The sequence below is a fragment of the Megalops cyprinoides genome, chromosome 4, assembly GCF_013368585.1.
Source record: "Megalops cyprinoides isolate fMegCyp1 chromosome 4, fMegCyp1.pri, whole genome shotgun sequence".
Taxonomy (NCBI): domain Eukaryota; kingdom Metazoa; phylum Chordata; class Actinopteri; order Elopiformes; family Megalopidae; genus Megalops; species Megalops cyprinoides.
Window position 1 is genome coordinate 34282612 of NC_050586.1, and position 288358 is coordinate 34570969.

Consider the following 288358-nt stretch of genomic DNA (forward strand, 5'->3'; position numbering starts at 1 on the left):
GCTCAAGACAGAAAAGCCGATAAAGAGGTACGAGTTTTTCAAGGCCGCAAACAGCCAGCAGTCATGTGCTCCGCTACCCGCCTAAATTCTGCCATCAGGAAACCCCGCTGGCCTCCTGATCACAACAGCCTGTGAGAGGGCTGTGTAAGCATACGCCACTGTGGAGTTGAAGTCGTAGGTGGAGCTGGTGTAAGGCATCGCTCTTGTACACACTCTCCAGCTGGAAGCTGTGGGTGATGCTGTCGTCAGACGTCCTGTTCTTTCTGCATGCGGCAGATGTTTGAGGCAGAAAAACTGCTTTGAAGCCCTTGCGATTTTCTGCCTCTCCTCTGCAGCTTCGATAACACCTTCAGAGAGAATGATATGTGACTAAAATCACACCCTGCTCTGAAATAATCCTGATGTAATCATTTCTTACACTAGTCTTTCAGTGATTCAGTTCTTTATCTAGATAGGTCAAAACCATTTTGTTCTTGGTTGATGCTTTAGATTATTTGGGCGAATGTAGCAGGCATTCACAAATGAGCTCCTAAAAAAGACCGTCAGCTCAGAGAAGAACATCATGCCATTGTGGTCTGGATCAGCTTCATGTCCGAGAACTGGTGGTCACGGTGCACATGTGTGTTAGCCACCAGGAGGAGCTGTTTCTCTTACAGGGCTCCATGCCTACAGAACAGCCATGCTGTAAATGCTAACAATTGATGTAAATACTCAATAATTATACGTGCAAAACAACATCCTGCCAAAGAACACAGTGTAAAATTTTACCATAATTTCATATTAATGTGACTGCCACAAATTCAAACTGACTGGATCCTGTCAGCATGATTCAAATGGCAAACTCACAATCTATGGTGGCATTGCCAGTGGACCACTCATTTAATGAAGTCTTCCATCTAGTGTTAATTTATTTTAAATTAATTTAGAATTACTTCTAAATATCTTTATTTATATATCTTTAAAAAAAAAGTAAAATATCTTTTAAAACTGAACTAGTGAAAATATATACAGGGAGCAATATAGTCCATGTTGGGTATGAACATTTAATAAACATTTTATGTCCTGAAGTGAGGGTAATGGAAAAAAGGTCCACACTTACATAGGCCTGCCTTTCTGCTACATATAGTGTATCGCAACATGTTTATATACACTGTAACACTGTAATGAAACAGTCCAGCTTTCCATATTTGATCCACTGTAGGCTACATGAACTGGTTTAAAACACTTTCTGCTAACCTCAGATATCAAACATTTTATTTTATCTGAATATGAGACACCCTTTTGGTAAGGAGCTTAGTTTATAACCAAAAGGTTGCTGGTTCGATTCCCCACTGGGGCATTGGAGCTGTACCCTTGGGAAAGGTACTTGCGTTCACCTCAGCAAATGTCCAGCTGTATAAATAGATAACGTAAAAAAAACTGCAACCTATGTAAGTTGTTCTGGATAAGAACATCTGCTAAATAACAATAATGTAAAGTAATGCCTTTTCAATTCATAAATTTGTTGATCTAATTCATTTAAATTCATAAATCTGTTGATCTTGTTGAACATGTAAAGAAACAAGAATTATTATTGATGCATAGGTGTAAAAAGCAACTTTTTCAGGGAGGGGTTTTTATGTGCAAGGGCAAAAATACATTTCAGTGGAAGAGTTTGAAAAAATAACAACTACCCAAGATGCTAAGGCATATTCCGTAGAAAGACTGTTAAATGACTCCCCTTAAAAGGGGAGGAGAAGAAAACATGCACGCAATTTCTGCAAGACACTAAAAATTGATTATCTGGCATTTTCAGCAGGGCTTTTCTACTGTTTACCCAGGCTGAATCATAGAGAACTACAGCAGTTGCAAGTTGTCCTCTCCCCCACCCACAGCTGGAGCGGTCAAAAGGACAGAGGAACTGCCTCGTGAGGACCCGCCACTCCCCAGGACTCCCCCTCGATGCCCTGCCCCACCCGAGAGACACCATGTTTATGAGCTTGGCTGGCAGGCTACTCAGTTTGCCGGAGGACAGGTTCAGGTAGGCCAGGTTCTGAAGCCTGGCGATTTTGGGGCGGGATGTGGCTGAGGTTGTCTTCGTTGATGTACAGTGCTGTCAGGTGCGCCAATGTCCACAGCAAGCTGCTCAAGCTCCTCACCCATCCAAGCTAATCGAGACGAAGGGGGAATTGTTTTTCATTTAAAGAAGGCAGACTCCAACTGTGATTTTCCTTTCATGATCTACTTACTGAGCCTGCCTGTTCTTTTGAGTCCATGCAAATGCTCCTTGAATGATTAACAGAGATTGTATGTATACAAAGATTGTCCATTTATACAGCTGAATATCTACTGAAACAAAAAAGCTTCAATATCTCGCATAAGGGCACAACAGCAGTGTCCTACCTATCTGACAACTTCTGTATTCTAATTCTCACGTTAATGTCCCACACAATGGTTTTTTGGTATTTGGATTTTGTATTTTTTGGTATTTTACTGTATTTAGTAAAATATTTTTACTGTGTGACCTTTGTTTTGTGCTGTGTGGGTGCTGTGATGCTGTGTAACCTCTGCTGTGTTTGTGTAGGTGGCCTGAATTAGAATGCCTTAGAAAAACACACCCACTCTTCACTTTAGCCAACTGTTGAGGTTTACCACACCAAGTGACATGGCACGGCTGATGCACGTTTGTTCCACAGGGAGAGCTATACAAAGTTTCTTGTCACAATCGACTCTTGTTGGGAAGAAATATGTCACATTTTCCACCTTCCAGTCAGTCTTTTTTGTGTGCATACAGTGTTTGCATTTGCAATGAGAGTTGCTACCACTTACTTGGTGAGGCAGCTGCTGGATGTGTTATATTTACTTGGTGAGGTTTAAAGTAAATGTCTGCCAAGCTGAAGGGTCAGTCAGGAATAATTTACTTATGTAAGGTTTATTTTAATAAGCTGAATAGGGTAATTATTTATATCTTATTTCTTTTTAAATGATGAGCTGTGTTGGAGCTGAAACCATCATATGCATGGCTTCATTGATGGTGACTGTTTCATTTCTATAGAACTACCGTCATTGTGAACACTATTCTGATTTATAAACTGACTCTAAATGTGATGTTTTATAAATTACTCTTTATCAGAAGATAGGAGCAGAAAAAATGAAAAAGAACTGAAAATCTGAGAAATCACAACCTTACACTGTATAGGGTTTAATTTCACTCATTTATCAGAACCACATTTCAAATTAATGAAGGCAATTCAATTCCCTTATGAAACCTCAATACGGATTTGAACGCAGAATCATAAGACCATAAGAACATATAATGACGAGAACAGGACATTCGGCCCAACTTAGCTTGCCATTTCTTAATTAAAGAGTGTCCAAAACTGCATCAAGTCTAGACTTGAACACAGCAAGGGTCTCTGCCTCAACTACATGACCTGGCAACCTATTCCATGTATTGATAACTCTTTGTGTAAAATAATATTTCCTTATATCAGTGCAGAACCTACTCTTAACTAGTTTCCATTTATGTCCTTTTGTTTTACAGACTGAACTCACCCTAAAAAATATACTGTAGTTAACCTTATTGATTCCCTTTATAAATTTAAATACCTCAATTAAATCACCCCTAAGCCTCCTCTTGCTTAGTCTAAATAGGTTAAGTAACTTGAGTCTTTCCTTGTAGCTTTTATATTTCATGCCAGGAACTAATTTAGTTGCCCTTCTTTGAACCTTTTCAAGAACTTCGACATCTTTTTTAGAGTGCGGTGCCCAGAACTGCACACAGTATTCCAGGTGCGGTCTGACGAAGGCATTGCATAATCTCAATATAACCTCTTTAGATTTATACTCAACATTTTTGCCTATATATCCCAGCATCCTGTTGGCCTTTTTTATTGCTACAGCACACTGCCTAGAACAGTGTGCTGTAGCAGTAATCAGCAACAAATAAAATAGTCCAAGGCCCAACACATGAGCTAAATATGCCTAGTGTCATGACTCCAGACACTCAAACTTGCCAAACTCAAACCCACATCTCTCAAACCTGCCAGCCCAGGCCCCGCAGTTATTTTCGTCTGAATTTAACTAATGCGGCTGTCACTGCGCCTGCACGTCGACCCGTACTGCACTAGATTTACAAACTAACTTGCCAACTGTGCATGACTGTCTTATTAGATACCTTACAGACGTGCTATGTCTGCTACTGTCTGTCGGTCACTTAGATATCTTGCAAATTTCAGTTGCATTACATTTGATATCCCTCAATTCAGCTTCATTTCGAATAATATGAGGTGGTCCAAACACTATGCCATGCATCTGGATGTGGAACCCTTTTGTGGCATGTGTATGTTATTGACACACAGGTCACGAATTAACATAATCAGAATGAGTAAAGTTATTGCAACATTTCCTTTACCTTCTTGTAACAAGACTCTTACAGTATACCTATTTTAAATATAACAAGACTGGTTTAAAATGTTGGTGTATTGGTTTAAAATGTTAATGAAATTACAGTTGCCCTAGGAACTAAAATGTGCAGTTCTGAAATCCGAGCGACCATGTTAAGTGTAACACTCCAATTGTTAAACATGGCAGCCTGCACAAGGACCATCGCAAAAGGTCAGTTTTGTGGCACCATGCGCCTAGGTAACATTCATTTACGTTGTGTAACGAATGTCTCTTCAGTTTCTCATATTGCTAATCTAAGTTGTGATGGCAGTGTGTAATCCAAATTCCAAAGCGTGACAGTCACCTGTATTATCGAACCTATAATACAGTTCGCTAGCTAGCTAGCTACCCTTGCCACAGACCTGGTGTAGCAATTCATCGAAGTAACACAGGGGAAAAAAACTTTACAGAAGAGTGAGATCATTTAATTTTAATTGACGGGCAGCTGACCGATGCCGTCCGTAATGCTAAAACAGTTGTCCAGAGTAATATGCAGTTGCAGTTCACGGCAACATAAAAGCGAGTGAAGTCCACGTTTATCTAAGAAGAGCAAGCAAGATGCCAAAGAATCCACCATTAGACAGTGGCAAACGAGCTGTAAAGTTTCCCTTTCGTAGATGAAATGGCTACAGTTAGCTAGTCAGCAAATTACTACGCTGTGTTGCGATAATTGGGTAAGATCGAACCTCTGTATTCCGCACATTACTGGTTATCATATTACTTCCTGGTGGACTGGCACATGATCCGATGTAGTGTATCAGTTTTTTTTTTGCAACGTGACCTTGACCTCATATGCACCTTATGACCACATATGGTACCTTAGTATAGGTAAGGGCGTCTACAAGGTTGTTTAATGTGAATGTAAACAGTGGAGTACGCATTAAGATGTACGATCACTTTAGACGGGTCAACTTGATACAAAAGTAGTTAGGTAGTCGATGCTTAAATGTATGAACCTTTATGTTCTCTGAAAGTGTAATTACCGCTATTGAAACAGCCGTGCCTGTGATTGCCAAGCATCCTTGTGTCTTCTGTTACCATTGCGAGTGTCATTAGGCGGTTTTCCATTACCCTGCTTAATTCGCAATTTGAAATTACGAACTAAAAAACGAGTAATGAAAACACGTGAATTTCGAAAAAACTCAAATATCGCAAAAAAGTGTATACGCTTGCATGAGGTGGTTTTTCAGATGATTCGACAGAGCAATATTTCGCAAAAATGTAATGGGAACACATTTTTCGCATTGAAGTCACGCATGACATGACATGAATTAGGTAGGCCTATTTTGTGTGCCTCATAATTGCGTTGTGTGCACGTATATCACTTAGATTATTCAATGTAATTATACTAAATCTTATAATTTCCAGAATACCATTATTTTACATTATATTTGGTATAAAACATTAATGAAAAACCATCAAACACGATTACACGTGTATTGAACGTTTTATTTATATTGAACGTTGTAAATTAGCTTTTCGCTACAAACACTAACACTGGTCCTCGTGCATAAATGTATGTTACAGACGGGAGCTGGCTCATAGAGCCGACTCGTTCGCGACCGACACATCACAATGATGGACTGCCTCATCAGTTTTGAGCGTATGCCCTGACACACCCCATATACACATCTGTGAACGGTGGTTTTGCTCACACTAAAAGTCTCAGCTACTACCCTGTACTCTGCACAGGTTGCAAGTTTATAGCCTAAAGAGCGATGGCTATGCGCTTCTCGGTTGGAACGGGCTCCCTCGGGCATGATACGGCATGGGGGGTCATTCTGAAGTTTTAGATCCATAGGACCTCTGTAAAATGACCTCCCAGAATACGTGGCCGCTGCCAGGTATAAGAGGTTTGCTTTTTATTGCGTGCATCACATGCCCTCGTCGCCTTCGATTAAACAGCTATTGCGGTGGGTGCAGTCGAAATCACTGTGCCACACTTATCAGGTCTTCGAGATCTGTGGCCGCAATCGCGAGAGGAGGAACCCCATCTTTAATCGCATAACATCGCTCAATGGAAACATAGACCATTCGCAATTGTGATTTGTCGACTTTTTTTTATCGCTTTTGTTTTGCGCATAACTGCAATGGAAACCCGCCTATTGAAGTGATGAAATCTTTCTTCTTAGTTTGGCAGTTACAAGATTTCAACTGCTTCGAGTTATTACAATTTTATTTTTCACAACATTTGATCCTTTAAGTAATGATTTGGGAAAATAGTGTTTTGCTATGCTATAATTGGTTCACATAAACGTCTTATAGGCACCGATTGTGGGATTCATGAGTCCGTGTTATCCCGCCACTACAACAGTCTCCTGGCAAGTTGTAAGGGGCATAATATCGCCGAATTACAAATTACCAGTGAGGACTATTTAACCATCGAATAACTGTATAGCTATACATTTCTAAAGCTATGATGTTCATGTAAATGTGATCCTCAACACCAAAACACAGTTGAACACCGTTGGATCAGTAACAAATGTAATCCCCACAATTACTTTCCCATAGACAGGTTCTCATTCTTAACGTAGGTAAAGCTTTGGTGATTTTAGTGATACATCACTTTCAGGCCAATATCTGACAGGCTGACAAATTCTTGCTGTCGCTGAGTCTTTGATATCCACCCGTCATCCTTTACTTTACCTGTATTTTAGATTTTCGATAAGCTTGTTTCAGCATTTGTTTTTTTTTCCCAGTACAGAGAAGAGAAAAAACTTTTCAAAGCTCAAAAATGCTCCTACAGCATTGGATAAATACTCTTAATAAATCATCCAGGACATTATCTGCCTGTTGTGTATATATATAGTGACGGTTGCATCACATGTTTTGTTTGTTTATTTAGTTATTTTTGCAAAATTTATTCATTATTGATTAAATAACGCCAATTATCTGGCCTGGTCTGACACTGTTGCTCATTTAACTTGAATGGATACACTTATATTCTATTGTGCTTGAAGTTGCTATGGTTAAGAGTGTCTGCTGAATGCATGTAAAGTAATTGCTTACTTTGTGAAAAGTTGCAGTTTAGCATTTAAATGTGTCAGCCAATGTAATGCTGTTGAAAAGTTTATGGCTTCTTGTGTGGGTGACAGTCTGGAACCTGCAACCCTTTCAAGTAGTCCGGAAATGCAGTCCATTGCTGTGTGGGGTGATGTTAATTTATGACCTGGTCTCCTTACAGTTTTATCCAGATGTCACAGGCATACCCTGCCCCCTTGTGGACAGTCTTTGACAAGCTTTGTACAGAGGACACCTCAGCATCTCCCTGTCAGGACCTTTGCTGCAGCCAAGTCAGTTGTGTGTTTATATCAATATTCTTCATTTAAAATAAGATAGGAATGCATGTATCAATTTGTTGTAGACAGAGAGGTACTTAGAACATTGTGTTGCATTCAGGCATCATGAGTAATGCTCCTCTTAACATAATGTTCTTACAACATTGCTGTAGCTTTGTATAGCTATCAAGGACATCATCCTCTAGCTGTGTGGGCTAGTATGTTTCATTCATATTTGTAACATTTGTATTGACATGGCCTGTGTGCCTAGCTTCTTCAGGATGGCAGTATGAATCTGATTGAGTTGGGCTAGCAAAAATACAGATACCAAATACAGATTTTCACACCACAAAATCAAATGGGGGTCACTCTTTCTGTACTTCACCATAGGTCAGCAACAAAAGAAACACAAAGAAAAAAACAAAAAGATGAAAAGCCCAAGGTCCGGAAGGAGAGGATCATTGATAACACAAATCGGCACAAACCGTACGGCTTCACAGCCTGGGCCCCCGTTGATGACGTCTACATGGTGAGGTACTACCCCAGACCGGTGTATGATGTCGGAGTGGCAATCGACATGCTGAAGGAGTTCCAACGGTTGGAGTTCACGGAGCCAGACCAGCCTGTTTACCTGAATCTGAAACTGGACATGAAGCTGGAAAAGAAGGTAACATTGTCTTGTTGCTGTTCAGCCAGAATCCCTTTTGACCGATGAACTTACTCTCCCTGGGTAACACTGGATCAGCAGCTGGCGGAGTCCAGTCATTTCTTATCTGTAGACACATTATGGTCATGGTGCTTCCCTTTTCACCCTTAATGCACACGTGTCTGTTATTGGCCAAGGCACATCACATGAGTGTCTATACCAAAAGGATGTATTTTCTGCTAAAAAAAAAAAAAGGCAATGTGCCCAGTCCAAGTGTTGGTGACTGAACAAATGACCCTGCATGGGAGCTGTATTCACTGCTCTTTACTGCTTTGTGTGTGGAGTGCATTTGGCATGGTTTAAAGGTCACCTGTTTTGGGCAGAGGGATTTGTACCAGCAGTCTTTTTATGACGTGGAGTATCCCTTGTCTAGCAGCAAGGCCATTTTTCTCTCTTTTGTGTTGAACTTCTAAAGCAGCTTGTATTAGCCTGTTCTGTTGCATTTACCATTAACCATTTTACAGTACAGCAGCTTGTTCTTAGTTTATGTAATCAGCTAATATGGAAGTGATGCCTAGAATGTATAGTAATGCTAAGCAAATGGGCCGTGGCTTGCAGTATAGCTTAATGTAGGTCTGATTACACCTTGACAGTTGTTGTCTGTATGTTGAAAGATGCAAAAAGTAAAGCATTTGTAAGACTCTACTTAATGTTCTTGCATTTCATATTGCATTTAAAAAAATGTATCTGTAGGATTAGCCTAAGCCTTTAAGTTCAACACCAGCCTAAGTGGTGTCTTAAGAGGCAGCCCCATGCATATGAATAAGCAATGCCTGTTGGACATAAAATAAAAAATTCAGTGAAGTTAATGAGGACTGTTAAGAAGATCCGTTTGATGTAAGAACAAATATGGGGTCAAAGTAGTTGAGATTAGAATGGATTTCATTCCATTTTTTATTATTTTGCATCCTAGTACTTCTCATGAGGGACTGAAAGTTGGCTTTTAGCTCCACAGCTCTGAAGGGCCTCCCCAGTACTGTATCTCTGATGGAAAAAAAACAGTGGCATTCCTCATAATTACACATGCAGAACTCATGTTAAAATATGAAATTAATCTAAAGCACTCTTGGCAAAATGAAAAATTAAACAGGGGAAACGATTTCAATACTTAATTAGTCATACCGAAACACTAACTTTTTTTGATGACCCACTTATTTTAGGTTGCCATTCACCATATACTGTGGTAATTGCATGCGCTACATACCTTGACCCCAGTTAGAATAGCAGCTGCCTCAAGAAATGAATGTAAAGAAATGCAGTGGTTTGTAACACTGGATTATTTGAGAAAGAATTTGTTAAGGTGGACATTTTCTTTATTTCTGTCTTTTCAGTTTATTATTAACATGCTAAGTAAGCCTAAATGTGATCAACATAAAGGAAACAAAATCAGCATTAACATGAAGAAGCAGGTGTTCTTTCTGTTGTTATACGTTGCTGCATGTATCTCTCCTCTCTTGCAGAAAAAAGTGGATCCGTTTGTAAGCACAGTACATTTGCCACATCCTTTCAAGACAGAACCCAACAGAGTCGTGGTTTTCACGGAGGTCAGTTACTAGAGTTTTGTGGGTTTTTCTTGTACTGATATTTGACATTTTTTAAGTATACATCCAGATTCGCAGATCTTGCTGTGGTTCAACTCATACATATGTAGGTCAGTCTGAAAGAGAGAGGAAAAAAAACAATGATCATAATACTGATAATTCATATGTATTGTCTTTGTGCAGCGCAGCACCTGCAGATGTAAGTGGCACAAATGCTGTCCAAGTATATTCACAGTATGATAGTGTGGCATTACAACAGCAGAAGCAGAATCATTGTTTCATTATTTAGTCTGTCAGTAGAATAGGAAGGCAGGCAAAATCATGAGGATGGGGAAAAATCATAATAATTACAGCATGAAATATAACTAGTAATAAAAAGACAAGAAAATATCTGTATGTGATAACTATATAAAACAGAGTGAAATGATTGAGTTTAGAGGTTACTTTTTACTATGGTTCACAGCAGTTCTAAAGAAGCTGCTTCGTTATGTACAGTTTCTCATTTTATCCATAGACAGTTGAATGGCTTCCACTGTGTGTGGAAGGGTGCAGCAGGTTATTTTCCAGTTCATCAGCACTTAAAGTCTGGCAAGTTGAGTTGTGAATACTGCATTCATCTCCAAAGTGATTGACTACAAGATGCAGACCCAAATATGTGAAATGGTCTGAAACTACTTTGAATGGCAGCTGGAGAGTGCGTATATTGCAAGTGGTTGAATTGACAAAGAGCATTTAATGCTTTTTAAGGTTACACTTTTTAGCCTTGATATCACTCCAGGTTAAGTCAGAGCTTCTAGAGCTCAGGACACAGAGGTAACGGGATTAGACAGATAGAATATTATCAGTGCTAAGAAACATTGTCTGTTCCTGACGATTCCCTGCACTTCAAGGTTGTTGGGAAGAGATAAGGCAAGACAACTGTGACATGAGTAACAGCTGGTACAGCAAACGGTACTCTCTAGTCTGCCTCACTGCAATGGAAAAAACATTGAGGAAATGATAGTGGCCAAAGGCTGATGGTATGTTATATAGCGTATAGGCATGTTATTTTAAACCACCAATTAAATCTTTCCCCTAAAACTAATGTTTTATTTAGTGTATCAGATCATCCCATTCCACTGGAAACAAAATATACATTCTCTGATTAGGTTCTTTCTGTAATAGCTGAAGTGGGCATTACATTGATGATAGACTGTGTGGATGATTCTTTGCAGTTATCAGAGATGTAACAGAAGAAGCCTAGATCCTTGCCTTGTTGTTAAACCCTGTTAGGCCTAGATCAGTCATACAGGGTGAAATATTCTCGAACTGGTGAGCCAGCACCTTTCCAAGAGTCTTGCAGGACCACATTTGAAAGGGAAATTGGGTGAAACTAGCCGCAGATGAAAGGACCTATACTCTTTGTGTGAGTCAGCAGAAATGAAGCATGTGTGAAGCGAGGGGAAAGGAGATGTAAGACTTCAGATGAATGAAAACGCTGCATAACAAGGGCCAACAGCAGAATATATTATGGGGATCCTCTGGGAATCCATAATGGCCTGGGGCTTTACCCTTTTTACCGATTTGATTCCCTGATTCAAATCAGTTTGAAAGGTTTGTCAAGTCTGACTTTGTCAAGTGCAGCTCCGTTGTACGAGATTCAAGATAAATGAGTTCAGTGGAAAGGTATCTTCAGCCAACTCTGATTTGCACAGTTTACAGCAACATGAGCTCTGTATGCAAATATCGACATCTATATGCAAGTCAACAACAGTGGTTTGTGTTAGAGCCACTCTGCCCCTCAAATAATTTGCTATAAGTCCCCTGGTATGTATGAGGCTTCAGGTGCTTTATTCTTGTGCCATCTTCTTTCAGTGGATCACCTGTTTTTCATTGCTGGGATGTTGACAGTTGTGTTCTGCCAGATGGCAGTGAGTAACGCTGTGTGCTCTGTACAGGACCCGGATCAGGCCAAGGTGGCAGAGGAGAATGGAGCGACACTTGTGGGAGGCCCAGAGCTCATTCAGAAAGTGAGTGATACACCGTCTGGTGAGATTGGCCAAAAGCGTCTGTCAGCTTAATGACAATAATGAATTTGATGGCTGGCAGCGGAGGATTGAAACTCATCAGCTCACAGCCTCACTTGGCGCCTCGTTATCATGTTCCAGTGGGTCCGCAGTGACGCCACTGCAAGGTGTTCGTTTAGCAGTCTTAAAAGAACAGATGGGGTTAGTGCACCAGCAAAAAAGAGAAGTTTTGTTGTCTTTCAAGTACCAAGTGTAATGTCTGAAACTCTGATGTTGCTCTTGCTTGACTGATTTTACAGATCCTGGATGATGAGATACAGGCTGATTTTTATGTGGCTGTGCCAGATATTGTCTCCAAGTTGGTTCCTCTGAAAAACAAGCTTCGGAAGAAATTTCCCAAGACCAAGAGAGGTTAGAACTTCCATGTGGACATGAGATTGTTACACAGTTAACCGCTTTCAAAAACCGTGCCCAAAACCCACCAAAACATTCAAAATCCCATTTCAACATCCATTCCACAGTGCAGTCCAAAGTCCGTCTTGGAACCTATTCCAGAACCCATTGGAATGTCCATTGTAAAACCAATTCTAGAACCCTGTCATTCTAAAGTCAATTCCACTAACCTGCCTGATATGAATATAGAGCAGAATTCCTCAGGCCCTGTATGCTGATTTTTGTTCCAGCTGAGCTCACTGTTAATTAGTTTTCATTGAGATATTAATTGAATTCTGATATTTATTTGATATCTCTACATTTAAAATGTCTTTGTGAAAGAAATGTACTGTTTGAGATGTTTGTGCTAATATAAAGATAAAGTTCAACTTTGTTTTTGATATAATATCTGTCCTCTTAGGAGATTTGGTGCAGCCTTTTGAATTTAATCTTAATTAGAATTACAAATCAAATTAGAAATCAAAATGAATTGTTCAAGGTCCTGTTGAAAAATGAATGAAGTTGACTACCTGTATGTATTACTAATTTGCTTAAGGGGCTGAAATGAATAGAAATTATTGCAGCCCTTCTTTTTGAACAAACACCCTTCCAGCAAATCATATATGTGACAAAGAAATGATGACAGGTAGCCATTATATAAGGTGGAATTCAGATCAGCTTTGTGGAACAGTTTAACCATACCTCATTAATTGGGAGCTGAGCTGGAGCAAAGACCTGCCTGCACAGTGTACTCGTAGGACCACAGCTGGGAACATGGTGATGTAGATTCAGAATGGACATTGATGTCTTGTTTCCAACTAAGAAAGTACAAAATACCAGAGTGCTGTCCTGAGTAAACTGACACTCACTGTTTTTGTGTTTAAATTTCTGATATGTAATTCTTTTATCTTTTTTTCTAAGACTGTAATCTCCAGGTATTGGAGTGTGTACGCACATTTCAGATCAGTGCATTACAGTTAGTTTTGGCTGTGTGATCGGCTGATATCCTCTCGCCCCCTGTTTCAGGATCTGTGGGGGTGAACATTCCTAATATGTTGGAATTGTTTAAGAAGGGCCATGAATATTTGGTGGAGAGAGACTGCTACATCGTGACACAAATTGCTGTGGTAAGTTTGTGTCAGTTTTCATATGATTTTATGATTTGTGTGTGTATTTGCTTGAGTGTCTCATCAGAGTGGGTAAGCACATGCATGTTCGGTTGCTTTTATATTGCTGGTCAAGGGGTTTTAAAGTTAAGATTTTAACCATTCCCTCTTAACATAGATACATAGCAACATTATTTTCAAAGGCAATGTAAAATTTATTTGGTCTCTGACCATATGTGAAGCAATTGTGTTGTTATTATTCAGCAATAACTTGAAAGTGTGATTTTTCTCAGCATTTCTTTACTGATACAATGCTGGCTTTGTAGTGTAGTAAATCAAAGATACATTTGGATTAAGATTACAAGAGCACCAGTGATGAGTGTCATCCCTGCTTAAATCTAGTTCTCATCTTATCTGACAAGAGAAAAGGTTTCTATACTGTTTTCTCGAAGCCAGTGGCAATATCCATTCCATTGGATCCCAGTATAGAGACAGGCTATTGTCCCATCTACTGCACATAAGATCTTTCCCATATAGCCGTGTTCCACTCGAACAGGCACACTGCAATAAAGACCTAAATCTCACTCATCATTCTGTCTCCTGCCTCCGGTGGAAAGCAGAGGAATGTTTAACCTCTATATCTAATATCAGTGGCAGACTCATAGTTATTGCTGTGTGGGGGTCTCTGTGTGGCTGGCAGCGGAGCTTTATCTGAGCATCTGCTTGCTCCCACACTGCTCCACTTGTTATAAATCCAGCAGCGCAGGGAGCCCAGATCTTTCCCTCTGAGCAGGCAGGGCTGCCATAAGCCAAGGGTGAGAGTCAGGCAGTGAGCAGGTTCAAGCCCCTCCTTCTGATGTCACAAATCACGGCTCCTGCTTATGATATCACAGGCCACAGCAATCTGGTGTCTGAGTGTGACTCCTCATAGAAAAGTGTTGTACATTTTAGTTTTTACCGTATTATGTGCTAACCCTGCTATACAAGTGGAATAGAAATGAGTCTTTTTTCTAGCTTCAAAATTTGGTAGTAATGCCATATATGATATTTAAATTTTTTGAGGTAGTTCTGGTTGCATGTTTTACATATAAGACACATGTATGAGGAAGAGTGAAGTAAACCTCAGTGGAAAGGGGTTCAGCCCTCACGGACTTTCATGGAGAAACGCTGATTGTTTCTGATGTCATGTGTCAATGACTGTCTCCTATTTAAAAATAACAGTCAAGTATCACACACCATCTCTACTTCCAGCTCATCTATATTCTAAGAGTAACTAGAAAGCTACATTTTTTTCTGTATCTGCATCGTAGTAATCAATTAGTGACTTGCGGTTGTGAGTGAAAACTTCAGTGTTTTTTTTTTTTTTAATGATAAAGTCTCTGGGGACAGCGAACATGCAGTTTCACTCGGTACATGTCCAAATCTTTCATGATTATCCCTGTTTCTGAATTCACTGAATTATGCAGTATTTTTCTGAGCAGAAGTTTCAGGGGTCCTCAGCTTTTTGAAGGCACATTTGTAAGGAGATTTGATGGCGCGAACATGGCAGCTGGGTTTTCTGAAGTCAGGCATTTTCGTGGGCCATGCAAGGTGGACACATTAACTCTTACTGTGGCAATGGTGTATGTATACGTTCAGTCTAAAGGCCAGATGAGGTCTGGTGAGCCTCTTACGTTTAAAATTAGCAACACATCAATCTGCTGAAGGCATACGAACAGAAGGAGGGCATGCTGGGAGAATGCATAACTAGAATTGAAGATAATCCTCCCATTCATCACGTAAGGGCCACAACCCAGAATGAACATTGTTCACTCGTGTTCTGACAAGCAGTGAAGCAATTCTGATTTGTTGCCTGCTTTGTAAAGGCCATCCATGGCAGTTGTCTGAAATGCTGTCGGTAGGTCATTGAGTAGTTACAGTTTGAAAACTATGTCTAGAACTTGTAAACTATTTCAGATATTCTGGAGGTATTAAATGGATTATTGACTGGTAAGAAGTTTTCATTTGTAAAAAGTAAAGGTAGTAATTTCCATAGGAAAGTCATTGAGATGGACATGCCAAGTGTTGTTGTTTATACCCGTTTATTCCAGCCAAATGCTTTCCTGGGATTTCTTTTCTTAGGGTACAGCTATGGGTAGCATGTAAATGTGTTTTGCTTGGACCAAACCTCCTCCTCTTCTCTTACAGCTGGACATGCCAAAGGAGCAGATCCTGGCCAACATTGAGACGATCATTAAGGATGTGTGCACCCACAGGCCAGCCAGCTTTGGTGTGTACAGCGCTTCCCAGAGAGCCAATCTCTAACCGTCAGCTGTCAATGGTCTTTTAATGAGTCAATATGATTGCTGGGTAGCAGTCATTCATACACACATGTATATCAATAAATACATAAATCGTCCCTTTTCATGCATTTTGCTAAAACGTTGGGCTTATAGAGGGCATTGCAACAAACCCAAAGTTTGATGTGGAGTTTTCATTAGCTTTAGCTTAATTTCCAAATTTACTCTTAAATTTATTTCAGTCATGCTGCCTCAAATTAACTTGATCATGTACAAATAGATGCCAAACAGACAAAGGCTCTTATTGAGATGACTTGACTGTTCAGAATGATAAGACTGTTCAAAATTAACGTGAACATCTAGTAAGAAACACTGTGTAGTTTTAAAGTTCTGGTGGCATGCTCCAAGGATGTAAACATTCAATTCTCTTACCCAAGTAATGAATAAGATGACTATTTCATAATTATTGTACATGTTGAACACCTATGTAGGATAAAGAAGCCATGTTATGATTGGATATGTGATAAGGACCTGATAGTCAAAGTTTTGAATGCTGATGTTTGCAGTAGTGACAGCACCAATCCTAGGACAGGGGTTGTGTGGTCAGTTTCCTATGAATGGGTTTACCCTTTAACAAGATACTTTACCCAGTAGACATGATTAAACTCAAATGCTGCAGTGTGCAAATTTCTAAAAGCACCACATGGTGCTTGGTGCAATTGTCTCAGTATAAGATAGCACCTGACATGTGCAGTCAGTGGAGAACACCATTATTTACTGAAATGACAGAGTGCTCCATTGTGAATTGTCACTGTTGGATTGATTTCTACACTGGATTCCTGGTTTTGACTTGTGGAGGGCTTTTTGACAGATGCCAACAAACCTGTTATGGATGAACTCATGGATGAACTTTGAGCATAAGGGGCAATTCTGAATTTTGTCTAATTTTTATCAGAAAAATGTATAATTTTTATGCTAAGAAACACTTTCATTGGGGTCTATATGATGTGTAATTTCTTCCTGCAATTTAAATTCTGAGAAGAACTTCTGTCTGGTTGCAAGTCTCAAAAGAGAACTTCTGACAGGAAAAATATTTCCCCAAAGGATATTTCAGAAAGGTTTTACACTGTCCGAAATGTGTTTGAGGGAAAATCTTAAGAACTCAGTTAGTCATACCATATCAGATTTGTTCTGCTGTTGTGTGAATTCTCAGATGTGTGTGAGTGTGTGTGTGTGTGTATTTCTTTTTTTTTATGTGTACTGCTGTCTTCCCAGAATGGATGGTATCTTGTTTTCTGTGAAGTACAGTACTCACACGTCATCTAACCTTTGACTTCACTTCATTTTGCAGGTCCTTTTGTGGAGAGGGCTATCATTAATAGTGTAACAAGTGAAGCTCTGCACTTCAACTGTCAACAGTTTCTTCCTGTCACTAAAGAAGAAGAGTCAGAGGCTGATTGAAAGAGTACAATGTCACTTATGTAGCTGTGTACAATTGCACTGATAAAGTAATAAAAATCTATGATGAATTATCTTTGTTCTGTTTTCGTTTTCAGTGATGGCACTCTACTGATCTAGTCAAGGCAGCCCTATTTGATGACCTTTACATTATCTATGACCTGCAACATAAGATGCTGAAAAAATATCTGTGACTGAATCATTATCAGAGGAGTCGTGTCCATGCCTCTTTCATGGTTCCTTTTTTGTATTTATCATATGTCAATTGACATCTTATAAATATTTCATGTATATTTGAATGATAGTCAAGAGATGGATTCTACCAAATATGATTGACTAATTGAAGGGGAAAGTCCTTAATTATTTATTATTGGTAAGCATGTTTAATTCATGATACTGTTCCATGATACTTTTCTACTTGTTACAAGTTAAAGCAGATGTACTTGCATGTAACACTAGATGGCAGTGTTTAATTAAGCGACCGCAATTTAGATGACATAAATTATAGATTGTAGTTAGTTTGACGCAAAATGTTCCTAATTTCAAATGTGTCTGTCCACATTAATGTATTTGAGTAATTTCTGTCAATTTCTGTAAACAAAAAATGTTGAATATTTGTGTTAAAGGACTAGTCTGGTTAAACCTGTTCATGTGTGAGTTGGATGGCTTTTCATATATTCGTACAGAGTTCTGCCATTGTGCTCTTGTGTTTACGGTGTAGTTTATACTCTTACTAAGAAGCATAAATTATTGTAATTCAGTGAAAAAGTAATCACAGTAAGCAAACAATATGAAACCCTTTTCTTCAAAAATAGGCCAAAGATGAGTAACTGGTGGCATGCATGGCTGTCAAATGATAACAGAGATACAGAACGATTGCTTACAAGAGTTTTGTTTTCAACACATGAAAGTTAGTGTGAGACCTTAGGTTGGAACAGTTTGTTCCTGCATTGGGGAGCTGGTACAGCAAATTAGAGCAGAGAGAGCTTGAAGATGGGAGTGATTGTCTGTTCAGAAATCATACAAGTTCTATATGATGTGTAATTGTCGTTTCAGGTTGGCCTAACCATACAGTTGATGGGCAGTGTGACTGGGTTTTGTTGAACTTCCAGTACATGCTAAATGGCTTCTACTCATTCTCCTTAGGCAGTATTTCTATCCATAGGAAGTTAACACAAAATTGTGGAGTGATAATTTTCTTATTTTAACCGTATGAGCGCTGCGATAGCAGAGCACCGCTGACCCAATCACAGCTGCTTGCAGACGCAAAGTCCCTTTTGATCAGCAGGCTTCTTTCGAAGACAAAAGCGTGGAAGAGGATCAGGTTGCTCCCACGTGACCCAAAGGAATCTCAGCACCCGGCACCCTGGGTCTGTGTTCATGCAGTCTCATACGATTTAAAGTGTATTTATGTTTTTATTATGACCTATTTGCTATTATAGCATATTATAAACGTTCCAGACTGGATTGTTCCCGATGTTGTTCCCAGTGTGGGATTCTTTGTTTTTCCATGTTGTAGGCATAACTCAAAGGCACTATCTTACAATTGATATCCCGCAGTTGGATCCGTCCAGACATGACTTTCTGAATCAGTAAAGTGGTAGTCGCTTTGAAGAAGAAGTGTAAGGTGTGGGTTCTCTTTATTTATAAGACAGGGGGTAGCTACAGCTACATCAGAAGTTTGCGCTAGAATCACTCCCACCGCGCTGGGAGTGCGGGGGGCGTTCTTTTTGAGTTGAGCAGTGGGGTTGCACGGCTTCGGTAGCTTATAGCTACATTTTATTTCGCAGCTCGTTAGACTGCCGCAACGCAACTGTGGCAAGCCAAACGCGGTTAAACTGTAACTTACTTATTAAAAGAAACCTAAGAACTGATACTCGCTCCCGCGACAAGACCTTTACATCTATTTTTTGCCCGGGAGGAATGTGCTCGGTTTTGGAGTTTCGCTGACTACGAACACTTGCACTGCATTTTGGAAAGAAGACATCGTTTGCCGAGTGGATACTAGCTACCTGCCACCCTTGCGCTTAATTTGTTCACTATTTTACTATCTGCTTGGTCTACACATCAAACACAACAGTGTATTTTCTGGCGAATCATGCTACCTTTATGACTTAACAAGGGCTCAATAATGACTGGTTTGAACCGCAATTCACCTTTGCTATAAAAAGCGATTTTTACTTTTTCCCTTGCTGGAAGTATTTAATATCCTTTAGGCTGCCACCATGGGTTTTACAAATGTATGGATCCTTGTTGCCGCTCTGGTTGGAATCATCGTCAGTCCTCGCGGAATAGACGGTTGGTATTACTGTTCGTTACAACTGATCGGAAATTGATTTAGTGAGTGCGGTAATGCTGTGGATAAATATTGAGCATTTTGAATTTATGAGCTTTCAGCAAAGTGCAAGTGGAGCGCTGTACACTTTAACGCGTAGTTAAAACGCAATTGTCACATTTATTTTTTTATTCCATTTGCGCTAAATTAAGGTGTAGATGGATCCACAGGTAGGTAATAATTAATCAAACATTTATTGTGAACGCCTTCAACAACGGTACATGCACCTTGATATTAGCGTTTCACGTGCTGCCTTAACTTTGTGTCACATCTTGTTCCTCACCTCTTTTTCTTCAAAATCCAAAAATGGTAATCGGCATACTACGCATCGCTGCAGTGATGATAATGCCACGATGTATCACTGATCTGATACAAATCTGATTCAGTTGTGACTGGAACAGCGAATCGGGCGCCCTCGTAGCACTCGTTCCACTCACAAAATGTGTGCTGTTCTCACGATCAGATTTCCGTGAATGAAATAGTATGACACCAAATCAAGCAGCTATTCTGCGTGGAGTGTGTGATGAAGTGATAAATTATGCTGTGAAACGGAAACATCCCACCACTTTAAGTTCTGCAAAAGCAGTCACCGTAACCAATAGTTAGTATCTCACATTTCCCAATTTTATGATTCCGTTCGTGCAGTTTAAACGGTGAATTACAGTAACAGTATATTAGCCTTCATTCTTAAAGTAAAATGGCCAAATACCACTGGAGATAGTTTTTATTTGTGTACATTACAAATCCCATCAACATTGTATTTGCATAATACCCCTCTGTCAGTTGCGTTGTTTCAAAATCATTATTTGCAGTATAGGCATTAGATGCTCCCTGTTAAGCAGTTCCTGTCGATCAAGCAACGATTTGTTAAAATCTAACTTCTGACGAACAGTTCCGACTAAATGGGGGGTGTAAGGCTGTCGTCACTGGGCACAGCTGCCTATCCATCTCCTCACGTTCTCATGCTTCATGCTTTTTGCCTGGAATGTTGCTTCAGGAGGACCGCGCACGCAACCCGGTGATTGACAAGCGACACCAAATAGCTCCTTTGAGCTGAGTGCTCATTTTAAAGACGCCCACCAAGACTTTTGGTTTAAGCATGAACACTGTGCGTCTAGCTTAATCAACATACAGAATCTTCATTTTAAATATGACCAAACCCCAGACGTTCAAATTCTTACATCGGAATTACGTCGGCATTAAACGTCGAGTCATTTGAATCACAAGGGTGAATTAGTCCGTTATGAAGTAGCCGTTTAAGATTGTGTAAATAATTTAGAAAGGGAAATGCGTAATCCCTTTTAGACAGCGCTGGCTTGTATGGTGTTAAATATTGTACAGTGGCCTCAAATGCATTCAAGGTGACACCTCGCACCTCAGATCATTGACGGGTGCACTCTGGCTCTGCTGTTTCACCTCTATCATCAAAGCCCCGTTTTCTCCCAATATGATAATGAACCTTCAAGATTTCTCAGTCATTTAATATCACTCAGCCTACTTCCACTGAGGCATGTGCACACAAAGATGTTTGTCTTTTCATCATTGCTCTGTAATTGAGGAGGGCGATCGCGGACTCTTTGATGTCTGGAATCATGGCATCTTTTGTGTTAAGGTGCTATTAATAATGTAACGTGACTTCTGCTGGAGGCTTCTTCTGCGAGTAAAAGTCTGAGATGGAAAGAACACCCAGTACCTGCCAAACAGCATTCAAGGAGCGACTGATTAACATGTTATTAACATATATCACAGTAACAAAGGGGACGCGTAAGAACTGATCACAGAGCCGAAGAGCCAGAACAGCTTTTAAAATCTCGATCTTGCGAATTTCACCTGACACTTAATTTACACCTCACTTTAAACCAAACCTCATTCGCAGTTGAAAGATGTAATATTCTCTCCAGAAGTCTTTTTTTTCCCAACAAATTTTGTCAGTGGCTCTCAGATGGTTAGAATGTAAACTTTGACATTGTTGCTTAAATACCTGGCTGAAGCTTGTGTGCGGAAGGTATGTGTTTAAATATTTAGCTTATTTGATAAGAATGAACAGTGCCTGTGACTTTTTACTGTTTATCAGCCTAATAGGTATGCAACTTTAGATTTAGGAATCAGATCTATAGTTTTGTGGTTTGCGATTTCAAATGCTCTCAGCTGAGATATTTAATGCAGCAACACTAAGTGCACTTCAGAAAGGATCAAACTAAATGCTATGCCTGCTAAGGGCCTGTTTTAAAGCCTTAAAACATGTTAAGAACTTAAGCCTTTAGAACCAGCAAGAAATTACTGGTATTATTTCAGCACTGTTTTTGTAGCAACAAATGGCCTTTGCTTTTGTACTTTTTGCCTAATGGTGCTTTCTTTCTCCCAACAGGAGCTTGTCTCTACCAGGGCTCCCTGTATGCGGTAGGTGGATGAATCCAGTTCATTTTTTTATGTTGCACACACATGAACTCCTATGCATCCATGAACACATGCATGCATGCTTATACATACATGCACTCACACTCTCGTGCCTGCACACACACACGCATGCACACACACTCACACACGCACACACACACACACACTCACTCTCACGCACGCATGCACACACACATTCACTCACACAATTTCATACACACTCACATATAGTCAGTCATACACACATGCACACTTACACACACACACACTCACACACACTCACACACACTCAGGTACACACTTACACATACACACACACACACCCACACACACACACAAACACATGCACAGCAGTCTCTGCTGATTTGTAATTACGCTGGGTCATTCAGTCATGCCACCATGCCTTTCTGTCATAGATAATGTACTGGCACACTGTCATATTCCTGCCTCTGAAGACAGTAGCCAGTGGCACCCATACACCATCAATCAGGATTATTAGACACAATAGTTGCTTGAGATCTATGTGAGTAGATGTGCTCCATAAATAAAGCACAGCTGCTCGCTCAGGGAATGTTAATGGCGCTGACTAGACCATGGTGTGTGATACATTGGTAATTTTCTCATAGAGGAGTGTGATGGCTCACGGCGGTACCCCAGAGAAGGTCACACACATTTGCAGCGCCGCAAAGTGACAGGTTAATAAGGAAAGCCTTGCCACACAGGAAGGCAGCTCTGCTTTTGGGTCAGCTTGTGCGGCCGGTCATTTAGTATTGTGTCACAAGCTTTTAATTGAATTGCCTATATTGTTGGGAATAGTTCATTGATTTTTTAAAAAAAAGTTTTTGAAAAGTTGTCCAGCTTTCTGGTATGGTTGTAATCTATGTGCAGATTTGGCAATGGAAAAAGACAATGTCCTAAATGAAAGACTGTGCAAATAATGAAGTGCTTTGTTCATATATCCTACAAATATGGTGCCTTTCCACATACTTGTGCACCAGTCTGTAATTGAACTGGGAATACCTTTCGTAGCAAGAAACAATTATAGAGAAAACGGTTGTTCAGTTTCTTTTGAAGCAGTCGGTTGTTTCTCCAAACCTCAAATCTCAGCCTTAAACATTGTTTATAGAGGTAGCACCGCACTTCACACTGGGTTTACACGAGATTTTAACAACACACGGTGCCAAATGATCGCCTGCACCACTATGTAATGACACTAATTACAGTAGGCATAATCGTAGACCAGTAACTTCCCCTCTTAGTCAGCCTAAAGAACGCGGTCGTCAAAATGAGCGGTGTGCTCCCATCCAGCGGCTTCCAACCATCCCGCGGCCCCTGTGATTGTAACCATGGCGATGGGAAAACGGGGCAGGTGGACGCTGGGGCATGTTCTGACACACTCAAGATGAGGCCCCTTAGGAGATCAAAGGCAAAATATACCAACACCTGGCGAGAGTGCCAGGTACTACCGGACAGGGGCGGGCTGTTGGGAGGGGGACTAAAACAGAGGAAACAATGGGAGCTCAGAGCTCTTCAAATATCTTCTAAACCCCAGGACAATATGCTGGAAATCAAAATACCCTCAGTGAGGAAGGAGTAGGGTAGCACTGTTTTCACATGGTGGGTGGCTGTCGTGAGGAGCACCTGGGAGAGGGCCCTGCTCTTCTTTTAACTGCCTTTGCAACTCGAGCGGGAGCGGAAAATTCACTTAAATTGTTTAGTCTGTTGGAAAATTAAGCAGAGGTTGGAGGCCCGTGTTTTGCTCTCACCTTGGCAACTTCTTCATTTCAGGATAACCAAGATGAGAGGAGACAGTTCTCTTCTGTTGGTCTTCAGGGCCTTTTAGAAATCTTTTAGGCAACTGTGCGAGGGCTAATTAAATAATTTATATTCTTTTCTTTTCTTTTTCCTTCTTAATCAAAGCAGTTTGTAGATTTGGCACTTAAGCATGACTTAGATTGCAATCAGTGAATGCACCCGCTGCACGCTAACATGTGATAGACCAGAGTAAAGAGACATTAAATCGATAGTTTGAAAAGGCAATTGCAGCAGGGGCGGTTTGTTCTTTAGGGCGACGCACCACCAAAGGGGGAAAGGGAGGGAATTTTTCTATCACATTCTACCACAGTGTTATGCTAGCAGTGACTGTTCTAGACAGTTTGTCCTGCCTCTGAATATCATAGTCCAATCAGCGTCAAGTCATGTTCCGTGGAGTACCGCCACTTTCGAGCGACTTCAGTCTGGTTGAAAATTGCCCAGATCACTCTGATAAACTCTCATGTTAAGGCAATTTTTTTTGAACTGCAGGCACTGCAATGCAATCTGTATGGGTTCCGTGTGGGCTTGCACTAACGTGCTTTCGTCATACGTAACCTGGTGTAGGGATCGTCGAGGCAGCCGGTGATCTTGTCACATTCAAGGTCAACATGGCTAATGTTACCTCAACTCAGAGCAACTTGATCGTGTCATTTAGAGAAATACCGTTCAGTCGTCGTAGTAATCAGGATAAATTGGCAACTAAAGAATTAGGACCACCCAGACCAAATTTAAACATCAAGCAAGTATCTACAAAGGGGGAGAAATCGTATAACCAGGGATTTTCACGGAGCTGGTATGAGCGGAAAACGTGGCTAACAGGCAGCAAAGTAGCTAACGCTTTGTAGTTCTGCTACAACTGCATTCTAGTTAGCTAGCTGTTAATTTACCCATTGAACGGGTCACCTCAGCCATCATCGCAACAATTGCCCCCCCTGAGAGATTTGGCAGGAACCACCACTGAATTGCAGGGTATATGAATGATCTTTACTGAATGCTTTCTAAAGGTAAAAAAAACAAGTGAAGCCTTCTGAAGATAAACGTCTTAGGGATGTTAGCTCTGATGGTTCCTATACACCACGCTGTCATTCAGCAGAAACTCTACGTTGTGAATCCAGGGCTCAGGGTGTGTGAATCCAAGGCTTCAGCATGATTTCCACGTAGATTGACGGTTTACCCAATGACATGTCCTGTATTGTTCATTGGTGCTCTTAGCTTCCGCCTGAAACCTCATGTTGGTTTTACATTCTATAGCTCACCCTCCAGCATGGAGCACTGCACCCAAATATATCAGTGCTCTAGGGCATGCATTCCTGGCATTGCAAGTAAGTCCCCCTCCCTGTGGGGATCAAAATGTAGGCCACATCTAGAACAGCACTATTTAAACTGTGTATTTTAAAAATGGCAAAGGTTTTTAGCAGTAGTAAGCATGCAGCACTTTTAAACAATTTATCATTGTCTGGTGTGACTGATTCATGTGCTATTGCTGTTGCAGCTGAAGGTGGAACATTTTTGTTTGATTTTTGATCTCTGATACATTTTTCTGGTGTTGGTATGCCACTGGTTTTAATGAAAATAGTAATAAATCAATTGACTTGTGAAGATTAAAAGAATAATTTAAATTTCAATCATGAAATAGAGTGAAACAAATTATATTTAGTAAAAAAAAGTTAGTTAAAACACTGCAGCATGTTTGTTTGTATAGTAATCTCAAACAAAAATATATAAAAACAAAAATTTAATACATGGCTGATGTAGTGCATTCTAGCACAATAAATAGTTGAAATGCCCAGCGTTAACTTTTTCTGTAAATTCTTCTGTCAACACTTGCGATCTCTTTTTTTACATTATCAATAAGTTCTTATATTCTACAAGCTAAATAAGGCATTATTGTTATAAAAAAGAAAGAAGCTGTGAAATAAAAAGTTATAGGATGCTCATATTGCCGAAACGCCCAGGGTAATGTAGCCAGTGGGCTTCATGGTGACGGTGTCTGTTGTTAATAGGATGTGACTGAGAGAGGGGCAGAATATGTTTATTAGAGAAAACCCGCATTTAACTAGGACTGGGGTGGATTACTGTTAAAGCCCTGCTGGTAATTCCACAAAGGCTGGGAGGTCAGCGATGGTGAGAACACACACTGTGCACTCCGTTGCCCCCCCCCCCCCCCCCACCCCGTCACCATGAACCCCACTGCAGTGAGAGGGGGGACAGGGTTCCACTGGGGTGAGACGTGAGCCTCTCTCTGACTTCTGGGGCCCCAGAGCCGTCCCCACTTAACCTGCGTCCGTGCAAAAACGGCAGCTGTGTCAGTGAGTCTCATTCTGCCCGAACTACGGTTGTCAGAGGAGTTACAGTAAGACAGGTGGATCATCTCCTGCCCGGCCCCGCGGACTTGCTGAAGGAGTACATCATTGGCTGCTACTTATCCTTCACTCTGCCTCGACATCACTTTCGCGGTTGTGTTGTGTTGCACCTGCTAATGCAAATGCCTGGGGTAAAAGCTTTTGCCAAACAAGTAACCAAAAACTGAACAGACATTAACGTAGACATTTTTGACCTACATGCTCAGTAGCAAAAAATCTGTGTGGCGTAATTTTCACATTGGGCATAAGTTGTCCACAGTTACTCTTCTTGTGCATATTAGCCTAATTGCTTTTTGGCTTTGTCTGGGGAATGTTTGTGTTCTGCAGTGATTTTTGAGGAGAGCGCTGCCAAAAACGCACCGAGTAGGAGGATCCACCGAGAGACTGCTAGATGTGCCAGTGTAGCTGTTCGCAGACACATGTTTTGACAGTTCAAAGCTGAGAGCTTGAATGGAGTAGAACTCTAGCCTGAAATCAGGATTAATGTTAGACTGATAGATTTGCGCCTTCATTTTACCCAGTGAAGCGTTACGAAATCCTAGTTGTCACTTTGTTTCAGGGCAGATGAACACACCTGCCCTCATACAGGTGCATGTGTTTGGGATTTTTTTTTTTTTTTTACCAAAAATACAGAAAGACCAGAGTTTAATTTGATGTGCAGTGCTTTACAATTTAGATACAGCTATAATACAGTAGATCAGTAGTGCCCTAACCAGGGTATATGTAGCCCTGGAGACTTGAACAGAAGGCTTCAGGGGTTACTGGGGCTACATTGTGTTGAAATGATGGAATTTATGAAGTTTATTCACTCTATTTACTCAGAAAATATTTCAGAGCAACATGTTGCTCAGAGTAGTACCAATACCTCCAGTAAAAGCTATTGACAAAAGTACACAAAAATGTAGCATCATTTAAACCTGCCTATGCTGTCAGAATATAAGATGTTCACCTTGGTCAAGTTAATTGGGTGCTAGTGTCTAGTAGTCTCATGTCTTGGAGGAGTGCATAGCAAAACAAGCAAGTGTGGGAACCACCACAACAGATAATTGGAGACATTTTTGGTTTTTGATGTACTGTGAAGGCTATAAAATTGCCCGCAGCAATCGTGCAATCTGAGATTGTTTGAAGGTAAACAGCCCCTGGGTTTTTATGGATTTCTCAGCCTCCATGATGCACATGGCTCAAGCTTCCAGTTTTAAAGAGCATCTTGACGGAGCTGTTACGAAGTCATCATAGCAAATTGATAGTCGCGCTAGTAGTTTTGGATTTTCTCAGAGAATGACTCCAAAGGGATTAATATGTAGCCCTAGCTTCCTCTGTCACGATCAGTAACTAACCTGACTAGAGAGTAAAGCTTCCTTTTTGGCCCTTTTCAAACACTTGTCAACCAAATTAAAAGTATTTCATTTTAGCCTTCTTTTTCAAACACTTGTCAACCAAATTAAAAGTATTTCATGTAAGCTTTCTTGAGATGGACCAGCAAAAAGAAAGAAGTGCTCCCATAGTACACATGTGCTCTGTTGGAAACTTATGGACATTTATTACACAGGAAAGATAGATTATAATAATTAGATTATAATAATTGGTGGAATAATGGTTATTAAAATTTTCAATCTATAATAGAATTTAAAGATCTTCTGTCTTTTTCATCATTAGTAGTGTCTTTCTCCCTGTGATTCCATTTGCAGAGTTGCTTCTATCCAGACAGTGGTGTGTTTGCGGTGGTCTGTGGACCAGCACTAAGCTCTTTCATTATCACATGCTAGCCAGCCATCTTGAAGTGGTGCAACCTTTGGCAAACACCCAGCTTGGCTAATGGGCAAACAAACGAAGGAGCTAATCCCTTCCAGACTGGCCAGTTGTTGCAAGTCGGTTTCGTTTCTGCACTGTTTGTCTGGGTTATACTCTTGTATAGTTTCCCTGTCCATTCATAGACTTAAGTTCTCAGCCTGTGGTAGAAGTATGTCTCCAGCTTAACGATGATCATGATCTCCTTGCAGCTTCTCTCCCCATAACCCCCCCTCCAGTGACAGGGGCTGTTAAATGTGCTTTCTGAGACCACCTCTAAACAGGCCCCATCTTTGTCTCCCTATGGCAGGGATACCAGCCCCACATTCTGCTGTCCACTACCCTGGTAAAAAAGGAGCAGCATCTTGTGTGGCCACAGTGTTTAAGAGCCTTGATTTCACACTTCCTCAGCTCCTTTGTCTCTGGAACAGGCTGTAGAAAGGAGGCGCCGCCTCCTCTCCTCCTTGCCTTGTCTGGTGCCCTCGCTGTCTTTCCTAAATGGGGTTTCGGAGACATCGGGCTTGTCTGGCCAGCGACTCAATGTGTTCACTGCAGGGCTGCTAGGCTCCTAAGCACTGGAATCCCCAGCACAAGAAGGCTGTTCAGAGGAAGGCTGCTCACCAAGAGGAAAGCAGAAAAATTCCCAAACCACTTGACCATCTCTTTCATAAGAGAAACAGGGAAATTCCCAAACCACTTGGTGAACTCTGTCTTAAGAATACAAAAGAGAATGTAAGAATGTAATTAAAATGTACAAGAAAGCAATTAGAATGTAAAATTCCATTAGAATGTGAAAGAGTTCCCATCCCACCTTTAAATGATGCAAAACATGCTGCTTAAATGCACCGCCCTCCCATATATTTTCAACAGAGACATGCAATAGCAGAGGATTCAGTAACTCTAACTTTGCCCTTTATGGTTTTGTGCTCTCTCACTATTTTTAACAGAACGGATTTGTACGCTCATGCGGCGTGCCCCTGCCTGCGTGCAGCGCAGCATTTGCTACCGCATCTGTGCTCGTGCGCCTTTGATCTGTCGTAAAAGGTTGCCACAGCACTTTAGAGCTCTCCAGTCAAATCAAACTCCGTGCTCTTCAAGGCACGGGCAGGCCTCCGTGGGGAAGGAACAAAAGCAGCTGACTCTTACCACCACTCTTAGCCTCTTAGAGTGCAGCTGTTGCAGGGAGAGACCCCCGGGGTCCATTGTGATGTTATTCAGCATTACTCAGCGGCCATGTTTGGCGATGGCTTCCATGTGGTTTCCGCGGTTTGCGAAAAAGTTTAACCGGCAGCCCGTTTCAGCAGGCCGCCAGCTCCCTCGCGTCGCACGAGCTGTTTTTATGGGTGGTCTGGTTTCGGCCGGGCTGACGAGTGAGCTCATTGAGCCTTGCCAGCGTTTTAAAGTCTCTTAAAACACCCCAAGTGTGTTTCTTAGAAGAAAAAAAAATGTAACCAGCTACTGTTATTTGAAATTTACATATCAGTAGGATCTTAAGAGCATTCCTTGGAACAATTTTATAGGCAGCGGAAAATGAAATTCGGGAAAAGTGTATGCACCAATGGAATGCAGATGGCAATTAAATGCTGAATTGTTAATGCCTGGCACATCCAACAAAAGAGTTTCTTGGGGTTTAATTTTCAGAGACGAGCTTGAGGTTCCCATTTAAAAAGGTTTATGGTCTCCTTCAAAATTCATGGCTTTCAGGATTTCATTTTTCCCTGTGGAGATGGGAGCACTGATGGCCTGGAGCTTTCTAGAAGAATGTATTTTTGCCCATTAATCTTTTAATCTACCATAAAACAATCGTTACAGAAATTAGCATCTTGAAAAAAAATAATTGGAATGTTTTTAAATAACTATTTCCTTTGCTGCAACTCATTATATCTTGGTAAAGATGTGGGAAATTCATATCTTTTATGAATTTATGTTGTTAGCCTTTTTCTGGGGTAGTATAGTTGCTTGATGTAAAATAGTCTGTGGCATTCTCACCTTTTTTTTTTTTTCAAAGACCACAATGCTGGGATTGTTCCATTCACATGCGGGACACCACTTCCCCCCTTCTTCCAGTTGTTATTGCTTTTCCCCAGATGCCCGTTACTTGTTCAAGTGCCCCCATTTTCCCTGCCCTTTACAGACTGCCGAGTCTCAGCCTCTTTTCAGAAGTCAGCTGACAGGGGGGATGGATGTTAGCCCGAGGAAGTGGGGAGCCAGACTGGGCCTGTCTGAATCTTTGCTCCCGTGTCGGTGTGATTCCGCGGCGCAATCATGGCAAACCAAAACTATGGCCGGCCCCCCAAGATGCTGGAACTAAGCTTGCTTTGATGGCAAAGAGATTCCCCCGCAGCACACCCTACCACTTAACTCACGATAAAGAAAAGACAAAATGATTCACCCACAGGAAGAGCATTTGTCATCTTATTCTTTGTGCCCTGTAGCTCTGGGGTGCAAGTGCAGCTCCTGACATGTTCAACATGTAATTGATAATCATAATTCACATTCTGATGGAGGCAGCTGTTTTTATCATTCCCTTTTGCTGTGGTGTGATTTTGGTGCTATGCATTGTGGGCAAGATGGTCTTATAAACCTCAGGGCTGCAAAACCATATGCGAGGTAAGCGTAGCTAAAAAAATTAAGACGTCCTTTTTACCATGTGTATAAACTATGTTTGTTGTATTGTATATACAATCATTAAGCTAAGTATACTTAATGATTTTTAGAGAGGGATCCCGTGAGAAAATATGCTCAGGTTCTCCAGTACCTAGACAATTAGTGACAAGTGGAAGGACAACAAAGCAGGCCACCTTTTCACACAATTTGGGCTCTTTGAATGCTCTTTGCCCTCTAGTTAGTCAAAGAACCTGCTGGAACTCATTTTATTATGGGTCTGTCAGAGTTTAAGTGCCGAAGAACCCACTCAGCCTCTCATTTAGTCTCACAAATGCTCAGAATAGACTATTTGAGCCACAGCCTCTCTCACATTATTCCAGGCTTAGATACTGAAGGTTTCCCTGTAGTGTTCGATGCTTTGTTAATGTCCTCACTTCAGTTATATCGCAGCCTGTGTATGTCTCTCCTGGCTGAATCAAATAAAAGATATTGGCATCTGTAGTATGTTCACTGTTTAACATAAATACTGTGGACGACTACGTGACTTCGCTTTAATGCTCCTTGTGGGGTATTTGGTAGGCAATTTCTTTATGCTGGAAGTAGTGTCTTTCTCAGGAAATACTGGAAGAAGACAGAAATTCCACTGCTGAGTTTATTAAGGAAGTTGCACCAAACTGTGATGTTTTCTCAAGCACTGTTTCAGAGGACTTTGGGGTCAATATTTACTTGTTTGGTTTTTACTACAGGACCCCTCTAAATACTGTATGGAATTCTGCTCTCTTTGGAAGTGCTCTATAATGGAATATTCTGAGTAAGATAACTCTCAGGGTAATAAAATCCTGTACAGTAGATTAAAACAAGAAAAAAATGAAAAAGCATACTAGCAAAGTGGAGAACTAATTTTTGCACACCAGATTATGGGCTTTTACATGAAAGAACGTATTTGAATGGGACCTTAGGCATCCATTATTTTATCACTCCGTATACATCACAGAACCAATTTCAAATGGCATTATTATTTGATAAGCTTTCACACTTCTGTAGACTCAATTACTGATTTAGAGGAACCTATGAAACAGCCACTGGGGTGTTTTAGGTCCCAGGTCCAGCTGGCTGAAGTTCTGCTCAGAGTGCCCCTCCCCCTCTTCAACCCCAGTTCCGTCAAGTGTCATTTTGGAGTGCAATAGGAGAGCTTTATGGCACCCAGCAAAGAACAGAGATTGAGACAGTGGAAGCCCGAGGTTAAGTGAAATGGTAAAAGGTTAGTGACCTTACACGAAGACCCCTCCCGCAATGGACACAGCAGGGGGGTGGAGACTTAGTACGAGGCAGCCAAAAACATGAGCCGACTCTTGCCTGAACCTCACACTTGTGGGAAAATTCCGATGCAGAAGGCCGCAAATGGGCACGTGTGGCAGCAGGCTGTGTTCTCTGCGCTTTACGTTAGAGTTTATAAAAACAATTGTCTGGTTGCATTTTACCCACCGCAAAGAGGGCCTCTCTGCTGTATATAGGCTAGTTGTGAAGTTTACAGCCAAGCACCTGTGAAAGCAGGCCGCAGAGTTGAAAGGCCACCGCATTCAAATCTTTTACAGGAGAGAAATATTCACAGTGCAAACATTTCCAGAGGATGGAATCTGATAACTGCATTCCCTCACCTCGTCAGCCCTTCAGCTGAACTGTTTAAAAATTTACCAACTCAGTGATTGAGTAAGTCCTTTGCCATATTGACTCGAATGCCACAGCGAGCGCTGAAAAATTCTGACTGGCCAATGAGAGCGGCCTTCGTCCCCATCTGAACCGCACATGTGAACCTGGGTGGCGGATGAATATTTTGGCAAAGAATGGAGAGCTGCAGAAGATAGAGGAGGACTCCTGTTCATGGAGAGGCTCCCTAAATAAGCCTCCGGGTACAATAATAGCCGGAATTTCCATCTGCCAAGGCCGTGGCCCCCCATTCGTCAGATGTGTCCACTGGAAATAGCCCAGGCCTGCTGCCTGCTCCTCAGTGTTACGGTCAGCAGAGCACACCTCCATTTGTGGCAGCGGGGAGGGTAAACAGGGACCCATCCCCTAGCCTTCCACGGGGGGAACTCGGGGGAAGGAGGAGGAGGAATCATTAATCCACCGCACAGGCATCCCGCAGTTTCTCGCGCAAGTTCAAGTTCTGTGCCCGTTGCGTTAACCCCGCTGTTTAAGCAGTCCCCTGGCTCTGCCCCCTACCAAGGCTTTCAGGAGGAAATGCACGCACAGTGGTATTCCTACATGATATTTAATGATCTACTACCCGTGTATTGACTTAGTGGGTTTTATTAAATCAATGTTACTTTCACAAAGAAAAAGGTTTTGGCTGAATGAATGGACCTGGAGACATGGTTCAAAGAGTGGTGTGAGAACAAGTCTTAGTGTTTTTCTGCAGATAACGTTTATTTTTTGGATTCCAATTTATGAAACTAAATGGTAAATACTTACAAACAGCATTGATGTAGCCACTTTATTATTGTTTTTTAAGATGTTATAATAGTAATAATCTGTTCATGCTTGGCTCACACTCGTCCACAAGCCTGCCTCTTTCCATTGTAGGAGGGGAAATGCTGTCTTTCTCAGTATTCCTAGCCTTCTGTATCATGAATAAAACATTCAGGGGGCTGCTTCCCATTGCTCATGAGGGAACCATGTGCCTCATACAATAAGATGAACCCTGCAGAAGATAAGAAACTTTCACACGTAGAACTGTTACCAAGGCATAAATTGGAAACGGTAGCTTCAAACAAATCTGCTCCTATGGCGGCTTGTTTTTGTAACTCAATATGTTGTTGAAAGAATGCTTCATGTCAGGCAAAAATATATCTGCAACCCCCCCACCCCCACCCCCGCCCCCCCGAACCCTCCCTCACCCGCACCCTGCACAATGGTGTCCCCAATCGTTCTTTGTTGAAAGGAATGTCCTTGTTCTTTGTGCCGGCTGTCTTCTGACTCAGGTCTGGGCTGGCGGAGGGCCAGGTCTCACCAGCCCGCCGCGCTTTGCTGATTTACTCTGACGGGACTGACAGAGTGGTAGCGCCCCATCTCTTCCTGCCCTGGTGTCCCTTGGCAGATCCCTGCATCTGCAGCCGCAGAGGCGGAACTCGAGCGCAGCGGCTCACATGCGGATGCTTTCTCACCGGCGTCGCCAGCTGGTAACCAACGGAACGCTGCAATTATCCCCCCTTTGTTCCGGTGCCTTGCAGGTGTCGCCTTGCGTATCGCTGCCGCGGCGCAACACCTGGAAAGAGCCCCCCCCCCCACCACCACCACCCCTCAGTGCCACTAAAAGGGGGCATGCTGTAATTTGCTTAAAAACCACAATAAAAAAACATGAAAAAGGAAGGGAGCTGTCCCTCGCTGGTTTCTCCCTGCCTGGTCTCGATCTGTCATTATGGCATGCACTCACTCATTTCAATGGCATGCGTGTCAGGAAATCTGACTCGAGACCTGGTTTCCCGGAGAGCTTTTATGGGAAGGTGATTCCCTTGGCTTGAAAGGTGCGCATTATCGGACGTGAAAGCGGCAATTTGTGGGAAAGGTCCGGATCTGTCCGTGCCTTTCTTGTCAGAAGCACAAACACAGGTCAAAATCGGCTTGTGTCCGTAACAGCGAAGGCTTGGACTATTGCCAGTGAAATATTGATTGTCCCCACCTGTCTCTTTGAAAGGTCTGTCAGCTGCATTGTACTCTAATGCATAGAAAACAGACTATCAGCGAGTCGCCTTTGGTCGTAATCTATAGGAAACAAGGGGGCCTGTCGTGTAGCTACTTAGTGTGAAGTGTAGAGATGGTGGCTGAAGAAATACACCTTGACGGTATGCTTTTACAATTTGCAGTGACCACGGGTGCTGTTCATAATTGTTTCCTCCTTCCTAAGCAACCCGAAGGTAAACAAGGGAATGCGTTCAGACCACCAATGTCAGCCTGACCTGACCTCAGCTCAGGGCCAGCTCAGCTACCCACAATGCCCCTCAAAGCTGAAGACATAACGAGCTAGAGTTATGCACAACTTTCCCCTACATCGCCCATGGCTTGGACAGATTTAGTGTATGAAAAGAGAAAATCGATTTACTGCAAACATTTGTCATGAGAGCTCACACGACGGCACAGCGCATGAGGAACGAAACAGGCCACTGGATCATGCGGCTTAAGGACACATTCCAGGGGACAGAATAATCACCTGACTGAGTGCAGTTTGAATGCTTGCCTCAACACTTTTCTTTTGAATGAGCTTCTTAACTCATGTGAGAAGGATTTGCATTATGTTGCTGGTTTCTTTTAGTACCAGGTAACTTTTGGCATTGATCCTTGATTCTGATCCACTCAGAAAGAAAAAAAGTTCCTGTTTTTAAAAGAACAGGCCTGTCCCTTAGTTGCGTACCTTACAGTTATCATTTTACACATGGAAAGTTAAAGTACATTTGACAATGTCTGGAAAAAGTCCATAAGCAGTTGAAATCAAACCCCAGGGAAACCAAAAACGACCTTGTACATTAGTAGGCCTTAAAAGGCGTATATGCATTTTCCCTGGGTTTTATTTTCTCATAGAGACACCTGAGGTGTCTTTCATATGCAAGACAACTTTGCATTCCTTTTAGAGGAACTGAGCTAAGTAGAACAGGTGAAAGTGGGTCAGGAATATATTTTATGGAGCTGGTGCACTGGAGCACCATTCACAGTTTATGGGGCTGATTGACTTGTGTAAAGAGAGCAGTAATACTTTTACAGTCAGATTAGATCTCTTGAACAGAAGGGTATGGACATGTTCCAAGTCTCCCGTGAGCAAAGTGTTGTGTTTAATACCTATGGCCAGTGTTGAAGGTAGTCAAGGGAGATGAATGAATGGAGAGGACTGTATGTCAAGGAAAAATGCCAGCTCATTTTACTGTATTATGTGATATATACGTATGTACGTATACGTCTGATTATACGTTTTTTCTTTTCAGTTTTTCTTCCGCCTGGGGAGTTACCTATGGAGCACTTATAAAAATGCAAGCCAATTAAGGTGTATATTTTTTCAACTAACTATGTCCTTCTGAAAGCAAAGAAATTCAATACCATTTTATATATAGTGTTTGCAGAAATATATAGCTAGAGTTTAATTAAATCCTGCCAAAAATGTTCTCTAAATTCACTGCCATTGTCTGAATATTTCAAAGGGTGTCAATGATTTGACTCAGTAGGGGACAAAACTCATTGCTGGAAGAAAAAAAAAATCAACATTAGTCATCAGCAGGCTCTGGGGCAGAAGGTCCTGTAAATGGGGCCTGGCTATCTATCACATCCTCCCCGCAGCCTCCAGCTCATTATTAGAGGGCCTTATTAAGGATGGTGAGACGTCTTATTAAAGATTGCGAGACAAAGGGCTCCCAGAGCATTCCGGGGAGGGCCGAGGCGACTCTTGATGCTCGCGAGCTTACACTTCCTGGGGGTGACCCTTGTTAAGGGGAAGGTGCAAGGGGAAAGGCTTTTCCCCTCCCCGACCCCATGCGGTGTGGGAAGGATTAGGGAGGCGAACCGCGGAGGCGGACAACGGGGAACGCACAACAGAGATCCCCCTCATTGTTCAGCCAGCAAGACCGCATTGTGCGCCCCGCTGGAGAGCGGGGGAAGGCCGCTCGCTGTGGCGTTCATAAGCTGTCTTGGGTCGGAAGCCAGGCCCGGCCAAAGGAACTGTGCTGTGCTGCGCTTGTCCCTTGCTAATTTCCCTGCAGAAATGTCTTTTGTGATGGTTGTCTTTTCTGTGCCTCCCAATAGCTGTTAGAAAAATAGAGGTTTACTTTTGCTGCTTTGAAAAAACAAAAAGAAACAGCGGAAAGTGTATGCTGATTATTCCATGGAGGGGAAGGGTATTCTTTGCAGAACTGCATGAATCACAATGTGGGAAACAGCATTTTGTGTGTGTGTGTGTGTGCGTGTGCGTGTGACTGTATGTGTGTCTTTGTGATGCTATTCATAAGTAACAAGAAGCAATGAACACACATTTTTTTCCTGTGTAAATACCTAGATGGTGGAAGCTGTGGCTATCAAGACAACTCCAGTAATCTTTCTTCTCACTGACAGTAAAATGACTACCAGCGGTTTCTGACCTTGCTGCATGACCTTTTGAAAACTCAGCTATTCTGAGCTAGATTGTAGTTTTGCAGCATCTTTCTTATACACTATCTCTGTCTATGTAAGGGAAGCCTCCTCCCACCTCAATTAAAATATAAAGGACTATTGGGAGAGTGACCAAAGGCAGGAGATGCCTAAAGCTGCATTTTAACCGAACGTGAAGCGAAATTTCGCTTCGCTTTCCTTGCGCGGTTTTGATTGCTTGCCTGGAAAATGAACAAGCGAATTTCGCGCCACGTCACAGCAAGCATTTTTTATTACACCAGCGCTGCTAGCAAGTTTGATTTGAGATTTATGGAAAGGGGGCGTGGCTTATAGCCCTACTTGAAGGTGATTGGCTTTCGCCAGGTGAAATTTTCGTTTCAGTTGAACGTTTTTTAACTCAAGTGAATGCTCATTTCGCCCATTTCGCGTCGCGTGCAGTTTCGCAGGATTAACTCCGCCCGTCCGCTTCTTGCCATTGACTTTTCGCGTTCGGTTAAAACACACCTTAAGGCATCTATTTCCTGTTTTTTTTTTGGGAAAATATGAGCAATCGTTGTACACACTGTCTCACAGAGGAGCAAGCCAGGCTGTCAGTTGTAGTTTGGTCAGTGAAACTGAATGCAGTGTGCTTCAGTGCAACACTCCAGAGAATGAAAGGTCTGTCCTGAAGCAGCCTGAGGATCAGGTGGATTAGCGACAGGATTAGGAGAGAGAACAAAGTTCACATGGGAGACAACAGGACTGAAGTATGAAAATTCAAAATTGGGAAGACCTGGGAAATCAGTGTTTTGTCTTGAAGAAGGTGGTAAATGGATGTTTTGGGAAAACATTGTTTTGTTTTGGACTGCATTTTAAAGAGAATCTACATTTTATGTCTGCTTTGTGTCATTGAATCATTGTGGCCGACTGCAGATTTGAAGAGTGTTTCTCAATCTCAGGCCTGCAGCACCAGTGTGTGTGCGGCTTCTGTTCCAGTTGAGCGCTTAATTAACTAGGATTAATGGAAGTGTTAATTGATTACGGATCTTGAATTGGCATGTCTTGAGAGTTACCTACTTCCATAGAATTATCTTTGAGGAGGAAATGTGTGGCTGGGAGCGTGTTTATTCAAACTGTATTTGTTAATGTGTACCCATTACATTAGCTATACAAATTAGAATGAAACCTAAGAGTAATTAGTTGTGTCATTAGTCCCTTAGCGATGTATTGAACAGCTAATCCTAATTAACTTGAATGCCAAGATGATTTATTCATAGTAGTTAAAGAATGTTAAAGAGAAGATTCAGTGAAATATCTTGACACAAACACATTCCAATGACAAACTTGTCATCCAGGGCAAAGGGGAGATTGTGCTGAAGAGAGCTGAAATCCACATAAGTATCCAATTAACACCAACTAGCATTATCAATTAACACCAGTAAGCAAGCATAGTCACATTAGTACTGTCGTTTTCTACCATTTCTACCCTAAAGGATGAGTTAGTGAGTCTAGTGAGCGTATACTTCGCATAGCTATAGTTTCTGTTTCTGTTTCTGTAGGTCCCTTCGCAGGTGCAGAACAAAAAATATGGGGTGCAGGGCTGGCACAACTTCGAGAGAGGACTGTGGGGTCTTTTGTCGGTTTAAATACACGACGTATCTCCCACAAAAGGGTGTTTGAGGATGAGTTATGACCAAAATCCAGCTACAGTGAGTAGACTGGAGGCCCTGAATGAGTCCATTGTTGAGCCTCTTGCAGCGTCGCAGAGGAAGTGAAAAGTACAAAACGCTGCCTTTGTAGGCCTCCCATTTGTTTTCTTTTGCTTTTAAAGGGACTCCTATGTCTTTCTGTGAGATCTGAAGTGTTGGTGCATTCTTCAAAGAGTGAGCCAACTGCTGTACGACCGGGGACACAATAGCTGTCTCTACAGTACCTGAGTAATGTGATTGAGCTGCTGACCTGTGGACCCTGCCCTTCTGAGAGAGCTTTGAACTTGCACTGATCCCATGGAGGAAAACACCTTGTTATTTCCACTCGGCACAGGCTGATCAGAGAAGAGGCTGGAAAGACGTGGGTGGGAAGGGTTTGCCTAATGCTGACTGATCTAACATTTCTCCTACACCAATGGGCGATTTCTGGAGGATTTACAAAAAAAAAGTACAGTCACAGTTCATTGTAGCCAGTGGTGGCTACAATGAATTGTGACTATAAAAGGTCTTTCTCCTGGCTGGATGATTTTCCAGCTTGGACCTCTGTCACACTGCTTGCTGAGGAGTTCACTTTTCTACTACTCTTGCAGACCAACCCTGAAAATCCTTTACAGCAAATGATTCTGGCATGGACACACAAAGAGACTATAACAGTTATCATTTATCTATCTATGTATATCATCTATCTATCATAAAATTAATTGCCACAGGAAAATCTTGGTTTGGGAGAAACGTCAGCTCCAGTTTTCACTTGGATTCATCCATTACAGTGAAGTGTGTTTGCAATCCATTTATAGATACAGAGGCCGTGAAAAATTGTCTGTGGCGTGAACATGATGATCGTTTCCTTTGGAAGCAGGTGTCTGTTCATCCACAGTGAGTGCAGCCTCACATTCCTTTGGTGTGCTTTGTTTAGTGCAGTATCTATAAGTAACTGCTGAAAATTTGCCAAGTTGTTTTGGCTGTTAACAGTCCCTCTGAAGTTCAGCACTCAGAGACCCTCTGATGCTTGTATGGACATTGATTTAAAAGATCTTAGGGCCAAGTAATAAAAGCAAACCTTCTGGCAAGAATTTTTACAGCTCCTCATAGTAGATGTGGTAGATATTTTGAGACAGAGTACCTGCTTTTTCAACAAGCTGAAATTCAGTTACTTGTGTGTGTGTGTGTGTGTTCTTTGCAGTAAGCCAGATATTTTTTTTTCATGCCTTCCACGTGTGTAACCTTAGTGCACTGTAGGACTTGCGTCAGTGAAGGGACAGGGATGTCACAGGGACATGGTGGTTCCAGTTTCATCTGCTCGACCCCAAAGTTACTGTCATCAGGCACACTTTATTTAAAAACCAGAATCCAGGAGCAGAGATGCTCTGAGTTACTGGCTTTTCACACCGTTTCATATTGTAGAACTACACTCATGTCACCACGATTGTTTGGCCTTGGGGGAAGTCTGGCCGAGCTCCAGTGTATCATGTGGGCATGCCCTTGTTTGTAGGATCCGACACGTTGCAGAGAGCAGAGTAATGAGGAGTTAGACATAAAAGAATTCAAACAGTGGGCATGCCTCTCTGTCCCCAACTTCCTGGATACAAGCGAGGCTTCCTCATACCCCAAACATTCCGTGATATAAAAAGCATTGTGCGACTCAGAGCTAGCCCTGCCCTTGACCGGCTCCTCCATGAACCTTGTGCCAGCGTTTTTGTCAGCTGCACTTTTGCAATGCCAGTCAGAGTAGATGCCGGGAGTTCTCTGGAGGGCAGCCACTTAGCCCAGTGCTGGGCCTCGAGACCTGAGCAATGCGCCGGACATGCCAGGTAACGCATTTTCTGCCCTGATACTCAGCGACTCGCTCCAACAGCAGCCCCTGCCCTCTGCTGAACTTTACTCTGCGGCCAGAGGTCGCAACTGCTTATGTAGGACATCTTCTGGAGGGCTGATTTGGTAATGATTTAAGACATGTCAGGTCTTTCTTACACTACATACCACAACATACTGGCTATTGAGTACTACCACTAAGGACTGTTAGATTAAAATGATTAGCCATGTCTCATTGCATTTCATTTTATTTATCTAGCCAGGATAATCCTCTCAGTTAAAGTCTTACTGCTTTCCAGGGAGTCCTGGGTTCCATACATAGGGAAACATTAATGGTTCACTTAAAATTACAAATGCCTGCTTGCATTAAGCAGTACACAGCAATAACAATGATGGAGATAAAATGTGAGTGAGATGGTCCATGAATTAACTATCATTGTCTAGACATACTGCACTTTCAGCTTGGACTGGCGAAAGTTTAGCAGCTGCTTTATGGGCAATTGAAGCTGGTTCCAGACTGTAGAACCATAGAACTGCAGGCTGCCTTGGCATGCTGTATATGTTGCCTTTGGTATTGACTGAAGATGGAGGTCCCATTTCTCATCTTGTTTGGTTGCTGCTATGTCCTCTTAGTACCAGGAGAGATGCCCAGCTAAACAATTTTGCCATGATCTACACTTTAAATCACACAGAGAGGTCTCCCAGCAAACATTTGGAGACACTGTTAAACTACAGACGCTTTCACAAAGAACTACACATAGGCCATAATTGAACCCAAACAAAGATACAAAATATTGTTCTTTCACTGCGTATTAATGTTAATGAAAAAACACATATAGAATGGTGTGGTATCTTTTCTCCTTTAATAAGGAATATGCTTGCTCCGGTCAGATTGTTCCAGCTAAGTATTCAGTAATGTTCTTTTTACATGGAATAGCTGAGAACTGCCAGTAATTGGTATAACTGCTATCTCAAGGCTAGAAGATAATGCACTCACTGCTCAGGGCTCTTATCAAAATATCCCAGGCAGTGTATCAGCCTGATTTATGAGTTTTTTAATGGGACATTTTAAAAGCTATGCAGCACTTTTCTGGTCTTTATAAAAACTACGCAAGTACCCGGGGTTATGCTCAATGCAAGAACTATTTTTTGTATCTTTGTTTTGGGTGGAATCCATCCTGTGTGTAGTTCTTTTGTGCAAATGGAAACTGTGTCTCCAAATGTTTGCTGGGAGACCTCTAGACAAGTATGGTTCAAAGGTACTGAAGAGAAGTCCTGGGAGAATATGAAACCTCGTGAAAGTTTTCAGAGGGATGTGTTAAGCATTTGAAATGTTCTGGCAAATACATTTGACCAATGTTCATTTTTCTGTCATTATACATATTTTTTTTTAGAGAAAAACATTCCATTCGTTTGAAGCACCTGTTAATGTACAGGTCAAATGATTACTGTAAGGTGAAATAATGATTATTTATGAGACAATAGCCCTAGGTGATTGTAAAGACAATCGATACAGGTGTCAGCGTTCTCTCACTGGGCCTCTGCTAATGGCCTCCTTCGCTAGTGAGGAGGTGAACCCAGACCTGCCAAAGACAGGGCTCAGCAGTTCCAGCTGCAGTCCATCTCTCCCCTGGTACATCTTTCACTGTTTAGAGTTCCTGGTGGAGGAGTAAGCTCTTAAAGCTCAGGGTCGCAGTCAGGAGGTGGGAGGAAGGGTCACGAGCTCTCTCCTCTGTTGGCGAAATGCTGAACACACAACACACGGCAATTAAAGAGCACGCTCGAGTGTTGTGGGCCGGGGGGGTGGGGGCGTGGGGGCTGGGCTGGGGGACCACATTCCTGTCAGACACATCATTGCATGAGGGAGTTACCTCTACTCTTTAGACCTTCAGGGAGAGCTGGTGACGGTGCAGGCTCTTTGCCTGCCTCACTGTTCAGGGCACGAGGCTGTTCTCCGTTTTAATCTCAGACTAAACTTGAAAGCACCCCCCAGAGCTCTCCCTCAACCGAACGGATTTATTCTCAATAAAGCAGTATAACTTCATTTCCTTTAACTATGTATCTGATACCACAACTTCAGCGAGAACCTCAGACTTGCGTGGCAGGCCATTTTAACTCCAGACCCTTTTCAGCTGGAGGATAAAAACAAGCCTCTGGTAGCTAGTTGGAAAATGGAAGAAGAAGAAATGGAAGATGGATAGAGAGAAGAGGGAAAAACAATTTTTGAGGATTGACTTTTGAGAAGTCACAATAGCTTCTTGAATGACTGTGGCAGTTGTTTTAGCACATTGTAAATCTAGGCTGTGGAGACCGTGAATGTTTTTGACTGGTCTGAATCTGGAAATGTCTTTGTATTTTGTGGGTAGAGAGAACGTCGGTTGAGCCTATTGCTTTATTGCTCAGCTCAGTGGTAGCACCCAGTTTTTACTGTCTTACTCGAGCTCCACATTTCTCAGCCTTCCTTACTCTTAAACCTCAAATCTGTATTGTAAGCTGCTTCTTTCCCACCCCCCCACCCTGCCTAACTTCTCCTCCCCATCTATCTTAATGCAAATCGATACTCTTCCTGATAGCATTTGATCCAAGTTTGAGTGGGCAGTATTGCTGCCTGTGTTCCTCTCCCTCAGGTGCCTTTCAACAATATGTGCTCACATGGCTTTGGGAACTTGCAAAATCAACAGTCTTACTTCAATATTCCAGTAATTTTGAGGGTTTTTTCCTGAGGAAGAGGAGAACGTTCTGTTGCAGGGACTGTTTGCAGTTAAGCAGCCCTATTCTTTGTGTTAGTGTGATTAATATTTCATCTGACAACATCATTTTCCATGTAGAAATAATGAAGACAAATGCACTGCATGAAAACTGGTGCTGGCCATATGTTTTCATTTTTTCATCAAACTAACTGTGTATAATATTGGTATTGTTTATACTTGAGAGAGTAGTTAACAGTGTATTACTGGTAATTTGTGTTCTCTAATTGCTTGTGAAATGGGCCTTATGGTTTGGGGGAAATTCTGAAAGTGTCTCACTAAAATGCCCTCTGAAAGACAGAGCTGGATGAGGTACACAAATTATGCTTGCTTCCAACAGAGCAGATTTGGAGGAGAGCAGGATGCAGTGTAGATCTCAGACAGACCAAACAGTGAAAGGTTACGCTTGTGAAGAACGGCAGTCGTGTGTTCTTTGTTAAGACAGTAATAATGGTGCCCTTTTGAAAGGTCTCCATTGCATAGCATTGTAATGCATGACCTCCTACTGCTGGACCTAGATGCAGCTGCTGAGTTACTGCAGTGGGTTATTGCAGTTATAGGCCTTTAAGCTATGAAGCATTCATTTGTTTTTCCACAATATTCTGTATTGAGCCTCTTCTGCATTGCAGTCTTATGTGCGGCTAAAACCAAGAAGACACCTACCAGGAAGCAAGCATGGAACTCAGGGTGCATCTGGGGAAACAGATGCGACTGTCAAGTAGAAATTCTCTGCAGCAGCTTTGACGTGTAACGTGTACTTGGAAGTGTGGGTTTTTATTTGATTTCACCTTTATAGCTGTGACTAAAAAGTCTGTCTTGCTCATAGTTAAAGATTACAGTTAAAGACTGTGTGGCATCAGCTGAATTTTGATTCTTCGCATGTCTGTTGCAAGCCCTTTAGTTGTTACTGTTTGCTTGTCGTGAAGGACACTCTTTTGGACTGCCATACCTTCCCTTGCGTGAGACTACACATATTCATATTCTTAAGACTTTCTGACCTCTCTTTTAGCTGAAGAGCAGTTTTTTTCTCGACACAGAGGGCAGCTGCTGGTTCAGCTCTGAACATGACTCTGGCAGCATTTCTTGGTAGTTGTTTACATTTTTAGAATTGCTAATGTTCCTCGTTCAATCCCCCCAGCACCTGGCTGGCTCTCAGAGGTTTGCCTTGGGCTCAATAGCTGGTAAGTTTGCATTCAGTGGTACACAGTGACATCTGTGTGAAAATAAGAAGCTTTCAGACAACGCATGCATGAAATCGCTTCTGTTTCTGCTTTAACGCACCTGTAGCTGTATGTTCTGTTTCAAAGAGCAATGGGTAAAAGGCCATCTAAACATATAGTACAGGTAATTATAGGTCATGTCTTGTTTGTGTGCTTACTAAAAGTAGGGTTAAATGCCACAAGTTAGATGAATGTGTTGTTGACAATAGCTAATCACTAGCAGTGCTAGTCTTGCTAGTGTTGAAGTGGAGGTTTAAACATACATTTACAATGACCCATTTAGTTTGACCCAGACTATCACCATTTTATCTGTGGGCTTTGTGGTTGTAAAACAGTGCATTTGGGGGGTTTTAAGGAGCAGAAAATGACAGGCTGCCATCCTTTAAATCTGGATGACACTGAATTGCCAGCATGTGGCAGGAATAGTTTTTTACAAGGTGGTGAAAACATGCTGGACTGTGAGGCTGCGGCATAAGAATATGTTGCCGGTATTCTTTATGAGGTCACAAATAGCCGGCATACAGTATCATATTTGCCTGCTCAAATATAGGCCAATCTGCGAGACCGTATAACCTCATTCATTAACAGAGCAAACCCCGCATAGCTCTGGCGTCTGTTAATCAATGAAAGGAATTTGGTACAGTGCCCGTTTTTTCACAGGAGTGAGTGGGAGTGAGTGTGTGTGTGTGTGTGTGTGTGTGTGTGTGTGTGTGTGTGTGTGTGTGTGTGTGTGTGTGTATTTGTGTGTGGGTGTGTGCATGTCGCATCATTATCCTAGCCGATCAAATGGCTTGGAGCCTGTACTCCTGATGTTTTTCTTTCAATATTCGGTTACAACAGAGTTAAAATAGGCAGCGTGTTTGCAGCTCGGCGCCACCGCCAGCTGTTTTTTCTTTTTGATACTCGGAACGCCTGAACACCAAAATAATCTGCGCTGCAGGCTTTAAAGGGAACTATCGGAGGGTGTGCTAAAAATGGACAGGGGTTGAATTAAATATACTGACACCTGTTTTGGCCATCAAGAAACCAGACTGGGAAATTCTCATCTAAAATAAGGAAAACTGAATAATTTCAGAAGTGGCTGTCTAAAGTCTATATGGTCGCTAATGGTTTTTATGTCAAAGCCGGATGTTGGCATGCCATTTGATTGCTTCATCCTTGCAGTACAGGCTTTTAGTTTTATTGATTTAATCCTACAGACCTCTTTAAAAGCTTGGTGTCTTTGGATGAATGAGATGTGAAGCCTAGCCTTCTTTTGCAAAATATATGGGAGGCTAAATGTACTTTGTGAGGAGGGAAAATAGAATGCAAGGAAGAAATGCTATCTGGGTCATCAAATGTTTCGCATGCACCCACCCTTACGGCTAAGAAGGGTGGGCGCCCTGGAATGTCAGTTCCCATCCTAAAGAGCCGACCCAAGAGCACAGCATGACAGGGCATTACCTTCCCTGCACAGATTTATGCAGGATGTCAGCGAGAGGGAGCAGGCATTCGCCACTGTTTGACTAAACCAACACTCTGGAAAGTAGCTGGACGGCATCCATGTTCTCCAGATCCTCAGCCGAACAAATCGATCGAGGCAAAAGTAGCCACACATCCCAACAAAAATGCAGGGTAGAAAACGCCGGCCTGTATTGGGGCAGAAATTAAGCTGCTGTCATGCCAGCCGGGTCTTGCCTCCAATGTAATTGAGGCTGTCAGATCCGTTTCGGTTGTCTCTCACCCGGTAATTATGCAGGACATAAGCAGGTATTGTGTGGGATGGGAAAACACACAGAACTTGCAGTTGGCCTCATGTTGTCTCCTGCTTGTTGTTGTTGAATGTAATTTAGTTCTCCTGAAAAGTGACATTGATACAGAACTTAGCTGAAGGGAGCAGATGATCAGTCATTTAATATTCAGGCCATTTAACTGCTTGTCAATCAGTTCAGTACCACAGGACGTGAGCTCATGTTGAAGAATCTGTTTCACATGGGGGTAAATAAGTTATTTCCATAGACATTTCAGTGATACTTTATTGTAATTATTTTATACAGGAATGAATCTTAACCACAGTTGTTTTCATTTTTGCATGTGCCATTAGAGTTATAGTTAAGCCAGTAAAAATGTTTTGTTGAGATAAAGTAGGAAGCTGTTTTCTGAATTGTAAATAAACAGAATTTACAATGGGTATATCGTTTTACTCTTTAAGAATTAATGACCGTGAAAGTCAGTCATGCAAGCTTTTTCTGTGTTGTTGAATTTCTTTAGTGACCAGATTTCACTCAAATCCAGGACACTCTCATCAATTATTTAAAGGATGTTCCATTATTTACAGCACATGTACAATACATGGTATTTTTAGATTTTTAAACAATTATTTCTATTTTAAGTGCTACAGTACATTACAGTACAGTACATATTTCAACCTAATCTGTGCTTGACATTTTAGTACCTGGAAAATCCAGGATTGTAGTCTTTCTCATCAACATTTATGAAAGAGTGCCTAAGACCGATTTTTTGCAGTGAGTCATAATTTGAACAACTGGAGATTCATGCAGCAATTTTCTAGGGAAAAAGAGGGGTCCAGTTTTTTTGATATTCATCTCAGGAGCTGAATTTGAATATCAAATTTTAAAAAAAAAATGCGTCCCTCTTGTCTGTACTTTTGTTACGCTCGGCTTAGGACTGAAAGAAGTTAAAGAATTATCAGATTGAAAATAGTCTACACTGAGTCAGGAAAGCACAGGCTGGAATCTGAATGAATTTCACAGTTGGATACAGTGACTTTTCCCTCCTGTCTCAGCCTATTAGCGTGAAGCGGCAGAGCCGTGCGGCACACGGCCTCACTGGAAGGGCACCTCACCTCGGATTCCTCCTGCTAATCACCCCGGATTCATACCTGACTGCGGCGACAGATTTACGACTCTTTCTCCAGGAGCCCACGTCGAAAATGTAAAAGTGTCTCAGCGTACCTGGATTCCCGGCCCCCCGGGGTATGGCAGGGGTTAGGCAGCTGCTGAGGTGAATTCGTGCTGTAAAGGTTCTCCATCACTGGAGGGGTGTTTTCTCGCCGACAACAATACACGGCTTTGATACTTGTAATGTCAGGGCAGTCTGTGTAGAGGCTGTGCTAAATGCTCTCTGAAATGAGAAAACCGCAATTAACTGCCACGCTGCTAGAACTGTTGTGGAATTCAGTGATGTCACTAACTTTGCAATGAGGCTGCCTTGAGTGATAAATGCAAAAAAGATCATTTCCGTTGTATATCAGTTAATGGGTGCATTACAGTTTCCCTCTGCCATTGCGCAGCTCATTGGTACTGTCTCTTGCCAGCGAGTATTTCATTGCTGGTCTGGGGTTTTGGGTAGTGTCCCTGTGGTCGAGGAGGGCAGAAAACTTGACATGCGGAAGACTTAATGGCTCTCCTCAGTGACATTTTGAGGAAAGGGATTTTATAGAATGAAGAATGGAAAGCGTGGCCTAGATGACCTCAAGTCTCCCCTTGTAATTCTGAACATGTGTGTGTGTAATGCTCCGAGTAGTTCCACTGTAATAGTCTCTTCAGAGCCTCACCTGACAGGACTGGGGAGCATCACTAATGCTGAAGTGAGTAAAAACCTTGAAAATATTTTTGCAGCGTAGTTGTTTAGGGCTGTGTGCTTCAGGTAAACAGGGGCTCCGGAGGGGCCTTCCAGGAGCAGACAAGCCCATATGTTTCCAGTCTCCAGTCCCGCCTCGCGAGACGGGCTGGCCTTTTCGATCACAGCGTGGCTCCGCCCACCATGTGCTGGAGCTCCTCAAGTGCGGAATTAGCTCTAGCCTTCCACCTGCTGCAGTTCTCACACCGTGGCAGCCATTTCCTGTGTCAGGTTCCTGCAGGCTCTTAAAACTGTCAAAGAGCGGAGGGGCACTCGTAAGCCATACATCCGGACTACGTGTGTGTGTGTGTGTGTGTGTGTGTGTGTGTGTATAGGGGAGGGGGGTGGGGTTGTTGGGGGAATTGGAGGTTTATAAGCAATACCCTCCGTCATGACTTATGCTGAGTGCTCAGTGGAATGGCAACATTGGATTTTCTCCAACTGAATTTCATCCCCTGTCATGCAATGTGTGACACTTGCATTATGCATGCTTTGATCCTGAAAATATGATAGATAGCTGAATTGGTGGGGGGGATAACCAGTAGTGGTTACTCTATGTGCTGTCTGCCTGTGTTTGGAATAATGTTACACCATGAAGCAGTGTACAGAATGCCTCTGAGAAATGCAGCTTCCCAATACCCCTTTACTCTACAATGGGGAGGGTAGCTGACCCTGACCCTTGACCTTTAATGAGTGTCCAGACTTTCTGTCATCATTTTAACTAGCCCAAATTAGAATCTCTTCAGTATGTTACATGATGCTAAGTGAGGGTTTGTGAAGTGTCAGTGATTCAACAAGGAGAAGTAACATGGGACAGCTTATTAGCTTAATATAATAAATTTGTTTCATTTACATAATTTTTTCATCATTGCACAAGTGCATTAATGAGGGTGAGATTTCCAAATGCGAACCCTTAAAAAATCTGCTTTTCATATTTCTTGACAGAAACCACATGGTAAAATGGTTGGAATTATATTTATTTGCCGTATTGTCACAGGAAAAAACTTGGAAAACCAGAACTGACACTTAACATGACCTTGTGGTCTTGGGTGGTTGTTAATGAATAATTTAAGACTGCTTTTACATTCATGTGGATGCAAGGTTAAAACAGCATTGAAAAGCATTGCTTGGTTGCAAATGGTGACCTATCTTGAGTGCACCATAAGGTAGAACAAGTAAAAGAAACTGCATCATCAAAGACTTTATTCCCCACTGTTCTTTTTTTAATATAAATTTTTCATTCCAGTGCTTGTTGTCTAACAAGGTGAGGCTTCAGCCACAGTTTTTATAGGTCTGTATTAACCTTTCTTTGTCATGCAGAAAACTCAACTTTAAGAGCCAGTCATCCATATTGTATTGTGACTGGCTGAGAGTTCTTGCTAGAGAATTATTGACAGAGTGCAATGCATTAAGGTCATTTCTGAAGTAAGTTACTTGGAGTTGCATGCAACTGTTATCCAGCTAATGAAAACATCAAGTGGAATTTATAGTGATAATTTACACTCTAACATTTTAGGTGGAAATTTGTTGTGATATTAAAATATTGTTCATATATTTTTCATAACAGCCATATTTTTCCACACTGACTGGCAACATATTTAATTCAGCTGAGATTCCAATCTACGGTCAATGAAATGAACTAATGACATTTCAGTGCTGCAACAAGCAGTGAGAGTTTGAAACGAAATGCCTTGTGAATCATCCTCCAATATGTGTTCAGCTCTTTATATTTTATGCATGAAGTGCAATCTCTTTTTTTATTATTTTATTTGTTCATGCTGAGGAGCAGTGAAACAGAAAGGGAAATTATTGAACAATCTGGCTCTGTTTGTGTGGCAGGTGTTTGGGAGAAGAGGCGTCCCTCGGCCATTACGGTTTGCTGTGTTAAATTGCCATGGTTGTCTGTCTGATGAAACTCTGAAACCTTTTGTGGAAATGATGGCATTTTTTCATCATTTTCCAAGTTTTTTTTTTCATTTTACAGACTTACTGTCTGTTTTAAAAGGTCAGACACTTCTATTCACGGCTCTGTTAAACATGAAAGCGCGTCAGTTACAGAGCAGAGCAGTAATTAAAGTTTTCAGCCATCTGAGGTATTTCCTATTAACTGAGAAGCCTTCAGACCGTGACCTGTGCTACAGTAAAATGGATTGGGTTCAATGAGCTTTGCACTCGCACCTCTGGGATATACGGGTGAAATTCCCTCTGTGTTGCATTTGGCAGCAGAAACTCAGAGTTTCTTGATGAAATGTGTTGGCTTATTGCTTTCACATTGCAGGGAAGGCATTAAGGTGTTAAACAGAACATGCAGTGAGTGTGGGTGAGGATGGTTAACCAAATATGGAGTTCAGTAAATGAGCTGGTTTATTTGTCTGCTGTGGCACATTGTCCCTAACTTTAGTAATGAATGTTTTTTTTTTTCAAAATTTCATACGTTTTCTGTTTATTTTAGTTAGTTGTGATAGTGTTTAAGAAACAAAAATGCAAGAGTTACATGCACGTATGCAGTCAGTGATGTTGAATTTGGAGTTCAATACCTTTGGATTAAAATTTGATTGAAACAAAACAGTAATTCACTGCAAATTTCTTTTAAGTCAGTTGGCCAAGAAGTGGCCGCCTTCTTCCCATGTGCCCGAGTTTGTTATAAATCAGCCAGCAGAGGGTGGCGCTAGAGACTCTAGGGTCCCTGCATGGGTGGACACAGCGCGGCAGTATGGCACAGTATGGGTCAGAGGTTACATGTGGTCATTCATCAACATGGAAAAGAGTCAACATTCTACAAGGCACTGTGTTTAAGTATGGTCAAGTATTTCTGAACGTTGCCCTCCAAGTCATGGTTTGGTAATAAGTCATCCTTTTTAAAATATGTGTATACATTTGTTTAAAAAATAATTGACATGTTTTCAAATCTGTGATTAAAAACTACATAATTAATGAGGGCAGTAAAAGCAACATAATATCAGATGCAACTTTTGGACACTAAAATAATATTTCCTAATGTACATCTATTGTAGTTTTAGGAGGTTTTATGTGGATTACTACAATATCTGATCTACATTGTTTGTTGTGCCTGTGGCACTGGTCAAGAATTCACTTCATTATATGAAGTTACTATATGAAGTTCACTGCCCAAGTGAGTTTATGAGGAATTTGGACATACATGACATAGATATCAGATGCACAATTAGCTCTTCCCTTTTTATCATTCGTTAATGCTATATACAGGACATGCAGTCATCTGTCCATCTGTCAACAGCTAAGCAGAACAACACTGGATGATGGAACTTAATGACAAGTGAAGAATCGTTACACACAAACCCATCTGATAAGGTCAAGCTTGAGACATTAGCAGCCCAAAAAAATAAGAGATTTGAGAGTGCGATATGGTAAATGAATAGTATGAGTGAGGATAAGTGATCGAAATATTCAGAAAATTTGCTGACGTTTTATTTTGTCAGAATAAATCCGGCTCCCTAAGCAAACACTGCGACAGATATGTAGATGTCCTTCACCTTTGTGGGCCCTCTTCATTTGCACAGCTTGCCTTGCAAGAAATTTGCATTTAATCATGAACGTGTGACATTCAAAGAAGTTGTGGGGAAAGCAATTAAACCGCAAGACGGAATACATTTGAATGTGCTTAACCCGGGATTTATTCACAACAAAGTGTGTGCACAGCTGTTGCCTCGGCTGAACAAAATTGCAATAAAATTCTAATAAGATGACGACGGCCTCCGACAATTTATTTCCATTGATTCGCATTAGCAGTCAAGAGACAGAGAGAAGGAACAAACAGATAAATAAGACTGTTACTCTGTTCCCTGCTGTTTCGGTTATGCTAAGTGATCAGACTTATGGGTGAGCTATGGCATTCCATTGTAGATAAACAGTTGAAACCCTGTATAGCTTCACTTATGATGTCTCTTAGTTCGCAGTGATTCATGCTGTACCACTGATTAAAATGGTACGTTTGAAAGTGCGTGCCTCTTTTAGTCTAACCTGCTGTTTCCGCCTCTGATCGTTCTAATGCATTCCGGTGCATGGATTTAAGATGTGCTTGCCTAGACTGAATTTTAGTGTCGGCCGTGCCTCTCATTTCGTAAGTTACAGTGGTTATGACTGTATCCGTCAGCTACTGTTCCACACCGGCAGGGTGGTGAAGACAGTGATTTATTGAGTCTCATCAGAGAAAAGACCCGGCTAATGATTTAGGCTCCAGCTGCTCTAGGTGGTGCCTCGGTTCAGGTCGGCTCCATTTTAGGTCAATTACAGGCTGCAAACTTGGCAGTCGTCCCTTGTTTGGCAGTTTTAATAATAAGACTACCAGAAGAGGGAAAAAAAATGTGAATGCCTGCAGTTCAGGTGACTGTACGACAAATCACAGAACCCCGGAGACAGAATTCATTTTGACGCTCCCGCCAATCTCTGATTGATTAAGCCTCTGGGAATGATGTCCGTACCCTCTCAGAAAGGCTGATTGTCAATTCTGTTGAGATGCACTGAGACACCTGCAGTGTGCAGATGCATTCTGTAACCTTCGCTGCAAGAGTAAGAGTAAGAGACAGACTCCATTAAATGGGACTAATCTGTACTGCACTGTCTTGTAAAGCAGGAGACAGACAGTTACAATACTGTACCTCGAAGCAGTAAAACCGTAAGAAAGAAAATAAAAACAGTGATAAATCCAGACTGTTATGATCAATAGGACCAAACTAGGTTTTAGTAAGTCATTCATAGCAGGCCATTGTTTTATAGCTGACAGCAAATTCTCTGTAGAGATTTGAGGGCATGTGGGTTTGCAACGTCCCATTGCCTGCAGTATTGGTCCCTTGCCTCAAATGTGTCAAAGTTATGTCCAGCTGGAGTTTCATGGAAAATCTAAACTCTTCCTGTACCATGCTAATAACACTGTCAAAGGGTAGGTATTATGATGTGGGGAGTTAGTGTTTTAGCAACAGTTTCAGCATGTGACTGGTGCACAGCTGCTTTTCCAAAAATGTAGAAGCCAGCGACAGTTTCTCACAGGCCTAGATCCTGTCACACGCGGCTGTTAAACTGACTCCAGGTCCTGGTGTAAAATATTTACCACGCAGCTGTGGTTCTGTGAGGAGGCCTTCTGTTAGGACGGTGTTCCGAAAAGCGCGCCTGAAGCGCTGCCGTTCCATCACGGTCCCTCAACAAGGGCGGAGAGGCGAGCTGCAGACAAATCTAAAACCAGGTCGATAGTGTGAGGATTAAATTAAGAGCCGTTGAGTATCTTTAGCAGCTCGTCTCATTTTTCTGTCTCCAAAAGCATGAGCAGCATGCTTATCTAAATCGGTACTTGTTACTCTCAGACTGGGGAGTCTGGGAGTACGCCAGGGTTATTGTTTGAGTTATTGTTTTAAATGCATTAGGGGAGGTGTCACCAAACTGTTAAACAGCGCAAGTGAAGATTTAGTGCCGTGACAAATGCGTGCACATGCATGCATGTGGGTGCGTGTACATATTTGAGGGCATGTATGCGTATGTACATTTCCTAGTTATTACATGCCTTTTTTCCCCATAATGTGTGTACAGAGGGCAAGCACGTCAGCTATTTGCTGTGCTTTTGAAGATGGCTTAGAATGGAAAATGAAAAGTGTGGATTAGATTTTTTTTTCTTCCTTTGAGGTATTACTGGAGTTCTGAACTGACTGTGCCTCTGTTGTCATGGGCAAGTTCAATGTACAGTTTTGCAAATATATGTGGAGCACAAATTTCAGTACCTATCAGGTATGTATCTGTTGTATGTATATCTACAATGTGTGTGTTTGTGTGTGTGTTTAAAATTTTATTTGGTATTCACATTTAATATCTTCTTTGAAATGTCAGGGTGTTATGTGACTAGAACATTGTTTGACTACAAAATCAGTGTTGCTGGTCAGTCTCAGACATAATGGTGCTTCACCACCTATGACAAATTATTTTGTGATTGCTCCACCATTTCAGGTTAGGAGGCCAACCATTAGCGCTGCATAAGATGCATGGCCTGACCAAATCACAATTCACAAGTCTTTCTCCAGATTCCCAGATTTATGGAATAGAGTCTACATAACTACTGCATTATGCAGGTTTCTTCTCCAGTGTCGTCTCTCCAGCTTGCTCATTGCGACCCCTTTCATTTCCCATGAGCTGCTGTGTTTCTGTCAAGTTCAGCTCTTTTTGAGAAAAGATTTTTTTTACTAGAAGCCATCAGCTGTGTGAAATGCTCAGCTGAGCAAAATTCCATTTGCCAGTGTGTTCCCTGCTCAAACCACAGAGGCAGCTGGGGGAAAGTGCTGTTTTTGTTGTCCCTGAAACACTGTGCGATTAAAGTTTTATTTGTGATGACCTCGCGCGGGGTATTTATTACAGACAATTCAGAGTCGAACAGCTGACATAAAAGTACAGTAATGCTCTCTGACATTTCATGTGAGGCATGTTTATATTGGGAACAGATGATGTAACAGTGTGCAACTACTTCAGTACAATGTCAATAGGTCTTTATATCATGTGTGAACCAGAAGGGTGAAAAACATTAAAGTAAGCTAAATTACTATTATTCAAACCTCTTACTCTAATTGGAATCTTAGAAAAATGTTTGTTTTGGAATGGAGAGTTGGAGGAACTCCAATGATAAGGTACCTTAAAGCTCCCAGCACCTGTTTTTTGTTTGTTTATTTATTTATTTTTTGCAAAAACTTTTCTTGTGATGTTTTCTTGAATTGAAAATTCATGACTTCATGAATTCCTGGAGTAGTTGGTATAGCTAGCCTACATTTTTCAAGCTTTTTCTGAGACGCTCTGGGAAAATTAATTTTGGAAGATGGCAAGTGTAGCACATCCGTGTTATAGTGTATTTATGTCCTAGACATCCAGTATCACCACGTATCATTTCATCATTCCAGCTAGAATATTCCAAGCTCGCGGTGCTAGGTTCCAAATGGATGCTTACTGCAGCCTATCGGAACACAGAGGGCCTCCTCATTCATTAGAGCCCGGTGCCTGCTTTGCCCACGCTCATTAAGACATCGCTGGAGATGTGGCCTCAGATGGCGGCTCTGCTAATGCAGCTCGCGGATGTCGGCACCCGCTCTGAGTCTCTGTTTAGCAGCACAGCTGTGCTCTGAACCTTGTTGTGGAAGTGTGATGTGTTGCAATACTAAGCAAGAGGTATAATCAGTAAGATAATATGTATTTTCTACAATGCCTAGATTGCTAAAAAAAAATGCTTTTACCTGGAGTTCAGGGCTGACCTTTAAACTACATACAGCCGATTGGTTATGCATGCGACATAATTTTCTGCATTTTTCAGTCATATCATCTGGCTATATTTTTTCTTAACATCCTTCATGCCTTGAGCATTTCCCTGTTGTGTTAATTCTACAAGCCTGCACTGCTGTATTCAAAATCACGGTAGACTGTATGGAACATGCAACTTAAGAGGCCAGTTGTTCTATCTGGTGTGAGATTGTGCAACTCTAATTAGCTGTTACTGTCAGCGGTATGTGCAGCTCTGTAGCTCTGTAGCTCTGGCCTGTGTGAATCTCTCTGGTAGCTCACTGTCTGACAGACACGTCTGCTTGCCTGAGGGCTGCTTGCTGAATGGTTCCTGGGAGGGTCTAGAGGTTGAAAAGGCCATCTGCACCCCAAAGGGCCTGGTCCTTTCACAGGCCCATTTATCTGATGCATATATGCGAGGTGGAGCGCATGCCCATGCAGCCAGTAAACAGCCATTAAAGCTGGCTTTTGTCCTCTCTTCTGTCTCCTCATGCAAGCTGTCTATCAGTTGTTTGCTTTCTTTGTTCTGTCTCCTCTCATCAGTACATACCAAGCATATATACCCCCAAATGTCTCTGCCATTAAAAAATACAGCAACATTTTTACTCCAGTCTACTGAAGGAGAGTTCCTCTTGAAACCTATAACAATGCCAGTAATTACCTTGTTGATATTCATGTGGCTGTGTTCTAGTACCTTCCTGGTTAATTCAATTTCACAGCAGTGTGTAATCCATCTCAGGGTTATACACTATTCCCAAGTTTAGTTATGAAGTATGAGAATAGTTATCTTTTGATTTCACCTCCATGAAGCAGAACCACACAGATGAATGTTTTGAAATATTTCACGAGTGGTAAAAAATGGCTTTGCAACACAGCATTCCCGCTTCTATGTTGATGATATCTGAATAATATTAACAATGAAAATACATGTGAGTAGTATGATCAGTTTAACAGCAAGTGCTGCTGTTTATGATCTGTTTGGATAAGTATCGTAGCATCAGTTAAAATATTTATGTGAAGCAGGCTCTTGTTGGTTTTAGCCTGTGTGAAACCTTGAAAAAAGCTGTAGAACCTTGAGAAAAGATCTACACAGTCACACCGCGTTAAGGCTGCAGGAGTCAGTGTTTGGCACGGGTATGACTGTCCCTCTGAATATATTTAATTTTGTAAGTGAAAATTATGAGACTGAAATATCATAATTTCTGTAACTCTTAATCAATTTACAGATTTGATTAATTCACAAAAACACACACCTAGGGTTAATGACTACTTTTTTCCACTTGAATTATGGCTTCCAAGTTGTTTTTCAAACCTTTGCTCCAGTTTTTATGGGAACAGTTACGCGAGTTTAAATTGTGGTGGTTAGAGACAGTCCAGTAGCGGAAATTGCTGTTCCAGCCATTGTATATTGAACTCTAACTCTTTCTTATTTCTTCGCAGAATAATACATCATGGAGGCCCGACTCTTGCCAAGACTGCACCTGCCTCAGTGATATTGTAATCTGCAAGACCTCCCACTGCCAAAACCCCCAGTGTGATTTCCAGAAGGTAATGTTGAACTGGACAAAGTGAAATGAAATTTCATTTCCTGTCCCTCCTGGTTTCCTCTCCGGCTCTTGGCCCGTGTAGCAATGAGGAGTCAGTCCTAATCAGGCTGCCCCTGAACCTGTTCCTGACATCCAGTTCAGTAAAATGTAAAGAGCCGCTGTCAATGCCTCCTGTGTTCTGGCCCACTGAGTTAACTCCAAATGAATCGTAATTAAACGTTGTCCATCATGCACTCCAGAAAATGCCCTCCCTGTCTCACGTCCCCTTTCTGTTGAAAACTCTGGTTGTTAGTTGGTTGTTGCTGGTACTTGATTGCCAAAAAAAACGAGTCGGCTCAACAAACGCAGTTATTTCAAACGAGTATGAAAAGCACACTAATTATCCTCAGTTGTCCATATAGCACTCTGAATGCGCTAATGCACTTGTGAATGTTGTTCCCAGGGAGAGCGATTGAGAATACCGCCCAATAAATGCTGTCCGGAGTGCCTCCCACAGTCCCAGGGCTCTTGTCAGCACGAAGGAGCCATCTATGGGGTGAGTGACACACACATTCCCACCAGTGTCGCCGAGTAGAGAAAAGAACAGAGCGGTGCCGTTCGACAAGCTCTTCGCCCTGTAGTCTGTCATTGTTCCGCCCGATTGCTCTTACGGACATGCGGCCATTTTTTTTTTCTCGATAACTCCCGCTTTTGCTCATGAAGCGAGCCCCTTGTTTGTTATGCCCAGCCACTGTGGAGCCACTTTGGGCTCTGCTTAAGATTCTGCCGGCGTACCTCCTGACTCAAGTGTCTTACACCGAAAGAATTGCCCCGCTGTGTGAGAGCGCTCGCTTCACCCGGGCCAAACCTTGAAGAAACTTCACACGCATTAATAAAATAATAGCCAAAGACCTAGAAAAAAAATCACTTAAAATAGATTTGTGTGACTTTAGAGATTCTGAGATAACGAGGCACTGCTGGAGCTAATAGGTGCGTAAAGACAGTGGATTAGGCAGTGAAAATGCCGTGTCTGAGCGAAGGTAAAAGTGGCCGCCCCCTCTCTGACTGTTTTTCGCAGCATGACAGCCAGTGGAGCATCTCGGAGTGCTCCGTCTGCACCTGCTCTCATGGAAAAGTGAACTGCGGCCCCCGGCCCTGCCCCCCCCTCCGATGCGGGAGGGACGAGAGCAGCTTCACTGCCCCCGGGGAGTGTTGTCCCAAGTGTGTGCGCAACGGAGGTGAGCCACCAGGCCAGGACCATGGTTTTCACAATTCCACAATAGCATGGTGACAAATTTGTTGTCAAAATAGGGTTAAACGGGTTGAATATCAATCTGACATGATTGCACATAGGGAGAACATTACCTTGAAGTGCTTCAGCAATGGCTAACAATGTGGAATAGCCATGGCGAGATTTTAACTCGGACCTTTAACACCTTTAACTAGTAATGTCTTATGCTACTGCATTCTTGAAGACCCCCTCTGCAATAATGTTTTTGCCATTATTTCAAAATTTTGCAGTGTAATTTACATCAGCACGATTGCATTTGTACTGCAAAATAAAATAAAGGCAGGAAAATATATGAGAGATTTTTTTTAATGCTTAGAAGAGAGTACTGTACAGGGAGGTCCTGGTCTCTGATTAATAGACATGTTTGATTAGCAGTGTACAGATGTTTGAATATAACTTTTGTTCAGACACCTAAGCAAAGTCTTAGCTAGGCTAGCTGTAGCTGTTCTGCGCAGAATACCCCATAAAATGTCTGTTAGGCCTTAACATTAGCCTAAATTGGGTTTTCAGATTAATCAGTTATTTTATACATTTGTTGAAAGAAACAGGACCTGTTTATTACAGTATTATGGTAAGCTTTTAACCTGCTTATCTTACTGATAAATGGCTAGCTATGTACTAATCCTTGACAATTTGACGACACAGCATTCACTTTCTTAAGTTGCCCTCAGGGTTGAGATTCTTTTAGCGGCGAGGCAGCTTTGATTGCCATTTCCTATCTTGTCATTTAGAGAAGGGCTTGTTTTGAAACTACATGGGGGAAATTCTTGGTAATGTTTGGGGCTTGGTGTCATATTCTTACATGTAGAGAAACCGAACGCCTCTCTGCTCAGATAGTGGAATCTGTTTGAGTTGCAGCGAGAGATAGCGGAGGTTTTCTCAGGTTAGCTCACGTCTGCTCACAACACAGGTGTTCTGCTCAGCATGGCGCACAGACACCATGATCACCTTGTTCCACCCTCCTGCGGCTGACACGTCCTGACGTTTCTTTTAACAGCCGATCGTGAGAAGTTGTTTCCCCCCTCTCACGCTGTCGCACCGGAGCACCGCTCCAGGCTGGGATTTCGACAGCAGCGCAGACCCCTTTGGCGTGCGAGCGCCAATTTCTGTGATGATCTGTTTCGCCCGGAAATGTCTTATCTTATCCTTGGCCTTGCCTTCTGCAGCGTCCTGCTCCTCGGAAGGCCAGGAGTACAGGGACGGGGAGGATTGGCGTCCAACGCCCTGCACCAAGTGCGTGTGCAGCGCCGGAGAGGTCCAGTGCTCTGCGGCCGAGTGTCAGCCAGTCGTCTGCAAACCGGTCAGTGCTGCCAGGCGTGCATTATCCATATTCATATTCTATATTCATATTCATTAGGGAGTATATCCACTGGCAAAAACATCATCTGCCCACCCCCCTTCCCACACACACATGGGCACACACACCACGACACAGGCATGTAAGTTAATGACTAGGAATAAGCAATAATGTAGTGCGGTGGATAGGTATCCAGAATTGAAAACTCGACAGCTATAGGTTTAAGCCCCGACATACTCACAAACAAGTCAAAGAAACCATCAGCAATGTAGTGAAGTGGCAGTGGAGCCACAGTTGTGGGTTTAAGTCTTGAACTCGGTACCCACACCCCAGGAGTGTACATTTCCAGTAGAATCTAATTTGGACATGCAGCTTACATAATTTGTAACAAGTGGAAAGTTTTTCCTGATCAGCTCAAAAACAATGAGAACTCACATCGGCCCAGTCCTTGCCTGCCCATTTGTGACTGAATGTGTGTTTAGCGTCGTCCTGCATCTCTAACATTCCGGCACTTTCCCCCAGCGTGAGAACCTGGTGCTCTCCCCTGGGACCTGCTGCCCTCAGTGCGTCCCGAACCCCTGCCTGGCGGCTGGGAAGGAGTACAAGGTAACCTTGGCTGAAGCGCGTTCAGAGGGATCTCTCCGCACCGAGCGGGAACAAAGCGGCCGCTCCCCTTCCCCTGGCGCGGGGGCCGCGGCCAGATAACGGGGCTCGGCGAGCTTTGAAGGTGCGAGACGGAGCCTCGGCGGATCCCTCGGCTCGGCGGCCTTCGCTGGCGGCGTGCCGGGCGTCCCTGATAAGCCCCCGCTCTCGCTCCCTCTCCGCTGGCAGCCGGCTGCAGCCCGTCATCACCCCGCTTCCCCCACAGAGCCGGAGTGGCGCACTGATAACGATGCGGCCTGCCATTCTGCAGCGCTCCTCTTTCGATCGGCCCAGTAGCCGCTCTTTCTGTGTGGATGTGTGGTTCCACAGAGTTTCTTCTTTACCACCATAAACGATACATGCACATATGCAAGGCACTTTATTTACAAGCCTTAGACAGCCTCGTCTAATTAACCAAAGAAGCTATTAATCAAAAAGATTCCCCATGTTCTCCGTCATGGAGAAGGTAAGTGTGAATGCGTTTAGGGACTCGTTACTCTGTCTTTACTTTCCGTCATCCCGAAGAAGATGCCCCTGGGCTCTTGCTGCCTTCCTGACAACAGCGGCTCTGTTTCTTAATCACTGATTACATGCTCATTCTTTTGTAATGAAGCTACGATGTGAAGACTGATGAGCGCTCCGCGTGGGTGTGAGCGAGTGATTGATTCCGTTGGTGTTGTGTTTTGCCCTCAGCATGGTGAACAGTGGCAGAAGAACAGCTGCACCACCTGCTTGTGTGACCAGGGACAGGTGCGCTGTCACACTCAGACCTGCCCGCCACTCATCTGCGAGAGGGTCAGTACCCGCCAACCGGCGAGCTTCTGTTTGAGCTGAAGTAGTTGTTACTTTCTGTCCTTATTCTCCCGCCTCTCAGTTGTCTCTGACCACTGAAAGCTCCATTTTCTTACATGTTACTGCTGTACGCTAGTTTTTAAATTTGATCCCCTGTAGCACCCCCTGGTGGCAGCGCCTCTGAACCCCAGCCTCCTGTGTCTCCTTGCAGGGCCAGAGCAAGGTGAAGAGGGCGGGGCAGTGCTGTGAAGAGTGTGCCTCCTCCAAGGGGAGCTGCGTCTTTGAGAACGCTGTGCGCTACCATGGCGACATGTGGAACGGCACAGGCTGCGAGTTCTGCATGTGTGAGCGGGGGCAGGTTCTGTGCCAGAAGGCCGAGTGTGGCAGAGTGGAGTGCTCATGGGTAAGTGAGCCGGAACGGGAAGTGTTTCCCATCATGCATCTGGTCTATTCACAACATTTAAAACCCCTCATCTGTAATCACAGCTGGAGGCCTCACCAACCTACCGTCGTTCGAATATGAAATTTGAAATGCAAGGATTATGCTCGTAAGATTTACCCGTGTACCATCATGGAATATGGCGATAAAGGGTTTTTTTTTTCCTTCAGCCGATCTGAAATAAAAATCACATATTCATGAACATCTATTGTGTGCGATCTCACTTTCACCTTTACCTTTGTTGTTGTCTGTTTTGAAAAATGAATTCAGCAACCTGCCATAAATCAGTGCGCTTTCAGAAGTGCAGCACTGCCTGTGTTTTCATTTATGATAAAATACATTTTTGGCCGGCTTCCAGTGCAATCTTGCAGAGGTCGCAGTACACAAAGCCGAGCCCGAAGGAGCTTATTTCGTATTTTGTTTGTGATAACACTTTATCTCAAGTAAATGAAATAATATTGAACACAATATTGGCTCTCTGAATGGTACCTTGTTTATTGCTTCCTTGGCCTATCTATACACGCGAGGATATGCATTTTGCAGAAATCAATGCTTTTTATTTATTTGCTTTGTTTACTGATACTTATTGTTTAGTGGTGTTGTCTTCATTGCATGAACTTAGGGAATGGCATTATTCTTATTCTTCACTTACTGAGAGAGGAAGGATCTCAAGTCTTACCTCACAAGCTATGTTGGATTTTTGTTCAGTGTAGTTTAAGAAATCACAATGTCACTGGCTGTCTTACCATTGACAGGATTAGGATTTATTTGGCTTTTTTGAGAGAGGGAGAGATGTCTTTTTTGGTCCTGTGGAACAAAAAAAAATAAATGAAAACCACAATAGACCACAGTGAACACTAAAGCTGTAAAAATCAACAGGATGGGAAAGCCTAGTCTGGTGTAGTTTTTGTCCAGTTATCTCTGTTTTTTTAACTCTAAATATTCTAGTAATTTCAGATCTGAGTTCTATTAATATCCTGGAGTCAGTCTACCAACACACCACAGCCAGAGTAATCAACTGAGGTCACTGTAAAAAAAACAAACAATGATTTTCCCATGAATGGCAACTAGGCCGTTGATGGGAAGCTCAGAAGTTGGCCGTAAATAAATTGAGTTTGACGTATTTGAGCTCCGTGGGAGATTGTGTGCATTGAATCAACCTGTCTAACAGAGAGAAAGTGAGTAAATACTACCACATCCATTCAACAGGGAGAAGAATCGGTTCACCTCCCAGGAAAGTGCTGCCCTGAATGCATGCCTGTGACCAGCTACTGTGTTTACAAGGAGCAAGCTAAAGTGGTAAAGAGCTCACAGTTTCCTTCCATTTAACACCGCTCGTGTTTGATGTCGTTAGATTTGCAGATCGTTACTTACCAGCCACTCTCTGCGACTGCGACAGATTCTAATCTAAATCACACAAATTTATGTCCTTGCTGATTTGTATGAATTCATAACGTCATAACACTCAGGTGTAATTTGAAAACTGTGTGTCCAGTGCACACATATTTGAATACAAGGAGTGGGAAAGATTATCCTCATATCCCTTGCACATTAGTTTAATTTTTTTTCCAGAAAGTTTAGGGAATTGCTACTACCAGTCCCTTTGATACAGCACCATAAATCTCTGTAACTTCACAGGCTCGCTTATATCCTACCTTCAAAGTGGGCTCAGACATATATCTCCGGCAAGCAAAAGGGGATCTTTTACAAGTTCGTGTACCAGCTGCATCTTGTCCGCACAGGCCTCGGGGGCATTTGTCCTCCCAGTGAAGTAATCGGACTGTGTGCAAAGGTTCTCAAGTTCCCTCTTAATGAAGCTTCAACATTGGCCGCTCTTTCAGGGAAGCCGGTGCTTTCCATTCATTGTTGGTTTTATTTATTTATTTGGTGACTTAATGGAGGGATATACAAAGATGTAGAGGCGAGACACAAATAGTGCGTATTGTAATAGGTGTAAGAACAAGGGCAGGGGTTCAAATGGGCAGGTAATGCATCTGTGACAAGGCATCATAAAGCATTATCATGCTAATAAAAATGCGACAAGATAAGCACTGAACCAAGGTTTTATGTAGAGTTTAAACAGTCATGAGTAAATGTTTTCCTAATGGTATAAAAATGCATAACAAAGAACTATAATAACAACCATAGGAGCCACAGAGGAGCAGCCTTAAAAACTATTCAAACTTAAAGCAGACTAGTACACATATAGTGCTGAATGCATGATTGTGTTTGCCTTCCTAGGGGCGCCAGACGGATCTAAAGGAGGAGAAGCACCTTGCTGTGAGTCAGACCCCCACAATCCCTCCTTTTTGTGTACATGTCACAGCAAGGTGATGTGCCTTGGCTTTACTGTCTGTCTCCTTCTTTCAGGATTTGGAGAAGTGGCAGGAGGGCCCGTGCAGAGAGTGCGAGTGCCGGGACTCCCGGGTGACCTGCTACCAGCGCTCGTGCCCGACCTGCCCCGTGGGCACCCTGGCAGTGCCCGTGGAGGGGATGTGCTGTCCTCAGTGTCGGAAGGGTGAGTATGGCACGCTCACTGCATATCGAAAATCTGCTGAGCCACATTTTTGAAGGGTGTTCATAAAAACAAATCATGTTGTGCGATCATTTGATGTCTACTTAAATGACAGTGCTGTAATTAAAGCTGTCACATCCATATCCGGAGTGTGTCTGGCCAAGGCGATGGTGGCAATTTGGGTGCGTGAGCTTTCAGTTTGTGGATAAACCAGAGCCTCAGACTCACTTGTCCCTCCTTATCCTGAGATATTTTCATTTTATCTCCTACTTTTGTCTCCAGGTGATGCTGAATTTTCAACGTGTTTACATATTTATAAATTCTAGTCAGTTTCTTCAATTCTCAGATGGATAATTCTGAGAATGGCTTAAAAGACTACACACATTTTTAATCCCCTTTCTACTGACAGAGCTGAAACCATGGGGTTAGATTTCTTTCCGGTTAAATAACGCAGCTACTTAGTTCCCTCGATCCCTGAGGCCAGAGGCTTTTTGGCCTCTGGACGTGACCTTTTCTGGGATTGAGGAAAAGCACCGACGATGCAGTCCTTGCTCTGGTCACTGTGACACCCTGAAACATAATATCATACGAAATGAGAAGACCACAAAGGCTTCAAAATAGAGAAAAAATGGACAAGTTGAAGCCTTCGACACTGTGTTTGTGTGTGTGTGTGTGTGTGTGTGTGTTTTTGCTGGTGTGTTTGTGTGTGTGTACGTGCATGTGTGTGTGTGTGTATGTGTGTGTGTGTGTGTGTGTGTGTGTGTGTGTGGACTGATCCAAGATTTATACTGGAAAAAAGGCCAGCGTTTTACATCAATCTCTGAACTCTTTCAATTACAACATTACATCCCGCATCCTGTTGGAGGCTGGATCCGGATTGATCAGTTCAGGCATGGTGGTCAATTAATACTTGGGGCCATACTGGTTAAATGGTTGTGAGGAACAGGTTGATGCCAGCTGTCTCCTCTTATCTTGTCAGCACCTTGTATGTCAAAGTACACAAATGAGCAATGTCTCATGGATTAATTATGGAATTTATGAATCAGCCCCAGCATAATTAGGGATACAGACTCTTTTTTATCGCAGATGTGTTCAGTTCTCCTTCTTTGTTTGTAGAAAAGAGCCCAGCTGATAACTGTCCCTTTCTCCATAGGTAATGAATACTTCACAGATAATCAGGCTGCAACTGGAATCCAATTAGGCTTTCAATAGCAGAGAACATTCCCAGCATCTCAATTCACCCCTCTCTCTGCCTTCAAGTTCCACACTGGGACTCACTGCCAAGAAGCAATTTCTCAGCTTTCATCACAGAGTGGCTTGCTTACAGCGAGCAAGGAAGAATTTGTAAATATCCAGGCAAAACTGTTCCTCACTAATTAATCTGCTATAACCACTGTAATCCAGAAGCAAAACATTATTTGAAGAATTCTCGGCCAATAAATATCACTGCTTTTAGTTAAGATTTTATGTTTAGGCATCTTGGAGTATTCCCCATAAACGGTTCCAAATTGGTTTGTGACCACTCATTTCGCGGTTGAGCGAACCCAAAACCACTGTAGATTTCGGTCTCGTTTACGGCGCGAGGCCACAGACGTGGTGTGTGCATGCAAATGAGGGTAGTGCCTAACGGGATGATGGGTTTTTACAGGGTGTTGCCCGGGGATATTCGTGCTGAGTGTTTCTTCCTGTGCATTTTTGTGAGTGTGTGTGTGTGTCTGTTATAGCTCAGTGTCACCCCGACTGTCTGACGTGCTCCTGGACCCCAGACCACTGTGACAGCTGTAAGGACCCCCGTGCCTTGCTGCTGGAGGGCCGCTGCCTGCAAACGTGCCCCCAGGGGTTCTACCCCAAAGGCAGAATGTGTGCAGGTACGAGGCTGGCACCCCAAAGCCCCCCCATTCAATCGGTCATTCTCCCCTGTGCTTAGCTATTCCATGCAGAAGACTTCCTGGTGTCTGCTGTTCTGTTACCACCATCACCCTCTACCCATACGGAAATGAATTATATTATAAATATACTGAAAAATACGTTGTTCAGCCTAACAATATAATGCAAATACATTTAAAATACCTAAGCATAAATACATTGCAATACACCACAATGGCAATAATTCACATTATGTGAATATTGTTTGAGGTAAAAATATAGTCTGTAAAATATATTGTCAATAGATTATTTGTTTTGTATGGGTATGGCCTTCATTATCCTCATGTGCTTAATGTCCCTGTGAACAGGGCTGAACCTACTCCCGCGCAGTAATGTCACGTGCCAGAGATAAGCGTGTTGGTTTTGGAAACGGGCCGTGAGGCTTATCAGCGCGGAGGAGTCGAGACCGAGTGTGGCGAGAATATTGCTGACTGGGAAGTGGGTCGAGTTGTAGCGCTGCCCCTTTTTTATGGCTCGTAATCCGCAAAGTCTCGCACGCAGAGCGTATTGTTTGAGTCGGATCCGTCTCCATGCCACACTCGGAGATAACAAGTCGGGGCAGGGCGTGGGACCGTCGCTGGAATTTAGATGTAGAGGACAGGCTCTTCTTGTTGTCAGAGGATTAAGGCATCACTTGTCGAATACCTAATCCAGCCTCGAGGAGCCGAATGTTTTGAGTAATGTAATTGCTCCTGACACAGATCTGTGTTCTCTCTTTTTTTTCCCCTGTGTTCATTTTTCCATTCCTTTTCGCCGTAAGTTTTCCTCTGTTTGTGGAAAGGTGATGAAAGCATACAGGTGAGTTTCAAAGTTTTGGTCAGTTGTACTGGCTCCTAATCGGTTCTCCCCAGGATGGTCGTCCTGACCTTACTTTCTTATCAGCTGCCTCCAAAAACAGTCGGATTTTATCTGACCGGAGTGCCTTTGCGAAAGGCCCTTTCTCCCTCCCCGCTGTGTTCAAAGGGAAGCACATTACTGCAAGCTGAGGTCTTGCCACTCACTTGCCTTTCAGGGCATGCGGCCAGCTGTGGACAGCAGCGAATGGGCTGCCAGGATGGCTGTGCACCATCACCGGTGATGTATGGTTGTTGTGTGAGAGTGGAAGTCGTGCCGCCTGTCCTGACCCTCCCCTCCCTGCCGCTCCTCCCTCTGCAGCCTGCCTGGACTCCTGCTCCACCTGTGACAATGGCTTTGAGTGCACGTCCTGTGTGCATCCCCTCCTGGCGAGCGACAGGCAGTGCGTGGCCACCTGCGAGGGGGGCTTCTTCCAGGATCACGAGCAGTGCACCCGTGAGTATGACCTCTTCCTCTGTATCGAAATTGGGCTGTAAAATAAAGATCTGCTGTCAGTGCCACTTTGAGTCATTTGAAATGAGCAGCAATCTGCTCGTTGAAGTGCTTTGTTTTGGACAAAGCTGACTTAGAATTTTCTTTGTGTAAGACATCTGAACAATTTAAGATATTTTTTTTCTTACACAGCATTTTCAGTCTTCATTTTTCAGTGCCTGACATTCAGTAACTGCTGAAACTCTTAACGTTGCGTTGGAATCTAAAAAGGCCTGTCAAATATAAAGGCCCTGTGTCCTGACCTCAGTTTCAGCTTTAAATGAAAAGGGTGGATGAAGCAGTGATTCAGTTGTATGGAAAACCCAAAGGAAATGGGAAAGACCGGGCTTGGAGGTAATCCAGGCTCGACCGTAGGATGTTTCTGGCACGGCGCAGCACAGTATAGATCCCGGAATATAATGAAATAACGAAGGCCGTAGCAATAACAGTTCATCTCCAGGGTTCGCGCCAAAGCCACCGGTCTGTTCCAAGTTACATGATTCATACAGTTGCTCAATTTCACACTTTAATGAACATTGTCAAGAGATTGGAATTCAATCTGTTAATGCAGCCCAAACGGCTTATAAATCTGTCGCTTTTGTCGAGCCCGTTAGAGCGGCTTTAGCATGGTTTGCCCCATTTGCCGTCCCTTGTGGAGAAACTTTTAGCGGGCGCTCATGAAAAACGGCGTACGCCCTGCTATTTAATTGACTCTAATTGAGACGATTTTGCCCAAACCCAGATACATCACATTAAAGTGGGAAAGGCCAATAATGCAGTACCCCGCAGTGTGTGGGGCCGTTACAGTAATTTGTACGTACTGCAGTGAGGTGAAGAAAGGAAAGGAGCCCACAGCTGTGGCTGTGCCGGGCCAACCGCACCCTTACCCCTGTGGCTCTTTTCCGTGCGCCGTCACTCACCACGGCTCTTGCTGGCGGTGTCTCCGAGTTATTGAGCCGGAACGCACGGCGGGCCGTGGCCAATCACCCAAGAACGCGGCGCGCGTGTGGCTTTGCTTCAACCTCCCGTCTACACCGTGCCCCTGCGGGGTGGAATCCGCCGAGGGGGCGAGCGGCAGCGGCTCTGGCACCTTGCCAGGTTCCCCTGGGGTGCGCGCTGCCGTGGATGCCGCTGGGATGAGTCATGGGGGGCAGCTGCCACTGCTTCCTTGTGGCATTACCCCGTGCAAGATGCGTTGTGGTCACGTCCCAATTCTTCTCATCAGATTAGCATCCCAGACTAGCCTTGTGACCTCTGCTTCACTTTATAAGGTTGGAGTGGGTGGCCATCCTATAACTCATGTGTCAGATGATTTTCATTACATTTACATTTATTCATTTATCCAAAGCGACTTACGAGTGAGGCAGAGTACACCACAAGCGAATAGCCATATAAGGAGTCGACAATATTTTTCATTTTTATCATTATTATTATTAGTTATAATGTCATCTACTTGTAGTGTTCATTTGTGTCTTATCATTTGCAATGGTGAACATGAATGAATTTTTAAGTGGTGAACTCAGTTGGGGGATGGTGCTGCAGTGTATTATACTGCAACTATTTAAATATAACAAAGAAACTATTCCTCCACTTCAATAAAAGAGAAAGTGTCAAAGGAAAAATGATATATAATAGTTACTAATAGGCATGCAGTGACAAAATTTATGCTGGTAAAATGGTCACATGTACACATATATCGGTTAATTTAACCAGTCTGTTTTTGTACATATTTACTTTGCATTTGGAACTATTGATTTTGTCGTACCAGAGGTAGAGGACTTCAGATGTCAGGTCATTGGTTTCTTCTCTCTCTAAAACACATGGACAGCTCAATGAGAAAATAGAAAAGGTAAAAATATTACAGGGGGTGATATACAGAACTCTTGAATCCCAGTGCAATATGTGGCATACTCTGACACTACATCAGCTGTAAGTCAAGCAAAACTTTGCTTTAGGTGCATTCCATTACATAGTTGAAATGATCTCATTAAACTGACTTAATTTATTTGCTTTCTCTGATACTGTCAAGTATCTCTGGCTGTCATGCCTCTCTGGGTTTAACTGTCTATTCATAGAAGTATGGAAGATGAGCAGCGGAATCATGGGATATCTAGATATAATAAAAGAAGAGCATGATTGGAGGTCTAGAAATAACCCAGGGAAACTCCCATTCTTCCTAAATTAATTGAACCCTGGAGCTACATTCAGACACATGGCTGTCTTTCCACATTAAGACAGCAAGCACAACGAGTTTTGTGTGCATTCTGAGAAATGTCAGTTAGTGCACCATGAGCACATCACAAGATGGCAAGCATCATCTTCCACAATCAAAGCCAAATACATTCAAATGTGCATGCCGTGCCAGTTTGTGATTGTGAGCCAGATGAAAGCTTAGCACTATATCAAAATGGAAACACCGACATAAAAACAGAATCGCATTAGACATTCATTTCTGCGGATCACTCCCTTTGCGGAACACTGGTAAGCCTCTGGCCTCGCCCTGGTCATTGTTCCTTGAAAGCAGTGTTTAGGGAGTTTTTAGTGGGAGCCGGTGGATCTTCATCAGATCCTGTACCCCTCCAGTGCCCTTACTGTGCTGTTTAATTATGACAGGCATTAAAGGATGGCGTGGTAATTAGAGCCCCTGAAGAGCTCTGCTATTCACATGGGTTGGTTGTGGACTTTGTCAGAGGTCCTTGCTTTTACTCCGAGGGCTGGGGTTCTGAAAGCCCCCCCCCCCGGCAGCTGCCTTTATTACACTCCTTTGGAAAACTCCGCTGTACTGGAGGCTGTAAAAGGTGGCCTTTTGTTCCCCGTCATGGTGGCATTTCATCTTTAGAGCAAAAGAGCAATGGGGGGGTGGGGGTGGTGAGGGGGGGGGGGGGGTGTCCCGCAGTGAAAATAAATTGGGAATCAAGGCCGGGGTTGGAAGTGACCCTGGAAAAGCCACTTCAGATGTTTCACCTCTCCATCGGTCGCCAAGGCATGGCCCCGTTTCCAGGCGCGGGTGGATGGGAGGGAAGCGCAAGACCCTGATTGGTACCCCACTCCTCTCTCCCTCAGGTTGCCACGGTTCCTGCTCTGCGTGCAGCGGGCCAGGACAGCAGGACTGTCTCTCCTGTTCTGACCCGTCTCACCTGCTCAAAGATGGCTTGTGCGTGCCAGACTGCGGCCCGGGCTTCTATGTCAGCCGGGGCACCTGCCATGGTGAGTGCCTGGGGAGGGTCTTCCATTTCACACCATGAATCAAGGCAACAAGCAGGCCGTTTGTCACTAGCTTTATCACTCCACAGCAGGTAAATAACAGAAAATTTCACGTTGAATTTTTTTTCATATTAATGAGTCGCTTTCTCGTAAACAAAGCCATATGAATATGGATTGCTCCTAAATTCATAAGGAGTGGTAGCGAGCAGCAAGAACAAATCCCCTTTAGGCTGCACACAGCATGGGGAAGTTATTTTCAGCCAAGCGTGTCCCGGGGGCCTCGCTCTCAAATGTCTATAATTAAGTAGGTGCAGAAAACATAATGAAGCATTGTCTGCCATGGTCAGACCCACCACTTCACAAATCAGATGCAGATTAATCCCAAATCAAGTGAACCGGATAAAATCCTGTATACGTGTCAAAACCCTACACGAACGTCAAAATACCCTGCTATACCCTCAGCTTTCTATTGTCAGAGTTGAGGAGAGTTTTTTTTTTCGTTGTCCCCTCTAGCCTGTGGAATTTCTCATGCAAATCTTCTGTTGTTCAGAGATGAAGTCATGTTCCTGTTTTAACGTGTGTTGGTATTTTCAGTGCCCTGGAGTTATGGGAGATTTGCGTGGCTTCTTTAAGCATACTGTTATTATTAGCTTAACTGTAATTATGTTAGAAGATCTTCAGTGGGCATAGCGTAACTTCTGTGTGGATTGAACATAACTGAATTCAGTTCAAAACAGTTGTTTTGTTTTCATTCCCCCAGCGTGCGATGAATCCTGCTTGACCTGCTACCCTGACAATCCCAGCTGCATGAGCTGCCCTTCGGACGCCGCTCTGCATCATGGGAAATGTGTCTCCCGTTGCCCGGAGCAACATTACCGAGACAGCCACGGCAGATGCAGGAGTGGGTGTCTCCGCTCACGTTTTAATTGGAGTTTCAACTTACTGTAACCAGACAGTGCATTGTTTATCTGTCCTAGCACGGTATCATCTTATTCTCATTTCCGTACTTGGGAAATGTATTTAAAGACTGATGGAATATAGTATAAAAGGCCCAGGGCATAAAACATCTTGTCTTGTCTAACATAATGTACCGGTATGCATTATTGATGTGTATCGACTTTATGGGCCATGTAATTCTTTCCCCACAGCTGTATAGCAAAAACATGCTGAAAGCCTTATGGTTATGTGTCTGTGACTTCATATAAAAGATGTAGAAAATGCTTTTGACAGGACATTGTAAGTAATTTATGAGTTGCACAGCTGCAGTCTGATTGGCTGTTGGAAGTGTGCTTGACCTTTGCCCTTCTTTTCAGCCTGTCACAGCTCTTGCGCAGCCTGCTCCGGCCCCTCGGTGTCCCAGTGCACCCTCTGCTCGGGAACGCTCGCTCTGCACCTCGGGCAGTGCATGGACAGCTGCGGAGAGGGCCTGTTCTCCCAGGACGGGGTCTGCAGAAGTAAGACCCCCCGCCTGGTCTGTGCCGTTTAGCCGCCATTTTATGTCTGCCTGATTTATTTTAGCAACGACATGCAAACCTTTACTGCAGAGCTGTTGCAGCACTTGGCAACTAACTAGAGAGAAACTGTGATATTTAAAAGGAACCAAGTGGTGCTATTATGTGAAAATAAAATCCCAGGAAAGTGCTGCTTACTGTAGCAGGTGTTGATGAATTGGCCTTGTAAAGGCCCTTGACTTGGTGTACGCTTGTATGCTTGGTATGTCCAGCAGAATGTCTATTAACTTTTTCCAGTAAGCTTGGAATTGCTTCCCAGTTTCAATTAGATAAGCAGGTTCTGCTATAATTGTCAGGTAGACTGCTAATGCTTCAGAGAGCAGTCCAAGGAACCCTGGAAAAGGTTGTCTTATGGGAATTAGGACATTTTCTGTGCAGCAGGAGCAGCTGCTGACAAACTAAGTGCCCCTTAAAGTCAGAATTGTACCTCAGGGTCCAGTGTTTTGGGTTGTCTTCAACCATCAGTCAGGATTGCTTTGCAGTAGAGTGCCCGTTGGTGCTGAATGTAAACGAGTCTGCTTGTCTGCTCCACTGAAGACAAATGGCCGTTTGAGCGGCGCGTTCGGACGGGGAGTTAATGAGTTCCCGTCCCCGCAGGCTGCCACCGGTCCTGCCGCTCCTGCGTCGGGCCCAAACACTCGGACTGCCTGCGCTGCCTAAAGCCTGAGGAGGCACTGCACCCCCAGAATGGCCGCGTCGCCCACGGTGTCTGCGCCTCCAGCTGCAAGGCCCAGTTCTACCTGGACTCGGACAGGACCTGCCGAGGCAAGTACCTGGGGACGGTGGTGTAATGAGGATAATGATGATGATGTCAATGAAGATGATAATGATGACGATAGAGATGGTGATGGTGATGACTAGGAAGATGATGATGATGATGATAATGGTGATGGTGATGATGGTGATGATGAAGTCTGTCACAGATATTATGATGATGATTCAACAGATGCCGTCCCTTGCATCTTGCAGGTCACTTGTACCATATAATACTGACACATGCACATATATTACAATTACAGGTGAATAAACATAGTAAAAAATTACAAATATAAAATTCATTGTTCAGTCACAAATTATAACAAAATCATGATAGCCCATTACCAAGGGATTTTGTTACTCAGAGTGAACTTCCATACACTCACACAGCATCTCTTTAAGAGAGGGCCTTAACCTGGTGCTAATACTTGACGTTAATGAATACGAAAAGTCTGCGTAGTTGTTAACCCAGTTGAAATGATTAGCATTGCAGTTAATGATTGCTGATAGTGGTCTCCATGGTCTGCTACCTCTTTTTTTCTCCCCTGACTGCCAGTGCTGTTGAAGTCTGCTACTTGCTATCACTCTGTTTGCTTGGAATGGAGAACCGCACGTGTGGCAGTGATTAGTGAAGAAGGCTAGCGCTGATCACAAAAGGGTTTTACCACTCATGGGCATACCAAAAAAAAAACACTGTGCAGAATTCACTGTGTGATTTATGACACACTCATTTATAATGTACTACCTACACGCGGTTCAAGCTCCGAGAGAGGAAAGCACTGACCCCTTTAAAATAAGCATATCTCCAGCATTCCACAAAGCCTCATTCCCACGTTAGATAAATGCCAGTCACACTTTACTGCCTGTGTACAATCACTCACCAGCCATGGTCGTCGGGAGGGAGTGTTTCAGAACAAACTGACGCGAATGGCTATCAGCAATATTCAACGGCAGACTGAGGCTCCATTGTGCTCATGAAAAGTAAACCATCCAACTGATTTGTTTACTGAGATGAATTCATTTACGGTCCGGCACTCGGCAGATTCCTTCCCATGATGCACCGTGGTGAATGTAACCTTTGTTTCTGATGCATACATTGCAAAGCAAGTAACACAAAACCCCACAGAGAACATTTGGCTGATTGGAGCACATCCTAGCGCATATCTCGGCTTGGCATCATCTTAAATGCCCTTAATTCCAGCCTTAAATACGATAAATGCTGCAGCTGAAAAGCAAGGTTTTTTAGCTACACAAATTAGTTATGTGATTGGTGCTTCTTTTTTTTTCTTTTTTTTTGAAATGAAAAATACATTCGCATCACAATACGTCTGTTGGCACATGTGCACACTTTTAATACACTTTGTCGAATTGATATGCTGACAGTCATTACAATGGGCAGAATTGTAGCCGGGGGCGACGGCACATGTCAAAGGGGTCCCTGTCAAGGTGCAGTCTGCAGCAGTGATATGCCCCAGAGACATCAATAGGGTTCATTGTGTGGAGCAAGCGTGCTCAGACACATGCAGAGCTTCCTCAAGGCTACTGTCTGTGGGGGTGGGGGGGGGGCAGACACCACTCACTGACGGATTTCATATATGATGGTGGTGGTGGTGGGGGGGCTTTAGGGGGTCGGAGGACAACCTCCGCTCGCTGACGGATCGGATATCGGCAGGGGGAAATTCCAGGACACAAATCCCTGTTCTACCCACTGGTGTGGACAGAGCGCTCCTCAGCGGAGGGGCTTACTGCGCGCTCGGGTTCTCGTGCCAGCCTTACGCCGAGGCGCCTCGACCACCTGAGTGATGCAGGAATGCCGGCGCGGCCGCCGTTGCTGTAGGGAGAGTCACGGCGTGGAGCCGACAGACGGAGGAGTCGGGGAACAGCCTAGGAGAAAATGCGCTTCTGTAACAAGACAAAGTTCACGGTGATACAGCGTGATGTACTTTCCATACCTTGGGCCTTTGTTGTCTTTTCAGAAAATATCAACTGAAGCAAGAAGAAAAAAAAATAACTTTGAAAAGGTTGGAAATCAATATGCACCCCTCCTCCCAGCCCCCGTACAAGAATAGATGTCTGAAATGAACTGCAAGAAACGAGCAGACTTTGTTCATCAGTCTTTTTTCCAGCAACAGAGCGCAGTCAGACAGTGGTGGTGCCTAATATGCCTCCAGCACAGTGAGGATAGGGAAAAAAAACTCAATTACTGAAATAGATAGCCATTCCTCTTCGCTGACAACTTAAGCAGCCAAAATAGACAAACCTAGAAAAGACGTTAAGGCCATGTCCCCCCTGTGGTTGCAGTGAGGGATGGCTTGTGTCATCGCAATGAGCGAGCTGATGAGCAACACCTAGGGCGAGTTTGTATTTGGCCAGCAGTCAAATGTTTGCAGTTTACATACGTGCCTTTGAGCTGCTTTCAAGCCAGATATTCGTGACAGATTGTCAGGTGCGGGATAGGAGAAGGTGAGGGGGCAGGGGGTGGGAGGGAGTGAGACTCTACCTTCAGTCTAGCTCTAAGAGGTGTGACAATGTCAGCAGAAGATCTGTCAGCAGCAATGTTGGAGTCATTTTATGTTGTGTCTGTGACTCCTGTCTTGAAGCATGGGTGTGGAGCTCACCAATCGATTAGACAAGCTACCAGATGGATGTATTGAAATTATTTTTCTACCCTCAAGCACACAGGCCTGGAGGTGGGTGGCCTCTCTTTCAGGGCTGGGTGGGAGGAGGTTTTTTTTCAGAGGGAACACGAAAATTGATTCCGTGCGCAGCACCGATAAGCTGTTCCTTTTTCCCCCTTTATCCTTTCTCACCTCACGCCCACTCCCTTTCAGAGTGCCACGCCTCGTGTTCGCAGTGCAACGGGGGCAGCGCCCACAACTGCACGTCCTGCTCCCACCCGGACGTCCTGTTCCAGGGACAGTGTCTGAAGAGGTGTCCCCAGGGCTTCCACAGTCAGGACAGCGTCTGTAATGGTGAGAACACAGTCACGTCTCATTGTCGGGAAAAAAGCACATTGCTGGAGCTCTGTGGAACAAGCAGTTGGACCCTTGAGTATCAGTGATGAAGCACCATTCCGTAGATGGGACTTTAAATGTTGCATTGTCAACATTGCAGCCTTTGTTGCACAGCAGTTACAGTAATTTCCCATCTGCTGCAGATGCCGGTAGTAATATTTTACTTTTAGGGAATTAAAATGACATTGAGACATTGCAGGCAGAATGACACTTTTGGAATAACTTTTGGCACTTTTTGGAATAATTCATAGTTTATTACTGTGGGTCTGCTTTGTTAGTTGTTAATTTGATCCATGTTTCGGAAAGAGGTTCATGGCACAATTCCCAGAGGCTGCATCAGCAAGGATTGATTTACCGAAAGTGGAGAGAGCATTTTGATGCTCAGTAAGTTGAGACTGTTGACAGTAGGACATGTTTTATTTGCCAAAGATTTCCTTTATTTCAATCGAGGCCTGGCCTTTGTAAGACACTAGAAATCAAACACTGACAAACACGTGCCTGGTTTTTCCACAGTCGTGGCACAGAATGCATTAACCACAACATCTGCATTATTAAACACTTTAATGCAGTTTGATAACAGAATTTCATGCAGTGTAATCTTTGGTCTGTTGAACTGTCTGTGCCACTCTGCTGTGGTCGGGAGTGGTTGAGTCACCGAGTCTCCGCTCTCCCAGCCTGCCACCCCTCCTGCAGGGAGTGCTCGGGTCCCTCGGAGGCCGACTGCTCGGCCTGCCCGCCCCACACCACCCTGCACGATGGCTACTGCAGGACCAGCTGCCCCGAGGGACAGTACCTCAGCGCCGCGGGATATTGTGTTGGTAAGTTTCTGGCCGGTGCTTGTTGGAAGGTAGATAGGCTTCATTAACCTCATAGTGGGTGGAGTAACCATGCGCTATCAAACACACTGACTGGATTGAACCAATCGTAAGACTTTGCAAAGTGATGAATCCTGGGCTTTGCTAGGTCTTGCTCTCCGATCACGAGCAGCTTAAACCGAGGTGCATTAGTCTTGAATCCTAGTCATTTTGGTTAGGCAGAACGTGATGCAACATTTCATGCAGTTGATTATGGGAAGTGAAGTCCAGAGTGAGTTTTAATGTATTCCACAGCATCTGCCTTTAGACTTCAACTCCCATCAGCACTGTTAGCTGTTGAGCTCAGTGGGGCTTCTAGTGGGGACTGAATTGGTGCAGAATATAATTCCATACTTTCCTTGTCAGTGGCTTTTGCTCAATAATGTGTCAAAATCTCTTTGAAGAGGTCCCTCCATTTCAGCCTTAGCACTTGGTGGTGTTGTGGATGGGGCCAGGAAGCCAATGTTACATTAGTCATGTAGAGACCCCACAAAGGCACGCTAGGGGGGCAGCCATTGACTCTCCCTTGTTACACTGATCTAACTCCGCGCCACTCGTGTTTAATTGCCCTCTGTGCCTCTGAATGGTAACTCCAAGAGGCATGGGGTGGGGGGATTCAGCACAGGGGAATCATCTTTGGAATTAAAATTGATCTGTCAGCAACAAAATATAATAATAATAATCTTGGATATATGCCAAAGAATAGCACGAAAGTCCAGGGATTTGGTTTTGATGTTGGCCGCTTCGGTTTACCTCACCAGACCTTTCCCGAATTGTCTGGCCGCAGATTCCTCCCCAGCTGTTTGGTTAGCCTTGACGCTGTGATTGTGGGGGCGTGTGCAGTATCTGTAAAGTCTTGGCGAACCTTTGCCCCTGGTGAAGTGGGGAACTCAAGGCAAGGATGGGCAGTGGAAATTAGAGCAGCGAACGTGAGAGAGAGATTGTGTGTGAGTGCTCGTATTTTTCTACTTTCATCACTTTAAGTCCTCTTTTTTTCTTGTGTTCTGAACCTCTTTTTCCGTGTGTTTTGAAACCCTTTTTTCCTTGTGTTTTGAAAACACAGATGGCTCTCTTTTGAAATTTAAAATGAAGGGGGTGAAGGCTTTTAAGGCATCCCCCGCGCTGGCACAAGGATCAGTAAAATGATACGCTGCACTTTTAACATCAACAAAGGTTGAAGGTAAAAAGCAGCGACGGGAAGTCTGATCTATCACTTGTGGAACAAATCTGATTCGGTGTACTCCACTTATAGGAATCCAGGATGATTTGGCTCTTATAAGCGGTTTGCTTCTTCAGTTCCAAAGTTGTTCTCCTAATGTCCTGAGCTGTATTGTTTAAACATGGAAAGAAACATTAGTTTTCAGTGTTTTTATATCTTGTATTCAGTAAAACAAACGATAATATAACATCCTTTATTCAACTCTTTATTGAGTGAAATGCAAATACCACGACATGGTAAAGTGTATTGAACCTCCAAAATTTACAGCTTTGTCTATGCCGTGAAAGAGTCTGAGGATATTTCAAATGAAACCACCGTAGTCTAATTAGACTGGCAGACTAAACTTATTCTTGCCTTTGAAATGACAAATAAGCTTTCTGCAAGGACAGTGATGAACAGCAGCTCTCCTGTGACTTAAAAGTATGAAATTGAATGCATTGTGTTTTAAGTGCTCTGTCGCATTTTCTTGTAATTAGAAACCGTGGCGAGTAATTAATTTCCCCTTCGCCTAAGATGAACCGCTATCAAGCAGGGAAAACATGCCCTATTGGAAAAGGGGGAGGGGGGGGGGGGTGAACAGATGAATCACAACATCTTGATTTTAATTACGTTTTTGAATTTCCGTGGAAGATTGCGTGACAGCGTGTGTATGCGCGTGTGTGCTTGACTAATCGTCCTCAGTCAGACTCCTTGAATAAAAGATGCCCTGCCGTACCGCCCGGGAAACCCGAAAAGCATGATTTCGGGATTCATCCTGTCTGCATGAACACACATTTGCACCACTTGTCCTACCCCCAGATAACCTTGCTCTCCCCTGGCATGTTACATTTGCTGAGTCCTACCCCCAGATAACCTTGCTCTCCCTTGACATGTTGCCTTTTATGAGGTTTCTGCTCGGCCCTTGCCACATAAGATCCCGTTACTGTACTGTCTCAATAGGTTCACAGCCATTCAAACCTCCACTCTGACTTTTTGAGGCCCCTAGTTTCCATTTGATGTTTTCCCATGACCCCGCTGGCATTCCCTCCAAGCTCCAGAAGTATTTTGAGATGATATACTGTGCTTATAGCAACCCCCTCCATTAATCACCAATCAATTCTGTCCTCCTCGCCAAAAACACCCAGAGTCTGGCTCGTCCCACCTAGTCTGCTCTTGGCATGAATGTTCCCTCAGAGTGAGAGTCTGATTCGGGCTCTCCTGTTCAGGGTCTCACATCTGATGAATTGCCTCTATGCTGCTCTACAGAGACCCATTTATGCGCTTAACAGCAGGGAACTTTCAGATTATAGTTAGATGGGCGTAAGCTTGAGTGACACTATGGGCCTTAATGGCTCTTGCTTTGTGTGGTTTGGAGTGATGCATATGATGTCCTCACTTGTAATTACGCGTGCGATGACACGCACAGTTGTGCCATGCCAAAACGAATCTTTCCCAGGAATGCCAGGGAGCAAGCATCCACACAGCTGTTAATGTAAAACAGGAAGCTTTACGTCAGAGAGCCCATTTAAGTGTGTATGTGATAGGGAAAAATGAAATGTGAGGGGGAAAAATACATAGAACTGTACAGATGTGTCTCTTAATGAGGGTGAAGAGGGGGGTTGTCTGGAACTATTAACTCTGAGAGTGGCCAGCAACAACAAAACCTATGTCACAGGAGCAAAAGGCTTCTAGTGCCTGATATTCATGTCGATCTTGTGTTCTGGAGTTTGACCAAATCCGGATCTGTAGATGCGCTTCCATAGGGTAGTGGCAAAACTAAATGATGGCCATCTTCAGTGGGTCGAGCAGCCAGACTACACAAGGCTAATCAGCCAATTTATCATCTGTTACAAGGTGACCCGCACAGCGGCTGAATTGTGGTTGACGGCTCTTGAACGGAGGAGGCTGTTAAATGTTTAAAGAATGGAGCCGGATGGATCTATCTGCATGCAGGTCCCTCTGTTAGCTCTTAAGCTGCGACTTGCCCTCCCGGGTACCACTCTTTGAAACTTTAATCAGAATACTCTGCCACTGGAGTGGCAGTGAGCACTGCTGTGCATGCTATTAACCTCCGCTGCTGTACATTCCAATAACCATCTCTTACTGTATCATGCTGGATTAACCACACTGTGCTCAGTTTGGTAAAATACTAAAATGGTAGGGATCCACAGTACCATGACGTTTTCGGGACCATATTGGAAGTGGCTTGTTTTGTATTGTTACGCGATGCTGCTGTAGGTAATGATCTGCCATTCCCCAATGGATTCCTGTGAATTGATATCAGCTTGACACGGCATGTTTCTGGTTGTTTCTGATCTGATATTAATTGCAGTTCATATCCTTGTGTCTGCTAGTGACAAGCTGTACATGGAGCAGCACAAGGCGTAATTATATGACTCCCACATGATTATGCTCACAGCATATCTGTTTTACCGCACATGCATTTCTGTGTTTACCCATTGCTCGCCTCGGGGAATCAAAAGTTTGTTTGATTTGATGTTGTTCAGACGTTATCCTTGCTCTGCCTTCATCAGAGAATGTACAGCAGTTACATCTCACGTCTGTATGAGAAAGATCCACAGCAGTTTCCTGAAATAAGAGACAGCACACTGTAACTGTGATGCCAATAAACTTTGTCCAGCTCTATGGTCCAATTTCATCTGTGGCTTACATACACAGTAGCTGCTTGGGTTCCTGTCTATGGGAAGTCTATTCCTGTCTATAGAACAGCAGTGTGGCAGGGAGGTAAGGTGTGGGTGTGGTAAGGAGCAGAGCTTCTAACTGAAAGGTTGCAGGTTCGATTCCCCACTGGGGCAATGCTGCTTTACCCTTGGGCACGGTACTTACCCCAGAATTGCCTCAGTTAATATCCAGCTCTGTAAATGGGTTTGCTAAATGACGATAATGTGATCTAAGTGCAGATTTAGGGCCCAGACATGGCTTCCTGTGTGTATGTTTTTTTTGGTGTGGGAGCGTTGATTTGCGGGGTGTTGTTTTTGGCCCCAGTACAAGGCGAGCTAGCGTTCCACCCATGCAGGTGTTGCTTTCAGTAGCAAAGCCTTGCACTCATCAAGGAAATGAAGACCTCCCGGACGCATCCTCCCAACAGTTCCCAGAAGCTTACAGTACACAGCCACCTCTCATGCTGGAATCTAATGACCCCACGATTTTTAAAAAAGGATTTGATTGCCAACTTTGCCATTTTATTTATGTGTTATTAAGGAATTATCAGATATGAAATGTGACATTTGGGCATTTTTAGTTCATTAAATGTGGCTTCCAAATACCTGAGCCTCCTAATGCCTTGCGCATTTTTATGCTAAGCGGATCAGGAATAGGTCCAGGGATAGGATTAATATCAGCAAGGCTTGGTTTCATGTTACCTTTTTGTTTTTAAGCTCAGACCCAGCGTATCCCTCTTGCTTTGTCTCATATGTTGAGATAGATTTAATATACTACCGTTATCGCATAATTCTTCAATAGCTCCTTAACACACTTGGTGTCCTCTGCTCGCACGGCTGGTTCCATGTTGAGCATTTTTCTTGTTATCGACATATCGCTTGTTGCCGTCTGCAGATGTGTATCTTCACACCTCGGACTCTGTTTCTGTGCAGTCCTGCACAGTCTGACAGAGATAGACTGGGATGAAAGCCGTGTTTCTTCCCATTTCAGTGAGCATAGCCGTGATGGGGGTGTCAGGGCATGCTGTGATTCCTCACTCATTTCTTTCTCTACCTGTCTTTGTGTCTCTGTCTCTCTCTCTCTCTCTCTCTTTCTCTCTCTCTCTGTTTCTCTCACTGTCTACCTGTCTCTCCCTCTCTCTTCCTTTCTCTTTGTCTCACTCTGTGTGTCTGTCTCTCTAACCCTCTCTGCTTCTCCATAACCCTCTCTCTGTCTGTGCATTGATTCATCGGTCTCTCTATCTCTGTCTCACTCTGTGTGTCTGTTTGTCTCTCCCCACTCTTTCCCATTCTCTCCTCCTCTCTTGCCCTCTCTCTTTCTTTCCACCGGTCTGTCTCTTTCTCCGTCTCTCAGAATGCCATGGGGACTGTCAGCGGTGTGTGGCGGACCCTCAGGACAGTGGAAGCGTCTGTCTGTGGTGCAAGAGCCCTAGGGACCTGCTGCTCGGTGACCACTGTGTCCCTAACTGTCCCATTGGATATTATACCCAGTATGGGGCCTGCAAGAGTAAGTCTCACCCTTGTATCACAGACCAATATTTGACTCATATGTTAACTATATAGCCTTGCTGTGCTAGGCTATGCTATCCTACACTGTGTCATTTCATGTCATGTTATATGCCTGACTCTGCATAATAATACTATGACTTCATCATACTACAATAACTTAAATCAAAATAACTCATTCTAGGCATGTGTTGGATAAACCTCAATATTTGCCCATAACAATCCCCAGATATTCTATTAAAAGCTGTCTACTGTGAGGTATCTCATAGAGATTTTGTAGCATCAGATCCTAACATATTTAGCCATACTCTATAGTACAATTTGTTCTGTTGCTTCTCACTCTTTTCATAGACCTAGGTACAATACATACATATGTACAGATATATGTATATATATATATATATATATATATATATATATATATATATATATATATATAAGATCATTCATTAAATCTACTGTTGATTGTACTGCCTGATGCAATCAATTTATGCAGTCATTTGGCAACTTTCCTATTTAAATTCTGACAGTGCAACACACACCTTAATCAGTCATTAAAATGCATTGCTTAGTTTAATTGGTTATATTTTATCTGATTAATACTGTCCCTAAAACAATAGTGTTGATTTTATATGTTTAACATCAGGCTGCTATTGGGAGTATGTGTTAACAATTCATGGGCATGTTTAATGTGCTGTGCACTGTACAGAACCAGATTCACATGCCTTAAAATAGCACTAGGCTAACTCAAACTTCAAAGTCAGCTTAAATGCTCTTATATGATCTATTGATTTTCTGCCAAGGCGATATCAGGCACTGTGAAATGAACCAGGTTTTAAAAGGCATCCATTCTCCATTTCTGCTTGTTCTTTGGGCTATAATACATTACCGCCGTGACCGCTGTCAGACTCTACATGTGGGAGGTGGGAAACTGTCATGCCCAAGTATTTGATGTAAATGCCCTGACGGTCTTAGGAGTCAGGGAGAGTCCGTAAATCATAGCACTCAACTAACATAACAGAGGTATGAGCTTAACTAGCTAGACTCGTGTCTAAGAAGAAACACAATCTCTCACGGTCAAGGCCCTTGGGATTATTTTGTTTGCTTCTCATCTGGTAATGTGTTTTGACTCAAAGGTCTTAATTGGAATGCATGAGAAGATGAAATGCGAGTTGAAATGTGTTAGTGCTTGAAAAGTAAGCAGACAATCTCATTATTTGGGTCAAATGTGAGTCTGTGGTTAGCCATTGTTTCAAATTCCAAGGAGTCAGAAAAATATGTATTCACAGAACATGGTGAGGCAATACTTCATTGACTTGACCAGGGTAAACAGATTTTTTTTTTCAATTGCAAAATGTTTTACTTACTCCTCTGTTAAAGTTAATATTTTCTTCTGGCCATACATGTATGGTCTGTGTATAAACATGCATTCAGGGTGGTGTCTGGGTGTCAGCTCATGGGGTTTTGTCACCCTCCCCAGAGTGCCACTTTGCCTGTGAGAGCTGCAGCGGGGCGGGACCTCTGTCCTGTACTTCCTGTCCTGTCCCCAATGTCCTGTCCCCCTCGGGCCTGTGTGTTCCTCGGTGTCCCCTGGGACACTATGCAGATGAGCACAGGGTGTGTCGGGGTAGGTGCTGGAGCGGCCGTTCGTCTGAGTGCTTTCCACAGAAGCATAGCTAAGCGTGTGACTGTATCCCAAGGCCAGTCGTGGCTATTAATGTGATTGTTTTCATTGCTGTTTTAAGTGAACCAGTCTGTGACAAATCAATTCTGGCAATTCATGTTAATTATTGCAGGACTTTAAAATGTGTTTGTGTGTGTGCTTGTGTGTGTATGTGTGCTTGTGTATGTGTATGTGTGTAATGTGTGTGTGTGTGTGTGTGTTTGTATATGTGTGTGTCTGCATATTAATGTGTATCTACGTGTGTCATTTGCAGCCTGTGACAGCCAGTGCCTGACGTGTGAAATGGCTGGAGTGTGCACCTCCTGTAGAGACCCTGCCAAGGTTCTGCTGTTCGGAGAATGCCAGTACGAGAGCTGTGCCCACCAGTACTACTTGAACGCCAGCACCCGGGCCTGCAGAGGTACGGCGCATTAACTCTCCACTCGGTACCCTTTAAGAACAACATTCCTCCTCAGAGTAGGACTAGTGTAGTCATTCACCTTTTCATGCTTTTTTTCCCATGCCGAATACACCTTGGATTACATGTAGCTGGCATACTCCTTCGCCATTTCATGTGGTTATGGATAAAAAAAGAGCCCTTTTTCATTCCACAGGTTAACACTTCCCTGTTATTTATGGGAAAGTTAAGCCCGCATCAGTGAGCTGCATTTCTCCTGCTTCTACGCAGAAACCGGTTTAATGAGATCCGGTCGGCCTGGGCGGCACAGAGCGCCATGGCAACCGGGGAATCAAACACACAATACCTTCATCTCGATATTAAAAAAAAGTTAACTGAGGCGTGGGGATAGGGGGGGAAAGTTTCATTACCGGAGAGAGTCTGCAGCAGCCGGAGCGCACTTTCAGCGGGACATTTCAGCCCCGCTGTTTACGCCCCCAGCAGCAGTGGCTGCTGGGAAAGCATTCTGTAGATGAGCTCGAACGCACTGCGGGGGTAGCTGTTGCGTCTGGCACAGGTAACAGGATATTACAGTTTGGGCTGCGGTGTGAGAAATGAGGTGTTTGCACTTCACGCCAGCAGCAGTCATGCTGCATTTGAGGTGAGAAACACCTGATGCTACCCAGCCTATACTGAGGCCTTTCATTGACTGACAGTTGAGGCTGAACGGCCACATGAAGGGAAGTGGCGCATATCAGCAGGGCACTGGTGGCAGAAATAGATTATAGAGCAGTGACAAAGAACTGGATTCAGTGGAAACCGGTGAGTCGTCTTTAGGGGGAGAGCAGTTAAATGTTCCACAGTAATCTGGCACCCGTACAAGAGTAACTTCTTTAAAGGACAGAGCTGTAGAGAGTTGCAGGAAACCAGATCTCACAGCAAATGACTGCAATTTGCATGGCAGCTTTGAGTGAATCCAGGTTAAAGTGTGTGTTGTGTTGGCCAGGTATTCAGACTTCTGCAGTGGCTCCATGTGTACAGCTCCAGTTTTTGCCCCCCAAGGCAGATGGATCATATGCTTTTGTGTGGTTCATGAGTGAAAGGTCACAAATTTAGAGGGTGACAGACATGACTCTATCATGCTCTTGCGTGTGACCTTTCCCTGTCCCTCTCTCACCATCAGAGTGTGACTGGAGCTGCAACGCCTGCCGGGGCCCACTGCGCACCGATTGCCTGCAGTGCATGGAGGGATATGTCTTCCAGGACGGCATCTGTGTCCAGGACTGCTCCGCGGGGTCCTTCCGGGATGGAGACAGCTGTCTGAGTCAGTGCCTGAGTTTTGTTGTATACATGCAAATTGTGTTTCATAAACACTCATTGTTTAGTGTCTGACTCATAATTGTGTAATTTCATCAATACTGTGAGTTAAAACCCATCAACACCAACAAGATACCAGTGTGCCCCAAGTTCATTAGCAAGCTGATTTGGTGTTTTTAAACTCAAAGTGGTCAAAACACCAATTTGCCTGAAATTTATGAACGTGTCCTTCGGTAATTAATTGTTTATTACGTGATTGTGATCCAGGATGTGGGACGTTAATGTGTACTTTTGCATTTTAAGTTCATCTTAAAACCTCTTTCCTCTGTTGTCTGGTCATGTTTGACACCTGATTCCCTTTTTTGTGATTCCGCACCCAGCTGGTTAAATCTCACCCATGCTTGTAGAGAGCAGTGTGGGAAGCAGCTTGGTATATTGATAAGGAAGAGGGCATGTAACCCAAAGGCTGCTGCTTCAACTCCCAAGTGAACCGGTGCAGTTGTACCACTAGACAAAGCACTTAACCTGAATTGCCTAGATTTTATCACGATAAAAACAAGGGCTGTAACCAAAAAGTTGCTGGTTCAGTTTCCCAGTGGAGCAGTGCTGTTGTACCATTGGGCAAGGCACTTATCCCAAATTTCCTCAGTAAATATCCAGGCGTGTGAATGGATAACATGTAAAAACTGTAAGCTGTGTCAGTCTGAGCCGCTGTAAAGGCTCACTGGCGGGAGCGCTCTTGGCGCAGCTCTCAGGCTCTCGTGCGGCGGGGCGTGCTGAAGGCGGGCTTGTCGTGTGTCCCCTCTCCGTGCCAGGCTGTGATGCCCACTGCGAGGAGTGCCAGGGCCCCGGCCGCTGCAGGAGGTGCCAGACACCCTTCGCCCTGCTGCGGGGCCAGTGTGTGCAGGGCTGCGGGCAGCGCCACTTCCTGGACGTCTCCACGCAGCGCTGCGCCGGTGAGATGCCCCCACTTTTCGCTTTTGTCAGCCAATCAGGTTCATTTCCCAGGGGCAGCCTTCGCAGCATGACTGTCGCCTAGCACCTGCAATGCAGAGACATGATTTCAACAAGTTAGACTGTATGAGCAATTATTAAGTTTCTCCACTGTTGCCATAACAAAACTGGAGGATACATGCTAGACAGAAAGATTGGTAACACCAACAGTAAGAGACCAAGATAAACACTTATATGACAGGTCATAAATTAACGACAAGGTGATGTCGAATATGAACGTTTTACACATGGAACCCAACAAATAACTGACAGTCAACAGACGTACCTTCCAGCAGAAGGAGAGAAGTAGGGAGATGTTGCTTTGTTAAAAATCTTCACTAACAAACCTCTGATAGACACACTTACTAAAGAGTCATCAGTCCATGTGGTAAAAATGAGATGCAGAGTTCGACACATAGTAAAATGCAATGAGAGCATTTGAAGGCTTCCTATTAGCATTTTGAACAGTAAAAACTCCACAAGAACATGCTCTGTTTTACTCCTCTTTTCCCAGCATGCCCTGCTCACTGCGTGCTGTGCGAGGGGCCCCAGCAGTGCAGAGCGTGCGGTGAGAACACCTTCCTTAAGAACGGGCTCTGCATGGCGGACTGCGGAGCCGGGTTCTACGCCAACAATAGGGGCAGAGCCTGCCAAGGTAAACTATCGCCCGTGCCCTCAATCCGCTTGAGGGTAAATAACATGCGCAATCGCTGTAATGAAGGTATTCAGCAGGTGTGCTTGCCCAAGGCATGGTGTTAATAAAAGTTTACAGTATGTGTGCCAGGAATAAGAATAGAAAGATAAGAATTTATCAGTGAGGTCTGTTCTCACATAATGTGTGGTGCCAATGCATTGTGTGGCTGCATCCCACATAAGTGGAAGTTTTTGTAGAGCACTTCATGATTCTTGACAGTCTTTGAACAACAAAATAAGAACGACTCCATCTACTTTATGATCTTCACTGGTGGTGGACGTGAGAGATGGCCCGAAACACGTGAAATTTGTCTGTAATTGTCTGTTGTTTGTTTGTGTGCACTTGAATGTGTACGTGCATGTATGTATGTGCCTGTATATGTGCATGTGCCCCATTTTGCGTTTCATTATGTTTTTATCGCTCTGTACTACTCCCAGCCAATTAAATAGTTAAAATGATATCTGTCTGATCTGACATCTATGCATCTGTATTTTTCTTACAGTATGACAAAACCATGAAAAAAGGTTCACAGAAAAGAATGACACCATCTGTCGATTTTCATTTTGAACTATGCAGACCCAGCTCTTATCAGCCAAAGTGGGAATGGATTTTTGTAATTGACTTTTTTTGCATGAATGCACTACGCTGTCAGATCAGAGCGCTGAAAACCCCACGGGCGGGTTTTGGCACGAGAGTTGATATCTAACGATGTCGCCCCTCTGCAGCGAACAGCCACGCCCCGGCCCTGCACGTGAACGGGTCCCTGCTGGTGCCCGTCGGCGGGACCGGCCCCCTGGACCTGTCCTTCATGACAGCGCAGGACCCGGACAGCCCCGCGGAGAGCCTGGTTTTCCAGCTGGTGCAGCTGCCAGGCAACGGCAGGCTGACGCGGCTGGCGGGTGGGAGGGAGACGGCCCTGAGCCGTGAGGACACCTTCACCTTCGCTGAGCTGCGGGGCAAAGCCGTCCGCTTCACCCACGCCAAAGACAAATCAAAGTGAGTGCCGCGGCTAATCTGATCCCCGGGGGAACCACTCCAATTCTAGGAGGATTTGCTGTCAATGGTCTCTGTTTGTAATCTGCTAGCGATGGTCACCGCGCGCCACAAAAGACGGGATTGTCCCTCAGCTAAGTGTGAGGGCATTTCTTTTCTTTCTGTAACAGAATTCAAATTCGACTATAAGATGGACTTTCAAAGAAATGTATGAGGGGGTCATGTAGATCAGTCATCAAAAGCGAACATGGTCCACAGCTTTTCTGCATATATTAAAATAACATTCATAAATATTTCATTTTATGAAGTATCAAGAGAAGTTTTTAGAAGTTGTGCTGAGAATTCTGTATGGCAAAATTCTTCAGCCTGATTTATAGGAATACTTACCTCAAAAACTTCAAGAATTGCTACCAGCTATGCTGCAGCTGCAGACTTCTTTAGCTATCCATCTTGAATTCACAGTTTCATCTGTTTGTACTGCTCAGAGGTGTAAGGTTTTAGATCCACATGCCTTTGAGAGGCTCTTTCCGACTGAAGCAGCTTTTGCTGTGTCATGAGTTGCAAACCCTCTGTGGTGTGAGCTGTGCGCGGAGTTACCAGGGAGCCACGGAGCTGAGATAATGCCTTTGATGCCAGCATGAGAGGTACGGGGATCAGATCCCCTGTCAAACGCTCCATCGGCTCCGCAGTGGTAATTAAAAATAATGACCTCGCTTAGGGTTCATCCGCTCGGCCAGTCTCTCTGACTCCCTGCACCCCCCTGAACTGAAACCCTTTGTGTTCCCCATGGACTGGCCTTCGCAATCCAAGTCGCAAAAAAAGAACAAGTCTTGTGTAGAAATGTCCTTGTCTCTCTCTCTCTCTCTCTCTCTCTCTCTTTTGCTGTGTCACTCTGTTTCTCTTTCTGTCTCTGTATTTCTCTCTTCTGTCCTTCCCTCTCTGTCCTGCTTTCTCTCTCTTTCTGCCCCTCTTTTGCTGTCACTGTTTATCTATCTTTCTCTCTCTCCCTCTCTGTCTTCTTTTTCCTGTCCTCTGCGTGCTGCTGTGTGCTGCTCCCTCTCGCTTTCTGCCCCCTCTTATTCTTATCCCTTTATCTCTCTGTCACCCTCACTATTCTTTTTCTCTCCTCTCTCTGACACTCTCCCTCCCTCTCTTGCTAGTTGTATGACTTTTCTCCCCCCTTCCCCTTCCTCTTTTACTCAATGCTAATGCACACGTTGTCTCCCTGTTGCAGGACCGGGCATTTTACCCTGCGGGTCTCCGATCAGCAGCTCTCCTCCCAGCCAAAGACCATTAACATCCAGGCCGTGTCCCTGCAGGTACTGGCAGCAGCTGCCCCCCCCCGCCACCCGTCACCTTCCTCCTGCTCCTGACGCCTGGCCACCAGGCCCCCGATAACTAATGGTGGCTCCCCGCGCCACTCCAGACGGTGATGGAGTGCAGTGCGCCCAGAGCTCCAGCTCCCTCTCAGGCTGGGTCGTTACGCAGCCTCGGAGCCGGGGACTGCGGGGGGAATTCTCCAGTCTGCGCGGGTGTGCGGAGACTCACAGAGACGCGAGATGCAAATCGCATGCTTCCGCAGCTCACCCAGATGTAGGCCGTGTGTTGGAGCTGAAAAGCTGTCGGGGGACATCCCGCTGTACAAATCGTCAACTCGCCGCTTCCTTTCCACTCTTCCTCCCTCGTACGTCATTATGCGGCTTAAAATATTACCGGTAGCATCCGCAGTCTCAGAGGACCTGCGTTTGTCTGTGACCTCAGCTGTCTTGCCCCGCAGAGTGTAACTTAAGATGCTTTAGCTACGGATAGCAAAGTGTGCTACATCTCAGTGGCCTTAGACAGGTTCGATAATCCAAAGTGACGCATCCCTTGAAAATACTGCCATACATGTACCCTAATGCTGTTAAATGAGTAAAACAAATAAAATACTACATTGAATGTCCTCATTAAATCCATGTCATATTCCTAGTCCGCATGCCTTTGCGTGCGCATAAGGTTTCGATTATGTATGTGGCATTTCACAGCTATATTTTATTTATGCCCATTTTCTGGAGATTTGGATTGGTTAGGGGAGCGTCGCTTGTGGAGTACAGCACGGATCGTAGCCAGAGGAGAAGGAATGTAGTTCAGAAGCTGCACATTCTGTCGCTTTGATTTTGCAGCTAACCCAAAATAAAAAGGGGCATGGAACGAAAGCTTTCTTCCGTCTTCACAAATGCAGTGGAGCCACCGGGGCCTTGGTGATGACAGATGCCTCATAATGCGAAGGCGCTCGCGTGAACACGGAAAGGTCTGCGGAAGGGCTGCAGGCGCTCGGGGGGCCTTTACGGAGCGGTGTTCGTGTTGCGGCACGCAGCAAGCAGACTCTCATTGTTTTCCAAAACCGCAGTGGCGGCGTAGCTTCCCAGTCACAACAGGATGGGTGCGTGCCCGGGGTGGCCCGTGGGGTTCCAGTTCCGCTCCAGGTGAGCGATAAGCGCCCGTTTCACGTGGTTTGGCTGCGCCACAGGTGTTTGTCACCCACACGGACAATTCCTCTCCCAAAACGTGAGGCTGTGTGGAGTTTATATTCTGTTAGCTTCTGGGATGCAGTTCTGTCAGCGAAAGGCCTTGAACCCGTGGCTAAGGATAACTCTGTGTCTGTATCCACTGCAGTAGGCATACCACTGTGGAGAGAACAGTTGTATCGCTGGCTCTCCCACTGTGTGTATTCACAGTACATATTTGCAGAGGGTAATCGAATCTGTTTAATATATTTAAGAGGGCCCCTCGTCGTGTGTCTGTGCTTGTCTGATGTGAACGTTTCAGCGGTATTAAAAAAGAGTCCCTGCGGTAGGTGGTCCTCTGCAGCTTTAGATCTCGGCAGGACGGGAGCTCAGCTTCTCTCCATAATTGGGTAGTCTCTGTGAACCCTGGTTGGCGTGATGCAGTTCAGGTACAGTGAGCTGACTGAGGCTAACGGAAACATGCCTTAACAGCTCACTGCTTTTTATCTGTGGCCACATTAAGCTTACAGTGGGAGATGATAGAGCATATTTCACACAGCGCAAATATTTACTCCCAGGCAGTAGGGGGCCCCTGGGAGAGAGAGAGAGAGAAAAAGAGGGAGTGAGAAAGAAACAGAGACAGAGAAAGACAGAAAGAGAGTGAGGGACAGAGAGAGATTGAAAGAGACAGTAAGGGAGAGACAAGAAGATTAAGGGAGAAAGAGAGAGAGAAAAAGACAGAGAGAGAGAGAGAAAGAGAGAGACAGAAAGAGTGAGTGAGGGACAGAGATTGAAACAGTAAGAGAGAGACACAGAAAGAGAATAAAAGGGAGTGAGTGAAAGACAAAGTGAGAGTAAGAAAGTGGGTGATAAATGGAGAGAAAGAGTGAGAAAGTGAGAAAACGAGAGAACGCAGGCTAACGTGACCCTCTCTGTCCCGCAGCCCCCATACGTCCTGACCAACAAGCCCCTGCTGGTCAACAAGGGTGAGGCAGCAGTCATCACGAGGTCAGTGCTACAGATCGAGGATGACGACAACCCCCAGGACGTGCTGGTCGTGGTGCTGGACCCGCCCCGGCACGGCCGCCTGGCCCGTCTCCAGGGCGACGGGCCCGTGCCGCAGTTCAAGCTGGAGGAGCTGGTCCAGGAGCAGCTGCGCTACGTCCACGGCGGCTCCGGCGAGCCCCGAGACCAGGCCCTGCTTCAGATCAACGACGGCCACAGCTACCTCAACCTGCTCTTCCACATCGACGTGGCTGTGAAGGTACCGGAGAACGCCGACAGCGTCGCGCTAATTACGGAAAGCAAACAGCATTCTCCCGGGGGAGGTCTCGCTTTAATGAGGTGGGAGTGAGGTTGAGACAGGGAGGAAGGGAACGTCACCCTCTCGGCTGCACGGTGAAGCCCGATACCTGACATAGTGCAGTGATGGCGGGTCTCCAGGGTGGCTTCTCACCTAATTATCACCTTTTTTGAGAGCCAAGGGATCCGGAGCAAGGCAGGGCCTGCCTCCACAGAGGTGATGTCTAGACAGATAGCAGCAGTCTGTTGGGCTCGCTCCAGATTCATCCATTGATTCCTATGCAGTACTCCTCACGGACTCAGCTTGGTTCCAGATACACCCCCCCCACACACACAAAACACACACAAATGCACATGCACACACAAATGCACACACATACCACACATTACATATACACATATGCACACAAGTGCACACACACATACACACATGCACACATGTGCACACACAAGCATGCACATGTGCACCACACACACACACATTCGCACACACATGCACCGCACAACACCTGTTCTATGAATTTCTATAAGCTGTGATCAAATTACCGGTGTCTCTCTGGTGTATTTGAATACCTCAGGACAGCCACCACAGAACTTTTTAATCAAGGTTGCGCTCAAATGCCCTTTCCCCTGTCCGTCACCCGATACGGACAGCGGGCCTTTTCCTCGGCCTTGCTGACAAGCGCTTTCTGGCGAGGTTTCCTGCCCGTACGCTCCGTTACACACCGGCGCTGGGCGTGAAAGCCGAGCGGACCTGGGGGTTAGCAGTCATGCGGAGCGCCACCCTTTGTGCACGAGCTCCTATGTGAAGTGTTCCCCCGAGCGGCAGCTGCTCGCCACTTACCTTAGAACAGTCAGCCTGTGCCAGGCCCTGCCCCAGATGAAAGCAGCCCGCATGGGTGAATTACTGAGTGAGCTGTACAGTAACTAGGGTTTAATGATGCAGGGATTGATTTTTTTTCGCCTTCCCAGAGAGCAAAGCTCCCTTTCTCAGTCAGGTCCTGGGAAACCTTTCAGTCGTCTATTGTTGCCCTGTGAGAGAAAAAAGGCCTTGGCTTCCAGTCAATGTTTGCATAAAATCTTTGCATGTTTTTTTAGCTTTAGCTGATGAACATTCTTCCATGCTCTTATTTCGTGGCAGGGATGATTAATTCAAGAGTTTTATTGCCCTCATCCACCCCCCCAGCCCCCCCCCCCCCCCAGACTCTACCTTCTAGGCTGAATAACCCATTCACCTGTTACTTCACTTTGATGTGGAGGCGGGAGAAAAAAATACTTGTATTGAAACTCTGTGGAAACTGGCTGTACATTCTTTAAATCTGAAGTACCCACCAGGCCTTTGTTCTTTTATGCAGGATTACAGCACACCAGAGCTATTGAAAACAGCCATGCAGTGTGAGAGAGCCTCACAACCTGCATGCTGGGCAGCGTAGCATTTCAAGGGCTGGCCTGTCTTTTTTTATGCTTCACATCAGTAACAAAGTCTTTTCTTTTCCCTCTGTGTTTCCTTTGCAGTCCTGTATTCAGTAGATGTTTCTTAGCTGTTCATAACAACTTGTTTCGTGTCTATCAGCGCCATATATAGCAAATGGCGTTCTGGTTGTGCTGTTGGCGTCAAGGCACTTGCGTCATCGAGTTGTCCACTCTTCAGCTGAAGGGTAATAATTTATCTGCCGGTAGCCGCCGGCTTCGTAATCAGCGAGAGATGTTGATTTGATCACCAAACGGCAAGGATGATCAAGGAGGCTCGGCAGCGTCTCGCCGCTCGGACCGACATGCGAACACGCGCGTGTGATGTTTTTTTCATCTTTTATTTTATTTTTTAAAAGCAGTCTGTTTTCACGCCTGCGCTCACGGTGTGTTTTTGGAGCCAGGCTGTGGCTTTGCTGCCTCTTCATGCAGTTGAGTGGCAGGTGCTGATGAGTACTGAGCTCTACAGACAGCCTGCCAGGTTTTATCGCTGAAGGCTAGGGCTGTGTATGATGCGATATACCGCGGTGTTCCCTCAGCGGGCTGTGCCGGTTTGATCCGCGCGTGACCTTGCGAGTCCTTGATGCCTCTGCTCAGGTGGGAATGCATGCTTTGAACTCCCCTTGCTCAGAGGGCTCTGGGGCCGGCGCAGTGCTGACTGTGTGCTTCTCAGCTGCCGCCGCTGCTGCAGTGGTGCAATGGTTGGGTCTTGTGCCGAGGCCGCTTTGTCATTAAGCCCTTGTGCAGCACCCCGCTGTCTATGGGCAGCCAGCGAAACCCTCAAAATGCCCCACCGGGGAAAGCAAAGCCTGACCTTCCAGACCTGGGGGGGGTAGCAGTCCAACTGAGATCACTGCATCGGGTTCTGTATTCTGTGTGGCTGCTCTCTGTCACTGTCCTGCTCTGAATGCTGCGTGCACTGCCTTTCTGCAGGACGGAAAGGCCCCGCACTTGCTGTCCCGGCCCATCGCCTGGGTGAGAGAGGGCGGCATGGTGCAGATCAACAAGAAGTACCTGAGGGCCGAGTACAGGGGCACCAGTGACTCTCAGCTCCACTACAGCATCCTCCCCTCCAAAGAGCACCCCAAATATGGTATGGGCTTGCGTTTTCTGTCTAGGGTGTGCCAAAGTCCCTCTCTCCATGTGCAGCTTACATTCACTCTCCCTGTATGTTTACACACATAAGGTGGATTTGCTTAAACGTTTTTATCGAATCGTAGTGTTTTTAGTTATTGTTTTCCACCAGTGCACAGGTATGACACAGGTATGTTTAGTAAGTGTAACTGTGTCTCAGTCACTTCTCTGTGGCAGTCCTATTATTATGGGCCTTACCCTAAATTTAATCTAATGGACTGGTTGATTGAAGTATAAAACATGCCTACCCATGCCTATATAATGATCTCTCTCTCACACACCCTCTTTCCTATTCTCTCCCACCTCTGTCTCTCTCCCTCTCTCTCCTACTCCCTCCCCCCTCTCTCTCTATCTCTCCCTCTCCCTCCCCCTCTCTCTTTCCCCCCATCTCTCTCTCTGCCTCGCCCTCCCTCTTTCTCTCTCCTTCTCCCCCCCTCCTCTCTCTCTCTCTCTGTCTCTGGCACAGGTGAGGTGGTGCTGCTCGTGCCCATGCCAGCAGATGGGCCTGCCGATGGATGGCAGCGTCTACCCGACGGCCGCACCGCCACACCCACCACCTCCTTCACTCAGCAGGACGTCAACGAGGGCATTGTGTGGTACCGGCACTCCGGCGCGAGGGCGCTGCAGGACACCTTCCAGTTCCAGGTGAGCAGACGGCTTCAATAATCCCTGCCGCTGGGTGCGTCCCAAATCCCCCCCCCCAGCTGTCCTTCCCCTACAGGCTCATGCTATTGAAGTTTTCTATTTGATACCACAGCATTTGCTGCAGGACACCCAGACACAAAGCCAAAGAAGTCTGCGAATGGCAAGGTGTGGCCGTACTTAACCTGACGTGCTCTCAGACTTTGGCAGAGTTTATCTCCAGGGGCCATTTTTTTAAAGGCTGCGTCATTGTGGAGCGTGTCCAGCTCTGTGTAAATGACTTCCTCGATGGCTTTGTCGATCCCATCACGGTATTTCATTTGTACAAATGGATCAAATAATTAGTCTTAAAGCCAGGATTATCTGCATGGAATAAAACTGTCATTCACTTCTTGACAAATGGTTTTATTCCAGGCATCATTAACCTGCCTCTAATTATTCTTGGCAGAGCTGTGACGATCTACAGCCAGAGAATCAATGCTCACAGTCAATTGCATGTTTTGCTAAACCACATTACATCACTGTGGGGGTTTTTGACTCCATCACATAAGCTGTATGCATGGAAATTGCACTGAGCCTTTGTTATGGCTCAGTGCTAAAGTATCACCTCATTACCTTAACATTACCGCTGCAGTGTTCTATTAAATTCATATCTTGTCCAAGCTAGCATGAGCTAACTTATTATCTGTCTTTCTTCATCTTTATGCAACGTGTGTAATTTCTACGTTATGACTAATCAGAAATGAACACCGCTGCGTGGCACTTTGGTAGAAGTGATTTACCGGGTTTTGTGCTGAACTGCTGCCAGGTGATTTATTGCTGTGTATCACGACAGTGGTGTCAAAACATGCGTTGAAATATTAGCTTGGGGAAAAGAAAAGGGGAGCCTGTGGGGAGATGCAGCCAGCTAGTGTGCATTCTCGATTTTTTACTCGGTCGCTAACCTCTGTCAGGGCTGCCTTATGCTGGTTCTCAGTCTTGGCGGTTTTCTTCCCCAGGAATTTAAGTTTGTTCAGCGGACTACTCCCTTAACTTAACAGTGCCAATTTAACAACTCTGCTGGTTTTAGCCACTTAAAAGAGCTGGAAAAGATCTAGATTGGCCTCCACTGGCCTACCTGTCTGCTCAGGCTGGACGAACGCTGTGAACGCTGTCTTAACGCTTGCGTGATGGTTATCCCAGATGTCGAGCGAGGGGTTGGAGGACACGCTCAGCGACACTCAGACCTTCATGATCGGGGTGATGCCCCAGACCCCCGGGTTCCCCCAGCCGTCCTCGGGCGCCGACCTGCAGATCACGGTAAGGGTCGAATGCACCCTCACGGCTGTCTGTGCACCCCATGTGAGCCCCTGCGTGACTTGCCACAGTCACAGTCGGCCTGTCGAGCTCATGGTCGTTTGTGCTCCATGGTGCAGGCTTTGGAAGATCGCTTGACGACGATAACGCCCGCGGCACTCTCCTTTGAGGACTCGGAGACGCCCGCCGAGAAGCTCGTCTACAATATCACCAGACCTCTGGGCCAGGGACAAGGTTAAATAAACCTCTCTCTTCTCTCTGCTTTAGATATGTGTTGGAAGAAAAGCATTTTGAAACCCAGATAAGGAAAACTATGCAAACAACTGATACGAGCAAATTATCTCTCCCCCATTATCTTCAAATTGTTTTTAAACTCTTCAAAGAGCTGTGCGGATTTATGCATGGCAAGCATCGACACGCAACACATGGAACCGTCTGTGTACACATTGAGATGCACCGCTCGCTTGTAATGTATTTGAAGTTGATTACAATGCTGAGGTGAATGATGAAGTAAAGATGACTCATTGCCCTGTGTGCTTCAGGGATCCTCGAGCACCGGGACCGGCCCTATGTCCCTGTCAGGTTCTTCACCCAGCTGGACATCGACAACGGCAAGATCGTCTATCGGCCGCCCTCTGCCCCCGCCCACCTGCAGGAGCTCTACCAGTACTCCTTTACTGGTGAGTACTCCCCCACAGCGCATCGTTTCGGTAACCCATGTTATCACGTGGCACTGCATTGCTTTTCATCTTGCATACGTGTTAATAGGGATCATGCGTGGGGACTGATCTCAGTTCAGCACTTGCTGTGTCAATTACCCGCTTGAACAAATGAGGCACTCAAGTGTGAAACGCGCACAGGTCGAGTGTTTATCCATTTTATGTGAGTGGATTTGTTTAGCTGAATGCATCAGCGTTCTGCTGCTCTAGCACTCCAGCTGCCAAGGACGTCGGTTTAACAGCATTCCCTTTTTAAATTTTAACAACTCCAACGCTGTGAAAGACATATGTCTACCTGTTTGTCAGTTTTCCAAGATATCTGGGCATTTATCTGTGCGACTTAGAGAAGCAGTATCACAAATAAACACATGCTGTGATCAATTCCTGTTCGAACTGCCAAGCAGAGTTTGCCAATTCTGTCTGTGTACTCTGTGAAATAACATCCTACATTTTTTATCAGCCATCCAATTGTAATGGGCCCAGCATCTCACAGCCCTTAGTTGCTTTGTTTCTGAAAGGAGCCTGTCTGTCAGCGTAAGCCTATTCTGCTCCATTCGCTGCATCTGTTTTGAAATGCACAGGACCCCGGTGTCCGTTAAGGCAGACCCTGGCAGCTGCAGCACCAGAGACATTCTCAGACAAAATGGCTTGATTCGTTGGGGCTTAATGCGATCGCCTACTGGAACACTTAAATGTGACAGTTGTAAGGCTCTGTCAGCCTTGAGGTTGTGCCGACTCAGAAAGTTTCAGCGGTGGTCTGTTGTTTTTTTTTTTTCTTCCAGGCCTGCCAGAAACAGTGAGCTTCTATTTCACAGGTATGTCACCCCCCCACCCCTGGCGGTCCAGCCCCGTAGCCCCCCCCCCCGCACCCTGCCCTCCGGTCTGCCCCAATCACATTCCTCCTCTCAGACCTCAGTTCATTTTCTCGCCACATAAACTAACCTCCCTCAAGCGCGCTTTCACCTCCTGTATTACATGCTCTGCGGCGTTATTTATGGGTCTGTCTGGCGCTACGTGATTTCCCTCTCCCCTCTGCCTCTGTCCACTGTAATAGCACACTCCATATTGTTGCAGGGGAGGATGAAGTAATGGATGACAAGGCTGGCGCAGCATGAATCAAAACTCTTCCAGAGATAGTCGCAGATGCGCCGAGGGGACCGCCCCGACTGTATCTGCCCAGTTACTAGAAGCAATTACCAAAGATTGAATCGTGAAATAAATCGCTCTTCTTTCGACCCTTTTCTGGTAATAGATGATGACAGCCGTGGTTCTTGGTATGGTATTCGGTTAGGGGTTGGGTAGCTATCTCTGCCTTGTGGATGTTTTGGGGGGCACATGTATATTTAGTCTCATTTCAGCTTTCTGCACACTTAAACACATGCAATATTTAATCACTGCTGCTTTTTTACTCCTGTATCCATAGTGACTCATTCTGTGTATTATCCTTTTATGCAGAAGGATATGTGCTGAAGCAAGGAGGTTAATGTACTCGATGTAGGGCACGACAGAAATGATTTATCTGGGACTTGAACCTACAACCTTCCAGCCGTGAGTCAGGTTCGATAGTTATCTGGTCACTGAGATAAAAAGCAGGCTTTAAAGCGGCCCGCCATGCTCGACTAAGTGGGAGCTGGGCTGTCAGCCGGACGGCAGCTAGAGTGGTTTCTCTCCGGCGGCACTTGGCGGCACGTTCCCCTCACGCATGCTCATCAATGATTTACGGAGAACAGCCCGCCCTGTGAAGCGGGAGCAGGCCGCGTTTAGACAAGTGGCGAGACCCGCGGGATCGGCCCCCTCCGCCACGGCGCGCTAAGCGGGGGCCGCGTCGAGACGTCTGTCCCTTTCCGGAGGAGCGGCGATGTCGGAGTCGCTCGCTCAGCCCCTCCCGTTAGCTCCCCCCTTCCGCTGACTTTATCGGCCGTTCCCTGCTTTATGGCTACCCCCCACTGCAGGGAAGCTCCGTCTGCGTTTTCCCTGAAATTAACACTGCAATTACGACAGGTCCAAGAAGGTCTTTATTAATTCATATCCACTCACTTTCAAACCTCTGCGCTAGAGTGCTTTGCCTGGTTAATAATTTTGTGTGATGTTCAGTGTAATTGCGGGCTTCTTATGAAAATGAGTAAATTGTTATCTGTTTGAAGAAAATCAGTTGCAACATTTGTTGCTTTTAGATTCTGGTCTGGTATTTGTTCAAGAATACAGCTTAAGGTTCAGTATCAGCAGTTGTTAATAATGTATAGCCACATGAATACTGAAGAGTCACTTTAATCTAGTCCATGCCTGTTTAATGAGGAGACAATAGCTATTTACTCTCTTAAATGGACTGTAAAATGTAGTTTACTGCTCAATTTAGGTTGCTTCTTTTCATTTTCCTGAAGAGTAGAAATGACCATAACACAGGTGGTGTGTGTGTTCATGAGCGTGTGTACCTGTATGTGTGCCCATGCATATGTATGTGTGTGCGTGTGTGTACTAACCCCGGTGTGTCTGTGTTACAGTGTCAGATGGGGAACACACCACTCCAGACATGGACTTTGCCATCCACCTGCTGGCCAATCACCAGCAGCCCCCAGTTTTCCAGATCCTGGACCCGGTACTCGAGGTTAGCCTGGGTGGCAGAGCTCCTGTGGGTAAGGCACCCCCTCCTCTGTGATGTCATCTCCTTAAAGCTGAGCAACCATTTCTTTGTACGCCTGATTGGTTAAAGCAGGATGATGTAACAGTTGTCATAAACAATATCTCTATCATGTAGGTGGTCAGCAGCTGGCTGTCACTGACGCAGACACGGCCCCTGACGAGCTGGAGTTTGAGCTGGTGGAAGCTCCCATCCACGGAACTCTCCTGAAAGTGGACTTTGGCGTCCAGACAGAAATGGTCAATGGTAAGCAGCTTGTGGGCTCAGACAGCTCTTGAGAGGATTGGACTCCAGAGCGTAAACCTCTCACAGACTACATGGTTGCTCAGAGAATGTGTATTTGCCAGAGTCCACAAACAACATGCTGACCACATCACATTACATTATACGCTATTATCATTTAGCAGATGCTCTTATCCAGAGCGACTTGCATAGGTTACCGTTTTTTGACATTATGTATTTATACAGCTGGATATTTACTGAGGCAATTGTGGGTTACGTATCTTGCCTAAGCTTACAACGGCAATGGCCCTGCAGGGAATCGAACCAGGAACCTTTCAGTTACGAGTCCTGCTCCTTACCCACAATACAACACTGCTGCACATGGTAAAAAAGGCACAAACAACACTGAAGTGTGAACAAGACACACAGAGTTACTCAACCCTACGGTTCAAACGGCGCTATGCCTTCGGCCCGCAGGTGACACCTTTACCTTCAGTGACGTCACCCGGAACATCCTGCAGTACGAGCACACCGGGCTGACGACGGAGGAGGACTCCATGACGTTCTCCGTGACGGACGGAACCTCCATGACGACGGCCACGGTGCAGGTCCTGGTGGCGGGGACGGGGGGCGACAGCCCCAGGCGGGACCCCAACGCCCTGCTGTCCATGGAGGTGTCCGAAAAAAGCAGCACCATCATCAGACGCACGCACCTGGCGTACGTGGTGAGTGCACTCACGTGCCCCCTACAGGCCATGGGGGGAACAGTGCAGAGTGATGTTTAGGGAATGCAACACCAGAGGGTTGCAGGTGTGAGTCCTGGGGGAGACACAGCTGTCGTGCCTTTGAACATGGCATTTAACCTGAATCACATCAATAAATAATGCATCTCTGTATAAATATGTAATAGGTAAACTACTGTATACAGGTTCGCTGGAAAGAGGGCATCCGCTAAGCAAATCAATAATGCAATGCAACCAGGAAGCTGAGAATTCAGGAGGTTGATGTATATTACAGTACTGTTTTACAGGTTATGTTAAGCTTGTGTTTTGTGCTCCGGACTCACACAGGATAACGACTCCCCGGATGAGAAAATCCGTATCCAGCTGGTGTCGGTGCCCATGTACGGCATCCTGACCCGGACCAACTCCAAGTCGGACCACGAGGAGCTGACGGAGTACTCCTCCTTCACCATGGAGGACATCAACCAACAGAGGATACGGTACGGCTGATGTCAGCCTCATGTCTCATGTCTCCGAAAGCGGGAGGTCCCTGCGCTCAAACCGCTCTGTCTGTCATGGTTTTGCAACACGAATGTGAGGGAAAACACAGACATTCAATCTGGGAAATTGTTTTTATTTAATCAGTACCGTTGTAGCAATCCAGCCGCTACAAGCAGAAGTAATTGCTCTTCTTCTCCTGGAATTGGTTCTGCTGGGTCTCCGCTGTTGTCTGAGGCTGCGTGTCTTTCTTATCAGTTAACGTGTTTTAGAAAGAGGGATTTCTGTTTGTCTCAGAGGTTTTCAGTCTTTGCTGTAACAAAAAACAATGACACTCACAAATTGTTTAAGAAAAGCGAAGATTTTACCAAATGGTTCTGTTATATGAATTTCTATACCTCATAATTAAAATGATAAATTGAGTTGTGAATCAGACTTGTCGTTTTCACCATCAATGAATTAATAGCCTAGGCTCTATTTATTGTAAATATTCCAAGCCAGCAATATAACAGCCTCAAACACAAACGTGTTTACGTTACCTTAATGTTCCATTCATTTGCTTAATTACGTGCTGGAGCTCAATTTAAGATAATTAAGAAATGACAACATGTCCAAGGCAACGCACAGATCCTGGTACAAGTCTCCCAGCAGGCTTAATGGAGCATTGGCTCATCAATAAGACTTACTAAGCTGTTTTTTAAGGGGAGTGCTTTCCGGACCTCCTCTGGCCTTTCTGACTGCCATGGTGTTAAGTGCTTCTATTGCCCTGTGGGATTGTATTATCACATGCTGGTTAACAGGAGGCCATGGGGTGCAAAGAGTTCATCAGTTTAATATTAACAGGCCTATTGGAATATTTATGTTCCGGTCACAGAAGCGTTACTCGAGGGCTGCTCCCTTGTCTGCTGTTGCAGGTACATTACTTCATTCGAGACCGGGAACCAGCCCGTCACCGACATCTTCCATTTCATCGTCTACGACGGGGAGAACAATCGCCTTGACAACCAGATGTGCACCATCACAATCACATCTGCGCAGAGGCAGCCCCCCGTGGTGACGGTCCGCAGCGGAATCAAGGTGGGCCGCGGCGGGGCGTCCCCGTCTCTCCACCCCGCAGGGTCTACGTGCCAGCCTGAGGGGTGGTGAAATGGCTGATGGGATATTTGGAACCCTGTTCTAGAGTCAGGAGTAATCCGAGTAACCGCAGCAAGCGCAGAGCTGTCACAGTCTCACAGCTGTTACTGTTGTGTAGATTATTATGCTGTATTAGGTTCTGGTATATGAATGACAAGTTCAACCTCAGGTATTACTCATAGTCTACAGCTTGGCAACTGATCGCCTTGCTTGCATTAAGCCTGTCTCATTCACCCAGTATGGAGACCATTTATAGCATATATGGCCTAGTATGCATATACTTCCCCTGTATGTAGGGAGGACCCTTAACTGCTACCGCCTTACAGTATGTAATGAGAAATGCCTATTGCATGTTGATTGACCGGGATGATGGCCTGCTGCTTTTGATTCGTTGGAATTAACGCATAGATTATCTCAGTTTACACTGTGGTTGTTACCAGATATGTTGTCAGGTTTGACACACGGTTTGTAGTGAGTGCTAGGTGGCTGATGGCGTGGGTGTTCCATCAGCGTGCCAGTAAAAGGGATGATATATAACTGAAGAAGCTCCGCTGTGCAGAAAGGAGCCATAACAGTAAATCCAGCTAAAGCCCTGACACAAGATGAATACATTATCATGGAAGTGAAACATAGTAGGTTTTAACGCTTGTCATTGAAGTAGTCGGTATAAATCTTGCAGGGAAAATTCCTAACATATTCAGGGTTCACCCCCTCTCTGTGTTGTGTTTTGTGTTTCCAGGTGCAAGAAGGGGGCAGAGTGCAGCTGTCAGCAAATCACATCATAGCGACTGACCCAGACACCCCCATGAAGGACCTTCTGGTGTGGCTTATCAGCCCACCCAAGTACGGCTACATCGAGAACACAAAGCCAGGTTGGTGTGTGTGTGTGTGTGGGGGGGGGGGGTTCGTCTTCTGTCACACATCATTGGACAGTCTGACACATCTAAACCTCATCACATCACCTAAAATGGGACATTCACACTGGCATTATCACAGATTATTCACTGCTGGCATTTGAGAAACCCACTATGTTTAATGCTGGACCCTTAGACTGAACCGTTTCTCTGTGAGTGCTAACAGCCTTGTCTCCTTGGTGCCTGTAGCTGGGACATCAGGCGGCTCTCGGGTCATCAGCGCCGATGTCCCCTTCTCCGTGGAGGACCTCACGTCCGACCACATCTTCTACGTCCAGGACGCCCGGCGGGCGGGCCACCACCAGGACGAGTTCAGCTTCTACATCAGCGACGGATCCAGCCAAACCGAGGCGTTCAATATTAACATCGACATCCAGGTGGAGTGGCTTTACCTGCTTTACACACTCCCACGTGTATTCGAAACTGCCAAGTCACTGCAAGGGAAAATGCCACTCATCAAAAAAGCCCCTCTGGTTTAATCCACCATATTGCAATTTGTGATTGAGAGCGATTTTTCCCTTAATATGGTTGGCCGCTTTTTAATTGAATCTGAGGGTCACTTTATTGTAATATGGTGTTTGATTAATGTGGGACATATTTTTGTATTGATTGAATACCTCTCTCTCTGTGTAACTTTTTGGATGGAATAGCACTTTCCCTGAGTAATCTTTTTTTTCATAGTGTCACAAACTCCATAGTAATGCATGGAATGCATGCTGCTCAAGCATAATCGGCAAAGTCCTTTATTGTTCTGTCATAATGGTATAGCAAGCATGTCTGAAGCTGCTAACTTCTTTGTAGCAGGGCAAACAGCAGAAATTCCCGGTAATCTCGGTGAACAACATCGTCGTGGAGGAGAACTCGGGCGTGGTCATCACCAACTCCTCGCTGGCCGTGCTGGACCCCGACACGCCCGAAAACGAGATTGTCCTGACCATCACCAAGAAGCCGTCGTACGGTGCGTCTCGCCTGCGTGTCACTGTCCCGCCTGTCTCCTGCTTTTACGAGGCCTTGAGTCCTGCTCTGTCTGTAGCTGATGGATGCATGTGTCAAACGGAGCCGTGCTATCCAGCTGAACAGTACCCCTAAGGTTATCCTAGAGGGCTAAGAAAGGCCTGCGGGCCACGGTAGTTTTAGTTTTATGATGTTGCACTGCAGGTTTACTGGGGGACTGGATAGATGAAGACTAGAAAAAAAAAGCAAAATGCACAGGGGTTTTACACAGGAACACAGGAGTCTGGTGACTCCAGTTGAAACGTGGTGCTTCTGTTCATGTCTGTAAATTATATGAGAGAACATGACGTACTCACCTAGCAGACACCTTTAACCAGAGTAACTTTTTTTCATATTATTTCATTTATATTGGTGGATATTTCCAGAAACAGGTAAGAACCTGGCTCAATGGTACAACAGCAGCGCCTCATCTGGGAATTGAGCTAGCAGCCCTGACTACAAACTTGACTCCTTAACCACTTAGCCACTACTTTTTAAAGATTTTTTTTAAAGGCAGTTTTGTGTTACCACGGTTACCCACAGGAAAGCTGCGCAGGCGCCAGTTCTACTCGCAGCCGCTGGAGAACGGGCGCGTCCTGTCCCAGGGCTCCACCTTCACCTACCAGGATGTGCTGGATGAGCTCCTGGTGTACACCCCTGACAGCCTCAGCGTGGGCACGGACGAGGTGCGCTTCTCCGTCACCGACGGGGTGCACACGGAGACGGGGCGGCTGGAGTTCACCATGGACGCCAAGAAAAGCGAGGGCCCGCGGGTCACCGTCAACCGAGGCCTGCAGCTCGCCGCAGGTCAGAGAGGTCGACGACCTCATCACCTGCAGCCTAGCACCGCCCAATAGAGAGTGTGCGCTGACCAAAGCCATTTAGCTGATGTTTTTATTCTGTTTGGTCAAGTGATAGTGATTAGTTATAGATGGGGATACCTGTGGTTTTGACAGGCAGAGAACAATGGTTGTCATTCCTGTGGAGGCATTACAGGGATGGAAATGTAAATGGCAGCGTGTAGCATTTTGAGGCTTTCCATGTCTTACAAAAATCTGGTCAAAGAGAATAAATGACCTCATCATGTCCAACCGAGCACCATGCAGCTGGAGGTATGCATTGGCTAAATCTATGTATGGTAACTGTGATTTTCCAGCCAGACTACAATCTGACATTCCTGTGGAAGTGCTACATGGATGGAAATAGCAATCCTGAAACATAGCAATATGAGCCATTCCAGATCTTTCTAGAAGCAAGTCAGTATAGTGTGTGCATCCCACTAACAGGATTATACCTGCCTCTTGTAAAACCACAAATGGCTCAAGCCGCTATGCAGCGGAAATGTTCCTCTTACAGACTGTGTTGCATCTAACATGGTTGTCGTGTTCTCTTTAGGATCCGTGTCCAAAATCACAGATCAGCATCTTAAATCGACGGACGCGGACTCGGACAACCTGAAACTGAGATACGTCATGACCAAGGACCCAGCAGTGGGGAGACTTCAGCTTTCCAAGGGCAGAGACTTAGTCCAGATCTCTGTGAAAGGACCAGTCAAGAGCTTCATACAGGAGGACATCAACAAAGGTTTCAAATATTTATTCCTGCTCATTAATCTTTCAGTTTGAGCCGAATCGGAGGATACACTCAGAGCACTGCAGCTACACTGATTGTCATGGAGTTTTCAGAGGCATGTTTGCCTTTTATGTGTTTGAATCAGGCCGAGTCCTTTGTGGGAAATGTAGATGAACTTGATTGAATAGTTCACAACCTCATTAAGCTGTGCAATTATCATTAGCAGGACTAACATTGTGGAATAAGTGTGTGGCCCTGGATTAAGTAACCGCATGAGTAGTCTGAAGGAGGGATGTTTGTTGTGTTTTAGGATTTGTGGAATACCGGCACGAGAAGGGAGAGAAGGGGGGAAGCTTCCCGTTTAAGTTCAACCTCGTCGACCCCGAGGGAAATAAAGTGATCGACCAGTCCTTCTTCATCAGCGTGCTCGGTGTGTTCGAGTGTGTTTCTGCACTGCAGTTTAAGACAGAACCAATGCTGACAGAGGGAGGGAGCGGAGACTCACTGCTGACCTTTAACCTGTCTCTCTCTCTCTCTCCCCCTCCCCTCTCACCGCCCCTGCCCCCCAGAGGACAAACTGCCCCCGTCGGTGGTGGTGAACAAGGGCCTGGTGCTGGACGAGAACACGGTGAAGAAGATCACCACCCTGCAACTGTCCGCCACCGACCAGGACAGCGAGCCCGGAGAGCTGGTGTTCCGTATCACCAAGCAGACCCAGCTGGGCCACCTGGAACACACTTCCTCACCCGGTACGCTGCCCACGGAGATGCAACACACACACACACACGAGCACACACACTCAAACGCAAAAACACACACAGCAGAGACACCTATGCATGCCTCTGAGTGATGTTGATGTGTTCCACTACAGTTGCCTGTTACCTGATCATGAGCCAAAGGCTTAGGCTCTCACAGCTGTTATGGTGAAACTAATGTAAACTGAACACCTTGTCTGACAGCTTCTTCCAATATTAAGTGTTGCCTAAAAAGTCCCTAACCATTTCACTGCAAAAAAAAAAATCACTGTAATGATCTTATTTTCAAAGATATGGCCACATCTCTTTAATTGAGTTCACAGCAGTATTCTCTGTGGGCAGAAAAACAGCCCAGCAGAAAATGTAGAATCAATTTTTAACTCTCAAGGTGAAATCTTTTACAGATACGATACAGATCTCCACCACAATCCCTCACATGCACCAATGTAATTAAAATGTAGGTGGATCAGTCTCTGAGGGTGTTTTACTGTGGACATTTGCATAATTTCCCAGCAACACCCTCTCGCTCGAGCTTCAGTCTTTCTGGCACAAAAAAATGAAAGGAAGCCCAATGGTGCAGTGATGCTGTTGAAATAAGCACCAGCCTTATGCCCAAAGAGAGGATGCCAGCAGCGGATTCAGAGTCATTCAGAGACCACTGTGACCAAACTCTGTGGAGAGGCGTGATTCCTCCCATCTCCTCTGAATATGAATATGCAAAGCCCCCCTCCCCCTTCACTCCATAGCTTCAGAACTTCGAGAATGACGTCTGTGCAAAATTCACAGTGGTCTAATTATGTTTTTCAGCCACTCAGGGCCCTGATTAATCAAAGCGGAATATACTTTGAGCCTAGGGTTTGAGTAACATATTTATCTAAGCAAGCGTGAACTCTTTGTTTACTTATGCAACTTTTTCAGTCACTGAAATGAAGGAAAATATGTAAAAAAGTGGTAATGTTTGCTTAGTTAAATGCGCTTACTTAAATTCAATGCTCAAAGCAAAGGACAAAGCATGCTGCCTTCAGATTACACAAAAGCCTGTGTCAGTTCCAAACATGCCGAATCAGGGCTGTAGTGAGCTGTGAGTTAGGGTGCCATTCAGTTTACCCTCTGTGGTGCTTTGTTCTTAACTTTGAGAAAAAAGCTTAAGTGACTGATAACTTTTCCCATTCTCAGACAAAAGCGTTTAATCTTAGCGATCGCCAAACTTGTCGCAATGTTTCATTACCAAAGAAACAACAACAGCTTAAATTTGTTGCTTGAAGCTGAGAACAAAGCTCGTTCAAAACGGCGATTCAATTGAGTGTTCAAACGAACGAATCGAACAAAGATTCATTTGAGCGCGGCCCTGTTAGGGAAGTATGGCGTGATTCGCATTGTTGTGGTTTTGTTGCAGGGACGCGCATCAGCTCCTTCACCCAGGCGGACCTGGCGTCCCGCAGCGTCCAGTACGTGCACACCAGCGAGGAGGAGAAGCACGCGGACGACTTCACCTTCACCGTGTCGGACGGCGCTAATGAGGTAGGGGACCCGTGGACGCGCTCCCCTTTCACAGGCGCGGTAATGAGAGGGAGAAGTGGCTGAGCGATCATGTCCGCCCCCCCACCCCACCCCCTGCACACTGCCCAATCAGAGGGCCCAGCAGGATTAACCCTTTCTCCGCTGTTCTGTGCACTCGGTTCTGCAAGAGTTGGGGGGGGTTTTCCTCCCGTGTTAAGCAGCGTTCGCCTCCCTGTGTTGCGTAGATCTCCCAGACTTTCTACATCACCATCCGGCCCGTGGACGACTCTCTGCCCCTGCTCCAGATCCCCGGGATGAGGGTGCAGGAGGGCGTGAGGAAGACCATCACGGAGTTCGAGCTAAAGGCGACTGACGCGGACACGGAGGTGGGCGCTTCCGGAACCACCTGGAGCTCTCCACTGGGCCCTGTGGCTGCATTTATAATGCTGTATTAATCAATAAGTCAGTTCTGCAACAAATGCATTAGAACATGTTATTATTTAATGTAGTTTGGAGCAGAAAAGGCCTAAGTATTCTATGGAGTTTTTAAACGAGTTTTCCTCTTCTTGCACTACCTTAGAGCGACTTCCTCAAACTGCTGCATTTAAAACCCTTTTGTCTTTAAAATATTAAAACTGAATAGTGCTGTAACTTTCCAAGAAAGATAAATTGCTTGTGGCACCATGACAAAATCTGTCCAAAAATAAGGGTGTGTGAGAAAATAAGACTATGGCTTATCTCAGGGTTACAAAGGACAGTTGAATGTGTGGTGCACCTGATAACCCCCTCACTCTCTTCTTCTTTCCTTACCTTCACCCCTTCCTTCAACTCTCTTCCATCCTTCCCTCTGCCCTTCTCTCCATCCTTCCGTCCCTCTGTTCTGCTCCTCTTTCCTTCTCTCACTCTTCAATATTCTATCCCTCCTTCCCTCCTTCTTTCCCTCCTTCCCTCACTCTCTTCTCTCCTTCTCTCCCTCCCCCTTTCTCCCCACTCTTTCCCTCACTCCCTCCTTCTCTCCTTCCTCCCTCTCTCCTTCTTTCCCTCCCCCCTCTCCCCTACAGGAGGACTCCATCACCTTCACCGTGGTGCAGGCCCCGCGACACGGTACCATCGAGCGGACCAACAACGGCCAGCACTACCGGCAGACCAACACCTTCACCATGGACGACATCTACCAGAACCGCATCAGCTACAACCACGACGGCAGCAACTCGCTCAAGGACCGCTTCACCTTCACCGTGTCTGACGGAACCAACCCGTTCTTCGTGGTGGAGGAGGGCGGGAAGGAGGTGGGTGGGGTTAGTGGGGAGGAAGAGGGATCCCATAGAGGGGCAGGTCCTAATTCCCAGCACTGTAAACTGATCCTGTACGTATTTAGCCAATTATTTTACCAATTATTATTATGTTATTATTATTTTATTTACTTGACCATTACCATACCACACCAGGGGATTGCTGAATTTTTTAGGGAAGTATTATTCTTTATATAAATGTTTACCCTTGTATGGTAAATATAGGTTTGATTTGGCTGATGTATTATAGTTATATAGTATATAAATCCTGCTTTAAGCCTAGGCTTCTTAATTATGTATGTATAATCTTGCCCTGTCTAATATACCAGCAGGGACCTTATTATTTCCACCTTAAATGAGGCAGGATTTGATTAAAAGGTGGACCTACTGTAACTAATCATATCCTCTCACAGACCCAAGGGATTAGACAAGATCCTGAATTTGGAGTTTTCCATTCCGTTGAACAGAAGCTGCTTTCTCCAGCTTGCCTGATAGAGCAACTTAAAATGAAGCATGTATGGCTTCTGTAATTAATCACAGCTTTTAGCCCTACGTTCAAGTGAAGCCCGCATGCCCTCGTAATTAGTCTTGTGCAGGTCGGCCGGGGTTTGGTTCAGCTGCCAGCCCCTGTCTCTGTGTCTGCGATGTGCGGGGTGCCCAGGTGCGAGCATGCTTCATAATGGATGAGTTTTTGTGGGCTGTCGGCCCGGCATCAGTCTCAGGTGTCTGCCTTTGCACTTCCAATAAAGAGCGCAGGGAACACATGGGGACAGGCTGTCTCACTGCAGTCTCACATTATTCAGCCCTGCATTCTCCCCCGCTCGGATGGTCAGCGCACTGTCACGTCACGTCACCCGACGGATGACATTTTCTGACCGGCAGAGACATCAGCGTTCCGTGATGGCGGTTAGCGCTCTCGCGATTAGCGGCAATCCCCCGCGGTCCTGTAACAGGACACTGGGAGGAAGCGTGGTCAGTTCTGAAGTGACAGTAGGATGAAAGGACAGGTGTTTAACACCTGTCCCCTCTATTGTGCTGCAGATTGTGACCGCTGCGCCGCAGAAGTTTAAAATCGATATCCTTCCGGTCGACGATGGCACCCCTCGCATCGTCACCAACCTCGGCCTGCAGTGGCTGGAGTACATGGACAATAAGGTGACATGACTTCATACTCTTTCCTCCTTTATCTAATAGATTTCTATATTATTATGTTTTATAAGAAAGGACTGTTCAAAGGACAGTTAGTCTTTTCTAAAATGTGATACCATTGAATATCAGTGTTAAGAAAATGTGAGGAATATATTCCATTTTGAATGAAGGTACAGACCCACCCCAAATCACCAGTCCTGTGTAACTTCTATTTGGTGATCATCTTGCTGTGAATCTAGCTTTGTAACTTTGTAGTGTTACAAAGGCCCTCTCTAGTGGACAGAGTATGTTACTAATGAAAATACAGGATTGAAAAGGATGAAAATGCACCTCACTGACACAAGCCCTTGTTCCCAGGCCACAAACCTGATCTCGAAGAAGGAGCTGCTCACAATGGACCCGGACACCGATGATGGACAACTGGTGTACGAGGTTACGGTTGAGCCAAAGCACGGCTACCTGGAAACCAAACTCAAACCTGGCACTCCCATCACCACTTTCACACAAGGTACCTCTAAAGCTTGAGTCTCTTAAAGGGCGAAACCACTGTCCATAATGTAAGCACTTTCACAAGGGCTTTCACCCGACTCTCATGCAGTATTAAGTAGTAGTATTAACCGTTGCACTTATGTGTAAAGAACACATAAGAGGTTTATGTCAGGCTGAGGTTGCTTCATTGTCCTGCAGCTGACATTAACCTGGGGCTGATTCGCTACGTGCTCAATGAGGACAGAATCCAGGAGACCATGGACAACTTCAAGTTTCTGGTGAAGGACAGCAAGCCCAATGTGGTCAGCGACAATGTGTTCCACATCCAGTGGTCTCTCATCAGCTTTGAACACACAAGGTTAGTGCTCCAGCACTCCAGGGTTTCGCTTTCCGTGGTAATAAATGATACATGATGCATGCTTTGCGGAGTGTGTGGAGAGAAGCAGAAATTAAGCTACAATACTGACAAGGTAAGAATTTTGTCTCATTAAACGGGTCCTGTATTTGTTACGATCCTTAAACTTAACTGTAACTTCTGTGCTTCACTTGCCTTAATCAACTTGTTGTTTTCAATGCATTGTTGGAAAACTGAGCGACACAGCTCCGCCTGGCAGCATGATTAAGCTCTGAATTTTGGCGAACTGTGTGCCCGCAGCTACAACGTGAGTGAGAAGGCGGGCACCGTTGCGGTGAAGGTGAAGAGAACGGGCAACCTTAACCAGTACGCCATCGTGCTGTGCCGCACCGAGCAGGGCTCTGCCACCTCCACCTCCAACGTAGGCTCAAGGCCGGGGCAGCAGGACTATGTGGAGTACGCTGGGCAGGTAGGGGGCCTTCACTCACAGCCTACACCCACCGTTTAAAATAACCTGTTAAAAATGCTTTGAATTATACCTCTGTCAAAAGGTATAGAGACTGCCTAAATTGTCTTCTTTTGCATGGACTTAATTTCATTATGGTGGTCACCTTGTGGTTAATGTCATTTATAATCTATTGTCATCACATGACTCCACTGAAACACGCATGCAGACCCACCGTCCTTTACTTCTCTGATCAGAAGACAATGGTCATATGATATGAACCACCCTCTGTTATTATATGACAAAATGCTTTATAAGTGTTTCTCAAAGACAGAAGAAAACAGGTGTGTTATTAATGGCAAGTATTAATCAATTGAAAATCCTTTTCATCCGTGCTCCAGGTGCAGTTTGACGAGCGGGAGGACACCAAGGTGTGCACCATCGTGATCAACGACGACCAGGTGTTCGAGAACATCGAGAGCTTCAACGTGGAGCTGAGCATGCCCGTCTACGCCCTGCTGGGCAAGGTGACCCGCGCCAAGGTCTACATCAACGACACGGAGGACGAGCCCACGCTGCAGTTTGACAAGAAGTCCTACCACGTCAACGAGAGCACCGGCTTCATCTTTGCCCCCATTGAGAGGAAAGGTAGGCCCCCTTGCCTCAGATACCTGCACTATATGGTTGTGAGGAATATATTCAGTCAATACTCAAACATTTTTCTCAGATGATGTGCTTGTGACTTGGATATTTAGGCAAGCTTCTCTAGTGAGAGTGAAGGAGGTTTGCATGTGAGATCCAAACCCCTGTCCTCATGGCACAACCCACTCTAATCACCAACGTTGTGACCAGCCGAGCTAAAGGCAGTTTGCCCCTAGCTCCATAAGCAATGGCACTAGGTGGCCTCAGAGAGAGACGTCACTGCTGAAAGTGCTCTGCTACCTGCTACCCTACCGACTTTATGCAGGACTGCCACAAGATGCTACTTTCAGCTCTGCTACACTTGAAGCTTGAAAATGAGAATATGTTCTATTCGATGTCACAAAAACTGTGAGCGACATCTTTATTTGTCAAACCGACCTCTCCCCTCAGGTGACACCAGCAGCATGGTGTCGGCCCTCTGCTACACCGTGCCCAAGTCGGCGCAGGGCAGCAGCCTGCATGCGCTGGAGTCGGGCTCAGACTACAAGTCCCGCGGCATGAGCAGCGAGAACCGCGTCATTTTCGGCCCGGGCGTCAGCATGTCCACCTGCGATGTCAAGCTCATCGACGACAGCGAGTACGAGCTCTCCGAGGAGTTCGAGCTGGTGCTATCGGACGCCTCCGACAACGCCCGCATCGGCGCCATCACCGTGGCCAAGGTGGTGATCGACGGGCCCAATGATGCATCCACCGTCTTCCTCGGCAATGCCACCTTCACGTTCAGCGAGGACGCAGGTAAATGCCAGAATAGAAATGCTTTTTTTCTGGTTACTGTATATATAGTACCAGTCAAAAGTTTGGACACACTTTATTTTTACTATTTCACATTTTTGAATAATAGTAAAGTGATCACAGCTATGAAATAATACAAATGGAATTATGCAGTGACTAAAAAAGTGCTATAAACAAATCAAAACTATATTATGTTTTAGATTCTTCAAAATAGGCAAAAAATATTTATTGAAATAAAAGATTTATTTCGAAATAAATTCATACATAGGCATCAACTTCACTGTTTATATTTGTCAAAGAAACAAATTTCAAACATTTAAGCATAAATCTTTAGATCAAAATGTCTTTGAATGCATGTTTCCCATTGTCTTAAACTTTTGACTGGTACTGTACTTTCGATCTTTTGATCACTCTGATCACCAGCGCAAGTGGAATCCTGATACTGTAACTTGATTCCAAACTCGTTCCCCAGGTACCATTGAGATCCCTGTCATACGGCATGGCAGCGACCTCTCCTCTGTGACCTCGGTGTGGTGTGCCACGCGACCCTCTGACCCCCCCTCAGCCACGCCCGGCGTGGACTACATCCCCAGCTCCAAGAAGGTGGAGTTCAAGCCTGGGAAGACAGAGGAGGTGTGGCATCTCTTTAACCCCACCCATCTACCACTGACTCAAACTGAGAGGCCCCGCCCAACAGCACTCAGGGATCCCTCAAAGAGAGGCCACTTCTGTGCTTCAAAGCTGAAAAGGTTGTGGGTGAGGTCTGTGAAAATTATGTCATTTCTACATTCTCTGTTTCCTACAGACCTGCAGCCTGACGATAATGGATGACATTCAGAACCCGACCATTGAAGGGGCGGAGTCCTTTGTGGTCTTTCTCAGCTCAGCTCAGGGGGCGGTGCTCACGGAACCGTTTGAGGCATCTGTTATCATCACAGACACCTTCCAGGACAGTAAGTACCAGTACCGGCCCCTCAATAACCGCTGATTATCTTACCAGAGCAGAACACCATGGTCCCCTCCACACAGATGTCCTAAGGTTACTAAGATAGGGGTTACCAGTTCTTGGGGGCCTGGAAAACTGCAACTGTTAGCGTAATATAAATAAGTGACTCATCTACACATGGTACATTGAATAAAGTGTCTTCCTGTTCAAATAATGATTTAACAGTCAAGTGATGACAGAGAAAAGCATCATCTGTAGGCCTCAGGGACTGGATTTGCCCACCCCTTTTCTAAGATCTAGATGTAGATGCTGATGATCCATGATGATCCAAGGTCTATGATCAGTGCTGATCCACGTTTCTTTCCAGTTCCCAGCATGCAGTTTGAGAAGGTGGTGTACTCGGTGAAGGAGAAGGACGGCGTGCTGCACCTTCCCATCATCCGCACGGGCGACCTGACCTTCAAGTCCTCGGTCAGGTGCTACACTCGCACTATGTCCGCCATGGTGATGGACGACTTCGAGGAGCGGAGGAACTCGGACGACTCGCTCATCACCTTCCTCAAGGGGGAGAAGGTGCTGCTTACACACTCATATACAAAATGCTGAAGTGCACTGCTGAGGCCCACTGCCATCAGTCCAGCATATGTTATGGGAACAGATCTTTGGCGCCATTCATTCTCACCACGAGTGCTTTTTCAGGTAAAGAACTGCACTGTTCACATCAATGACGACTCGGTGTTTGAGCCCGAGGAGGAGTTCCAGGTGCACCTGGGGACCCCACTGGGGGACCACTGGAGCGGGGCCATGGTGGGCGTTAATGACATCGCCACCATCACCATCACCAACGACGAGGATGGTAGGCAGCATTCTTCAGCCAGATTTACAATTTCTAACAGCTGTGCTAAGTGCTAGTGCTTTGCTGGTGCTGGCCTCCAGTGGTTGGGTCTTGCTACTGCAGTTACTTTGGTGTGGTTTCACACTGTGAGTGATTGAGAGAGATACATATCCTGGAATGTTTCTGGAGCTGATTCCACAAGTCACAGCCATAAAGTGCATTAAGAAAAATATAGAGAGGGATATTAAGGGAAATGAAGCTACCATTAGAGAACAATGGGGTTTGCCTTGACTGCCTGTGCTAAGTGTAAGCATTCATCAACAGTTTCAAGTACCTCATCTCCTACTTTAATATCTTGCTGCTGGGCACAGGTCATTAAACATAACTTTAATTTTCTTCATGTTCTACTTTAAATCAGCTTTCAAAGTCTGTTTAGTTTCTCAATCATTTCCTGCAGCTCCTGTCTTCCTGACTCACTAATAAGAACGATGCCATCAGCATTTCTAAGACTATTAAGATATTCTCTGTTCCCAGTTCATAGTCAGTTATAATTCATAAAGTAGTCCTTTAAGTAGTAATGCAGTTCTCTCAAATATTTGAATTTATTTGGATATTGTGTTGAGAACACTGTGTCATGTGTCACAGCACCTACGATTGAGTTTGAGCAAGCCACATATCAAGTGAGAGAGCCCCCGGGCCCAGATGGCATCGAAGTCCTGAACATCAAAGTCATCCGGAGAGGAGACCTGGACCGGACCTCGAAGATCCGCTGCAGCACCAGGGATGGCTCGGCCCAGTCCGGCGTGGATTACAACCCCAAGAGCCGAGTGCTCAAGTTCAGCCCCGGTCAGTCTTCAGCCTGCTTTCTGATAGTCAGCTCCTCATTATCGCATAGATATATTGTCTGTTGTACTGAATTGCTATACAATTGCTATATAATTGCTATATGATGATATTGTATAACCAAATATTCAGCTCTTTTATTTTAGTTGTAACAGGAAAGCCCAGTGCTGTCTGTGTTACTACACTAGCTATGGATGTTCTGTTTTAGGCCACACCCCTTCAGTAATGTTCATTACCAGCCAGCAAATCAGAATACTGAGAGAGAACTTTCAGTATGAAAGTTAAATATCTGATCATAATGTAGAATATATACTATCCTTATTATCTTTTATATTTGTTGAATTCCTTGGTTCTCCTTACAGTACATGTTATCTGTGGCATTAGGGAGCATTAGAATGCCATTCCTCAGTACCTCTGCCTTATATTGATAAAAAAGCAACTCATTGCCTTTGGATGTGTATCTCCAAAGATAATGTATTTTCAAGATCATACCTAAGAACATTTTCTCTCAATGTTCTGCAGGCATGGACCACATTCTGTTCAAAGTTGAGATTCTGTCCAACGAAGACCGTGAATGGCATGAGTCTTTCTCATTGGTCCTTGGCCCTGATGACCCTGTGGAGGCGGTGCTCGGGGAGATCACCATGGCAACAGTGACCATCCTGGACCAGGAGGCTGCTGGAAGTCTTATCCTCCCTGCCCCGCCCATTGTAAGAGCTTTGTTTGATTTAGGATGGCATACAAAACATCTATCCCCATGTCTCCTAAAATACAAACTGTTTTCATAGAAGTATTACCAGGCATTTCAGGTCAATTGGATACTGTTCTTTGCAGGTGGTGTCCCTGTCTGACTATGACTACGTGCAAGAGGTGTCAAAAGAGGGCAGTAAGAAGTTGCCCTCTCCAGGCTACCCGCTCGTCTGTGTGACCCCATGTGACCCCCACTACCCCAAGTACTCGGTGATGAGGGAGCGCTGTGAGGAGGCTGGCATCAACCAGACCTCTGTTCGCTTCAGCTGGGAGGTGGCAGCCCCGACGGACACCAGCGGGGCAAGGTCACCCTTTGAGACGGTGACAGACAACACCCCATACACAGGGGTCAACCACATGGCAAGTCAAAATTCTAAAGATCTGACCTGGGGGGGTTCAGAGAGTATGTCAGTGTCATTCATGCTTATGTATGGATGTGTAATTGTGTGTGTTTGTGTATGTGTATTTGTGTGTGTGTCCTGCAGGTCCTGGACAGCATCTATTTCAGCCGGCGTTTCCATGTGCGCTGTGTGGCCCAGGCCCTGGACAAGGCTGGCCACCTCGGGACGCCGCTAAGGAGCAACATCGTCACCATCGGCACCGAGGGCTCCATCTGCCACACGCCTGTCACCACGGGAACCGCCCGGGGCTTCCAGGCCCAGTCCTTCATCGCCACCCTCAAGTACCTGGATGTCAAGCACAAGGAGCATCCTAACAGGTGAGCAGCAACGCATGACCGCTGTGACCCTTCCAGTTTCACCCACACCCTTGGTTTAAAACCGCAGGATGGGTTTCTGCATCAGCACACCTGTTTGACACTGCAGGTTCAGCTGTAAGCAGGGAACTGAAGACTACCTATGATCATTCTCTGGAAAATATATCTGCAATTTACAGCTATTATTCAATTATTATTTATGTCTAATCGGAGCTTCAGGAAAAAATCTATATGTTTAATGAACCCAAGAGGAGCTGTTTAGCCGTTCACACCTGCACACTACATAATAGTGGACTTACAGAAAAGATTTACAAGCACCATCCTTGTTTTTTTAGATTGGTGCTCTCAGATATATCTATAAATTCTTAGTATGGTAAGAAAACATATCACTGAGTAATTTCATGGTTCTGAATTATACAGTGTGATAGACTGTGTATCATGGCTTGCCTTGCAGGATCCACATCTCAGTGCAGATCCCTCACCAGGATGGCATGCTCCCCCTGGTGTCCACCATGCCCCTGCACAACCTGCACTTCCTGCTCTCCGAATCCATCTACCGCCACCAGCACATCTGCTCCAACCTGGTCACCAGCAAAGACCTGCAGGGCATCTCAGGTGAGCAATCATCAGGGCTGCCCTGATGAAGATTATTCATTCAACACTGTCAGTCAGAGCTTTCTGTGGCTGCCTTTAATTACCATTATCAGGCCTTGAAAGAGTAGCTAATCATATGCCTGTGATGGGGCCCTGCAGACTCAGCATAAACTGCTTTGTAAAGCCAACTCCTTTGGGCTAAGGTTATATTCAGAGCAGCACAGAGCACATCCAGTTCTTTTCTTGTGTCAACAATTTTTTGAAAGAGCTCAGAATATGGCATTGCTATTGTGGTTACGAAACAATCTCACAGTCTTCTGCTTCTGCTTCAGAGACAGGCTTCCTGGATGACGTGTCCTATGACAGAATCTCCTTGGGCCCCGGCTACGACCGGCCCTATCAGTTCAACCCCAACGTGAGGGAGCCGAAGACCATCCAGCTCTACAAGCACCTCAACCTGAAGAGCTGCATCTGGACCTTCGACGCCTACTACGACATGACCGAGCTCATCGATGTCTGTGGGGGGTCCGTCACGGCTGACTTCCAGGTATAGTCCCCGCCCTTCCACTTTATCTCTGGCCGATGAACTTAAAGAAAGCTGACTGTAATGCACCTATAGAATCACACTCAGGGAAACGGTTAGGTTAGATGTGCCAGCCATGTATAAATCTACCTATTGCATGCCTGATACATCTAACTGCTGATCAACTTCCTTTGGATATCCAAGTTAATGGTTATTCTATTCTATAGTTTATATCATTCTATTCTATAGTTATCCTAGCTTTTCTTTTTTTTCAGAGAAATACCTTCAACCCAAGCAAAAAACAGGCGTAGCAATTTTTGGTTATCTCAGGCAGATGAGAAGCAAACTTTTATGTATCTGGAAACTCAGTGTGTCCCTGTGGACTCATGTCAGCAGCTCCTGTAGATGTGTTTCAGAGCACCCCTGGTGCTCCGGGGAGTTTGCATTGATTTTGGCGGAGGGAAGCCGACGCAGTGCTGACCCTGCATCTGCGACCGGCCCCTGCAGCAGTGCGTGCGGCTCTCCTGACGGTGGCTGTCCCCCCTCTCTGTGACAGGTCCGGGACTCGGCGCAGTCCTTCCTCACGGTGCACGTGCCCCTGTACGTGTCCTACATCTACGTGACCGCGCCCAGGGGGTGGGCCTCGCTGGAGCACCACACCGAGATGGAGTTCTCCTTCTTCTACGACACCGTGCTCTGGAGGACAGGTGAGGAGGCACACAGGGATGGGACAGGAGCTCATTACAGACACAACCCGTGGCATAAATTAGGAAGATTCATTTTCTGATGCTTACCGATTTCATTTGAGATAACTTTGAATTAATTTCCAGCTCCAGGCAGTTTCTTGAACTTAATTGAAAATTTTGACCTGCTAATAATCTTTCAGATAACACTCACTGTACCGTAAACAATACTGTTCAGTGTTGTCCATTTATTCAAGTGATGTACTATAACACACACACCACTGGCAGACTGCAGATAATACTATTACCACTAGTATTACTACAACTACTACTAATAATAATAATAGATTATATAATGCCTTTCAAAGGCCTCATATTAAAGAGGGGTTTATCACCCCAACCACCAATACATACCACCCACCCTGTTGATGCACAGCTGCCATTTTCAGCAGAACACTCACTTACAGGTGATCAGATGAACACCTCTTTGATAATCTTACTACACTCTCTCACTTCCTGTGTGCAGGTATTCAGACTGACAGCGTTCTGTCTGCCAGACTTCAGATCATCAGAATCTACATCAGAGAGGATGGACGGCTAGTGATTGAATTCAAAACACATGCCAAATTCAGAGGTAAGGCACTAGTGTTGTGCATTGGCAGATATTGTAAGAACTCACAGGCGTTCTGACCTTGCTAATCAGTTATAAACGATCACTGCTTAATATGACTGTGTATTTTATTTACTGTAAACATACCCTTTGGGCTGCTAGTACAATGTTATCCCTCAGACTGAACATGTTTGTTCTGTCTGTGGGCTCCAGGTCAGTTTGTCCCAGAGCACCACACCCTCCCAGGACACAAGTCTCATCTCATGGCTCCAGACCACCTGGGGGGCATCAGCTTCGACCTGCAGCTGCTGTGGAGCGCCCAGACCTTCGACTCGCCCTACCAGCTGTGGAGAGCCACCAGCTCTTACAGCAGGTGAGCAGTGACCCCCAGAGGTGCCAAAACTCCTGGTCTGGATCCAACATGTGTCAAATGGGAGAGCCACAGCTCTCTGTACTGTGTTCCAACCTGGTTCTCAATTCCATTGTTGAAACCATTGATTTTAGCTTTTCTTGCCACTATTTTCCTGGATTTCAACCACCTTTATTGGAGTCAGGGAATAGTTGTTTCCTAATTGGCTGCAGTTTTATGGTTTTCCAGTTCCAATCAGTATTAAGTTAGTCTGCAAACATAAGTAACTGTAAATACGTATAGGCCTCGGGTTTAAGAGAGCTAAAAGGAAATGGCTTGATGGTTTGTTTCATATTGTTTTGTAAAGGCTCGAACACAGCCAGAGGTCTGTGACACATTCCTTAATTGGCTGGAGGTTTATGGTTTTCCAGTTCCTTTGGAAGAATGTACTCTGTCTGGTACCTTTTGACAATGCAATAAGTAAACAGTGCCATACATAAGATCTGGGGTTTATGTATTGGATGGGAATTTAAATAACCTGCTGTTCTCACTGCTAGTGTGCTGCTGGTGTAAAAACACCTATAAAACCATCAGGACCTTGTTTCTGCGAGTCCAGGAGTGGGCAGCGCTGCACCGTTCTGTCTGTCCTCAGACCGCTTCTCTCACTGTAGCTCCGCTGTCCGTGTTGTGTGTTTCAGGAAGGACTACTCCGGCGAGTACACCGTCTTCCTCATCCCGTGCACTGTGCAGCCCACCCAGCCCTGGATCGACCCCGGAGACAAGCCGCTCTCCTGCACGGCTCACGCCCCAGAGAAGTATGGCACCCCGCAGCTCTTTCACACGTTTGGCTGGGGAGACATCCAGGGAAAAGGAGCTTGAGCTTTATATCACTTATTCAGCTACTGATTCTGTTACTGATTTTACCACATCTGATCTGCATTTAGCTTCACTTGGGGATTTTTTTAAATTATATCCAGATAATTACCTCTTTCATCCTGTGAACTAAGACAAGCTGATTTATTGATTGATTGATTGATTGATTGATTGATTTATTTATTCTCCTGTAGGTTCCTGGTTCCCATAGCCTTCCAGCAGACAAACCGCCCGGTCCCAGTCGTCTACTCCTTAAACACGGAGTTCCAGCTGTGCAACAACGAGAAGGTCTTCTTGATGGACCCTGCCTCATCAGACATGTCTATGGCTGAGATGGACTACAAAGGAGCCTTCTCTATGGGTAAATAGCTGCATCCTACCCTTTTTTATTGTAGCTTTTTTGTAGCTTGTCTGCCTTTCAGAACTGAAATGAGCAATGAAGTTATTAAACAATAGGACTGACTATTGTTTTGCCTGTGTTTGAGTCTTGCTGGAACTCATCCCAGTATCTATGGCATGAGTCATCCATACATAGCCGCCGGATGCCCCCTGGATAGAGAGGGAAGAAGTCAATTGACAATGCAAGGCAATTACTGCAATCTAGCTCCCTAATGCTAAATGCGAATGGATGGGGTTTAGTTAGTGGTGTAGAGTTCATCAACATCCTTATTTATGTCATATGGAACTGTCGATTATCGACAGTTCCAGCAATTAACTCAGTTCCAGTTTCAGTTTGAATGAGGTTGTTCTTCCTGCTCTCCTACAGGCCAGACACTTTACGGTCGAGTCCTCTGGAACCCGGAACAGAACCTGAACGCGGCCTACAGGCTCCAGCTAGAGAAAGTGTACCTGTGTACCGGCAGGGACGGCTATGTGCCGTTCTTTGACCCCACGGGCACCCTGTATAACGAGGGCCCACAGTACGGCTGCATCCAGCCCAATAAGCACCTCAAGCACAGGTTTCTGCTGCTGGTGAGTGTCGTCCCCCCCCCCCGGTGCCGCTAACCACACAAACAGCAACGAGTGGAAAATTTCCACTGGCACCACCAGTACTGGTTTGGCCACTTTTCACAACTATGTGGTAATTTACTACAACAGACATGCGAGGATTGTGAAATGTGCAGGGTGTCCGTGTTAAAATATGCCACACAAAAATGTCTATGTTACTTGTGTAATCTGTGCTGTCCTTTGAAGTATGGAGGACGTTTACAATTTCTCATTGAAGAATTTGCCCTGTTTTCACCATTAAGTTAGCCTGCAAACATAGGCAACTGTAACTACGTATAGGCCTCAGGTATTAAGAGAGCTTCAAACGAATGGCTTCACAGCTTGTTTCATCTTGTTTCTTAAAGGACCGAAAACAGCCAGAGGTCTGTGACAAGTATTTCCATGACGTGCCCTTCGAAGCCAAGTTTGCGTCCGACATCCTGGATTTGCAGTCCATGACGGCGATGCCTGGTGTCGATGGGTTCACCATGAAGGTCGATGCCCTCTACAAGGTTGGTGAATTCCTCTTCCCTGTTTTAATCTGAAAAGCCAATCTGACAGAAACTCAGAGTGAAGTCGTGCCCCTGAAGGCCAGGCAATAAGGAAAACATTCTTGTCTGGATTTCCTGACTGGCAGGTGGAAGCGGGGCACCAGTGGTACCTGCAGGTGATCTACGTCATCGGGCCCGAGTCCATCTCCGGCCCCAGGATCCAGCGCTCCCTCACCTACCAGCTGAGGCGCGGCCGGAGGGACCTGGTGGACCGGAGCGGCCGCCTCACCCTGGACGAGTCCCTGATCTACGACAACGAGGGCGACCAGGTGAAGAATGGCACCAACATGAAGACGCTCCGTCTGGAGGTGGAGGCCTCGGCGGCCTTCGGCCCGCAAACGAGTGGCCCCATCGGTGGGGGGGTGGCAGCCGTCACCCTGCTCGTCCTCTGCCTCCTGGCCTCCTGCTTCCTGTTCAAGAAGTGCCACCGGAAAGGGAAGAAGAAGCCGCCCAAGGGTGCGGCAGAGGAGTACCCCCTCAACACCAAGGTGGAGGTGTGCCTGAGGAACATGGAGCGCCTGGAGAAAAACTTCAGCAGCAAGCACTGCACCGTCAGGAATGTCAACATCCTCGACAAGAACCTGGAGGCCTGCAAGGTCAACGGGGTCAAGGTCAAGCAGGTCAACCTGGAGGTCAAGCTCCACAATAACTTGAACGACGGCACAGAGGTCTGATCATAGACAAGAGTTTTTTTTTGAAAACCGTATTTTCTATCGTTGTTTGTAATTAAAAAAAGAAAAAAAAGATATTGTTATAGTATTTTTATACGACCACAAAAAAAAAGGGAAAACGTGCTGGCCAGCTATGCAGCGTAAATCATTTCACAACTGAGCTACCTCATGAGAGCTAAGGCCTATCATACCACTCAAACCTGATTGTGGCATCGGATCTGGTGTCTTTGTTAAAAAAAATCATTTCAGACCTATAATCTGAGGTCACAAAGAATACAGACTCATGACTTCTGCAAATTGCTTTCTAAGTCTACATGAACATTGCAATGATCTGTGGTAGCTCAGGCACTTTAACTTCTTTTTTTTCCGCATAGACAATATTTTCAGTTATCCAATTGCTAAATTCATTTCAAACTGTTTAAGCTGCAGTATAACCACTATGATTTATGCAAGTATTAAGCACAGTGTGTCTGTGTGTGTGTGTGTGTGCGTGCACTTGTGGTTGGATGAGCTGTGTAAATATCTATTAAAGTGCAATTACTTGATGATACGGTCATCCATCACAAGCTGACGCTCTGCAGCCAGGATTAAGCCTTTCCTCACCATTTCGCTGTTGCATTGAACACAACGACTGCGCAGAAGAGGAAATCCTGCAGTATTTATTACACACATTTCCAAATTCAAATGCAAATGAATTGTCCAAAGTAGTTTCTTTCTTTGCAAAAAAAGGACAGAACATAAAAAGGAAACCTTGAGATTGAGTGTAAGGAATATTCGTCACGCGACAAGTAAAACAAGGTGTTTTCGATTGACTGTGCACTTTGAAGACTACTGTAGATTGTATGGGTGAGTTTGCCACCTCTTACAAATGCTTTAGCCTGTGTCCTTTAACCGCTGTAACGGCATAGGTAGTTTTTTTACATATTAACGTCAGTGTTTTATACTACGGTGTGTCTCAGCGATATGCCTACATTCTGCCAAAACAACTCAAATAGCCTCAAAAGTTTTTTGTTTGTTTTTTTTTCTTAATTGTACATATGAGTTCACTCAGTATCCGTTAGCATCAATATCATGCTTCTGAGACATCCTCTACTTTGTGTTATTGTATTATTATATTACTCTCATATCATGTATTAAGGTGGTACGTTTATATATATTTTTCAGAGTATCTGTGCGGGAAGTATTATGGTGCTGAGAGAGAGAGAAATGTTGTATTTTTATTACTGTACCTTGAAATCACTTCAACTCAATGTTTCCACAGCACTGAATGTACAGCAGTACTGAGTATTATACGCAGTTGGATTTGTGTGTGACTACAGTCGGCGCTATATTTTTGTAAGTCACCCTAGGGTGTAACCTATCACCAACACAGTGGAAGGTTTGGGAGATACCAGTATATTTTTTTGGTGCTATCATTCATTAAAGTGTACAATGCTATAAATACAACAGCTGTATTCTGTGCCTTTTTAGTAATAAAAACTTGAAACCCATAACTTACTACTTTGTTGTTTTGTGTCTTTATTGGAGAAATAACAATGAGCCATTCACAGCACATGTTCATGTAGTAGTCAAACAGGTTCTACAAGCTCAAGAGGGGATTTGCCAGCAAAGGGCCATCATTTACATTACATTTACATTTATTCATTTGGCTATCATGTCACTGTTACGGTGAACTCATCAAAAGTTGTGTTATTTACAGAAAAGTACTTGCCATGCTTCACCTCATTTTCCATACATTCAAACCAGCAGCCAGTCTGAAATGTTTAGCTTCAGGGGGGATGGAGAAATAAAGTTTGGAATGTTTCAATAAATGTTGAAAACACGAAGAAATTGTGCTCAAATATGTCTCTTCATCATCCAATATTTTCCAAAGGATCTGATACTTTTATCTTTGTTTGCTCAAGAGCCAGTTCTATCACAAACAGAATTCTATTTGCTGGAAGCTATTTACATTTGAGAGCATTGCATTGGTTGCTTAGGCCTGGCGTATAACATTACTAAGCTTGTAAGTGGTTTCCATCGCTGAAAAACATGTTACCACTTGTGAATAATACATGTCCCATCAGAAGTGTAACTCATACTAATCAGTCTCCGCTGAACTCAACTCTCACCCATTTCAGATTGGAGCGGTTGAGAGAATTTACAGGCAAGTTTTGGCAAATCGAGCGCCACTTATCTACAACACTGGCACAGCATAGACTGGAAACATAAACGCTCTCAACACGGACGCAATGACCCACTTGAGCACACTATCACTGAGTCATATCTCCCAGCCAGAACTGTAATGTGATGCCACGGGGTTCACCTCACATGTTGGCTAACTTATTTTAGCATTGCTTTATTGCCATTTTACCGAACTTCTATGTGATGCATTCATTTCATATCCCGTATAATCAATTTAACTCCAATCAGTTCCACTAAAATACAAGTGTAATAAAAACAATCGTGTATAAAGTGAAATGCAATTTCAGTCTCCACAATTAGACTGTTTTTAAAATATGAATATAACGTTATAAGTGCTAAAAGTTTTTTTTTTTTTAGTTCATTTCATCATGACATATATTTGTCGGTTAGTTTCACCAGATGACCATTAGACAGTAGTGCAGGTAAACTACCCTTTACTTTCAGTTACTGACATCATTTCCTTTGGGAAAGGCGTGGCACAAGGTTGAAATTCTCCCGAGAGCTCCATTGCTGGTAAGAGTCGCTGCAGTTTTTTTCCAAATAATTACGTTAAATGAGTTTCATTTCGAATTTTGCCAATGGAATAACTTCAGGAAGTGTTACGCTTGAACGTACTTTTCCGATATCCATGCAGTGTTATTTTGTCAAGGTTGTAGTCATGCAATACTATTAGGTGATGCGGAATTCGAAGAGATAGGTACGAAATCGCAGACGTGGAGAATCGCAAACACACCTAGCTGAAATGCATGACAATTTGTCTGATTTTAATCTAACACACTTTAAACTCTATTCCAGTTGTTAACTTATCAATTTCCTACTTTATATTCTGGGTCCAAGGGAACATTAACAACTTGCCACCGGTGAGAAAAGAAGAAAGATTTCCCATTATACCTCTTGGCTGTTGGTCAACATTCCAGCCTTCGCTTAGTAAATTGAACCAGACCGTGAACATCCTTCATACTTGCCCTGGACATGCAGAGGCTTCTGGAAGTTCTAGGTCCACGGTTAAAAGAACGTTATATACGTATGCAGACACGAACACGAACAAGTGAAAACATACACTGCTATAAAAAAACATGTACAAGACAGCATCTTCCCCAAACACACTATTTGCTAGGCTATACCTGTTAGGTATACGACGATGGGCTGTAAAAACAATTAATTACGCTCAAAAAATAAGTGAAACACTTGACATAAATGGATTTCATATTGGTTTTCTTCCCCTTTATTGCCAGCATAATTTGATTAGAGGCAACACCGGACTGTTGAAATGACATCTATTTGGGTAAGCTTGGTCCATAATTTCCATCACTGCTCAGAATGAAATTAAGGCAAATTAACTGAATCACGTAATGCTCGCTGGTATGGAATTAACTTTTTTTTTTTTTAATATGTAACTGTCAGTGTAATCTTGCTTGTATTACTTACAGTGGATTGTCAAATTGACACCTCTGTTTATGCTTTCTGCGCTAAATTGTGTTCCAGAATTCTCACAGGGAAAATCTTTTCCTCTTCATTTCAGGATGATTTGGAGCTTCTAGTTGATTCCACATCTTCTTTTACAGCAAAGGTAAATTTTCCCAATAACTAAGGCCTCTGAGACCTCTAACTGTAATCCTCCATCGAGTAACGTTTTTAAGCTGTTGCATTTTTTTTCATTTCTTAGCTGATTTTTGATGATTTTTTGTTTGGAAGTTCCTCAAATGAATGTATAACAGGGAATACAGATAACAGGGAATAAAACCCTTCTATCTCCAATTTTTGGGCAAATAATTAAAGGTCGGACGGTGTTGCTGTTAGATTAGCAGGGAGTCTTAATGTCTGGGTTCAGGAGTTGCTCTGGTGAATGCTGTACCACCAGTCTAGTATGGGTATTTTCAGCATGCTTTGTTCCATACCAGCCTGGGGAGCGAGGGACCATCAAAGACAAAGCTGGTTTCAACGCAGGCGAAGATGCTGTTGCTCTGCGGAAAGCCATAGAGGGCATTGGTATGAGTCTTTTCACTACTCACATTGCTTCGTTAAAGAAGAAGCTGAAGCTATTATCATTTGTTTCGTAGCAGAGATCCGTATCCAGATATACTTACAAAGTGTACATTTTACTGTGTGTTATTTCTTTATATAACTGAATGTTGAAGTGGTTTGATAGTGAGGAAGCATATTTTAAAAGATACTCCAATTGTTAATTGACGAACGTTATACTGTGGCAGTTGATAACTGGTTCTCTCTGCAGTTATAACATAAGATTGTATTAAGCCTGATTTGAAGTCTACTTGTTAAATATAAATGTGCATAACTTGTAGCTCACTATGAAGGATTGTTTCACATCCTTATTTCTCTAAGTGCAGTTGCTCTGATTTCCTTTCAGGCACGACTGAGAAGACACTGATTGACATTTTATCCCACAGGAGCAGTGCCCAGCGTCAGCTCATCTGTCAGGCTTACCTAGAAGCAACCGGCAGGGTAAAACACTGATTAAAGCCTGAAAGCATAGCTTTATTGGACGGCAATGCATTGTGGGAAATAAATTTTGTCCTATTATTTTTGTTGTAGACTCTCATTGATGACCTGAAGGGTGACACCCATGGTCATTTTGAAGATCTTCTAGTTGCTCTGGCCACACCTCCAGCGATCTATGATAGTCATGAGGTTGCACATGCAATGAAAGTAAGTGATCTCTAAGCTGATCTTAGCAGATCTAAGCTGTGTACATTATCAAACTGCCTTCTCAGTGTCACTGTAAAATAGCCCCAAGACACTAATAAACTGTGACAGCTGAGATACACAAGTCAGTTTTGTCCAATTTATTACCAGTCAATTCACAGTCAAGCTTTTATTATAATTACTGCTGCATTGAATGATTCACTTGTCCTTGAATCTTTTAAGCAAATGTATTCAATAAATAATGCCCTTAAAATTCTTGTGAACTGACTAAAAACCAATTTCCTCTGTCTGTTACAGGGAGTCGGAACAACCGACAGTACTTTAATAGAAATATTTGCCTCAAGATCCAACAAACAAATTAAAGACCTTTGTGAAGTCTACTTGGCTGGTAATCATTTATGTCTTTGAACTTCACAGACTAGTTAAGTCATAATTCATTGATAAATAGGGACATGCAATTAGTATCTTAAAGAGGTGTTGTGTTTTTTGCTTCTACAGAAACAGAGAGGAAATTGACACATGACCTCAAGACTGAAATATCAGGTCAATATGCTACCGCCCTTCTTATCTTGGCTGAGGTAAGCATGTTGTGTTGAATGTCTGCAGTATAAACTGAATATCACAATAGGGTCCTGTGTTACTCTAAGCCCTTTGTCCATGATGAACGTTTGACGTGTGCTGCCTCTTCTGCTCATCTGTTCTTTCTCTTAATGACAGGGGAACAGGGATGAGAGCATGAACGTGGATGAGGAAAAAGCCAAAGAGGACGCTAAGGTGTGGTGCACCTGGTTTCACATCAGCAACACGGTTCCTGTGGTGAAACACGCTAGTTTCACACATGTCTCTTTGAACTTCTCTTTTTTCAGCTGGGCAGTTGACAATTGTTGTGCTGAACTGGTGTTTTTATCTTGTTTTGCTTCAAATTGTGCCAGTGCTTATCTTCCCAGTTTAATGGTTGTGGCCCTTGTTATTGAAATAGGCTTAAGGGAGACTATGTCATTTCCACTAGCTGGCGACACACTAGAAGTAAAGTAACTCCATATAAATAGCTGAAATTACTTAGCTGTGGTTTGGCACCAATAAGTGGATATGTCACAGTGCGTCCTAAGCACACAGCAACCCTCTTTTCAGCAGCATCTCTATGAGAGGTTTTCCTGTGTGTGTGTGTAAGATCCTGTTGTTTTTTTCTTTAATTCTGTGGTACAGACCCTGTATGACGCTGGCGAGAAGAAGTGGGGCACGGACGAAAGCAAGTTCATCGACATCCTCTGCCACAGGAGCATACCGCAGCTGAGGAAAAGTAAAGTGTCAAACACTTCCCCGTGTCAGTGATGCAGCATTTCTTTTTAACCAAGTCGAAACCCACTGACGCAATCCCCTCTTCTCTCCTGCAGCGCTAGTGGAGTACAAGAATATAAGCGGAAAGACCCTCCAGCAGAGCATCGAGGGGGAGATGTCTGGCTTGCTTGAGGAGCTTTTGGTGGCAATTGGTATCACTGACTGATATGATTATTTCATGTCATGGAACAGACTGTGGTGGCTGCATTCAGATCCCACATTTTTTTTCTTTTTTTCCCCACTGGCAATACTGTTCAAATTGTTACATCATCATTTTGTTTCAGTTGTTGATGATGAAGTGACATAAAGTTTGTACTGATTTTGTGAGTCACTCTGTATATAATGCTGGTAGGACAGGGTTGGTTTGACTAAACAGACCTTTACTGAATTGGTTGCAGCAAGGCTGTCTGTTGCCATCGCTGTCTCTCAGATTTTGTTCTGGTAACATCTCCCCTTTTTCAGTGAAATGTGTGAAGAATGTCCCTGCCTACCTGGCTGAAAGGCTCTTCAAGAGCATGAAGGTGAGTGTGTGGGTGGATCACCCTGCAGACAGTCTGTGAAATTCTGATCACCATAGACAAAATATATGGAGTTGTGATCTTAAATGTGGTTGTGAGGGTTGCTGTACATACTGTAGGAGACATCCCTATTGCTGAGAGCTGAGGAAGTAGGGTAGTAAAGCACTGCAGTGCTAATCCTCCAGCGTTGGCGGTTTCCTCCAGGGCGGGGGAACGGATGAGGACACTCTCAACAGGATAATGGTCAGTCGCTCTGAGATTGATCTGCTGGACATCAGGGCCGAATTCAAAAAGCTGTTCGGCTACTCACTGCACTCTGCTATCGAGGTGAGCGTCCCCTTGCACTGAACCCTCTGTCTCACTGACCTTCACTCCACCTTCCCAAGAATAGTGCAGCAATTACTGGGCTAATCCAGTGTATTGTATACTTTAGAAATGACAGGTTTTCCCATTGAAATTTAGTGCATAATTTAGCAAATGCTCCTTTAATGCATACTGAATTATTGAATCAACAGTAAGCCTCACTTTGAAAGTGACAAGCTACATGTGTGTAGTATTCAGTAATATTATATATGAAATAGCTACAGGTTTTTCAGTGTAATTTGTTTCAAAATGTCTTCTTCTGTCTCTTTAAATTGCCTGTACATCTTAAATGTCACACAATTGAAAATTAAGTTGAAGAACCAATATCTGTGCAGTATAGGCTTATGTTCCTGTGGATGAAATGCTTAAACTTTCTCTGGCATTGCCATTGTGAAAGTATATATCCATTGACAGATATTAGACAAGGATCTTGAGTCATTTCTGAGCTTACTCCTAACTGCTTACTGCTGCTAACCTTTGACCTTGTTTCCTTCAAATATGACTTTGGATTTAGTGTTCCATGTTTCAGGACTCGCTAACTTTTTTCCTGTCTGTGGTGAAGTTCTTTGGTATATAACTGTATGACAAGCAATTATGTATGTTAGAGGATACAATTGATTGGATAAGTTGAATTGGCAGGTCATTAATATCAGCACATAACATTTCATTAAAAAGTAGTTTTGCCAACCATCTCAAGAGAAGATAACCAGTTAGTGTCATAAACGACAAACACCGCACACTTGCAAATACTAATAAATTTCCCATTTACAAGAGCTCGCATTTTGGTTTATTACCTTTGTCAGAGTATTAAAGAGCCACCAATGACATGTAGCTTACATAGTCATGTGACAGACAAGAACAAACCTGATAGGTTGTCCTCCACCTGTTGTGTGTGTCATTGTTTGCTCTTTCCTGGTCTGATGAAAAATTATTACCAAAACACTACACTAATACGTAGAAAAGTTGCAGCATGTGTTCTGCGTGCCATTGGCCAACAGCATAAACATAACACTAAAAATGAATTGCTATGAGCAATTGGCAGGGGGAGGTGGGGCGGGGGGCAGACATCTCTCTTTGAAGGGATCGTTCTTTTCTGTAACAGTGGCCTATGTTGTCGTGCTTGATTCCAGTCGGATGTATCTGGGAGCTATGGGGACTGTCTGAAGATTATTTGTGGCGGCGATGACTAACCCAAATCAATAGGAGCCCCGGACAGCCTTGTTGCCTTTCGCCTTAAAACCACTTGACAATGTGTCTCTCCATTTCAAAGAGATTTTATTGGTCACACATTGTAAATCATGGCCTCATGCATGAGATCAAGACCACCATAGTAATCCTTTGGTACTTAATGCATTTTCTGAGAGCACATGACAAGTTCTGAGATCAAACTTGTCATGTGTCATTGCTGCCAGAACAATCCTAACTCTGTCCCATATCATAAATTCTGCTGCCATGCCTATAATCCACTTGACAACTCAGATGATGTTCTTAATTATTGTGGTTCTGTTCCGATTGTGAATGGTGGCCATTATTTTGTTGTGACCAAGAAAACTGTCCTTCCTTTGCTGCTTTGAAATGTAGGTCCTTTGATGTTTAAAAGTATAAAATAAACTGAACAGTCTCAAAACTTCAGACAGTAGCTTGCGCCTGTTTTCTGAGAAAACGTGAATCATTTGGACTGAGAACAACATGTACTTTGTCACACAAGCAAACATTTTTGATTTTCTACTTTACAGAAACATCCAAAAATGTATTAAATACTGTTGGCACAAACAGAGAAACTTTCTTGAACAGCCAAGCCAAATTTGCATCCGTGTGTTCTAATATCTGTTAGGATGGGATCAGAGGGTTGTCCTGACCAATAACTGATGAGTCAAAGATACTGTGTTTCTGTTTTCAGTCTGAGACTCATGGGAAATATCGAAAGACGCTGCTGAAGATCTGTGGAGGAGATGACTGTTAAGAACAAGCACACTTACTCTTAACTCTACACCATTCATGTCAATTCAAATGCAGATTTTACTTTAATGTTGTAATGCAAAGTAATGGGGCAGGGGTTAAGCTCAAACTAAACCAAACATCTGACACAAATATATTAGCCACAGTATTGCATTATACTGCATATAGGAAATGTGTAGTATGCATTATACTGACTTAACACTGTATTTTTATTGAAAATGATTCACATATGGCATTGTGAACACAACTTTGGAGAAGCTGATGAAGAAATGGTAATGTCCAGCAGATGGCAATAAAGCACCCTCTGTGTTCCGCTGGGAGAAAGGAGGGTGCTCTGGTTGTCAATCCAACACTTTCCAGACAGGAGTTAAAAAGATATTTATTACTAAATTAATTAGAAGGAGAAGGCCTAAGAGGAGATGTTTTTGTTGAGCACCCCATTAAACCTAAAAACTTATCTTTCACAGAACTCGAGTGAATGTTTACAATCATAATGTTTTAAACTTTTATTTTTGTTTACCTTTAGTCTTGTACAAGTTAGATCGTAGTTTTCCAATCAGTGGTACCAGACATATAACACCTAGTATCCTGTTAATCGGAAAATGAGTCTAATCATGGTTTTCATTCATACAAAATATGTTAAAACATGCTCAAATCCTAGACCTTAAAGTAATTAATAACTAAGGACTGTGGGTTAACTCTGAAAATCTGTGACTAACATGCAGTCTGCTTAAACTGGAAAAGATTTTCAGGTTTAATATGAGGTGTTTCTGAGCCCCTTGGAGTTTGAATTGAAATGTAAAGACAGGCAGCACTCCAGCCAGCCTGGCAGGAGGGGAGCACCTGCAGTGAACCTGGCCTACCATGCGACCCTGTGGACCCAGCAGTCAACATTATATAATGCAGTTATTTTTAGTTCAGCGTTAAACGGAAAGTGACACAGAGACTTTGAGCGCACAGTACTTCTGCAATTAGGAAAATGTTATGGAGCAGGGGGATCGATACAGCCCATTTGCCGAGTCCTCACGTGCAGTGTCAGCACTTGATGGGAGGGGGAGCTTTGTTTACGCCGTCTCACAAGGTAACCAAGGGATTTGACAACAGGATCTGATCAGAGGGTTCAGGGGTGGTAGGAATATGTGTCAGGGAGGGAGAAGGGGTGGTGGATAGGTTTATAATCCCAAAATATATCTGTCATTTTTGTGTGTTGTGCCTTGATTGGTTTCATTCACATGCGTTAAGTTTGCATTGCTTTATCATTCAGTAATGACACTGTGAAGTGCGGGACAGAAATTACATGTCATTTATACTGTATTCATAAATGGTCATATATAACCCTCTTTATTCTCCTAGTGACCCCCAATCAGCCAGTGCTGAAACAGCCCTCAGCAGGAAGTCTCTAACTGACTACAGGAAACACATGATCAGGAAAAGCAGCTGGCAGTATCATACAAAGTTTTGAAGTTTAAAAGTCTATTTTCAAACGTATTTGTGAACTGAAAAATGTTTCATTCACCTTAGACAGCTGCTTTCTTCTCCACTTTGTTTCACATCCTCACAACTGACCCTTTAAAAGACTGTCCACAAGATGTACAGGGATATCTGTACAGTTACATGTACAGCATGTAACATGCTCATACTTTAAAATGCTCATACTTAAGATATTGTGGGCAACCAATATAATATTCATTTGTAATATAATTTTTTATCAGTGCATATCAGTATCAGGAGGATATCTGCTTTAATATGTTTATCCATGTAATCTTATAATTTGTTTATTCTGTAGATATTTGTATTTCAGCATGACTTTACATGTCCAGACATACTGTATGTAAAGTTTTGAACATATATCTATTTCTTTCTTAGCATCAGTTGTGACAGGATTTCATATAATGTCTCTGCCACTGCTATAGTTGAATTATTACATTTATGTAAACATTTTAAAAACTTTTACCATGTTTGGAATTAGTGAGGTTAGGGAGAGAATAATATAAATCTCTTATAAGGTCATGCTGGTGTTTTACTGTGACTTGCTATATTTGTGTTAAATATCAAGAGTCATATTTCACTTGCAGATTTGTATGGAAAACATGCTCTTAAAACATGAGTCAACACTTTCGATGTTTGAAGGTGTAAAAACAATTTAAACATAATCTCCTGTTTCAATAACAAGCAAAAAATAAAATGCATTAATTGAGTAGCTGAAATGGATTTTAGCCTTAGCCTCAGACCAACCTCAGAGGGAACAATAATTCAGAACATACTTACCTTGCTGGATATAGTTACAAAATAAATTATCAAGTTCCTGAAATGATGGCCATAGCCTGACTCCAGGCCTGATATCTGCTGCATAAAAGGAGGTTGCAGGCTGTGGGTCACATAAGACAGATGAATTAACCTAAATGTAATTACAACATTCTGCTCCCATATTAACTTACAAGCCTTTTTAAATGCTGTACTTTTTTCCCTCATGTTATATTCTCTGTAAAACAGCTCCTTCATAACCCCGTGATGATCACACGAGAAACTTGAGCAAAAGTAAAGGAAGTCGGGATACTGCTGTGCAAAGCCATTATTGATAAGACCCAACATCAGCGCAGTTATTGCTTACTGAGGCGGAGGGTCGCCTGAAGGCAGAAACAGATCGTCATTAAAACAATGTACTCACCAGAGCTCCTTTCACTCCTGCTGAAATAGAGGAAAGTCTGTCAAGCCCAGTAGTTATCCTCTGAAAACTGTTGTCACATTCATGTAGTCTCTCGAGCAAGAATGATTTTTGGCATCATTATCACTGTATTACAAGAGTTCATGCACTTCTGAAACTCTGTAGATTAATAGATGAACAGACAGCTAGGGTTCATTGGCCCCAGAGAGTTAAATTATTCAGTATCAGCCAATATTTAAAGCATATTATTGAGTCTGGACAGGTGACACTTCAGTAGTCTCTCCCTAATGAAACAGGACTTTACCTGTTTCTCAGTACTAACGTGTTGTAGTAATGAGAAATATGGCTGCACAAAGAAATTATTTTCTTTCTGAACTCCAGGTCAATAAGTTTAGGTTGCTATACAATGGCATTTTTAACATTCAATACTGCATCACTAATTGTAGGAATTATATCAATCATTGCCTAACACAACCAAAACTTGCAGAGCATTTCCTGTTCAAGGGAGTCTACTTAAACCCCTTTGCTTGTATCAGGCTTCATTTCTCTCTGTTCAAAATCATGATTAATAAAACAAGTGTCCACAGCTTACAGGAATGAAAGAGAAATCGCTGATATTTGTAGGTAAATGATGCAGAGAAGAAACAGTGTAACACACTCAAAAGCAGACGACTGTAGTGTGTGCTTTCTACTATTTCAATAACTGGATTTTTTTTTTTTTTTGGTTTTTAACCTGACAATAAAGCAGGGAATATACATGTACTTAATATGCAAATATCACCTAATTTAATGTCGATGCAGACTGAGCTGACCAAAAATGCTGTTGTTCTACGGCGAGCTTGGGAATGTGGACATTGATGTTACTTTAAAATGCATTCCTGTTACGAAACTAGAAGACAAAAAACAGTGTAAGATATCCTGTAGCAGGACAAGCAAAGCACACCTGTAAAAACTATGTGCACCCACCTCTGAAGTGTTTTCTTATGTTAACAATGACAAGGTTTATTCAGTTAATTGAACAAATTAGGACAACATTATCCCACCAACAGGTGGCAGCATGTCCTCCAAAAATCAAATCTTAACAATTGTATCTATGGAGGGGTTGGAGTGGGGGTCTATTTAGTCATAGTGTTGGTCACGTGACCATGCCAACACTTACGTAAGCTCAGTCATTGCCATGTGCGGAACCAGTGACCCTATTATGAAGGCACAATCATCTAGAAATAAAGCTAGAACAATACCTGGGAATTTAGTTGACTTTGCAACTAATTTAAAAATGTTTTTGTTACCTTTAGTACATTTTGAGATACATTTTTAGATAGCAGTACAATTAGAAATACTGGAAAGAAGATATGCATGCTGTTTGCCACATGATGAGTGTGACTCCACAGGTCACGACACCATGGCCTCGATTCTAAACGCCTCAACAGTGAAAAAAATCGTATCATCACCTCCTGAAATGGCAAGTGACCGACTGCTGGACTGCTGGTGATTTCACTGTGAAACTGGCAGGAAGTTGTGAAAAGGGATGTGAGCAACATCGTGATGTTACTGGTGACATTTGGCAGTGAGGGGTTTCAGAAAGAAGTATTTTCAGGAGGCTCTAATGAGTATCTGAAAGGCCAGACCGAGTCATCGGTAAAGATCATCTGCCTGCACAGGCAAAGATCAAGCAACTGGCCAATTGTTCCCCATCCACTTCCTCATTTTTCAATGAGAACAAACTTTGCAAAACTGAGCAAACTCTTATTTCCACATACTGTAGCCTACATTGGTTTCATTCTGCCAGTGAAGACACAGGAAAGCATATCACAACAAAACAAAAATACCTTCTGACTTGAATGCAGAATAGACCTATGTATATTTCTTACTTCAACTTATTTCTGATAAATAAGGAGATGTAGTTAACTACAGAGCTACCTAAGGTCTTACTCATAACATACTCTATTATCTATTTTTACCAGTTAACCAAACACTAGATTTAATACAAAGCGGGTACAAAGCGCAACGGCTGCTTTCATCTGTTTGTTTTCTTTGTTCAACTAACGTGGGCTATTTTGAAATTACAATTAGGAAATCACTGAACATTTCAGTACTCCCACTGGCTCAGCGCTTTGATAGCTGTCACCGCCTCTTCTTCATGCTATCTCAACCGAACGAGGAAAGAGAAGAGACGCGCAGACTGTCACTTTATCTGCCCCATCACAGTAAAGCATTGTCTGCGCCTACGTTTGTTGCACCAATCATTAGCTGGCTACAATGGGAAGGGTCGGACAAATCTGGGTTAGGTTGTCAGTCAGGCGTATTGGGTAATAACAAACCACCCACTTATTTGTGCTGAGAGTCACGAGAGTTCGAAGTTTAACGGGGTGGAAGAAGACATGAGGTCGCATGATACGCACTGATTCTTCGCGATTCCGTGCGAGAATTGTTCGCGGGAAGGATTGGTGATGTTGTGTTTGTGACATTCAGTGTAGCAGCAATCCGCCTGCAATTGTGTGCTCCGATACACGGGCAGTGTATTTAGCTAGCTAGCTAGCTGGCTACAAAGGGGGAAGTAGGGAAGTCGTGTGGAACAGAGGGGAGGTGGTGTTTGAGAGGTACCTAAGCTGGCTAGCAGTGTTAGCTAGCTATCTAGCGTAGCTGTATCACACACCACCAGATCCCACCGTGTTAGCTTGGTAGCCAGCTGTTTAATCAGAATAGCTAACATTGTTGATTTTACACAAACGAGCACGCATTGTTGACGTTTTTTGATCCGACTGGTGCCGTTTTCTGAGGCGCTGGCAGGATAGCTCTCTCATCCTATTCAAATCTGCAGCTGAAATATCTTACGACCATTTTAATAAGACAGTGAATTAAAATCTGGCGCACTATTGTAATGCCCTGCATGTGAACGTATGTTTCATTACGCCCTGTTCTCTGTGTACTGTATGTCATTCAAGTGATCGCTGGCAAGCTAGCTTACCAAGCTAGCACACTTGTCGAACTAAATTAGCTAGCTGGCTAGCTACCCAGTCAGCTAGTTAGCTAGCTGGCTATAGAATAGCTATGCAGGCGAAAAATAGGGTTGGGATGAAGAGATAGGGAAAGCTGCATTCAGAATTCCTGTTGGGATTTTTTTTAGTGGTTGCCTAAAGGACTTGTCTTGGAAGGCAGATATTTGACATCAAGAAGAATGAAGAAGTTTTCACGAATGCCAAAGTCCGAGAGCGGTGGACTCGGAGGAGGGTCTGGATCGGGGTCTGGTTCTGGAGTCGGCAACTACATCGGGAAAGTGTTCAGCGTCGGCCGATACCAGGTCACCATAGAAGAACTGATTGCAGAAGGTACGCTGGTATACATTCTTTAACGTGCATTTAACACTAAGTACATTACTCATACTATATAATAATTAATTAAATTTGAAATCCGACTGTTTCTACAAACAATCCATAGAATTCCTTGAGCTACACAGCTTCTAGAACAATCTGTAAAAGTTCACTAATTTGCCAGGATACTTACTCTGTCTAGGTAGTAACTTTAAATAAGGTGTTGTGCTAAGAGTGGAAAACGTTGTCAGAGAAGTATTATAACAACCAATTATCTGGCGAACTTTGCAGTCATGTGTTTTACAGTGTACGTTGACAATTGTTGGTGAACAGATCTCCCCATGGCATTACGAGTGGGTTCCTTTCCCAGGGAATCTTATTGATCAAAGACATACCAGTTATAACCATTTCACTATGCTCCAGTCATGTCACTTTGCAGTAATTGCTTCCATTTACTTTCATGGCTACTTAAGTTTAACTTGCACACCAGTGTGCAGAAATATGCAGTACAGTCAAGCTTCTCAGGTAAAGGTGGCATGTCTGTCAGATTGCTGCCTCCTTAAGTGCTCTGGCTACTGAATATTCGCACGTTTGCTTTTATTGTCTACCCCTGTGCCCTGGTATACTGCACCGGTGTTATAGACGGGGCGTAACCTACATGCTGCAGATAAGGGGGGAAGGCGCTGGAGTGTTTTGGCAGTGGTTTGAGGGAGGCAGAGATGTGCCTGACCCAGCTGGGGCGAAGGGGCCCACCACAACAGATTACAGCTTCCCATGCATCCCGCGCCAGGCCTGTGCCTGCGCACACGGTTTCCCTCGCCCATCGTGTGCAGTTTCAAAACTGGCTTTCCAGTAAAGAGGAAGTGGGAGCGGTGTGCGCTACAAGGGCTTTTGGGCCTCAGTTTTGCTAACGGTGAGTGCGCTGTCGAGGATCAGTTGGAACACCTGGGGAATGTTTTAGTTCTTCACCATCCGCATCCACTGTATTTACTCCACCAAGCTGCTGACCAAGACCCGATAAGAGGCACTTTTTTTTTCTGGCTACCACGAGTCCCCCCAGACTAATTTCCCTGATAATACTGTCAGACCCCTCTCCTCCCAAATTAACTGGAAATCGGTGCCCGTGCCCTGCTGCTAGACGTGTGTCGTCCCTCCCCTCCCATTCTTCTGGCTCCGCTCTCCTATCTTTCCCTGAACAGATTCTGTTAGCTGTACGCCCAGGCACGACATCTCTGGCTCCTTACTGTACTTGTGCACACTCCTCCCTCTACGCTCAGCTTCACTGCACTTGGATGCCCTTTGGCACGGGCCAATTCATTTTCACCTGTGTGACTCCCCAGTGGATGAAATGAGCTGATTCTCCCCCCACCTTCAGGAGAGGAGTCACCCACCAGCTTCGTTTGCATGGTGAAGACCCTTGCTATCTGATTGAACCAGGGTTTCCCTAACACACAGATAACACAGATCTGTCCTTAAGCGGTATGATTACTCTGCAACTCTGTGTTGCAACTTTATCTTGATCAGCACATTTCTACGAACCACCCACTGAATGGTCTGGCTTTTAGTGTTTGCTTATTAGTTGAACGGTTTCAGTCACAGTGAAATGTGCTTGTAAATGTACTCCATTAGACATTAATTTTAGTAATGAGTGCTGTGCTGTACTTCTGTTTTGTAAGTGGTATTTTGTTCCTTATTCTGTTTCCGTTTACCAGTGGCCTGTCACCCTTGGATAAGGGTGTTTGGGGGAAAAAGAGTGAAAGCGGTAACAGTTTCTAGACTTTCCATCTAGTGTACTTCAAGTCTGTCGCTTTTTCTGTGTTTAAAAGAAAAAAAAAGCAGTCTGGATAAGATGAAGACACGTATTTGACACAGCGGATTTGATATTCATTGTCCTGGTTTGCATATTTTCACTTTAAAACATGTTAAACGAGTTTTTGAGCAGTCTTATTGCCTCATGTGACACCGGCTTTGTCATGCAATGTGTTGTATTGTTTCTCGCTGTCTTCCTCCCAGATAAAAGCCCTGTGTCTGTGGAGGCCCAGGCAGGCATGTCCCTGCTAGATAAGCTTGACACTGACTCCTGACCTTCCCTGTAATTGCGCAGGGTCTGATTGTGTGCGTCGCTTGTGCACCCGGGTAATTCCTGAAACGCTAACGAGAACGCCGGTCCCCCCCCTCGCGCCCGTCCCGTGCTTTTTTTTTTTTTTCCGCAGCTGAGCATATTTCGATGCCCCCCCGGGCATTGCCGCGCCTTTAACGCCAAGGACAGAGGCGCTCATTGGTATGCAGCAGCGCAACGGAGGTCTCACAGCCTCGCAGGGACTGTCATTTATGTTGCGCGACTTTGCACTGTACACAGTGCCTTTGCACATCGCGGGACGCCTCGCTCGCAGGGAAGGACAGAATGGGCTCTTTAAAACACGCTGCCACCAGAACTGCTTGTTTAATGGAAACGGCGGGGTCCTCTGAGAGCCGCGCACAGAGGAAAAGCCAGCAGGGACATGGTGTGCCACAAGCAGGCTTTTCTCCCAGGGTTAAAGTGAAGTCACTGATCGATTTGATTGATATCATAAGCAACTTCCTTTTTTTTTTTTTCTTCAAAGCCTTTACAGAGACTTTTACACTTTGAAGCCATTCATTTGTTCATTGTTCTTAGCCGGCCCAGAACACCAGTTGTAAAGGCACCTTCTACTGCAGGAACTCATTCATTTCCCTTCACGCCTTTTAATGAAGTCAGGCACCCCTTCGGAGGAGGATGCAAAAACAGGCCCATAGCTCACATCACAGGATACATCTGGGCAGAAGGCAGTTTTTTTTTCCCTCAGGCTTTTTTCTTTTTTTGTCTTCACGTCAGCTACCGGCTGCATTACAGAAGAATAAGCCCCAACTGTTTGTCCTTCCTGGCTCGGAGTTGTCACGAAGCGTGTATATGGCTAGTGTGCATTTCATCACAGCCAGTAACCTCAAAATTGTTGCTTGTGCGCTAATGAGCAGTGCAGTGGCTGTCCTCTGGTTAATTGTGTGACCTGGTGTTTTTGTTGTTGGAATTTCCCCGGCAAAAAAAAAGAGGTTTCTGAATGACAACAACAAAGCAGGGCCAGGGGTTTCACGATTTCCCTTGGGTTGTTCACCGGGGAGTTTTGGTTGACATTGCCCAGGCGAAGGTTTCACAATTGAGGGAAGTAAAAGATGTTCCTTTTGCAAGAACTCAAGAAGCGTTCCCGCTGAAATACCCCTAAGGCTCATTAAAGTGGCAAGTCCAGTGTGTCAGCAAGTATAGTCACAAAGTGAACTGGCAGGCTTGCTTTTCCAGTGACTGACATGCGGATAGACAGGATTTTCTACTGAAAGCGGCTCTCCCGGCAGGAGTGACTGTTGCTGATGAATTTGCATCAACCCCCAAAACTTAGGCCTTCAGGATAAGAACCTAGGAGACCGTAGAGGTGTGTGTGTACATACATGCGTGTGTGTGTACAGGGCAAACAGTCACTGTTGATATTCACTGGTATCTTCCAGTAAATGGAGCATGGAGGGTTGTCAAACAACAAACACATCAGCGCTGGTCGCACACCTCGGTCACCCCTCACCGATAGTATCAGGAAGTCAGAAAGATTCTTGGAAATAGCGCTGTAGTCACCGTTGTTTATCTTATCGTCGCTGTAGACGTCCTAAGTCACTTGTCGGGACTTTTTTAAACATGGAAATAAGCCAAAACTTGTATTCTAGAAGATGTGTGGTATATAGGCCTGCTGTATGTAGTAGACCTCCCCTACAGTTGTCGTAATCACAGAATGCATTATTAGGTTGCTTGAAAGTCTGAAAATTCCCCTCAGATGAAACCTTTTACATGCAGACTTAAGACTAATTCTGTTGTATTTCATGCCCTTCCCGATTTTGATGATTCAGAGTGAGTCGTCTTTGAAACGGCCTGAATGTAGGAACTGCAGTTTCGTTGTCTGGATTGAGTTGTTTCTTGTCGTAGATGGAATCAGGAACAGAGGCACGTTTAAGGACGCTGACAGCGCTCAGGTTGATAATTGTCATTTTTGGCTGTGTACCTCTCTATTTAACGTGCACATGACGGCACAAACAAAAAAGTGAGGGGTCGGCATTCCCCGACCCGCCTGTGCCACCGCCAGCTGAAACTGAGCATGCCAGGTGCCCGCAGAACTGTAACATCCTTTGTGCTCAGTGCATTGTGGGAAAGGGCCTCTGACTTCTTCTCTTATCAGGTTATGAGGAGTCTTTTTGAAAAAAAAATCATCCCCGCATTTCAGAAACGAACATTTAGGCTGACACGGCTTTTAAAGCTAACCACTTTGTTGTGGACATGAAATCCAAAACCTGCGAAGTTAAGTGCGCGTTTGCAGTGCCTGTTCAAAAACGCAAGCGGAGGGCTTTTCTCAGCGCCAGTCAGGTCTGTAACTTGACCTGCAGGGTGTGAAAGATAACAGCGGCTGCCGTGATACAGGCCAGCTCTGCTGTTGAAAGGCGCTCTCTCCGATCATGGCGAACCTGCGAGAGATAACGTAAACAGCAAAAACGCCCGCCTGGTCAAACGATTGCAGTGGTTACTGCAAATATGTGGCGTGTACGTTTTCTGCCAAATCAGAGCTTGGAGAAGGCTCTGTCGATGGGGCTAAGCAGTGAGGAGGTTTGTAGAGGATCTAAAAGTTTAAAAGTGGTGATATGTGGCCTGTGTGTTAGAATGGTGAATTTAAAGTAGAGAAGGGCTTTCTGGAATGTGCTGGCCTGTTTCTCTCTGCTGTGGCTTGCTGATTTAATTCAGGATGAAGAGAACCCTGATTCGGGCATATGCACTTTGTAAACTTTCTTGGTACGACCGACAGATGACCAAGGCTGTCCTACATATTGAGTTTTTAAAAACCTAGTGAGAAACTTGCTGATGTCAGCTTGGTTGTTATTACATTTCATTGTAGGTCTTTTGGGAGTATTGTTTTCATCATGGGGAAATTCAGTCTGCGCTTTATCTGTAAAGATAAAGTAAGACAACAAGAAGAAGGCATTTGTCATTCTTCTATTCAGAGATTTCTTACAGAGATTACAGGGTCATCATGTCAGAATCGCATTGCGCTAAGCGAGTTAAAATAAGTGATTGTTTTGCTCTTCGGTCTCATCAAGTCCATGGAGAACACAGTGCAATACAAGTTTAGAATTTTATGAACACATTCTGTGAGTAAAAAACAGTTTTTATGTAAGATAATTCATATTTTCATATGCCAAAGACCAGTCACATATTCACAAAGCACGTTTAATTTGATACATGCCCAGTACTGCTTTCCCTCACTGACTAATACATAGGAAAACGGGCAAAAGCTTGTAAAAATCTTCCGTTCGAGCTTTGAATGGGCCGCACTGGACTGGGCATGACTGGCGTTAGTCTTTTTTTATAGAGAGCGGAGGGAAGTATGTTGTATCTACATTATTTGCATACTGTATCAGTGATGAATGGAGGGATTGTGGCCCTTTGTTGTCCTGTTCTAGCTTTCTATAAAGAATGCTGGTACGATGCAGCGCTCAGTCCCATGGTGGAGGTCACTTGCTTTGTGTTTGCTTATTGAGGCTTACTGTTTTGCCTTTCTGTATGAACATGCCCTCTTTGTGTTATTCCTAATAAATATCTGAACCCTCTCATTATCTTCCTTTTGCAGGGGGCTCTCAGCGGAGAGCGGTACGGGTCTTCGCAGAGAGAATGTTAAAACAAGACAACTGAAGGTTATTGCACTTGTGCATTATAGGAAACTTTTTAGATCGTAAGCAAAAAAAAAAAAAAAATTAACTTGAAAGCCCAAGGTTAGCGAGCATTAGTTTACATAACACGGCGAGGTTATTTTGGCTGTGTGTTTTGAAAGTATTAAACGGGGCATGTCTTTAAAGAACTGTGGCCACGTGATAACTTCCAGACATGCAAACAAACCAAACCGGCTTGTGCTTACCGTGTATTATTGCCGTGTTTAGAAACCGTTCGCAACTCATTAATCATGGTTAAGGAGTCCTTTGGAAGTTGTTTTTGTTTATTAGTTATCGTTTGCCTTTTAGTGGAAGGCTTGTTTTGATAAGAGGCATTGACATGAAGCCCGGGTACCGTTCCTTTGGTTTTGATTGGCAGTTGTTTCAGCCGGCTGCAGTTAACCCCTCACCCCCCGCGGCGACACGCTGACAGGATGTGGTGCGGTGTCGGAGGGACGCATGCACACGGCGTGCTCGGATGGTGACGGCGCCCTGATGCCGTCCTGCGAGCCGCAGACTGCGAGCACCCTTGCCCCGATCTGCCCGTGCGCGCCTCCACGCGAAATATCACAGCCGCTGAGTCATTTCACCGACCGCTCGACTCCACACGAAATCCTCTGTTATTTTTCAAAATTGTCTTTTTTTTTTTTTTTTAAATGAAAATCCAGACAGTTGCCCTGGATGTGACACTTTGAAGATGAAAATAAACAAACACAAAAGTGTATCCTATATAAATCAGAATATATATATATATATTTTTTTTTACAGAGTTTTAAAAAATGATGTTTACAGGTCCAGATATATCCTTTGAACTTTTTAGTGGTTCTGTTGGTGTCGTACATGCGTCTCCCTGTAGATGAAACTCCATTGTTTCCAAAAAAAAAAATCACTCACAGAACTCTCAAACAAGCAGTCTTTCAGAGGCATTAATGTTTAAATTCACCCTGGTATATTTTAATTTTTCACAGGAAGGAAGGCAATGTTCACTTGACCTTGAGCTCTGACAGAGCTGTAGAGCTGCTCTGTGCATATTCTGTAAGAATGTAAATGCTGACGAGCCTAAAGTCGTTAGATTGCCTTATCTCATCATTTCCTCTCTGTGCTGTGAATGTACAGCTAGCATGACCTGGGAATAACGGACAAATGTTGCCGCGGTGACAGCTGCACAGTTTTGATTGGCAGGTCCGTCGCCTCACGGACACCAGAGCACTGTTTTTCACACACCGCAGAATAAGTCCAACAGATGGGCCAACTGAACAGTATGTTCCAGCGGTTGTAAGTAATCCACATGGATGGAAAATGCAATGATTGAGCTCTTAACTTTAGTTAGCTGGTCAGATTTCAACTTTGTCTTCTCAAAGACTTTTTGCCACAGTTAAATTGGCATTTGCTGTGCTGTGTGTGAGAGGTTACAGTTCACTCATACGCAGAAGTGTGATTCATAATCAAAGGTGAGGACTTGTCTGAAACAGCTGTAGCTTGCCTCAGGGTCACTGCTGTTTACCACGTTTCGTCAGAATACAGGCCAATCTAAACCTGTCTCGGTTTTTTGCTTGACCAGACTGTTTGTGGTCCAGCTGTTCACGATGGATGAAAAATCTGAAATTAACAGTAAAAGTACATTATCTGATACTGGCTCACACTTTCATTCCAAAGTAATACTGTAAAGAAAATGGAGGGGGACTTGTGGTGTGTTACAGGAATGCGCATTTAATCATGTTATTACTTACAAGGCCCTCAGTTAAAGCCAATGCAGTACTCCCTTAATGTGATGAGACGACCTAATTCTAAGATTGATAAGACTTGATAAGATATCTTCCAAAGTACATGACTGTTCAGTGATCTCAGCCATTGTAGCAGTTAGGCTATGGCGCAGTGGGGGTTTGAAGATGAATTTATCTGAAGTTGTGGAAAATGAGCCTTTTAAGCAGGATAAGCAGTGTGCAGTTAACATGAACAAATTGGAAGAGTTCACTCTGAGCCATTAGATGCATATCCACCCTCTCAGTGCAAACCAAGGAAGTGGGCGTTAATGTAGCACGCTCAGATTGAGCAACTTTTTACCTTGGGAGAACGGAGCACCGACTGGTTTTAATCACTCTCGTTGTGATCAGACATGCCCGGTCTTTCATCGGCAACACTCCCTCTGGCAATAGAGGTTTTTTCAAAGCGGTGGACTTTGTGCTTTGAACTCGGACGGCTTGCCCGTGTCTTCCCGGAGCAGTTGAAGGAACCCCATGGGGATGGCAATAATGACGTCAACTCGCAACACGGCTCGAGAAGGCCGCGGACAACACTTTGGTGGAGTCGTGTATGTGTGCCCGTCCCTGTCCGCTTCCGTTCACCTGACTGGGTTCTGTCTTTTTGCCCTCTCTTCACCAACAGCACAGCACGATGCCCCGCTCGTTTCAGTACCAGGCAGGGTTTCAACGAAAGCTAGTAATGAAGCAAACAAACAAAGCTCCCTTTTCCCCCTTCACCCCCCGGCGGCCGGGGTTCCCAGCCACGTTAATCCCCCCTTCCCTTTGTGCCGGAACAATGTCATGGAGCCTCGGTCCCGCTGGGCATCGCTGACCCCGCGATGTAATGACCTGCCGCTCTGCTGAAGCTCGGGCCCTCGGCCGGCCGGTAATGAACCCCGGGAGACCTGAAGCTGAAGCGCGGCGGACCCTCCCCCAGCTTCACGGGACCCAGGAAGGCTCGCCTCGCTTCAGCGGACGTCTTTGTGTGCGGCGCTTTCTCGTTTTGCCGCGTCGCGCGCGACGCCACCCGGCAGCGATGAAAGCGCCGGAGCAAACGAAGCCGGCGAATCGTGTCGAGACAGGGGCAGAATCGCCTGCTCCCCGGCGGACCGGACCGCGCCGCGTACACATGCAGGCCCTGTTTGCTGTTCACACTCGCCAGGCGGGAGTAACGCACCAAGAGGAGCGGGAGGGGAAGAAGGAAAAAAAAAAAAATAGGTCATTCAAGTCTCTGCTAGTTTTAGCGGTGCTGGCAGCTCTTTCGCTGCATGTCAGCTCAGAACAATCGCTTGAACATTTCAGTGTCGAAAGACTTTCGGTCTGTTACGGCGACATTGTCATTGCACGTTTCATCCCTGTAATCCTTATTCCTTTTTTCAAATTTACTGCTGTTTGTGGACCACCTTAGGCGTTCTGAGTGTACCGCCGTTTATTGAATGCCCCGATTACGTTACTGTGTAAGCAAAGAGTGGTCTGTCTGCGGCTTATTATTTCTCACTGACGTAATTATCTTACACAGTGGTACAGTGTGGTACAATGCAGCTTTAAACTGTGTAACAGATACACATTCAGGATGAGAGTGAAATGATTGGATCAGTCATCTTCTTTATTCATGGGATCATAAAAAGGTGTTTTACATGCATGTGGAGTTTGAGTGCACGTTAATTAGTTGTTGTTTCTTAAGGCGAGCAGTGGAAGGTCTGTTAATCCCCGTGTCCCCAGTGCAGCCTGCCCTTGCCTGCTCACCCCCCCGTGTGATAGCCAGCTTCAGAGTTCGCAGTAGATCAATGCTGTTATTCCTATCTCATCCTTTCTAATAGGCCTATAAACGCTGACCCATTTGGCTCAAGTAGAGCAGGGCTGTTTGCCTGCCTCTGGTGTATGACTCTAGGCTCAGTGCCAAGGATTAATAATAAGGACATTTTACCAAAATAAGCAACGGGATCCTTAAGAGCAGTATAAATGCTGCCTCTCTGCGCCCCCTCCCCCCCCAAAAAAAGTATGTGTTTTTGTCAGAGGGAACATCCTTCACATGAAGTTTTTATTTTGTCTGCCATTTCTTAATATCTCATTCCTGCACCGGCACGAGCGGGCTTTTTTAATAAAGCTCAGTCCGGGGTGGCTTGGTTCACTTTATCTTCTGGGTCCGGTGTTTTCATTGAGGGGCTGATAGAATGTGGCCGCACGGGTCGTTCACGTGACCTTCCGACGCGCTGAGTCTGCTGCGATATTTTACAGTTGTGCAGGGGGCTTGACGCTAACCGGGAGAGACATCCCGTCTCTGTTAGGGGGAAGGAAAAAAAAAGTTAACTAATGGGTTATTGAGTCACTTTTCATGGCGGGACAGGCCATGTTTGTCCTGCTATACAGCCTGCAAAAAAAAAAAAAAAAGGCCCGCACAGCCATTAAACTGCTGCCGACAGACAGTCCTCCATCGTGTGAATGGGGAGTGAGTTGTATTGCGGGCTTCAGCTGTTTTGACTTGGCTGGCTGGAGGGGGTGTTTGATGTTTTTTTTTTCTTTTCATGTTTTGCAGATTGTTTAATTTTGAGTTATCTGCACGATCATCCAGATCTGCAAGAGATTGAAATGTCAGCAATATGCAGGTTATTTATAGCCCAACTTATAGACTATCTTGTAGTGAACATTTCTAGACCAGAAAGCTGTACAGAACATACTGCATGTGGTAGAATAGTTTGTGATTGGTGGCAGTACATTCAGTATATACTAAATTCATTCAATTCATGACTTAATTCTTTTATTTTAAATTCCATAGCCACTGGCCATTTTGAGCATAAAGAGATGTTTAGTTTTAGGTATTTGAGACTGTACAAATTAAGGTGAAATTCCACATCTTTGAGGCCCCGCGGTTTATTGCTCCTCCAGCTGTTCAACTTTATGCAATTTCCAAAAATACAAGATGGACAGCTCCTTGTAGACACACAGGGGGTACAGGCGGGGTAGGGTAGCCCTCTGTTTTACAAGCAGCCAGTAAGGCCATTCTAGAGCAGGTGTAATATGGGCCAGTTTTGTGTGCATGCAATTTCATTGCAAAAGACATTTCTACTATAAACATTGACACTTGTGAATGCAGATCAGTCTACTACCTGATTTGTTCACGACATGCTTCCTGCATTTGATGTGCACTTTCACAGATTTTAAAGTTGGTGTTGTATGTCACCTACCATGGGATTTGCAGTGCATCACATTTATTTCACACTTCTAAGCAGTTATTGCCCATTTGCTTTGTAATTTTTTCCTCTGGGGTAGGGGGATGTTGTACACTTTTTAGTGAAATTGTAAGTGCAAAATTACCCATGCTTGAAGTAGAGTTATTTACTTGCTTAAGTGTAAAAAAAAATTAATAGACTTCCCAGTGTAAAACTGTGCCCCCGTCTTTATAGTCATTGTACTACATGTGTGTGAAACTGAGTAATTGCTTTGTGATGAGATTAATTTCCTTAATAGAGTTCTTCTTGCTCTGCCTCCCATGAGAACACAGCGAGTTCCTGAGATGAAAAAGCGCATCAAAAACAGTAAGCGGACTCGAGATAATTTTTCTGTTCGCCAAAGCCGTGAAGATGGACAGACTTCAAGGAAGGAGCTTCAGTGGATTTGTAGCTTAGAAAGTTCCAGAAGAATGACAAGTCAGCTCAGTGTTCTGTCAGGAGAGAGAGAGCGCCAAGTGCAGAATCTCTCAACTGCACACCAAAAGCAGACTGGGATCTATTTTTAGGCTGTCAACCTACTCTGGAGATAAATTTATGAGCATCATTATAGTGTAACTTTGGAAGACTCAGGGGAAACAGATTAAGCAGTGTTCTTTACAGATATTTTCCTGCCTGATGTGGATTACTAAAGACTGTTTTTGTGTTTGTGAAAGGAGTGGTAAAGAACACTCTAAAAAAGGTCAGAACAACTAGACCACAAAGGTTTATTACCACTAGAAGTGACTATGTTTGGTATATTACAGTGCACCGTTCTACCGTTCTTATTGGTTTTAAAATGTGCTGCCGGTAGTGTGACTCTATTAAAAGGTCTCAAACTCTCAAATATTAGTTTTGCCACATCCCTTTTATTATAACCTAAAAGTTAGATTTTTCTGTTATGAGGTCAGTCAAAGAATGTAAATGCTGTCAAATGTAAATTTGTCAAAACTGGAAGGAAAGACCGTGTGCAGTTATACTTATCAGAAGTGAACTTGAAGTCCCAATTAACAATAAATGTGACAACTTCCTTTCAATGGATTACGCTTTTTGGTTTGCTTTGAAACATGACCGAAAGTGTAACATTTATCTGCGAGTAGTTTTTGTTGAAAACATTATGCATACACACACAGTAGTATCTGTTGTCAGTAATTAGGTTTGCATCAGTCAATGTAGCCCAGTGAAACCAATGTCTGAAGTTTGGAATTTTCTTCCTCTTCAGGGTTTGGTTTTCTTCCCAAGATCCCCTGTGACAATGTGTTTTTTTGTGTGTGTTGTGTTTTGGCAAAGAATCCCCCGCTACCACTTGGTCTGCTGCAGAGAGTGTGTTCCTCCCTAATCTATGATAGACTGTCTGCAGTCTGTGGAGGATTGTACTGTTTGTACCCTTTGAATGTTTTCCCGAGACCCATGAATCCTCAGATACCTTTGGACTCTTGCAACTGTGTACTGTGTCTCCCTGTGTTATTCATTTCATACCTTTTTTATTTATATGTCTGCCTTCAAAAAAAAAACTCAATAGACACAAAAATAGAATTTAAAAGATCAATCTGTGCTGTTGAAAAAGAAGATAAAACCAGCTTTTCATCTCTGCACTTTAGATTTTTAAAAAAATTTCATCACTTTCAGAAAGGACATTTGTCATTTGTGTTCTTATAACACTTATTAAGCTGCATCCAGATTAAATCCTCACTCTATCGAAGTAACAAGCTGGTGGGCTTTTGTTTTTTTTGTTAGCCAGCAACACCCACGCAATGCACAATTTGGGGTGGTGAGCTAACAGTCACAGCTCCACCAAAATAATGGCCCTGCCCCACGCCGCACCAGTTTGATTGAAATTCCTATTTGATTGGTCTCTTGAGGAGAGGGGTGAAGAAATTTAGCAGTGAGAGTTTATACTTCCATAACCAGCCTCACAGTCATCCAGTTTTACACCTCTCTCCACCTAGCCTAGCCTGTGTATTTAGAAGCCTTGCTTTAGCTTTTTACATGGTGCTTAAGCTTCACGCTTGGTGTGTGTTCTGCTTTGCTCAAAATGTTCTCGTATTCTTTAATGTTCCCCATAGGGAAATAAAAAAAAATGAATAATAAAAGCTCCATGTTCATTGCTGAAATGAAGCCGTCTAACACGCTGAGTGCAGAATTGCTCTCATGAATCCATGTGTTATAAGCTGACATGTGTCTAAGTGCTTTATAAACTGCTTCAGTATGAAACTGAGCCGGGGTATCAGGAACTTCATTCTGGCAAGGACTTTCAGTTGCCAAGGGGTGAATTAGGTATAGAATTATTGTTCCACGTTGTGATTTCATTTCCTCAGGTGGACTTTTTCAGTCAGTCGTACACATTTAAATCAAGGGCACGGAACAGAAGTTGTCACGATGTGTCCGCCAGGAGTACTGCCACAGCTCCGAACTGAAATTAATGCAATACATTCTCACCTAACAGTTGACCAACTGTTACGTGCCACTAAATAACATTTGTCTAGTTTTGCTCTCTGTATCACCACCAAAGGGAACGTGTGGCTGTCTGATTCATCCATATGGAATACCGCTTCTTGAGCCTGAAGAAATGGGGGGGAAAAAAGAAAGGAAAAAGCTAGAGGAGAATTACAGGCCTCGGGAAACGGAGGAATGAGCGCTTACAGGAAGATCCCAGTGGAGCAAACGGAAAACCTTGGAGTGAAGGCTTTTTTTTTTTCTTCCTCTCCCCCTCCGTACTCGCGTGGTATGTCAGCGGCTGACTTGTGTGCCAAAAAGCGGACAACTGTTGCGTTTCCTTCTTTCTGCTCGGAGCAGGAGCTCTACCGGGGGAGAGGGGTGAAGCTTTACATCGATACGACAGCGTCGGAGCATAGGAGCGTTGGTCAAGTTTATTTTTTCACCAGAACGACCTAACATACCATACGCTCGTTGTCATGTCATCAGACCCCTAAAGGAATGTGCACACTATAGGAATGCGTACTCTATACCTCAGCTGTTTGGTCCACATTCCCATGAGAAAGTTATGGAAAGAGGACTGAAAAAGGGGGGAGGCTCCTCCTGGGTAAGGAGAAGAGGGGGGTTGGTTAAAGGAGGTTTGGCTCGTTATGAATGATTTTGCAGTGCTTGGAAAGGCCCCACACTTCATCCACACGTCCTTTGTTTATCAGATAAATAGAGCCGCTATCTGGAAAAACGGGAAAGAAAAACGAAATGCTTTCAGCTGGTGCTCATCTGTGCCAAAGGCTAAAGTAGAGCTGTCCGGTGTGTGAATGCTTTGAAGAGGACGATGAGGAGAGTGCACTTCAGAAGGCTGCTCCCTCTAGCTGGGCCAGGGCTGGTAGCTGCCTGCAGGCGTTGAGTAACGTCCACAGTGCACCTCTGAAGTCATCACATAGTTGTCCTCACTCTTCTCTTTTATTGGTCCGCTCTTCTCTTTTATTGGATTCTTTTTATTGGTCCATGTCTTGCAGTTACTGAGCAGCTTCATAAGAGTTTCTGGAGTCTGGGTAGTGAAAGATGTTCTCCAGTCAAAAACTCTGCGAGCTGTTGGTCCGAGGAAGATGATTTAATTCATCAATCACAGAACTGATTGGTCACAAACATGTCTTGATTGTTTTTCCGAGATATGGAGTCAGCATAACTGTTGCCTGTGGGTGAACATATTTAGAGATCCTGTTTGAGTTCATAATAATGGAGAGTCTAATAAGCAAAGGCACGCTCAGTCCATGCGCTAAGAAGCTGAGTGTTTTCCCTCTCCTGGTGAGTGCAGAGTGTGTGGGAGCACCATCTTACTCCCCAGGGGAGAGTGAGGGGGCCGCACGATCACACAAATGATGTCACCGATGACATCATGGTTCAGACACAGAACATCAGCAAGGAATGCCGATTCGAATGCAAGCAAGCCGTCAAAATCACAGCAGTTTCATGCAGTACAGGGGTACGGTAGTGCTTCTCCTCCGAGTCCAGCCTCCATTTCTGCGCCGGTGGACATTTGCTGGGTGTGAAACTGTCGACCCTTGCTTTTTGCAGTCCGTGTCGTTGTGGGGTTCGCTTGCCCCGGTGATGTAATGGGCCTTGGTGTTGGAGCTCCGGCAGGAAAAATTCCAAAGTAATGACAGAGTTCCTTCAAGTGCAGCGGCAGCGGCAGCGTCAGCCTCCGCTCCCGTGGAGAAGACACTTTCTCCCTGTCTCTCAGGGTTTTGTTTTGGTTCGATGATTTAGAGTGTTTTCGTCGCTGCAGAATGCATCGCTGTGTCTTTCCAGCCAAAGGGGCTGAATGAAGTCAGTGGAAATTGATGGTCACGCTCGTGCGGTTGACGGTTAGTGGCGGGAAAAGGCGCAGCAGTGAGCAGCGTTGCATGTTGTCGAGTGTCTTTGTTCTCGTATGCCGCCCCTCATGTGATTGACTGGGGTTCCAGCATTAAAGAGGAAACCCTTAACCTTTCTTAGGTGGTGGGAGGCATTGCATCTCACGAGACAAAGTGAATTTCACTTTATTTTACAAATGAAATCTCAGAGGGTGGTTAGTGTGTAGTAGTGAAGGAAACATGACAAGCCAGACAATACTCGTCTTTTACACCAGTTAATTGAATTCCGCTGTGGTTAGAGAACTGTTCATGTTCAAGAACTCTTTTGGGATTGAGTGGAATTCACCCACGTGATGAAATATCCTGATACAATCTGCATGAGTATCCACATCTAATTCAGTGAATTCAAAAGAGCATATCACAGAAATGAATGAGTTATTGTCATTCATAAATAGATTCATGAACGCACAGAAAAAGCAAAATCCTAACGATTAATGACCTCTGTAGATACTTTGTGTTTAAATGTCTCAGCTGATTAGATGGAGGTTTTCATGTTTCACAACAGACCTTGATTCTGTAATGACCATTTTGTCATGTGAAGATTGTCACTGGACATGATGGAACCAGCCCTCCCTTTACTATACCAGCCAAAACCAGCTCTTTGCTGCATCTCTCAGTTTCTGGGCGTCGCCTAGTTGGTCCCAAACTCCAGTGCAGCAAATCTGCCTTTTTTTTTTTCTTCCTTCAGGACACCATTGAGGAAGCGCATGTGGATTGGACAAAGCCCTGCAACAAATCTCCCTATCGGTGTCCTTTGGGAGGATAATAAGCTATGCCCCTCCCTCAGTGGGCTGCGGTGAAGTGGGAATAAAGGCGCCCATGTGATTTATTGGGAATCTGATCTGAGAGCATATGGCCTCAATCGGTAGCCAGTCAGAGGAGTTGTGACTGGCCGCCCTCGCTTTCTGAGGCCGCCACCTGGCTCCTGAGACTGCCCGTCTGTGGGGGATCAGAAGTTTCCCACAGACAGGCAGGTAACAGCTGGCGCTGGGCTTAATCTTTTTTTTTTTTTCCCTTTCCTCCTCCTCCCGGAGCCGTTCACCCTACCCGCCCACACAAATGACTTTTTGCCTGCTTAAGTGCTTTAGCTCATCCACCAGCACAAAGGAGACAATCTCTCGCCCTCTCATCGCAGGCTGAAATCATCACGGCTCCTCTGCTTTCTTAACCGTTCCAGGCTCGTCGTGCTGCAGTCCCGCAGTTGGTTTTGAAAGCGTATTTTGTGGAGAGAGGAGGAAAAAAAAACAGTCACCATGACCGGTTTTGTTTGATGATACCCTTTAACTGGATGAGCTGGCCATCTTCCTTTCATAGTGAAGCTCAGAGCTGATTTACTGTTTCTGTTTCCGCTATGCGTTTGTGTTATTTTAGCATCCACACAGTAAACGCATAAAATACTTGGGTGGAAAAAGAAATACAGCTTTAAATTAGTTTTTAAAGTTTTCAGCCTGTTGATGCAAGTAAAAAAAGTAAAAAGATAAGTACATTGGCCTCCTACTAATGAAAATATTTGCTTTTGATGTCCTGCAACTTAGGAACATGGCTGAGTAAGCTTTGACAAAACAAAAAAAAAGATTTACTCAGCAGTGTAATCCTGCCCACACCATTGGTAATTTGATCCTGGGACCTGAAGGTGGATATTCCCCAAATCACCATTCTCGCAGCAGCAGATCTCATTTGTTAGGTGAAGTTTTTCAGGCTTTTTAAGTTATGCCATAGAAGGCCAACTCAGCTGATGCAGGGCACATACAGTCATTGTATGAAAATTCCCCCCTTTCCTTCCTCTTACCGAAGTGCTTAACTTTTGTAAGAGTGCTTGAAATGTCTGGTTTTGTTTTTATAGACTGGTGTCATTTCATTATGTCTCTGTTGGTTACTGTTTTCTGCCCCCCCCCCCCCCCCCACCCCACCCCCCCATTGAAATCTCCCAATGTTCTACGAACTGGAGAAAATTACGGGCATAAGTGTTAAGGTTCCTGTGTTCATTGACCTCTCATTAGCAACTTTCTGAAAACTCTGCTTCGCCTCAGCCAGGAGGGAAATGGACTAACCAGGAACAACATGAACAGGAATTGGCTTCAGACTCTTGACAGTTACTCCTTTTTACTCCATTTATTTATGTATGAGCAACCAAGGGAAGGTCAGTAGGTTAGTTGATAGGCTACAGCAAATGTTAAAGTTCTTTTACTAATACAATATAGCTTAATTTTGGCAAAGCAAATAAGGCTGTTTTTCCCTTTCTTAGGAAAATAAGGTGTTTTGAAAAGTCCTTATCCACTTTGCAAGTCACATACCTTAGAGCCAATAAATCACCTAAATTCACAAAAAGTAATCTTAGCTCCCTCTAACTATATAGTTGGTCGCAATATGTAATTCACTTGCGTTTAGCCTAGTTTCCCCTTCATTTTTCAAGCAGCATTTTTCTTAGCTATGATGGCAGGCAACCAAAAGTAGTGTACAGTGTCCCTCAGGCTTTACCTAAACTAGTGCTTCACTGTCCCTACAGAGGATATTGAAATGGAGCATTGCTTTGTACTGTTGCTGCTAACGGTAAAACACATGGGGTACCTAGTGTGTAGTTCAGACTTTGTGTTTGCTGAAGATTTTTTCTTGTGTAATAGCAGTGACACCCAATGAGGCGCTGCTTTATTCATGGACATATAAAGGCCTCCGCAAACAAATAATATGTCAGTAAGAGATGACATCATTTGTCCTTGTTTAACACAAAAAAACTGGTACCATACAAACTCCACTTGAGTAACAAGGTTGAATATCTGGATAGGAGCATTTATTGTGTTTCTAGAGCATGAACATGTCTGTCTTGATCACAGTTTGTCTGTAGATAGAGCTGCTGCATTGTTTTGTAGTCAGTTGAAAAAGGACAGCAGTTCTCAAGTCCAAAACCCCAGTACGAAGATCATTTGTTTTGTTCTCCCCCGTCTCTGGATTGACAGTTTTAAAGGAGTACTACGTTCTGTTTTCTCAAAACAAAATGGCCACCACCACCTTTTGCAACCGGGCAATTCCTCAGAAAAATTCAGCAGACATTGTCTCTTCGACATGTTTTCCAGCAGTGTGATAAAGCTGTCAGTAAACAGGAGGATGTCGGCCTGGAATTTGTGTCAAGGTTCCCTCCGAATAAGGGTTGGCGCAATTGAACAATACATCCAGTCAACCAGGAACCACAAACAAAATCACCAGGGGCCAGTTTGCAGTTGAAGACTGAACAGCTCTGGGCACGGTTTGCAGTTTCTGGTCAGACTGGTCTGCATGGCTCTCTTGACCTTGTTTTTTGTGGTGAGACCACAGAAACAGACCCCTGCCGTGTCTGTCCTTCTCAGTTTAATCACGACACCAGTGTCCTGTTTTTTTTTTATTCATGCCTTGTGAAACTGACTCAGCGTTCTGCAAGCCAGGCCCTTGACATATTGCAAGTAATTACTCTTTTTATGTAATGTACGGGATCTGTGAAACGGTGAGTCTGGTTTCACCATCCATTACCAGCACCAGCAGAGTTAGCGTTGATCTGATTTGACCTATTAGCTTCAGCGTTTATTCTGATCGGTCATGTGGCTGTGCAGAGGGGGAAAAAAAGCGCTGTCTTCCCTGGCGTTATTGGTGGAATTACGTACCGCCTGTTCCTGTACCTTGGAGTTGACGTTAATTCGATGGGACTGTTGGAAACGCAATATGAAGGCAAGATTGGGCAAGTCGATCTTGCGATTCTGAAAGCCTGTGGATATTGCGGGCGGATTCAGAACGTTTTATGTCAGTGTGTCAGTGATGGCGCATAGCGATACAGTACAGGAAACCTTGTTGGTAGACAAACACCCCCCCCCATGCAGAAGTGTGACTTTCTCATGAACAACATGAGTAGATATTGCAAAACATATCCAGTATCAAAATTAAGATTGACTTTAGCAGTTATTGTCATAGATCTTTCACTTCTCTTTATTTGGATTGGTGAATAATGTCAGAGTTCATGGCTGAAATATCTTATGCACACAAATAAATCTACAGTGGTAGTGTTAGGAACTTTTTAGGCCAGTGTTTCTCCATTGTGATCATGAGGAACAAAGGTGTTGACTGGTTTTAGTGTACCTGGTTTGTTTATGTCTGCATTGGTTGTACTTTTAATTGAATATTGAGTGTGACTAGAAATGGCTTAACTCATAAAAGTTCACTGATTTAAGTTCATGTGCTATAAGTTCACCGTAGGGCAAAAATGCGTAGAAGTTGTGTTTGTGGTGCTAAAAACCTAAAAACAGATGTACATTTATACTTTTGCAGCACACACAGCTGTCCACCAGCACCAGACTGCTTTGAGGTGATGGTTGCTCTCTCATAAGATAACAGCTTTATAGTTTTATTGCCTTACAGACTACTTTTTTCAATTACAGGGTTCTTACTCATCTGCAGGTATAGGAGATATAGTCTGTGAAATGCAGAATGTAACACTTTTATGGATGCTCTTGTTCCTGCGTACTTTATAGTACACCCTTGACCATGGTTGTATATTAAAAAAATATGAGAATTTTACAGCTGTAGGGGGACAGGTGACAATTTCATATCGGCCTACCCTTGAGACCTGCTCGGAAAGTTGCAGCCTGGCAGCGCAGTAATCGAACTTAGCAATTACCACTGGCAGACCTTGGCAGAAGCGCGGCAGGTCCTTGCAGAGGTAATTCAAAGAGCGTCACACACATCGCTGTGTGCCGCCGCTCTCATATTTCACAAGGAAGCAGAACGGGTCATTATGTGCACGCGGAGCTGTACAGTGAGCACGCCCCCCTTCAAAGGAGGCGACGGCGTATGAAACGGGCGCGCGCTCGGCCTCTGTGTCTCCCGAGCCGCCCCGCACCTCAAGGCCCTTTTCCCAAACCGCGTCCAGCCCAAGCGCGCCTCAGTGTTCCGGCAGCCCTGGCAAACGCGTGTTTGTTGGGGAAACAAGTGCGGCATTGTGCCGGCGCGCTCCTTTGTGTACACGGCCGCTCATTGTCGGACGCTTCGTGACTCAGCACGCCTTTAATTAGAGATGGCTGTTACATCAGCGCCGCTGGTATTCATTCACAGAATGGCGAGGGGAGGGAAAAAAAACAGAAAAGAAAGCGATGGCACAGACAGCGGCCAGAGCTCGCCTCCGCCGCGGCTTCCAGAAAGTTCTTCACGACAGCTAGGCCGCGCTACTTGGTGCGTGGGACCCTTTGTTGTCGAACGTTTCACCCTCGGAATGGCATTTGGAAGTTGCTGTAATGTTAAAAAAAACAACCTCGTGCACATATTCACATTCCAGTTCCCTCTTCGCCTCGGGGGTTATGTTATTTCCTGTGTGTGGCAGGTGTTACATAACCGGTGTCTTACTTTTTTCGGACTTTGGATCTTTGATCCCGGGTCATTGGCGATAAGTACAAAATTGGGTAGTACGGCAGGCCACAGGTTGGCCCTCCGAAGAACAGTGCCTGTTACTTTGAATCTTTTAAAGAAGAAGTCTTTTGACAACTGACAACTTTTGAGGCAGAGGCTTTGTCGGAGTGGTTCCGCTGGCGAATCCTCCCAGCCCGCTCTCCTGACTGTCTTCGTGAAACGCCCCACGTCCCAGAGTGAACTTGAGACGATCGTTTTGTCTCGGCTCTCTAGGCTGGCTTTGAACAATATACACAACAGGTTAGTGTAAGCGGCCTCACTCAGTCACGCTAAATCTGTAAATAAATAAAGAAATTCCAGTGAAAACAAAGCGCCGGGGCCCCAGCTTTGCTCCTTTCCTTCTCTCCCAACCAGAGGAAGGGACAGAGGATCGGGAAGGGGAAGTGGCCTTCTTTCCTTCTGAGTGGCCGTAGCGGGCGGTGGAGTCGCCGGGCAGAGTTAAAAGATGGAGGTGAAAGGTCCACGCTGCAGAACAATAAGCAGATACGCTCGGTCCTGCTCCCAGCTGCTCCCCTCCCCTCTCTCCCTGCTCTCTCCCAGCCACCGCTCAGGAAATGGGAATAGCTGTCCGCTTGCACTCGGACTCATTTATTAAAGGCCACTCCTGAAGTTTCGTGCCTCTCTGACCTGTTTTCTGTCCCACGCTCAGGAAGTGGAGTCCAGATACCACGTCTGGTTGTGCAGCCAAACCCATTTCTTATACTTATCGTGACTCTTTCTGCAATCCTGATACAGAGTTGTGTAATTGGTGTTTGTGCATTTTTGGCTTCTAGAACAAGATGACTCGCATGACTTCATTGGTGAGCTTAACTTTGTCCTCAGCAGCGTTCCCTACACTTCAGTACCTTTATTATAAGCCAAGTCTCTATCTCTGTTCTGAGAATTTTGTGTATCAGTGAGACCTGGGTAAATACATGTTTAATCAGAATAGATAATAAGCTGGTTTTAGTGCATTGGAGTACCCCATTTCTATGCATCTGCTCCTCCAGTGCATTTGATTGGGGGAAAAAGTAGAGACGTCTGTCACACTGCTGAGGTGGGGTCATATCCCTATAGCCGTCCCCTAACACAAGCACCCCGTCACACATTTAGGAATGGACTAGAGAGTGCATCCGCTACTGATCTGGGTGAGCCAGGGGAAGTTGGGGAAATAACTGCATAGCTTGACAGAAACGGCTAATATCATTTTGTGTCCTGGGGAGTTATGGTATGTGCTTACTTTATAGGGCAGCATCAGTGACCAGTCACTCTCATATGATTGTGGAATTCCTTTAGGTGGCAGAGAGTAGGGTTCCCTCCATTTCAAGAGTCAAGCGGTGTAGCACATCCTGCAGCAGCCCAGTTGCGTGGTGTCTCAGGTTAACTTGCTGTACGCTTGCTGTAATGCACAGACCGGATCTAAGCAGCACTCTTTTCCTCTGTGTGTTCCCAGGGGGCTTCTCTGTGGTCTTCCTGGCCCGCACTCACAGCGGAGTCCGATGCGCCCTGAAGAGGATGTACGTGAACAACGTCCCGGACCTGAACATCTACAAAAGGGAGATCACGATCATGGTGAGCCCCCGCCTGGCAAAAACCCAACGCTGCCCGAATTCCTCTTCAGTTTCACAACCTGGAACAGCTCAAACCCAGTGAGGATGGGATGAGTGTGTAGAAGGGACGGTCCTGCTCTCTCTGCCTCTAATATGTTCATCTGATGGGTAGGAAAGACATGCTGCTGTGTGCTTGTATCCGTGCCTCTGGTTCAGAGGACTGTGAAATTGAGTGGCTGTCTGCTAGTCATACAGATAAAACACTGATAATGCTAGAGTATCTGTGTGTGTGTGTGTGTTGTCAAGATACAGACAGGCAAAATAAATAAACTCTTATTTGCATCAAATGCATGGTCAATTAATTGTGAAATGAGTGTAAAAATAGAGCAGTTTCCTCTGCAGATATACTGTAAATGGGCAGGCCGAAGGTCTTGAAGTGTGACTCCAGCAACTGCAGGATTGGGTCGCCTGCCCTTATCCCCTGAAAGTCCACACAGTTCCATAAAGTCTTCATCCGAGCTGCCTGCTACCGCAAAACGCAGTAGACACTCTGTCCTCCTAATGCTGAGCCCTCATTTGCCTGCAGTGGCAGCGGAGCGGAGGCTCTTTTGTGGTTGGGACTGCCTAGTACGAATGTGTCTTTGGAGACTTCGCTGCATTCCACATCTGTGTTCTCGGACTTCGGCTCTCAGGCTTTTTCGGGGGCGGTCTCTCCACAGTGACCGATCCCTTCACTACCTGTGTAAATTAGTCCTTAAATCCCACTTTTTTTTCCCACGGGGCTCCCAAAAAGCTGTTACCCACATTGAACCGGAGTAATTTGTAATGACAGAATGTATTCCATAGTAAAGGCTGATCAATTATTCACAATATTAAGCCAGACTGTAAAGGAGGAGCGTCATCATGACTGGTTAATTATTTCTCTCCTCACCGTGGCATTGGAAGCGTCCCGTGGCCCATTACTCCTTTGTAATTTTGCTCAGGTTCTGAATCACCGCTAATCGTGCTACATTTTGGCTTCACCAGTTCCACTTCTCCGCCCTCAGATATTGAACGTCATTAAGATAACCTTGGACTTACGGCCGGGACCCACTTGTTCGGTGAGGGAAGAGTTCACGTGAAACAAAGCAGTGCTTTGAGTTTAACATCTGTGTCGGTTTATTATACCTTAATTAACATGCAGAATGAGTTGCTCACTGGAGTGCATGAAAATATTAAAATGCAATATGAATTAATCAGGGTCCTCAAATTTGCTCATCCATGGTCATTTTTTATTTAAAATTTTGATATCATAGGAGAAGTAGACGGGGTGCATGAGGGAAAAATGAACTTCAGCATATTGAACTCCTTCCGTCCGGCAGGCGCTTCAGATCACTACCCACCAAAACAAGCCGACACCAGAATAGCTTCTTCCCACATGCCATCACACTCGTGAACTGTTCACTTAGCAACGTTTCAACCTCATCTCTGTTCTGCATGCTCACAGTGCAGTAGTTTTACAACTATAGTTGTACATGTCCATAGTCTGCTCTCAGGTACACTTTATCTCATGATCATTGAGTTAACTTCTTTTGCTGTAGCTGTTAACTTATTGTACATCTGCTCATAATTATATACACTATATGGCCAAAAGTATGTGGACACCCCTCCTAATTGTTGAGTTCAGGTGTTTCAGCCACACCGATTGTTAACAGGTGCATAAAGTCAAGCACATAGCCATGCAATTTCCATAGACAAACCTCAGAAGTGGAATGGGTCATACTGGAGAGCTCAGTAACTTTAAACGTGGCATTGTCATAGGATGCCATCTTTGCCACAAGTCAGTTCGCGATACTTCTGCCCTCCTAGATCTGCCCTGGTCAACTGTAAGTGCTATTATTGTCAAGTGGAAGCGTCTAGGAGCAACAACAGCTCAGCCACAAAGCGGTAGACCACGCAGACTTACAGAGTGGGGACGCCGAGTGCTGAAGCGCGTAGCACGTAAAAACCGCCTATCCTCTGTTGAATCACTCACTACAGAGTTCCAAACTGTCTCTGGCTGCAACATCAGCACAAGAATTGTGCGTCGGGAGCTTCATGAAATCGGTTTCCATGGCCAAGCAGCTTCACACAAGCCCAAAATCACTACGCGCCTTCTCGTGCAACATCAGTGCCTGACCTCACAAGTGCTCTTTTGGCTGAATGGGCACAAATTCCCACAGACACACTCCAGAATCTTGTGGAAAGCCTTCCCAGAAGAGTGAAAGCTGTTATAGCTGCAAAGGGGGGGAGGGCAACTCCATATTAATGCCCATGGTTTTGGAATGGGATGTCCAATAAGCTCATGTAGGTGTAATGGTCAGGTGTCCACATACTTTTGGGCATATAGTGTACCTCATTCATTCCATCCTTACTCCATTCCATGTATGTGTCCTGCACTGCTGTTGGATGGGATTTGTTGTTGTCACCTTGTCATTGTATGAAAGCACTACGAGAGACATTGGAACCGGAGTCAAATTACTTGTATGTGTAAAAGCATACCTGGCCAATAAAGTCTGATTCTGATATTGGGAGGGATAGTTTTATTCTTATTTAAATTAAGATTAAATCTACACAGACCAGCGCCAGACCTGCCACAAACCATATACCGCATGGTGCAGATGATATTGTGGGACTTCCAGCCAGGGCCGTGTTAACCTATTGGGCAACATGGGCTGCAGCCCAGGGCCCCGGCCACTAGGGAGCCCCGGGAACAGCAGATTACGTTGAATTTTTTTTGAATGGGGTTTTATGGTGTTTTGATTGTATACTGCACATGTTGGTCCAGTTTCCCACCTGTAGAGTGGCCTACATTGTCTTGTGGCAACAATTAATTGTCAGTGTCAGTGAGAGAGGTGTTTGTAGGCAAGTCACTTCACAGCGATGTCTCACGAGGCTATTAGAAAATATGATAAAAGGTTCTTTGGCACTTGCATTGATTCAGACTTGTGCCAATTTTCACTTATGAGTGCGGAATGCGATTCATTTATTTCGTCTTCAGTCTGTTGTAGGTATGTGGGGTATCCACAGTAACTTGCAATTCTCAAGTATTATTCTAACAAAAACATCATTATTTACCAAGCCTTTTGCAACAGTTCAATTTGATGACCTTTTTGGGAAGTATGTGCATCTGTATCAGCTCAACCGTAAGTAGCCTACAAATGTCTTCATCTGCTGCAAGAGGAAAAGAACTCATGAAATTTAACCCTTTCGCGCGTACGTCCACACCGGTGTGATTAGCCGTTTAGCGTGTATGCTAAAACTGGTGCAGTTAAAAAACTAGATTGGAAAAATTCTAGCTAATTTTAGCTTTGAGGAAACAGCGATTTAAAAAATATAGCAAATGCTAACTGAAAACTATGAGACAATAATGCTAATGAAAACGTAATGCGAGCACTACATAGCATAAAAATAAGTTACGTGCGAAAGGGTTAAAGATTCAGTCTGTGATTCTGACAACCCAAATTATGACAACATGTGGTAGACACATTTATGAATTGTTTTTTAATACGTCGGTATTCTGTCTAAAAGTCACACCACATAAGCACCACCGTTGAACGTTAGAAATAGGTTTCAGATACGTTCGTTATTTAACTAGAGGTGGAAAACCTCAGCTTCAGAAAGTAAAAGTCCTACCATGTATTTGTTCTAGCCATTCACTAAACAAGGTGATTTCACTGATTAGCTCCTCTACCTGGCTGAAGAGTTCTGCTAATTAAATTCAACTGGTGTAGTGCATGGGTGGAACAAATACATGGCAGGACTTTTACTTTCTGAAGCTGGGGTTTTCCACCACGGTATTTAACGCTGTTTTAACACTTATTTAGAACGTGTCAATCACGTCAGTTATTGGGCTTCCACAGTTGCTATAAGTTGACACCAAATCAACACCTTTGTTAAACGTTGGAATCAGTGTCTGTCAGATGCGTTCATTTTTAAACGTTGTGTTTAACACCCGATTAGAACGTTTAAGAAACATTTCTTATTGGGTTCCTTCCATTGTTGTCAATAAACAAGTATGGTGGACGTAGTTTACACGTTGGTTTTGTTGAACACCAAAATACAACTCAAATCAAATGTTGGTTTTGGTTCAAATAGCATGCTTTGCTACTTGGGTTTTAGTTTTCCGGTTGAAAATTGTGGACATAGGGCCCGGGGAGGTGTGTTAGCCCTGGGCCCCGGGGAGGCTTAATGCGGCCCTGCTTCCAGCTGTTATTTTGATATGATCCCTGGCCGTTTCCAACTTGTGAAAGAGCCAGAAACACCCCTCACTCTTCAAAAGGAGTGTGTTGCGTGTAGGTCACCGTGCTCTTCCAGGACGCCCCTCATTTTCTGCGTGATTCTGTGTTCCTCTGCAGAAAGAGCTGTCAGGTCACAAGAACATCGTGAGCTACCTGGACTCTACCATCAACACGGTGGGGGACAGCGTCTGGGAGGTGCTCATCCTCATGGAGTACTGCAAAGGTAAGTAACCCTGCAACCAGTCACTGCACCTCCATGGGCCTCCTCCACTGACAGCCTCACTCTCAGTGACTGCGCCTCCATGGGCCTCCTTTCCACGCCCGGCCCACTGCACTATTTACTGTCTGTGAGAGAGGGAGGAGAAATTGCCGACAGGTTCACTTCACTTCAGTGGCTGGAGGGGAGGGGAATTTCCTGCTGGAGCTGACTCTTTGCGATAACAACCAGTTAAATCCACCACATGCAGGCTTCCATCTCCAATTTAATGGCTGAAGATTTGTTTGCTTACATTGCGTCTCTCAAAAAAACAGTTTAACTGGGATGTACCCAGGGGTGTCAGTGCATTTATAGAGTGAAACGGTGCATATGCGCTTGTGTGTGTGCGTGTGCACGTGCGCATCTGATTGTGTTGCTCTTTTTAGCGTCCCTGTGTGTGTGTTTCTCATCGTGTCACTTTGTTGGCAGCTGGCCAGGTGGTGAAGCAGATGAACCAGCGTCTCCACACAGGGTTCAGCGAAGCGGAAGTCCTCGCCATTTTCTGCGACACCTGCGAGGCGGTTGCCAGGTTACACCAGTGCAAAACCCCAGTCATTCATCGGGACCTGAAGGTATGGAACTTCACGCTGTTTTTTTTTTTTTTTTGGTTCTTTTTTTTTTTTGTTTTGTTTTGTTTTGTTTGGAGGTGGAGAGAGGCCCAATGACCTTGCCCCAGGCCAATACTACATCTGTGAACCTCTTTATTTTCAGTTCAAATATCATATTTGAGTGTTTCCAAGCAAAGGTGTTACTTATTAACCACAGTGTTAAGACAGTTCAAATGAAATCATGGTGACAGAGGTTGCCCTTTCCTCAGTGATGGACCACCCCACCCATACCCATGTCAGCCTCAGGCCTCCTGTAGCTCCTAAACCCAGCGGGAAATGGATGTAGACTGACAAAAAAACTGAAGAAATATTTTTTTTAAAAATGAGACAGGTGGTGACAAGCAGCCGTATTGTTTTAGAGGTGTAGCATAATGGTATGGAGCAGGGTTTGTAATGGATAAACTGCCGGTTCAATTCCCTGCTGGGCCACTGCTGTTTGTACCCTTAGGCAAGGTACTTAATGTACAATTGCCTCAGTAAACATCCAGCTGTACAGATGGATAAAACTGTAACGTAAGTCACTGCCGACAAGAGTGTCTGCTAAGTGACAATGCAGTAATGTAATATATATTTTAATAATAATTGTAAAGGCAATAGAGGACAGCCCTATCCTCCTCCAGTTCCAGAGAGTGGGTTAACACCCTTTGGGGATTTATGAAGTATTTATATCTGGGTTAGAGAAAGTTGCTCTCATTCAGCTGTATCACTTTGTCACCACCATGATATTTCAATGAGTTAATATTGTTAGTATGATGGAAAAAAAGTTGCGAAGGTTATTAGAAGGTGACCAACCTCGAATAAATCAAACACATTTGGTCTTGGGTGAATCAATCCATGGATAGCTCTTTCCTAGAAGTAAAACTTAAACAATGATCTTCTGATCAACATTTACCATTGATATGGGATGGTTACCTTATCTTTCGTTTTTAATCTGTCATTGTTTCCACATGCCCCTCCCAGAGAATTAAACGATGAGATGTTCTGTTACACGTTTTGTTTTGAAAGGTGAAATTAGGACTCTCCTGACGCTGCAGTTATGACACGTTCTGTTTTATTTTGCCTTCCTTGTTACGTGGCGCGGCGGAGCTTCATAAGACGTGATCTGAAAGCATCGCAGTCCCCGGCGCTGTAGTACGAGGCCGTGAAACTGAGGCTGACAACCTGTGCTGTGAACCCGCTCTCTCCCTCACAGACTGAGGCTGTCACGTGATTACTCTTTCACTCACGCTGCCTCCTTATGCGTGTGGTTCAAGTAACACGCAAACAAACACTCAAAAGTCCACAGAGATCTGACTGGGCGCTGCAGAATTTTTTTTTTTTTTCCCTTCTTTTTTTCTTGAGGTGCATTCATTGTCAAATGCTGCCGCTTTCACATCAATTACATTCTGTTTATCATTCTTGTTATTACCGTCCAAAGTGATACTTGAGACTTAAGGTGAGTAATCTCTCTCCTATGAAGAGTGGTCAGTGTTTGCTTCCTGGTGGAACCTGCTGCCCAGTTTTACCCATCATGCATCACACTGTCCAGAGACCACCCAAGGGAATATCACACTTAAAACAATAACTGTAAAATATAAGATTAGGATCTTACATCATGCTCACTTTGTATGCCAGTTCTGTTTTTGTTTCTGTTTTGTTATCTTGATCTTTAATTTGAGAACTGGATTATCTATCTACATTTTTAGAATTTCGGTAAAAATTTCTTCACATGTGTTGCGTACCAAGAAGAAGCAGCAGATCCTTTCTGTGTCTTTGGAGAGGTCACATTCTTCTGTTCTTTATTAGAAGCTCATGCTGTCCTCTGTAGGTATTGTGTAATTGGGGCTTGTGTCTACCAGGTGGAAAACATCCTGCTGAATGACCAGGGGAACTACGTCCTGTGTGACTTTGGCAGTGCCACACACAGAGTCTTGCACCCACATAAAGACGGGGTGACAGCAGTAGAGGACGAGATTAAGAAGTAAGCATTTTCTGTGTGCCATTTGCTGTTGGTGCTCGTAGGTTTCTGTCTGTCGGGAGAAGGTGGAGGACGGGGGGAGAAGGTACATACAGTGTTTTTCTAGCCAGTCAAAAAAATTGAGGATGTTGCGCAATTGGGTATCTGCAGCAAGTGGTGTGGCAGATTGTGGTTTGTGTACTATGCATGTGCGTCTGTGTGTGCTTTGCAGTGTGATTGTGAATTTGTATGTTTAAATGTGTGAGGGTGAATGTGTGCATGTTGTGGCTTTGTGTGTGTGTGTGTGTGTGTGTGTGTGTGTGTGTGTGTGTGTGTGTGTGTGTGTGTGTGTGGGCTGGGTGTATTGGGCAGGGGCATATCACTGCTCGAGCAGAACTGTCCGGTTGAATTGGACTTGATATGCTGTTCCCCCTTTTCCACTAGTCAATAAAGGATTCCGACAAGTCATGTCAATCACTGTCCCAGCAATAACCACCCCCTTCTTTCCGGCCAGCGCTGGAAGGACTCCCGTTTGTGCCTTCGAGGCACAAGCGCACAGCTAACAGTGTAAAGAAGGCGCATGAAAAGCTTAACAATGGAAAAAAGGGCTGTCGCTGTGGGTTGCACTAATGTGTTGCGTAACATCACATACTGTCTCCTCTTTGCTTCAGTGCTTCGTGGGGCAATGGTCACATAGTAACCTTTAATCCCGACCGCTTCCTGTTTCCCTGGCAGGTACACGACCCTCTCCTACAGAGCGCCTGAGATGATTAATCTTTACGGAGGGAAAGCCATCACCACTAAAGCTGATATATGGGTAAGATCGATGGGCCGGGCCCCGCCCCGCCCCCGCCGGGTGATTGACAGGCGAGATCCTGAGCGGCCGGTTTGGCCTCTCCCCGTCACACGAGCGCAGGCAGAACCGGTTCCCTCCGCACGCTGATCGCATTGCGGGCGTGTTCCCAGCCGCGCCGCCCGTGAGCCGCCCTTTTGTCGTCGTTATCAGCCATCTCGCAGCGGAGAATCCCCAAATAACCGTTGACCATTTATGAATGGGGAGCGCTGTCATCCGTAGCCCGCGGCCAGCGAGCCCTTCATCTAAAATTAAAGCGGCGAGAAGCCAGTGAAGCGTCTCTTTTGTGTTGTGCGCGGACCGCGTGGTCTCCCAAGCGTCCCGCGCCCAAATCGATTTCCAGCTGGCGCCTCGGCCGGAACGGCAGCCCCTCCGAGCCGCTGAGCCAGGGTCGGGGTCGCGACTGCGGGCGAGGTGGCCCGAACGGCCCCGGGTGCTCTGGAAGTGGGCGGAGAGAGAGAGAGACAGAGAGAGAGACGGAGGGAGCGGGAGCCTCTTTCCCGCTCTGCTCGGGAGCAGAGAGAGGCGCGAGGCCTTCGCGGCACGCTCCCCCCACCCCACCCCGGGTGGTCACACGCGAAAAATGAGATGGCGTTTCCTCGCCTCACTGTGACGCCACCCATAGAACGGCAAACGGGAGAGGAAAGAGGCACGCGCCAGCATACACGCGATCCTGCACCTCGATGTGACCCTCGGCTCCTGCACACACACACACACGCACACACACACATACCGTGATATTCACAGTTTTGATTAGTTTCCTCACACCCTCAGAACGGACATGAACAAGTGACCGCATTTGGTTGCCGTTTCCTGCTAATAGACAGATCAATACACAGATATAGAGCAAGTGAGAAATAATCTAAAGAGCAGATGTGTTTAGTAAATTGCACTAATAAGTTTGTGTGTGTGTGTGTATGTGGTAAGATGATTCCGCACGCTTCCGACTATTTGAAGTCTGAAAGGAGTCACTTACTTTTGCTGTTTTTTGTATTGAAGGCCCTTGGATGCTTGTTGTACAAGCTGTGTTTCTTCACGCTTCCATTTGGGGAGAGTCAGGTTGCCATATGTGATGGAACCTTCATCGTTCCAGACAATTCCAAATTCTCCTTCAAGTTGCACTGCTTAATCAGTAAGTAAACACTGCCTTTCTAAAATTACCAACGTTTAGTTGTTTGCTCATATTTGCCACTCAGTTATGCATTTTTTTTTGCAGCGAGGTGAAAAAGAGGATTACTTAGAGCCAGTGTGACACTCTCAGCCAGAACGGCAGGAGAAGAACAGATGACAAAAATACATTTAATAACAAAATACTGTTTTGGATTCAGAAACTACTTTTGCTTCCACTGAAGCACATCCAAAATTAAGCAATAGCACCCCCATGTGGTGAATCATTAGGATTACATGTTCATTGTAAAACGAGGATGATATGTTGTTGCACGCCACCAATGTCAAATGGCAACTTTTATTCAAGTGAAGAAGGAACAGTTAATGCTTTATATATTTTAATGAAGTGTGAACTGTGCTCCAAATGCCATCTTACTTGTTTGTGTTAGCTAAATGGTGGGCCTTATCGCTCCTGTGGAGGTTTGTTTGGTCATGGACTCGGACTTTTTGTTGCTCTAAGGGTGCTCGTTGCAATGTGTGCCTGTTCTGCAGGATATATGCTTGAGCCGGATCTAGAAAAGAGACCTGACATCTATCAAGTCTCATATTTAGCCTTCAGGTTGGCTGGAAAGGAGTGTCCTGTGCCAAACCTCTTTGTAAGTTCACTCTTCAGCGACCTGTATGAAACTGCATGAAGTCACACACATACAGATCGATGCTCATGGTGGATTGGACTAAAGGAATTGAGCTAAGCTGGAATAAAGGCGCATTGGTTTCTGATTCTTTGCCACCTCTCGCAGAACTCACCCCTTCCCACAACACTTCCCGAACCGCTGACTGCCAGTGAGGTCGCTGCTAAGAAGAACATGACAAAAGCCAGGTAGCTTTCCCGTGACGGATCAGCCAATCACGTCCGGTGTTTGCTTTGCTCTTGGGTTTTAGGAATTTGGTTATGGTACCCTTATCGAGGTTTTATTGTACCACAGATGCTGATAGAGGAGGCAATTGCCTCTTGATGGGGAACACATGCTTAGGCTTCAGTTATTGACAGAGCATTGACAGAAATGAATTAACAAATGTTGTGTAATATAAAAACGAAAGCGCACACATAAAAATCTTAAATGTTTTTACACAAGTTCAAGGACACGGGGCATGACTGCTAAGCTGAATGCAGGCCTTACTTTAAAGTATATGTGTAGATACGGTTTAATTGTTCTGTAAATCGTGAAGGGTTCATGTGGTGATTGTCTTTGCAGAATCACCGATTCGGTCGGACCAACGGAGACGTCAATCGCCCCGAGACAAAGACCAAAGGCTGCAAACACCAATGTCCTGCCCATCCCCAACTCTGTCACCCCTGTGAAAATGACTGTCCCCTCTGGAGCAGTGAGCAACGGACAGAAAGGTGAGCTTGGGGCTCGTCTGAGGAGACATGTTTGACAGGATGCACCGTACAGGCTGTTCTTAATTCCCCAGCTAAGAATTTGTATTGCGCTGTATCCTCTGTTCAGCTGTAATTTTAGCAGGCTAACAGATGTACAGATATTATTTTTTGGATACAGTAACTTCCTTGAGGAGAACAGCTTGAAGGGCACCAAAAGATGTCTGCTGAAAAAATGTTAAACTCTTGTCAAGGGTTTGGTTATCTTTACCAAGCTTCGAGAAAAAATCTCTTGCAAGGGCCTTTTACATGTGCTCTCTGTTCTGACCAGACATGTTCATTTTCCCGTGAACCTTGCTAAGTTGTTCCTGGAAAAATCCAAGAAATGTGAGGGTAGTCAGACTGTTTTTCACATTGAAGCACTTTTCTTTCATATGCAGTGTGTGTATCTGTGGCATCTTTGCCGTGCTTTATAGTGACTCCTCTTTTTGTGTCTGCGTGTGTGTTTGTATTTGTGCGGATGTGTGCGTGTGTCTGCGTGTGTGTCTGCGTGTGTGTCTGCGTGTGTGTGTGTGTGTGTGTGTGTGTGTGTGTGTGTGTGTGTGTGTGTGTGTGTGTGTGTGTGTGCGTGTGTGTGTGCATGTGTTTGCGTGCGTGTGTGTGCGTGCGGTAGGCCCGGCCCCTGGGAACGGCCAGCCCTCTGTGCAGGCTCCGGCGGGGAGCCAGCAGCACCGTGTCCTGCAGCAGCTGCAGCCTGGAGACCTGAGACTGCAACAACTGCAGCAACAGCAGCAACAACAACAGCAGCAGCAGCAGCAGCAGCAACAGCAGCAGCAGCATCTCCATCAACAACAGCAGCAAAGTCTGCAACAAATCCAGTACCTGCAGCAGGTGAGCATCACACTGGCGTTTTAGTACTTGACACAGGGGTGTATCACACTGACACCTTCATACCTGGCACAGGTGGGTACAGCATTGGCCTCACCATATAGGGGTACAAACACAGAGGCACAGATAAAGAGAGATGACTCGGTTCAAGACGAGCTTTATTCGAATTGAGGACGAAGCTCTTATATAGCGTGCATTTCAGCATGCTTGGCAGTGGGAATGTGGCAGGTACACTGGAGGTGCTTGCGACCTCTTCTGTCAGGTCCTCTGCTTTGATGAAGCTTATTTTTACCCCTAGCTTCTTGACTGGACATTTTGTTCTCTTTATGTTTGCTTTTACAAGGTCATGCCAGTAGGAAGCCCTGTAGGATAGAAAACTTGGGTAAATACCATTCAGCCCAACAGATGGTGGTGTTTTCTTTTTTTTTTCTTTTTTAAATCGGCCATCTCATTCTTTCAGCTAGTCAGTCATATTTGGCACAGGTAACAGATTCAACATACAGCATGCAGCTTTAACAACGTATTGTTACTCTCTTGGAGAAAATAAAGGTGGAAACCACAGGTCGTGGTCTGTACTACACGTGTGTTACTTTAGATGCATTATGTACACATGGTTACATGGGTACAAATGACTACAAAATGGCAGTAGTGCCCCACTCCTTCGGTAATCATGTAGAATCTACATGCCTGACCCACATGCAGCACACACTATATCTTGAGCACATCTGGGTCAGGTGTAGATACAGAATTTCGTCCAAGGAGACTGTGTTGAGAGGAAGTGGGTGGATTCTCCTGTGGGAACGCCCACTTGGCTGGGGGGGGGGGGGGGGTGGATCGTGTGCTCACCGTCTGTCCCCGCCCCCCCTCCCTGCAGTACCACCAGGCCCTCCAGCTGCAGCAGCAGCAGATGCTCCACCAGCAGATGATGATGCAGCCGGTGTATCAGCAGCAGGCCCAGTACGCCGCCATGGTAAGAGCCCAAACGGACGGCAAGGCGGGAGGACGGGGGCGGTGATGTCATCTGTGGGTGGGGCTAGGGGGATTCCTTCAACACCAGGATCGTTTTTGCACCAGTTACAGATTTGGGTTACAGACACACACACACACCTGAGTTTCCAGTTGTACACTGTTCATGTTATTCACACTGTTACACACATATTAGTAAGTCACTTAGGATACTGAATAAATATAAATGTGTAAGGTACTATAAAGGCACTGATGCTGTCTGTTCTTATGGAAGAAAATGAAGGGCTTTTGGTTCAATAAGAAATAGAATTTTTTTGCCTATGCTCTGCAGATACACAAGCTAACACACACACACAAACTCGACAGAGAAACGCACACAGCTCGCGGCTCTTCACAGCATGACAAATCTATCCCAGAACGGGCCTCTGTCAGTTACCTGCCCAGATATTGGCAGGAGGCGGACCTCCCTCACCAAATGGATTTTGCGTCCTAGCATGCGAAAGGTCAAGGCCGTGCTGTCGTCTGGACTCCGCTGATAACTCTGAGATATTTACAGTATCTGAAAGACCCGTGCAGATCAGTCTCCTCTAGATACATACTGTGCAGTTTTTAGCTCATTTTCCACCTAACTGTTACCATCTGTTTCATTTCAGATGCAATCTGCTCCATTCCAAGCCCTCAGGGGGTTTGAATGGGGGTGAAATTGACCAATTCTCTGTGTTAAATCTTAACATATGAAGCAATTACACTGTGGGGAAATATGAGTCCCACAACTCATCTGAGTCCTCTTGTCTCAAACTCACTGTGTAGACATAAGAGTGGTTCAAACAAGACTCTTTAGGCTCAGCTCTAGCGTTAAAGCGCATGTCTGTTTTTGGTGTCACATTTGTTGGTGAAATTAAACTTGTAATCGCCTTCTGTGCCTGTGTGTACACTGTTATAATTGTGTTCTGTCAGTGACTGTTCCTGTAGTTTACCCTATGTATGGTATCACTGCATTATTACGAGCAGTTGCATTAGCTTCACTTGGGAATCCAAAGCTTTATTGAGCGTAAATGTGTGGTGTCAGATCTCTTCCCCTGTACAGGATATGGCGGCAGGTGTTCTGTACTAACCCAGCAGCCATGCCCTTGGTCACGTGATCATGCCCTGGCGGGTGAGGCCGTGCCTGTTTCCCCCCTATAAGCAGTCCCCCTGGCATACATCGCTCCGTGGTCCGTCCGTGTGTTTGCTTGGGTGTGGCTCGGCCCTCCGCCGTTTCAGCATCATTAAATCTCTGTGAACCTCCCTTAACAGATGCACCAGTACCAACAAGCCTTTGCACAGCAGCAGCAGCAGCAGCAGCAACAGCAGCATCTCAATCATCAGCAGGTCCCCTATCTCACCTCCCCACTGGAGTTCCAGGCTCCCCTGGGGACCTTTGCCCCAGCCGGGACCGCCCACGTGGGGCCCGCCGCTGTGGAGCCTCCATTCACTAACACCAGGTAACACCACCCCATCCCACCCCCTTTCCATGCCGTAACCAGTCAGAGCACGTGTGTTCAAAAGGCTCCCTGGGCGGTTCTGCAAGAAAGCGCAACCCAGGGAAAGTGTTTGGTTGGACATACCAAGCATTGGCAAATGGAGGAAAGGGAACACTTTGGTACCGGTATGTCCAGCCGAAAACTTCCCCTGGGATTCATATGGAAAATGATTTCTTTTCTTCCCTTGAAAATCATTGATCATTAATTCCATGTAGATGTAGATGTCGAAGGTGCAGCAGAGCCCCCTGGGTGCAGTTTAACACACACCTGCGCAGAACTCACGAGGCCTTGATGTCACACACTCATGCAAACCCATCTGATGGTCCCGCCCATAAACCGCCATTGAGTCTCCTCATTGGACACAGTCATTGTCATAGTAACCTTAAGGGGCGTGGCAGCAATGAGGAAACAGTTGTGAGGCGGGTGTGACCGGAGGCATGTTGCCCTTCTCTCCCTCTAGTAGAAACCCCCTCCTGAGCGGGGAGGTGATCACCCCTCCCCCGCCGGCCACCGCCAACCCCAACCCCCCGGACATGTCCGGCTGGAACCCCTTTGGAGAGGATAACTTCTCCAAGCTGACCGAAGAGGAGCTGCTGGACCGCGAGTTCGACCTCCTGAGAGCAAGCAAGTGATCCGCTCTGTCTCTCTGATCTTCTGAGCCTTCCCAAAACCTCCCACCACACACTGACCCTCTCCTCTGTCATCTCTCAGTCTTCCCTTTTATGAACATTCATTTGTGAAATACAAATGTGCTTTTCCTCTCCTCTTCCTTTCCTTTTCCTCTTCCTAATAACACATTTTGACCGGAAAACACTCAATTTTTACACACCACAGAGTGCTGATAAGTAATTTCTAGAGAATATAAACATACAGAGCTAGAAATACAGCAATGTTGAAGCTGTTGTAGTGGGTAGAGATAACAGTTACTACCGATAATGTTAATGTTGGGTAATATGCATGGCTTTTAATAAGCCTTGTAGGATCTTGGCATGCATGCACGCAGAATATAGCGTAATGTATATTTAATCACAAGCCATTAATCATTTTTTTAATAACCCTGTGCTGACAAGCCACCAAGCGTGACTTGTCTCAGTGGTCTCTGCTTTGACAGACCCAGAGTGTTTGCAGCTCACTCAGGCATTGCTCAGTATAGACTGAATTGGGTCTCTCCCAGATCTGGACCCAAGAGATGAATACGATTGGTTGCAGGGTGATCCCTATCATTAGTGAAACCCGCCTCTTTTTTTCCACTCCCCACCCCCTCACACACAAACAGAGAAACCTGTGGAGAGAGCAGTCAGTGCGGACGCCAGCATGGAGAGACAGCCCCCCTCCCTGAAGCCCCTCCCAGAGGACCTGTTCGGCTCGGTCCCCTTCCTGTCCAACCCAGGCAAGTTTTAAAGAGGCTCCGAAGACAGGCCCCCTCCCCCCTGCGGACCTCCGCTTCCGTATCGGTGCGGTCCCTGACCCTCGGTCCCTCCTGACCCTCCGTTCGCCGCGTCTCTGGACACGCCTCTCATTCAGAGACGACGTGGCGGGTCACTTCCCCCCCGGAGCAGGAAGTTGGTGGCTATCACGACTCCATACTGTACATGAAAAAACAGCCAACACAAGCGCTGACACAGTAGAGGAGCATCATAGGGCTCTCCCTCTCTAGTATGAATGAGTCTGCAACTAAATGACAAGAGTACTGGTTTACTTGACATAATGCTTTTCTGCCTAAATAGGGTACAGTGACAATGACATCACCAATCAGTATTTAAGCTTTCTCCACCGTAGCGTTGTGGAAGTCTTAGTGCTATGCACACTTCCAGAGACTCACTCTCAGGTCACATGTTTAAGGTGATCGCTACATTACCAGACGTAGAAAGAGCTGCAAGAGGTAGGAATTAGGAATATGCTTCAGTAGTATAAAATGTATATGTTTGCATATATTTTCCTCAATTTGAACGTAAGTCTCAGGCAAGGTCTTTTTTTTTTTCGTTTTGTTTTGTAACGTTCCAGCTGAAGCAGGTCATTTTCCGACCGGGGCTCCGAGTCCTTAAAATGGTTGTTGTGCCTCCATGGTCATTGTGTGTGTGTATGTTTTTTTTTTTTTTTTTTTTTTTTTTTTTAATGCCGTCGTAATGACTGCACCGCTGGGAACCCGCTCATAAACGGCACGGCATCAGGCCTCCAGCAGCTCACCCTGCTCTCTGATAACTCATTTCTGCCTCTCACTGCTGCTGCTCACCTCCTGCGGCTAGATTGCTTTGGCGCTCGCTCGGCCGGCCTCTGCATCCCATATTGGAAGGAAGATGTTAATGATTTTAAATGATGTGTTTTCTTTGTCCTTATTCCCGCCTTTGACTCTGTTATCTCTGCCCTCAAATGTAGGGTTATGATTAGTTACCCAGTGGTAAATTCCTCTGATTTGAATGCGCCCACAGGATGTTCCCGCAGTCCGTTATCTGTCAGATAGCTATGTAAATGGAAATCTCTTTGCAGACGTAATTCATAAATCGCATGCTGTTGCCGTAGCCAAACTCATTACATCCCCATGCTGTTGAACCAATGCAGAACGGATCACTATGTAAGAGGGTGAGCATTACTGTAAAGTGCTCTGTTTAACAGCTAGTATTACAAATACATTGCATCCCCCACGTAGACGTATACACAGCGCATTCAAAGTATGCATCTGAGACCTTCCATTAAAGTGCAGTGCATTTTCAGTATAATTGTATTAGGTACTAAACACTCATAGCTGGTGTTGTGTAGAAATCAGATGTACTTGGTGGACAAAGCTAAACAGAGATGAAACGTAACGGTAATTCACATACAGGTTTCTCAGTCAGATCTGAGTCTTTGTTAGGCCTCAGAACATGAGGCCAGCCAGCTGATTGTAGTGGTGGAACCTCACCTGCACCAGGTTTTACTCTATGGCCCACTTAACGCATTTGACTGGGGTTCGATGCTGAGACCACTGTTTGATTGGGCTTGATGCCAACCCATCGACAGATTACCGTATTCTGGCATGAGAGAAGTTGGCTCCTAAGTATCGTTACAGGCTGGCTTGTTTTCAACAGCAGCTAGTACAGAAGGCTTGGTTGACCTAAGTAGTAGTTGTTTTTGTTCATTGGTTATGTTAGTGATTGTAAAGAACAACCTGTGCCTGACCTCATAAATGTGCTTTATTTAGTCTATTTAGACAAATACATAGCTAGCAGCGGTCATCTTACTGCATTTCCAGTGTTCTGGAAGTGCCCAAACAGTGTCCAAACAAACCCGATCACCACGGCCGTTTGCTATTTCGTGTCAGCTGTCTGTTCAGTTTGCGTTTTCAGATGAACGTTGCCATGGCGAAGGTTAAAGAGCCTTACCGGGCTCAGGCGGTTAGCGTGAGGTTAATCGGATAACCGGGGCGCAGCAGCGCCGCCGTGTCGCGGAAAGGGAGGACGAGATGCTGAACTCGGGGGGCCCCCCGCGTTTGTTCCTGCGCTTGTAGCTTTGCGCTCCTCGACACGCCCCCGCCGCATCCGCACGCACCTGCAACGCAAGCCCCGCCCGAGGATGCAGAGGCCGTAACTCAGATTCACGCATGTCAGATGCAGACACCTCCGCCCCTCACTGCTTTTTTTGTTTTTTGCCATGTCTTTAAACAGACTCAGAAATGTGGAAGTTACTCATCAGTCATTACTGCATTACCTGTTCATTTCCATCCATGTGCAGTTCATTCAGGAATGAAAACCACACCTACGTGTTCATTTTATAAATCGGTGTCTGTAAAAAAAGCAGAAAGAAAAGGGAAGCTCGGCTTCGGTTGAGTAATGCCATAATAGCCGCTTTGTTTTTCATTCCTCAAAGGTAAGTTGGCAGTGCATTAGGGCGATTCCCCCGCTCGGGGGGGGGGGGGGCTCTGAGATCTCACCATTCTCTCTCATCTCATTGGCCGCTCGAGTTCTGACTTCTGTACCATCTCAGAACGGGCCGGGGCGATCTCGCTTTCTGTTCCCATCCCTTCTCCCTGACAAACAGCCATATTCAGAAACATCTTGCTCCAATGGTGTACTGGTGGGCAGATTCGTGCCATTAAACAGTAAAAGATTTTATTTTTTGAAGTTTTTTTTTTTGCTTGTTTGGTTTTGTCAATAAAGGGAAAACTCCGGATGAAATGAAAAGGCATTGAATGCACCGCTTTAAAGTGTATTAATACTAGGAAAGGAGAGATGTTGTGCGTGACTGGGTAAAGCCACGCACGGTGACCCTTTCGGACTGTCTTTGGCTTTGTTTCTTTTTGCATTGTGCTCATTTTTGTTGAACTTTTTCATTCATGGGCGTGGGGCTAAGCAACCATGGCGTTTTGCTTCACCACTCTATCAAGTGACTCTGATTCACTATGGCTGTGCAGTCATGTGCAAATCAAAACAACTCATTTTTTCCTCCCCTAAAGTCTTAATACCAGCTTCAGAAGAGTGATGAATGTCAGCTAAATGTACATGAAAAAGATGTTGCAGCTGTGTGCTTCTGTAAACAATGGTTAAACTTTAAGAATGTCATAACTTCATAAAAGCTTATAGCTGTTCTGCCTTCTAACAGTGACCACTCCTTATATATAACAACAGTAGATGCTGATAAGTTGTTTAAGATGTTCTGCTTTTGACAGACATACATTATGTAAATAAACCTGTATCATAATGTACATCTGAATGTGTTTCTTTAAAAAATAACGATAATAAACATGTCCAAAAGCAAAGATATTTTTCGTTCATTTTATTTTTGGAGCTCTGCTCAGGAATTTGGAGGAAAACAAGGTGTTTTCAACCTTTCAGAGAAGGTGTCATTAAGATATTACCCACGGTCTGCCCACCACTGCACCATAATTACAAGATGGTTTTGTGAACATGGCTGTCTCTTTTTACTGCATAACGACACAGAAAATATGGAATACCAGAAATTATATGTTCAGGAGGAATATTTTTTTTTTCTCATGCAGACAAGCGTGTCACCTTTGTCACAAAGTTTTACATACATAGCCCACATGTTGGTTGTTTCGTAATACCGCTTCATATTGAAGGCATTCAATATAAAAGCTTTTGGAGATGCAGTTTACATATAAATTCAGTAATGTAAGTGTCCAAATTTCTGCTTGATTCATAATGTGAGTATTTGTGTTAGCTTGGTGGGTGTGGCACAGTTCTGATATTCTCCCAGATTCTCTGCCTTCTATCCTTCTATCCTTCAGGGTCTCCTGATCTTAAATTCAGCCCAAAACACCAGTAATGTAATATACTCGCATTTGTCCTCATATTTGATATGTTAGTGTTAGATTGGAGTGTGGTTTTCTTTGTACTCTTCTGATGGCTGTTTGTGGCCTTGCTGTGGGTGCACCTGTGCCAGACCACCATATATGGAGAGACAGCCCCCCTCCCCCCATGTGTTTCTTCCCTTTGATACACATTCATTCAAAGACGAGACCATGGAAATACAGTTCTGTAGTCCTTCCACTTCTCAAACCCCCATAAACAAAAGAGCCGAAAGAACTATTATACAAGTAGATGAGATGAGCTAAAAGAATTATGGTTTGGAAATTTTTACAATGGGGAATCCCCTTTTTTCGTAACCACTGGGTAGATCTATTTGCAGTTAGAAGCCTGTAACTTTTTTTTTTTTTTTTGCTTTTTCCCTCCTGTAGACACACTGCAGCAGATTTTTGTACACCTTAGTATTTTTACATGGTATCTTTGGTTGGAGTCACACTAGAACACAACTTAATTGTTTCAGTGAAAAAAAAAAACTGGGGAAACATGCAAAAGACCAATGAAGATGCATAGAATCAGCATGGGAAGACAACATAAAATAGGTATAAAGGAGATGGTACGTACAAAATATGCTTTGTTTCTAGGTGACCAGTAAACCTAGAGAGAAAACATACGGAGAAGCACAGAGAATGAATACTAATTTGCAACTGTTATTGCGCTGTTGTTTTCTATAGTTTGTTTGCTTAATCCCATTATTAAAGGTTCACCAAGCAGTGACATGATTTGTTCGAACAGGCAGTCCAGCTCCTCTGAATGCTAAATAAATCCCACTCGCACAAGATTTTCCCTCAAAAAACCGAAAAAGCCGTCACCATCTGCAAGGTGTAATTAGCCCATTAGTCCATTTTACCGAAGGTCAGCAGCTGCATCTTCTCTGGCTGGGTTTTGACTGAGTGGGGGAGCCCCAGTCGTAGACGGGATTGAATTTCCAACCCCCCCCCGTGTGTCAATGCAGTGTCCTCCATGGCCCCCAGCCTGACGAGCGGATGAAAAAAGAGGTAGAAGAAAAGGAGCGCCATCAGTGATTAACTAGCGCAGGGTGCTTAACCCAATTCCCAGATATGATTTATTTATTACTATTGTTTTACGTACATGTATATGGGGCCAGCAAGGCATGAGTCAGAACAAATCTTTCATTTCCTCTTATCGTCATGTGAAGTGGTGGGGGTGAGGAGGGAAGGGGGGGGGGGGGCGGCAAAATCTACTCGCAATATGGAGCATCTGCTGGACGGAGCGAGCGCAGATTCGCTAATCTGGCGGCCGGGCACAAGGCGGGCGCCGCCAGTATGCTTCCTGTTCAAAGAGAGGGGGAGAAGGGGCCAGTCCCCCCACGCAAGCGCTCGGGGCGAAGCCATGGAAGGCCTGTTATTGCCACTTTACAAGACGTGGTCATCAGCCTCTAATCTGATGTCCCACAAAAGAACATCGTGGGGGGGGGAGAATGTGTGTTTATCACCAGGTTGGGATCTTCTTATGCGATTAAAGATGTTCCACTGTGCGGCCTTTGAGATTGTCCCGCGCAGAATGGGTGGCCGTGATTATTTCTGTTGTAATCTAGGCAGCGCGGCCCAAGCAGATGTTGGCAAAGCACTTTCTTCGGCTGAGCCCGGCTCCTCCTTTCCGACCCTTCCAACAATTTCATTGTTATTTGCTTTATTTATTTATTTATTTAGAGTGTTATTGTATTTGTGTGGGATTAATCCCTTGTCATCTTCTGGCAGGTTAGAGATTTCTGATTTCAACAGATTTTAAGATGAGATTTGGAAACAGAAAAAACCTTCCTCTCATATGGCCCTCTTACTCCAATACCAGCTGCTTTTGGCACGCCTCCTTTTGTGAATGCAGCAGACGAGTGTGTGTGGCTGGCTGGAGTTCTTGAGGAAACTTCCATTGTGACTGCAGTGTTCACACTTGGCTCTGCTGACTGTTGTTTTTGAGTGCTCATCACAATGCAGCACCTGCACATTTGAAAAAAAACCAATGCTCACACTCCTCGGAAACACTCTGAGGTGCAGCGGAGACATGAATGACTCCACCGTTCATTTAGAAAGTGAAGGCTGAGGTAAAACAGTATGGCTCAGACACGGTGGTCTTAAACCGCCGCGGTCGTTAAGAGGACATTAGCATATCCTGTTAAAATCCCTATCATCCCAGAGGTTTCTGTCACAATGAGTTGGGGACAGGGATGCAAACGGTACATGTGCCGTTCAGCCTGGTGTCCTCCCGCGACCCGCGGCCGTCTTTTTACCGCTGTAAAAACATTACGCTCCATCCTTAGCGGGTCGTCTTGCATCTGCTAGCTCCTAAGCCCTCTGAGGCGTGCCAGGCGAGGCCGCGGGAAGCAGAAAGAGAGCAGCTTTCGGACCATATGAGTTTTGTAATTCCTTTTCTTTGGGCCTTCTGTTTTAATACTGCACAAACTGTTGGGATTTGTTTGGCCTGCAAACTCCTGACCTGTCATCAAGGTTGTACCTTGGGAAATCCAAATGGAGCAGTCGCGGTAATCCAGATTTGACTAATACCAAATCACTGTGACATTATGGAACTTACAGGAGCTAAGAAGCGTCATTACACGATTCGCAGCAAAGCATTAATCATGTTTCTCTTCTTAAGAATGCGCCCCCCTCCCATTTTTTTTATTGTTATCCTTAAACCCCTATCTGTATTAAAGCCCAGTCCATCTGTATAGCTCTCTTTCTGCATCAGGCTGTAGTTCAAGGAATTACCTCAAAAATTAATCAGAAGTGCTGTTCTGTAAAAGCATGTGACTGATAAGTTTTAAATGTTTTCTCCAAATTGTTAATGCAAACATATAGTGGAGTTTCAGAAGTAAGTCAGGAATTCTGGGTTTTTTCTTTATATACGCTTCATGTAGCAAGGTAAAGCAGTAGCGTTAGTAGCATTACTGTAGATCTCTTGACCCTAATGTGACCCTTATCTATTGTGTTTACCCATTTAGCTGTGTAATAGGTCTTTTCAGTACTGTTATCTCTTTATTTGAAGCAAAGCCACAGATTGTGTCAGGATTTTTTTTCCCTGGGAAGGCTCATATTAATAGAGCATGAAGGTTTTAGTTAGAGCTTGTGATCATGTTTACATGTCCACACTAATAGACATGGGAGAGATGGAAAGGGATTGATTTTCTTGCTAAGAACAGTCTTGAAAGATCTGCTGTATGTGAAAGGGGCTTGCAAACTGACTGATTTGCCACCCCTGCTGTGATGATCATGTGATTAACATGCATCATGCTTACTCGCCTCTCTCTGAGACCACCCTGTTGAGCAGCTACTGCAGTAAAAAATATAGGGTTTTAAAAAAATATAAGTATTATGTGTATGCACTAAATTCCTGTATTCCTCCACTTTCTATGAGGATGAATACAGGACTATGTAAAATACAAAGAGAAAATGTACAGTAATGACTGCGGAAAGCTATTCAGCATTTTGTTTTGGTTTGTAAATGTTATTTTTTTTAAGACACTACAGATGTGCATGGGTGTATTTTTGTAATGTGTCATGTTAATTACATTGAAAATTGTTTGGTGTTTTTAACTGAAGTGTCTGTGTGGCTTGTTCCAGCAGGGGGCAGTGTGAAGACTCCAGAACAGCTCAGTGAGGAACCGGCTGCTCAGCCAGGGAAACCTGTCCTGGAGGAGGCCCTGCCCCCCGCCACCAAGGAGCCCAAACCGGGCAAGAGGAGCGGCTCGGCCGGCCCGCTCTCCCGCAAGGTGGGGGATGAGTCCGACAGCGACTTTGAATCGGATCCCCCGTCCCCGAAGAGCAGCGAGGAGGACGAGCCGGAGGAGGACGAGGGCCTGAACAGCGAGCACGGGGAGTTCAACGACGACACGGAGCCCGAGAACCTGGGCCAGCGGCCGCTGCTCATGGACTCGGACGAGGAGGCCGAGGAAGAGGAGGACAAGCACAGCTCCGACTCCGACTACGACCAGAGGAAGGGGAAGACGCGGGCGGCCAGGCCGGCGGGAAGCAAGACCGCGACTGCGGCGCCGGGGGCCGCCACGGGTGAGCCCAGCCCCGGCCTGATCACGCCCCCCGCCTCGCCCGGCGTGGCAGCGAGGGAGCCTCCAGGAGGGGAGGTAGACGTGTTTGGCGCCGTGCCCTTCCTTGGAGGCGGGCCGCCCAAGAGCCCCACCGAGGGAGCCGACATTTTTACCAAGGCCCCCTTCCGGCAGGCGAGCCAGGAGCAGGCCATGGACGAGTTTGATGTGTTCACCAAAGCCCCGTTCAACCGCAACCTGTCCAGGACGGGCAAGGGCGGCGACGCGCCGGCGGGCCAGACGCCCCCCGTCTCGCCCGACGGCGTGGACGTCTTCGGCTGCTCCCCCTTCCAGCCCAGCCACTCGCTTCCCCTCTCTAAGAGCAAGGAGGACGTTTTCGGCCAGGTGCCTTTCGAGGAGGACTCCAGCCCGCAGCAGCAGAGGAACAAGCAGCGCAGCCTCCAGAAGCTGTCGTCGCGGCAGCGGCGCACCAAGCAGGAGAGCGCCGGCGGCAACGGCAAGCGGCACCATGGGACCCCCACTGGCGGCAGGAAGAGCAACAAACCCAGCTTCCGCACGCCGGAGCGCGTGCGCCGGCACAAGAAGGTGGGCCGCAGGGACTCGCAGAGCAGCAACGAGTTCCTCAACACCTCCGACTCCAAGGAGAACATCAGCGTCACCGTGGGCGACGTCAAAGACAAAGGGGCGTGCCTTCCCGCCGAGGAGGCCATGCTGGACCCGTTCGGCGCCAAGCCCTTCCACCCCCAGGACGTAGGCCGGCACCCCCAGCACCAGGGCCTGGCCGACGGCAAGGGGGACATGAACCCGCCCAACGGCAGGCCCCGCACCAGCTCGCTGCACGGCGCCTTCGGGGACGGCAACAAAATGGACGACTTCGGCGCCGTGCCGTTCACGGAACTGGTCGTCCACAGCGGGACGCAGCAGCCCCCGCCGGTGGAGCTGGACCCCTTCGGAGCCGCACCCTTCCCCTCCAAACAGTGAATGTCTCGTCTTCCGACACACACACACACACTCTCACACACCGTGGTTTTATGCAAAGCCTACGCAATCCCAGGATGGAACCCTCAAGGCTGGGAGCTTCTCGATGCGGCCATTGCCTGTGGCCAGATGAACGGGGGGAAACACGCTGATGAAAGAGGACTAAAAGTGCTTTTTTTAAGAAAAATATTTTAATACATAACTGGACTTTGAATGAATAAAGAATCCTGTGGAGTATAGAAGATCTATTCTAGATTGGATATGCATTACCTTTAGCCTGTACCTGTTTGCTGAGGAGCCTCTGATGCTGCATTAAATCATCCTGTTCTGAAGACCCTCGTTTGAGACGCCAAGACTTCAAAAGCTAAACACGTTTGTCTTCAAAGGAAATGTATGAATTCTCTTCAGATCGTACTGTGACGACGAGCTTGCTCCATCACCAACCGCTTGAGTTGCTGCGAAGCTCTGTGTGTAGATTGTGGCTTCCTACGTGATCTACCAATAAGATTAATTCCACACCGCAAAGCCTTATGGGTAAAGCCCCACCCTGCTGCACAGTACAGTACCTCTGAACCATCACGCTGTCATCGCTCATATATCTCAGCTGAATTACGCTTCAGCTTAGGCCTTTAAACTTTATTTCACCTATTTAGACTTAACATTTTCTATGTATATTTTTACATTTAGAAAGTCAGATACTCTCTTGTATTTCAATACATAGAAGCATATAGCTGTGCTGAAAATTTGTATTTCATCTTTTTTTTCTTGAATACTAGAATGAAAGGGATTTTTTTCTGTTTTATTCCTTAAAACTTTAGAGCTGTCAACAGTGACATTCTAACATGGAGTCTTTATGAACTGTAATACTAATAGGATGCCGCTGTAATAGTTGAAATGTGTGTAACAAATATTGCTCAGATTTAATTTTGCTGTGATCTTTTTTTAAACCAAATAAAATCACAGTATTACAAAAACATAGTTTAAATGTGACGAAGTTTTACAATGTAGCAATATGAAATGAAAGGTTATCCATGTAAGTCAAAAGGGGGACAACAGAAATACTGCCAATCTTCCTAGCTTCTGTACCAGACTTCTACCACCATTGGTATGACTTGGAAAGGGTCATAGTACAAAAAGGGAAATAACCTGCTCTCTCTTAGGTTGGGTAGGTTCAGTACGAAATGCTGACAAAAGATCATGGGTCAAATTTATACAGATTAAGTGCACTTTCCACGTTTACACTTCCGTGTGATTTTTATACTTGAAAAAAAAAAAAACAGTGAACGGTTGTCAGGAACTTCAGGTTTGGCAGTGTAAGTGGACTTCATCATCAACTATCTGAGAAAGTATTTACTCGCCTTTAGCGCATTAATGCGAACTAATACAGAAATCTTTTTTTTTCCTCCTTCTCCTCCTCCTCCTTGCAGAACCACATCAAATTAATTTTTAAAAAGTGGGACAACTTTCCATTTTTACTTTACGATTTGGACATCTAATCTCATTTTTTTGTTATATTTATCATGTTGTACTGCTGTCTAATAATGCAATAAAGAGGTTGGATTCATTAAAAAGTGGGATCCTTGGAGTCGTATAGGCATGCTGTTTATCCCTGTTGTAAAAACCAGACTTTTCTTTCTCGGATTCTCATAAATAATACTATCCTTATACTGCAGCTATACAACAGGACACTGTTAATTACAGATATTCGGTGCACAGGAGTTTAGTGGTTATGTCTGATATGACCCTCATAGTTGTTAGTGTAAGTTCCTGCTCATAACGTTTGAAATGAACAGATGTATCTAACAGTAAATGTAAAACAACATTTTCCTGCTGTATAGAGTTTGTGATGCACCATAGTTACAATTTTTCAAGTATTTAATGATGACCGTTGACTACATAAAATAACGTTTAGTGAGAGAGGAAATCAGAAAATTATCTTTAATAGTTACTGTGATTTACACATGAGGCTTTTTGATTAAAACATTGATTTTGAAAAACAATGCTCAATGTTGTTCAAACACATGCTTGTAGCCATTAAATATGACCAAACCTTACTAGCTGTTTCAATACAGAGATAATGTACACACTTGATAAAGGGAAACTTCACAGACCAATGGTTAATTTACACAGGCATGGAACATACTGCAGAATGAATTTAACAGCAGTATAGAAAATGTTTTTTTTTTTTTTTTTTTGCACTGAGAACATTTAAACAATCCTATCTCTTTAGGAAATGAAAATATTCATAAATATAGTTCAATGCATCCACAAGGATGGTATTTTAGTGCAAACAGTTCTCATGGTCCTCTGTGACAGTACCTGGCTGGAATATGTTCATTTTTACAGCCAGGGGAGCGCAGCATGGAGGATTTCAAAAGTTGGAACAAGCTGATTTCACCACTGACTGTTCCCAGCCCCAGTGTCAGTTACTGCACTTACGAAAAGCGCAGAAGTCCGCTCCGGTGACCGCCCTCTGCGACCAGCTGAAAGTTGCCTCCAATTGCTCACACACTGAATGCTACTGAGGTTTTGATTAACCTGCATCAGTGAAAAAGACTGTGTGAAGTGGCGTTCTACATTTATTTTAGAAAAATGAAAAAGAATGCATTCAATATCTTTGATTGTAATACTGTTCCCAGCACACTTTTCTCCTCAAAACACCTTGTAATAATGTAGCACTTTACTCGCTGCAGTTAAGATTGTGGCTACTTACCGAGGCCTTCAGAGATACCCAGAGAGAGTATTCAGTTATTTCAGTTATCAAGGTATAATGCATTTCTTAAAAAAAAATCCATTCATTAAAATTACATACAGCAGTTACAAAATACATTTTCAGAACACCTTAATTTAATTAATTGTGTGGAAAGGCTTTTAATGCAAAGTGGTGACAGTTGAACAAAATTCCCCTTCACTTCACATAAATTATAAGACCTGAACTGAACCTGAAAACAGCCCGTTTATATAAGTGTGTATGTTCAACATAAGAATAAATACTAATCAACGTAAGAACTAATAAAACAAGAGATCTTGCTCTGTGTGGGTTTTATCCATTGCACATGACTGTAAAATGTTTAAAGTATAGATAGCTACAGACAGAGCCTGGCATTATGTTACAGTATTTAGCTTATGGATGTGCATGCAGAAATGTAAACAAAGCATTGCTGTAAACAGTATCCCTGCCCTTCTACTCAATAAGGCAAGGGCAGCGTCATTTCAGCTAAGACAAAAATACCACACCGAGTTCTACGTTCAGTGCAGCTACTCTCTCCTTCTCCCTCTTTCTCTTTCTCTTTCTCCCTCACTGCTGAAAATGAAAGATTTACTGTGACGTGTTGTGGCTTTGCAGAGTTCCAGTTTCATTTAAGCATGGCTGCATATTCAATGCGCCAATACCAATCAAAGGACATTGCAAACACTGGGGTATGAAATGATAAGCACGAGGTTAACAGCTTCTGGTTTGCTTTGTCTACTGTGTGCCTAACAGTGTTTTCCTTCACCCTGGAAAAGGAACTAAGTGTCCCGGCAAGGTAAGCATGATGAAAAAAGGACCGATCCATCTGTAAATCAAACACCACCCAGCATAACAAAGTAATACTGACAGACTGTTTGTAAGAACCACAGGCATGAAGTCTGAGTACTTGCGTCTTTCAGTGAGAGCATATGATTGCCTTTGTTGCAAAGAAGAGGGGTAGGCAGCCCTGGCCTTGGAGAGTTTGAAACATACCTTGTTTTTGTTGTGTCCGGGCTCTTAATTGTGTAACTGGATTAATTATTCTGCCGAATGAATGCAGGTGACCGTGTGCTCCAGGTACTCAGCCTTTCACCACTCAGGCTGGATCACCTGCATTGCTTTAGTGTAAGAACTGATCCAATTATGTAATTAGGGGCCCGGCTGGAACAACAACAAGAAACACTGCTGGCACTCCTGGATCACGGCTGTCTACCCGGCAACAGCAAACAAATACTGAAAAGCTGGGCTACCTTACAACCATACAGTGCGCTCAGTTTAAAATATGACTGCTACACAAACCCAAGAAAATGAAGTACATCAAAAAAAAAAAAACACTGCTTACAAGAAGCTGATCACCGACACTGTCATGTCAGACAATACATATTACTGTACTACACATTACTGTTAAACTATTGCACAGAGCGTAGCTGCACATACATGAATAAGGGGAAAGAATACTGACATTTACAAAGACAAACGTAACAGAAGCGTGTTGACACATCAACTGTAGCTTCCACAGACAAGCATTCCCCTACGCTGTCACACACCCGACCCGAGTCATGTCTTTGGTTTGCCTTCAGGCCAAACGTTCGCAAATAGTGCAGCAAATGCCAAACAATACCAACAACAAATGAAAATGCCTTCATGAATTTGGTTACCCATTCCAGAATGAAATGCCCCCTTCGCTGGTCTACAGACACCATAATGTAAGTAATTTAAATCACTGGCAGCGTGTGCACACGCTTGTGAGGACGTATGAAGGGTGATTAATAATCTTGGAACGGTTTCGGTAGCAAAGTTAGAACACTGGCAATCCAAAGGCACCGTGCCAGAGTCGGAGGCTTGTATTGTTGGCCGGCCAGAACTGCCTCCTGCACCATACTGACTGCAACATGACACACTTGTGCTGCCGTTTTGTACAGCGCCGGGCTGGCTGTGACACACAGCACTTCCTGTAGAACACAGACGATCGCGCACCGCGGATGCGCTTCCTACCGCTGCAGTAATGGTACCGGCTACTAACGGCTGCCTAACTGAAGCCTAGCTCTGTCCTCTGTATTTGCAAAACAAATGAAACAAAAGGTGGAAAAGTAATTATGTGGTTCTGTGATAAACATTTAATATACGTGTGATCGCAATGCATATGATTTTTATGCTTTATAAAAATGTTCATATCAAAGTTGGGGGGAAAAAAACCCAAAAGAAAACTGTGCACGCTTTCAAAAATTATGTTGACTGCTGTATGCTATCCATTTAAAACAGACAGGCACTTAAGAGGGGGTCGATACACCATATAATGAATATTATTTATTCATTATATGGCTTTAATGAGGGCTTCATCTCTGAATTCCATACAGGTATGGCATTCAGAGACAAAGCACTCACTGAAGTCATTTAACAAATACATAATAATTATATTGGTGTTTTAAACTTTACATTTAATTTAAAGTGATACTTTCACTATAGATCTACAGAGGTAAAAAGGCAATCAGTGTCCTGTTTTACGTTTGATGCCGTTCAGAAAGTGTTGGCCAATTCAATAAATCTTGATTTTGTTGTGTAACTTTTTCTCTTGTAAAGCTGTAGAATGAACACAATAGTAATTGTGGACTAAGTAATGTTTTAACTGGTTTGGAAAACATGAAGGAGAGCCAAGTATTTAAAAAAGATCAGTAGACTGTCAGACTATACACAGAAAATAAATAAAATCTGACTGTGAGAAAAGAGGGTCACTCCTGGACCCCGGTGAGGGAATGCAGTGGCATCACAATGCTTAGCGACTGACAGGCTGTGGGCGTGGCCTTGGTGGCGTAAGCAGGGCAAAGGCAAGCGTGGAGCCTCGGCAGGACGGACTGCAAGGCTACAGGCAAGAAGCGGTACTCTACGCAGGGCTTTATGGGTGGAAAAAGTAGTCAAAGCAGGACTGGCCATGGGGCCCGAGGCATGGAGTCAGTAGTTCCGGGCCTTTGGGATGGAGAAACAAATCTAAGGAAGGCTAGACGTAGGGCCCTTGGTGTGGAGTGGATTGTCCAAGCAAGTTTCACTGTAGGGCCCTTAGCATGTAGCGAGTAGTCCAAGCAGGGTTGGCAGTAGGGCCCTTGGTGTGTAGCGAGTAGTCCGGGCAGGGCTGGATGTAGGGCCCTAGGCATGGAGTGAGTGGTCCGGACAGGGCTGGCTGTGTCTGTAGTGGGTGATGTAGACTGCAGACTGGTGCCACCAGTAGAACATCAGCACTACCAGTATGTGCCACAGTTGGTGACTGGCACCCAGGTAATTCAACTGCCCTGTGGACATCAAAAGTGATTTTCACATGTAATTCAACAAAATAGATAGAAAAAGAATGAAATTATGTTTAATTACGTTTGAACACTTACAATGAGGGCTTTCATCTTAACATTCAAAAACATTTTAATGTAAAAAGTTAAAAAAAAAAAAATTCAAAAGTTACCATTCAACTGTGCTGAACAATTCGACATTTCATGTAACTCAATGGGTGAGATGCTCTAGTGGTAAGCAAACCAAACAACACCTGACAGACCTCAGGCAAACGGCAGCGTACCTGGAAAGTACCGCTCCGGAACTTTGGAGACGTAAAAGAGGAAGGCCGCAGCAGCAATCAAGTACATCACTAAAACACGAGGGACAAACGCCTGTCGACGGAAACAGAATGTGAGTATCCTGGCCATAGGAAAAGGCATGCAGATTGGCCTAAATCGCCAGACATGAGATCATGACGACCTAACAAAAAAAAAAAAACATTGGTCACCGAACTTCCACTCCACCGCTAATGCAGGGGGCTGTGGTGTGCCTAGCTGGTGCGGGATGGGAGATTCATCACCTGGATGATGTCGGCGCCGAAGCCCCCGCTGAGCCACACCCAGTGGATCGTGGGGATGACGCCGTAGCCGGCCACGGAGCAGAAGATGATGGAGCGCAGGCGGTGCCACTGCTGGGTGAGGTAATGCGGGTGGATCTGGGCGAAGAACACCGCCAGGATCATGGCCAGCACGGTGATCAGGTACACCTGCCGCCAGTACTGGGGAGACGGGGGACAGGGTGCGGACGCTGCTGAGGCTTGCCCAGACATCGGTCTCCTTTCACAACCACACACTCCAATGCTCTGTCCATCACCGACGGACTCATTCAATCGAAGTACAATGTGCTAGCTGTCGATTTCCAGTAACAAATGTAAGAAAGTGCTACTCCACTTCTCACACAGTACTGTTATGAATTAGCAAGTTTGCTGTTTCTTGTTTTAAACCCCTACTGCTTAATCATTGTTGAATTTCATTAATTTGCAGAACAGGGGAAAAAAACTACTGCTCCAAGCTGCCATTTTTATGCTCCCTGCCAAAATCATGGAAACAAAGAACTATGGCTAAACTGCGAAAAAAAAAAAAAAAAAAAAAGACTGAAAGAAAGCACTCTTCCACTGTGCATCTCATGAAAACAGACAAAACAATCTCTTGAGGGACTTGGCTGATTGAGTAGTCACCTAAATGCAATGCTAAACGCTTGGCAGGGGGAGTGGAGACAGCTCACCCACGTGTGAATGTCATATGGTGGGGAACAGGAGTGACGGAACGGTCTATGAACACGGCCATCTGGTTTTAACTGGAGCAGATTTCAGCAGATTCTGGGGCACAATAACGGAGCGCCTCCAATATGCGGGGGACTGCGGGAGAGATCCCAGCCAAGCTCGGTGCCGCACCAGAACGGCTAAAAGCGAAAAAGAGACCGCAGCCTGCTCATGTCCTCCAAGATCCAAGTATTTACATACAGCAAAGTGCTAAAATTCTTCATTTTTTTCCCGCAGACTAGAAATAAAACATCTACCCAACACTCCTTACATTCTCCAAATTTATTGTGGCTCTGGCTGGCTCCCATTGTACTCTTTGGCCAACAAAAATAAGCGATTAGAAATAAAATGAAGACGATCTTGTTGCAGGTGCATGTGTCTCCTGTGAAGATCTCTATTGAAAAATATGAAACTATGTCATAAGTTCCATGGCACCTATGAATGGGAAATTAGACAAAAGCCTTTATGTCGAGGGCAATAGCTAACGCTGCACTCCACTTACGCATTGTGGCTGCTGAAGTCTTTGTCAGGGTACAAGCAGCCAAGCACTGTGAATTTATTACTGAATTCAGTTGCTCGGTGGCTGCAGCTGCATATACATGCCGCAACATTTCTGAGCTTCCTCAGAGCTATGTTTACAGAACATTTAAAAAGGAAAAAAAAAACTGTTTTCCTTTTTCGGAAATGGACTCTGGCTCTGCTGCTGCCTCACAGGTAGCATATGCCCAAAACAAAAGCAGGCGCGCCATCTGCTGAGTGAGCTACTTTGGGAGGCGGCTCCTCTGGCTGTCCGGCAGCCGCCTTCCTGCCTGCGGTTCTCAGCGCGCCCCACGTCCTGGTCAGCTTGCTCCTGTGCTTTCCATGTCTGCTGCTGTCTAAAGGCAACGCCTCAGAGGCGATCACCGCTAGTACCGAACAAAGACGCGCAAACACTGAAGTCAAATAAACGCGATGTCTCTTCCCCAAAAGGGCAACTTTACGTACCTCTGCGTGCTTTCATAGCCGCTCTTGTTGACATTTTCCAGAATGACCAACAGTACATTAAATGAGCTGCTTAGCAGATGCCCTTATCCAGAATGACTTGCATAGCTCACAATTTTTACATTATTCATTTAGACAGCTGGATATTTACTTTGGCAATCTGGATCAATACCTTCCCCAAGGGTACAGCAACAGTGTCCCACCAGGGGAATACAACCACCCACTGTTGAGGTTATAAGCCATGTTTGTTATCACTCTGCTACACTGAAAAGACCTTTAATGGGGAGGCCCTCTGCACAAAAGGTCTTTAACATACGTTGTTGCAGTAGAAGGCGTAGAAGACCCCCGGCACGTAGCAGCCGAGGATTCCAATCGAGATCCCCGTGTAGTCCAGCGCCATCCAGCGACGGCTGGTCTTCTCTGAGCGGTGGCAGCAGAACAGGTGATACCCAACTGAGCACAGCATACACACCTAAGTACAACAGCAAAGCAAAGACCCTTTCAACCACCACACACAACATCAGCCTTAAGATAAGCTGCATTAAACCTTACTGCTTGGGAATTTACCTCTGACTAACCAGACTGCAAGCACATATAGCTGAAACTTCTCTTAATGAGATCTGTATGTAGTTCAGTATGGCTGCGTTCAATATTGGTGTCATCATGATTCCTGCAGAAGTGATTGTTATTGCTCTTTTTTCACTCATTCGGGGAATCGGGTCACTTAAAAATAGCACAATAATCTGACCGCAACTGTCAGACCCTGTATTCAACAAAGTAAATGGTTTGAAAAAATACACTTCCATATGCCTCAACACACTGAATGAGAATTCTGCCTGTATGCCTGCGAGGCATGCTGTATTTCACATGGCTTTACTTTACCAACTAAGTCTGCCCCCTTGCAGTCATCAAAGCTTAATATCAGACACATTAACAATACGGTTATCAAACCTACGAACCATGGTTATGTTCATGATTTACTACCACAGAAGGACCTGCCCCATCCAATCATCAATCCAAAAATGCTGCCCTGAACGCTAATGCCCACTTCATATCCTGTTGTGGTCAGGGAGTAAAACACTAAGAAAGTACACCAATTTTATGGTGTTTTTAACTGCACTTGTATTGTGCATTCTGTACTGCTGCCGTTTTAGCCATGTTCATGATACCTCTCATTTGCATTACTGTCATTCAGCAGACGCTCTCATCCAGAATAACTTACATAGGCTGCAATTTTTACAAATTATCCATTTGTACAGGTGGATATTAACTGAGGCAACCTTGCCCAAGGGTACAGCAGCAGTGCCCTGACGGGTAATCGAACCAGCAACCTTTTCAGTTACGAGCTCTGCTCCTTTCCACTACAGTACAGCGACCAAACACATCTGAAATTTTTAATGCAAGCATTTAGTTTTCCTGTTTATCTATGGAAATGTTTTGCAAATAAACCTATACCTATCTGTGTGTAGCGGCAGCCGAATTATCGTAGCCAGAGCAAAATTACAGAAGGGACAAGAAAGTTCCATTCAATTCGATTTTTAGACTCAGCAAGGCCTGATTTTGTGGCATCCCTGTTTACACAAATAGCGTCTACAGAAATCATTTTTCTCATATGTGATATGAGAGATATCTTCATGAGTCCTGTGAAACAGCTTACTCGTGTATAAGACAGAAGAACTGATACCCAGCCATCAGCCAGGCTCTTAACAGATGGCAGGAACACACCTGGAAGCAGAAGAGCCCTATGGAGTAGATGACATAGTCCTCTCTGGACGCCCCCGCGGCGGGCAGCACCGTGCTCATGTCATACACCCCCAGAGAAAAGAACAGGAGGAACCCCAGCAGGTGACTCCAGATGTTCACCGTCTCATTGGACAGGATGAATAAGCTGAAAGAGGGAACACCACCTTCAATCATGAACAACCTGGTCTTCATACAGATGGTGAAGATTAAGAAATTACATCTAATACATAATATCTATTATATGCAATAGTTATTAAAAATAACATGCTCAGAATCTCAGAATTAAACCTGTTAATTTCATATTGCAATGTTGTCTCTCAACAGGTATCATGCTCATTTCTAACACTGTACCTGGTAGGCTAATTTACGACTTATTAACATCATTGATTTTCACGGCCGTTAATTTATGAAGCACCTGTCTGTGAGGAATCGCTCAAAAATCAAAATAAGCCTAACAAACAAAACATAAGGCTACTCCATCACTTACAGGTATGTATGCTTTGTCGTTTGTACCACTTACCTTTTTATACACATTCTTGCCGGTAAGTAGGCTCTGTACCCGTCTGTTATGTAGGGGTTTTCTCTCAGAAACTGTGGAATCTGTTCATATGTGTACAATCGTATCCCCCTCGGAACGAGAACTGGCCAGTACTGGTAACTTCCCAGCTCTATGTAGTGGGCACTTTTTAAAAGCTTCTGCGGCATGGTGACTCTCAACTATTGCACCGAGACTGACTGAAAATAAACAAATAAAACAAGGGTGAACGTAACATAGGATATATGTGATCATAAAGCTAGTCATGTTCCACATATGACATGTTTTACAAGTGCCATACAAGTTTTCCTTTGGCCGCCGATTAAAACAATACCAACCTAACATTAGCTAAGTTGCTGAACAAAAAATATCCGAGTAGCTACCTCTGGCTTTGTCACGTTACTACATAATGCCTGTATGATCATGAGACAGCGCTACGTATTCAGATACTCTCAATATTTGATTTCTTTACATAATCAGAAGCTCGATGGGAGCTGTGCCTGAAAGCTAGCTGGCCAGCCAAACTCGTGTATTTTAGCTACCGGCACATCTGCTAACTGGCTAATACTTGCTATGGTAGAAATGGGTATCCACTCCAGACAGACTGAGACAAGCTAACGTTAGCTACTATTAGCTAATAATACCGACAACTGGACAAGGCTAGTCATTAAGTGTAGCTAGCAAAAAGAAAACTTACCGTTCTGTTATACAACACACGCTAAATGCGCAGACGGCGCCATCTGGATAGCTTTATGTGATGTGCTTAAAATGATTAATTTGCTATTTTACATTAACGTATGACTGTCTCCCTAAATAACCAAGCCCCTTCACTCCGAGTTGCCATAAATGTATTTCCGCGACGCGCAGGACGGTAGGCCCCTCTCGGAGTGTGTTCGCTAGATTGCCTGGGTAGATTAAAGCGTGTTTACACGTTGCTTGACTTCCATCATGAGCTACTTGGGTTGAGTTAGATGCTGCTGTAGTTTATTGATGTCTTGTTGGCCGACCGAGGCAGCTAGTGGTCCTCTTGCCCGATGGTTGTTGTGTGGTTTTTCGGTGTTACCGTAGATAGCAGAGTAAACTTGGCTAGTTAGGAAAGTCTTGCCTGCATACGTTTAAACAGTTACTGAAGGTACATCCTTTAGTCATGACAATACATTAATGCGCAACTAGATTGATGGTTGCAATGTACGCAAATATTGTAAGATAACAATAAATATGAAAGCCCAAATAGGTTTGTATCTTTAGGGATCCTGCAGGCGATCAGTAAAAGAGTACTGCACATTCTACTCCGGCATTGTATAATGTATCTGTCTCTGTCGCTCTGTGTATTCACCGCATGATATATGAAATGATTTGGCGAAACTAAGGCATGATCAATACTGTTTTGCTGGAACTATTTTGGGAACTACCGAGCTAATTGACCGTAATAGGTGGTAGAGGGCGATCAACAAACCAAACGTGGTAAAGCACTGCGGATTGAAAGTATTTCGCCATGCGGTGACACAATCGTGCCCTTTTCAAGCGTTGCGTTTTATTTAGTTACCTGTATGTGGGTGAATGACTTTGTGTACAATGAATATGTGAAGTCCGTTAAATGTGTCTGAGTAGACCCGCAAACCTGTCGGATTAAAACACTGAATTTATTGTGATGAAGTCACATTTACTTTAAATCGATGGACCACTACCTGATAACAATTTTATACAAATCAGTGATAAACATCAACAAGTGAGATGACCTTTTTTTGCACGAGGGCAAAGTCATAAACAGTACCTCTCGCTGGGCAAATTATCAATACGTTTCGGGAAAAGAACAGTTTTCACAACTCAACCAAAACTTGGTCACATTTGAATGTATGCATTACCAAGAAACCATGCTTTGGCGGGGCCTGAATACAAACATTCATTATAGTAATACTATAGGCCTTTTTGATAAATATTTTTTTCCCCCAGTTTAGCTGTGAGCAATAGGAAAGGGCCAGTGAGCCACTGGTTATGGGAGTGTACTGTACTTGAGGGAAACGTGTGGCAGACTGCTGTCAACACTAGTTTTAATTGAGCCATCTTTTTCACAGATATTCCAGGTGTGAGTTTGTGTACCCTCCAGGACTGCAGTCACACTTAGTCTTCCCTCAGTCTTGACACCAGTGTTAATTGTTTCGTTTTCATGTAGGAAAAGAGGGTACTTCATTAGCACTCTTAATTCTACTCCCAGCACATTTTATGCCAGTGAACTGTTATCTCCTCTGTCAAAACAATGTTTCAGTTCAGAATAAAACTAGAATGTCATTTGTGTTGTGTTGCTTCCACATTTCTTTGCCATCTTGAATCAACCAAGCAGTTGTTGAATCAGAATCAAGGGGATCAAGGTGCAGCAAGAGGATTATTTGGTACCTGTTATAGAATATAAACATTTAATATTATGTTAAATCTTCTATCCTGTACATATAGAAGCAGCTTTTCTAGGCTAGCATTCACTATGCCTCATTAAATATAAAAATTGTGAAAAGTAATGTACATGTTATAATGGCATGCTGTATGCTAACAACTATTGAATCAGTGAAGACTGTAGAGCTAATATATGTCATCAGTCATCAGTGGAACAAGGGTTCATTGATATGTCTCCTCAAAGGGACAATTATAATAACTAACTATTTATAATAATGTAACCCCATGTTACAAGAAGAGTAACCAATAATCATAAAAAAGGCACAGAATATGAACCAACAGAAAGGAAAGTAACTTTCCACCCATTATAGGGGCCTCAGCTGTGCAAACTTCAGCCACCCTTCCATCTGGCACTGGGACCCAATTGAAAAGGATTAGACATCAGTCCCAGTGTTTTCATGAGAAAGACACAGCTATCAAAAGGACTGAAAATTGTGACTCTTGACGGTCTTTTTCATATGGACGGGTCCGCTACTCTTTGCCTGGCCACTTTTGCTGACACTGAAATGATTCGTTGTGACAATCTATGGTGTACTTCTATTTTTAAACCTGTCTTTGTTTTTTCCATTCCCCCTTTTTCTGTGGGGATTAATGTCAAGAAATATAATTCATGGTAATTGCCCACTGCTGCAGTGTTCAGACAAAAAACTGAAAATAAAAGGTCTTTCATCAGGGGTTTTGATTAATTAAATACACACTGGTGTTTTAGCCACAATAATTTGTGATTGTCTTCTGCTTTTTCTGTCTTGTGTTGTGACAGAACCAATTCATCCCAGTACCATAGAAGGCAAATTATATGGTTTAAATACCAAAATATAAAACACGCGTCTGGTATTTAAATTGCACTCTCATGGTAAATTCTGCTTATATACATGTATAGCAAACCACAATGCTCAAATGAGCCCACAAAATACTCAGCCACTCATAAAAATCTAAGAATGAATTTCACTACTTCTCATCAATAGGGGTAACACTTGAATATTATCGGTTTTGTGCAGGTTGGTGTGTTTTCGGGGGAGAAGGGCCCCATGTGCAGAATCCCTGCTTTTCTTTCACCTCCTCTTTCCTCTTCTCTCCCTCCACTTGTGTCGCTGACAGTTCCGCTCTCCTCCCAGCCTCTTTATCTAGCTGTCAGAGCCGCATGTTTCCAAGAACCCCCCCATCTGTACACACACGCATGCACACACACACACACACACACACACACACACACACACACCCACCCGCCCAGCCTGGCGCCTCTGCAGTCTGTTTCCCTGCGAAGACAGAAGTCCAGCCACGGGGATACGTCCAATACGGAAGTGACAAGGCCGGTGTCGTCCCGCGGAACGATAGGGCGCAAAGACGCGGCGGGCCTGTCAGCGACCTCGCCACGGCCCATCAGTGGTCCCCCGGTCTCGTTGGCTTTATTTATAGTCTCCGCCACAAGACATCTGCTGCAGATGTGACTCTGTCCCCGGTGTCCACATGGAGGGAGCGTGTCAACTTTTCGAGGCAATGCGTTCCGAGGCCCCGGTCACCGGCAAGAGACACTGCTGCTCGCTCCAATAGGATGGGTGTCCTCTCTAATTCCGTTCCCCAGGCCTGATTAACGAGATAGGAAGACAGAGGGAGACTTCACAGTTCGTCGGGGCCGACCGATGTTTACTCGATGTGAGCGCGCTGTTATTTGGATTGCGTCTGCAGCCTGCCACGGTTCTATTTTCAGGGCTGACACATGGGTGACCGCTGCAGCCGTCTGACGGGGCCTCCTCCTCTCGTTCTCTGTCTTCTTTCAGCAGCAACACACTTCAGGAGGTCTCTCACTTTGCACACAATGCCGTTGACACAAAATGTCAGGGAGTTATTTTTCTTCTCTAATAAGAGGGGCAGTTTGAGGAACAAAACCATGTTAAAAATCAACAAAAAACTCATCTTTGCTTATTCCACCACTGAAAAGAATAACAGAGAACAGAAGCATTATATCTGTGACCAAATTCTTATCATGAATATTCATGTTTACTCCGTGAGCACAGGTAATATTCATAAATATTACATATTGTAAAACAGAGGGGTTCCACTTAGTGAGGATTGTATTTATTTCTCTGTTCTTCTCATTCTCTCTATATATCTCTCGGGTTAACCTGTTGACAAGCAGATTTGTAACTGATAAAGTGAGGAGGTGTCTCCTAGCAAAATGGCTGCTTTTCACGGTACATCTGAAATTTCCCATTATGAAAGGGTTGTTTTAATGCCACAGAGTACATTGCAGTTTTATTGAATCTAGGCCATTATTTTAAACTGGCTACAGACAAAATGTATTTGTATGGATAAGCAATCGTCTACAGACTTTCTCAAATCATCTCAATGATCTTTGCAATGATCTTGTAATCAAAAATTATGCTAATTTTTCTTTCCCTATGGCAAACAGGCAATTTAAAGTACAATTTAAACCAATTTAAATACATATAGTAACACACACATTACCATATATGTATGCACAAATGTTAAATGTATATGCTTATAATAAAGGTTTACAAGTGACAAAAATACCTACAACACAATACAGGATTACTTCTACCAATTTGTCTAAATGGAAATACCAAAGGGGGGGGATTTGCTATATGTATATCAGGTCAGCTCTTTTCATTTCAGTATGTTTCAGAACAGCTTGTTCCGTATGACTTCCAAGAAACATCTTCTTAAGTATACTATAATTTTTGGTTATGGAATTTTTCATCCCCAAAATAAAATTGAAAGGAATTTAACAGTAATCTTGAGGCTTCCTTTTACTTTTTCCCCCTTTATTTTTTTTTCCTTAACTCAATAAGAGTTAAATCTGGCTTTTAGGTCTTATAATTCCCCTGAGGTTAAAAAGGAAAGGGAAAGCAATTTCCACAATAAGCAAGAGATTAAGGAGACAGTCTGATTGTTTTATGCTATTTAGCGTCTCCAGGAACAAGATTAACGCATTTCAATATTAACAATTGTTTGCAGTGTGTCACTTTTGCTGCAACGCTGAAGTTCAGTAAATCCTCATTTATGGATAATATGTTAAATCATAAGCCTGTCCAGAAAGCCTCACCAGACAAACTAAGCTTTTGTAGTACTGAAGTACACTGTGGGCATTGTGCATTTATTTTCAACAATGCCAAATTAATCACTTTATTATAAACTGATTGTAGATTATATTTACATATTGCTCTTTCCCAGTTATCCTCTTGTGTTCCTTACTCCATGTAAATTAAATTGTCTTTTTTTTTTAGTTTTGTTCTTTTAAGGAGCTTTGCAATAAAGATGAAGTTGTCATGTACTTTCCATATCAATGAAATACACTGTTTCTGATTGTTGTGTTTAAGTGCTTATGATTTTATCTCTCAGACTATGAGAGAAAGTGGAATTGGTTGTCCTCGAAAAACAGTGCCATTACATTTATATCAAGCCTTAGAAACCCAAGTAAAAACATAATACATTAAGAAACCCAATAAACAGCATGCAGGTCAAACACCAAATACTGATGTTCTGAAAACACCCAATTTCCTTAAATTATACTGGAGGTACTGGGAGCTCTGCTGCTTCAGTGTAACAGTGATAAATGCTGAGAAAAAACAGCAGACAGAATGAAATATATCATTGGATACTCCAAATCATCTTCTCCAAATGGTGCTGGTGATGTGTCCATTTACTGTAATAACACAGCTAAGCAATGACATTAAACAAGATGAGATTCAACAATGCATGGTGGGTGTGGGGTGAAGACTTTTAACACGTAAGGAAACCTGCATGCCTTAGAGGACCAATAGGAGTCTGACCTGAGTGTTTTATCTACCCAATAGAAGGGGGAGGCCATAAAATGATGTCAGTTTCTTAAACAAATGTGAACTGCTTTAAGGTAATGAGAGAACCAGAGCATACATTTTCCATTGATGTGACGTATCATGCAGGTCTAAGGATGGTTTTGAAAAAGATGATGTGTGAGGGGGTTATCCTAAATCTAGTGTGATATTGATTTGAATGCTCTTAAATTAAGACATATTATTTCTGTATGTATACTTTTGAAGGGAATTGATTTTAATGATGGTATTATAGGTGTCATGCTATCCGGAACTTTTTATTGACATATCGGGCAGCCATGTTAAGGGAAAAATTGGTGTGAACAGTTTCAGTCTTTCACACATTTTAAATGTGAAATTCATATATTTGTGCCTCTTTGCTCAATTATTACACTGTCCTATTCAGTAATCTTAACCTGTACTTAGAAATCCACCAAACAGTGATTCATTTATCACGGTTTGCCACATAAAAACTTTCTTCCCACACCAGCACATTTAATGATATTTTAAGATCGTCGAATGCACTGCGTCCTGTACGTGATTCTGCTTCTCCCCTGGTTAACACGCACAGAAAGGAACAAGACTATCTCGTCACAAGAGAAGCCGCTTGAGTATTTACAGTACACAACATAAATGATTAAGGTTACACCTAAGCTCAATTCACTTGGGGTGCAAACTGCCCAGTCGCACACGTGAATGAAACAGTTAGAAACCGCACAACAGCCTGTTTCCAGACTAGAACTGTAAAGCATTCAACTATTCCAGTTTGATTTCCACCAAAGTATTAATATTCAATGACATTTCAGATTGTCCATTCTCGCATCTTCCAGAAGAGCATGCATTATAGCGCGCTGCGTGGGAGTTGTCACTTCGCGATTGGGAATCGTGTGTAGGTGTAACACAATCCTGCAGGTGTCGCTGTACGTCTATTTGCTCTGAATAGATTACCCACGGTAATCTATTGCTCTCATCTGCTCCCAGGCCAGGAAACCATCATTAACACTAGACTGGGGGTACCAACCTATTATTTAATTATGTATATATTTTTAAGAGTCCGGTCCGTGCTACTTTTCAACCTCCCTGCATCACTATTTACTGAGTATTGAAACATACTGTTGTGGATTGCTGTATTTCGTGGAGTTAATTAAATTAGCTCATTTAAATTCGTTTACAACGAAAATGTACGATCATGTTTTTCTTATTTATTTATTTTTGCTTCCTACACGCGTGTTTTTGCTTTGAATTAAGCGTTATACCGATACAATACGTGCTATATTCGGATGATAATAGCATAATAATAATCATAATAATAACAAGCAAAATAATTCTGATATTTAAAAAATGTATTTCTACATATTTAGCAAAATATTGCAAAAAGCTGTATATATGCGGTTCATGGTGCAAAGAAGTGAGGTTTATTAAATAATAGACGCTGGGAATCTGAGCAGCATGTTGTACGTCTGTCCATTAGATGGTGCTATTGCAACTCTTTCGAACATATTTAGGTCTGAAGTCAGTGATGGTCATTCTGTCAGGTTCAGGGTTATAAAACGTTCATGATATCTCATTTTACACAGGCAAGTTCTTTTCATGTATTTTCCTTTTTGAATCACTCGAGGTGTGTCCCAGTCAGTTGGGTGGGGTGATGTATTTCAGTTCCCTGTACAAGTTTAAAAGTAAAAGGATCAGATATAGATTTAAAATACTATCAGTACCAAGTATTTATGGAATATGGATGGATTTCAATCTGCGAAGTGACTAGCATTTTAAGTAACAAGGTGTGGAATGAAACAGTATATATTTATCTAACCCTTTAACTAACATATTTAGCCAGCACAGTACTGTACCCTAAAGAGCCTCAAAATATTGGTAGGATTTGTACACAAATTATAATTTTATGACAAAATTAAACATAGACATGCCAAAATGCCAATGGTTGCCATGCAGTAGAAACTGCTGTGAATACTGAAACTGAATTCACATTTAAATTGTCCTCTCTGTCCTTCCCCAACGTCCTGCGTTGCATAGATCATGTAGTAAGAGTAGGCCTACGGTGCATTTCTTTGTTATCCCAGACCTTTGCACGAGGATTCAGCTCTACAGCAGTGCACATGCCAGGGGTAATTACAGCTCGTCTTTTGCTAAATGAACGCTGCTGAAGTTCTGATACCTTTCCATGTCGACTGCCGTGACTGAAAAGCGATCGCTCTGAAGCCACTGGCCTCTCTCTGAAACGGGGCTGCTTGTAACCGTGAGACCAGCGCTGGCGCCAGGGAGGGCGGTCGCCTCACGGAACGCAGGGGCCGGCCCTGAACCTTCGCCTGGGGAGTGGCCCCGCGCGGGGCCGTCTCTGGGGCCGGCGCTAATGTAGCAGAATCAGGCGTCTGCCGCTCAATAAGGACCCGGGGCGTCTGCAAGGGCTCCCTTTTTGATTCACCTAAAAGCCGGGGGGAGGCGGGAGAGGGGGGGTGTTTCAAGGTCAGAGTGGGTTCCGTGAATTGGGGTGGAAGGGAACTAATGAGATTTTCATTCTCTCTGCCCTGCACCAGTGGCACCACCTTACAGCGCTGTCAATCCACCACCTTTCACCGTCTTTCTCTTTGAAAAGAGAGGGTGGGGGAAAAAAGGGAAAAAAACCTGTTTATTTTTTAACAGGACTGTTAATCTATTTGGACTGGGCGTAATAGGACATTTGCATGGCGGGCACGGCGACGCGTCAGCGATAACCATGGGGTTGTGACATTCCCCTAAATATGCTGAGCTTTCTCTAACCTCTCATCAAACACTGTGATCTTTATGGACTGTATCATATTGTGCGGTAATGTGCTTTATTGTCCACAGAATAAGCTTTTCTTAAAGGTAATTGGAAAGCTGGAAATGGCTGCTATCGGCTGATTTTTAAATACATTATTTCTGAAATGTGGCTTGTGTAATGACCCTGTCGGTGTAAAATGTAAGATTTATCTTGGCAGAGAAAATTGATCCATTTCACCTTTGTCTAATGGAAATTTTTATCTGGGATTATCTGTTTATGTAAATGAGCGTTGCCCTGGAAGGAGGAAATAAAAGGAAGAAGAGGGTGCAGTTAATCTAGCACTTGACACGTCAGTCTGGACATAACACACACAGGATTCATCTCTGCGGGGGGTGGACGTGGTGGGGGGGGGGGGGGGGTTGTGGGGGGTGGGGGGTGGCTGAGGGGGGAGGGGGCACGAAGTAAAATGAGAGAGCCAATCCTACAGGTAGACACCAGAGAGGAAAAGTACTGAACACAACTGGGGAGTTTTTTTATTTTTTTTGGGGGGTGGGGGGGGGGGGGTGTTGGGGAGGCATCATGTTGGAATAGTCAGGAGTAACAGCTTCCCAAAACCAAAACAAAGAATACAATAATGTCACAATTGACAGCTTTTATATGCTGGGTACAGCTACCCCAACCTCATGACTTATGCAGCACTTGGAAATTATCACTGATATATAGATATTATAAAATGAAGACAGCATGTGGTTGCTATTTGGTATTGGGAAATGAATATAACATGAATGCACAGGGAAAGATTGACAGGGCACTCACTTAGTGTTTATGACTCCGGCATGTTTTTTTTTTATAGGGGGTGATTCTCCTCGCTGCTGTCATCCTGTGATGATGCTGATGATGGCAATGCGACGCCCAAAGACCAGCCTGAGAGCCGCGCGGGGAGCGACCAAATGGAGGCTCACCACTCGAACCAAGTCCCAAGGCGGCCATGCTGTCACCCCGGCTAAGAGAGACGAGCCTCACCCAGCCAAGTGACAGACACGCCGTCGCGGGACTCGACCGAGGGGCGGTTCACCGCAGCCCTTAAACACCGCCATTCTCAGAGGGCTGCCACGGAGACCTTGGGCCCTAGCCTTTGCCGCCACCCACCCAGGGCTTTTTGTGATCAAACACGGGGCCGATGCATCGCAACAACTGAGGGGGTTTGTGTAGCTGGCATGCCACGGGGCTGTGAGTGATCCGAGAAGCCTCTCGATTCCTCGCGGTGATATCACACTCCGTAAATGCAGTGCAGTCGCAAAATTAATTTTCTTGTGAATCAAAGCAATCCATTGCTCAGTTTTGCTTATTCTGGGCTGGTTGACTGTTGTTGGTGTTCCCCTTCTTCTTCTTAGCATTGCTCTCTTTCATCTCTCTTCCTTCTCCTCCTCTTCCTATTATTTTTCTTTTTCTCCTGGCTGTTATGTACTTTCCTTGCAGTCTTTAATTCAAAATGTGAAATTCATGGCATTGTAGCAGTGCTCAGGAAGGCGAGAGAACATGTGAGCATCTGTTACAGTGACATCACTAAAGCCCTGGCCCTAAAGCCAGAGCATGAGCACGATTAGCTCCCAGGGAAATAGGCAGTTGGCTGGGGACCTGTGTCTTCAGCTCTGCAGACAGCTATATTTCAAAGCCTGCAGCACATCTACCTCTGCAACAATATAAGCACTCTGGCACGTGCAAAAGGACTTACATTGTACACATATGACGCATTACCAGATTAGTGGATTTTTACTTAAGTATTTCTGATAAGTCCTTGCTCGACACTGGTCTGAAGGAGAATGAAGAAATCCCAGCAGGAAACACACGGTCAAATGAGGGCCATCTGAGGTAGCATAATATCAAACAATTGAAATTATAGCAATTAGCAGCCCACAAGTGTATATGTGAGCTGTTTAGTGGGCAGTTTTCAGAGGCTGAGATTGAGAGCAGGGTTAAAACACCTCTTGTACAGAACCTATGGAGTTCATAGGTTGCTTTTCAGTCCAGCTTTTTCTTTGTCCGAAGACACAGAAGACCTCACCTGTCCCCTCAGCGCACCATCCTACCCATCACTCACCTGCGTCCCCCCTGGAGGCACGCACTTGGAGTGACTGGCATCTGCAGCCATCAGCGCTGCCCACCTCGAGAGGGGGGCAAATCACACCGAAAACCTGCCGCCCCGTCACGAGCCGCCGCCGAGGAGGGACTTTCGTGTAATTAAAAGGGTTTCAAATCACCGAAAGCATTAAAAATGAATCCTGCACAGCAAATGGAGCATTTCGGCAGCCCATCAGAGATCGCGACGGTCCTGGAGGAGGCGCGCAGACAGCTGTTAGACAGACTCTACACCCCAAAAGTGGAAGGGAAAGGGGGCCTCAAGACAGGACGTCCCAGATACTGCCGAGGGGCAGGGCGGGCCAGGAGACGTCGGGAAAGTAGAAAGTTCTCGCTTTTCTGTCCTCATGTCTATGTTTAGAACACCGTGAGGGAGGGGCCGGTGCAGATATGACTGGCAGACCTGTGCGCCCACATTTCCTTGATTTAAGATTCGGTCTAAGATCAGAGATTTTTTAGGTCTCTTCCTTTGTCACTGTGATTATCATTATCGGCAGACACCTTTTGCTTACAGGGTAATAGTCTCAAGACAGAGGAAATATGACTGTGAAAGGTGATAGTAGAGTTATCTCTTAGTGTACACTTATCTTTGTATCGCTAACCTTACATGTACCATGTTCTGCGAGTTGGTTCAAAATAACTGACAAAGACTGACAAGCAAAGACCTGCTCCTTGCTCCATTCCCCGTGTCTTTTCGTTTTGGAAAAGACATGGAGAAAGGATGTTCTTACCATCCGGGCAGGAGGGGCGAGCGTTTCCGACCCTAAGCGAATAAACAAGCGATCTCCGACACTTCGTAATGGACTTATTACATTACCGTGAGATGACAGCGGCGTCTGAGACGCCGGTTATTACCGGCACTAAAAAGAGAGAACCCCCCCTCAACACCACCACCTCCTTGCCTCGCCCCTCCGCCGACTCCTACACCCACACCCCCCCCCCCCCCCCACCCCACACCACCCCCCCAGATGTCAGAGCCCAGTTCTGTCAGTAATTTGTTGCTAATCAGCTGTCAGCTCGGAGCGATGATGAGGTGATCATCTCTCGCGGAAGGTAATGGCCTTAAGAGTCACAGAGTCAATGTCAATGGGATCGCTCGGATTCAATCAGGGAGTCGGCTGACGGATGGGCCCCGCTGACATTACCACTCATTTTGAGGCAGAGCATCTGGGCCCTAGTAAATAACCATCAGTGGGTGGGTCCGGGGGACAGGTCATTAGCCCTGAGAAAAATAAATATCTCTTCTCTCATGAAGGCTGCAAGTCATTTAGCACAGACTAGGAAATTTCACCCTAGATTAAGTATGATGAGCCAATATCAGTCAGAGGAGGCCGTACTGCGAGGGCTTGATGAGACTCCAGAAAATTTATATTCAGCTTAGCAAATGTAATATGATTTTAAAGAGTTGATGTGTTGGCATAGGAGTCCTTTAAAAGACCCCCCCCCCCCCCCCCCCCCCCCAACGCACACGCCCCGTGACAAGGTGTGCACTTTTCCAGGGGGCGGTACGCTCCGTGAGGGCAGTCTGCTGCAACCCCTTGGATATTGGGACCTTTTGAGAGGGAAGCCTCCTATCAAGGTCGGAGGACTCCCGTGAAGTGTCCAGTTAAGTATTTTGCTAAGTGGAGGAGTGCCATGATGGGCTAATTAAGATGTGTTCTGGGGAGGGGATTCCCACCCAGGGTGTTATCAATGTCAGGTCAACAACCCTGCTGGGATTGGCCACTCGCTTCTGGGGTGAGAAGTGCCAGGAAGGGTCAGGGCTGCAGGTCTCAGGGGATTCACTCTTTTTTCCTACCCTGGATTGCATTGTTGAGTGTTTCATTACGCACACACACACACACACTATATATATATATATATATATATATCTATATATATATAATATTATACTATATATATATATATATATATATATATATATATATATATTATGCACATATACATACATTATTCTCTGTAATATGTAAACTATGTGCTATATCTGAATTACCCTTGTCCTTGATCTAACATTAATCCACTTAATATTTACCATGTTACAACTATGTAATGGATCTGACTACATTATGGCGAATATAATATAAACATTTTTACATTAACATCAGCGTTATTCTTACAATTTCAACATAATTAATGAAATTAATTTGAAAGGGATGGGTGTGTGAATAATTGATATTAGCACTTTAATATTAATTATTCATGTTAATTCACATATCTCACTAAATATTAACACCATGACTCACCCTTGGATTAGTTTTACCGTGTTAATGTGGGGATCCGCGGGGCCGGAGGAGCGGCAGGCTGACCTTCATGCAGCTGATTACACGAGCGGTCTTCCTCGGCCCCTCCGCCGCAGTGCTGGCCATATATCTCCCCACTCCGCTCGTGGCCCGAGCTCAGCAACTCTTAGCGAGGCATCATTAGGTGTAATGTACTTTCTCGCGTTTGGCAGGCTTTCTCCCAGGGATATCTGGAGTGTGGAGAGCGCTCTGACCTTAGCGAAGGGCTCGGGCGCTTCCAGCCCTCTTACGAGAAGAACCTGACTCCCGCCCTCCTTCCCCGCCCGCCACCTACCCAACTGGGGGAGAGCTGCGGTCCAGGCCCGGGCGGTCGCCCAGCACGATGTGGCCATTGCCAGGCAAGGCGGACCTGTGAAGATGCAAGCTCCAGATTTTTGCCGTTACAAACAGGTGCAGCACTCAGGTGGAGCTGCCAGAGAAAGGCCTAGTCTGGGGGGGGGGGGGGGGTGGGTTGGTCTGGGGTGTGGGTCAGTCATGAGGGGCCAGGAATCCACACGTAGGGTCTTAGCAGTCTCTTACAGTGAACGTGACTGCGATTCAGTCAGTCATTAAAAAAACATCCCTAACATAACACACAAAAGTCCAAAAAGCTCAAAAGACCAACCTCGAATTAGTATGATTGATGCAATTAATGTGCAATTAGTTCATTTTTGTCAGTAGATTATTTTTCCTTTTCCATTTTTTTCACTGAGGAATCAAACCATTTTGACCAGTGAGATTATTCAGAGCCTCAGTAAATCTCAGAATTAAGAGGGGAGTGTCCAGCCTTCTTCCGTGTTTCAGCGGTGTTCAGCGCAAACTGCTCAGAGCCACACTGAACACCGCAGACAAGCCTCTGTGTTGGGCTTGCAACGCATGTGTTCATTTTGGGGAGCACAGGAGGAGCAGGGCTGTTGCGGAAGAGATGCTTCATCCTCTGTGGTAGCCATATGACCAAAACATTTTTTATCATTGCATCATAAATGAACTGCTATTTTAACGTACAGTATTAGGTAACATTAGCCTTGACAAACACTGAACTCGCTGGTCATGATTAATCAATATGATTATTGTCCAAGCCTGTCCATCTGCTGCAACCACCCCTGCACGCAGAATCAGCACTTGTGCATTTCGGCTACTTTTATTGACTCATCTGTTAAGTAAGGCTCCAATCGCAAAATATCATTTTATGAATATATTCCCAAGAATACATTAACATCCCATCCCTCCCATTTGCTACAGTGTTGTTTCTCACAGTTAATCATTGGCCAGATAAAGCGTGTACATATTTGCTGTCCATCTGCCGAGAAGGTGCTATGAAGTATCCTCTCACTCAAGCAGGTGGACAGTGAGAGGAGAAATACAGGGCCTTGGCAGGGTACCCCTGCGTGGGAACAATCTTACCCATGTCCGTAACTTTGGAAAATTATGCAGAGATGCGTGGTGAAATATGGTACTATAATGATGCAGCTCAAGTGTCCTTCTTTTTTCTTTTTCCTCCAACTGCTCATTGTCCTCTTCTTCTTTTTCTTCTTTTTTTCATTGTGTTTATTCATTTATGCATTTGTTTTTCAGATGCCCTGATAAAGGAAAATTAAACCATCAAACAAGTAATATTTAGTAACTTCAGGTTACTTCTAACACTTGCAATGAAGTAGTACACTGTACAGTGATGAAGCTTTCACTTTTGAAATGGTGTTTCTTCTTGTCTAGGAAAACTAGGGGGAAAAAAATGTAAAATAGACAGAGGGGCTTTGTTACTTCAGATTACTTTATGAGTCATGAAGGAGTGAATCACACATCACATTAAAGTGCTCCTCGCCGGACGTCTAACTGCTCCTCTCCTTAAAACTCGGAAGCACCCCATCAATTATTTCCTAAGCAGCCATACTGAAGATATCACTTAGAACAGTATGAGGGGGACGGGGCTGTCAGAGCAATGATAGATGTACTGGGAAGCAGTGGCCTGCCACAGCGGGCTCTCTTGGGCAGGCAGCTGCGGAGTGCTTAAGTGCTGCATGCACACACACACACACACACACACACACACACACACATACCCACCCACACACACACACACACACACACATACACAAGAACAGAAACGCAGAGAGCAGGAGGTAGGAATTGTGCCACATTGGTGAGCACCCCCACCCCCCTTGGGCGCCCTCACCACAGAAGGAGGACCTTAAGGTAGCCTTGTGAAAAACATCACATTTACATGACAAACATGATTTAGTGCAAATGCCTTATAACCTGGACTTCAAAAACACTGATTAGCAAAGGCTGGAAAAAGTGTTTTCTTCTCAATTGTCGACTTTAAGGTTACAGGTTTGAAATGCAAACTATCAAGAACCATTTACAACGCATGTATACAGCATGTGTATAGCATTTACATACCAATATACAGTAATGTTAACTTCTGTATATCGTCTATCTGTCATGTTTGTGTCTCAGCAATGTAAAATGGGAATTCTGCGTGTCAGATTAATTTAAAACGATCAGCCCTTTGCGCAGCTGCAAATAAAATGACAGGACCCATGTCACTAATTACACAATTGCCACTTTGATGTCCAATAGTCATTAAAGATTCAATTGGGTTTGGAGAAAATTAATAGAGCATTAATCAACATGCACTAATTTGCTAATAACGTGTTAATTAAATCGTGCATTTAAAGTTCTGAGACATGTAATGCTTATTCTACCATACAGTTTCATTTAGCCTGGGATATGGGAAGAGGAGAGAGGCCTCCCAACTGGTGTGTGTGTGTGTGTGTGTGTGTTAGAGAAATGCAGCAGCTCTGTGGATGAACGCAGCCCAGACCAGCTGTGTAAATGTACATATGGGCGATATATAATGAACACAGCCCTGCACCCCTCGGCTCCTCCGAGATCTTACATTATCTTGCGCATTGCGCGGTGATTCCCTCTCCCGAAGCGGCGGGCGCAATTTCACCTTAAATGATCGATCACGGTAAATTAACGCAAAGCGAACGCCACCCTAACAAATGATGATTCGATCGGCGCTACAGATGTGCATTTGCACCGCCATATGCTTACCGTTTTCTTTGACTCGAGGATGTAAATACATACCACTGAGGAAGAGATGGAGAATGGCAGAAAGCCAATACGAAAAGCATGTCTTGGGCCCCCGGATCAATGAATTATTGTGATAGCGTGTGGCCATCGTTGTCCCTTAATGTGAAATCAATAGGCCCCGCTGGTGTAAAACGGTTGACCTGAGTTTTCACTTTTTTTCCCCCCTTCCGCCTATCTGTAGTTATGGTTCCATAAGCTCTAGGACATCTTTTATTTTCAAAGAATTACAAACGTTGCAGACAAACGGGCGGAACAAGTGGCCAGAGTTAATCACAGCCCCCTGTTCCGTTGCACTTAAGGCTGCAACCCAGCCTTTCTTTGCTGGAGTGTATTCTTGGTGCAGTGGGATTCAGTCACTATGTACACTTACCTTTTTAAAGCGGTAAATACACTATCAATTAAAAACACAAGGGGATAAATTGATGCAGTATAATGTGCATGTGTCTTTCATACATTTTCATTAACTAGCATTGTTCTGTGCATGGCATTTTCTTATTTGTTCTTTAAAAAAAAAAGTTGGTTTACATTACAGTTATCTGCTAAAATGTATGTCCAATTAAAGGTCAAAATTAATTTTAGGATTTCTGGAGAACAGCACACCCTCAGCCACAGGCAGCCATGCTGAAGGTAATGGTCCTTGCAAGGCAGATTTATAAATGGTTAGTTCTGTAAATCTACTCAGACACTGTCCCAGGGTTTGATTCTTCCCCTGAATAACCTTTTGAGCTCAATCATGATGATGTGCTAGAACCAACTTATTTCCCATCATCTGCGGTGTTCCTTTCAAAATGAACAATTGAATATATAGCTTGTAATACATTATGCTATGCCGGAAAGTTTTCATTTCTAAAATTAATTCTGCAGTGTAAGGAGTCTGCCTTGCCTGGTATTTCAGGCACAGTCAAAGCAACATGAAGGCAGCACCTTGCCCAAATCCCTTTTCACTTCCCTTGCCTGCGAATTTTTTTGCTCCGCGCCATGCACTTCGCCGGGCCAAAACCAATACATCACCGTTTGGTTTTTGGCCGGAACGTCGGACTGTCCCCTCACCTTAAAGGAGCCTGCCACAGATCAATACATTTGATGGAAAGCAATAATCAGCCCTATTAAGTGACAAAGGTTTACTCGGTAACAGCTGGGCTGGCGGGAGAGTGGAGCTTGTCTGACTAATGAATCGTGAAACAATCAGGCAGTAGCCATTTGTGTTTAGATCTGTAAATATGGCGCGGTACAAGTGCCAGACCATCGCTGGAGCTCCAGCTGGGGGCACAGATGGTCTGGATTCAAAGCAGCGCAGGAACCGTTATCTCCTCAGTCCCACACTGCTCCTCCGCTGTCTATGAGTGACAACTTCACTTTCGCACCAAGTTACCCGCTTGCCCCTCGTCGGGGCGCCGGGCATCTTTAAAAAGCTGACAGGTCCCAGGTGGGACTCCCAGAGCTCTGGCGTAGGTCAGCGAGGAAGAGGGGGGAAAAAAGAAGAAAGGGGAAAAAAAGAGAAGAGGAGAGCAATGTGATCTTGCTATTTAAAGACATGATCACTTAATTAACCTTGGGAGGCAATGACTAATTCTGACATGTTAGCCTACTGATACAGTGGAGAGGAGTGCAGTGGTTCTCATTAAGTACCCCTTTTCTTCAAACATGAATGACATAGCCGGACACTGATGCACTTCATTATTTGAGAAAGAATTGAAAATATGTACTCTCCTTATCGGTCCAGCTGGGGAGGGGGCTGGCTCGTAACGCAGCCGAGATATATTTCACGCCCGACAGCTGAATAAATACCGCAACATTCAAATAGACAAATAAGAATTCAATTTTAAACGCTTTTGTCATTTGACTCGAGCCAAAGATTGAGAGGGAGATGGAATACATTCAAAAGCGAGTAGCGAGGGAGACGTCCTTGAAGATAGAGTCGTGAAATAGATGAAAGGTTTATTTAATCTATTTTCAAGGTAAGTGATCTTGCGGCGCGCTACCTTTCAAGTTTGAGATGCAGAAATTGAAAGCAACTGTATGCAAAGGCGACCTCATTTCTGATCTCCTTTATTAATCAGACCAAAACATTTTGTTTATGTTTAAATAATAATGTATTATTCTTTTGCACAACATGACCTGCATAGAAGATGACACATCATTAATATATTCACAGAGTTCTTAAACATATTTGCATCAAGAATCATTTCTGCATCATCATATTTTTGTGATCTTGTATTATGACACAATGGTATGTAACAATGGTGAAGGCAAATGGATTTCTCAATCAGTTGCTAATACCACATAATGCTGCAAGTGCAACTGCAAGCTAATACCATGTGCTGACAAAACTACACTGTTTAAATCTAATTAATGAACTACTGCAAGAGTCTGATGTCAATTAGAGCAAGAGTGGGTTGGGCTAAGCTCCAACTTACCATCTTTGATCCAATAAGAGCCAGTATGCATATGTCACAGGGAGGAGAAACAGTGCACAAAAAGAGGAGAGCAAGCACAAAATGTGATCACGATCATAAAGCATTTTTGGAAAGCATTCTTTCATGTCATGAATTATAGCTGTTCATCATATATGCATTCTTAACTACTTTATGCCCAAAGGGAAAGACAGCTTTCACTTTTGAACTCCTTTCACTGAGAGATATTTTTCCTCTGCCATTCTGAATGGCTGTTGTGTGGCTATGGTAATTAAGTGATTTGGCAAATGCTGGAGTGTCATGAACAGGAAATGATCTCAATAGTAAAAACCTATAGAATACTGTTCTATGAGGAAAGAAAACCCTGGGAAAGGGCTTAGATGTACCAAACATACACAAATCAGCCTTAGTACGCTGTGAACAGTTGGCATATCCAAAGAAACACTTTCCCTGAAATTCCACTTTCAAATACCGACTGATTGTTTTTTTTTTTTGGTAAATTATTTTCAATAACCAAGAAGGAATACTTGCGTATATGCAGCTGAATCTACTAATCAGTTTTCACAGAAAACTTCCTGGTGCCCTTTATATGACTTAACCATCCAGCTCAGTGGCAGTATGTACAGCAAGTCTTCGGCTTTGCACATGCTGTGGTCTGTTAACGTCCACTTAAATGTCTGTGAGCGGGTCAGAAGGAACCTTCAGCTCACACCGGTGATAATGCCTGTGCGGGACCTGCTGTCCTTGCCTCTCTAATCCCAATAAATACCAACCTAAGAGATGGAACTTTTCGCAACGTTAACTGTCATGACCCTGCGCGGCAGAGGGAAATGGCTTAACTAAACTGTCAGATCCAATAAGCCCAATAAAGGGATCAGATAAATGTTTATTACATTGCGGGAAAAGATCATTTCTATACAGAAATTGAGGATGACCTTTGCTGATAATTCCTCACCGCCTTTTTTTTTTACGTCGGATAAATCAGGGCGCCTTTGTCCATGGCCGATGTGGTGGAACCTGGCTGACGTTGGATGTAAAACATTTGCTCCTCTTTTTGTGCCCCAATCAGAGCTCAGTCCGATCAAATCGCACCTCGGCACGAGCCCATTAAAGGAGGGGTCTTACTGCTGAGAATCAAATACATGAAGTCAGTAGACTTACACAGATTCAGAATGGTAATATGTAGCTTCATGCAGCAGTGGTGGTCAAATTAACCACAGCATTTGAATATCCAGATATACTTCTGCTGACATACCGCACCTGGAGTGATCATTTGTTCAGATTTTATGAAAGAAACTGTTTTGTCATCAATACCATTGTACTCAATTTTGAATTCACATATTGTTGCATAATTTTCGTGATATATTTTTTGAGGAACCTCCTGCACTTTGTTACAACCTAAAAGAGCCTTCAATGATCTTGGCAGTAAACCTGAAACCACGAAGGACTGGTCAAAGGAAGGCTCATTCTAGAATTATATAGATTAAAAATGAAACCTTGCTATATGAATATTAAATCCAAAACCATCAAATATGTTGTATGGTGCATCATTAATCAGAGCTGTGAAACATGTAACTGCTTTGGGCGGTGTATCATTTCCACATTAAATCCACACAGTGGCTGGAAGTGTAGTTTGCCGTCTCACATCAGTGGACAGTAGGCTGTGAATCAGACAGTGAGCTTCACAGCACCTGATGGTTCTATAGGAACAGACGAGCTGTGAGACGAGGCAGGGTAGCCGCTCACTTTGAGATGCGGCCATCAAACCCCCCTTGGACCGGCCGCCACCATGTGGGCAGCCTGTGGCTCTGGCACCTCCTGTTTCCCCTGATGGGCCACCGCCCCCCTCCCCTCGCCCCCCCCCAACCACTTCATCCCGACTTGGCTCCGGGAACCCCCGGCCTGCCACCGTGCTCTTTACATCTGTGGGCTGGTCTCCCCTGTGCCGCTAAGGGCTTCAGAAGGGAACATGTCACCCCAAACACAGATTTCAGCAACCAAATACATGGAAACAGCGATTCTCCATCAGCAGCATTTTACAGCATGCACACTTCCCTACGATCTTCATGTCATGCTGATTGTTGTCCTGGTAATGCAGATTTTTCTGATTGACTTCACTTTTTTGACTGGTCTCTTTTAATGCATTTTTATATTCTTTTGTTAGAGGGTTAGAAGTACAACGCTCCTCCATTCAGAGTGTGGTAAGAACTCGCCATAGCAGGCCATTTTGTGCGGCTGGCTCTGCTCTTCTGTGAATCTCCGAATGACGCCCACTTTCCCCATCACCTTTGGTGGTGATTCTGCAGCTGTCTGGTGTCCCCCTCTCTCTCAACAATGATTTTTTTCCTTCCCTGCAAAGGGAACAGGTCGAAAAGCACCTTGGCTTCTGGGGAGGCACGGAGCTGAACCGAAGCCGGCCCGACCCGTGCCGCAAGGCCGTTGCTTGGCACCGAAAGTGTGGCGGGGGCGGAAGCGCACCGCCGGGGCCGGGGCGGGAGCGGGGCGTCCGCCGCGGCTCTCCTGGGCTGCCGCGGCAGCGTGGGGGGGAGGCCCATTAGATGTGTGCAGCGGCCCGTGAGATGTTGTATCGCTTTAATTAGCACAGGGCTGAAGGGCATGCTGATGTGACGAGATCGGGAGAGGGGTGATCGCGTTTCGGCACCGCGCAGAGCCCAGCTCTCCACAAAGGGCTCTTTGTCGAGCCTCGCCTCCCTGTCTCGTCTTCTGAAGGTGGCCTATCAAATTGGCGTTTGTCTTTTGGAGGCCACCAACAAACGTATGGTCCCTTATTCAGAGGTTTTAGCATTTATATAAAGGTGTATTAAGCATTGGGTTTGTGTGTGACAGGTCTGGTGGTTTATATATCAAGTTCTCTTGTACACAATGTATGTTGTAAGAGCATGACAATTCTGTTTCTGAATGGGTAGTTTCATAGTATTTGCTTTTTCACAATAAGCTGTATGAAGGGCATCCATTTGTCCATTATACCACCAGCAGAGGATGATGAAGCCCTTCAGAAAGTGAGAACGATGCCACTCCCTAAATGTTCAAATGATGTCTGAATAAATTGCAGAATAATGAACATTTTAGACAATTATGCCAAATCATACCATGCTGAATGCACATTGGCACAGTGCCATGCTTTTTACATGACAGAGACAGTGAGGCAGTGAGAGAGAGAGCGAGACAGAGAGAGAGAGACAGAGAGAGGGAGAGAGGGAGAGAGGGAGAGAGAGAGAGATGGGGGAGGGACACAAAGATAAAATAATTGAGTCAAAATTGAGTTGCACAGGCTTTTCACCCATTCAGAATTAGCTTTATACAATAACAGCTATTCATTTCAAAGTCAATGATATGATACTTAAGTTCCACAGAAAGAAGGTCTTTTCTGCTCATTATTTGAATAAAATGTTATAAAATAAAATAAAAGTTTCTGGTTTTTAGACACGTCATACTATATAACTATATATATAGTATATATAGTATATATATAGTATATATGTAACTATTTGAAACACTTTAATTCTACCATTTCTGATAGATGCTAGATGATGGTTTTTGACAGTAGCAGTATCTATTGGTGCTATGGCCATATCTATTTTTGCAGTTGTTTTTACAAAAAATATAAACTGCGTTAATTTACCTCACAATACCCTTAGACATACATATGCAAAGTGGTCAAGTAACCCCCCATGCTCATACACCAGTGGCCCCAAAAGCAGCAAACTGGGTACATTTAATCCAAAAAGTGTTAATTTATAGTCCACACACAGCTCCCAGTCCCAACCAGCAAATTAGAAGAAAGGATGAATGTTGTATAATGAAAGGTACAAAACTCAGTATTGCCACCAGGAACAGATGTCATCTCCAGCTGCCCCAGTATCCTTGTACTTATAAATAGATTTAATTCTGTTTTTCTGCCATAATTTTTCTCATTCCTACCATATACATCTAAAGCATTTTGTTAGCTTGTCAAGGTACAACACAGGACGGTACAATAAAATTCTTTTGCCAAAAAGAAAAAATGAACGACCCTTTTCCCTTCTAAGAACACTTATAAAAGCAAACAATATTGGCATCCAGACAGAATTCTGGGAAGGAATTCACAAACTAACCAATCAATGGGCTTCCACATAAAAGAAGGCTACAGTTAATCCACCAATGACAGCTCTCCTTTGTTGTAAACAATGAAACAGAAATTTCTGTTGTTCCATCTAGCTCTCCAGCTAAGCATAGCTCCCCTTTACCTTGCTAGTAGTGTTTGAAACAAGCAAACACAGAGACAGCGAATGCAGTTTTATTGTACAGGTAAATGCTTTTGTTCTAAACATCAGGAAAATTATGTTTCTTCATCACAGTTTTCCATGTATTTGCATTTGAATGTCATTTATGAGTAGCCGTTGGCCCTTTCATTGGTTGGTTATATCATGGCCTGCTTACTATCACAATTAGTTAGCCAAATAGATTGTAGATAGATGCATACTTCTGAAATAAGAAAAAAATCTCTAATGTATTTTAAAAATTCTATTTACGGAAGGCCATATTTGCATATTGTTTCCAGCTGAGTAGTTGTGCTATTTACTAAGTAGATTTACCTGGTGCTGCTGCATCTCTTCTGCTAGTTACAGTATCTAGGTCACTCAGTTTCTAAAAGTTCATCCACAAATATGAAAAAAAGGAAAATTAATTGACTCAAGCTAGTTATATGTGAAAAAAAAAAACAAATTAGAAATTTGGTTAATATAACACATTTTAAAAATCTCCTTGCATACTCCTTTGCATAAACTACTGTACTCTACCATAGCAAACTGCTCTTTGTACACATAGGGGCGACGTCATCAGGATCATTTTACAGGAAGGAGTTGCAAAGATTCAACATCTCTATACTTTTGCTCTCTTTTTTACTTCTACTTACTTTAATTTGACTCCTCCTTTTAATTTTACAACTTAAATTTTTAAGTTGTAGGCATTTTAATAGAAAACATGGGCAATGAAATGTACTCCCGTTATTACAAATTGGATGTGAAGTCTTGTGCTTAACTGTAAAATTGGGTGTTTTAAATTTAACAAAAATTAATGAATTATGAATTATGAATGAATTAATTGAACTGATTCATGGATAAAGTCCAAGGAGGTTAAATAACTTTGTTATTTCAATGACAAAATTATTAATCTGACTTATATGTAAGCATTTATATTAGTTACAGTTTACACTGTACACATATTGTTACATAACATTTCCCATTTGTATTTGAGACAGGCTGCATTTAAAGTCTGGGTCTTCATATCATTCATAACTGACGGATGGTGGGAAGTTGGGGATGTCTGTCCTACACCGAAGTAAAGCATAGCACAGAACAGGAACACTGCAAAAGTTCCTGAAATTAATCATCCATGATATAAGTTTGAGTGCAGAGCATGGAGGTGATGGAGCCGTTCAAAGGAATGTTTAAGCACGTGAACTGATGTGCTAATCGAGTGGTCATTTCACGAGTGAGGTTTCTGTATGGGGAGGCAGGGCAAGATAAGTGTTAGCGGATGAGAAACTACCCCTCGATTTTGACCACCTAATGGCCAGTGTCGTGCTACACTCTCCAAGGTCGGGAGGGCACAGGTGGACATCTTTATGGAGGTCATAAAAGTTTCAGCCTCTTCCCTGTCTCTTCACAACTGTATTGATAGCAGCTTTCAAAAAAATCTAAATGGGGAAAAAAGGGAACTATATTATCATAGTGCCTTAGGTATGGAAATACCCTTGTAATAGGGGAAGGAAAATAAAGACTTATGGAAAATGAAATGAGGTATGAATAGCCATAAGCGCAGAGACAATTACCCCCCTTGGAAATCGTATATTTGTGGAGATAATTTCTCCGGAACAGGAGCAGTCTCTGTACACTTGACCCAGTGCGATTACCTCGTCTATGCTTGAACTCTCCTTGAACTCGAAATAACCATCGCACAAGTGGGATAGGGCTATCTCTTTTGCATCTGGTTATTTTAGCTCCAATTTGCAGCCTAATATAGCAATTACCTTGATATATGGCTGAAGTCACCCTGTTCACGTATTACTATCGGATTCAGCACATTTACAGTAAGAAGCACCTGACTGAGACCTGGGCTTTACGTTTTAATGTCCAGATTAATTTTTAAAACAATTCCACAATTCTTGGCCGGCAATTTGACAAGGATGGCTGGTAGCATTTTCTCTGATGCCAGGAAGAAAGGATGTTACAGCACATATTAAGGTTTCAAAATATTCTCAACACATAAATGATGAAAACAAAACAAGAAGTTACAAAATGCCTTGCTGTTGACTTAAGCGAGGAACGAAGATGATCAAAAATTTGCTTTTTTTTAAACAATCGAGTGTCTTTTGCGTATCATAACACCAGCCTAAAAACAAAAAAAAAAAACAAAGTGCTTTCAGACTAAATGACATTATTTTTTTTAAAACTGCAGCGGCTACTTGACAGATTTCTATTTCCGCTTGCCTGAGGCTGGAACATTAATAGATTAATTCATCTAAGGGTCCTGGTTCACATTATCAGTCTGATGGTATTGAAGTTCCCTGTGTACCGTGAGAGAGCGGTTGTAGGCTGTGGGATTCGGGTGGCGAGGGGGCATTCGGACATATCGATCACTCTTAATCATGACACAGGGTCGGAGTGTGGGAAATAGCGGAGTTCAGGGGGTGGCTGACAGACAAGAAGGAGGAGCTCAGAGGTTAATACTGTCCCCAACCCCAGTGGGACTTTACCTGACCTGCCCTGTGTCAGCCTTCTCTTTGTCACGGTAATGCAGGGAGAAGACTTATCTAGGTTCCCAGCTTTTTGGCAGTTATGAGCCCAGAGTGATAAAAAGTACAGCTTAATCTTCCAACACCGACTTTGGAAAGCGCCTGACAACGCCTGACACCACATGGGATTGGTGTACAGCAGGGGTGTCAGCTTAATGTGTGTGGCGGCTTTTGTTCCACTCAGCTCCCTTTGCCTGATTGGTCCAATCAGTTCAGCAGGTGTATACATTTACACCTGTGCATTTCACAAAGTGCACTGCAGTAAAACATTTTGTGAGCTCACTGCAGGTGTGCACGCTTCAGGTGAGATTTCCTCATTTGCAGAAATGTGAGCATGATCAGACTGAGTTAATGATCGGGCTGTTTATGCAATTAAGAGCAGCGGTTGGAGCAAAAAGTGCACATACACAACCCTGCAGGAGTGTGATACCTTTGGTGTATTGAAAGTCTTTAGACTACTTATTATGACTTATTTCTCTGAGTGCAATATACCGTGACTCTTATGGATCTGAAAGCAGGAAAAGTTGGAGCATGTTAAAAATGACATACAAAATTTGTTTTACATATGAATTCAGTACATAAAAGGAACTCTCCAGGATAAAATATACAATGCATTTAATTGGTAATTAAATATACCATACATTTGTAACAATAGCAGTTGTGTTGACCTGTTCGGCAATATACATGCACACATACGTTCATTTTGCCCTGTAAAGTGCCTGGAGAAGAATGACTGTCAACTGAATAAACACAAGTTTAAAGTTTAAATAATAATAATTATTAATATTAATAATAATAATAATAATAATAATAATAATAGTGCAAGTGCAAAGATTATTGGAAGTGGACTTTGGGGGAATGGCGTATCATTTTGCCAGTGCTCTCTCTAAAGATCTGCATGTCCGGTCTGTGGGTATTAGAGATTTACATTTACATTTACATTTACATTTATTCATTCGGCAGAGGCTTTTATCCAAAGCAACTTACAAGTGAGGTAGAGTACAACACAAGCAAAAAACCGTGAGGAGTCAACAATATTAGAAGCGCTGCATGTCCAGGTTTCAAGTCTTTGGCCAGATAAGGAGATCTGTGAGTTGCTGTGGCAAGGTTGTCCAATGTCAGGCCAAGCAGCAGGTGTCATAGCGATGAAGCCTGGCATTCCCACCTTGGGCCAGGGGTGTGTTTCCCATGTGTGCATTTTCAGGAAAGGCCTAAACTGCTCAGGGACTCAGCTGGTCTCACCTAGGGAGGTACACCCATGAGAAGCAGCAGGGATACTTGATCTAGAATACGTGGGTCTTTCCATATAGCAGTAAAGTGATGTCTGCAAGTATATATAGAAAGGCAATGATTCTAACTTGGACCTTCTATCAATATTAACATATATAACTGTTATTATTAATTATTATCTTTAGTCCGGATTCACTGTTTGATAGATCTTTTGGCAAGCTACATATTCTTTGTTTCTCATCTCACGCAACACACTCTTCACCTGTTATTGGTCCATACAGGTCACATATGACACCTGGAGAAAAGAATCCACATTGTGTGTGAATAGGGAAGTGTCATGATTTCTATTCCCCATATTTGTGTATAAAGAAGATTCTGGTTAATTGTTCAAACTTTATATTGAGCACCACCTTGGAACCCCTTTCACTTGCTGGAATATATTATGCTATATTATGCTAGATTTGGTTTTGGTGATGACAGTTCGAAATGTGGTGTGAAAAATAACTTCAATTCACAAATTTGTATATAACATAAAAAACTCACATTAACCACAAAATATCAACTTGCACGCTGTCATTGGTCTCAGCCCTAAATAATGTGTGTGTGTGTGTGTGTGTGTGTGTGTGTGTCTGTGCGTGTGCGTGTGTGCGTGCGTGCGTGTGTGTGTGCGCGAGCATGCGTGTGTGTGTGTGTTTGTGTGTGTGTGTGTGTGTGTCTGCCCTGAGACGGACGGGAGCGTGGAACGGGGAGTCTGACAGGGAGCCGCTCCCCGTGGATAGAGTTGAACACTCTGAACTGCCAGGAGGACGCAGCAGATGTGAGAGGACCTGTCGCTGCTGGAGGTGAACCTGCTCCAGAAGATGTCACTAGAAGGCCAAGAGAGTCACTTCAGCGCCCCCCGCTGTGGCTGACATCACATCCACCCCGCGCTTCTCCGAGAGGGGAGGATGCAGCAGGCAGAAGACGGGTAAACCGGCGTTTCCAGCGGAGAGAGAGAAGGGGGACAAAAAGAGCCGATGCATGAAATGTATCCCTGAGATCGCAGCGCGGGGAGAGGAGCTGGGAAGATGCAGCTGCGGTCTTGGCTGGTTCTTTAAAATGTGACTCACAGCGAGGCTGCCAGATCTGCTGATTATGGAAGTGTGAAATGCATTTTCATTGCTTCCTGACTCTTTCAGAAAGCATCATTATTTTATATTGGAGGGAGTGAGTCATCTTCGGCATTCTGCGAAATGTGTCCTCGTTAAAGACGAGGGAGGGTGATATGCAATTCCACATTCTGATAAGACCCCAAAAAAAGAAAAAAAGGGGAAAAAAAAGTTGGGGCTGTGTGTGTGTACACCCAGAATATCGTGCATCTTGTATTTGCAATCACTGCTGACATAGTTTAAAAAACACACATTTGTGACTGAGTACAACTACTTCATTTTGGAACAAGGGACAAAGCTATTTTTAAGACATTCAGAAGTACATGCCTTTGGCGAGAGGGACGGGGGACAGGGGGACAGAGGGGTGGGGGCAGAGGGGACATAAAACACAATGTCAGCAATAACAAAAAGGGCCTTTATTCAACATTTCACCCAAAGATGTCACCTCTCCCCAGCCCACAGCGAGCATATCCTGGCATACTGCTATGCCACAGAATGGCTGTCTCTTCCTCAGGCAACATTTGACCATCTGAGACTCTGACCCACACACACTCACACACACACACACAGACACACACACACACACACACACACATACACACACTGCTTTTCAGCTCATGGACAACAGACAGAACATTCACTCATGTGAATATGTTTCATGTTTGTGGCCTTGCAGTTGTTAGTATTAACCGTGTAATGTTTGGGTCCAGAAAAAAAAAATCACCTATTTGAATAGAAGATGAACAATGAGCATAAGCTTGCTTCATAATTCCCTCTCTGGATGCCTGTATCACTTTAGGGGTGACTGTAAGGACAAATACTCTTGCTGAGTTCCAGTTCGATGGTGTCATGTGGTCACCCTGTAAAGCAGACCCTCGAGAGCAACATAGATCATCCTCAAGCTTGGTGACAGTTTGTAGGGCCAGACTAAATTTCTCTTACTGTGTTGCACACACACACACACACACGCATATACACCCTCCATCTCTCTCTCTCTCTCTCCACTCTTTTTCTGTTGTAGCTCATAAGCCTGTATCCACCCCTCCCCCCTACACACACCCACACATTTTTTGTCCCTTTTTATTATTATTATTATTTTTTTTTCCAAGCCAAACTGTTCGAGCCTCTTGCCTGCCAGGGAGGCAAGATGGCTCTCCAGCCCCGCAGCCAATCAGACAGCTTGGCACGCACCAGAGATTGCAGGCCAGCTGATCCAGTCTCTGACTTCCTTCATCTGCTCTTCTGGAAACTTTTGGATGCATGTGAATTTCTCGGAGCTTTCCGGTCCGCCACACTCGAGCGGCAAAAAAAGGAAAAAAGGAAAAAAAAAATGCCCCGTAGCCATTCAGGGCTGGGGAAATCTGTTACTTGATAACCCTGCTACACCAGATCAGTGGTTCAGCATACGAACCAGAAGCTGAGACTTTACACTCGGATGACGGTACGGCTGAACGGAGCTTGGCAGCCAGGCGCCCTTCAGAGCTTGGCACGGGCGCTCGCATTGTGAGAATGGATCTCATGTGTCTGAGTCAACTGAATTGGAGGTCGCGGTCTGAACGCGCTCTCACCGGCGGGGTGGCGTCAGCGGTCATACCTATTCTCCGCGGCGTGGTCAAGCTCCTCACGCTGGTTTGCGTTTCATGGCCGAATACGTTAAAGCAAATTCTACAAAGTGAGGTGTGCAAGTAGCAGTCTGCGTCAGAGTAATGTGGGCTGCTTTGACTAACTGTAACTCGTCTGTCCAGTGGAGAGGGCAGACCTGCCAAAAAATTAAGAGAGGGGAGCAAGGTCAACGCATAAAATTGAGGTCGCACTTTACACAAAGCGTACTTTCATTGGGCTTTCACGAAGCATACACCAACCTCATTAGCATGACATTGCTGCTTTACAAAATGTTCACAAGCAGTTGTAGGACTTTATGACTCTTACATAGAATGATGCAGCATATATTTTTGCAGAGCAATTAAAATTTTTTTTTTAACTACTAATGCGTTACATCCTCTACCGGCACCTATTTGCATAAGATTATGACATCATAATATCACGCAGTTGTAACGTTGTGCTGATGAATGTTATGTGTGCTTTGCAAAGATGATCTTATCGTAAAATGTGGCCAAAGAAATGGTTTAGACTTGTGCTTCTCCTTTGTTAAGCCTCTGTCTGACCCCTGCTGTTGTCTCACTTTGATGTGTGGGACCACACATTCCTTCCCTGAAAGGAAATAATTCTTGTTTTGGGAGGAACGGAGTGATTATGATGAACCGCTCAAACTGCAATTACGCCAGTGAAAAAGGGAGGGAGACGACAGCAGTTTAGACAGCAATTTGCGCGGCTGCGACTGCAGCTGGTGCCTGCTTTAATGCAGTAATTGATGGACTCTGCCAGTCACTAGTGGGATCAGAATTAAAACTTAGATTATCATCATTAGGCCTGTAATTGCTGCATCAAATGCACATCAGTGTTTTTGTTTATCATTATAAAATTATACTTCTGTTATCTAATTTGATCAGCTGTGCGGGAGAGAGAGAGAGATTCCTCCCGGGTCTCGCTGCGGAACCGAGCCGGGCCCCTGTCGGGGGGACCGGGCCCGCGTCTCTGTGTTGGGGCCCTGTGGCCGGAGAGTGACCGGGGTGACGCATATCGCTCGCTCCCCATCTGCCCTCATGCAGATGGGGCCTCGGATAATGACACTGTGACAACAAATAATTGCAAACAATTTCATTGAATAATCTGCTGCTATTAGTGATGTTTTAGCGCTTCGCAGATTTCTTGTCTCCATGAATGAATAATGGACATAAGTTAGACATGTAACTGTACACACTGTGGCTTTTTACTGCGGCTCAGATTCTGGCAGCAAGGGGCTTTGCCCAGTGAGTAAGGATGAGTAGCAAAGGTGGGAAATTTCATTTATGCTTGCAGTATTTTAATGAAATCAATGACAATATCTATAAGTAATAATTATTATCATTCAAAATTAATAAAGATGCTTTGTAAGAAACAGGCTTAGCACAATGTGGCAAGGACCAAGCCTATACACATTTAAAGAGTAGTAACATATTTATCCACTGTTATGATCCATATTATTTGGCCAGCTGCTAGGAATGCCTCTCATTTCCTCCTATAGAACAGTGGACATTATTTTAAAGCTCAACAGCCGCAGTGTGAATGGCAAGGTCACATGTCATTCACAGTTGGGCTTGATTGTCCATAACCATTGGTGATAGCCCACCATAGAGGAGTGGCTCTCCTTGCCCCCAGCGTTTTCTCATTAGGAGGTCAGAGAAAGCCACGCACGTACATACAGAAGATGCTGAACAGGCAAGCACAGTGATACTCCAACTCGGATTGACAAGGCCTCTTTTTTTTTTTTTTTTTTTTGCTGGGGCGGTCTTTGTCCTTGATCGAACCTCACCCGGTGCCGACCGACACCCACCCTCAGAAGACAGCCTGTTCTCCTCCGATGCACTAAAATCCAATGATAAAAAAAAAAAAAACAATGACCCTCGGAATGACCTCAGCATCGCAAATCCAGCACACCGGTCTCACTCATCGCAAGCGGCTCTCCATGTCAGCCCTCCGCCACAGGGCCTCCTCAGGTGTATTTACAGTTGAAATTCAGGACCAATTACAGAATATTAATGATTGTTAAGCTTGCATATGCTGGAGCTGGGAATCAGTAGGTTAACAGACAGGCAGCGTCGTGAGATCACATCCATCAGCTTCTATTTATCTCTCCTTGGGTGGTGGCAGGTTTACAGTAAATACCTTCTGTCCCCCTAATTTCCTAATGATGGGGATAATGATGGAGAATGGCGCAGTCATTAGCAAGGACAGGCTCTGTGCATCACTCTGTCAGCGATGTCTCTCCCAGGCCCACAATGAGAAGTGATGGGGTCCAGCTGTTCCACACGAAGCTCCTCAAAATGTACCTCTCTTAAAAAAAAAAAAGAGGAGCTCGATGCTTTTGGGAAGCAAAAAAAGGGTCCCGGCCCCCTTTTTATGTAATTTCTGCGAGCGCTCCGGTTGCCAGATCCCCTGTTTAAATTAGTAGGCAGCACCACTTGTACTGTCATCAGCCTTGCAGAACATGTTACAATTAGAGCTGATGGCGAAATATCCCTCTTTTCCAACAGATTAAATTGAGATAGTGTCGTAACGGGTGAGTTTCCTTGCCTTGCGCTGTGATAGCTCTCAGGGTGAAAATAGCGATAGGCTATAATGTGAAGCCTACATAAATCCGTAGAGGTGCTCACTGTGGAAAAAAAAAATGAAACAGAGATATGGTAATACCTGATCATAGGGATCTTACAAAAAAACCAGAAATATGTTCAGCATTTCATCAGTCAGTCGGAAAATATTTACTAAAAGGAAAGACAGAAGTGCTGGCATAAGAGAACTGCCCTGTATTATGTCAAATATTAAACCATCTGTGGGATACATTATCCCATGAAATTAGTTTTAATTTATTGCCTCATCCCAAATTTCAGTGTCACCTCTGATGAAGTTTGAGGTGATTACTAACTGACAAGTACTAAGGCTTACGAGACCCTTCACCCCTCGCAGGTTGACATCAGCGCTCTCCTGATACAGACTGCACTTTTTTGCTCTTTCTCATGGTTTTTGGAATGTCAGAAAAATGCGAAAATGGTGCAATCAGGTTCCATCTGTTCATTATTTTACCATGTGTGTTATTTGGACATGAAGGATTGGTTTGCACCCAAGAAAGGCTCACTCTTACCTCATCCCCACTGGCGACGGGATATGGCGTTCTCAGTAAAGAGAGGGCTATGCACTGGGTGGTCTGGCTGACAAAGTTCAGGGGATAGGACTGAACAACCAAGACATTGATTGTTAATTATCTGTAAATAGGTTATTCTAGTGAGCATTATAGAATCAAATAGAGAATCTGTCCTTTGTTAGAGGGGGTGTAGAGTTGCAAGGTATAATTTAAATTTTCTGGCAAAGGACACATCAAACACAAATTTGTGTAATAGCGCTTTTCCTCCATTTAAGACAAATATTGTCTTTATGCCAAAGATGTCGAAGATGAGATTTTTTTTTTCAAAATCTGTTCTTGCTTGCAAAATTATATGCTAAAACTCTGCAATCAAAAGATTAATCTCTCACTTAGAACTAATAAAGAGTTATGCAAAGATTCATAAAAACCTAGTGATATCAATAAAAATTGGAAATCTTTGTGTAAAGCTTACTGCTACAGAGGATCAGATTTAATTGAACAGTGTCATAGATGTGAACATACTGTATATGTAAGTAATGGTGTAGTATTTTTTTCATATATTTTTCACATTAACTTTAGAAATAATAGGTATAATAGACTTATTTAAAAAATCTGGAGATTACAGAACAGTCACAATTCCACCAAAAGCATTCCTGTTGTGCGAACAGTAAGTCACACAGAGATGAAGCCTCTATTTTTATGGCGAGTGAGACCCCGTGTCACTCTTAGCCACTGCAGAAAGAAAACCGGCCGCGAAATTTTTGGTTTTGGGCGATGTGACCGGCGACACCACGACACTGTCACAAACGATGGCCCTCCTCCCTGTCAACGGACTCCTGCTCGCCCTCGGCTTGCTCTTGCACCTGACTGACTGACACCGCGGGGTAAGAAGGTGATTGACGCCCGGGCGGATTCCCTGTAAACACCTTGGAGATTTCAGCACCTATAGCAGTGGAGATCGCCGGCTCGGGTGAGAGCAGCCCCCCCCCCTCGTCGCGGGAGCTCGATCCGCGTGGCCTCCCCCGTGCCGCGGCCCGACTCGTCACCGGGGTTATGCGATCTCGAGTGACTTACCACCTCTGGAGATGTCAGCCCTGGAGCTGGGGACGCCTGCCTGCATGCAGGCTGCCCCAGCTGCCCCAGCTGCTCCCAGTAAAGGGAGGAGAAACACGAGCTGAAGAGGACAAGCAGCAGAGAGGGCTGCAGGTCCGGCCTCCATCTTCACAGTCATACAGCTCTGCATTTGTTCTTTAATCTGTAACCTGCCTACGCAGCTGAGCTTTTTCAGTTTCCTTACTGGCCACTCAGCTGCACCATACTTGGCCCTTGACTCTGCGCTGTTTAAAATGGTACTTTATGTTTTTTAAATTCCTTTCTAGCAGTGTCAGAGGTCAACTGTCCCTTGGTCTGTCCACATTTACAGGAGTCTGTGCAGCAAGTGGGGTGTAAACTACTGAAAAATGGAAACAGAGAGAGATAAACTTTTTCATTGGTGTTTTTTTTATTTTGAATTTATTTTTCAGTGCTTCCGTCGATGGATTCCACCAAAATTCAGCATTAAACAGCACTGTCTGTCTGTTGCTCTCTGCCCCCCCCTCCACACACACACACACACACACACACACACACACACACCTCACCACCCTACACAAAAGCAGCCAAAAGAGTCCAGTGCCCTAAACATTTGTGTGGTATTAGTTCATGGTTGTTTTTGATAAATCTTTCTATTTGGTCAATGGAATGTATGGTTGTAACAATTGATAATGACAGGAGTCATAACTGTTGTGTCTTTTTTTGTATTTGCTTTGATAAATCATGTAAAGTTGACATTAAACATCAAAAGTAGGGTGACAACTCTCATCTGACACTGTGTGCCATATTCCAGTTATTTACAATAGACCGCAACATTTGCCGAAGAAGTCAAGACACAACACATTTAATGAAGTCAAGTAGCAAGAAGTCACTTGGGTGAACCTTCCAGAACTAGAAAGATGCACAAAAAAGTCTGGAACAAATTTGAATTTCAAGCAATATAACGGATGAATCTTGGCTAAATCTAATGGCTGTTTATTTTTGCCTCCTGGAGATCCACACTGCTATGTTGCCTCCTGATTTATATTTTCTGATTCATAATGGTGCATGCATCTCACTTTAATCAAAGTTCCTCGTATCATTTCTCCCCCTATCCCCTCAATCTCGCAGGATGCCATTCTATTTTTTTCCCCCACAATGCACATTAACAACAAAAATATAATCAGCTTTCTGACAGACTATGTTTTTATCGGATGATGGGTGGATATAGCATTTTGAAAATGGAGCATTTTCCACGGAATCCAATAGACTGTGTAAAAGCCTTAACCGCTTCGGTGAGAAAACACACACTCAGACACACACAAACACACACACACACGCACACACAAACAATAACACTTTGGACACACATCTCACAGAGCATGGTGACACAGTGGAAGCACATCTCACAGAAGTGCACTGCATGGTTCAGGGAGATAAAACAGATAGCAACGTCATGCCGTGTGAAGTCAGACAGAACACATCACAATGCCACGCCTACGGTTCTCCACATTTGGCTGCATGCTACAGCTCACATGTGCTTACAAGGAGAATCACACAGTTGGTAATTCGGACGACATCGAGCTAGGCCTACATGGCAATTTAACAGAGTGACGAGAATTACCGCAGAGCGCTTACGATAGCATTTTATGGACCGATAAGGGGTACGTTTCACTCTTTAAAGTGCACGTGGCTCAGCGAGTGAAAAGTTGTGCGCTCTGAGAGGGGATTCGAAATCCAGGTCACACCGTGTACTGCTATCGGGGGCTGAAGGAGGGGCGGAGGTTGGTGGCTGCCAGGGGGCGGAGTTGATTGGCAGGGTTCCACCGAGGTTTGGTGGGATGAACTTGGCAGGATCATCGCGTGCCCGGTTCACTTGCCGCCCCTGTGGCGGTCGATGCACCTGCGAAACCAAACTGCCCCTGAAAGCCCAGGATCCAGTCCAGCCCTCTGACAGAACAGCTCCACTGTGCAGTCTACATAAGGACAGATGAACCATGGAAAATGAAGTGTTATCTTTTAAATCGGCATGTACACTTCCTTTGCCTGTAACAAAGGAAGGACACAAAAAGGAATGCACCACAGAAAACTCGCAAAATACATCCCAGATATGTCACAATGTAATGCACCAAAAAATATAATGTCCTGGAAATGTTCCAAGAACATTCTGGTTTAACATGCAAGGGTTCATCAAGATTGTAAGGGCCATCAATTTGGTGTTTGCTAGGTACATGCTACAAAACCTTTCCCTGGGTTTACTTTTCAGCTATGCAATAAACCCTTTAAGAGTAATACCATGCTCTGATTAGATATACTTCTTTGATCAAAATTTTACATAAGATATAGAACTAGAGAGTAGTAGAGAGTAGTTGTCCATGAAGTAATATATACCTCAATATCTTTTTTTAATCCAGCTTCCACTGGGAACATTGCTGGCTGTCATTCAGTGATCGCCATGCAGAGGGTAGGAAGGCACAGGTTCCACAGATTAAGTGTTTGGATTTCTCTTGACCTTTAAGCCGAATGTCATGCTGTTTGAGGTGTACAAGTGTAATTAGATACGATGGTCGTGCTTCCATCTAATCTTTCCAGGCTAATTTTGCACCAAATCGCCGTCGTTCATTATCTGTATTTAAGATGTTCGGGGCACAGGCTAATGATAGGGGCCACTGAGGTCTAAATAATACTGTTTTTTTTCTCCCATTATGCCTGCAACTGTTGCTCACTTTAAAGAAAGCCATTAATGAGGAAATGCCAAACGCCGGTCTAGTTAGTTTATACGTCGTCATAAAAATTAAGCGCTCTCCGGGCTAATGTAGCTTGCGATTCGCGGTGACATTTGCCATTAGCTCCATGCTGAATTCAACGGACGACAAAAGGCACAAGGAAGAAAAAAAAACTAAAATAATTCCCAATTAAACGAGGCATCAAACGGTGAAAATCCAAGCAGGGGCCTTTACGGCCGGTGCACGGGGAAAGGTCAGGCTACAGTGGAACAATCCACAGTCACAGGATTTATTAGAACTAATGAGCACTTTGCCTTAGACTGAATTAGCAGCATTACAGAAGCCCCCCTCCCTCAAACTCTGTGTAAAGTGCAGTGCAGATGCATATTCACACAACAAGAAGGTTAAAGTTGACGCTCACCTCTCGTTTCTGCTGTTGCTGACTTACAGGTGTAGTATTTACTACTGTCAGCCTTGAAGTCTTTGTTTCTGATTTTTAACACGTTTCAGTCATACCTGTTTTTACTGTGTATTTCTTCCAAAGACACTTTTTTAACTTTGTATGTTTGTATTCTATGTAATATTCAGAAATATTTGACAAAAACTGAATTTTCCATATGTGTTCGGCAAGTCTTCACATAGCAAATATATTGCTGCAGCAAATTATATTATTCAATATGTATATATGGTGTAGATGTGTATATTTGATACTAATCAGATCATATGTGTTCACATTTCTCTCAGGTTACACTTAATTTATATGCATGCATGTGTGTGTGTGTGTGTGCGTGTGCGTGTGTTTGTGTGTAAAGATCCAATATCCATGTGACACACTCCTGTCTTTCTCAATGACTGCTTGTTTTAAATTTCATTAATGGGCCAATGGAAAAACACAAATGAGTTCCATCATTGCATTTTCCCACTGCATACATTCTGGGCCAGATGTTAAGAGATACAGTAGTTGGAAGCATTCCCAGCCCCCCGCTTTAATGAATGGACAAAAAAGAAATCAGAAACAACAACAGAAAAAGCACTACATATTAAACGTGAAGTATGAAACGGCTGCTGAAATATGTGTCCCCAGTGTCACAGTGGCGACTTCCCTTTTTTACAGTCACTTAGCTGTTTCTAACGAGTTTCGCCCACCCCTAAGTTTTACAGAGTGCATTTAGAGGGAAGTGCAGCTGGGGCAGCTGTCTCCCGATGCCTCCATGTGGGTCCGTCTGGAGCCGAATAACAGATATTGCCTGTGACAGCAGCAAAACGATGCTAACGAATATCGTAATGAGGATTCGGCAGGCATGCCCCGTGCTTCCCGCTGAATTTGCACCAAGGGAGCAGATCTGTGTGTCGAAGTCCTTCTCCTCCTGCCCCGTCGATGCAATAATCTGTTTAATAGCCCCCCATCCCCAAGCATATCACCCACAACTCTGGGACTTGTTTCACTGTTTTGTAGAGCTGAACAGGAGGCCCAGTGGGGTGAGGTTTACGCAGTAGCTGGGAGCAGACCTGGTCACAAACACCTCTGGTTGTCTGTCATTTCACCCGTATTCTGTGTGATAATGCATGAGGTCGTGTTCTCAGAATCTAACCTGAAATCGTTTTCAGGCAGTTGCTAGAACTCTCCACTGGGGCCTACAAAAGGCTGCCCTGAAGTGTGCTTCGCTGATAAACTTAAACGTGCGATTTCACGTTCACGGCTCCAGATTCGGCCCTGATGATAATGCAGGAGAAAAAAAACCACCCTCTACGGCGCGCTCATTCTCACCTCAGATACCGCAAGGACTTCCGGGTATGCCAGTTTGTGAGGTGGAACAGATTTCGTGAGCAGGAATGTGAAGTGTATAAATAACCGGGGGTGGAAGGCTAACGTGGGTGTGTGGTGTTAGCGAGGGAAGGCTGAGGTGAGCGAACAGCACAAACAGACACGCAGACGTGTCACCCACTCGGGTACGTATGCTGACTGCCTGAGCGGGAGCAGCAAGGTGACGCGTCAGCGCACACTCCTGTTAATCACTGCGCGGGGAGGGGAGGGATGCAGGGAATGACACTTAACACAGTGTGCTCCATTTCTGTTGGGCTTGTGAATTGTCTAAGGCGGTGCTGGGTGTGATAGTGGCTAGTGGAAGGGGCTGAAGGAGGTACTGTAATCAGGGCCTTGACTCCTGAGAACTGTGAGTGGGACTCCTTCCTCATAGGGTTAAAAACTGGCCATTGAGCAACCCCACCCCTCTCCTACATTCACTTGAAGGAGGGATTGCCCAGCTCCATCAATGAATTCGACCTCATCACTACGGTTGGGGCACATGGAATAATCAGGCTAACAGGGTGTTCATCTCAACTCCTTAGCTGATGATCTGAGCACACTGCCTGGGGAGTGGCGATGGAGCTGTGCTCATTTACAGGGTAACACTTTACATGAACCTTCCATTATAAGGCCTGCTCAGTGTTATCATAATGATATTGGAACCCCTGACCTAACACTTGACAGTTTATGGTAAATGAATTGACATTGTTAAACCCTATGCAGCAATACAGCAATGTTATGACATAATTTGTGAAATATGGACACAACTGGTTAAACTGAAAGTGACTAAACACCTACACAGCAACATGTAAGTATTTATCCATAACGGTAAGAAGTCATTTACCATAAATAGTCATAACTGTTATGGGGGGGCTATGTCATGCTTATTTCAGCCTTAACTAGGCTTTATTACAGATGGTTTATATAAAAGTTGACCGTTATATAAATTGTGTTTGTTGTGTAGTAAATAGATCACCATCCACCAGCAACCCAACATATTTTAGGAGATGCACACACAACACTAGTCTATACCATAAAGGGCAATTACATTTGGCATGTGTGTCATGTGCCTCTCCTACCATCACTGAGAATTGTGGGATTGAAACGTGTGCTGTAGTTTTATCAGTCAGTGCCTCTGTAGGAGCCCTGGCATGCAAACTCCATTTTTAACCGCGTGCTTGGAGAGTTCATGAAATGAAAGTGACACTCCTTTCCATCCCTCTGGTCCTGGAGTGCCATATGACATCCATATGTAGCTCCCAATATCCAAATAAAGGCCACGATGACGGCTTAAATAATTCAGCATAAAAGTGAGCGGGGCAACGGAAGGCTTCACAGCTGATTATTTCACACACATCGACCCTTCTCAGTTCATGCTCTACCAAATTTCAAAGCGTCCAACAGGAAGACTCTCTCAGGAAGAACCATACAAAAAAAAAAAATTAAAAGTGAGGTAACTCAGTATGACAGCTCCCCTTGTTTGGAGAACGTGGATGTGATATTTTTCAGCCTAAGACTGCCTTGTGTTGGGCAGCAGGCCTGCTTTAAGGCAGGTTAAGTGGAGAGAATCACTGTGGTACATGATAATGTGAAAGGTGAGGAAGGGGAATTTACGGCAGTCTGTACTACGCTGCCGATGTTGAGCGCGGAACCGTGACGTTCCCCGCTACAGAACACTCTCCGCCGCGCTCCGCGTGCCAAAACGCGGGGAGAAGGATCGGCGTTTTCGCGAAGACGGCCCCGAATTGAAAAGACACCTTTGATTTTGGATTGGCCCTCCTCGCAGGCTGGTCAGCCATAAGGCGGGGTGGTGCCTACGGATAATGGCAGCAGAAGGCACGGGAAACCGACAGCTGGCAAATGCTGCCCCAATATGTTTCCATGAAAGAGGCGAGGAAATTTCAGAAGACGCGATGCCTGAATGACACGCTCCGCGGCAAAGAGAAGATTAAAAATAAAATTAGTTAACATCTTGCCCATTTCACCCCATGATGCACATTTCAGTGCAGGGACCTGATTGCGGGAGCCATTTACATTACAAAAAAAAAAGCAAGAAGCAAAAAAAAAAAAAACAACCTTACAGTTAATTAGGAGAAATCATGTGTCGCTTCCTGAAGCTCATTCACCACACACAGATGTGGCCTAAAATGATTTGACTGGATTTTTCCCTTCTCTCTTCCTTTCTGGTTCTTCCCTGTTTTGTTTTGTTTTTTTTTCCCTCCCAAAGCATATTGTGCATCTGAAATGCAAATGGATTACTTTTTTTACCTTCAATCACCATGCCTCTAATGAGGTGTAAAATATGTACATTAATGACAGAAAGTTATTCAGTTCTGGGGGAGAGTTAATTGCTCCTAATCACTGCCTACATCCATCTGGTTATGGTAGACAACAAACCTCTTCATCTTGCTAGCTCATTAGACATATTGTAAATCACTGTGACGAAAAAAGGCATCTCACATATTGCACTTGCATTAGTTAAACTGCATTGTTTTGTTCAGCAGAGAGTCGGAGACAAAGGTACACACTTACAGGGATGTGTGCAGAAGTTGTGGTCACTGCACAAATAGCGGTTATTTTTCTTTTTTTTTTCGAGACAGGGTCAAGGTACTACTTGGTACTGCTTGATTTGCTCTGCCATTGACTAACTGCATGCAGTTGCGTAAACAATCAGACCATAGTAAGGGGCTGACATGTGTGTGAATGTGGCCAGTTGTGTCCTGTATGTACTGTGTTTCCTGCATGCATTGTGTATCCTGTATCTACTGTCATTCATTCAAGTTTATCAGATGCAGGTGCAAGTTTATCAGATTTCTTTGTAACTTGCTTTTGGTAAGAGAAATAGCAAAATGACATATGTAAATGAAAGCATTCTTGTTCCAAGCTCTGTTTGGGCTTAAATTGTGCTCAGAAATACTCATTTAATACATAATTCATTTAATGAAAAAGGTTGTTACAGGATTACAATGTATAAATGAGAAGAAAATCTGAACCATGTAACGCATGTAAAAAGGGTATATTTGACAGTGATGATGCTGGGCACAGTGGGCGGAAAGTCATCTTTGGCTTAGAGCCCATGGGTGGATATGCTCCGGGTGGGGGTTGGATCAGCGCCTGGCCGGGCTTGGACATATTGTTGGACCCCTGTGGGACACATCTGATGGGGTCTGGTGCAATCGAGGGGAATGCGCTCAGTGACTTCACAAAGAAAAAAAGACATGCTTGCATGGATTGAAACTTACAGGAAGATCAGTAGGAGAAAGACGGAGACAGAAACCAACTGAGAGCAGTGTAGCAGTCAATGTATCTGTAGAAAAAAAGGATAATTTGACAATGTAGTACAATGTCTGAAGTCTCGGTCCTCTCAAGTTTCTCTTACAGCGCTCTTACAAAGTGAATTTCTGCTATCCAACATTAATCCCTAGCTGAACGCTACACCATACCTTCGGAGACCTGGTTAGCCTTTGAAAGGAAGGCGAACGGAAGCTTCCCTCACATGAGCGAACGCGGGCTTTATAAATGATTCAGCCGCGCTGTACAGGATTTAAACAATGTGCGTACTGTAGCGTTCGTTTGATCGCATCAGCTCAGTGTGCTCGGCGCCGCGTCACACGGCCCACCATTTGCGGCGGCAGCTGAGCCTCGCACAACAAGTGCTGATGGATGGAGTCAGAATGCAAACCATCTGAGATACGCTCACAAAGCGGAAGATAACCATTTTAAGTGACAATCTAGCTTGCATGGGCACGAAACAGCCTTTTAGGCTAATGCAAATGATAGATTATTCACAGGCCAAACCCAGTGTACAACTTTTTTTTTTTTTATTCCTCCCTCTCTCTATCTCATTTCTCTCATTGCGCTTGTCATCTTGTATTAGCTTGTCAGGAAATAAGTCCTCAGACTGTTTTGTGGAATGTGTTGCCGCGAATGAGGGTCTGCCTTTCAACTTTGCTCCGAAGAACGGTCTGAGTGCCTCCTCTTCAATCTCCAAGTGACACATGTGGTATGTTTTCAAGCCTCTATCAACACTCTCATAAACAGGTTTGCGGTTCACACATTTCGGCTCTCGCCTTGTTAGGACACCCTGCAACATGGTTCTTTGGACACGGTCACACTTCAACAGATGGATAAACTGTGTTTAAGTTCAGCGGATCGTGCGTGGGCTGTGCATGGCTGATTGCTCCACTTCTAGAGTGTGTTCATTAATTTCGCTCAGACAAAAAGAAATAATTCAGCTGGGAGAGCTTATTAGACTGCATCGATATGGATCATTTCAAAAAGTAAAAAAAGGGCACAGCCAACAGCTCGAACCTATGCTGATTTTCATTATTCAGATTTCCTTTTTTGAATCTTGACAGAACATTCCATGTCACATAATTTGAACAACATCCCCTGCAACAATATTGCGTGACATCGCCCACCCCCTTAAAAATGATACAGTCTGTGAGATGAAAACATGGCCTATGCATTCAAATTGATGTAATTTACTGAACTAATATAAATCAATGTATTGTATTTACACTGTAACGTGTGCTTCCAGACAACTGACACTTCTGGCCCAATAAATGCTGGGGTAAACAGCACTTATCCAAATACTCTGACAATCAGTCACTGGATCTACAAAACCATTTGATAAATATACACCAGCTTTTTTTTAGAGCACATTAAATAGACCTAAAAAGTTGCCCCTGGTTATTTATTTGTTTGACGTTATGTTCTTTAGATATGATGTTACTGCTGATTTTGGAAAAAAAAAAAGGTAAGGCTTCTTTTTTGATTTTGATGAAAAGTGCAGTTGTTCCCTCAATCGTATGCGCCAAGAAAAAGTCCCTTCCCTGCACATTTTCAGCGGTATAGCTTCAAGGCATCGCAGCCGTCTATTTGGGAGGAAAATTTTGCCTGATTAGAGAAACATACATGTTAATTATAGAAATCAGTATAGTTGCAGGCAAACAAAAAAGCATACTAATGTATTTTGTTGTGGTGCGTCATACGACTAAGAAAACAAAAACACCAGCAAAGCAAATTGCTGCGGTCATAATTATGGAGACCTTAGCATATTTCAACTTAATTAGGCTCCCCAAACAGACAAGTTATTTACAGAGACCATGCTTAGTTAGGTAGCTTAGTGTTAGCGTATGTGTTAATGTGTAGTGGCACATTTTGCTAATTCCTCACAGAGCTTGTCCTTAACATCTGACCTTTTCTTCAGCACCTTCAGATTGCTCCTTGTCATGCCGCAGTCCCATAATCATTCACTTAGCCTCTGTTGAGGGCCAAGACCATTCAAGACCACACAGAAACTGGGCAACATTTCTAATAACAGGCATTTCAATTGTACAGCTATTGATTATGCTGAGCGATGAATGTTTATGTTCTCTCGTCAGCCAGGATGAGGTCAGGTCGGCAGTATAGAGACTCCCAAGACTCTCTGGCATATTAATGTCCGGAGCTTCCTATTGATCTGGACAGTAGAGTGGATCGCCTCTTAATTCTCGGGCACTGAGAGCTTGGGAGAACATTAACTCGATTCTCTCCATTAATCAAAACAGCTTGATACACACGGGGTGAAAAATGGCACATCGCAATGGAGCCATTATCATTTTTTAGCCATTTGACTTCTTTTGTTTCCATGGCACTGGTAACTTCCAATCACCACTGCCCCTCTCAGAAAGGACAAACATAAATAATCTCCCGGATGGCAACCTTATGCAGAGCTCATAGTCTGTCAGGCTGAAGAGCATTGTCTGGAAGGAGATGATGGATACTCAAAAACGTGATTAATGCTGTCAACCCCGAGGTGGCAAACACCAGCCCTCTCCCCTTCCCAGAACCCCCCCCCCCCCCCCCTTACCCACCCCCGCCCCGGGTAATCAAACACTCTTAGACAGAATTCAACTGGATCAGTGTAATTCCAAAGATTTAGATGCGAGACTTTATTTAATACCAGATTTTTTCAAACTTACCAGAATTGGATTTCACACCTGTTTTAAGAAAAAAAATACTGAAAATAACAAATACTAGAAAAAACAAAACAAGGGGAAGATCCAACAGCCTATTCTTTCAAATGACATGCCCTACTATTTAAATAAAGTTATGCCATCATTTCAAGATATGGCAGGTCAGACCATAATAAACAGAATAAACATTTAAATTGGTGTTATGTTATGGTATGTTTAATTCACATGTTTGCAATATTACTATTATTTTTTTAAATTATTATTTCAACAGATGCAGTAATAGGAGTATGTGTCTGTGTGTATATGCATGATGGTTTGGTGGGCTTCAATACAAAAAATGCATTTTCTCAGCTTTCAAATCAACTTTGAAAAATAAGCATGTTATTCAGATGTAAAAATATAATAGACAAAGCTATTTCTCAAAAAAGGCAGGGTTATTTTGTTTTTGTGTTACATAATATTACTAAACTGTCATTCTTATTTTCCCATTTGCATTGTACTTGTATAATTGTGAAAATGTACAATACAACACAGTAGGACCACTGCATAACTGCATAACAGGTTTTCTTTGGAATAAGGGGACATACATACACACACACACACACACACACACACACGCACACACACACACGCGCGCACGCACACACACACACACACACACATACACACACTCCTTATCCAACAATTTAAGTAAATACTTAAAGAAACTGAAGAAAAGCTATGCATTTATTTTCTGAATAAATCTACTCCCTTATTGCAGTAGATCCACTGCACACATAAAGGAGGTGGACTGCAATGAGAATGAACAATGACCACTCGTACAGTGTGCACTTCAGTCTGCATCTGTTTAGCCTCATTGCTATGCAAAGCGCCCGGAGCGTTGCATTCCCTGGCTACAGCAGGTTAGAGAACACTGCCTCCAACACAGCCCAGCCTTGTCCACTCACTCCCCCAGACCTCAGCATGTTCGCTGGGGGGGAAAAGTCTGCAATCTGGGCACCCGCTGGCAGTGGCTGTCTTTTATTGCTGGGTATGCGGGTCTGTAATTCACGGAACCGATGCGAGCCAACAGCAGCGAAAAGTGGCCTTACATCCCACTCTGTGAGAATATTCCACCCGCCGCTATGTGATAGCAGCAGAACCCTGTTTGGAAGTGGTTCAGGAAGAACAGTAACATTTTACAACTTTTCATACTCCGTCGAATGTACTTAAAGCAGCTACTTTCGATCGGCGGGGCAGCGGAGCTAATATGTATGGTAATTCTTTTTCAGAACAATAACCTGTGTGTCAACAGCCCCCTTGACCTTGTGCATCGCGAGGGCCGGGCCCATGCAAATCGGGAGAAAGGAGAGAAAAGAAAACAAATCTGTTGATTAATATATCCTGGCTGAACAGGGCTTGGAGGATTACTCAGTCGGGGTCGAGTGTCGTTTGCGGCGGTCAGGACACAACTACAGTGTTTAAAGTGCTTTTATTGGGCAATCCGGTGTCTTCTTCAGCCATCTAATGCAGCCATTTGAATGCACTGGAGAGGATCACAAGCTGTTGAGAAGCAGGCTTTGGGAATGACCAGGGCGACCTACAGCCTACCCTGCACGAGTATGTGTGTAAGTTCAACAGCCTCTCTAAAAAACCCTACCCCGGAAAGCACGCTCTAATTAAGGTAACACGGACACCGGAGTCCCACAAGTGTACGACACAGTTGGAGTGTATACTGAACCTTGTCATGTAGGTCAGTTTTGAGCTTTTAGCAAAGCCATGCATATTAATGTGCTTTTGTGCAGGAGTCCGCTGCCTCCAAGCTCTGGAGACTTTAGTGAATTAACTGTGGGCTTTTTGCAGAAACATATGCATTGCAAATTGAGATTACGGGTGGTTTCGGAATGGATCCCCCCGGCACTGTTTTGCCACAACAAAATTAAGGGTACATGATGTCGAAAGAACTCTGAGGTATGGAAGGAGGAATTAATTAAAAAGATGATGCAGAACAAACATATGCTTTGTAAACCCTACTTACATTCAAGGTAGAAATGGAGCAGGTGATGTGGCATTGAAATGACTGTACATTTTCAGGACAATGGCACATTTTCATAGACTTTTTGAGTCGAGACGATTGCTGTATTCAAAGAACTACATTCCTGCTGGATGCCCCAGTGTTTACACTATGGAAGGGTACTTCACAGCAGCATACATTGTTTGCATGCTTTGTTTAGAGCAACTGTTTGCAATATGCAGTACTTATATGTACTCCACAATGGCACATCTCATTTGTCTGCAGTGCACGCAGTGTTGTGGTAGGCTTGTGGACGCACGTTGTCCGAGGTGGTTTGTCTCCATGGTGCTCTTATTTCATGTGATCGCCTTCAGGCCAGTGGCATGCGTGTGGCATGTATCTTCAGCTAGGTCTCACAAGTCGTGCGGCCCACTGTCACTCAGAGTCTTGTTTACCGCTCCCCGCACCGCCCCGCCCTCCCTCACCGCGGTCCCGCGGCACGTCGGCTGTCTCCTCGAAAGTTCCACCGGGGGGATGCGTGATGTACACCGCTGGTAATCAGATAAGTTGGGTACCACCCTCCTGCCATCTCACTAAACAACATCACCACTGAACTGAAAGACAGAGTGCAAGTGTCACATTACGAGTGAAAGTGTATTCGCGGAGATGCACAAGTGAGCGCGGATGGAAGATGCTTTGCATGACAAACAATGCACACGCTTCCTGTCGATTCCAGGAAGGAGAAAAACCCCAAGATGCACTTAATGGTACCCGTGTGAACTCTTTAGCCAATGAAAATGGCGGAGCAGAGTATTTATTTTGTCAAGCATGCAATAGCCCAAGATAAAAAAAAAAAAAAAAAAACAGCACAAAGTTAATTATATGGTCAATATCTTGCCGTTATGCCGTTATGCCATTACACCTTCTATTTAATTTGCACATAAAACCGAGCTTTCATGATGGCAACATGCGTTTTGATATCGTAGTCAAATCCTAAAGCTTTCAAGTGCATTGTTTTAATGAGCCATTGCACATTTGGCGTAATTGTTTGGCCAAAGAACATTTGGAAATTACAGTATGACTCCTCATTCTGTTACTTTCAGTGTTATCGGCCAGTGTTTTATAATGAGTGAAAAGCGTGCTGTGTCCCTTCACCATGGGTCATTATTTAGCAGTCATTGTTATTTACTTCCCCATAGCTATGTTTGCTTGTATGCAACATCAAGCAGTTAATTTTATTACGTTGTGATTTTGCTTCCAGCGTGCCTCCAAAGTTTGCCAATTATTTGTAGATTGCATAGCTCAAATGACTAAAATATCTGCTAATTTTAGGATATTACTCATTAAAATGTGAAAACTCATCATAATTGCAATTATTTCTTTAAAATATACTGTGGGTCTTGGGTGTGAAATGTCAAAAGAGCACAAACAAGGGAAGACAGGCTTGATGCACCAATGCCAACATTAAAAATGTGCTTTCTACTGTTGCATGTTTTCATCAGGACGACAGCTAGCTACAACATAGTCATGCAAGGATTAGCGTACAAAAAATCTATGCAATTTTACGTATCATTCAACAAAAACTAAGAGACTAGGCATGTTAACGAATGTACAGATATGTTATTGCAATTAATGACTGTCTTGTTTATGTAGAAACAAGATAGAATTCCGAATTCACTAACTAACTTTGGTCTTCCAATAGGCACAGTATCTTCTTTTTAGGCGCATAGTGGACAGAAGGGGTAAGGTAATAGGTTTTCAAATAAGCCCAGCCAGAACTCTTGACCTCATCAAAATTTCAGTGCCAATTTAGAACATCCTGTACCCTCATTCTTAGACCTACGATATTAGCTACTGTTGCAAGTGATGTTAGGTAGGTGGAGCAGCTTTTTTGATCTTAGGTAGTGAGCTACTGCCACAACTACCGACCATAGCATGTATCTCCAGTTTGTCTCTGTTTATATTCCCAGTGATAAAGTATTCAGTAGAAATTAATTTCCATACAACCAAACTGTAAAGGTTGTACATGATGTGGGTGTAGAGGTACACAGCGGAATCCTTGGCCATCTTCCATCACAGACTACAGACCTGTTCAGACTGCATTTTGGTTCTACCTCAGTCCCTGCCCCCTAACACCTGCAACCTCTAGGACTGATGTTTATTTTTTACGTTGCATTTTTTATTTTGGATTCTGTGTTCGAGGGTACTTGGCTCCTGTTGCCTAGTCGGGTTAACTTGTGGTCAACTTACACTGTTACAATATAGGTAATGTTATGCTGTTGATGCAGTAAACAACTTGAAATACTTGCAAAGACAAGATGATGTAACTTTAAAGTGAATGGTGTTTGGAATGGTTAAGTCAGCTTATACTGTTAAAGACTGACAACTGCACACATCTGCAGTTGTCAGGAAAAAGTGCTAAAAGAGCACAGATATTAAATTTGAATCCAGGATTTGATTGAGCATTCGAGACACCTTCAGGGCAATGTACCATAATTGTGAAGTACAGCACTTTCAGGTCAATTAAAAATGCTCACTATCTAATTCAAGGCCACTTTGACCTTCTCACTGACACATAAAAGAAGTGCTGCCTCCTCAGCTTCTCACAACAATATTTGTAGGTGACACCTTCTGTTGAAGAACTGTTATCTACACATACATGTGCATATCTCTATATACAAATAAGGGTCCTCCCAAAGCATCTTCTAATTTGACACAACACTTGCAAGTCATACATTGCCTTTTTATTATATATGACAAAACATGCACAAAATGGCTAGACTGTGAACACTGACCCCCATCATCACACAAATATACAATAGTTATGCTTGAGGGGAAATATATGTGTGTGAGTGTGTGTGCGTGTCTGGATGTATGAATGAAAGAGAAAAAGAGCAAGACCTTTTGTTCTGCATTACAATAACATAATAAAGTAGAACAATACCCATCTCTGACTGTTATCAGAAAGCGACATTGTCATTTTTAATATCCTGATGATTTAATGTTTTCACATTGAATTAATAGGCGCAGTATTGATCTCAAAAGCTGAATGCAATTACTTTCCTGCGTCCCACAGCGCAAGAGGAAGCGACGGACACCTAAGCTCCAGCTCTGCTTGTGCTGCGGTGGCAGTGCCCTCGTGGCTCCACAAAGCCGACGCACAGGAACGCGTGACGCCAAAACACCAGCTCCGCCCGGCGCCGAACGGAGTGTCTCATGGCCCGCCTCTCAGAACGGCACCACCGATGCGAGTTGGGGGGTAACCGGATCGGCCACCACCCCTCAGGGCCAGGTCCACTTTTTTCTTTTTTTTCTTTAAATATTCCTGTCGAATTTGCAGCGCTTGCCAAAACGCTGCTCATCCAAAGTCATTTGCGGCAAAGTCCATTATCATCATCACTTCTGGTGATGAATTCCCTGTGATGGTGGCAGCCCCCGCAGCAGCCCCCTCTCATAATGACATTCTGGTCCTGTTGGCAGCTCTCCCTGTCAGATAGCTCATCCACAGCAGTCAGGGAGCCAGACGGGGAAGCACACAATGCTCTGTTGTGCCTCTTAAGCAAAAAAAAAAAAAAAAAGAAAAAAAAATACAGGGGAAAAAATAAAGAAGAGGTGTAAAAAAGAGACATGATGCCCCCCCCCCCCCCTCCTTCCCTACTGTACATAGATGTTGTTTTGGTTTTTGTTTGTTTTTTTTTCCCAGAATTCACCCGCGCGGCCTGTAATGAAAGAAGACATCCCCTCTGAGTATCGAAAATCCAAAATGAAAAGGACAGAGTTCCTCACGGAGAGTAAGAAAAAAAAAACAGCTTTATAAGCATCAGGCTGTCGAAGGCAGAGGAAATTAAGGTTGATGCCCCATGAAAAGAAATGTATGAGGAGGACCAAGGCTAATAATGTTTAAAACGGCCGGCGCCCGGTCATTTTCTGTGAAATAAAACAGTCTGTGGTTGCAGTAAGTCTGTCTTGTCTGCTCTCATGGTGCTCAGCACAATATGGTCATCTCCATCTGGAAGGGGCAGAATTAGCACCAGCTGCCTATCCTCAGACCTTTATTTCTGGCATGTTGTGGTCTGAAGCTAACCCACCTCCTCACTTCATCTGCCCCTTTCATTTTTTTAATCTCATACTACTTCGAGATCATCGAGATCGTTATTATTCAAACCCCTTGTCTCCCCAAGCGCTGAAAGTTCAGCCTCCCACTCACCTTATTACCTTACTGTATGTCATCAGTTCAGAATGTAAGAAGACATACATCGTTCAGACACTGCAGTACTAACTACAAGTTTTTGCTCATAGGAGGTCTCTATTGTATAATTAGCTCTAGGTTTTTAAATTGATTTGTGTATGAACTGTGTACCAGCATGAGTAGCATTGAGTATTGTTTCCTGTTTTACTAGAAATAACTTAGCGTCACTTCATTGGTAGAGATGTTTCTTTCTCCTAGACGGGCATTGGTGGTGACCCACAGTGAAAGCTCCGATTTTCCAGGGGTATCCTTCTTCCCATCAGAGAACAGCTGTGTGAGGCTAAACACCTCATCCAGCAGGGAGCACTTCAACAGCGAGTACCTTGCAAGGTGAGAATGAATTGACAAGAAGGGCAAAGCGGTTTTGAGAGCGGTTTTGCAGTAGTAATAGTGAGTTGGCACACAGTCCTCCATTGTCATCGCCTCTGTGCGCCTCCCTCCCGCAGTTCTCTGGGACAGCTGTGACATTTTTACACCATAGGTGTTTCTTTCATTGGCTGAGGCAACCATGGTCCAACATCATGTGACAAACCTCGACCAAATTTCCCGGTTTACGGCGTAGAAAGAAATGAGAGATGGCAAGCATTTTTCAGAGCTCTTCAGAGAAATATCTGCACAGAAAAAAACAGGGTTCTAAGCCCAGTAACCCTAGACAGGTGTTTTAGCCTTGAACCAAAGCATCAATCAGTATGTGGCACGAATGGCCTTTTCTGTTGCCAGCATCTCTCTGCGATGCCATGGAAATTCACCGTCTCCTCCAAGAGCTTGAGTCACTGCCCAGCCACACATCACATGTTATTCTGCAAATGGGGAGAGGACCTCCAACATACCTTCCACAGAAAAAAAAGGTGCCCAAATGCAGATTCGGCAGCACAACAGACACCCTCTCCCTCCCTCATGGTAATGACTGCTGACCCTTTGTTCTTCCTTGGGTAGTGAGGCAGGCTTCGCCGTGTGGAGCAGGCAGGGAAGTGAAGGAAAGATGGCTGAAGGTGACACCGGCGATAGCTTATCATGGGGTTTTATAAACAAGAGACCTGGCACTGCGAAGCTCCGCGGCTGACAACCAGTGATGATGACCAGGTGGGATATGCTATCCTAACAGTCTGGAACTCTTGTGAATTATTTGCTGATAGATATAAACAGCTGTTATTCTTGGTAATGGAAAGCAATTAGAAACATCTGTACACTTGGCTGTGAGCGATGCCTCCGAATCGCATTGCTCCCAGGTGCCATTGGGAAATAATTACATCATTGGGACAGCGCTGGGGCTCCAGGACTGGTACTGATCTGTGAAGAGCAAGGAGAGAAGCAGACGGGAATACAGCCCACCCTGCTGCAGAGGAGGCCCCTGCTTCCTGAGTGGGGAAAGGCAGTGTGGGCCAAACTGCCACAACCTTAGCAGGGGTTTGAACCTCGACTTCAGAGCGCCGAACCATCGACATCTATTAAAACTGGAGCGGCTTTCCCTGGTCTCACAGATAAGGAGCAGCTGTTTCAGGTCTGATGGAGCTCAGTGATGTGGTGGTGGTTTAAACTAAAAGGGTGTAAATCCTTGCTGAGGCTGCTTCAAATTGCCTGCCATGTCAACACGTTTGTTTTTGTTTTTCGTCTCCTCCCAAAAATCTGTCGCATCACATTTGGGAAATATGAGGATACTAGAAGTTTGAGGGATGGGTCAGCCATTCAATTTGTACCATCACAAAAAGCCAGTCAACTAGATATGCAGTTCCATATGTGAAAAGGTCAGCTTTCCTTTTTGCTGAAAATAGCCTTCTGCACAGGTAGCTTCTACCTAACCATCTTAGCCAGTGAAAATCAACTACCTCTTGATAGCTTAACATTTTAGCATTTATTGTCTTGGTGCTTATACAGTAGCATTATAGTGTCCCAGCCTATGTGAAGATGTGCTACAGTTAGTCACCTCTCATGATTCTTGTAAAGCACAAAAGGTGGAGAAGCACAGAATCAGACAACATACATAGATTTTTATCATTGCAATAGTTTATTGAAATTATGAATTTTTTTGTCCTTTTCCTTGCTGAGGAATCACAACAGTATGATTAGCCTGAGGCACAAGTGATAGGCCGCCATTGAAACCCACATTAACTTTGATTCAGGCTGACCATATTTGAGCTTATTTCAAATTAGTTGGATAAGTCAAGAATCAATGACATGAAAACGGATATACGCAACAGCCAAGAGGCCTAAGAGTTAATCACGAGAAAGATGTATCTGCCATTTTGTCAAGTACAGAATGTACAACACCCCCCTCCCCACCTCCGCCTGGCCAATATCCTCATGCGCACTCTCCTAATGTCCCTTTACCATTCGATATGCTGTCAGTCACTGCACAGTGTGCGCCTTCCTAATTGTGCCGTGTACGGTCCCGTTGACCTTCCGTACCCCCTGCCACCCCCCAGCCCAGACAGCGGGTGCGGCGGCAAGGGCCCCACTGTGCCGAGACTGGGAATTTACTCACGCTAAAGCGTGACCGTGACTCCCGCCATATATCAGCGTCCCCTACTGGGAGCCTCCACCGCGCTGTAAATACCAGCAATCACCGCGGCTGAGGGGCGGTGTGGGGAGGTGCGGGCAAGGCGGCGGGCCTGGCCCCGGCAGCCCTGCTCCGGCTCGGTGGACTCCGACACGCCTGTTTCGGTCAGGGCGGAGAAGCGTCTGCTTTTATTGTCCGCTCCAGTCTCCTCACGGTGTGGGGACAGGCCCGCTCCATGAACAGGAGGGGGTCGAATCACTGGGTGGTGAGGTGTCCTGGGTGTATGGGACGAATCTCCCGCCCTGGAGTGTCAGGCTCTTCTTTCTCTGACCACAGAAAAAGACAGATGCACGGTATGCTAATGTTCACAGCCCATCAAAATACACTGCTTTAAGTGGTGGATGAAACCAATCAACACAGGCTTTGGCAAAAAAAGAAGGAACATAACGGATCCATTATTCTCGATGTGTGTTCTCCATTCCGTATCTGTACGGCTGCGTATCAACATACAGCATATATTTTGTAGCAGACTGAATGTCACTTGAAAATGAGATATTTGGCTGACAAAAGCATGTGGCCATGTTTTTTTAATGCCTGTGTTTACTTTGTTGGAACAGAGGGACAGAGTGTGGGAAAATGGCACCCGGAATGTACTGTCAAAATTCTGTCGTGAGGAAGAACTCCTACACACAATCAGCACTGCCATATGTAGTTGAAATAAAGTAACGCTGGTGGAATGAGAACGCATCCTCAGAGCGTAGTAAATTCATGCCGTCCTCAAAATCCATGTCTTCTAATGTAGTGCATTACTGCAGATTTTTAGCACTCAACCTAAGGATTATCTGGGTTAAATCTATAATTTCTTTGCGGCTTCCCGCATCAATTAGTTTCCTCAGATCGGTTACTTGTAAATTAAAAATGTCCTGTCTCATTTAGGTGGTAATGGCCTTTTGGGTGCATAAAATAAGCCTGTAACCACAGACTGCAGCAGTAGACGTCCTTGAAAAAAGGATCTGCATTACAAGATACTATTCATGATGGAGAATGGCAGCATGGCTTTACCAGGCAGGATGAAAACATAATGCAGTTACTGTGTGAGTGTTGAAATACTGCAGTTGAAATAGAGGAGTCAAGCACTGGTGGCTTTGTCTGGGCAGCGGAGGTGATTGACCGATAATTAATGTGGTCAAAATTTCAGCTTTTGTATGTTCATGGCTTACTTTGGGATCCATTAGCTTTTGATCAGACCTGCATTTTAACATGCACGGACAGATCATTTCAGGGTAAGAAAGCATATTTATGTAATTTCTAGTGCATTTCCAAAAGAGTATCATCATGCTACATGTGTTAAATTACATAGAGAAATGTCATTTAACTTGTGGTAAGAAATAGACAAGGGTGAAAACATACCTTCCAACTTATAATATTGCTGAGCCTGTTTGTATAATAGGTTTTCATGACGTAACAAGTGTGTCAGTTTTATTAAGCATCACTCATCAGAGGTTGATTCCTTTTTACTGACTTGTCTTTAATATTATGGCATTACCTTTAGATTAAATCATTTAAATTACAAGGATATTTGAAGGTTTTAACTTAAAAACAACCCTTTTTTCTGATGTGTTTTGTTATATCATATGAGTTGCCTCTCATGACAGCTTATTATGCTAACATAGGATTTTTTTTTTCCATACAGGCCTTCAGAGGCAGTGTTGAACAATGTAAACAGATGGAAAAGAATGGATAGGGTAATTAAAAACAACAAAATAAACAAATAAAATTCCCCCGGGGACATTTTAACTCCAGGAGAGGTAGCTGAAATACGACCAATTGATTTGTATGATAATTTTCAATAAGTACCTCTGACATACATACATGCATTAAGTAAAAAGGTATCAGTTGATGATAAGCTGCAAGCTTTATAAGATGTGTGCTTGATAATTACAAAAATTAACAAATAAACAGGTTGAAGACAGTTATGGGTCCAAATGTAAGTTCTTCCTTATGATCTGACATCGATGAGAGTTCAATCGTGTTTGAAGGGGATTAATACATAAACACACACAAATATATATTTATATATATATATATACACACACACACGCGCACACACACACACACACACACACACACAAGAGATTCAACCACAGGTGTGTAAGGCAAAATAATTAAAGCTCATTTTAAGTTTATGTGAGGTCAGTCAAGGGTATGATTTTTACAACATATCATATCCTGTATATACATTTACCATAAAATAAAGTATATTATTCCCCCATCTGTGGAGCTGCTTTCCTTCAGACAGGAGATACAAGCAGCTGTAACACAAACCATTATGTTTGTGCCTTTGTTTCGTCCATTTTGTAATCCCTCGGGCAACGAACAGAAAATCTCCGTCAGGACGGATGAACCTGCGGGCCCTGTGATGGGGATGTTTGGGTCGGATATGTTGATGCTAGCTGGCACACCTGTCACTGAAAGCTGCAAGCGCAGTTCAAAAACGAGGTGGCTGGTGCCACATAGGTCCGCCAAGGGATACAGTGATGGGTATGAATGCGGTCGTGCCCGTGCGTATTTAGCTGTCCGTCTCTTTGTCAGCACTTTCTTTCCCAGTGACAGTTTTTCTTTTTTTTTCCCCCATATAAAAGAGCTTTTGGGGCCGAGGCAGCCAAGCTGAGGCTTGTATGCAGAGGCAGTGTAACAGTGCCGTCCGGAACAGCATGGCTCAAACGTTACTACTGTACTGCCACGATTGTGTATGGCAATGTATTGAACCTTTCATATACATGAATCATATGCAATTCTTCTTCTAGCTGCTTGCAAAATATAGAAAATGTCATTTTTACTGTAAAGAGATTATCTCTCTTGTGCATTATCTCGTCTGAAGCATTCAATGTTTATGTACACATTTGTAGTATTTAATGATGAAAAGTACTGTACAGTAATAGGAATAGAGTCTTTAGACGTACATAAATAAAAGAAAATGGTGCATGTTAAATGTTCAAGGTGTGTACCGTGCCCTGGGCTGATATTAGTATGAGAACAAAGTCATACACAAAACTGAAAAAATGTATCACATAAACCACACTTTGCTATGTAAAATGTACTCCACATCTACTGAGACACAGGCAGTTCATGAATACTTTGCCCTCAGAATACTCATGCCAGCATCCATTGAATTGACATCTAGGATGAGATGGAAAAAAAAAACAATGAAAAAAATTATATATTATAATCCCAGATGGTCTGTACGGCTTTTTGATAATGAAATCTGCTTTTGTGTTATTTAAAAAATTACAGTAACCTTTTCTTTAATCTCTTGACTTCGGGCCCAGTGCACCTGAAATACGTAGATTGAAAATCCCTGATGATAACATATTAGGATTATATCTCAGATATGCTTCTTAAATAAATAGGTTAGATAAGCATATCTGTTTGATTTTTTCCCCTCTCTGAACCTTGGATTACACTGTAACAGTTGATTGTTAAGCAATTGTATTTCAGACCCAGAGAGAATGCAGGCGAACATCTGTACAATCGGGTATCAGACAGAACTGTGTCCAGCGGCCTGCTGCTGAGAGACATGTCTTTTAAATGGCATGCACTTTCAGTGGGGGAAATAAAACTCTGCAGTGAAAATCACCCAAATATTATTTGTATTTTATTACATTATATTTGGGTATGTTATGAATAGATCTATTGTATCTAAGCGTATGATCTCATTCATCTACATGGATCTTAACAAAAAAGAAGTGCTTTGGCAAAGAGTTGAATCAACCTTAGAAAACAGGATTCAGCCATGCAGTTGAACGCATCTATGTTTTTGTCATTGAGTTTTAAATTAAATGACAGCAGCACACAAAATTCATTTTTCAAATTAATTATTGGTATCCAAAAATGAAGCTGTTCAACCCAGCCGCGATAGCTTCGAATGCTGTTTTCACATTTCAAGATGAGATTCCAAAAAAAAGGTACCCCAGATCTGACAAAAAATTTTCTGATACGGTGCCACGAATGAATTAATCGCAAATCCATATGCGCCCCCTGCAACGCAAACATTACACCCAAGACGCTTCCGCTAGAGCCGCCCCCTTCCCCGCGTGCAGTGTGCTGGGGTGAATGCCTCAGCACCTGCATGTTGTACTGATTTACCCTTCCTAATGCGCTGCCTAGCAGATGGTCCTCTCACCGCGCTTGAAGTGCGGTCTCTGGCACCTGGGACTTTGGGGAATACTGCCACTCTCCGCTGCTGCTGCGACCAAAAAAAAAAAAAAAACAAAAACAAGGGCCCGAGCGTCTGGCCCTCCCGCAATAAATCACACGAGTACACAAACAAGACGGCGTAAATTCGTTCTGACTCCGAAGAGATGCTTCTCCCCCCGAGCCTTCATTTTGAGAAAAAAAAAAAAGAATTCCCCCCTCAAAAACCCCATGTGGGTGTGGATGCCGGGCGTATCTGCAAGCAAAACGGGGGAAAGGAAAAAAAACATTACTTGTGGGTGTTTTAGCTCTGTTTGCCTGTGATTGAATTATGAAGCCTTCTGTGCTTGTAGACTGTAAGGGACGTTAAAGAGGATTTAATGGCTGTGGTTTGCCATACACCATGTATCACTGACATTTCTGACAAGTGTCTCAGAGCTGAATTAGTGGCTGAGATGAAGTAGTTCGTGTGGACGTGCACTTCACTGTTCATATCTAGTCTGTCACACCGCGCAGTTCATATGTCTTCTGTTTTTACCATTAATTAGCATCCAAGCATGGTCTAAAGCTATATTAGCGTGATGTGAACCGCTCTCGACAAACTAAAGATCACAGTGCTCAAGCACATCCGTTTGAGCGGGCAAAAAATAGCCGTTGCCAAAAGCGTGGCAAAAGGAAGGCCCGGGAAGCCATTTCTTCAGGGCATGGGCCTGCCTTGCAGTTTTGGCTGCCAAGCATGCTCGCGGAATAATTAAAACAAATAAGTGAATGCTACTACCACAACTTGCCATGTTGCTAAATCCAGCTTTGCACTTGAGGTGGAATGTCTGCCATTTTCTCCTATGTGGGAGAGAAAGGGGGTCTGCCGTAACCCACGGTGACATGGTACTTCTTCCATTAGACTGTAGACTGGTGTTCCGAGGAGACATATTTATTATGCATGGGGTGAATTAAGGCCAAGCTCAGCTAATGGGGTAGACCTCGCAGTCTCATTTGGTATTTCGCTCTTTGCATACATTTTGTGATCCTCTTTACAGTACACATATAAATCTGTTTTCATAAGTAAAAGCTGTTCAATATTTTAAACAGCACTGCAGTAGATGAGGAAAGCAGTTCTACTCTATTTGTCCTTAATGGATTGCAAACTATGAAAGGTGTTACACTTCACAGTGAAGGGAAAAAAAATACAAACACTGGCCTCAATTCAATCTAACCACGGTGCACTTTGCCCTTATCTATGACTAAGGCATTAAAAAAGTTACATTTTTCTTATTACACAAAATGTTTGGTTACTGAATTAAATGAAAACCATGTAAAAAAGGAGAAAAAAAAAAGAGCATTGTGGTTCAGTTAGTGTGGGCCATAGATATAACGAGATTTGAGCCGAGTTCAGAAAGGGATTGTGGTGGCCTATATCTCATCAGGTCTTTTGGTACCATGGTTTTCAAACCTCATTTACTTAGTATTTTGTTTTTTTGCCCAAGAACGGTGGATGAGCAGACATAGAGAATATGTTCATAGGAAAAATAACGGAAAATAACCATCAGACCCCTCGGTATCGCGCTGCTAAAAGTTAGTGTGAGATCTGTTTGACGAAAAGGGGCCTTCTTTATGCAGCACATGATTTGCTGTCACTTTTAACATGCTGCATGCTTCAAGCTGTGTGTGTGTGTGTGTGTGTGTGTGTGTCTGTGTGTGTGTGTGTGTGTGTGTGTGTGTGTGTGTGTGTGTGTGTGTGTGTGTGTGTGTGTGTGTCTGTGTCTGTGTCTGTATGTGTGTGTGTATATTTAGATCATTCTGGCTGCGGAACACCAAGGCAAGCTACATCACATCAGGAATAAAGAGCAAATAATGAACTGCAAAGTGCCTGGATCACTTAGGCCTCAGTCAAGGAAAACCGTATCCTAAATCATTCAAAGAAAAGATAATGTACCCTTACTCCTTATTTTTATTGCCGCGCGAAGAATCGCCTTTTCTGCCCTGACACCAGGTTCCAAGGCACTTTAGAGCTTAGACCTTCACCGTCATTAAATATAAATCTTGTTGGCATTTTAATTTTCTCACCGGAATTCTTTCTGATGCTGAAGTATTAAGGATTATGTTTTTTTCATAACTACTGTACTTATGGAAGCAGCTGTTTTACGCACATGGCTTACTTTGGAACATTACGGAAGAAGCAGAGATATTAAGCTGTTTCACCCGTGTGATTTACTTGACACGCAGAGGACAGTCTTATTTGTCCGTCTCCCGGCTGGTCCTGTGCAAATGTCACCACGGGGGCAAATCTCTTACGCCGTGTTATTTCACCTTTGATCTGTCACCCTGTTTAATACACTGCTTTCTCCTCCTCGTGACAAAATCATCATCGCCCTCCTCTCAGGACCCTGTGAGGGTCTGCGGGTTTAGCCGGAGCCATCATGACTTCAATGAAATGCATTGCATTTGGAGGGGCAGTTTGACTGGAAAATGATATGCTATGTGTTATGAATGATATGTTATGCGCTCTGAGGCACTGACCAGATTTAGTGGATCAGACTGGGCGGGAGTCACACACAGGGTGGCATGCTGAAAGATATTAATTATTAATGTGCCCCTGCAGATGACCAAGTGAATTTAGAGATTTAAAAGAGAAGAGAGACAGTTTCATAGAATTAATAGATTATAATATAGATAGATACTAATATAAAGCTGCAGGAGTGTTTTTATATGCTACTATATACAGACATAGTGTATTATGTTGTATAGTGATTGCTGAAAAGCCTTGGATCCATTGAACAACAGACATCCAGCAACTGTGTCAAAGGCACTCCTGCCATGTCCCATGCTGGTTTAACAACCAGGGGCAATAGGATAGGTCCGAAAATAGTAGGACAATAGCTTGGCAGGAACAGAGCACCCAACTGGAAGAAGCTGGGTAGCTCATTGCTATGAGCAATGTGAAAAGGACAGGCCAACACTGACACCTTTAATCGTGGATGTACTGGGGAACGAGGGGTGGGTGGACATATTGCATTCGAAAAATGACATCAAGACCTCATTCAATTTGTTGTTTGCATGGTGTTTTTCTTCGATCTGAACGTGACATGGGTATGTTGGAAAAGTTCCTTTTACCTGAACAAAGAATAAAGACTGTTTCTAGTATTAAGTAATCTTTGTTCCTGCTACCGCCTTTGAAACACAGCTGAATGGTTTTGGAACAGTAGATAAAGTGGAGGTCCATCTTTTCTTGGACACATCAAAAGTCAACCACATTGCTGGAAACACTAATAACATACAGTGCAGAAAGGCATTATGGGTTTATTCACTTGTAATGATAGCTTAAATAACAATTCAGTAAGTGATATTAATGTTATTGTTTTTATTATTAATTTATAGACTACATTGATATAAAATGTAGCTATTGGAGTGGTATCAGCTGCTAATAAGAAGGAGTACGATCATTGTTGCTTTTTAGTTGTTACACAAATATCCCTATCGTCTATTGCTGAAAGGAAAATATCTATTTGATGCCAATATTTAGGCATCATCTTCATTGTCTATAGACCTTCTTGATATGTTTCATCTATGTCGTCTCAAATTCATTTCATTTATAATCCCTATGCAAAGTGGTGTGTAGATTGGATTATACCATGCACCATGCGTCCAATCTTGATTTGAATCATATGATTGTTTTTCTACATATTTCTGGTTGAAAGAGCTCCCGGAATAATTTTTCCTGAAATCATTTTTTTGGTTTGTGGTTTTACTGGTAAGAAGGAAAAAATGGTAGATTCATTTCAAGGACTTATTTCTAATATATTCTTACACAACCTGATAGCCTCACTTCACCTGTGACAGACATACTGGGCCTTAGAAGCTGGACTGATTCCAGCTAGTCTACAATATAAAGGAGGTCCGGCAGGGTACATCATTTTGCAAAAAAATGTATTAAACACGTATGTAAAATGTATGTAAAATGTATTGAACACTGTGATGCAGTTTTACCGAATATGCCATGTCTCCTGGTTTAAAAGGGTTTAAAAGGGCTGTCTCTGTCTTTGTGAGGGAGTTGTCTGTTTGTCCTAGTTACAAGTTTATCTGTAAATATCTGCTCACATAATGTATCAAACTGTGTTTCATTAAACTGAAAGACACTACAAGACCCTTAAAGTTAAATGAATGGACTTCTGTCATATCACAGCCTGTTAAGTGTTACCAATAATGTTTGCACTATACGGAAGTAGGGATATTTACAGGGCTTCTGTGTTTAGCTGGCAGTAACAAAGCAGCCCTCAAACTGGAAGCGTCCTTCACTCATTCTGAATAACTGACCCACTCAGAGTAACAACAATATGTGCATATTACCAATAGATATCAAAGAGACACGTCCAAGGTATCAAAAAAATAGCCACGGGCCCTGAGCAGGGTTTGTTCTTCCACCTGTGCTTTTATCAGTGCAGTTGCAGTCAAAACATATGAAGACTAACTCTTGCTTGCATGGTGTAACTAGTATATGTAACCCACTGAAAAGTTTCAGAATATTGGGCACTGTTCTGATGAGGCACAATAGATACAGCACAATAGACTTCCTGTAGCCAAAATGCTATGCATTGCTAGAGTTAGGCTTTAAATTAACCCCATTGAAACAACCCAGCTTTAACACAGACAAGGTAAGGACATGGTTAAATATCCCATGATAGTGCACTGTTTAGACAGGCGTTGAGTTAGCAAACAAAGAAAAATCACCACAGTGCAGGCACATCCAAAGAACAACACTATTGCTTGTTCCGTTCTTAAGGCGCACTTGCGGTCACATGCTCAAATCATGTTCTCAGAGCAAACACTGCCATATGTGGGTGTACAGTACAAATACTCTGCTGACCCATGATTCACTCTCAAGGCCAATAAGATCATATAGCTTTTTTGTTATTTCAATATATCTTTCCTGTCCTAAAAAAAGATTAACCCTCTGATCTCAGTGCCAAGGCCTATTGTCCCACAGTGTGTTATTTGGTCATCCCTGGATTAAATCCAAACCAGTTGACCCATTACTAATGGGATGATGGAGTGCATAATCTCTTCATTTTGTGGTAACTGAAACTAGGTTTAGTGCGTCTGAACTGGGGGGTGTACAAAGGGTGGGATCAGTCTGTCTTCTGGGGCCACATGCAGAGCGGGTGGATAACGAGAACCGGGGCAGGGGGCCATTTTGGAATGAGGGAGGGAGGGGGGACGGAGGTGTGAGGGGCAGGCAATCATATGCCCGGCCCTGAACCATAGCCTCTATTCTATCCTTGCAGACATTTTGTCCTTAACCCTGAAAACATTGTTCATTTTGAAATTTAGAATTTTAACGTAATCAACGTCAAATTTGCAACTCAAAAGTAAGGCACCATGCGGACTGTAGCTATACTGGATTGAATCCTATGTCTCTGGGTCGGATGTAGCTTTTACATTCTTCTACATTTCTACATTTTCTTCTTGCAAAAGGTTGCTTTTGTTAGTGTCTTTGGACAGATTCAAACTGGATTAGGCACTTACACGCCCTGTGGATGGTCACAGAAACTACATCCAGATTTTGGCAGAATTAGAGAAAAAAATTACCAGTCTGCCCCATTCAGGGGAATGTGAAATGTTACTGATGGACAACTGTGGGAGCTCGAATCTCCAGGCCTAGCCAGAGAGCTGAGCATGATTGTGCGACAGCACGGTGTCCTCAGAATCCTCGCTATTTTCCTACCAATCGACAAGCTGTTTTGTCTCTGTCCCAGGCCTGTGTATACATATTAGAGTGCTCAATACACTGTATGCAGCAATAACAACAGTATGTGTTGCTGTGGATTCTTGCAGGGTCTCGACAATGCCCATCTGTTCTGACCAGTCTCATAAAAGCTAATGTCCCTCTCTCCCTGGACCTGTCACGCTGTTGCTTTGTCCAGTCTGGCACTTTGACCATCCTGCTCTTTTATTTAATTATTTCTGTCTCCATGGGTAATACAGCCTCTTGCCTTTGCATTCACTGCTATAAACTGAGGTTTGAGGGCATTTTCCTCGGTTTACAGAGACAGGCCTGAGATCAATGTAGCCTATGTAACTCAGTGGATGCATAAGCTGATGCATTCCAATGCTGTTGGCAAATACACATTTTAAAGGTGCATTTGTATGTATCAAAATGTGCAAGGCATATATATGCAGTCACAGCTATTTTCTTTTTGAGCATGCCTTATTGCACAACTCATATTTCCCTTTGATGACCAATTTTATCACTGTTATCTGACGCCAAGCCATTGCATGTGGTATGCTGGACATAAGGACGTACAGAGGAATACACTTGTCCTATACGACTTCATGCCAGAAAAGCAAATGCACCACTTGTACTGCTTCTACAGCCCCGAAATCGCACTAATCTGCACTCACTTGTAAAACACCACAGCTTAAACCAAACATATTGATGCACTTTAATCGAGGTGACTTAAAATGTTGATCTTTGACTCCCTGATTCATGCACAGCGTAACATGGGGCTAGGATGGCAGTATCAGGGGACACGAGTCATCTCCAGCCACCACCACCACCACGCACTTCAGCTGGAAGGCCTCCCGTGTCAGGTCTCCCTCTTCTTACCGGCTAAGCTGATAACAGGGAGACATATTGAAAACGAGCTCAAGAAACATGAAAATTTTCATCTGTCAGATTATACTTTGGGTAGACAGATGTTCTGGGGGCCTGTAATATTTTAAAATATAAATAAACAGACAAACACATGGCTGGTGGTAATGGAGGGATTTTCCTGAAGGGCCTCCAGCTATCGTCGAAAAGCAGATTACACAAGAGGGGAATGGAGAGGTCTATTAGACAAGTTTATGTCTATATTAATCAAGGGGAATAATATGCGACTCTCTAATGCATATTCCATCCCTAAGATGACCTAAGAGAGTAATCAGATGGGGTGCATCTTGGGGCAGCATTATCTTCACAGCATATGGTGATGCAAGCTATCGGATATTTCAGTGGGCAATCGGCATTAACGACACTATGTGCATTAAATTCATTCAAAATTATGCAGCTAAAGCTAACAGCAGGGTATTGTCCGCTGCGCCCCTGCCCCCCCCCCCCCCACCCCCACCCCCTCCTGAATTCAAAAAAAGATTATCTACGTTGTCTTCCGGTAAAATGCTCCCCTGTCATTTGCTGGATGAGTTTTAAAATACAGAGGGATATTCTGATGTATTTAGTAATCCAGATGACAATCAAGACAAATCAACCAGTAATATGTCAGTGGAGATCTGGTCATAAGTGGTTTTTCTTTTATTTCCTGTGTTTTTGTGTAAGTTATCTGTTTGCATCACATCTCATTAAATTGTATGGATTACTCTAAATATAGTCAGAGGATGATTTTATCTTTCCTGTAAATACAGCATGCTCTCGTGCTTGATCTCACAATGCTAATCCCATTTCTACATCAATATGTGTAATTCTCCTATATTGAAAATGCATCACAATGTCTGTGCTATATCTATGTTAGAAATATATGAATAAACCAGCTGTGTGGTGCAAGGTAACACACATATCTGATGCCTTCCAGATAAGCACTTACATCAGTTACTGCCCACCAACAACAAAAATAATAGTTATGAATGTTTTGCCTTGAATAGACCTTTTTCACTATTTATATCATTTTGACAGTTAAATAGTTGGAGACAGTTGGACAAACAATGTTTCATTGCTTTGAAATAAAATGGAGATGATAATATTTACAGTGATCACAGGAAGAGAAATTATAGGAAGAAAACTTTGGCATACAAATTTTCTCTGTGTTGTTAGTGTATCATCTAATACTTTTAATAAGTAAATGCGAGTAGTAAATGCAGTCCGCTGCATGTAAAGTGTCATTTAGTCACTGCTGCATCTTTTGACCGATGCAATACAAACTCGTATTATTACTCTAATAAAAATCTCATGAGAATCCAAGTATGTCAGAGCACATTGTGTTAAAGGTGATTTTGTTGGGTTTTATTTCTCCACATTGGCTCCAATGAGCTGAACATTTGTTTGCCTACTCCATGTGTCACAATTGCATCCTCAATTTTGATTTTAGTACATTTGCTAGATTTTAAGACAAAATTATAATAATATAAATTATCATATTTGTGTGTATATGTAACTACATCTTTTAAAGGGTTATTGCTGAAATATAACAGGGTGTTGTGTAGTGTTACTTTCTTCTTTGTGAAACCATGATTGTAGATCTATGATCCATGTGCCCGTTCACTCCCATACATTTTACTCCCTTCGATTTTGGAGTTGCCGTACATGTAAAAAATATATATAATTGCAGGGTACAGGACACCTGCCAATGAAGTATGGCATGCATGTGTACGTGGTGCATTAGGTGTGAAAATGTCTACATTGCAGAGATCCAATCAGTTGAGTCGGAGAAAGAGCTTGCTGAAGATTAAGGTTAAGATTCAAAGAGGAACAATCTAGCAAGAGTGAGCAGAATTTGTTGTGGACCTATGGCTATAACAGTAGTTTGTGTTGTGGCTGATGAATATTTTCAATGATGTTACCACCATTTCTCATCCTAAATGCCCTGAGTGTTACCCGATAGCACCACAGAGTCCGACGATAAACGGCACACATCCCTGGTGCACATTCCTTCCACGGCAAGGCAAACTTTGACTTTATCTCCAATGTCAACGATGAATGGAGCCCATTTCTGCTTTATATGGGGCCAAGAAAGACAGGCACATTTCATTTGTAACCGTAATGACATAAACATCAATCTGTCTGAAATGCTGTTTAAACGACTGTGTAACCTTTACGGCCCCGTTAACGAAAGATATATAATTTCTATAAAAGATATACATAATAAAAAGAGCCCAGCTGATGCTCTGTCACTGTGCTGGGTCCGTGGCCTCGATTAGACTGAGCCAAAAAAAGGCACGTGCTGAGAGGGGCCTGTTTAAAGACTCGCAGATATTTTCTGCCGAGAAGAACGCCGTTAAAATATTCCGCAAATTTTAACGGATTCAAAAATTGCCCGGAACAACAACAGATTGAGAACCATAAAAAGTGGTATAAAGCCTTTATTACCTTGTGACATTCCGTGCATAATGGAAATATTTTACAATGCCTGCCATTTATGGACCTCCATCCACAATAAATTACATTATGCAAAAAAACAGCACCATCAGTGATGGCATTAACAGCCCCAGTATTAAACAAGTTCCTGGAACAGAGGGAAAAATTGACTTGCTATATTTACCCTGGAACAAAATTCAATCTACCACCATATTTAATGCTACATTTTTTTATTATCTCGCAAGCATATGTTGGAACTGCTACAGATGATGAAGTTAGCTGCTGGGCACAGTGATCATCACTCCTTTCCATCTTTATTTTAATAACAGGAACGGACAAATTGTTTGTGACCTTTGTCAAGGGCTTACTGCAGACAGGAAACCCAGCAGTGGCTACGCTAGCCTGCAGCGCGCAAATATGCAAAGCTCTCATTTTTTTCTACTTCATTTTTTTTTTTTTTTTTTTAGTGTTACACTAATAAAAAGATAAAATTTTTTTTCAAAATGTCCTGCCTTTCAGGGCCTTCTCAGACAGTAGTTGCACAGTGGTGAGGTCTGAAAGGTCTCCGAGGATCTTTGATGGCGTTATCTTTGCTCGACGCCTGCCGGAAGTGTTTTGTGGAAGGGTTACGCTTGCTGGGTGACCTTTTCACAAGGCCTAAGCCCAGGCCACAAGATGAACAGTCAGTCACACATCTCCCAGTAACTAAGCACATGTTTCAGACTGCATCTTGGCTCCCTTGTCTGTTGTAATACTTAAATATTACCCTTCCTTATGTATTACTGGAGGGTATTTCTGTGCATTACCTATTTAAATACAGCACTTCCATGATCAGGATTGGACTGGTTATGAAACCTCTGTGTGACATATCAACACATGATCAGATGCAGTTTTCTGTATGTGTTGCTGACCTTATTACATGCATGTTTGCACCTTTACTTTGTAGGTCACCACAGATAAGCGCATCTGCTAAGTGACTGCTAAACCAAAGTGCATATATATATATATATACACACACACACATATGATAAATACACATTTCCTTTGTACCACATGGTTTTTTAAAAGAGGGCTATTGCCATGTGGCATAAGCTAAGGAGGTTGGATGTTGAATGGAAGAGCTTAAGGAGGGCTGAGGAGGTGCTTGGAGGATGCAGCGGGGGGTGGGGGGGGGGCTCTCAGAGGAGGGGCAGGTGGGGTCTGCAGGCAGAGGAAGTATTTTCCGGCGCTCGGAGCCACCGCGGGATCATCGCACATGATTACGGCGGGATCAGCACGATCGGCTGTCGCTGATTCTCCTGACATCTGTCCACGAGGTGGGACAAGCTGGAATACGAATTACTGCAGACTTACAGACACGCAGACTTTCTGTCACAACCCATCCAACCCCCCGCCCCACGTTTTATTTACCTACGAGGGGTTAAAGGTCTACACCATCTGCTCTCAGAATCGCTCAGACACACTTGTGGAAAAGTGGAACAGACAGTAGCTTGCTTCAGCAGGAGTCAAGTCTCCAGCAGGCACCATAAGGATGAAGTCTTTATTGTGTTCGGCAAAAGGTGCAGATCAAGTTGGAATGTTAAAAAACCCAGTTCTCACAGACACAGATCAATCGCTTCATTCTGGCAAAGGGCTGCGAGCTAATAGCAACAATCTGGTATGTGCTGTACAGCACAAAAGAACAGAACACCAACAGTGGAAAAAAACAACACCATCTTATATAACAGCACGCCATGCCAAAGCATCCCACAGCGTTTCACAGATTAGAACAGAGAGACTGTTAATGTCCGCAGTTACAGAATCTCCAATGGCTGCCATGTTACAAATCATGAAAGCGCTCACATTTTGGAATGCTACAAGGAATGTCAGTGTGTGCCGATGGAGAATGTACACAGAACAGATCATAGTTTAAGAGGAATTATTGAATATTTGGAAGCCATGTCCAGGCGTGTTCGGCTGACAGAGATGGGGTTTGTCTACTGAGGGCTTTATTACCCTATCTCTGCACAAATGACAGCCAAGTAGAGTGATGATTATTGTGGTATCTGTGAGTGTTTGGAGGGGATCAGCTAGGGATCAAACCTATCACCCGATACAAGCACTCCAGTCACATGGTCACAAACTGTTTGGACACGTCTTCTATGGAATATGCTCAGAAAAAGAATCAAGGGATGAAAACACTCAGTTAAACTGGATTTTCATATTTTTTATTGAATATCATTTCCTATGGACACTTCTTCCAAGTGGAGCTGAAGAGATGAGTTGCAATGATAAGTCACAGCAAAAATAATTTACACGTAATCCTCATTGTACAGAGTGTCCTTTACTAAAACCAATACTGTTCAATCTTCATAAGATGGATTATTTATTCAGGGATGTAATTGCATAGTTCATAACAGGCAGGGCAGGATTAAGGAATTCATTACAGTCTTCTGTGGTGCACAGCTTGTATACAATTACCTTAAGACGAGCTGAGAGGTAGAATCATTTCCTCAATATGGAGCAGAGGAATACTTTGATTTGACCTCCATTTTCCAAGGCTCAGAAATTATAAGTAAGCTAAATCCTTTCTTCATTTTGTCTCTGTGGTTAGAGGGAAATTCTTAAACATATGGCCTTAAATTGCTGGTAATGACCCAGTAGCATAAGTCATTCAGGGCAATACACCAGCTTACATCTTTTTCATTCTGTAGATGATGATTAAATGTCAGACTTTCACTACTTCATATGTTGTGAGAAAATCCCTTCCTTCTTGGAGATTTCTTATGATGAGGTTCTAAGAAAATGGAAAAAACCTAAAGTCTATCCATGTTAAACATATAAGATAAAAGATGCTTTCATTTCTAGAGTAAACAAAAAAGGCGCCTTGGTCCAGGAAATTTGGTACACCACAAAAGCAAGGTTTGAGTGCTTTGTTATCACTCATATGCAAAGATTACTTGCATGTTACATTTGTTTTTGGAACAACAGACAAACAATCAAGTTGTCTTGTTTCTAAAAGGCAATCCAGCCAGCGGCTGGCAGGATTGCGCTTTGGAAATCTCTCCAGAAATGCCCCGTGGTGACTTAGTGTGTGTCATCCATTTCATGAATTGTAAGTGCATGTTTTCTGGTCTATAACCACTCTTTCCAGGAAGTTGCTTCGTATTAGCAAACAGTAAGGTGCATTACTGTACCAATTATAAACAGGACGTTCCATGGCACTGTATATTACACTAAATCATAGCCTCTTAGTGTGGGGCAGCTGCTATTCAATGGGCTGTAGTCTTGCAATGAAAACTACCGCAACCTTTACACTCCATCCATCAGTGGTGTCTTGATGGGTGGGTGTTATGCGACAAGAGCCCATCCAGCCACCAGATCATTAAAACCTGCTCGTGCATAGAAGTCATGACAAGAGAATTCTTTGAGCAAAGCATGAAGAAATCCTGGTAAAAAAAGCAACAGCCCCACACCAATAGCTGCTGTGGAAGCATTCAAGGGAATTATTGATCGGTGCTACGCGACATATTAGTGATTAAAAAGATGGACAGCGAGGATGACACTGAAAACATAAGCAGCAACAATCAGGGACAGGATCTTAAAACTACGCAATAACAAATGCAGCGATTCCAGCTAATGGGGAAACTAGCAGGCTTTTGAGTTGTTTATCGTGTATCCACAAGTCATTTTCATGAGTAACGCCGTTTCAGTTTACCACCAGGAAGTGTTTATTACAGATTAGGAGCTGGCTTCCAAATGAATTTCATTCCGGTTATTTTTGTTTTAATGTATGTGTGAATCAATTAATTTTGTCATAAAAGGCCACAGTAAACTGTGTGCTGAAGTTAATGAGTCCGACATTATCACATCATTACACCAGCTGGCATAATGGAGCATGTGTTGTTTGTCATAATATATGCTGCCATGCCTCCCAGTCATTAATTGTTTACACTAGCAAGTTTTTAAAAAAAAAAAAATCCTCTCAGGTTATACTAAAGTTTTGGATTCATCACCAGCTTTGCAGGAAGTTTCAGGAAGTCTGGCTGCCAGTCAGGTTAAACGAAATCACCAGAATGTCCAATATATTGCCTATTTTAAGTATATCAATTTATTTGGTCATTATAATGTCCCTTCAAACAGTAACACTAACATAAAAGTAACATAAAGACACAGCTCTTCCACACCTGAACACCTGAAACACAACACCTAAAGCAATTTCTTATTCCTTAAACTTTGTTTTTCTTATTTAAAAAAAAATCAAATCTATGGTTTCATGCACTTGTATCTCTACCAGCTAGCTTGTACCTTGTCTGGCCAGCTGTTAAAACGTGGTCATGCAGCGCTTCTAATATTGTTGACTCCTTATATGGCTTTTTGCTTGTGTTGTACTCTGCCTCCCTTGTAATTCGCTTACAATAAAAGCATCTGCCAAATGAATAAATGTAAATGTAAAATGTAAATATTGTTATTAATATTAATAGTGGGTATTGGATGATATTACAGCTTTTCAATTTGGCACACCTCATCACAGTTTCATCACTGTAACAGGTTTGTGAGGAAAGAATACAGACAGACTCTCCATGAACAAGACGTGCTGAATAAATACAAATGCTAATCAGACTTTGCTTCCCAGGGAAGGTTCAGTATGAATCCCCTCATCATTTCAAGTCTGTGCGTTAAGATGGTGCATGTGAAACAGGAGACAAAATGTTAGGCGGGGAGAAAAGGAGTCGGTTGAATAAACGGACAGGTGTTGCAAGCCTGCTGAGCGACTGCTCTAAACGAAGGAATAAATAAATCCCAATAACCCTCCGCAGCCTCGGAGACCCCCGCTTCCTCCCTCCTTCATTCCCTCCGTACATTATCTGCCCGGGAGAGAGCCGGCTGCGCGCGGTGCGAATGAGGAGCCGACGCCGCTTCAAGGTCGCCCGGCCCTTCAGCCCTGAAGGATGATGGGTACATGCAGTGTCTGCCAGCCAGTGAGAGAGAGTTCATGGAGACCCAGTGCACTGCCGTACCTCCAACGAAAAAGGGGAGGGGCGGGCTGCGGGCTTCCTCCACCCCCCTATCCCCCCCCCCCCCCACGGCTCGGTAACTGGTACCAAATGTTGCCTCCTCCTGAGGTGCTGACCCGTGAACAGTTTGAGTCCCAGGGTGGTTGGCGGAGGGTCTGGAGGATGTGGAGACAGCTGTCTGCTGTCACTGCATGCGCTGAGGACCACGAAAACACCTCGTGCCAGAAACTTCCTCCAACACCCAAAGTAAGTGGGTAGGGAAAGGAGGATTGAAGAAACTTATTTTACAGTCACGCTCTCTCAAATTATCGAGCACATGGCGTTTTACTTGGTATGATAAATGTGGCACATTAAAGACACACAAAGCCTTGTCTGCCTTTGCAGTTGTATATCAACACGTATCGTGTTCATAGGCCTGTTCAGTGAAAAGCCACAAAAGCCTAATCAAAAAGAAAGAAAATTCTATATATGAAAGACAAAGCTGGTAAAATTACATTAAATGAAGATGCTGATTTTTAACATTGATCAAATTAATTATTTTTTCCTCTTGGTATGATAATGCTTAATTTAAAAAGAATTCAATCTAAAATAAAACCATCTCAGATCTTTGTCTTTTTTTCCCTTCAGAAGGCAGAAGCTCTGTGCGGTGTTATATCGTTCTTGAGGGGAAGAAGCTGCATAATTAATTTGTATATTCCAACGTGACAGATGTTTGATTTTGGCCATAAAAGTAATTAATAACATAGTGGAGGGAGGCAGATTGTTTAAAGATTATTTATGGAGACTCCCTCTCCTCCTCGCAGCTGATATCAGGGGAATGTCAGCTCTCCTTCATGCTGGAGCCGTCACCTGCTCCTTCTCGGCAGCTGTTTGCCTTCCTCTGCCGACTCCAAACGTTCGTTTAGTGTCCTTTACTCCAGGGACCGGCCTCGCAGCCCGGCAACAAACAACAGAGGCCTTTTTCAATTTATACCCCGTCGATACTTAGGATGTAACATGCGGCGTTATGTTTTGAAAATGGGAATAACGCAAATGTAGCTTCCCCCTCTTTTGTTTTGGGCTACAAAGCAATCCGGAGCACCTGCCCGCCTAGAAAAAGTAGCCCAGCGTTTCAGAGAAGCGCTCGACATCTGCCGGCGGCTGCCTGGCACAACCTCGCTGGGATGTAGGGCGGCAACGGACGGGCGGAGGGGGGCTTGGCGCTCTGGACCTGAGGAGGGGGGGGGGAGTGTGAGGACTGGTCCCTTGGGCCCGGACCGTGAGGGGCGCTCCACAGAGATGGCCGAGGATTCGGCTGCCGTAACTCTGCCCATCTGGTCCCTGCTCTGCCCCCCCACACCCTGCCAGTGAAGGGGCTGCCCCCCGTGCACCACTCTGCTGCCCCGTGTCCTACTTCTACAGCACTTCCTTCACTGCCCTGCATGAAGCCTGCACCACGGTGTGGTTTGCCCATCTTCAGGAATGCCTGTGTGCTCAGATCCAAATGTGGGGAGAGGTGCATCCCTGCGAATAACCATATGTGTGTGTGTGTGTGTGTATATGCACACTACTGCAGCATAGTATCGTTAGCAATCCATACTATTATCTATTAATTCCATGAAATTGTCTGTCAATTTATTGGTCATCCAATTTTGTATGTGTTTAAAAAGAACAAAACAAAGAATCCCTTATCTGGGTCCTAAAGATTATGATACTTTTCATCTTTGGACAAAGTCTAAAATATAAAATATTATATAAATGTATAAAATATTATATAAAATGTAATATGAATATTATATATAAAAAACACACCTCACACTAAACAGAATTTGACCCCAGCAAAAAATAGAATTTCCTTCCAGAAAATATTCAAATTCAAGTAAACACTGTAATACACTATCATGTAAAGGACACTTAAGGATGTGTCTTTATTGTCATTGTTTTCTAGGAAAACAAGTGTCACTGCTGAACATGGGTAGAAGCAAGTTTGCCATCAGTGTTGAATACTGTCTCAGATGGTAAGCTTGTGGCAGGCATCCAGATACAGCCCTGTAAATATTCTGCAAAAAAGTATTTAGAAAAAAATAATACACTTATTTACAAAAGGAAAAGAATAGAATAGAAATGTTCCACAGACTTTGTTTTAAGGTTATGGGGCTGTGCATCGTTATTGGTTGACCTGTAATGATGGTCAATTGTTGTTGGTATTACTCAGTAACAGCCACAAAATGCTGTGAGGATTTTTTGCATTGAATATGGCGTTTTAATGCCCTTTTGCTCTCTAACATAGTGTTACATACATTACAGTATGCAACCAAGGTGATGTTACAGGGTCTGTTAACACAGCTTGGTTTTTAAACTTAGCTTTGAGAATGCAGACTGCAGAGGTATATGTACAGCTAGACAACATGGCTGAAGATGTGTATGGGTGAATGCTGCATGCATAAAGAAATATCATCATCGTTTTGAAACGAATTCATGCATTTCTTTTTAAGAATGTTTCTGAGGAAAAATATGGTACTGGGGGTAGATACTACAAACACTGTAATAGCCTATGGGAGAAAAGTAGACAAAAAGTGATGACAGGAAGGCTAGCGGCAAAACTAATATTTTGCCGTTAATCAGAGTCCCTCCATGGCACAGGTCAACAGAAACCTTTTGCTGTCAAGAGAAAGAATTGAAACACTTCTGAGGGATACACCTAATTTTCCCTTCTCCTATTTTCCAGTTACCATTCTTCTCGTGAGCCCTCATTGTTATATTGTTTTCAGTGTCATGGAGCTGATTGAGTAAACTGTGACCGTTTTCACAGAAATGAGATGGGGTGATCTAATTGTTATGTGAACTATGTTTTTGAAGTAATGAACTCCACTTTTTTTGTCATTGAGTAACCAAATAATAATATTGGAAATAGGCTCACCAAATACTGACGAAAATATTACTTACATCCTGGCTGTAAAAAAAAAAATCCTAATTTTTCTTTTTTATTGTCTTCCATGTGTGAGTACAGAGACCCACTCTAAAGGAAGGAGAGAGAGAGCGAGAGGGAGAGGGAAGGAGAGAGAGAGAGAAAATAATCAGATACGGCCCAGTGTTTTGCAACAGCAGGGAAGAGGCAATTTATGCCTCAATCTAGGAGCAAACTTCTGCTTTTCTTTTTTATTATTGAGCGGTATGGCCAGAGCAGATAATAATGAACTATAATAGATGCCAAACAGCGAGGACAGGGAGCGAATGTAATTTCTTCAATGTGGGAATAAATCACATCACAAGGGTTTTACTGGAAAGTCTTGTGGATATTCAAATCTGCTGCTTTGATTGAAACAATCAGAGTGGATCACGGGGCTGTAATTCGACAGAAGGTTATGGCAGGTGACCCACCAAGATATGATCTTGTTTATGGGAGGAAATTGCCGCAAGATTACTCTCTGGAGTCTTATTAGTCCGCATGATTAAAAACAAAGCTCTGACATCCAACCCAGGAACAGGAGCCGAAATCATTATTACTATTATTATTTTTTTACTATAACATATATGTTTTTTTTAGAGTGAGCCCTGCTTCATTCAACGTTTAGTCACATACTGTCAGTGCAAGGGCTTACATTAATTCAAACCATAGCTTCCCCCCAGGATTATGGGTATTAAACAGTATCAAAATGATAATAGAAGCAGCAGAAATCATGCACAGACAGATAGACCGGGATTAAGATCCCACTGATCCCACTAAATGCTTACTCTTATGATGAGTGAAAGACCCTCTGTTGAACAGCTTTCTGGCCTGTCTTCTCCAGGTGTTGCGATGAGGGTAGGGGCAGGGGGGGGGGGGTTGTGTGCGTGTGTGTGTGTGGGAGGGGTGGTTGGCTGAGGGGGGGGGGGGGGGGGGGGGGGGGGGTTGGTGTGGGGGGTGTTCTTTTAGAGGGAGTGCCCTACTTTCACTGGACTATGACAGCCACCGAGGGTAACATTGAACAGAACATAAACCAGCCAAATGAGTCTGGGCTGGTGTCAATTCCATCTATGATATTTAGTTTACTGTGTTAAGATTTACAATTGAAATAGATGTAAATATGGATGCTGAAAAGGGTCTAGAGGGCACCCTACATTTAGGTCAAATACAGTGCAAATTACAGGTTTTAGTACAGCAGCAACTTCACACAGTAATTACTTGCAAAGTGTTTGAGCAGCCTATAAACAGTAAATATGAAGCGTCATACACGCCTTCCACCCTCTTCCTACACACACACACACACACACCCGCGTTTAGCCATAAACCTTAGATTAAAAGCTGCTACCCAAACTGTGTGCACGGTTTGAACGTATATGCTGCAGCGCCGATTTTACATGTAATCTAAAACGGTTTTAAAACGTGTACTACCTTTTTACTGCCCCGCCTCCCCCACACCGCCGCAGGACAATAGACAATACGTCAATGTTATGCTTATCTTTGGAATATATTCATGGTTTTAATCCCAGCTATTGACCTTAATTAAAACTTTTCAGAGCTTTGGTACTAATCCTTGCTGAGAGCTGGGGCTTTCACTAAATTAATGGCTGTGAAATGATGTTAAAATATGGAGGCATCGCACAACCAGCCTTCCCATTAAAGTGCTTATCAAACCATGTGATGCTGTGGTTCTTTTTCAGTCAAACTGGAGAAAGCTTGAGGGCCTAATGATTGTTTTGTTGTTTTCGGTGTAATTAGAAATAGGAAATATATTAATTTTGCATTATTAATGCAACATGCAGACTCTCTTTTCAACATGTCTCAAACTAATTCAAATGAAATTTTATCAATGCTTGTGTTTTTCACCTTTACTGCAGCAAGGATCCACACTTAGGAGCATTCATTTGTTTTAAGCGGTGAAATCCAGCCAATTGCGGAAGTCAAAGTCTCACACAAACCCCAGAATGCTTTTAGCATTCCAATAGAGTGAAGAGATTCAACCTACATCATTATGTCTACTGGGGACTGGAAGCAAGATGGCCACCTAAACATAGTAACATAGTAAAGTCATATGTTTGTGTATTCTCAGTCACTCTTACAAACTGGAACACAGCTAGCATTCATCAAACCCTATAAATATAAATATGCTGTTCAAGCTGTTGGAAAAAAGCAATGCTGTATGTTCATTTTATTTTCATATACATTTTCAGCATGTAAATCTTTCCTCAGTCAGAGTGCTAAAATGAATACTGATGATCGAGAGTCTTCGTCTATTGCGTACAATAGTATAAGGTGAAAAAAAAAACAGGAGTTATGAGTAACACTTTTGAAATTAATTAACAAAGTAGTAAATCATTGCACACTTTTACACTGCAGATCAGAATTCAATCAAGCTGTTACTTGAAGTATAAATAGCGTGAGGTTAGATGTGATGAAGAAAGTGGAAAAAAGTGATCATAAAGGGGGAATTTGCATACTAATTAACATTGTGTAATTTCTGTCTGATATGTCCAAAACCAGTGCTAGACCATCATTATGGTAATTTATTTAATTTACTACTCTAGTACCCCTTTCTGAGATGCACACTTTGAGTTAAAATCAGTAAACATGATAAAAAAACAGCTGTTTGCAGAACACTAGTTTATGTCTAAATTCCCCCGGTTTTAATTGGAATTCACAGTGCATAATCTCTCACCGGCCATTAAAGCCATTATTTATTTGCACATTTAATTTATGGCTGTTATATTCTTCTATCTGCTATAAATCCCATGAAATCTTAAGTTAGTTTTAATGAAAGCTTCACTCCGGCATGTAAATGAAGAGAATTTTCTTCATCGAACATTTGGAAAGAAATTGCTTCTTATGCCAAGATGAGATTAAACTACAGTGCATTGACAGTATATGAAAAATATGTGCGTGGTAATGACCAACAGCATGGCGTATGGAAACACAGTACTGGTCCATAAGGAAAGACTCTACTAGTGACCGAAAGCGCATTCTGTGGGCTCTTTCGCTTACATGATACAGCTCAACTGCATTACACTTCATAGTTCAATAACCTGTTGTAGACCTATATAATCGATTCCATCTAGAGAATTTCATTGTACTTACTTGTTGATTTTGGAAATTAAATCATAACACCTGTTAATCAACTGTGATACCTGACCATCTACCACTTTTCATGTAATTTACAGTACCTGTCAGAAGAGCAGCCATGAATTTGTCACACAAAGACATAAGACATCACATATTGGCTACTGTATTGTGTGAGATGGTGGGTTCGATGTCAACAGCAATTCAGATGGCTGCATGAAAGGTGATTTCAAATGTATGACGGAGGAGCATCAAATCAAAAGTAATCAGATCCACTTTCCCGTAGGAGCTCAGCTTCTAGTGAATTTGGTTTTGAAATTACACATTGTCATATATACACAGTGACCTACTGCAGACAGAACTGTTGAAATAATAAAAAAGTTGTTCATCACCATCTTCATCATCATCATCGTCATCGTCATCGTCATCCTCATCATTATCATTCTCATCACCACCATCATCATTATTGTCATCATTACCATAATCATAACCACGATGTGTATCATTCAGTGTCCTAGGCCTCCCCTCCCTATGTGCAGTGCAGTGCCTCCAGCCCACAGTTGGAAGGTTAACCTCTAAAGCAATATGTAATTAAATGCAGGGACCATATTTTTAATCCTAAAAGGCTATTATGGATTTACAGCCAATGCATTGTCTGTCTGTACAACAATGTTTCTCACTACTCCACAGCAAGCCCGAACCCCTGTCCATATATGTTCTTAAATGGGTAGATAAAGGTTCTTAATTCTGGCTTGTAATGGGAGTCTCTCTGCACTCATGGTAATCCTGGTCTTTGTATTTGGTCTGGGATGGATAGAAAAGCTTATCTCTTAACACTGAGGAATGTAATTATTATGTTTCTCCCTTCGTAGCTGACATATTTTTGAACCCCTTTCAGCCGCGTTACAAAAGAGGACTACGTATATGAAATTGCAATTAAAGCATATTTTCTTTTCAATCTATCCACATGCAGGAGAGGATTAATACATCTAGCATGTTTAACTGTGACGTTCTACATTTCTGAACTCTGCATGGGATGAAGCACTGCCACAGAGCTTTGAACTCCTTTATTTGTGCACACAGAAGTTAATTGGTACGTGCATTAGTGTAAACCTGAATTCTGCACGTGTGGAATCATATGTATGACCTAAACACACTTGCAGACAGAGAGGGGACCTCTCTCACTGGTGGATTTCACAGAGAGTCTAACAGTTGGACTCTTCGTCCTTCTCTGTCACGTTCAACTGGAAATCATCAGGTTCCGGTCTCAATGTTAATGTATTCCCTCTTATTTGACTTTTTAATGGGCTTTTACCTAATTATCATCACATGATCCTGAAGATCAGAGCGGGAGGGGAACTTGGGGGGGTGGGGGGTGTTGGGGGTTGTTGGGAAGGGGGTGGGGATGGGGGGGGGACAAAAGGAGGTCAAATTCGGAGGTGTTGGCAAGCGGCCTGCTCCGCACCGGCGCATCCTCCGCCACTTCCGCGAAGATAAATTTTCCCCTTGAACATGATGTCAATATGTTGATGTGCCTTCCTTTATTAAGACACCATCCAACTGATAACAAGCCCTGCTGTGTGTTACCAACATAAATAATTAGAACGGAGACCAAGGAACGGCAGGTGGCTTTTGGCACAAAGAAATAATCATACTTGATGTGGAAAATAAAGTAAAAGCAGCCATCTGTTCTCGGCAGGGGTAGGAAAAAAAACACGTTAACATATTGTCACTAACATTATGAAATACACAGTTAATAATTTAGTCATGGCACTCGGCTCTGGACACTTGTTTAAGCAATATAAACAGGGAGCGGGCCCCGCGCTCGGGCTTAAATTAACCCTCGCTTTAACTGCTCACGGCAGAGCCAGCGAGCATTTTGTCACACGCTCTGCCAATATTTGCTTAAAAGATTGGTAGAGGGGGCCGCAGTGGCCGCGTTTAATGACAGAATCGTCTCGGATATGAGGTTAACCAAGTGGCGGCACCAGAAGGAAGTTGAACTGATTTCCACACTGCTGCTCTCAGGATAGTGATTAAGCTGTCTGCTGGGCTCATGGACAGATTAAGCAAAAAAAAAAAAAAAAAAAAACAAGACCCACTGCCTCTTCAGAGTGAAAGTACCAGTATTTAACATGTAAATAAACATAATTAAGAACTGGTGTATATATCTGCATGTACAAATACCTTTTTACATATTTGCAGCATTTAAAGCATGTTGAAAGACAGTAAAAACTATGAATGATTTAGACCACTGTACATTGAAACTGTCTGTAAGACTGTAGCCTTGAAAGGAATGAAAATACTCTACTTGGGCGATTAAACTTTCAAGGCAAGGCAGCAAACCTTAGGACATTGAAGGGTTTAGATACCACCAGTCATCAGTCATCAGTCCTTAAGATTAAATCATAGGTAGATTTATTTTAAATGAAAATCACAAAGGAATATATTAGAGTTAAAATGTTCAAATGGAGGGCTTCCTTTGTTGAATGCATATGTCGACAGAGTCTAAGCACAAACAAGACATATATCTGAGGGCTTGAAAGAGAAATTTCCAATACCCCATTTCCAATACTGGGCTATCAATATTTAAGGAGGTGACATTGTCAGTAGGAGAACCCAATTTGTCTTCAGCAGAAAGAGAACTGTTCTGTAAGACTACAACAAAAACTGCATTTGAGTCTATGTCAGAAATTTGACAGAGGACATTGCCGTTATTGGAGGACAACTGTGGGACCTCATGGGCAGTTTCAGACACAACAGGGTTCAAGGGTCCAGTAATGTCATTCATGAATAAACAGACTCACTCCTGGAACATCACTTTATTGATTTCATTTGCTGCTTGTATACGTTTGATCAATTTCATAATAATGATTTGTAACGAGGAGCCGTTTTTTTTATATATAAAGGCTGTGGTGTTTGGAAACACCCCTGGTATATTAATGAAGTGATTAGCCTTCAGTGTTTTCCCGCTTGAGCACTGATTAGCCACCTACAAGCATAACAGCCCTGCTGCGTGGACGAACTTCGAAGCACATTAACTCCTAATGAACACCCAGCCACTCGCAAAACGATCACTGTGTGGCTGCATGGCAACATCCTTATTTCTAAAAGACACACAATTCAATCTGATTGGTCAAAAAGGTTTGACCTTTTTATGTATTTTTTTGGTTCTACCTCTAGTGATGGCAATTTTAGGTTCATTGGTTTTGGCTTTTCACTACATGTAAACTTACCAGATAATCTCTTAGTAAGTAGAATCAGTCAACATTTGCCCAACCATTAAAATAGAGATTTAAAGCTTTTATGACGGCCTTTACCTTACAGTTCATAAGAGTGACAATATTACATGGGTAGCATGTTTATATACATAAATGTGTGATTCATTTTTACATTACGCACATTAAATATACCATGTAATACATATATTTTCCATATCCATGAATGGTTCTGTTTCAACTGTGTACTTTTCAGATTTTGACTTCTGTCATTCCAGGCTTCATTTTCCTATCATTTTGCATTGCCTAGGGAAAGGAAATTGTTCATGAGGGTATTCAATTCCCTAAAACCCTAAATCCAATTGAATGTGCTGTACAGTTTCATGTATCCATTAATGAATACATGGTTGAGCAAGATGCAGATGAGTGGTGATCCCCCCCAAAGTTTTTCAATCTGGATTGCTTTACGTGTACCTAAATCTCTTGCAGTAGACATTATTTCTAATAAAACTGTAACAAACACTGTGGGTCCTTGGAGAATTCCTTGAACCTGAAAGGAAACACTTTCTGTGCCCAGGAGCAAAGAAGCCATTACAGCTTGTACTAGAAGATTTAATAGGTGTCATAATTTATCATGTAAACCGAAAAGTGTTTCTTAATTAAGTGCGTGCGTTAATGAATTTTTTAATTTGATCCCTGTAAGTACTTTGCTATGCTAATTGCAATATTCCACACATTAGTTATCGGCTATTGCCCTGGCTATTTGCTACTGCAAGAAAGGGACCTTTTTTTTCATCTAAAGTTCATTAACTCATCCAGCCCCAACAATTTGAATTAAAAAAGGTGTCTTTGAGAAGGTGGTTAACCTTTTGCTTGGGTACTGTACTGGGAAGCTTTTTTCAGTCAAGGTTAAGTGGACATATTTACACATTTAAACATTGTCAATGGCTAGTAATCATTTCAAAAATCCAAGAACTAAAATCGTTGAAGCAAAAGTCAAAAATCAGCATGTCTAGTTGAAAATGATCTAATTTAGGCTACTTTCACAGGACACACAGTGTATACAATTCATTTTAAAATCTGTTTCACAGATGTGGATACTTGTGTAGCATCATCAAATGAACTATATGTAGTGAACATGTTAGCAACAGGTTCAGGTGTTCCAGAGCTTTCAACAGTAACTAGACATTCACAGAATTAAGTCATTACTTTTCATACAATCACTAGAATCTAAGGACGGGATCAGTGCCAACCAAAAACCTTTGAGCACTGAGCCTGTTACAGGCTCGTAATGTGACATATTCACCTGTTTTATTATGACCACAGATACTGTTTCATTATGGTGTCTGACACCAATAACAGCATTTGCAGAACAGAATAAACAAATCTTCAGCCTAGCACAGAGTAACACAGCAGAATAGAATTAGCCAGGTACCATCTGATTTCCAGATGTGTGAGATGATCTGTGTGTGATGTTGCTGCAATGAGGATATGTTATAGTTGCAGATGACCTAATGTTAGTGCTGTACTCATTGTCCAATTCCTCAGGCCTGCTCACTGCTGTTACAAATCTTGTATCATTTCTATGTGATAATATTACATCTCAGGGCTGCTAAATGCAACACATCTGCTACTTCTAGTACAAATAACTGCTAGAAATTCTCCTTCAGTATTTTCTAACAGTCTTTGTCACCACCATGGATAAAATGCGTTTTGAATTTGCTCATTTGTCTCACGGATGCTTTGACTGAGGTTTGTTGTCTATGAAGTCAACATGTGTCCAGGCTCAGGATAGTTCAATCTGAACAGTTGGTCATCCTATATAGAATGACTTGATGCTTATACTAGTCTTCCAACAGTCTTGTCATTGCAGTATCATGTATGTTGTTATGCAGAGACAGTAGCATTAACTTAAGTAGTCTACTTGCTTAGACTTAAAGCCATAATCTTTAGCATGGAACAAATTGATTTCTTTTCTTTCTTTTTGTTTGGTGATTGATGCACAATTGACTGAATAACTACATGGACTGAAATTACCCCATGTTTCTAAAAACAGTCTAGGCAAAAGGTTTATTTCTCGTCGATACTGGAGGGGTGCTTCTAAATTATGTAGAGTGTTCAGTATACTTATGGTTCTTTGGAACAGAAATGAGAAATGTTAAACTCTTTTGTGATCTAGCACAATTTGTCTCAGTGAGTAAGAGGAATTCTCATGTGCCACTGCGTTACATGTACAGAGAACCATGACACAATGGAATGTACACATTACATTCTATTTGTTCATGACTTCATTCATGCATTCATGAAATTGAAACAGGAAGTAGCTTTTCCCCGACTTTTTGTACTGAAGGTTGTAAATTCCAAATGAAACGTTTTGAAAGGTGATTCAACAGACCATTTTCTTGTGTTCAGTCTATATTCAGACCTGAAGAAATATTAATCATGTAAAAGCATTTGAAACATTAAAATATGAATGGTTTAGAAAATAATCAATAAAGTATAAAGTAAAGACGAAATACGAACCGCCAGGTTTTCGTCCATTAAGAATTATTTTCTACAGCCCATCCAAGTATGTGTGGGTGGGTTCACAGTCTATTTCAGCAAACTTCACTCTCATGTGTACATGGCACTTTCTGGAGCAGTGGGTGGCAATAATATACTGTATATACCTTCTTTTTGTGTTGACAAGGAACAATACACAGCTACTGTCTGGCTCAAAACAAACAAGACACAAATGCGTGTTAAATAATGCCTGGAATAGCAAACTAGGAAGTGCTATTTTGGTTCTATATTAAAACAACATGATAACTTGGATGATATGTCAACGAAAACATAGAGTGCTATTTGACTAACAAGCTAATGTTTTATACAGTTGATCGTATATCACTGAATGACCTCACAATACCCCTTACAAGTGACTACAATCTGCAAAGTACTATACAATTCCATAATGGCAGAATCAGCCAGAAGAAGACCTGTATCAGGCCTGCCTCTAGCAAGAATTCTTTATTCAAATGTAGTTATTCTGTTGTTTCTCATTCAAGTTTTGAAATACTTTGTTTCCTTTGAGTATCACTGAATACATTTAAGCACCATGATATAAATAAACATTGTGTAATTAAAAAGAAATAAGGTCCCCTCCAGGTTTTCATGTTGCTCTTTCCTATTGGCACATCTCCTTGATGGGCATTTGTGATCAACCTATGGGTCCCTACTGTGGCTGTCTATCTGGGATATTCACAATGACTAATCAGTGTGGTGTTCAATCTTGATGACAATGTTCAAGGCTCAATATTCTGGGTGGCAGACTCCTATTGTTACTACAATTAATCTGCTCAAACATCATGCTAATAGCCCACACCCCCACTCGCAGAGTTGGTATTTTATTAATCAAGTGTAATTAAGGAATGCACACCATGTCCTTAAAACGACTTCTCATTTACTTTTTGAAGTAATAAATGTTAAACTTTGCAGTTGTTTGGTGCTTAAATTAGGTACACGTATTAAAAATTCAACTCTGTGTATGTGTCTGTGTTATGGGGGATCATGGGGGTACTTTAATGTCTTTTGTTTTTGATGAATGATTGTTTGAAATGGAGAACTTTATTTTAATGTTATATATATAGTAACTATATGGTTTGTGTTGGATATATAGTTTTTCAATGTGTCTTTCCATGTGACAACCTTTACAACAGTGTCATGACAGGTGTTATGGCAAGGTTTTGACAGTGTTATATTTGCTTTTTGTTAGAGGTTGCCCATAAAGTTCTATTGTGGATCTCATTATTGCTTATGGATCATTGCCATTTTTGTCTGTACAAACTGCAACCAGACCTTAGAGCTGCATTTTTGTCTGCATTGCACCTCCACATATTGTGGACCTCCCAATATGTGTTGGACCCACTTAATTAGTACCTTGGCATAGGATATTTGAATTAGGTTTGCCAATGGTTTGAAACTGTTTCAAACAGGTTTTAGACAAGCCAGTATTTACTCAAATATAAACCAGGAAAGTAAAAAAAATGCCTTATACCTCCACAGCTCCATCTCCAACACTATGATCCGACAGAAGGAATAACATTCTGAAAATATGTTTGATTAAAATATGCACTTTGTACTTGAATAAAAAATAGAAGTTTGATGTCTTACAGCCAAGCAGTCTATGAAGAATCAAAGAGCCAAGTTTGTGCCAAATGACAATTGGCTTTCACTCCAATGAGTCAATGCAAACTCAGATGACTTTTACCCAATCTGGCAATCATATTGTGCGCTCTTATCACAGCTGTTGTGGCAATGTCATCGCAGTGGGCTCATTCTACAAACAAATGGTCCTTATTGCATGCAGTACTGAAGAAACAGGCAAAAGAGCACGGCTTGTGTGTGTCTGTGTGTGATTTGCCTATGAGCTAATTGCATTCTCGTGTGACTCTCATGTGAAGGATGGGCTTTGAACTCTTCACAACTAACCTGAACAAACATGAATTTATATCCTACAATGCATCTCTACATGCTTCATGGTGAGGACAGTGTTGCATAGTTGTAAGGATAGCATAGCTGTAACTGAAAGGCTGCCGGTTTGATTCCCTGCTGGGGCACTGCTGTTGTATCCTTGGGAAAGGTACTTAACCCAGAATTGCCTCAGTAAATATACATCTGTATAAATTAGTAACATGTGAGAAATTGTAACCTATGTAAGTCGCTCTTGACGAGAGTGTCCGCTAAATGCCATTAATGTCATGTAATTCACAACAGCAAAAAGCTATTTTCCATAATGTGTCATGAATAGTTATTAAACAATTATGCCATATTTATAACTGTACTATGTATGTTTTATGACTGAGGAGCCAAGCTGCCAATTTACCAAGTTACTTCTCCAACTAAACATATGGTACATTAGGCCAACAAATGATACATTAGGCCTGCCCTTACTCCATGCGAAAGTGCAAATGAACTTTGGGAACTTAAAGCTGCATGAAGACAGCAGCTTGGGCTGTGCTATTTATTTAGATGAGAATCTGGAAGTGGAGCAAGAAAAAAAGTTATGTAAATAATGTTCACAGTAATTCTTCCAATATGAAGAAACTCAAAATGTCTGTTGACATTACTGTTATAATATTGCAGAAGCATCTGCAGTGAAATGTATTCAATATTCACTAAGGGTTCTTTAACACTGACATTAGGAGAAAGATAATCCTCCCTAGATTAAATTAAATGTAGGCCTGAGTATTTAGCCCCACTATTGTTTTCATTATTACAAAAGACATTGTGCTCTCAGCACATGATATTAAATTGACCCACGAGCTGGTGTCATCCATAGCTTCTTGATAAAACATAATTTCATTCTGGTTATAATCTCCTAGCAGCAGGTTAGCATTATAGTTTTTAACTACACTTAATGGTACCAAATATGCATTTGCAGTATTAAAACAAATCTTTTATTAAGATAAAAGCAGAAGGTGCATTACACTATATTGCTGTTGACCATTTGCCGGCTTTCCCTTGTGAGGACAATCATATGAAATTATAATAATAGCATCACATTTAATTATTTATTTGATTTGGAGAGGAAATCTTTTTATTGAAATGTTTTTTTTCTGCCAGTGGTCTCAACAGGTTGGGGATAAACAGCATGTACAAGTGTAGTTGATTAGTTTTGGCTGGACAGATGTTCTTATTCGGAATTCCAGGGTTTTTTGAGATAACAGATAAAAAGATAAAACCCAGACAAACAGGTGCCTCTTACACCTTCAATATTACAGATGAAAATGGCAAAAAAAAGAAAAATCTGCGTTTTATTGGGACACTTCCAAATGGTGATAGAATAGTCTGGCAGATTAGATGGAAAGGTAAGAAAGATGCAATGGGTTGAACAATAAAACCCAAATGATTATTTTTGCTAAAGTGGACTGTCATTACCATTTGGTTTAAAATGAGATGCTAATGTCTTTTTTGTTATGCTTTGACGGTCTCATGTGCAGCACGCAATCTTAGTTTGAGACCCACAACTATTAATTCAGTAATGTGCTACAAAGCTGAATATATTACACAGGTTTGATAACAATTAGAACATTACAGATTATATAAAAGAACAGGAAAACACCACTACAAAAAAGATACAAACTAAATTTCCTGTTATTAGTAATGGACAATTCTGATTTTCCTGGCATTATCTGAAGAGGTATCCCACTACTAGCATACTGCTACTGCTAGTACTACTGCTACTTTTGCTACCACTGCTTCTAGTACAGCAAAAAGTGTTTTCAAACATGCAATAGTTCAATGAGGGGGGTTTTCTCAGGGTAACAACAAGTCTTGATACTATCCTGTCGGTCAGTGACATGGGCGACCTTATGACCTTGGAAGAATCCCTCAGGTGAAACCACATCAGCCATCTGTCTCGTGGTTGAACCATAACAAGGGCATCTTACCGTCACGCTCAAGCGGTCCAAGAGGATGTGAATGTCTCGACCATGGGCACAGCTTTCGGTCTAACCAAAATACCCCTCCTGACATTTTACTACAGACTTCACTGTTGTCTTGGGTTCAACTTTCCCCTGTGTGAAAACAGTTTGCAGAATCACCTTGACTGACGCTTCAGGAACTTCACGCATCACTTTACCAGCACTCAATCACATGTCCGCAGGCCTGCTCCACCACCGCCCTCCTCCCCCTCATCCCACCACCCCCTCCCCTTAAAAGCTCCCTGACACAAACCACCTCTCCGCCAGCCTGGCGTGGCTGATCAAGCTGTTCCAACAACTGGAAGACATCACAAGTTAAACACTCATTATTTTAATTTGATGCTAATCATGTGTTAATGAGACTAATCCTTGCAATGATTCAGGTAATTTGCTTAATGGCTGCCCAGAGTACAGATTACGGCAATCAGTCACGTTTGATAAGACGTCTGTTGTAGGGAAAACTCCCAGGTAGGATAGGTGGAAGGACACAGAGGAACAGGTGACAGCTCTACTGACCAAAGTCCTTAGAGGAATGAGCACTCTCTCTAAACCGCTCTCACCACACATACACACATGCACACACACATACAGACACATGCAGGGCGAAATAGTGGAACATCCACAGTGTGTTTCAAACATTTATTTCTTACCTTTGAAGGTGCACCAGTGCTTTCTCCCCCAGTAAGCAAAGGAAAGCTATCTGAAATGAAAACAAGCTATCCGGCGATTAATTAGTGTCACAGTCATGTTGCTTATGTCCTTATACCGAGAGCATAACGGTGCCACATGGCAAACCCACAAGGGCCACTGATTGGCCCCAGTGTATTATTGTTAGACTCCTACCTGGTGATACATGGCATGGGCGATCAATGCCCTGATTGAGCGAGCGAGCCGCTTGTCGTGAGGAGGCAGGCACACCCTGACAGATGGCTGTGGTATAATGACCCGTAGGTGCAGTGGTAACAAATATAAATAGGCTTCTCTTGCATTCCACTGACATCAAAACTAATGCTCATTAGGTTGTTATGAGGGATTGTTTAACATGATTAATATATTTTAATTACTTCTTGTGCAAAAATGTGAATATATGATTGTTTCCCGTCATGGTTAAAGATAACATAATGAACGGGCTCAAGTCAGCATTCTGAAAGTGGAAAGGAATCCCAGGTGCAATTGATGTGTGAGGCCTGAAGTTAACTTTGATGTGGTATTTTTCATTAGTTAGATTTTGCAGGGATAATGGCTGAAGGTTGTGAAAAAGCCCTTTTGGGGGCCAATAAACTCAAAGAAGTCTGTGTGCTCTGGCACCAGCACATCAACACTGAAGTTAAAGAGTTTGTGGATTCTTTTGTTTTTACAGAAGTGAAGAACACATGAAAATTCGCCATGAGTCTTTACCCATGTGCTTTGTGCTAAAGTCACAGTGTTGGAATGAATTAATTTTCTTTTACCATCACCAGAGACACCAGAATAAATGAAATTATTCTGCAACAGCTTCCATGACCATGATGCCAAAACCATCTGAGCTGAGAGCTGACAACTTTTTTCCAGTTAAAAGAAAAAACACACCGCTCCTGTTCATTACATATGTATTGATATCTTATTTCATGCACTTTCACTGTAAGAACCATCTAATTTCCAATGCTTGATCCTCAATGGAAGTGGAAACTTCCTGGGATTTAATGGCACAACGATTGCTTGCACTTCTGATGGAAATGCATGCACCCTGTATTAATGTGTATGGTAGGTTGGTAAGCTCTTTTCACACAGCATCACTCTGGATTAAAAATTAAACTTCAAGGCTACAGAGATTCAACTTCAGAGCGCTACCCAAGAGACCTCTGTCCTGCAATGCCTTGTCATCACGTCGAGCGCAGGCTTATCCTTGTTTAGCATGCTGAGTGACAATGGGCTTACACGTCCTCTGTTCGCGAGACCTCGGAGCTGCGGATCACCTCCGATCTCATATCTCGGAGCGTCGGATTCGCCTCATTTCCTGACGTGGCAGACCGACTCCCGAGAAGCAGGGCGCTGCCTGAAAGCATGACCTCCCAATCCAAGTGCAGCCACTTACGGTAGCCATTACGGAGATTACAAAGGTAGTTCCCCAGTCTTTTAATTTATATTATTGTTTCAGCGCTGCATTTATACTTAGCAGTGCCTATCTGTGGATTAAAAAATGGGTTATCCATTAGATGGATTATTACAATTTTCTATATTAGATGTGACACTCTCATCCATGGAATGGAATGTGATGTAACAGCATCTCTGCAGCAGCAGTATGTGGCTGATATGGTCTGTGCCACATATTGCAAAACCATCTTTCTTTGAACTCAGAAAACGCTCTTTTATGGTTAATACTACATAGCCCCACAAACCCACAAACTCCTTGTATTGTCTTTAGTAATAATGTGGAGTGTAATTCACAGGGAGAATAAGAAGCTACCTACAAAAAATGATGTGACCTTCTTATTATAAGAAAAATAGTGAATTACATATTTCAAAAACATATTTATTTAATATTGCAAGATTTATACTCCTATGAACAAAATGTCCTCAAAGGTGGCAGCAGTGTGTTATGGGGTAATGAAAAGGTCTTACAACCCAAAGGTTACTGGTTCAACTCCCTGGTGGGCCATTGCTGTTGCACCCTTGGGCAAGATTCTTAACCCTGATTGGCACAGCTGTATGAATGGTAAGAACTGTAAGCTATTTAAGTCACTCTGGATAAGAGCATCTGCTAAGCAACTGTATTGCAATTTAAATAGAAATGACATGGTGAAATGGGACTGATGTCATCATTCAGAATGAAAAAAAAAATCAAAGCAAATGCTTCTTAGGCAGTCACTTTTCTGTAAGTATGTTTTCTTGCTGTTTGCACTGGTTTGACATAACTATAGTATAAACGGCATACTACGTTTGCTTGAAAATGATTGAATGATAGCCCTTTCGACTGATTTTACTGATCACTCATGTGATTAATAGAAGCTGAATTGGGAGTGTAATTGGATGTGGCTTCAATTCCAATTGCTCTCGCCTGATCACTGCAAAGGATGGTACTTCTACTAATTGCATGAGACTAGGACAGAGCTTCTCAGGCAGGTCAGTGTTTCTTGCTCTGCACTGACAAGGAGCCTAATAAATGCTTTGTGTCATTATAATAACAAATCTTGCTAAGGGCTAATTTTTACTTTTGACACATTTAATTCTCCTATGCAAGAGGAAGTAGAAATGGGTACGTCTATATGATGCTCTAGAAATGCTGTCAGTGTTTCTGAGAGTTTAATGGCCACAGTCTGGCTGTCGCTGGCACTATAAATGTGCTCTAGTATGTGACTGTATTAAAAACAACACATGTTCATGCTTTTTTTACGACAAAGCACTCACACTTTTAGCTTGCTGAGATTTAAACATAGCACCTGCACAACTTTGCCTTCAGGAAGCCTTTTTGAATGCCAGCGTGACAAAATGCCGTTGAATAGTAATTACAACCTGAAATGGTAAAATGGTATACTAATGGCAGGCAGGAATGTCATCCAATAATAAATCAATAAGAATATGAAGTAAATATGGATATGGAGCTTTATTTTCAGTGCTGACACCTGGGGTGATGGAGAAGGTACTACATGACGATTGCAAGTTTTATTGTTGTGTTTAATTGTGAAGGAAACTCTATTATATGAAGCTCTGTTGACAGCCAGTCGTCTTCCTTATCACACCATAGCCACTGATGGATAGTTCAGTGCATTGCTGAGTAACAGCTTTTGGGGCAGCATCATACAAATATGAACCCCCACCTTTCAATTACAGCTGGAAGTGTTGTGAATGGAACTTAGGAAAAAACGTGTTATAGCTAATACACCAATGCAGAGACAAGGAATTAAACTGAGGTCCTGACTCACTGTGGTGATTAAATATCTCATGACACTTTGTATAGAGCAGGCATCTTAACCCCTGTGTCCTGGCCAAATTCTCAATCTGTCTCATTTTCAGTTTTTCCATCTTCTCACCACCTGTTTTCATTGGTTAAACACAAGAAGCCTTTCTACTTCAACTGATGTGCATTATGCGTAAAGTGGGAGCTGTAGATCACCCAGATCGGTGCCACACACGACATGGTGGAGCATAAGGTGAGTTACATCAATCTTACTCTCTTTTCCCCTCTGTTCCCATCCTATTGCCAACATTGTCTGACAAACAAGTAAACAAAAGCATATGATTATTCCATATAAGTTTAATACAACACTCTGTTAAGTACAATACAAGAGTTTTACACTTACAGAAACTGATGCATTTTTCAGAGGGCTTCACTTCTTGTATTTATTACATAGTGTATACAATTTGAGCCATTCATTAACAGGTAACTGTCTGATTGTTCTGGACAGTTCTGGCTGTAGAAGCTTGACATGAAGAGAGAGTAGCACCAGAAGGGTTACAGTTGCGTCTCCGTGGTGACTGGCAGAGCCCCATGTTTTGGCAGAGCGCATATTGTCATTGGCCGAAGCACCGTGGCTTTCTCCTTGGAGAGGATGATGTTGCCAGGGTTGATATGAACCAAATGTTTCATTTTGGACAAAACCACTAAATATACTGAAATGCTGGAGAAATACAAGAATAAAAAACAGTGGCTTTGCTAACCAAATCTTCATATTTTAGTTGTTTATCAAAAATGCTATTGTTTTTTAAGGCATTCATGGAATGGGGTATAACATCTGCAGCCAGTCTCAGTGTGCTCGGCAGTTGTTAGCGCTTGTGAAAACAGGGGTGTTCCTTTTATTGGAATGGATACTGTGCCGGAAACAGGGCGTATGTGTGACCTCACTCTGTTGATGTGCCTCTGGGGTTCACTGCAGCAGGGAATTCTGGGAAGACTACTTTTGCGAGGGAGAGAGGAAGATGCGGGCAGGGGTGACTTCCTCTGTTGTGTGACCCCTCTCGAGACCCTAAGAAAGGGGCGATGTCAAGCAGTGGATGCTGGGAGCTCCGAAAACCAGTTCCTGTCATGGACTTATACAGTGCCTTTCACGGATCACAGAACATTACGCCAAGGGTGAGTATCTCACCTCAACCAACAGCATTACTACACAGATGTAAATCACACACACTCAGACACACATGCACACTCTCTCTCTCTCTCTCTCACACACACACACACACACATTGTTCAGCATGCAAATGCTTATAAAATGGTTTACTGTGCATTTTAAACCGATGACAACTGTAACACATTTTACACAAAGACACCTGAACTGAGGTTCATACATCTAGATCACTATTTACAATACATCTTTCCAATATCTCAACTCATATGGGTATGAAGTTCATGCCCCCCCCCCCCCCCCCCCACAAATACACATGTCTGTAAGCACCTCAGGCTGCTAATGATATAGCCATTAATCATCTGCAATTCCACACATGCAGACGAACAGTAGAGTCACAATGCCACTGTGCTCCTACCTGCAAACCAGGGCCATGGATATCACAGTTACAATGGGAGTTATCATGTGCTAGCAATTTTGTAAATTCCAAAAAACACATCAGATACATGATTATGGTCTAATTTAGAGTCAGTAAGAGTACTGCGAAATCAATAATACTGTATTTGATTTGTAAATGCCATTTCACAGAAATAACTTCTCTGTTAGTTTCTAACTGCTATTTAATCAATCACCATGTGTGACTGCTCACAGACTAGGTTTCAGAGGTGGATTCTCATAGGGCCATTAAATTTCACATTTAATGAATTTATGTTAACTTTAATTTGTTTTCCTAGAAGCTACTTTTGCAATTGATAAGCTCATTAGTTTAGTTTTTTTTCAGAAGTTGGTATTTAAATGCTTTAGTCAAATTAGTAAATAAGCCAGTGCTTGAAAATAGCCATCTCAATAGGATATGAAAAAGTAATCAAGGGGGAAATGCATATTATTATTTGAGCAATTATGGCTGACAATTGTGTAAAATAAATAAGCGAATGAAAGCTGATTGTTAATCTACTATTTGTGCTGATGGCCAGTGCAACAGTATCACTGCACACATTTGCATAATAAAATATGGGCTGTGTAACTGCAGGCTACAGCACATGATGCACACAGCACAGAGTTAATGTTAGGACAGTACAGCCCTCAACAGATGTGACAAAATGTTTTCCCTCAATTTTCAAGAACATTTTGTTTCGCCATTCATCCAATTCTATTTGACGTTACGGAAAATGGGAGTGTTTTTCATACCATAGAAAAGAGAACAGAATAAAACCACTATATTGTGTCGATATTTTAATAATAATATGTATTATTAAATATATCAACTGCAAACTCTTGTTCTTGGAAGATGGTATTTATATAATATATTTATATAATAATCAGGAAAATCTGGCATACTTTTATTTTTCCGATCCAACCACCTGAGGTTTGCAAAAAAAAAAAGAAAAAAAACAGTCAGGACAGTATCCTTCTGTTCGTTGAAGTTCTACCTTGTGTTTTCAAGATGAGTCAAGATACTCTTCTTTGGAATCCATCCAAGTCTTTAATGTCCTCATTGCAGGTATCAAAAGTGCACAGATTTCAATCAAGTATTACGCGGATTGATATACAATAAGACCTTTTTAATTGAGCTCAGCACCAGGGGGTCATTATAATGCCAGGAATCGCTTCACTTGTGAACAGGTCACAGTCAGCTTAGAAAAGGCGTCTCTTTGTACTGTACTTCATCTGAAATTAAAGACAGCAGAAATTAATGTCAGTCGTACTGACTCTCTGCCTTTAGCAGAAATCCGCAGGTCTGAGAATTGAGGTGTGTGGGAGGGGCTATCGAGCACTTGACTTCACAAAGACTTTCACTGAAATGTGAAATATGGTAAATGTCAAAGCAGAACTCAGAAGCAGGGATGACAAATGCACAGGTTCTGATTGCAGAGACATTGTAGGATTTGCTCTTATGAAACTGAAAAGTTAC

The 288358-nt window shown here is 43.7% G+C and overlaps 5 protein-coding genes across 6 annotated transcripts; 4 read left to right on the forward strand and 1 right to left on the reverse strand.

The window, feature by feature from the left end:
- Window positions 1-4536: 4536 nt before the first annotated feature.
- mrpl1 (mitochondrial ribosomal protein L1) lies at window positions 4537-17275 on the forward strand. The gene is made up of 9 exons (XM_036527864.1): window positions 4537-4596; window positions 7610-7718; window positions 8094-8370; window positions 9870-9953; window positions 11888-11959; window positions 12256-12367; window positions 13415-13515; window positions 15682-15763; window positions 17125-17275. Exons 1-9 carry the CDS (start codon window positions 4566-4568, stop codon window positions 17232-17234), a joined length of 978 nt encoding a protein of 325 aa, XP_036383757.1. The 5' UTR covers window positions 4537-4565; the 3' UTR covers window positions 17235-17275.
- Window positions 17276-19428: 2153 nt separating this feature from the next.
- On the forward strand, window positions 19429-123019 carry fras1 (Fraser extracellular matrix complex subunit 1). Its single transcript, XM_036527397.1, has 74 exons — window positions 19429-19529; window positions 21935-21966; window positions 56472-56579; window positions 57021-57113; window positions 57636-57795; window positions 59015-59148; window positions 59668-59751; window positions 60481-60582; window positions 60791-60982; window positions 62228-62317; window positions 63260-63298; window positions 63389-63536; window positions 65258-65401; window positions 66615-66749; window positions 69849-69992; window positions 70750-70890; window positions 71303-71443; window positions 72098-72265; window positions 75088-75228; window positions 75945-76088; window positions 81358-81510; window positions 82990-83136; window positions 83447-83593; window positions 84753-84893; window positions 85702-85842; window positions 86394-86534; window positions 87299-87569; window positions 88801-88885; window positions 90996-91316; window positions 93758-93917; window positions 94425-94603; window positions 95783-95899; window positions 96016-96130; window positions 96439-96576; window positions 97398-97430; window positions 99117-99248; window positions 99371-99499; window positions 99953-100200; window positions 100546-100697; window positions 101610-101772; window positions 102569-102701; window positions 102933-103120; window positions 103545-103701; window positions 104280-104543; window positions 105132-105320; window positions 105619-105738; window positions 105878-106057; window positions 107460-107584; window positions 107809-107949; window positions 108625-108852; window positions 109897-110010; window positions 110362-110512; window positions 110692-110851; window positions 111149-111317; window positions 111695-111941; window positions 112386-112730; window positions 113200-113360; window positions 113533-113680; window positions 114041-114246; window positions 114373-114529; window positions 115154-115354; window positions 115874-116061; window positions 116186-116461; window positions 116587-116819; window positions 117271-117431; window positions 117743-117957; window positions 118490-118640; window positions 119143-119250; window positions 119440-119599; window positions 120274-120390; window positions 120643-120809; window positions 121215-121420; window positions 121801-121947; window positions 122073-123019. Exons 1-74 carry the CDS (start codon window positions 19457-19459, stop codon window positions 122658-122660), a joined length of 12027 nt encoding a protein of 4008 aa, XP_036383290.1. The 5' UTR covers window positions 19429-19456; the 3' UTR covers window positions 122661-123019.
- A 2298-nt stretch (window positions 123020-125317) lies between these two features.
- Window positions 125318-131264, forward strand: anxa3a (annexin A3a). The gene is made up of 14 exons (XM_036527442.1): window positions 125318-125354; window positions 126077-126126; window positions 126364-126411; window positions 126743-126830; window positions 127210-127304; window positions 127395-127508; window positions 127803-127893; window positions 128004-128083; window positions 128223-128279; window positions 128712-128805; window positions 128900-128995; window positions 129306-129364; window positions 129566-129688; window positions 130855-131264. Exons 2-14 carry the CDS (start codon window positions 126112-126114, stop codon window positions 130912-130914), a joined length of 1020 nt encoding a protein of 339 aa, XP_036383335.1. The 5' UTR covers window positions 125318-125354; window positions 126077-126111; the 3' UTR covers window positions 130915-131264.
- Window positions 131265-136675: 5411 nt separating this feature from the next.
- bmp2k (BMP2 inducible kinase) lies at window positions 136676-184382 on the forward strand. Of its 2 annotated transcripts, none has more exons than XM_036526252.1 (16): window positions 136676-137677; window positions 159564-159682; window positions 164037-164142; window positions 164605-164747; window positions 166622-166743; window positions 167455-167536; window positions 168572-168704; window positions 169232-169335; window positions 169480-169559; window positions 169936-170084; window positions 170734-170951; window positions 171823-171918; window positions 173211-173398; window positions 173898-174061; window positions 174714-174827; window positions 182313-184382. In XM_036526252.1, the coding sequence occupies exons 1-16, from the start codon at window positions 137527-137529 to the stop codon at window positions 183731-183733; spliced, it is 3390 nt and encodes a 1129-aa protein (XP_036382145.1). In that variant the 5' UTR covers window positions 136676-137526; the 3' UTR covers window positions 183734-184382. The 2 variants fall into 2 exon arrangements, with proteins under 2 accessions (XP_036382145.1, XP_036382146.1); XM_036526253.1 differs by having other exon boundaries at window positions 173901-174061.
- A 4735-nt stretch (window positions 184383-189117) lies between these two features.
- On the reverse strand, window positions 189118-195129 carry paqr3a (progestin and adipoQ receptor family member IIIa). Its single transcript, XM_036527183.1, has 7 exons — window positions 194997-195129; window positions 194285-194499; window positions 193747-193909; window positions 192338-192493; window positions 190300-190497; window positions 190021-190111; window positions 189118-189745 (listed from the first exon to the last, which is right to left on the reverse strand). Exons 2-7 carry the CDS (start codon window positions 194467-194469, stop codon window positions 189603-189605), a joined length of 936 nt encoding a protein of 311 aa, XP_036383076.1. The 5' UTR covers window positions 194470-194499; window positions 194997-195129; the 3' UTR covers window positions 189118-189602.
- Between the last annotated feature and the right edge of the window lie 93229 nt (window positions 195130-288358).

What these genes read in the sequence shown, in the direction of transcription:
- mrpl1 (XM_036527864.1), top strand. Translation starts at nt 4,566, where the DNA reads ATGGCAGCCTGCACAAGGACCATCGCAAAAG. An exon ending in ACATGAAGCTGGAAAAGAAG is followed by an intron (nt 8,371 to 9,869) that starts GTAACATTGTCT and finishes CCTCTCTTGCAG; the next exon opens with AAAAAAGTGGATCCGTTTGT. An exon ending in GCCCAGAGCTCATTCAGAAA is followed by an intron (nt 11,960 to 12,255) that starts GTGAGTGATACA and finishes CTGATTTTACAG; the next exon opens with ATCCTGGATGATGAGATACA.
- fras1 (XM_036527397.1), top strand. Translation starts at nt 19,457, where the DNA reads ATGGGTTTTACAAATGTATGGATCCTTGTTGCCGCTCTGGTTGGAATC. An exon ending in CACGCCAAAGACAAATCAAA is followed by an intron (nt 87,570 to 88,800) that starts GTGAGTGCCGCG and finishes TCCCTGTTGCAG; the next exon opens with GACCGGGCATTTTACCCTGC. An exon ending in CGACTGACGCGGACACGGAG is followed by an intron (nt 107,950 to 108,624) that starts GTGGGCGCTTCC and finishes TCTCCCCTACAG; the next exon opens with GAGGACTCCATCACCTTCAC.
- anxa3a (XM_036527442.1), top strand. An exon ending in AGGTTGCACATGCAATGAAA is followed by an intron (nt 127,509 to 127,802) that starts GTAAGTGATCTC and finishes TGTCTGTTACAG; the next exon opens with GGAGTCGGAACAACCGACAG. An exon ending in CATACCGCAGCTGAGGAAAA is followed by an intron (nt 128,806 to 128,899) that starts GTAAAGTGTCAA and finishes TCTCTCCTGCAG; the next exon opens with CGCTAGTGGAGTACAAGAAT.
- bmp2k (XM_036526252.1), top strand. Translation starts at nt 137,527, where the DNA reads ATGAAGAAGTTTTCACGAATGCCAAAGTCCGAGAGCGGTGGACTCGGA. An exon ending in CCACTAAAGCTGATATATGG is followed by an intron (nt 167,537 to 168,571) that starts GTAAGATCGATG and finishes TTTGTATTGAAG; the next exon opens with GCCCTTGGATGCTTGTTGTA. An exon ending in AAGAACATGACAAAAGCCAG is followed by an intron (nt 169,560 to 169,935) that starts GTAGCTTTCCCG and finishes TTGTCTTTGCAG; the next exon opens with AATCACCGATTCGGTCGGAC.
- paqr3a (XM_036527183.1), bottom strand. Translation starts at nt 194,469, where the DNA reads ATGCCGCAGAAGCTTTTAAAAAGTGCCCACTACATAGAGCTGGGAAGT. An exon ending in GCAAGAATGTGTATAAAAAG is followed by an intron (nt 193,910 to 194,284) that starts GTAAGTGGTACA and finishes TCCCTCTTTCAG; the next exon opens with CTTATTCATCCTGTCCAATG. An exon ending in TCCGGAGCGGTACTTTCCAG is followed by an intron (nt 189,746 to 190,020) that starts GTACGCTGCCGT and finishes TGATGTCCACAG; the next exon opens with GGCAGTTGAATTACCTGGGT.